The sequence below is a fragment of the Dermacentor silvarum genome, chromosome 1 (genome assembly GCF_013339745.2).
Source record: "Dermacentor silvarum isolate Dsil-2018 chromosome 1, BIME_Dsil_1.4, whole genome shotgun sequence".
Lineage (NCBI taxonomy): Eukaryota > Metazoa > Arthropoda > Arachnida > Ixodida > Ixodidae > Dermacentor > Dermacentor silvarum.
Window position 1 is genome coordinate 74,022,178 of NC_051154.1, and position 288,358 is coordinate 74,310,535.

The 288,358-nt window shown below is 46.0% G+C and overlaps 3 protein-coding genes across 8 annotated transcripts; 1 reads left to right on the plus strand and 2 right to left on the minus strand.

The window, feature by feature from the left end:
* Positions 1-535: 535 nt before the first annotated feature.
* LOC119466173 (kinase D-interacting substrate of 220 kDa B-like) lies at positions 536-83,270 on the minus strand. Of its 3 annotated transcripts, none has more exons than XM_049669773.1 (27): positions 83,170-83,270; positions 81,923-82,040; positions 81,704-81,802; positions 81,335-81,433; positions 75,991-76,188; positions 73,176-73,274; positions 71,505-71,603; positions 66,901-67,098; positions 65,904-66,002; positions 65,712-65,810; positions 52,906-53,083; positions 52,236-52,400; positions 46,338-46,520; positions 45,159-45,315; positions 41,648-41,796; positions 37,986-38,332; positions 36,073-36,252; positions 35,437-35,664; positions 31,366-31,609; positions 31,108-31,273; positions 30,750-30,928; positions 26,914-27,203; positions 17,130-17,463; positions 15,714-15,835; positions 14,633-14,746; positions 14,134-14,261; positions 536-9,730 (listed from the first exon to the last, which is right to left on the minus strand). In XM_049669773.1, the coding sequence occupies exons 2-27, from the start codon at positions 82,028-82,030 to the stop codon at positions 8,752-8,754; spliced, it is 5,241 nt and encodes a 1,746-aa protein (XP_049525730.1). In that variant the 5' UTR covers positions 82,031-82,040; positions 83,170-83,270; the 3' UTR covers positions 536-8,751. The 3 variants fall into 3 exon arrangements, with proteins under 3 accessions (XP_049525730.1, XP_049525722.1, XP_037582600.1); XM_049669765.1 differs by lacking the exon at positions 83,170-83,270 and adding an exon at positions 82,884-83,081; XM_037726672.2 differs by lacking the exon at positions 83,170-83,270 and adding an exon at positions 82,741-83,081.
* A 29-nt stretch (positions 83,271-83,299) lies between these two features.
* LOC119466223 (ileal sodium/bile acid cotransporter-like) lies at positions 83,300-101,559 on the plus strand. The gene is made up of 3 exons (XM_037726709.2): positions 83,300-84,373; positions 88,346-88,517; positions 100,370-101,559. Exons 1-3 carry the CDS (start codon positions 83,852-83,854, stop codon positions 100,954-100,956), a joined length of 1,281 nt encoding a protein of 426 aa, XP_037582637.1. The 5' UTR covers positions 83,300-83,851; the 3' UTR covers positions 100,957-101,559.
* Positions 101,439-169,298, minus strand: LOC119466198 (protein NDRG3). Of its 4 annotated transcripts, none has more exons than XM_049669789.1 (14): positions 169,255-169,298; positions 122,913-123,012; positions 122,718-122,817; positions 118,980-119,100; positions 117,118-117,180; positions 116,957-117,017; positions 113,768-113,932; positions 111,489-111,592; positions 110,466-110,531; positions 110,202-110,301; positions 110,055-110,139; positions 107,316-107,363; positions 106,646-106,696; positions 101,439-102,929 (listed from the first exon to the last, which is right to left on the minus strand). In XM_049669789.1, the coding sequence occupies exons 2-14, from the start codon at positions 123,006-123,008 to the stop codon at positions 102,805-102,807; spliced, it is 1,185 nt and encodes a 394-aa protein (XP_049525746.1). In that variant the 5' UTR covers positions 123,009-123,012; positions 169,255-169,298; the 3' UTR covers positions 101,439-102,804. The 4 variants fall into 4 exon arrangements, with proteins under 4 accessions (XP_049525746.1, XP_037582621.1, XP_037582618.1 ...); XM_037726693.2 differs by lacking the exon at positions 169,255-169,298 and adding an exon at positions 129,937-130,085; XM_037726690.2 differs by lacking the exon at positions 169,255-169,298 and adding an exon at positions 129,360-129,726.
* Positions 169,299-288,358: the final 119,060 nt, after the last annotated feature.

Consider the following 288,358-nt stretch of genomic DNA (forward strand, 5'->3'; position numbering starts at 1 on the left):
TGCTAGTCAAAAAACTAAAATTCATTCTAGGCTTATAATTCATGCCCCTTTCTCCAATTTTCATATTGAAGTGCAAATTTACTACAATGCAAAGAAAATAAGGAATATTTTCAGTAAAGTCAGTAACATTCACATCAAGTTTTTCTGTATGAAGCACAAGAGTGCTGACATGAACTGATGCTCACATACAAGCATAACTGTTCAAAACTGGCATTCAAGCAGTGCTGCCAGATGGTAGGAAGTAGCAGAACTTTTAAGTTCATAGACTGGCGCAATCCAGCCTAGTTCAGTCACCCAAGTTTGCACCGCACAAACATTCAATTATGGCATATCCCAAATTGCAATGATGGTGGCCTATACTAACTAGAAATGCTTTATTTCTAACTCCAGGTGTGGCTAATAGTGCAATGTGCGTGAATACAAGCAGACATATTTCACATTGTGCAGTAGTCCATATGGTAATGCCTTGCTGGCCTCATGTGATTCATGAACCACGTGTTGCCACCACTTGATTTAGCTCATTCACACACACACGGCAAATGTAACAAAACAATTTATTCAGCTCAAATATCCAGCTTGGCTATACCATAAATTTCTTATGCCTTTTAACATACTATACAAAGCCAAGAATATCATCGAAAGCACATGCAAATACTTGAACCAAGCAAATGTGTGCAGTTGTAGCACAGCACTAAATCTTCTTTTAGGGCTAAACCTAGGAAAACAAAACCAAACATAAATAAATGCAAAAGCTGTAAATGCAGAAAACAGCACAGCACTTGACTGTCAAGTACAGTACCATTCCTTGCTTCTGCATGACTTGGCATGGACTCCTCACTGGGAACATGAAGAGGCTGTCACATAATATTGTTTATATTGTTTATGCTCTGCATGGACTAGCTTTCAAAAAACGTCAACGAGTGCAGACATAGCTAGTAGTAGGCAATACTCGTCTTTGAGTGACCCTAAGTGACCACACAGAATTCCAACTGATCAGCTTAGAAGTGTTCAAAGTTTTATAAATATTCTAGCAGCAAGATACAGAGATGTATGACATTGAAAAAACGGCGTAAAGTAATTTTACTTTTGATTACAAAATATTCCTAGTAAAAAATACACGGAAAATTTTAAAACTGCATTATTAAGCTGCCAGCGCGGCACAACTGAATCTGCAATACATAGATGGCTGGTGCAGCAAAGCAGTCATTATGAGTATAAATGTAAAACACTATGTTGTATAATATTTCCAACTTTAAACTTTAGAAGCCCCAAAATTTCCTTGTTAGTAAAGGGCTATTCCACAATCTTATTGCTTCAGTCTCCGTATCTATCACAATAAGAACTTATGACCTACAATTACTGATCACATTTGAAGGAGCTACAGGTGCCCTAAAGTGTGACTCCTTCAGCATGTCAAATAAACATGCTATGTAGATACAGCAGGTAGCCAGTGACTTCTTAGCTAAACATTAACATAACCACTACACATGTTGCCTAGATGTCATACTGTGACCAGGTAATTGAATACTTCTGACATTCACTAGCAGCAACTCTTCACCACATCTAAAAGCGCTTTCTGACATACTGTCATGAGCAGGGGCACTATAACGCAAAGCTATTCTAAACTTTTCTATTCCAATTCCGCAATCAGCCCTCCACGATGGGTGAAAACATTTTCGAGCCACCCTCAACTTCGCCTATCATGTGACGTCACGAAAACAGCGATAACTCCCCATCTGATATGACGTGTACACACTGATTATGCATGATTAAACCGAACAAAGGAAAAATAATTACAGTAAAAGCTCGATGATATGAATCTCACGGGGTCACGAAAAATATTCGTATTAGCCGAAATTCGTATAATCGAAACACAATTAAAACTACTGTCGAATCTCAATAATTCGAACTCGAAGGGGCCCGAAAATTTGTTCGAATTAAAAGGACGTATTTTTGAAGTATTCGTGCACCATAGCACGATGCACGAACGGTGCGAGTCGTGAAATATCGTGGCGCGCAAGCGCATAGCAAGCGCGGGCCACGAAACTGCCCACGCCGGCTAAAGGTCGCTTCCCGATAACGACAGAAAACGAAGCTTCAGGGAGCGAGCGGGCGGCGCCGGCACGCGGGTGCGCGCGGAGACCGTCGAAGGTGAGGGAGGAGGGCGGCTGGGAAGCGGATTTGGCCGCGTCAACTCCGCCGCTTCGGTGGCTCCCCTCGCCCTCCCTCTCAACTCCCTCGTAGCACTCTCACCTTCGACTCCGTGCGCACATCTCCGTGCGCGCCCGCCGCCGTGCTGGCGCCAGCTTATTTTAGTCGCTCCCTGAAGTTTCGTTTTCTGCCGTTATCGGGAAGCGAGCGTTTGTGGGCGTGGCAGTTTCGTTGGCCCGACTGTGCCTCCGCCGCTGCTTCCCTCTGCGCTGCTGCCGCAGCGTGCAAGGTCAACATGTGACTAGAAAATAGAGGAGAAGGGTTCACTGCCATCACTCTAGTCGGCACGTACACGCTTGTTCCGGCGCGATGCAGAAACGGCGACCTTGCAATTTGAGAGAGGGGGAAATTTCCGCCGCGGGTTCTTTTTTTTCCCGTTCCTTCGCGCGCGGCATTGAGGGGTCTCTCCTGAGCTTTTGCTCTACGGCGGTGTCGGAGCAATGCCGGTCGGAGGCGCCGCCGCGTTATTTGGCGCGCTGCTAATAGCATTGTCGGTGCGCGGTATGTTCGAAATAAGCGTGTTCGAATTAACGAGATTCGACTGTAGCTAAATTAAAGAGTCAGAGGTGAACTCACTCAGGCACATGTACGTAAAAAGCATTTATTTCTTGAAGCGCCACCGCTTCAAACTCTTCGAGCCCAGTCGCGGAGTACGTGCTGTCCGGCGCCACGCCTCCGCACCAAAAGAGGAGAGAAAGCGCGTGACTGCGCGCTGTTCTCTTTCGCGGCCGTCGGTGGGGCGGCGTTTATTCGTATCAACCGACGCAGGCTGAAAATCGATTCGTAACAACCGTTCTCTAGCACGTTGCAAAGTAATGGGGCTCGGCCGGGACCACAGAAAAATTTGTATCATCCGGAAATTCGTATTAGCCGTGATCGTATCATCGAGCTTTTACTGTATTCCTGATTTGATGCCTTAATGCCCTCGGCCCTCTGCTATTGGTCAAAAGTTTTTGGGCTGCGCCATTTCACCTGTCTGTCACGCGATGTGACAAAACCACGAAAACTCACCTCGTCAAAGTGATGTCTACGCATTAGAAATGCATTAATATGCCGAACAAAACTGCATTTTTTTTTCTGAATCGCCAGAGACTGCCCTGTTCCAAAAGGAATAGAAGATGGTTGCCCTACGATCGTTCAGGCACTTGCTACTCGCACCTGCCGATGAGCACGGATTTATTTGCGTATCATAAACCTTTTTGCGTGGCAATAAAACATTATCGAGCCTTTTCGGCATGTATACGACATCGTTCTGCCAATTCTTTCTTGCTGAGGATCCGTTTTAGCGGCACTCTTAAACTCTCGTTGCACGCCGCCACGATTTTTTATCAGTCACCGCAAGTTAGGTAAGGGGAAGCGGGTCAATCAGAGACGCCGGCACCACCCTCTTCATCCGCTTATCTATTTTCACTTCGCTGACTCGGCTGATCTGCGGTTACGTAAATTTGACGCCGGGGGATTGGAATAAAACCAGATTGGAATAGTTTTACGTTATAGGGCCCCAGAACTGAGAAATCCGACACGAAGAAAAAGATGTGAACTGCATAGGGAAGGCAAGCAGCGGGTGAAATGAGAACACCAGTAAGATGGCGGCGATACATGTAGGTTAATGTTTAAGTCGGTGTGACGTCTGTAAAAATATTAAAAAACACGCCTGCCGTTGACCAATCTTAGTGTGGTGTTATGAGCAAGAAAAGTGGGCATTGGGGAGTGAAAGTCAAGTGCAAGAAGCAGGAAGAGCGAGTTTAGGAAAGTGCAAATTACAAATCAAGAAAAATAGTAATCAACAAGATTGAGAAACAAATATGCAGTGTAGTGACATAGCTGATGTACATCATTCTGAGTGCAGCTGAAGATGCAAGTGGAGAGAAAAAAATTGAAGGCAGACAATCATACTGTACTCATTTTGCTTATAATTAATGCTTTGAGAGAATTCTCACATTTGGCTTAAGACTTACAAAGGCACACAGCAGGTTTGTTGGGAATACATGCTAAAGCGCTCCATAAACTGTCGTAGATTATACACAATGGCTATGCACCAGTCACAAATATGATTCAGTGTTTCTGAGTAAAACTACAAGACACTAAAAATATGCAGAATTTATTTTTAGATGTTTGTGTTTAAATGAAAAGAAGTCGGTAATTAAAATCAATATGAACACAGATAAAATGCCTGCACTCATTAATGTTACCTTACCAATGTTGTCGCTACATATTAAAAGGGACACTAAAGAGAAAAATGATTTCAGCTGTGCTAGTAGATAACCATTCCAATATACCAGAAAAGCCACTCTTACTACGAGAAAACACTTGGTGAGCCAGAAAAGATGCAAAAACGAAAGACTGGTGGCATCTTCAAATTCTCACACCCTCTAGCCGTGACGTCATGGATTTCGACGCCGTCTGCTCGAGCCCAGTTAAATTCTGGCATTAAAAATGGGCTACATTGTATTCTAAAAAAATCAGACTAAATTTAATAATTGCTTTTACTGAACCACAATGGCCAGAATCTTAAAAATACACTGTAATCGGTGATGTCGCATTCAGGTACTGGCCTAGGAGTCCCGGCACGAAATTCAAGAAATTGAACATCGCCCTTCATTTTCTCTAATAATAATCAACCTATTACCGTGAAATCAATGAAAGTAGAGTTCTTCAAGAATACTTCATCAATTGAAACTCATTCAGTGCTTCACTTTAGTGTCCCTTTAGGTACACTCAAACCTCGGTATAACAAAGCCGCACCTGACACAAAAATACCTTCATTACTATATCCAATTTTCACTTAAAAGCACATTAAAATATCGGTGTAAAAGAAATTGTGGTTAAGTTTATGCGAAAGCAAAACATGTCCTGTTGATTTCAATCAACTCGTCAGAAGCTTGCCGTGCCAATACATGGCACGTAACAACAGTAAATTAAACACGCACTTTGCACTGCCGTTAATATACAACCGTGCGATAAGTGCTACTGCACCGGATTGGCACGTTGGCTTGGTGGCTGTGGGCCACCCAAGTAAAGCAGTTAGCCAAAACACACACATACAATAAAAATGTTACATTTAAAGTTGCTCTTGCCGAGTATCTGACATTTTTGCTACCAGAATACTTACTTTGAGCTACAAGGGAACAAATATTCGCTTCGTGTAACCAATACACCAATACAACACCAGCACGGTAAATAAACTTTTGGATTTACTTGATTATATCCATGTTTGTTATATTGAGGTTCGACTGTACATCTTAAGATTTATGATTAATAGAACACCTGTATCATCTCTGCATCTTCAGGGGCATTAGAGGAAAAAATGGACATTACTTGCATAACAATTTGCAGTGTTCAGACAGATAATTAACAGAGTTTTGCTAGTTCACTCTTAAATTCTACATTTAAGGGCAGCAGTTGCAATTGCAGAAATGAAGACAGGTAGTATATATGCATCCACTCATCAGAAATCATGATACTAGTCACAGTTTTGAGATACCCATCCCTAAAATGTGTTAGCAGTAAATGCATTGGCATTCCAATTAGTTTTATCTTGCAGACTACAAGGGAGGCTTTGGGGAAATAATCATCTGGAATGCCAGTGCATCTCATAGCCTATTTTGGAGACCGATATTTTAAAACCGGAGCTAGTTTCAGGGTTTCTGCTCATGCTTTCATTACAGGCCAGCTTCAATTTCACGATTGCAACGTGGGTCTAAAAGAGAACAAGTTAAAAGTTGATTAGTGGAAGTAGCTTGAACGCTGCAATCTGTAGTGCAAATGTGCAGTAAAACCTCGTTAATTGGAATTTCACGGGATCGAAAAAAAATGTCTGAATTAATTGAATGTCGAATTATCGAGGGTATCAAGGAAACAATAAACAAATGTCAATGTTAATACGTCAACACGCTTTTATTTACTGAATGAATCAGCAAATTCTGTTTCTATTTTCCACAAACGCAATGCGGAAGCTGCAATTCTCGTCATCTCGTGACTGATTAGCGCTCGCAGCGGCGAAGGTCTCGCAGATTCCTTCACAGCGTGGCCACAGCGCACGTCTTCATCCGAGACACGCTTTTCACTACCGCGCGCACATCCCGATTATTTTTTCGCCCATGTCGCCGCCCATCGCGATGTCGACGGTGCTCTTCATCCCCGACAGTTTTGCACTGAGTAAAAACGAAACTACTGTTTGCCGCAATAGCGGCCGCTGTCAACGCGATCATGCACGGCGACCTTGCGGTTCTGAAGGCGCGCTTCCGACGCACACACTGAGTCAAAACGAAACTACTTTTTGCCACAACTGCTGCGGACGAAACCGCGGTGCTATCAACGCGATCGTGGATTGCGACTATGCAGCTCTGAAGGCATGCGGCCGACGCGCGTACCGAGTCAAAATGAAACTACTTTTTGCCGCAACTGCTGCGGACGAAACCGAAACCGCTATCGATGCGATCATGGATCATGAAGTCATGCAGTCATGAAGGCACGCGGCCAACGCGGTGCTATGCGCGCTGGCAAACGGAAGAATAAAAGCTTTAAAGGCTCAAATAGGCACGAAGCATTCTGGCATTGCTGTCAATCCCGTACGACTTCCACTGATGGCTATGGCGATGCGAACTCCGTCGCTTCGTTTCGGTGGACGCTAACGCCGTTATGGCTCATTTGCATTGCAGATTTGCGGTGCTCCGCGCTCGCCACCCAGTAAAAAAACAAAAAAAAAATTGACTCGAATTAGCTTTTCCAATAAGAATCAACTGGTACCAATAGGAACCAATTGGAAAATCCTTACTTCCAACCGGTTACGATTGGGTCAGAGGAGAAACCAATTGGAGTTGCCAATTGAAATGAACTGGACCTAATTGGAACCGTTTGGAAAATCCCTAGTTCCAACTGGTTACGATTGAGTCAAAATGAAACCAATTGAGTCCGATTGGACTTGCCAATTGTAATCAACTGGGCCCATTGGGAAATCCTTACCTCCAAATGGTTACGATTGAGTCAGGATGCAACCAAATGAGTCCAATTGGACTTGCCAGTTTGAACCAGCTAAGCCCACCTTACATTACCAACTGAGTCTAATTGGACTACCAATATGAATATACTAGCTAGAACGCAACCAACTGGGAAATGATACTTTCAGTTTATGAACCCACTCAAGGAAACTGGAATGAGTTATAGCTTATATATGCATGCAGTACTATGGCTATAGCAAACCTGTTTCTGACAGCTGGAATCCTATTTAGGTTTGCTTTGTGGGGTATATATGTGTATTGGTATTGCCCATTGGTGCAATTGGTCATTCCAACCAATTGGTTTCAAACCAATTGGCACGCAATGGGTACAATTGGTCACTCTAACAAAAACCAATTGGTCACGTTCCAGTTGGTTCAACTGGTCCAGTTATGTACTAATTTACGATTGGAAATTTTCCAATTGGTACCAATTGGAAATTTCCCAATTGGAGTCAATTGCTTGTTTGACAGGGCAAGCTCTGAAAGTTGTCCGAATTAGCCGACGTGCGGCCAAATATGGACGATTTAATGAGAGTTTCACTGCATTTAATAATGCATACGCCTGCCAGGACCAAAGAACGTGTCTGAATTAACCGATTTTCCAAATTAACAAGGGTCAAATTAACGAGGTTTTACTGTAGTGTCTACTTCTTCATTCAAAGAATCTGAAGTAAAATGAAATGAACAGTATACAATCATTTCATATGTCTGATGTAGTGCTACCCTAACAACACTTTCTGTGCATTGTCTATAAGCAAAATGGTTCTCAACCGATATAAAAATGCAACCAACAGCCACAAGAGATGCGAGTCAAAATCACTGGGAAAAAAGGTAAACTGTTATGGAAACAAACAGTGAAGGTATTCAGAACACTTTGCATGAACGAATAATTCACTGGAAAACACTGATTTCACGTGAATAGTAACTGGAAAAAAACAAAAACAAAAACAAGATGCAAATTAGTCTGGATAAAACCAAACATTTTTAAATGAAGATGCACAAATTAGTTCTACATATAGAAAAGCTTTGCTAGTGTTCAAAAAGAATCTGTTTACTTGTGCCCAATTTAATCCAAATACCTTGGAACCGAACAAAATACCATTTATGTGTGTCAACTTAGATTTAAATGTTGGTTACTCGTCAACACCACATCATTAATTTTTGTTTTCTAGTTTACTTGGCTGAAATGCAATATCTATTCCCTGGATAATATAAAGATTATCCAAAGCAACAAAGCAGCTGCTATTTAGTAACAAAATGCCCACTACAAGGTAACATGACCACATTTTCATAATGTGGTCAAGCACACATTATGAGATCGAAATGCTAGACTAGAAAAATGCTATGTGTGGCCTTGCGTACTTATTTCATACTTATTTGTTACTAATTGAAGGCCTGATAATTTTGTTCCCTATAAACTATATGCATAATGAAAATGTTGCCCTTGCTGAGAGCTTTCACTCGCATTAGCTTTGAAAGCAAAACACCAAGCCAAAGAAATGTACCTGAACAAAACAATATTCCGCCAGGACTTGACAGCCTAGATAACAGTCTCGGAGCTTGAGAAGAGATGCTTGGCATCAGTGGCCTTACCAGCAATGACAACAGTGTCAGATGATGTTCCCTCGCATGACGGCTGGCCAGCTTTCTGCTCTTGCTCAGCCAACTGCCGCAAGAAGGTGCGGCTTGACAGCTCTGGAAGCTTGAAAGGTGTACTTTGTGAGGGTACCACACCATCTTCCGGGCTCCTCTGCTCATCAGGCTGCGCTGAAGGGACAGAGCTGCGGCGCACTTTCGGATCTCCCTCAGGGGACCTCCCCGATGATGATGAGAGGGGAGTAAGTGCTGTGGCTGGACTTGACGTTTCTGTCGCCCCATCCGCACTATTCTTGAGCATTGTGAGGGATGCCGTTGATGTGGATTTTGCCCCATCCAACCTGTGCTCCTCGAGGTCAATGTCAGACCGCTCGTCCACAGAGAACTGGCGTTCAATGTTGAACCTCCTAGTGCCACGAGAAAGTTTAAAAGGTTGAATGAACTCCCTTTCTCTACGCGACGAGCTTTCTGCATCCCTCGATGTCATCGTTGCAAGAAACATGGGCCTCGTAACCTCAATAAGCGGGGCATTCTCATCCTCTGCTGCATCATTGGGGAGTGATAAGGTCTCCAGCCGGTGACGCTCCTGCTGCAAGTCGGAACCGCCCAGACCTTTCCAGTGGTCAATCAGACTGCTCTCAGCTGCATCTCGTGACAGGCTGCCCCGGCGAGACATGCCTTCTTGTGCCACGACCGAATCAAGATGCTTGTTGCGTGGCTTCTGGCTGGCTGCATCCAACTTTCCCATGAAGGAGGCAGTGTCAAATGACCCTGGCGGTGGAGCACTGGGGCTGGAAGCAATTGAAGGTGGTGCTGACACACCATAGCTCTCAAGTGGCAGGTCAGTGCTACAGTAGACTGTGGGGCTTGGTCCTTGCACACCCCATTCATAGTCCGGCACAGAGGCTGACAGTGGTGAGTAGCTGAAACGGCAGGAACTTCCTTTACAACACAGTTTGCTGATGCTCTTAATAAGTTGCAACAGCAAGGGGCTTAGATGCAATTCAGTATGAACACACTGAAGTCTAGTAGCTGAAGCTCAGCTGTATCAGTAAGAGGGGTCTCCAGTGCCTCCCAAACTCTGCAGCTCAGCAACCAATTAGGTATATAAAATACTGCAATGCAATAACTCCTCTCCTTTTTTTCATTAATTGTGTAAGCTTTTCAATTTTCGTGTAGAGCAGCAATATAGAAAAAAAAATTTGCACAAATTTTATTTGACAGCCAATACAGGTGGCCAAAGCAGATCAGCTGGGTTGAAAATCAGGAAGTACAACAGAAATATTAAGGTTGTCACAACTAACAAATCCCAATGAATGGAATAAAAAGTTGAGAATACCAGCGAACTGGGTGAGTTGGTATTGGTTCATCTTAGAAAAGGCGTGTGAAACAAACTAGCGTGTTATAGCATACTTCTCAAAATACGGGCGAGGCTCGAACCATTCCAGATCTAGTTTTTCAAAGTAGGGAACACCGAAATTTTAGGCTGTGCACTCAACATTCATTTAAATGATGCAAAGCTCTCGAAGCTCCTGTTTACGTGTCCCTTTATTAAACTTCATAAGCCACTTTATAACTCCCAGCTCAAACTGCATGACTCATTTGATGTCACAACTCAGTTTTGAATATGCTGCATTAACCCATTAGCCAGCAATAAGAAATAACCAGAAAATATAACAAAAAAAAAAAAAGGAGCTTCTCATATGCAAATATTCTTCATATAGTTCCAAAAACTATATTCAAGAAAATTTTTACTATGAAGCATTTATTTTTAGCCAGAAGTATTAATTATATAAGAGCCTAGAACAACAGAAAGCTGAGCTAGTTGGTAAGGATTCATAATGCAAAAAAGGTAAGGCGTGCAGACACAGACCCAAGAGAAGTGTACAACACAAACGCCGACTATCAACTGCAGAAAGCACTGAGACGAAAAAAGAAAGAAGGCAAAACTCATCTGAGCATGCTCTGGAATATAGCACCACGTGTCAATCGGGTACACGTGCCGGCCTACATGAGAGATGATAACTGTTGAGGCATTTGATCTCTTCCTTATGTAAGGTAATCGAAGGCTGACTCACACACGCACTTCCACCATTATTGGTATACCAAGCCTCGACCATTAGACGCATATCTTCATTCCTATGCTTGTACAGTATCGCGCATTCGTCTAACTCGGACCTGCAGTTACAATCTTTGCAGCCTTGGCAATGATAGGAAAGATTGGAAGGCGATCCACCAGTTAACGACCTTTTATGGTCCATTAGCCTCTGATTGATACACCGCCCTGTTTGCCCTATGTAGAAATGGCCACAGCTAAAGGGAACTTTATACCACACCCAACAGTCACTAAAATTGTTGCTCTTGATGTGCTTCACTGGACAAATATCTTCTCTTTTTTGGCCTTTCACCTGTTCCTTTTTCCTCTGCACAGCAGCGCATATCTTACCTAGCTTATTGGGAGCAGTAAAACAACATTAACACCATATCTACTTGCAACCTTCTTAAGCCTGTGCGATAACTGAATGAATGTAAGGAATAGCCACGACTCTTTTCTTGCTATTACTGCTTTCTGTAATCACGTCCATCCCCTGCAAAATCGACTTCTTTAGGCGTTCAGCTACAGTGGCCATGAGCGCCATTAAAACTGGCACTCATAAACGAGCGCCAGTTTTAATGCACAGGTCTGGTGCCTATTAGAAGCAGGTTATCCTAGCGAGGCAGTGGCCACTGTAGCTGAACACCTAAAGAAGTCGATTTCGCGGGGGACGGACGTGATTACAGAAAGCAGTAATAGCAAGAAAAGAGTCATGGCTATTCCTTACATTCATTCAGTATCACACAGGCTCAAGAAGGTTGCAAGTAGATATGGTGTTAATGTTGTTTTTACTGCTCCCAATGAGCTAGGTAAGATATGCGCTGCCATGCAGAGGAAAAAGGAACAGGTGAAAGGCAAAAAAAGAACAGATATTTGTCCAGTAAAGCAGATCAAGAACAACAATTTTACTGACTGTCGTATGGGTGTGGTATATAAAGCTCCCTTTAGCTGTGGCCATTCCTACGTAGGGCAAACAGGGCAGTTTATCAATCAGAGGCTAATGGAACATAAAAGGTCGTTAACCGGTGGATCGCCTTCCAATCTTTCCTTACATTGCCAAGACTGCCAAGATTGTAACTGCACGGCAGAGTTAGATGAATACGCGATATTGTACAGGCATAGAAATGAAGATACGCGTCTAATGGTCGAGGCTTGGAATATCAATAATGGTGGAAGTGCGTGCGTGAGTCAGCCTTCGATTTCCTTAAATAAAGAAGAGATCAATTGCCTCAACAGTCATGTCTCACGTAGACCGTCACGTGTAGCCGATTGACACGTGGTGCTACCATTCCAGAGCATGCACAGGTGAGTTTTGTGTCTTCTTTCTTTTTTCGCCTCAGTGCTCCATTCAGTTGATAGTCGGCGTTTGTGTTGTCCACTTCTCTCCTCTTGCGTCCGTGTCTGCACGCCTTACCTTTTTTGTATTATACATAAGAGCCTTAGTCACGAGGTTGTGCGAATATTATTGTTCTTTCACAATTCAACAGAATGAACTACAGTTGATTCGTGCTTACTATAGTGCCTCACCGTGCAGGACTTTCCAGGTTTTCTAACAATGTGGACAAACTTAAACATTGCCCAGCAGATACTTGAAAGTCACGAGGGGTCAACAGCAACAGAAAAAAAAATCTATTTATATAAATGGAAGCTATGAACCTTTTCACATTTTTTTGTGCTACTTAAAGAAGCCTAAAGTCATGAATGCTATAAAAAAAAGAAAGAAAGAAAAACTCTTCTTTTAGGCTGAAAAAGGCCTGAACCAGTTAGACTCACCCACAACACAACACTGTACACACACTCACACTCACACACACACACACACACACACACACACACACACACACACACACACACACACACACACACACAAAGGATTAACGAGCTGGACTTGTCCACATGGAAAGTGCTATGTGTTACACCATGTACAGTATTCTGATGATTCAGGAAGTTTGCAGAAATGTCTGCTAATAATGTTCCTTTTTCCTCTGCACTGAAGTTAAATAAATGCTTAGTCACACATAAAGGAGAAGTATTTCTGATTGTTAAGCTATGGTTATTAAAATTTTTTGACAAGGACTATAACATAAAAAGCATTATACATTTCAATTAGCAATTGCTTAGTGATTGCCCACTGATGTCTATAAAAAAGATATACAGAGGGTACACAACACAGAGCACATTTATTTTACAGACATCAAGATGCAGGGGGCATAGTAAAATGTAAAATTTTCAGTGTAACAATTTCATGACAAGACTTAAGAATTAAAAAAAATTAAATTATGGGGTTTTACGTGCCAAAACCATGATCTGATTATGAGGCACGCCGTAGTGGAGGGCTCCAGATTAATTTGGACCACCCGGGGTCCTTTAACGTGCACCTAAATCTATGTACACGGGTGTTTTTGCATTTCGTCCCCATCGAAATGCGGCCGCCATGGCCGGGATTCGATCCCGTGACCTCGTGCTCAGTAGCCCAACACCATAGCCACTGAGCAACCACGGCGGGTACTAGACTGAAGAATTGAGCCATTCCTGGAAATTTTGTTGTTCTTCTTCTTTCTGGGGTTTTACATGCCAAAACCAGTTCTGGTTATGAGGCACGTCGTAGTGGAGGGCTCCGGATTAATTTTGACCTCCTGGGGTTCTTTAACGTGCGCCACAACGCAAGCACACTGGTGTTTTTGCATTTCACCTCCATCGAAATGCGACCGCCACGGCCGGGATTCGATCCCGCGATCTCGTGCTCAGCAGCGCAACGCCTTAGCTGACTGAGCCACCGCGGCGGGTACCTGGCAATTTTGTGACTGCAGTCTTCAAATGCATATATTTTCAAGGCACACAATTAAAGCTTTCTACATTCACTGACTAGTGCTGATCAATATTCACATCAGTACTGTAAAATTCCTGTGCACACCTCGTGCAGCCGATCTCCATTACAGAAACTTCGGAGCTGTATTACAATTTAATGCATGATGTCAGCTATACACAGACATTTTTCAATTTGAAAATTAATCTTTTGTAAGAAAAGTCACACTTGCTATGAAAATCAGAGGCCTAATTGATTCAAAGTGATAAGAGACAAGGATGAAGCGAGAACGCCAGTACTGCTTCTCTCTCATTTTTCTTTCATTTTATTTTAGATGACAGCATGTCACACAAGAACCACTTTCGTTCACATATACATATACATATATTATTTCCATATATATTATAGAAGACAATTATACTCACTTGTACTTTGGGGACCCATGAGGCATTTTGAGGTAGACAACATCGACCTCATTATCCCCCGTTGTACGCACTGTTGTCCCACTTGCTTCTTCTCCCTCACCAGGATCAGACAAGATTGGGCTCAACACCTGCCAAAAAAAAAAAAAAAGCTAGCATTTTTTTCTTGTAATGACAAAGATTAAACATTACAGTAAGTTTCTGCCCGCCCACTTCAACTCTGTTTCTTCTACAGCATGCCAGCAACTCTGAAACTGACACAGATGGACTGAAACAGTAGACCACTTCGCTATCAAATGCAGTTCTGTGTAGATCAACTGATGATTAGTATTTGTAAGGATAGGTGTTGTAAAGATGTAGCTATGCAGAAGCCTATTTCACTGCACATGTCACTGACAAAAGACCAGACTGCTGGAAGAGGCCACAATATCTAAGAGTACAGTACATAATAAGAGCGAGAACATCAGACAAAAAAATATACAGCAATCAATACAAGATCCACCTGCGAATGGTGAAATCCAGCATGTGGGGCTACACTTTCATCAAGCGTATCCTCCATGGCTTCTTCACTAAGGGTCTCCAAGGCACCAACAATCAAGCTCTCCTCCATTGTCACCTGCATGCATGCGAGTCACAGTGAAACATGCTACTGTGAGTGGATACCCTCTGCCATAATCTATTCTATAATTGTAATGCATGTCAGTGTCATTGAAGGACATCAACAAGTGCAAGTATTTCCAGCAACTACACAAGTTTTATACTAGCACAAAACTTAAAATAGAGCCTTCACATTTTTACACTTTGCTGCACAAATAGAAAAAGACATGGAATGGTGAAGTGTGTTTGCTATTGAGAACAGCAATTGGTCTATATTTGCTGAAATACAATGGGACCACAAGTATGTGATGGGAGACTTTTGATCACCAAGAAAAAAAAAAGAGATTACGATTATAACTGCAACTAAAGGTGATGTGCGATTCACTACAGCGATGCGCACCTTGCACAGTACAACCTATGCATGTGTGTTAGGGTTCACGCAGGTGCACGTAGCAGAAACGAATCACCTAAGCTATGATGTGCTACAGTGGGGCCACTGTGTTTGCATAGACAAAACTGTGTAGGCATGCATCATGATCATGGACTGCGTTGTTGGACTGATTTGTGCTAATGTCACCTGCTTTTATCCCTTCTTTCATAGGACATTGTGATGTTGGCTTCCTCGCCAAGCTTAGTCACCCAGATTGGCTTCTCAAACTTTGTAAGTGTGACATTGCAAAAAAAAAAAAAAGACAAAGAAATAAATTGTGTATTATATTCAGAAAATGGATCCAAATAAGACTCAAAGGATGCTGCCTCACTGATATTTTTGCACACATGCACGTATGCATGGATACAAACGTGTATACCATGTGTTGTATGTATTCGTGTAAACCTGGCAACAATTTTATTCCTGATGAGTCATGCATTGCTGCAGAGTCTTCTAAATGGTTTTCTATCCACAGGCAAAATGGGTATAAAAAAGAAGAAAGAAACAAAAGAAGAAGAAGAAGAAGCTAAAAAAATGTAGAGCACCAAAGACTTGCCTGTTTTTCAAGTGATGAGTTTGGTCGTCTTGCAGTTGACTGAGAGTGTGAAGAGGCCACCTTTTCTGACTTCTCTGAACCATCACTTGTTTTATCTTTTGCTTTGGAATCTGTATGATCACCTAGGGGCAAAATTTATAGTGAGTGGCAAGAAATGGAGCTTGCATTCTGCAATGTCTGTGTGCAGAGCAGACTTTATAAATGCCCTTTTTGTCACAAGTACACAGACAACAATATTGTGATCACCACTGATTTTTGGCCATGCATTAGGGCTTCCATTGCATCTCTAGTGTTTGAATGTTTTAGAAAATGAAGGCAAAAAGTCCTTACACTAGGAACCTTTAGAGCATGAGGAGTGTCACAAGATCCACACTTTTTAAAAAGCCTGTGAATACACACCTTGGCCCATATAATTTTGATAAAAGCTACAACAATGTGTGCAAGGAAATGTGTCAGCTAGCATGTGTTGAGCATCTTAGCTAAGGCATGAAGAACTCTAAATATATAAAACTAACTGTTATGTCAACAGTCTTCCCAAAAAAATTATGGTAAATTTGTATTCTGCTTCACTGCCTATCACAATAATTACCCAGCTCAATATACAGTGACTTAGAAGAGCCCCTCCTTTGATTAGGAAGTTGTACATCTTTATATATGTAAACTTCAGCCATAATTTTTGCAGTTAATTTATTTTTTTAATGTTAAACAAAACATTTTCTTGAACACACTTTTTTTCTTTCTTTAGTATGGCAGCACCACTTTTGTAGTACATCAAGGGGCTCTTTAATAATCCTGTGGACTTTTCTCTCAGGCATGAAAGGGAACAGCGCAAAGGGCATTATACTGAAGTATCAGCAGTCTTACAGCTTGAAAGATGGTTTACAGCTCAATAATTCAGGCAGAGGCCTCCAAATCAATGATTGAAAAGGTTATTCATTAATATTACCCCTCCAATTAGATAAATAGAATCACTCGTGTTTTTGAATGCAGCTGCGACATGAGAGCAACATTTAAATAACTATAAAAAAATATACATGCTTTGTAAAATTGATTATTTTTAGACAAGAAAATACCTAACACTGCGCACCTGTTACTTTCCTGTCAGAAGCAGCAGCATGCATGTCTCAGTATGTCGTAATGCTTTTAAAGGGAAAGTAACGAGCGCAGAGTGTTAAATAAGAGAAGTACACAAGAGTGACAAAGATTATCGTTGTGGGAAAAGACAGGCCCCAAAGGATGTAAAATTTGTTTTGAGTGCCGTGCAGAGTACTTTGGATTTATTTCCCGATTGTACATATTGGCACACCAAACATAAGGTAAACAGAGCTCTTGCATAGGCCTTTGTAATAAACAAACTGAAATGGAGAGGTGACGAAGTATTAGTGCTAACCCACCATGCCTATAAAGGAAGCTCACCTGGAGCTGTTGCAGATACCGAGTGTGTACGGTCTCGGGCAAAGGGCATGGGAGGCAAGTCTTCTGCTGAAGTAGTAGGCTGCATACGTTGAAACTCTTGTTCACGTAAAGACAAGATAGCCATCTTGAAGATTTCCCAGTCACCAAAGGTCATAGAAAGCACTTCCCGCAGTTCAGAGATATTGCATGTCAACAGAACTTGTCCATGAATGTTGTGTCGCGTCAGTGTGCTCTGATAGTCAGGAACCCGTGACTTGTCAATACCCTCAAGGCCTTCAAGAAAGTTTGACACGCCCTCTACAGTCAGGGAGCTTAGCTTGCCAGTAAATGGTTCCTAGAAGGAAAAGAAAATAGAATGCTTATACCCACAATGCAGCCTCAGTGAAAGATGAACTTTCACAGGAAAACTGCAGATTTGGCTTCACCATAACTAACGCATACAAGAAACATCACCACTGAACCATACCAACGATAAGAAAAATTGCCTCCAGTTTATATCCTATACCCCAAAAATTAGATGCATCAGGATTGCTACCTTCAAATTATAAATAACACAATGCAAATGAACAAACAAATGTTTCTGCTCGCAGAAAGCATAAATGACCCAACCAGTGAATATGATTCCAATGCAGAAAGAACAGCCTTGTCAAAGAACCTTACAAAATAGTATTAGAAACGGCATGATGCAGCTATGAGAGGAAGATATCTTGTGAACTATGTTCAGACTGTGACACTGCTGCAATAATTTAATGCACACAAAGAAAGAAAAGCTAGGCAAGCTACATAGTCGTATGTACAGATAATGTAAGTGGATCATGCAATAAAAAAGCCATATAGACTTCATGATGATAACGACATTAATGGCATAACAAATATTGAAACCAAGAACTTTCTCACAAACTTGTGTTTCTGGTCAAGATGTGATAAACCACCAGGAAAAACATACCGGCACAACTTCATGCCAGGGATTACATCCGTTAGTGAAGTGTTTTTCATGTTACTTATATGGCACGAATCAGCCGTAAAAGGAATGCAGCCCTACAGCTTAAAAAGAAAACCTTACGGTATTTTCAATATTCTACCCTTTAGACACAATTATGCCAAATCAATGTACATGTTGGTATCTATATGAAGCGAAGCGGTTAAATACACATTACACAACAAAATGTGATGCATCCAATTGTGTTTATTTTGATCCTATGCAACATGTAACCTCATGCAATGGCTATGTTTATGCCCCAGCACAGGTCACAACTTCTATATCATGCAATGTTTATGCTTATGCACTACACTGCTCATGAGCTATGCCGAAACGCAAACACCAAATCAAGTGGATGCAGACTGCAAGACGTCGAAGAGGCAATGTCACGAGGACTAAGGCGATGTGTGATGCTTGTCGAGGGAAGAATGGTGATGACAGGTGTGTGCAAAGCGAAGTACAACACCCATCTAAATACATTCGACGATTCTGTACCCACTGTGTCACAGTGACAAATACCCATTCTGGAGAACTGGCCAAGAATGCGCACATACCAGTGGCACGTAACCAGTGGCCCAAGAATCTTATAGCCCAAATACAAGAAAAAAAAAAAAAAAATCAATGAGGCCGTTGAACATCATGCACTATTTATAAAGAAGTTTGTGTGCTTTTGAGACACCCGTCAGGCGACATTGTATATTTGCAGATGTTATGTCATGGTTTGTTGTCTTGCAAGACAAAACACAGGGCTCTGTCGGGTCAAAATATTATGGTATGTAAGATGGTGTATCTGGTGGCACATACCCAGCTGCTTAAACCTTTCAAGCTTCCTGTTCATTTGAAACTTACCTCATCCACATTTCCTACATTTTCAGAATCATAAAAGAGCATACAGCTGCAAAATAGATTAACAATTTCCAACCCTTTAGTGCATTTTGTCATGTTTAGAGAATGTGGACTCCATGCAAAAACTCATACAGGAACATCAGATATGATGAGAACATCAAATATTTCATGTCTAGCAGGCTTGAAAAGCACCTATCCAGTTACTTGAAAATTGTGCCTGGTGCAACGAATTGTGAAAAACAATGAAAGAAGTGAACTCGCTGCATACAACGACATACTCACACTGCGTAAAAATACCAAACCATCTACATTCCCACTCTTTCTACTAAAGCATTTTGCCCATGTTATTCAAACTTGCAGCACAAATGCAATCAGAAGTGTTTTAATATATATGTGACACATATTAAATGTCATTACAGTTTAACCCACTTATAACGATACCAGTTTTAAGAATGTATCGATTATAACAATGAGAAGCTGTTGCACCATCAACTTTGTATGTTTTCTATGATGAAATAGCCCGCTTACTACAATGACCCTATGCCACATTATTGATTATAACGATGAACATTTAGAAAAGCTATGAATTGGGCTAGTTGGTGTGCATTCATTTTTCTTGCACCAAGTACTGCAGTGTGCAACAGGGACGAAATGAACACTGGATAGTGTCCGCTTGTACGCTTCATATCCAGTGTTCGTTTCGTCCCTGTTGCGTCCTACAGTACTTAGTGAAAGAAAAATGAATGAGTTTAACGAAGTCTGGCTGCTGGGTGTCCGTGCAGAAAGGTAATGGACTGCGAAATCCGTGAAAAGAAAAAAGAAAAATAGAAATTCGAGCCAATGCACCCTCGCCCACTGCCCTAACGACCGCCGTGCACTTATAGAATAGAACCTGTTTTCTAGCCTTCTCTGCATCGCCAGCCTTGCGCGGCTAACTCCAGTCACCCTTTCACACCTCTGAACATGAATGGGCTCTGCTTATAGCTCTATGCCTCGCCACCCTCCAAATGACGAATAGAGCATGCCAACTTCGCTGACAGTGCTGCTCCCGATTGCTTGCTGGCCCCTCATTCTGCACAGTTCTACCAACGGATTAAGTTGCGCGTTCTTGTCTTTGTTGGTGGCGTCGAAATCGTTCCTGGCCATGTGATTTCTACGCCTCATTTGACTTGCCGCCAAAAGAGGCGATGGCTGATCCATCAGCCTACTGATCATCGGCAATGTACGACGTTGCCAGTGAAAAGAAAGCACACTGCTATAGATTTGAAAAACCAAGTGCAGTATCGTGAAGAACTACAAAGACGGTAAAAAAGTTTGTGACTTGGTGAAGAAGTACGGACTATCGCAACCAACAGTGTCGACAATCATCCGCTCCACAGAGAAGTTCGACAAAGAAGCTGCTCAGTAGACAATGGGCGCTAACGCGTTCGACAAGGTGCCTATAAGGAGGTGGAAGAGGCCCTCTACGAGTGGTTTCCCAGTGCCCGTGCCATGAACTTGCCCATCACTGGGCCAATTCTGACCACAAAGGCAAAGAAGTTTGCCCTACTCATCAACAATGTGGACTTCCAGCCAGGTGGCGGCTGGGTACAGTGCTTCAAAGAGAGGCACAGCACTGCTTATAAAAGCATCACCAGCGAGGGAGCTTCGCTTGACATGGAGGAAAAGCATTAGTGGCTGTAGGAAACACTGCCCCGCATCCTCGACAACTATGTTGACACCGACATATATATAGGCGACGAAACAGGACTGTTCATCCAGATGTCGCCATAAAAGACGCATGCACTCAAAGGAGACACATGCAAAAACAGCAAGCTGCACTTCACTTTGTTTTTGAGCACCAACATTGACGGGAGTGACAAATGCCCCCCCATTTGTCATCGGGAAATCAAAAAAAAAAAAAAAAAAAAGTTACCGTAGCTTGCACTAGTGGCGCAAGGCTACAGAAACAGCGGAGCTGATCAGCACCTAGCTGGTCCTGGCCTTATAGATTATGCTTTTCCGGAATTTATTGATTATTGATCAATTACCTGTTGATTGGCTATCGATTGGCTATCGCAAGGTATTGGCCACATATTTGGGGTAGGCTAAGCACTACCAAGTCATCCCCAGCATTTTCCAGAATTTCTTGATTATTGATCGATTATCGATTAGCTATTGATAGGCCATGTATTTGGGCTAGGCTAAGCACTAATAAGTCATTCCCGGTATTTTCCGGGATTTCTTGATTATTGATCGACTATCGATTACCTGTTGATTGGCTATCGCAAGGTATTCGCCACCTATTTGGGCTAGGCTAAGCACTACCAAGTCATCCCCAGCATTTTCCGGAATTTATTGATTATTGATCAATTATCGATTAGCTCTTGATTGGCTATCGCAAGGTATTGGCCACGTATTTAGGCTAGGCTAAGCACTACCAAGTCATCCCCAGCATTTTTTGGAATTTCTTGATTATTGATCGATAATCGATTACCTATTGATTGGCTATCGCAAGGTATTGGCCACATATTTGGGCTAGACTAAGCACTAACAAGTCATCCCCAGCATTTTCCAGAATTTATTGATTATTGATCTATTAGATATGGCAGGGTATTGGCCACGTATTCGGGCTAGGCCACGAAGCAAGAAACCTTTAGGAGTGGAAACTCCGCCAGTTGCGGCGACCAGAAAATGTCACAAGCCCACGGACCCACTATCATGCTGGCGGCACCTGGCGGCCGAGAAAGAAATTATTGCCGTCTTGATTGCCAGGGCAACCGCTCACGTGTGTTACTCACGTTCACGGCCGCGCACGTTGCTCCCGTTCAGCCGTGCGCCTCCACAAGTTCCAGTGAGGGCACTTGCGCGTCCCACCTGCGTCCCCCATCTTAGGCTAGCAAATTCCGAACAAGGGTACACTGCATGTATCAGCGCTGTAAGTATTACGGCCCTCGAGCAGACACTGACAAGAACAGTATCTGTTTCACTTAAAAGCCTACAAAAACAACGTTAAGGCGTGCACGCTGAAGCAAACGCCCGTGTCGTCTGCTTTGAGCGGGAGAGACGGGCACCGCCGAGGAGAACGCACCCGAGCAGCACCACCGGCTGCTGCTCTTTTCTTTTTTTTTTTTCGCTGCTGCTTGCATGATGTGCTGCAAGGCGCCGCGCCACTGCATGCGCCCGCGCTGACGGGAGTTTCTACTCCTAAATAATCTTCCTCCGTGGGCTAGGCTAAGCACTACTAAGTCATCCCCAGCATTTCCCAGAATTTCTCGATTATTGATCGATTATCGATTGCCTATTGATTGGCTATGGCAAGGTATTGGCCACATATTTGGGCTAGGCTAAGCACTACCAAGTCATCCCCAGCATTTTCCAGAATTTATTGATTACTGATCGATTATCGATTGGCTATTGATTGGCTATCGCAAGGTGAAGCGAGGCACAGCTGTGTGCAGTGACGTCATCGCTAGGCGAGTTTTTTGCGAACGCTAGGCGGGAAACGATAAGCTTTTTTTGCTCCGCTGTTAAAATCCCCGCTGCTTCCGTGGTACTGTACCAGGATACGCTGCTGTCACAAACGCAAGGCATGGATGACGCGAGAACTTTTTCGGGAGTGGGTCTTGGAGTTCGAACAACGTATTGAGCGATCTAAGAGGAAGGTAGCACTCATCCTAGATAATTGCAGTGCCCACCACTTCATGCTTAAGCTCTCAAGTGTGGAAGTTTTTTTCTAGCCGCTGAACACTACGGCAGGCTTGCTGGTGTAATCACTAATTTTAAGGTCGTGTATCGTCACCGCGTCCTGAACAAGTTAGTCTCGTTGATGGACAAGGCCATGCGGACAAGCAGGGAGCAACCAGCCTTGAAAATAAATTTAGTGATGGCCGTGCAGTTTATCTTTGATGCGTGGTCCAAAGTAAACGCTTCTATGATGCGGAACTGCTTTCGAAAAGCGTGCTTCCTCCGAGGCAGCAGTGACTTATACGAAGCCTGCGAAGCTCTCACCAACGAAGTGATGCCTGAACTTTGGTTCGCAGTCGACGAGTATGCTTCAGGACTCGAAGAGTTTCTACATGCAGACGACGCATTACATTACAAACATTAGAACTTCTAACCGATAAGGCGATCGTTCTGAATGTGCTTGCATCGGAAAGTGACAGTGACGGTAACAGCGGCAGTGACGATGCGGTAGGGCAGTCTGTCTCAACACTGTCCTTGCAGGAGGCCCTGCAGATGGTTCAGTCCCTCCGGGGCTTCGTCCTCGCAAGGGAGCTTCCGCTGCACTATGTGGAGCACCTGGATGCCTTGGGAGAAGGATGTCAGCAAGCTTTGCGTAAAGCAAGCAAGGCTGATGGACATGGGGTTTTCTCGTGCAAGCCAGTGAAAAGTATGTGGCAAGATGCTTGTGGTGATCTCACCGCAGCGTTTCTTCTGGATTTCTCAAGCTGAGAGGCTGCCGCGGCAACCTTCTGGCATTTTTTAAAAGGCCTTTTTAGGGGCCACCAATGCGATGCCTCGGCGGAGCTTGCATGTCACTTGCCACCCGTGACCCCTCTTTGCAGTTATAGAGTCAACGGCCAATTTTCGGACTACCTAGGGGCTGTGAAAACGTCTGAAAAATCAGGCAGTGTGAAAAAAAGAACGAATGCATGACTTTTACTGCCCCCAAGGGCTCAAATTACCACAGGCACATCCGAAATAGCTATGAAGGCCTGCCAGTACACTTACTACGCGTATCATAGCTCGTACTGTGCTAGGAGGCGGCGAGTGCACGCGTGTATAATTAAGGAATACATACCGTGTCCCGTGACAATTTCCCCGTCCCACTCTTGATATGCTTCCCCGCAATAATTCACGTAAGCTTCACTGTGTAACACTGCTGTATTGAGGCGAAGCTGACTTTTGGGAACCAGCATTATGCAACGCGCCGTGCTTTCCAAGTTTCCAAGACATTGACGAGGATTACAAAGGCGGAGTTAGCGCCATTACTAACAGAGGCGAACTGTTCCAATGAAAAACATGCCACTGAACAAGCTTCGGAGCGAACGTCGATGTAGCATTGCCGTGGTGGTGGCTACGACTGCTAGCGGATCCACGTGCGAGAGCGCCGGTTCGAGGAGGTGAGATAAAATGGCAGTGGTGGTGGCTTCGATTAATGCCATTTCAGGCCTGCGGTCATGGCAAAACGTCCAGAAAATGGGACAGCGAAGGTTTCTTGCGTCCGAAATTTGAGATGTTTTTATACATTGACTCTATAGGATACATGGTGGTGTGTCATGCAGGAATTATCAGGCATGTCCAAAAAATCGGGAGTCTGGAAAATCAGTCGGCGACTGCAGCAGTGCCATGCTTGAACGCCGACAGCCATGGCTTGTTACATGTGATCGGAGCATGCAGGAAGCCAAGTTAAACAGTTGAACGAGTCAGCACAATGAGCAGCTGGTGGGAGGAAGGTGGTGGGAAGGGGCACTAACTTCCTTCACCATTATAGTTTTCTCACAGCAGCTCTGTCATTCCCCCATTTGGCTTTTTTGTCATGCAACCCTGTTATAACGCTTATTGGTTATAGCAATGGAATTTTTGTGGCACTTGAATATTGTTAAAAGTGGGTTCAACTGTACTTTCATCAGTGCCTTTGCTGTTGATGCACAACCTTGGCATACACAATTGTCTACACAGCGCCTCAAAGGGTTAAGAATGGGGTAGACCAAATGTAATAAACTTAAGAAAATCAAAGCAGCTGCTGAAGAGCATGTGCTCCTCTATTAAGAAATCTGCGTGCTTTAGAGATTCCTATGAGTCGACATTGAGCGTACAGGTTTCATGTCGCAACTAAATGTCTTATTACACAGAATGCAGGTGCGCTCAGTGGCACTATTTTGTGGGTCAATTCCATTATCAGGCAGGCGAGACGCCACCAACCCAACGAATGATGCAAAACCTTGGGGGAGGGGAAGGCAACAAAAGCTTCTCTTTAAGACTTCTATATGGACAAATGTACAAACTAGACGTCTGTAATTTTGCTGCAGATGTAATATCACAGCTAGTAGCCTAACATTAAACTGCTAAGCCAAGTTAGTCAACTGCTAAGCCAAGTTAGTCAACTGTTCCAAGAACATTTGCTATGATGCAGAGATGTGATGCTCAACCCTTTCCGTGGCCACAGACAAGTCTTTCTTGTCCAAACACTTTTTCCAATATGTGCCAGTGACCAGTCTCAATCATCCAGGGATTTTGTTTGTCTACTGAGTGCCACAAACAAGTGGCAGTGGTTTTATAATTTTGAATGTAAATGCTGTGCTACTAGATGGCACAAGTTTCCCAAATAACATACTTTTTTTGTAACAGTGGTTGGCGGAAACGCAGTGGAAGTCTGGCTCCCCTGGGTCTTAAAAATGACAGCCTGGAGTTAATGAATGTGGCAACAACAGCTGCTTTTTTCAATGCTGGAAGTGTGGTGTTTTTGGGTGTTTCTTCAGATAAAAAAAGAAAAAAGAAGCAGACCTGGAAAGCTTTAGTGGGTTGTGTTTGCAGCATCAACTCAGTTCTAATGATTGTAACAAACAGTTAGAGCCCTTGGCAATCTCTGTTGTGTGGACGCGGCTCAATGGATACACTCTGCCGCATATATCTCTGCAATTTCAATTCCTTGTAGCACCTGCGATGACATGTCACATAGAGGACAACAAAGGCACACTTGACTTATGTTCAAAGAAATGTCCAGCCGCACATAGGCTTTTTCTGTGGCCATGCCCTATCTAGAACTCAAAAACATTTTAAAATTTTATGGTAACAGACTACAGAAAATAACAAGTAAACTTCTGATACTGCAATAACAAAAGCTGTTAACAATAAATCAGCCACAAAATAAAAAAAATTTTGTGGTTGTCCGAAAAATATTTGGCATGAAAAGGGCCAAATTTAGATAGAACTAGCGCTCACATAATTTTTTTATGTGTTTAGAATGCTCACTTGAATTTGAAGAAATATTTTTTTTATTTCATATGCTACAAGAGGTAGATTTATGACTACCTCATAATTTGTAAATGAATAAAGGTCCCTAAAATTGGAACAAAATATTGACAGCTACGGAGGCTTCGAAAGTGAATTTTGAGCATGGAGTCAGGAGCCAGTGCTCAATTCGTCTTTGCATACATTTTTGTTTAATTTTTTTTTTTTTTTGTTCTTGTGAAACTTAGGCTTATTTACTATGTTAGAGGGACGTCAGTCCTTCAAGCTGGAAAGGGGCACTGCCTCTGCCCTGTTCCCGAGCCCCTCGACTGTTTGTTACTAGGCAGGCAGTTTACACAAATTTAATCATTTTAAACTCATTTGTTTGATATAATGCTGCTAGTAGCAGCAACATAAATGCTGCAAAAAAAAGAAGCTTGAGTGCCTTAAAAAGTGCCTCTGCATATGCCAAGACAAAAGTTCTTAAATGCTTTTTGAAGCACAAGAACCTTAAGGTAAATTATCTTGCCACAACCTTGGTGTTTACCTTGAGGGCACAAAGGTGCATATTTTAGGAGCAGCTTATGGGCAATGTGAGGTAATTTTGAACAGGGATGGCCTCAAGGAATTCTAGCACACAAAAGAGCAGGAGTGGCAAAACATTTGTTCTTAGCTCATTTTACATCCATTTCAAACAGTGATTTACAGCAAGTCGAGCAGCTATGAGGCCACAAATTGCCTGAATGTTGATGCAGTCATTGCTCAAGCGCCTTAATAAAACATTCAGCATTACAGACATTTGCTGCAGGCAAAGTGATATTTGAAATTGCCACTATACTATGTACAATGAATGAATGAGGGTGAGCATGTCCTTACAGAATGGTATGTTTCAGGAAGACAAGGATGGACTTAGGAAAACAAATGCCAGTTGCACTGAAGTTCACAAATATATTCCCAGAAATATGAGGAGTTTTGCACCAACGGGAATATGGAAAAAAAAAAAAGCGGGAGTGGGTGACTTACATTCCAAACACGTACAAAAGGTGCTACCGATGCCATAGGCATCGTGCTAGACGTTCCAGGTGAGCCAACTGACCACCATACATGGTATGGTTGCTGCTGGTAAGGCTCTGAAGACATCACAGGTGTTGATGGAGCTTGTGGGTACAACAGTTCAGCTTTCAATGGAGTCCATGGCGTCCCTGCTGGGCCCATCATGCCTACTGGACCCAGTGGTGGGGCTGGCGGCACGAATGGCCCAGATGCACACTTGTGAATGAGTCTATCACTTTCAGACTGGGATTGATACCGCTCTGTAAGGGCATGAATGCAGAATGTATGCTAAAAGCAAACACATAAATGCAAGAAACAATAGAATAGGATTAATGACATATAACAAAATGCTACAGGACACAGAAGTGTTCTTGAATTGCAGTACTGTATGTGTGTATATATATATATATATATATATATATATATATATATATAGCTTTGCAATCTCTATAGGAGGAAAATTGTAAATCCAGAGACAATTTAAAGCCAATTTCATTTCACAAATGGAGGTCAGTGTTGTACACTTCTATGATTTAAGCTACTTATAAAAGTAAGCTACTTATAAAACTACAATAATACTGGGAGTCCATTTGTAATGATAATATATCTAACACTATGTCACTCTTTTCGAGGCAAATCTCGTTTCCAAAGAGCTCTTTTCCAGGCTGATCTAGCATCAGATAAAATTAAATTGCAAAATTTTCTTCAGTGAATGATGCTGATATGGGGCACGGAGATTTGTGAATGGTAATTTAAGTACACTCTGCAGTTCGGTGGATGATTTAATTAAATATAAGGGACTGACATTAGCATCCATACAGCATCTATAAAGGTAGTACACTACATGATTGTCAAGCCTCAGATAAAATTGAGCCAAGCAGAAACGTTCCTACTTAATGCTTAGAGCACCACTGCACAAAGGAGTTGCTTAAATGCTGACAAGTACATTATTTCACAGCTTAGTTAAAACAATGTGGTTTCTTAAAACAGTGATATAGCAAACGTAGATGCAAATGTTCAAGGACAAAACTGTTAAGAACTGCACATTTCTGACAGCTCACGCTGATAAGATACTGCCAAAAAATACCTGCCCCTAAGTGGAAAATTTCAGGTCTGTCCAGGCACAACAATAATCGGTTATAATGATAAGACTTTAAAGCTTCCTGAATGTCATTACGGTCATACCCGGATATATTGAACCCACATATAACAAAGTATTGTGTATAATGAACAGCAGCAAAATCCCCTTGAAAACTTTTGCATAAAATTTTTATTTTAAGTATCAAATTACATATATCGAACTTTTTTGTGATCACCTTCAGATTCAATATATCCGGGTTCGACTGCATAAATTAATTGTGCTGCACATGTGTATATATATATATATATATATATATATATATATATATATATATATATATATATATATATATGCACACAAAAACAGCGTCATTCTCTCCTTGTAATGCAAAGCCACTAGAGATACACATAGATGAAAAAAGAAACGTTTCTATGCCAGCATAGCTGGACAAAAATTTAAATAGCAGTGAGTTTTCTGATAAACTTAAACCACAAATAATAATTTGAAAATACTCGTGCCTATATAGGAATTATTTGGTCACTAGTAACAAATATCAAATACATTTAACACATTTGTGCATTGTGCACAAATGGGGCATAAGCAAGCTGCTACATCCAGATTGAAGATATTTTTAAAGCATAAGCTTACTAGGTAGCTTAAAACAATATGAAAGTGCACTGTAAAAGGTTGCATGTGCTATTTGCCTGGGATGCAAATTTTACTAATGACTACTACAAAAAATAAATTACAGAACAAATTTCACATTAAACAGCTAAGGCTTGGTTCCTTAATTTGTACTGCAAAAAAACTACTAGTGATCTTTGATGTTCCAGAAAAGAAAAAAAATTAAGCCTACAAACTAAGACACTGCTTTCCTATACATAAATTATTCAGTCTCACTGCTTGATTTAGAGACTACTACTAAATTATACAAGCACATCTGTTATGGCATAACAAGATGTCAACTATGCTGGCACTTTCAATTTCCCTGATTTTCCTAGGTTTTCTATGACCGTTTTGATGAATATTCCCTGGCAGTCTACAACAATGGAAGTTCAAGAATAAGGAAGAAATGGTGCTTTATATTTTGCCAAGTTACAATTCTAGCTGATAATTTTTAGCAACTACTCCCGGTAGGCTGTAAATCAGGTGGGATGCACTAAAGATTTGACCGAATCATGTGTTTCATGATATTCCAAACACCAGGCCAGGTTTACACTCACGAATCAAGAAAAGATACAGAGGCACTTAAGTCTCTTTAGGTGCATTGAATGCGAAAGCATTCTGGGCATGTCGACACAACTATATCGCCGTCCATATCACAGGACATTGTCACACGACGTGATCACTTGGTCATGTGCTCAAATTGAGCACAGTCAATTTTGAGGATGGGCTACCCAAATTTTGGGGGTGGGCCAAGTCAATTGTGGGAGTGGGCCAGGTCAGTTTTGAACGTGGGTCAACTCAATTTTCTAAATGGGAAAAGTAAATTTTTTGGGTGTGGCCAGGTCGGTTTTATTGACATTGCAACATGACATCATCACTTGGTCACGTGGGTTTTGGTACCATCGGATGTTAACGCCGGATGCCAGATTTTCTGCTTCATGGGGCATGGAATGCTGTCGCATTAAAAAAAAAAAAAAAAAAAAAAAACACTGTTACCTGCAGACAGTATAGGCTTAGTTCAAAACTTCAATTCCTTCTGGCATACTGCTAGCTCCGCCATGACCACTGTAGGTACCAATTTCCCCTGATTCGAGGCAAACAAAGTGAAAATTCTCTGCCTTTCTCTCTGAATACTCTAGAAATGAGAATTTCCCTGAAAAATCCATGTTTCCTCTGACGGCAGACACCTTGCAGAAGCAATAGAATTACGTCTGCTATAAAAAATCATTGTGGTGCAGTTGTAAAATTTAAGACCTTTATATATCTAAAACTATAAAATAGCAAAGGTTGATGACCATACCAATGTAGACAAGTCATCATGACAAACTCAAACTTAGTTCATTCACGCATGTGGTACAGTCAACTGAAGTTGATTTGCTCAGAGGCCAAAATTGTGAACCAAAATAAGAAAACAGGGGCTTTGGCAAATCATTGTGCATTTGTGCTAGCAAAGTAGGTCACAATGGCAACATTTGCTAAAATCTAGAACATCTCTTCCTCAGGTTGGTGATGCCGTAACCTGGCCTGGAATTTATCATATTGATGCTCTGCACACCGTACTCTAAACAGGTGTTTAGCAAGCTTTTTGTCACAAAGTAAAAAAAAAAAAGTAATGCAGTTGAAGACAGTAAAAATGAGGCATACCCTAGAATAGCTAACCAGGCTACCTTACAGTCTACTTAACTTTGCGGAGCTCTGCTGGAATGACATTGCTCGCCTGAGTGTTTCATGCAAAGTTTATGAACTGTTCGCTGAGTAAAATCTGAAGAGAATTGAAGTCAAAATTGTGCACACAGAAAAGCATTGTCGTACCAAGCAAGCGGTGGCTGCTAGGGTGTTTGCATCAAGTTGTGAGAGCTTACATGCTCATTTGGTATCATTGCCTACAAAGCTCTTTTATAGTCACACTATATTTCCTTGTAATCACAAAGGAATGTTTGTAAATGGGACCAATATAAATGAGCTCAATTGTAGTAGCTTAGCTATATCCCATACTAAAAAAAAGCTAGTAATAATAATGCTCGCAGTCACTGCAAAGCAGTTTTATTACATAGCATACCTTGAATCACTCTTCGAATATATGGGTCAAGGTTAATAGTGAAGGGCACAAAGATCTTGAGGTCACTGATCAACAGTGATGCCGAGTGGAAGCTCAGAAATATTTCAAACTTTCTGACATCATGGTCAACATCATAAAGTGGCTGCACATCTTTTCCTGTGGGCACTTTTCCTTTGATCCTGAAATGAGAGACTTGTTAATCCCACTAGTATCTAAAACCAATAGAGCCAAAACTCTTCTGCCAGTTAGAAAGTAAAAAAAAAAAATTTGAAATAATGCTTTTTGTTTAAAAAGCCCAATTCATTGCTTTGCACAAACAAGATACACATCTATGGGACATCTGGAAATTAGCACTTACTTTTCAAAGATTGACCTCAGTGATGTAGAATCATCAATTTCATTTTCATGCAACTCATAATACAAAATGATCCATGAAGTGTGGTAAGGCCACTGCTCCGTAATGTTGACCCATGAAGCCAAATGGTACCAGTTGAAATCTATGTTAAATGCCTTCAACAGACGGCCTGGAAACAAGAAAGTCATAGTCAGATATCTTCCCGGGTGCCACTTGCAGTTGTAACCAAGAAATGTACAAAATAGTGAATACTATGCGCACCTGTTACATAAACAATGTTCATGAGCCGGCGCATGGAACGAGGATTGATGTCGCTAAAGTAATCATCAGTCAAAAGTACTTTAGTCAAATCTTGGGCTCCCGTGACTCCTCGATGAAGGTTACTCATGCTTGAAGCCACACTTTCACTTGCCTTCAGCTTCTGATTGCCTTTACGTTGCTGTGAGGGCTTCCGGAATGACTCGGGAATTGACATGCTTGAGTTTGACACACGGCGATTCCCTGGCTATGAGATTTAAAAAAATTAAGAGTGCTCATTTAGGGTTGCACAAAAAACAATAAGCACTGTCAGCCCACCAACCATTGTACAAAACAGGAAAAGAAAAACTATCAGAACATAGATTTCAGCTGGGGAGAGAAACTCTAAGGAAATAAATCTTTTGCAGCGACTTAAACCAGTGCTGCTGCATGCAAGGAAAAAGAAAAAGTTATACAGTTAAACCTGCTTATAACGAACCTCCATATAATGAATTCCTGGATATAACGAAGTTTTTCGATTCCCTGCCGTTACTCCATAGAAGCACATTTGAGGACCTCTACGTAACGAAGTGGCAGCGGGAGACCCCCTCGAAATAACAAATTTTCCCCGCCGACAAGCGAGAGATCTCGCCCCAAATTTTCTCATTTTTGCTCGAGCAGCAACCGGAAGCACCTTCTCCGCCACAGTGGAATGTGAAGCGAGCGCACATGTGCGTGCATGCGAGCGTGTGCGAGGCGGGCCTGTATCCCTCGACCCGGCGATCTTGCCGCTGCGGGCGTGACCTTTCCCCCTCCCTTCATTCAAACCTGATCCTGCCGCTTGCTGCAGCTGGCCTAGCCCGCCAAGCCGGCACTCTCCTTTTCCAGTTGATGTTACCGACGCGCTGGCAGACGCTGGCAGACTCGACGAGCGCAGACACGCACTGTCAAACGCTGGCGGCGTGTGGAAGCGCCGCTGCAGAAGCGAGCAAAGTGACCTTCATGCTGTTGTCTATCGCTTCAACGCAAACTGAGCGCTGAGAACACACAGCACGCACAAAGCTACGAGCCGCCGACGCACCTACACTGCCTAGACTCTGCCCTAAGGCAGATCGCTTTCAAGATACGGCCCGTGCGACCAAGCGCCGCCGAGAAGTAGGCAGTTAATGCAGTACCGTACAACGCCGCCCGCTATCCCACCCTCTTCGCTCCCTCGCCGGTGCCTCGAGCGCAATGGAAGAAGGCGCGCTTCCTCCCTGCTTTTCTTTCTTGCGCGCACGAGATTTAGACACGGCCGACGGCTGCCCTCGCACGTTTTCACTCGCACATACGGCATACAGTGCGCGGCAACTGCGTTATCGCCCTTGGACTTTATACGGAACATCTATGAGCCAAAACCAATTTTAGGCCCACAACGCGTCATAGACACCATCTTTAGATAGCAAATACGGATCTCAAGGGCCATACGTTTGCTGGCAGAAACCGAAAATACATCATAGTTGTCGCCCCCGGCACTTGGGCGGCCAATGCCATCGTCAAGCCACCAAGCCAAGCGACATGAAAAGTCGAAATGGCCGCTCGGGCCGGCGCGGGGTGGCACTTCGCAACGTATGATGCGGGAACGGTCCCACAGTTGCGACTTAACAGTAGGGTTACCAATGCATTGGGCTCTATGGGAGCTATGCCGGGACCGGCCGAAAACGACATAACAGCCGGGAAAACGCAGCAGTTGGGAATGTAACAGCGGGGTTCTACTGTAACACTATACGACGCCATCGTGACGCTCGCTCTTCATTTCCGATGCCTCGCGCTTGTGCGAAACGACACGCGTCCACGCATCCAGTACCTGGTGTGGCATTCCAAGGATGAGTGCTTCGATGAAAACGGAAGACGGGTGCGCGTTACAATGGAGGTCGCGTTAGAATCAAGTAAATACGGTAAGCGTTTCTTTTTCGAATTTTTGTGCCGAACCTGCATATAATGAAATCCTCTTTATAACGAAGTTTTTCGGGAATTTGTCGATTTCGTTATATCCAGGTTTAACTGTAGTCTTAAAGTCACTCCAACTAGACAAGCCAGTAAATATGCAAATCATCAAAAACACCTTCAACCGCTGGTAAACCATTAAAGCAAGTAAAAGTTTGAACAATTGAAATCAAGTTACAACTATATCACTGCGACATGGTTAACAGAAGCATGATTGCAGTGAATTAACTTCTGTCAGCACCTGATGGAGCAGCAAAAAAAAAACATACCATGGCGCTTGTTGGTCATATCTGGCCCTTGTGCCATTAAACACAAAACATCATCATCAAAAAACATACCATAATGCAGTCATATGTTATATCATCAGAAAGGTATTCACAAAATAAGCTGTAAGCAATCATTTTTCCTGAAAGACCACATGAGAAATAATTTAGACCCCCTTGGGACACCAGGTAAACACAGTGAACTAAATTCTGTGCAAAAATAAACCACATTTGTTTCTTCTCAACAACCTTCTCATTTGGTCTTATCTGGTCATGCATAGGAGGTTTAGAGCAAAAAAAAGTTTTTCCGGGGAAAATAAATACTCAATACTAATAAATTAACTAAATGGGAACTAAGAACCAAAATCTGAGTTTAACTATCACAAAAGTTTGGACTAGTTGTACTCATTTTACTTGCACAGGAGGTCCCATCAACGACAACTAAACCTTGGGACCTCCTTCTGTATATGCACAACTATTTAATATTTCTAATACATGTAATTAATTTCAATTTGTAGAGAAGTGAGAAAAGCTGTTTCTAATAACCTGGAGCATAGCATTCCTCTTTCATTTTTAAGAGAAAGCACCAAAGAAAAGTTGTTTCTGGCAACAAATCCCTCACTTAAATTTGCTTCTCAGAGGGCCATGCTAAATTAAAGTTGACATTAAAGGAAAAATACAAAACTTTTGAGTATTTGTCACTTCCCAGAAGGTAAAAGTGGAGATAAGTGCAACCTACAGTCAGGACCGGCATTTTGGAAAATATATTGTTAGCAGATTTTCCTGACCATGAAGTGAAACGGTGGGATCTAAGGCAGTCGTATGTTACAGTAGAGGAGTAATAGAGGTCAGGAGTTATAGGAAGAACCACAGAATTAATGAACGGTCTTGTGGTTAAATTTCAGTGCTTGGCTTGTTTTTTTGTTTTTTTTCCCTAATGCAGAATGCTCCAGTAGCAAAGAGTAAAATAAATGGCATAAGAAAAGTACTGATAAATGTGTGTATATGTATGCAAACATACACAAGTATCAGATTTATTTTCATCCAAATTGAGTGCATTCTCTCTTGGGCTCTCTCAAGTTTTCAAGCCTAAAGATAACAGCAGGCTGGTGGAGTCAGTTCTTAACTCCTTATCTGGTTGTTTACAGGCAGCTGCCGATGCTTTCCACATGCCTCAGACAAGTCAACCATAGGAATTTTCGCAAAAGACTCCCAGTGCCACTGTGGATGTGATAACACAGACTGTTTCTTTACAATACATTCTGTCAATGCCTACATTCCTAGATGCTGTGGCTACAGGCCTGTCTGCACAAAGCTGCATTCCACCTTGGAGCTGAGAAAGGGCACATAAGCAGCGCAAGACATAGTATCGCCAATACAGCAGGGCCACACCCACAAGCATGAATTAAGATGCCTGGTCACCTCAGTCAAAAGGATGCTGAACATGTCTGTGTGTAGTCTGGCGTGAAAGCACAGCTGATTGCCACAACACTCCATTTCTGAAATGTTCCACCCCCAATGGTGATCCACAGCTAGATCCATTCATGACTCAATCAATAGGACTTCTAAGACAACGCAGTCATGCTATGGTTACCTTATAGTATAAATTTATGAAGAGTAGGTGGACAACACTTTTTACAAAACTAAACACTGCCTGGCACCTCAATAAAAGGCTATACATAACATATGCTGTGAGACTTACAAATGATTCACAATGAGAGGACATAGTACAGCTGCAAAGTGCACAAATAGACAATGTTAATAATCACGCTTTCCCTCTGCATAGAAACATCACATTATGGAAAAAAGAAAGACAGAGAGAGAGAGAGAGACAGAAAATACTTACTCTGTCAGGGCCTGTGCTGACAATGCCCTGAGCAGCCTTCTCCACTTCCTCTTTCTCACACCAGTGACTGCCACTTCGTTTCAGCCCAACAGCTGTCTGTTGTGCTGCCCTGACTTTCCGAAGCCCACTGTTTTGCAAGTAGAAGGGCAGGTGCACAATGTTGCGTAGGTAGTCATGTCCCCGCACAGTTGTGTTCTGGAAAGCCCTGTGTAGGTTGGCCTCAATTGCCTAAGTTTTAAGAAAAGTAGTACAAGAAAATTTCAATCAGACAATCACAACAAAAAGGAAGCTATGATGAAAAGCCAATACTTGTGCTTAAAAAGCACACTTCACATTCATCTATCTTTTCACCATTACACATCCCCACAGACAAGCCAAAGACTAGGAAGTTGATAGTTTCATAAATAAAGAAAATCACGAAGAAAGAACACATTCCTTTCAAGTGAAAGTGAGATGAATAGCAAGTGAAAATTATTTTCCAGTGAAAATATTATTTTGTAATGTTCCAAGTAAAGTTACTTAGAACTTTTCTAGTAAATTACGTCACACAGAACCTAAAAATCAGGTCAATGAGAGAAGGTGCACCACTTCCTTACAATGACAATATTCAAGCATGCAAAAGTCTGAAACACCCACCTTAATAATTATATGTGGATCCAAAGCCAAAATTGTGACAAAGGGATGTCCAGGGTCAGAGAAAAGCACATAAACAGCATCTAGGACGCGTAAGACCTTGTCCTGTTCACAGCTATCCAGACCATCCACAATCAAAACCAGACGGGTTTGCTTGCGAACGAAGGCATCTAGGCAGTGCACCTATAAAGTAATCAAACAATAAGAAAATTCACAAGATGGTGAAAAATATGGCACCAGAAAATTGGAACATAATAAAAAGGGTAGAAAATTTTCTGAAAGTTAGCAGTGCTTATTCTGATTAGTGCAGTGACTATATGATAATTGATAGAATAAAATTATAGGGAAGGTCAATTAAGGCTCTGGCTTTCAACCAATATTTTACCAAAATGAAAGAAAAATTCATGATAATATATTAACAATTAGACAATATGTTTCAATAAACATGAAAAAAAAAAATACTGATGCCACAACTAAAAGATAAATCATGGAGCAATCATAGAATGTTACAATGGGCAAAATCCAAACTTCTTCACACTTAACAGGACACGAAATGGAATCAATAAATCAGTTTAGACTGGTATATCATGCTTTTAGGATCATCTTAATCTAGCAGCTAAATCTAGGAGCTAAACTAGCTGCTAAATGCACAGTCTAGCAGCTAAATGCACAAAATATAGACACCTGCTCAATACCTTGGAACAGCTGCTTTTCCAGTCTGGTTAGCAAGTATCCAATATTAAGAAAGTTGAATAAAAACACAAATACAACATATATATATATATATATATATATATATATATATATATATATAAAGTTTATAGTAACAAGTGCCCACTGAATAGCAACAGAAAAACAATTACAACAATGCGCGAAATTGAACACAAGGAATTAAAAACTGACTAGTGCAGCCAGCACTGCCATGGAAATAGTACTAGTAGTACAGCTAAAGCAGTACAGTAGTATCCATCTGCTTATGCTAATAGAAATAAAATTCTGTAAACACAGAAGAAGAAAAGTGACACATAAAGCACACAAGAGCAGCCATCTTACTTTCAGATAGTACAATATAACCATGTGTTACTGCAAGTGGTTGGCACAGGGATTCAAAGATGTGTGTGGGTGATGTTGTGAGAAATTATAGCCCTGTCACACGGCACATGTAATGTCAATTGCAGTAAATGACATTCATATCGAATGTCATTGCAGTCTTGCATTCCCATTCTACACGGGTCAACAAAATGGCATTTGCAATTGATGGCGATGTTGATCGGCAGGCTGCTATGATAACGAAACCTTACAAATCGTGCTTCTTGTTTACATATTTTCGCTGTATTGTTAGCAATAGAATTGTAAACATTGGAAGGTTATTTGAAAATACATTACATTTCGTTTTAACTTATCGATTTTTAAATTTTTAGCCAAGCCCCTGTCGTCGAGATTACACAAGTCGGGCATGCATGAGTTCGGAAACTCATTCAATAGGCGAATGCCATTAGCTGTGAATGTCATTCACTATGCCCATGTAGAAGCAACAAAAATGGCATTTGCACGTAATCTCATTCGCTGCAAATGACATTACATGTGCCGTGTGACAAGGGTATTAGTGTCACACCTAAGGAGTGTGCATGACAATACAACACCTTCCTCCTTAGGCTATCTGGGGGAAAATAATGCAACAATACTATATTCCAATGCCATTCCTTTCCATGCTTCGTCAGTGGTCTGAGCAGTGCTGAGCCTGCTTTATCAACGGGATAAGCTTGCTGTGAATGGTGGATTCCATTCTCACTCTCAACGCATGCACACACACACGCACATGCACACACACAAAAAAGGTGTTCCTGTCCTTCAAACTAAAAACAGCAAGGACAGTAATCAAAAACAACATGAGACAGTGCCAATGAGATACACACCATGGCACTAATAAGCTCGATTTCTCCCTTGAGGGCCTCCATGTAACCACCTGAGGTGGCATCCACGTGGGCCAAGTAGCTGTGGATACGGCGGTGATGGGAGCGGAATAGTGACAGGACCATGCGCACCCAGGTGTAAAGGTTGGTCAGTAGAACAACAGCCACCACGCTGGCCAGTGCAATGAGAATGGGCTGCGTGTGACTGGTGCTGCCACTGTCTTGCTGATGCCCTGACAGCATATCCACCAGCACCCCAACAGCGCCCAGCAGGCACACAAAAGTCACCAGGAAAATGGCGAAGTTTGGTACACAACACAGCCGTCGCCATGTCCAGCTGGAAGAGGCCACTGGCCATTTCCCAGCCATTTAGTACATTTTATTCATCAAAAAACACACACCATTACTACAGCTGCCTACACTAAGCCCTAATAAGTGAACACCAAAGGCCAGGTTAACATGACAGCGATGTTTTTGACGCTGCTGGCAACGTGGCTAATTATAACAAAATACAACATGCAACTACTTGCCCTGTGACATCTCACCCATTTACCGACCTAACAACGTAACACAGACTGGCTGTCCACAGTCTAGTCTATATTAATGTATGAACAGTTTCCAACAATATTCCAGATTAAGGGGCTTTATGTAGTTAGGCCACTTCTTTGTATATTACCAGGCTTGTTTTATTTGACCCCAATTCCAGCCATATTTTGGAAACAGTTTACCTGCTTGTGTTTTATATACAAGATCGGTGGCAGAACCCTTATTTCTCCCCGCATTTTCTGAAACAATTTGTATTTGGCTATGAATCCAGAGCCCTTAATAGTATATTATTATCATGAATAGTTAATATATTTCAAATGTCTAAAGGTACGTCAGATATTCCGACTAATGTTTACAAACAGGTACTATCGACCAAAAAAGTTTACAGACCACGGGATCTCAGAAAATGCTAAATATCCGAGCAGCCATTAAAAGTAGCCATTAAAACCGTACATCACAAAGTTGTTCGCATATACCAGTAGAGGCTGGAAATGGGAATACCAGGCTGCATTTTGAGGCTGTGAAGATATTCAGCTTTTTGTCAGATCCCTTGGTCCGTAAACTTTTTTGGTCGGTAGTACATATGTCCTATGTACCCAGCCGGTTTACTGAATGTCATGTCGGATATGACTATGGAAAGCCCTAACATGCATAAACGGCATACTCCTGCGAGGATCGAATGTTATAATCCCGAAATCGCTCAGGAACACAATGCTGCAACGACTACATGAAGGGCACTTGGGCATTGCAAAATGCAAGGGAATGGCAAGGCTACTAGTGCACTGGCCAGGTATGGGTGCACAAATAGCAGAGACAATTTCTAAATGTCCCATGTGGCACCGTTTTGCATACTGGCAACCAAGTGAACCACCGTTGCTAACGAGCCATCCGCAAGGGCTCGCGTAGGAGTTCACCTCTCAGAACACACCAGGAAAATGCACTTCGCTGTATCTGACGTGTACTCAAACTATCCTGAACTGCAGCTCCTTTCACAAACTACAAGCTGCCATGTAATTGACCAGTTTGGCTTAATATTTGCGCGCCATAAAATTCTGCTCGAAGTATGCAGACGGTAACCCCAGGTTGCTTCCCAAGGATTCCATTTCTTTGCAAAAAAGTGCGAGTTCACATACATAGTTTCAAGCTCCGGGTTCTCTCGCTCAAACGGGCTGGCAGAGAATGGAGTGCAAGTAACGAAATGTCTACTCAAAAAGACATTGTTTGCCTACCAAGGTTTATGAATTGATCTTCTGAATTACTGGATGGCGCCAATGGAGGGTGGAAAGGCACCCTGCGAGCTGCTCATGGGCAGAAGGCTCAAGGGTCAAATACTCAATTTTGCTGAATGCCGAGCTCCCGAAGACAAAAAGCACATCCAAGCCAGCCTTTCCAAACACCCCTTCCGCCATTGACAGAAGGTGACCGAGTAAGAATTTTGTAAAAAAGTGGCATGGGTCAAAAAATCTCTCGTACTGCGGTCCTATCAAGTCCACACGAAAGCAGGAGGCCACCTTTGCCGAAAACACCAACACCTGCTTAAGACGAATTAGGATTTAAACCCAGGTCAGCGAACTCACGAAGAGTGGGACGATGCCACAGCAGCACAGCCCAGAAACATTCTGTGCACTCCAAACACAAGTGCAGTGCAAGGCGAGCGGCAACAAAGCAGCTGCAACTTTGAAGCAGACCATGCACTACCAGAACCAATGCCGGCTTCTCCAGGGTGATTGCAAGCTACAACTGGACCAGCCGTCTTGGACTTCCCAAGAACATTAGCGGTGCCTGGACCCCCCCCCCCAGCTCACTGGCCAAGGCTTGCGGCCCCACTATTCACCGAAGTCCAAGGACACAAAAAGAGCCCTCTCATCTCGAATACAAAAGAGACTTTCAGCAGATTCCCTAACGTTTGTTTTCTTTCCTGTTGTTCTTCCTCCACAGGAAGGGAGGTGTATCGGAATTGAGTAGGAAGTCTGTAAACGGTGATGCTTAACCTATGTATAAAAGGTGAGCCGCTGCAATAAAGATCACTTTTGTTTCGAGCATGATGTTATCTGCACATTGACGCACATGTCTGAATGAACCAATGCTAGCTTACTATTGTGCACCTTTGTAAGTCAGCATTGTTTGTGCTTGCATTCCTTTTACCTGGATTCAAGCAGTAGATTGTTTACACTAAATCAATCCGCACTTTTATAACAAGCATAAAATATATTGAATACACATTTTTGTATTTCATTCTCTTTTCACATAGCAATGCCTGACTGTACTAATTGAGGGGCACCAGTGCTATACGGACATACTATTCCTAATTTGAAACCGTTTATCACATTTTTGAGATTACATATTTTACTGAGTCAAAGATAAAGTCTGTCCTCTCATACCATATGCTTTAATTTCTAGAATGTTGTACTGTAATGGACTCAACGCTTTTATGAAGTCTAAGCAAATTCTTAATATAAGAAGTTCATGTGTGAAATTTTGTATAGAACATTTTCCAGATATCTTGCAGAACAAGGTTTCATAAAACGATGCTCATAGTAAGTATTTAAATTACTATAAACAGATAAAAGTATTTCTATTTGTTATGGTACAGCCTTTAAGTTTCTTCAGAAACATGGGAAATGTGCTAATTTACCTGCAGTTATAAAACAAAATGGTGTTTCTTTTTCTTTCTAAATAATTTTTTTTTGCTTTTTGCTTTTTTTATGACCATCCACCAAAAAAAAAAAAAATGCTGCAGAGACTTGTTTAATATTACAGAAAGACATGAAGCAATAACCCAAATTTAAGTACACAATCAGCCATTTCGAGTGATCAGGATCAGTTATACCACCATTTAAGTGCAGAAAGCTCCTGTGTTTACTATAATGGCGCTACTTTTGCACACATTGAAATTAAATGTGTTATGCCTCAGTAAACATAAAAATGTGGAAATGCTGGAAGCCAGTAAAGACACAGAGTTGCAAATTTTACATACTGATGAGATTATTGCCACATGTTAAGTGCATGCCCAGAGGTGAATATAAGAAAACACAAAACAGGCAAAAACAAATTTGTAAATCAAAGCTCAGTGCCAACACCCAGAGAAAGGATACACATCTCTCCTTTATTTTACAAACCTGGTTTTGGTTGAAAAACGCGGTAGAATCTTGTTGTAAAGAAGCCAAATTCATCTTCAATGGCAGAAAACAATGAAATGATAATATATGCAATCGAAGCGTCCCCAATACCAGAGCTGCTCACTTTGTTTTGCTCTGTAAATATGAACCTGGAAATATAAAGCAGTACAACAGATACTTATTATAAAATTTTTTTCTGTGTCAGTGCTGATGTAGTATTTACTGAAATTACTGTTTGCATCATTTTTGTTTGGATATCTGTCAGAGAAGAAAATCTTTAATTGAAAGTATCGGTTTATCATACATTGTCACTCCAAGTTCTTCTCTAAAGTAAATAAGGCAAAAACTTGTGACGAGTTGTGCCAACAATAAAGTTATCAATAATCACATAATGAAACAAAGTAGATGCCTTCACCACAGGAGCCCAACACATTTAATTTTGGTAAGCATTGTCAGCTTCATTCAGCATATACATAACAAGGCTTTTGGCATACTGAATATATATGGAGAAAGTGAGAACTTGGCACAGGCTGTACAAACAAGACTACATCAATGTCAGTGGAGCACCAAAATGAAAACAGAAGATAGAAAAATATATCAGTTACCTATGAGCAGCAATTTTTAAAAGCCTTCTCAGCATAAATGGCCACTTACATGCTGTTCAAAAATTCAGCTTGCAGCATAACTTTGGTGTGACTTTAAGATTACCCTGGAGTCAAATATCCTGTCTTATGTGTGTGACACAAGTTTATGCATAGCCCCTGTACAATGTGTACTGAAAATTCTGAAAATAGGAGCGCCCGGTATAGTCACTCTTCCATTTAATTACTAGGCGTTTGTGCTCTATATGCTAGGTAATTTATTAGGCATATGTGCACAAATTTCCCACAGACGGGGTATTTTCACAAAAGATGAATTTAATTAGTGGGTTTGGGTGCATTACCTTTGTGTTTCGTCAAGAATAAATCAGAAGTACATGCGTGTGGCGACAGCATATACGAAATGCAGATCTTGTGGGAATGGCACAGTGGTGCAATCTCTTAGCATAATGGTGAAACAATCTGTACACCCTGTTTCGCCCAAACAGTGACAGATGTGAATATTATTCTGTTCTCACAAATTTAAAATTTTTATTGGCACCAAAATTCACAATTTCCTTCATCTGCAAACTGTCTGGCGTGCAGAAGCATTTACATCTATCTCCCAAAATATTACACTATTCTGGTATATGTATACTCAGTTTCTTTTTGCATGCTTATGTTCACATTTGCATCAGTTTGACATGTTTTCTGGGTTCCAATCGTTGAAGATGTTGCAGGACTGCCCTGGACTTCATGAAAAGGCCCCAAGTCTAAACCTGACTTGATTGGGACGCCCATTTGTGCCAGACTGAGTGAGGCCCTGGTAAGGCTTGGAGCCTTATTTCCTTTCAAAGCACAAGTGCTAATGTTGAACAATGCGGGACTTGCAACTAGCCAAATCCCCTTAACCTGCTTTGTCAGCAAGGTTTCAATAGACAAAGCGATCTAACTCACTGAAAGCTTAATCGTCATAGATGATAGAAATGTATGTGCAACACATTTTGACACAGCACAAACTCAAGGCAAACATCCACAGAAAATTCAACAAATTTCACAATTATGTTTGTAAAGAAGGATTGTGTAACGCAGTACTACAGGCAGTAAATATGTAGCCATGAAAACAATCAACTTTAACAAAACAAAACTCTAACAAAACTCTTAATAAAAAATGGTCAAATACAATTTTTTTTTCAACAGGACATCCCCGTTCCTACTTCTCCCCTCCCTTTTTCCAAATTCTGCAAAGGAGGGTTGAAAACCCTAGTTCAGGATATTCTAACAAAACAGGAATGAGTGCAACACCTATCATACACCACGTGTGAAATGTATCGACATTTAAAGATTTCAGTTTTCACTCTCTTTGCCAGAATTATTAATGTACCATGGCTAGCATAAAGCACACGTTTTATTCTAAGACACTCGAAGTTCTTGTTAAGCATTTTCTATATAATGGTTTTATTGTCATTTATACAAACCAGACATGACACATGGTGTCACAATATTTTGAAAAGCAAATGTGTGAGTGTGATGGCAGCAGAGCAGTGATGTCACTGCTTTCAGAAAGCAGCAAAATTCCATAGCATACTGCGTACACCAGACCATGATATCATCATCATCATCAGCCTATTTTTATATCCACTGCAGGACGAAGGCCTCTCCCTGCGATCTCCAGTTACCCCTGTCTTGCGCTAGCTGATTCCATTTCCACCTGCAAATTTCTTAATTTCATCCCCCCAACTAGTTTTCTGCATTCCTCGACTGCGCTTCCCTTCTCTTGGTTAACTCTAATGGTCCACTAGTTACGCATTACATGACCTGCCCAGCTCCAATTTTTCCTCTTAATGTCAATTATAATATCGGCTATCACCGTTTGCTCTCAGATCCACACCGCACTCTTCATGTCTCTTAACATTAAGCCTAACATTTTTCGTTCCATCGCTCTTTGTGTGCTCCTTAACTTGTTCGCGAGCTTCTTTGTTAACCTCCAAGTTTCTGCTCCATATGATAGCACAGGTAGAATGCAATGAGTGTACACTTTTCTTTTCAACGACAGTGGTAAGCACTCAGTCAGTATTTGGCAATGCCTGTCATATGCACTCCAACCCATTTTTATTCTTCTGTAAGTTTCCTTCGCATGATCAGGGTCCCCTGTGAGTAATTGACCTAAATAAACGTACTCCTCTACAGACTCCAGAGGCTGACTGGCGATCCTGAATTCTTGTTCTCTTGCCATGATATGCATAACTAGAAATTCAATAAAATATAGGCTCACAAATGTCAGTAATGTTGCTGTCAAGCCAAAACACATTTAGTTGTACAAGGGCTGACTGAGATTACAGTGACTAACCCTTTAAGAGATTGGTTCTAATCAGATAGCAATTGTTCACTCAGAATACAGCCACTGCTGTACATATGTGTGCAAGTACAGTGATAAGGCCACATGACACAAAAATGTGAAAATTACACATTCAGCGTTCAGTCAGGCGTGAACATTACACTGCAAACAATCACAGTAGACAGTTCAAGAAGCTAAAGCCTTATTGTAAAGAAATGTGCTAATAAATTAATAACTGTGCACTGGTGCATTCTACAATGAGATAAACAACTAGTAATTCCACACATAACATTAAAATGCGTAGTTAAATGACATTTTGAAAGGCACAATAGAACATACACATAGAAAACAATACACAGGCATCTTATCCCATGTTGTGCTCTGTGTACATGCTCTTTCGCACCTAACGAGATGTTGTTTAGCAAGCACTAACTCATCCAGCAACATGTGCCGATACAGGATATGTTGCTCCAACAATTCAAATATATTGTTGTCTCTATTCCCTTTGTATAAAGATATGAATAGTCAGTACAATGCTAACATTGCTGAATTGCTTAGCCTAAAAATGAAAGCAAAATAGGTTGATGATAGTTACCTGACAGGAATAGAACCAAAGTCCTTGTTTGTAGCTGGAGGGTGGCAAAATATAACCTGAAGAACAGTCTTGAAAGACGTGAGCATGTGCTCCAACCTAATGCAGAATTTATAAGCCCAATTCCAATCATGATGAGTGCTGCCATACCTAATGATGTCTGTAAATAGATTAAAAAAAAGTAAAATCAACTTTCCACTCAAAATTTGAAATTCATTGATTTACCTATCATGAAAACTCGAGATGATTCAGCTTTTTAACCCTTTATTGACGGCACATATAAATACCCGAAAACTGTTGTTTATTTTCTATCTAAATGTGCAAAACACATTGAGAATAAGCATAGTTAATGAAAAGAAAAAATATTTCGCAAAAACTTCAGCAATACGAAAGAAACCACAGGCAGAAAACTGTAAGTGGACTTCACCCTAAGCCACCAATGGCTTCGTTTGGAATTTGCCCAGACAGCTCTCATCTTATCGAAGCCATAGGTGTACATTTTATTTGCTTTACATCTCGTGTACGACACCACAGCAGCCGGAGATCCTGCATCGGTCCATCTCCTCTGACCTTGCTTTAAAAAAAAAAAAAAGAGTCGCGTGCTGAACTTCTTTTACCTCATCCTCTGTTCCTGCTCTAGACCAACAAATGATGCTTGCTGCCTGTAATTCAGTGTTGGCTGAAGACATTTAGCCAGAAAATTCATACTCAATACCAAAAGTCAACAAGAAAACTTCTTTTCTAGTAGCAACATTCATCAATAAAGAGTTAATATTAGGCTGAACACACTTAAGACTAACAATAGCATGTTTTACAATGTGTAACATGCATGCATGAGCTCCATATTAGCCAGACAAGTACTTGTCTGATCAGCCAAACTAGACAGTTAAGATGCAACTGCCATCCCCTTAGCAGTCCCAGCACAGCGAACCACACCCGAAAAATGTAGAAACAAGCAATACAGCCCAACAGATTAAATCAGCAGCCATATACCTTACTTTTGAAATCCTACTCTAAATATTCACTTTTTTGCTTTACTCTCAGTCTATGCCAGCGATGTTTCTCAAGGTCTTATGTCATAATATGCAATAAAAACATTAGACTCTCTTTTACCACAAAAGCAAGGCAAAGTTAAAGCAACCCAAGTAAGCTACATAGCAGTTAGGTGCATGGTGGGCTCACAAAGAATGCAGTAGGTGAGCAGGAAGGAGCCAGCTCCCAAGCTGAGCCCCAGCAACCACTGTCCTGATGCCAGAAGGATGCAGTAGCCTAGCATGCTTGAACTGAACGATACCAGGCAAAACAGGACCCAGGTGAAGGAAAACGTTGGTTCCAGCCACTGGACTGCAAAGCTTCGCATGTCCTCTGCCAAAGACAGTGAAAGCACCACTGTGTTCAAGCACTCTAGTACATCTGTTTCATATCTTGTGAACAAAAAGCGATGTAGATCCACACATATAATTAACTAAAGAACTTCTCTCATACACATTAGTGTGTACCATACATATATTTTAAAAATGGTAACTGAAATTAGCTTTCAACATAAAAATGGGAATATCTTGGAAGAAACAAAACAAAATTCAGTTACCACCACATATGTTGCAGTTCACACCTTTTAAAGGTGTGAATGGCGCATGTGCAGTGTGATGAGTGACGGGTATAAACACGGTTCGCTGAAAATAAAGCTTTTTGTTGGAACTTAGTGCTTGTCTGTCATCTCGTTTCTTCTGTTCTTGTAATGTCTGCACTGCAATTCACCAATATGTTGTACCAACAAGCCCAAACAGCCACATCACCATAATGGAATGATTTCCAGCCACTGTAGTAGGCACATGTCTTACATAGACAAAGCCTGCGGGGGAGTGATAGTTGTGAGCAAGCCAAGCACACACACAGGTAGTTACTTGACAGACTTCACAGCCTGGCGATATACAAGGGGACATTAAGCATCTTCAGGCAGCAAAAGCATTCTTGTGCTTTTAAAAGTATGGCTAAGTGATCAATGTACAATGCTTCCAGGGTATCTTGGACCGCATGAAAAACCCAAGCACGCAGAGATGTAGGTTTCATGAAAGATGGTGTTCCTCTTGGTTGTCCTGCCAGTGGCAACAGTATAGCGTGCCATTGCACATTATGACCTTTAAGTTTCTATCTACAACAACAAAAGGCACGGTGATTGCTGCCAAGTCTTTCTTGTTCTTTTGTGTTTGACACAAGTAGCACTGTGACAAGTCCAGGAATATTCTTCATTCTGTGGCAGGCAGTCATTTGAAAGAGTATCAGCAAAGTGTTGTTGAGCTGTCCAGCTCAATGGTGCACATCAAAGCAACAGACATGTAATATGATAATCCAAGAGGCCAACTTATGTTCGAGTTGCTGCTTAGGAAACATCTATGTGAGGACAGAATTATCTGTCACAACTGTAAATTTATGTCCGAAGAGATAGCATCTGAATTTGCTCTCTATGCTCCAGACCACTGCCATACATTCCAACTGGTTCAACAGGCAGCGACGCTCAGCATCATAAAGCTTTGGGCTAGCGTTAGATGACAATACTTTCAATAACAGTTGGAAACAACAACACAATGAAACAGCAACACACCAAAAGGTGTATTGTTGAATTCATACAGCCCAAACAGAGCATGGAAGAGTTGTCTTGCATTTATCTTCTTTGGCAATGTTTATCTGCAAGCACCGTGCCTATAGATTAAGTGATGAGAATCGTCATCAGCCTATATTTATGTCCACTGCAGGACAAAGGCCTCTCCTTGTGATCTCCAATTACTCCTGTCTTGTGCTAGCCGATTCCAACTTGCGCCTGCAAATTTCCTAAAAGTAGAAAGTTACCTATCAGGGAAGGGGTCAGGCAAGGAGACACAATCTCTCCAATGCTATTCACTGTATGCTTAGAAGTATTCCAGCTGTTAGACTGGGAAGGCTTAGGCGTGAGGATCAACGGCGAATATCTGCCAAAGCATGCCAAATTTCATTATGATCAGACTACATAATGTACACAAATTTTCAGTGCACAAACTCTAAAAATGCTACAAAATGAAGAACTGGGAAAAACACGTTTGAAAGTTTAAAGAACATGTCGCGACGCTAGACTTCGGCGGGGAAACGATTTTCTTTTCGTACTTTCAGCAAAAACGCGGCACTGCCGATGTGGGCTCTGGGAGAAGAGATTTAGGCCTACATCCCCACGAAAATTCAAGAGCAAGCAACGCTGCGGAGCGAAATGGCGTGTGCAAAATTCGGGTAAATTCGCACTTTCACGAATCATGGCAAGTGCTTTTTGCATTTTTTGCCAACTTCTAGTCGATTCTCAGCTTTGATTTTTTAATACATAAAAGAGGAGGCTTGGAAGAATACAAAATAACAAAACACAAAATAGATTTGTTTTCAGAAAAAATTTAGGTTATTCAAGCCGCATCTCCCCTTAATAAACAATGCTTCATAAAGTACTATGTAATCACAGAAACTTGCTAACTTTAGGAATAGTAGTGTATGAACGCCATATTGTATTGTGATAATGGCTGCTCATTATTCGAAAAACTATTTGATTTTTGATTCGATTCTTCTTCTGGCACTATTCGACTGGTATTTGATTCAGAGTCAAAAATCACTATTTGCACAGCCCTACAATTGTGTCAACAATGCAAGGTAGTGAGTAGGAGTCGGGCATTGTACACTTGAGTCATGATAACGTGAAACTATTCTATTCTGTATTTATTTTAAATCCATCATTAGCCCTCCCCGATAAGTCTAATCTGCCATTAGCCCTCCATGATTAATCGAAATTTTTCGGGCCCCAAAATATTTTGACCAAATACGAAGGGCTAATGATGGATTTGGAATAAAAACAGAGTTGAATAGTCCTACATTATTGCAGCCTTGGTTAGCTACCTGTAGCTCATGCAGAACACCAACCACCTGTTCTTTTTCTTAACAAGGACAACAGGTGCCACCTATAAGCTAGCAAGTGGCCTGATAACCCCTTCGCCAAGCACTTCTTGTATTTTTCAGCTGTTACACACTCTTGTTCTGTGTGCCTTCTCAACACTACATACTTTGGTAAACAGCCATTAGTGGGTATGTGGTGCATCAATAAGTTTGTTCCTGGCAGTTTGGCAGTGCTGTCAGTGAACAGTGCACTGTGGAAATGAAGAAATGACAGTGTATTCAAAGCTGGAGGATCCCCTTCCCGAGTTGGGGTCGATGGAGTGTTAATAGTAGTAATCAAAGGTTCACTGACCAAAGTCTCAGCTGACAGGACGTTAGGGTGAAGCCGCACAATACTAATCAATAATAAGTCATCCAAGAAAAGCAGTCAGCCTACAAAATAAAATCAACAAGGATGACCTGAACTACTCTGAACCATTCATAGGAGCTTTCTCCCTACAGGAGTTTGGATGCATAGGTAGAGCATATTAACTGGCTCTACAATGCCTCCTAGGCCGTGCGTTGAGGGCTATTGCATTACAGCTGCGAAATTTCACACCATGTTGCATCTGTTAGGGCGCTCCAACTTGTACCAATGTTGTCAGAGGGTGCTCAGTGGTAAATCTCATTAGTATGAAGTGGTCGTTGTAGGTGGAGAAGAGCTTGCTGTAAGTACAGTAAAATCTCGGTGATGCGAATCTCGCGGGATCATGTGAAATATTCATATCACCCGAAATTCGTATCATCAAAACATACACAAAATCAAGAAAAAATGAATTTATTTTTACCAGAAAAGATTTCTAATAATGGAAACCCATTGACACGTTTCTTGCTGCTGCGTTTTCCCGGCTGCTACGTCGCGTTTTCGCAGTCCCGACCTAAATCCCATTGACTTACATGCATTAAGTTCCCCGTGATAGATCGCCAATCTGTAATGTTCCTGCATCTTACGTTGGTTTTGAATGTGGCGGTCATGTAAATTTAGCGGTACAGCCAGCTTGTACGTTGCAACAAGCGACTGATGCGTTGCAACAAGCGACCGGCACGTTGAATACGACGCAGCCGCGCGGGTGTCGTATCTTGAAAGCGATCTGCGACGTGCGCGAAGTCCGCGCCCACGCGGACCTCATCGTCCAAACGATCTGCGATGTTGATAAAGTGCGCCTAGTGCTGGTAGCTTCGTATGCGCTGTGCTTTCGACGTTCAGTTCGCACTGAAGCGAGGGACAGCGCAAAGGTCACTTCGCTCACTGCCGCTGTTGCGCTTCCTCACGCCAGCATTTTGATAGCGAGTTTCCGTGGTCATCAAGCAAGATGTGTTAATGTTTACCTGTGCGCGCGTGACATTGTGCTTGTTAATTTACTTAGTAAGCGAATGTTTACAAGTTTATACGGCCGGTAGAACTACTATCCTTACATCGTACAGCTGTCTACTAATTTGCTAATTTGCTATCGCAATCGTTGCTTCACCTTTTCGGCGAAACTACGACTGTTTTTTTTTGTTCGCAGTCCCTTGAAAAACGTATCAACGGGGTTCTACAAACTGTGTACGTTTTCTTCTTGCCGAAATCGTCAATGATCGCCTTCTGAAAGGCGTATAAGTGCGCGCACGTGATCTCAGGAATATTTTTGCACGCCACTGAACGCCTGAGCACATCGAGTGCAGGGACCGTTTTGGCCATCGGGGCTGCGCCGCGGTCATCGCTGCTGCAGCGGTCCTCGCATGCCCTACGTAAGTGGCGCCCCCATCCACTAGCAACAGTGTGGTTTTATTAGGAATTAAAAAAAAATTTTCCTAGAATAAAACCTAATTTTCTGTAAAAATTTTGTCAACATTCGTAAAATTGCAAGATGGGTCCAAATTCAGACATTTTACGGAAAATGCAGAAGAGTAGGCAGGTATGCTCTAGCCAAACATGAAGATTGCTCAAGTAATTAGCAATCTTTACCTATAATTCAGGGTCATCTTTAAAGCAATGCAACTCTGAAAGCACACCTTCAATTGGTTTTAATAGCTAACTGTATGTGAAGGTAGAGTTAAAAGACAGCAACGCTTTGCAGCTGGTGCAACAGCATTAAGATGTGCCCAACCTCTGAAGGGAGGCCCAGTATGGAACCAGCCAAGAAGGTCTAGGGAGCAAGCTCTGATAGTACCATGGCACTGGGAGCTCTGGATTCCATGGTGGAAGATGGGCATGCACTGCCATGAGACAAGGCAGTGGCCACATTGACTTCGGCAGCCAGAGCCACAAGGACATCATTGCTCCAAAGAACATGTTTCAAGGCCATGGTGCCTACTTCAGGTTTTTGAACTGTGCTGTTGTGAAGAGAAGATATTCAGCTGTCCTTCCGGGCATCTCCTTTAATCTGTTCTTTCCTACATCCATTGCCTCAGCAACCCTGTCCCTTAACAAGTCTAGGTGCTTCTAAATGATGAAAAATGAGCCTCGAACATGTGGACACTGTTGGGAAGGTATAATTCCCTAAAAATCTTACCCATTCATTTTGCCAAGAAGCAAATGCAAGATACTTCACAAAAATTTTCTTCCTTGTGCATTCAGCAACCATAGTTGGCACAGAGCCCTAGATCTGGCCACTTTTAAATCATGGGGAAAAAAGTTAAATAAGCATCCACATGACCTGGATGCTCTGATCGGTGCTGCATCATCGCCTAAACCGTTCTAACAGCATGGTGTGAAGACAACCCAGTGCAGCGGACCTGTTCTTCCCAATGATCTTGGACTTTGATACTCAAGAACAAAAATATTTTCTTCTCACGTGGAAAGCTACTCACATACCTTGCAGAAAAATCTGTTTCCTGATGAACATGGAGAAGCATTATGAAACTTCTTTTATCGTATTTTTCCATAACTTTCAAACTGTAAATACTGTGCGTAAATCAGAGTCACTGATACTACCACAAGCAGCAACAGATAAGATTTCGAATTTCCAACAGTTTGTGCAACTTACTTTAGAAAATTAACAGTGACTTTCCACATGTGCTTACCTCAGCTCTAGCTAGGAAGGTGCTAAAATGTTTCAGGCCCTTTGTTTCACATTTTGGGTATAAAACACAATGCAAGTACTCAGTAACTTGAGAAAATTCTGCTCATATTCAATATGTCTTTCTTCCAGTTACCTTCAAGCTTGCCAAGAAGAAAAGACTTGCCGCTTCCCCACCGTGCATACAGGCCCACAGAAATTGGCATAGACAAAGATGGTTCACTTAAGATGTCTGCCAATGCACTACTGTACAAGTCGTAGCCCAGCATGTTTTCATTGTCCTCATTGGTGTTCAAACGACCTGCAATGGCAACAGAATAACTTTGAGTGGTATAAAAAAAAAACTATAAAAAAACCTTAGCTAGAAAAAAAAGACTGAACGCTTTACATTAACAAAAACTGAAGTTTACAAAGCAGAAAAAAAAAAAAAATGCTTTTGCTATTTGGAAATTATAACTAGCACTCCATCAAAAGTGATATTACCTATACAAATATATAGTTATGAAAATTGTCCTTCAGTCCTGCATCTTTCATTCAAGGTGGGTAAAAGGAGTTTGGATTGAATGATACACAGTTATAATCAAGTTTTGTGAATGTTGCAAGTGGGTTGCACTGTGTTATGCAAGTGGACATTATTCCTACATATTTCTACGCTGAGACCCTTTTGCAAGAGTATAACTGGCGACAAAAAAAAAAACAAAATAATAATCCACAGTACTGCAGGCTAACAGTACAAGCATTCCGCCTTCCTGCTACCAGTGTCATAACTGAAATAAAATGTAAAGAGAACAAGACTGAAGACTTACGAGCACCAAATATTTGAGCAAGAATGCTTTTCTGGTGGCTTGTGTCAATATTGTAGGGTGTCTCATTGCTCCGATTTGGTCTGTACAAGAGCTGACTGTTCTTTGGATTGCGCAAGAGTATCTCCACTATACCCTTGCTTCGTGCTCTCATTGCTATGTGCAGTGCTGTGTCTCCTCTCTGTTTAACAAGAAATAATGATGTCAACACAGTACATTGATGCTACAAAGAACAATGGCCTTGCACTGTTTATTGAGGTCAAACAAGAGACCCTGTCAAACAAGAGGTTAAATAAAATACAGTAAAGGTATTCTTTTGTTATTTTTAACACAGAGATAGTTATTTTAACCAAAATGACCTATAAAGAAGACAGAATCAGAAAAAAAGCGCAGCAAAATCCATTCTGATGCATTTCAGGCTCCAAAAGCACAATAATTTTTTCTTTCTAAATAAGGGAAACAACAGTACTGCTTATTGAAACCAATTACATCACTGCTTACAAATCGCCGGTAAAGTCGGTAAAATTGGCAGTTTACTTTATTATACTAAAATTTGATCTTTTATGCTACTGAATAAGTACAGTCGCTCACAGATTTTTCTTACGGGAAGAGGCCGTAGAATTTTTCAAATTTATCGGGTAATAAAAATAAATTAATTTTAATGAGAAAAAAAATTAAATTTTGTTGAATTTGGGAGTTGGCGACCAAAAATTCCATTTTATGCTGTGTCAACGATTTCTTCACATTGGCGCCACCAAGCAAAACCTGCAAAGCTTTCGTGTCCACTCCACCTCCACCGCTGATAGCGTTGCCCGCAATGAGATGATGCTAATCTGAAGAGCGCAGCCAGAGAGGAGTGAATTCTTTGGCTCAGCTGCCTCTCACTTCAAAGCATCTTCTAAACTTGAGATTATGCAACCTCCAGCATTAAACGCGCGGAGAGACAAGACACATAAATTCATGGTTATCTCAGCTCGCCCAACCTTTGCAGAGCCATGGCAGTTTCGGGTTTCCTCAGCTGTTTGAGACGCGCGAGGAGCAGGTGCCTACTAGCCCCTCTGACGTTCTGTTTCCGCTCGCTGGCCCCTATTTGTCCCGAGTGCAGCAGAGTACCCCGTGTGCCGCATCGGAGCCACCCCACTTACATGCCAGCACGAATATGCTCACCGGCCTCCCTTTGTCCCAAGCGTCGTTCACGGCGCCATGTGCTGCATCGGAGCCACACCGATCTGCCGGTGCGTCCACGGGCCTGTCCCTGCCCCGAGCACAGGCTGGTGTCACACCGGAGCCACACTGCTTAGGTACTGGCATAAACTGGCTCGCTGGCCTCGCTTTTTCCCCGAGCGCAATTTAGTGCCCAAAGTGCCGCATCGGAGCCACCCCGCTTAGATGCTGGTACGCATACGCTCGCTGGTCTTCCTTTGTCCCGAGCGCCTTTCTCGAACGAATACGCTGTGGTGCAGCCTTCCCACTTCGCCGTAGGCGCGAGCTTGCTCGCTGGCCTTCCTTTGTCCCATGCGCAGTTCGGTGCCCCGTGCGCTGCAGCTAAGCCTCCCTGCCTCGCTGTTGGTGTAAAACCACTCGCTGGCTTCTCCTTGCCCCGAGTGGAGCTGGGAAGCAATGTCGAGCGCAAGCCGGCCCCGCTCAGCCGACAAAGTCGCCGCGCTTTCCGACTACCGCTTGCCTCATGCACAGCCGAGCGACATTTTCGACGTGCGTGAGCTGCCCCGTTCCGCCATCGATCCGTTCGCCGGTCGCGTGAAGCCTCATGCACCTGTCAGAGCGGCAACCCAGCTCTCCTCTATGCCGTTTACTGGCCCCTTAGGGTCCGGCGTGCATTTTGGAGAACAGGCGCAGGTTGGCCCTTCTCAGATCGCCGCACCTGGATCGGAGCATACTCCGGTGCACATCGCAGCAGCTCAGCTTTTCCAAGTCCTGATGGAAGCGGCGCGCTCGCAGCCTAGTGCTCTAAAGAGAGACCTCCAGTCCCCTCAGCCAGACGTGCCGAGCAGCCTACGGGTACCTCTCCCTGAGTACGGCGGTTATTCGGACCGCATCAGTGCTACGGAGTACCTCGAGGCACTGCGCCATCAACAGTCAATGCGGCTGGACGACAGCGCGATGCTAGGCACTGTATTGCCTGTCTCACTAACAGCCCACACGGCACGGTGGTGCCGACTAGTCGGCCACCAAGCTCGTTCGATGGAGGAGTTTAGGACGTTTTTTCGCAGCGAATTCCTCCCGCCTGACTATGAGCGCCGCATGCGTCGCGAGCTAGAGCTTCGGACCCAACACCTCGACGAATCTCTGCTCGAGTATGTCAGGGCTATGCAGGAGCTCTATCTTCTTGCTGACCCTTTGGCATCTGACGCCGAGAAGGTGGAGCGGGCCATTCGTCAAGCCCATCCAACCTTAGCCGCTTATCTTAGGAGTGCCTGTTATCATGACCTAAACAAGTTGGCCTTCGATGCGAAGCGGATTCAGGGCGACATACTGGCAGCGAAAGCCTACTGCCCGCCGCCACCACCATCCGCCTCTCTTGAACCTCGTTGCGAGTGGGCTGGTGGTGACTCGTCACCCCGTAATCCCCTGAAATACGAGGCCACGAAAGAGTACCGAGATGCGCGCAACCTTTCTGACCGTGCTCTCGACCCGTACTCGTACGCCCGGGTGCTCTGTTCTGCCCCGCACGGCCAACGAGAGCGGGAACCCCGTGCCCCTGTGCACAAGGGGAAATCCGATCGCGGTGCCCCTGTGGCTAGCGAAGGAAAACCACCCAGCGCCTGAGACGCACCCAGGCCCCCTCAATCGGGCCGAGGCGTTGTCTGCTACCGTTGTCATGAACGCGGCCATATTGCCCGAACATGCACTGTGCGCCACCCCACGCAAGACCATGCTGGATAGCGGGGTCTCAGTCTCGCTGTTCGGCGAAGAGGTTATGGCTCATTTGCACCGGCGTTCTGTCCGCATTAGAGCCTGCGACACCACCTTCCACCTCGCGAGCGGCATGGGTACCTCGTGCGGCTCAGTGTGGTTGGTTGTGCACAGGCAGAATCGCGTGCACCGTCAACGCTTTGTGCATCTCCCGGGTCTTTCCGTGCCCGTGATTCTCGGTCGCGACTTCCTCGCCCGCACGGGTATCGTGATTGACGTCGCAAGCGGGGACTACAGGGCTGGCCCTTTCGACCCTCTGCAACCCTTCGCTACACTCCCGCTGGCCACGGCGCCCCCCCAGACGCCGGATGCCGCGCGAGTGAAGGAGGAGAGGAGACCTAGCGCAGCCCCCTTGACTCGCGTCCCTCACTCCACCACCGAGATTGGCCCCTTGGCCGGCACGGCGGAAAGCGGTCGGTGTGATCCGCTTTCTCACGAGCATTGCGCTGCTACGGTGGTCAAGGTTCCGGCTACGCCGGCGACCACGCCGTTGAGACGCAGCTCGGTCTGCTCGCTGCCGCCTTTGTCTGACAGCTTGCCGGTGCATGAGAAGGCACGCCTGTCGTCGCTACTGACTCGTTTCAGTGCGATGTTCACTGAACGACCGGGTTTCACCTCCCTTGTGCGACATCGGATCGACACAGGCGACGCACTGCCGTGGAAATGCAATCCTCGCCCCGTTAGTGTGGCCAAGAGGAAGGCAATTGACCAGGCATTGGATGAGCTTATTGAGACCGGTATTGTCCAGTGCTCAAACAGTACCTGGGGTTCTCCGGTGGTAATGGTCCCCAAAAGAGACGGCTCTTTTCGGCTCTGTGTGGACCACTGCCGGCTGAACGAGGTCACGAGGAAGGATGCTTATCCTATGCCTAACGTGGACTCAATCATGGCTAATCTAGGCGATGCATGCTACTTGTGGGGTCTCACTCGGGCTCTTGGGACAAAGGAACGACAACACAGTAGTGTAAACAATCAAAAGGGCATTTATTGCGCCTTTCATACACCAATGCACACTAGCCGAATTACTGCCAATAGAACATTCAGATGGGCGCGCGACAAATCAAGGAAGTCCGACTCACCGCGACCTGACAGCGAGTGAATGTTTGCCCCATGCTGTGACACCCTCGCCTTGTCGTTCACGTGTACGGTCACACGAACGGTGGCGCGTTCGAACGATCCGTGTTCGTTCATACCGGTGTCCTGCTCTTAGCCTCGCGAGACGGTCCCGCGAAGCGAGACGGCACACGCGCAAAACGTTCGTTCGTGTTGGTCACCGATCCCAAGCCAAAAGAGGAAGCGCCTTTGATGTTTTTCTCCCAAGTCACCCCGCCATTCGGTGGCGTTAGCATCGCGACACTCGCGCCATCTCTCGCAATGCACCGCAACCACTACGACCACCGCCGGCGCTAGATGCGAGCTATGCGGGGAAAACAACATCAGGGGATGCGCGAGAGTCACGCATTCCCACATACTTCACCACCCTAGATGCTAGCCGTGGCTACCTGCAGGTTCAGATGGAGCCGGCTGATGCGGAGAAAACTGCGTTTACCTCTCACCGAGGCCTTTACCAGTTCACTCGTATGCCATTTGGCTGCTCTGGAGCTGCAGCTAAGTTCCAGAGATTGATTGACCGCATTCTCGGGGATGCTAAGTGGTGCTATGCGCTGGCGTACCTCGATGACATTGTCATCTTCTCTCGAACGTTCGAGGAGCACCTCCGCCACCTCGAGGACGTCCTTGAGAGATTACGTGCCGCCGGGTTGATCCTAAACCCGAAGAAAGCCCAAATAGCTGAGACTTACATTTCCCTATTGGGCTTTACCATCGACAGGGGTCGTGTTCTGCCGTGCGAAGAGAAGGTCCGAGCTATCCTCGAATACCCGATGCCGGTGAACATCATAAGCGTGCCTTAGGCGCTTTTTGGGAATGGTGAACTACTACAGACAGTTCATCCTGAATTACGCCGCTCTCCAAGTGCCCTTGACTGCACTGTTGAAAAAGTCGGCACGATGGAACTGGGGGCCTGAGCAGGAGGGTGCCTTTCATGCACTATCCCGAGCTCTAGTGGCCACAGCCGAACTGAAATCGCCCGACCGAAACAGGGAGTTCGTTGTCCAAACTTACGTGAGCGACCTGGGCCTTGGGGCTGTACTGCTTCAGGAGCACGATGGCGTTCTTCAACCAGTCGCCGTTGCAAGCCGGTCGCTTAATGCCGCCGAGCGCAACTACAGCGTGACTGAATGGGAATGTCCTTACTATAGTTTTTGCTCTCCAGAAGTTTGACTGCTATGTCGACGAAGTGCCATTTGCCGTGGAGACGTACACTCCGGCATAAGCGCTTGTGCGAGCCATCGGGCCGCCTTGCGCGCTGGGCGTTGACATGGCAGCGGTACCTTGTTATGCGCTACTGGAAAGGGAGTTCAAACGTGGTGGCAGACGCCTTGTCGCGAGCCCCCGTTTCGGCGTCTGATCCTTTGGTCCGCCACTCCCGTGAGCATTCGCACCAAGTAGAAGCCGGAGCCTCAGTCTCCAATGGCTCAAAAGGCGTGAACCTCACGCACTTTGTAGAGATCGGAGCCTGTGACTCCAACGGCTCGAAAGGCGTGACACCCGACGGCGAAGCGATCCCCGGATTGCAAGCCCCGTTGAGAGGACGTACATAACCGGTGAACCCCATTACGCCTGCTGGTATTGTCTTCAGCAGGCAAGGGCTGCTAAAGGCTCAGCAGAGCGATCCATCTTGTAAATAGAAATCGTTGACAGGCTCAAAGAGCCTAGCTCCCAAGAGTAGCGGAGCGGCAAAGCCGTCGGGCGGACACGGACAGCTGGTATTGCTGTTGGCGCCAAGTGCCACGCACCTTGTATTGTTGCGGGCACGTGGGATCCATATCTGCTTAAGCAGAACGACCCATTTTGTAAACAGAAATTGTTGACAGGCTCAAAGAGCCGAGCTCCCAAGAGGAGCGGGGCAGCAAAGCTGCCGGGCGCACCCGGACAGCTGGTATTGCTGCTTGATGCCGATGAAGTTGTCCTGCGCTACATCCCATCTGAGGAGACTCCCCAGGAGTCTGCGGGGTATCCTCCCCAGGAGGATACCCCGCAGTCTAAGGAAAGCCACCCAGAGCTATTTCCACGACTCGCGGGTGGCCGGACATGCGAGTGGAGTTTAGACTTTCCAAAAGTTGTGCCGCTCCGCTACCTAGCCACATGTTTCTATTTGCACCCAAGCCCAGCGCTCGACCACTGGCGCCGCCATGCACCGCTCGCGCGTACCGTTTCTAGCCGCCGCCGTTGCAACGGAGAACACGCTGGGCTGGTGGTGACTAGGCACAACTGTGGCTGCTGTTAAGGGACCGATGGTATTCCTAAATAAACGCATCACTGTTTTGATGATCCAAATATAATCTCACTATCAGGGAGGGAGCAGTCTACCTCACTGGAGCAGTATTTTTTTTTATTTCGGGTGTTGCTACGCTACGCAACACCCCAACGACCGCCGCTTCGCGTCGGCACCTGGCACCGCGGCGGCACTGGGGCTCAACCAACCGCGCCGCCAAACAGAGATAAAAAAAGAAAAGAAAATGGTGAAACCAAGGAAAAAAAAAAAGTTCCTAGCCGAGGCGAGATTCGAACCCGCGTACCCCCGTCTCAAAGCGAGCGTCGTAAGCACTAAGCAATACAGCCACGCTTCCAGAGTACGCATACATGCGAACCATATGATTGCATTCGAGCGCCCTCGGAGAAAGAAACCACCTAGAAACACGGTACGCGCGAGTGGCTCATGGCAGCGCAAGCGGTCGAGCGCTGGGCTTGGGCGCAAATAGAAACACGCTACCTGGCCAGGCATGAAGCGTGACGCTCTTCACTACGCCCGTTCATGCCGTGTGTGCCAATGTGTGAAGCCTCGCACAGCGGCCTGTGACATTATGGGACCCTCTCCCAGAAGCCAGCGAGGCTACGTTTTCTCCTGGCTGTCACAGATCACTTCACGAAATGGGTTGAACTTTTTCCCCTTCGGAAGTTAACGGCACGCGCAATCCGGAGGGCCCTGTGACTTCCGTGGTGGCTGCTGTGCCAAAAGGGCCGCCACGCCGCGCGTGTTCCTGGCAGTTCCTGGCTGGCGGACCTCAAGCGTTGCTGGCTGTCCCATGGTGCTGCCCCGTACTGTCCTTCCTGGGCTGCCGACCCTTCCTCCTGGCAGTGAGCCCTTCTTGGTGTGCGGAACTTTGGTAGCCAAGGAAAGCCCCTGGCTTCGTATCAAGTGAAGACGACGACACCCTCTTGGACTTTGCCCCGTTGGCTTAGCCCTCTTTGGCTAAGTCAACCTTGCCATTTGGCCTCGGTCAGCCACTTTTGGAGGCTGGCCTCGGTCTTTAGGAGGGGGGAATGTGGGGATCGAGGTGCCTTCCTGTGCCTCGTCCCCCAGCTCGCGCGTGGCGCTTAGCTCGATCTCCGGGAACCACCGCCGTAACGGCAACATGGCAGACATGGCTAGCACACCGGACCCACTTTCCCGCGCAAACCGTGCTTCTCCCCCCCGGGATTGGACTTGCCCCGCGAGAACACGTCACCGGGACGTGCCCTGATTGGCCTCCCGCGTGGCGGCCCCCGGGCACCCTCTCCACCCGAGCTCTCGTCCGCTGAGTGCTTCCTCGCTGCGGCAGATGCTCACAGGCCCGCAACGAGGTGGTTACATGAGACCTTTGTTCTCGCGCTTGGCGGACCACTACCCGGTTAGCCCTAGCACAGCGGGTGCGCGTACTTGATCGGTCTTGCAGTGAGCCTTGGCCCGTAAGCACCGTGACTGTCGCACTGTGCTGTATCTTGGGTGAATAAACCCGTATTTGCTGGCAATCTGACTCCGGAGCCTTCTCTGCGCCGTGTCGGAGAGTCGACGAACCCTGCCGTAACGCCTTTGTACGTTGCGGAGTGGAAGAGCGTCGTGCCCTTTCCTGACCGTCGCTCGTAGGGTAAGCCTTGTGCAAATCCATCTCCACAACCTTACTCCACCCCCATCTTCTCTAGTGTGCACTTTATCACATTGCTGTGCTCTCCAATTCAAACATTTGAACATCTGCGTCTGTGGCAGTTTCCATTTACTGCCTCGATACAGCTTCACGGCGGCAGTGAAATTTTGCTACATTGTAGACCGCTTATAGCGTAAGTCGCCGGAATCGTGAATATCTGCACTATAAGCGTTACTGCACTATAACCAAAACAACAATTTTCAAGCCCTGCACGTATGCAAAACATGTAGACCAAGCAGCCGCGCGTATCCGAGAATCGAAGCGTGCGACTGGGATTTTTGCATCCGTTTAAATTTACGAACATTGAAAGGTTAATGTCCAAGTACCCACGATCTTCGCATGAAGCAGACAAAATAAAAAAAAAATGTCTCAGTTTCAGCCGAAAGGCAAAGCATCAATTGCGATAGCAAATTAGTAGAGAGCTATAAGGAGTAGGGAAAGTAGTTTTATCGGCTGCATAAACTTGACACATTCGCTTACTAACTGAATTAACAAGCGGGGTGTCAACGCGCACAAGCAAACATGAATAGACTCGATGACCGCAGACAACCACTGTCAAAACGCGGGCGTGGGGAAACGCGGCCGCCGTAGCGAGCGAAGGTTCGTGCGGTCTGTCGCTTCAACGGAAACTGAGCCGCATAAGCACGGCGCATACAACGGTCAGAGCCGTGTGGAGATCCCTTTCAAGATACGGTGCGCGCGACAACACCGACAGCCGGCACAGGCGCAAACGCATTTGTTGGCAGAGTAGAAGCCGCTCCCCCCCCTCCCTCCCTCACTGCCTTCCCACTTTGCTCTTTTTACGTGGGAGATTGCGTCGCCAGTTCCCCTTGCGCCCGGTTGCAAGATACGCATTTGGTGCCGCAGCAGAGCGCCGCCCCCCCTCCCTCCCTCCCATACCCCCACGGCCTTTCGCGCGATGGAAGTCGCGTTTGCTCTCCGCTGTGCGTTTGCTCTCCATGAAGGCGCGCGTCCCCCGCGCGCTTTCACTCGCACACACGGCACGCGGCGACGATTTCATCGCCCTTGGACTCATGCTCCACGTCCACAGTGTAAGAACATTTAGGTGTCGACAACGCGCGCGCGAGAACGTCCAGATTATGTTCGGCAGCACGCGAGCGCACCGAGTAGCTCTGCTGCGAGCCGATAGATGGTGCCGCGGTCAGCGGTCCCAGCTTAGCGGCGCCGGCGGCTTGACATTGCTGTGCCTCCCCTAAATTTTCGTTCATAGCGGAGTAAGTAAAACTCAAATCTCCAAGGAAATTCGTTATTTCAGATTAAAGGATAAGTATACCAGGCTTAATGCTTCGCTAACATGAAGGTTCCTTGTGCAGGGCGTGAATTATGTGAACACGGATCGATTGAGCAGCACTCAAAGCCCACTCAAGTTAAGCTCGCGTGCACAATTTGTTTCGTCCGGTCTAGCCGTTCATCCAAGCATAAAAAAATAAAAGCGTTAGCCCATGTTCTACTCCTCGATCAGAAGAAAATAGTGACTGCACCGGAAAATGTTCTATTTCATGCTTATCGCGGCTTCCATTCACACTCAGAGAACCGTTCAAGCATCGTTGTGTGAACTCGTGTGGCCACGATATAAATTAAGAAATGAAACGGCGCAAGCTTGCGATATGCAATGCACTACAGCAAAGTGGCTGTTCATGGATAGAACTTATGATGAGAATGCACATAGCTATGTAAAAACTCTTTCAAATGGAAATTTATTAAGCGGGATGAAGGCAGGCGTCTTATCTTGGATTACAGCATCACTAATACAGTTTACTGATGAAAACCTGAGCAAATGGCTTTTTTATTTCAATTCCGCTTAACATAGACCGTGTATATTATTCATTTGGCTTTCGTACATTGAGGACTGAGTGGCTTTTGCAAGATCTAAAAAAAAAGAGGTGACTAGGCACAATACAAACAAAATTGTGCATGAAGCAGCTCGATAATTTTAATACAGGATAACCATCCCAGAAGCTTACACTCTCATACACTCCCACAATGGAAAAATGTTAAATAAACGGTATGCGTATACCTGGAGTGCTATGGGAAAATTAATGGGAGTCTGAAAAGACCGCACTATATCCGGTCCTGCACTATAAGCAGTTACGTTATAAGTGGTCTATACTGTATATTGAGGTATATTGAGGTTCCAAGGATATTGAGTTATAAAAGTTAAATACTTTATTATATTGAGAATTTAGCTATACTGAAGTTCGTTATATCAAGGTTTAAATATACTACTACAAGACAAATCCACACCTCACTCTTTAAAGGGTCCTTCATAAGCCCTTGTTGGAAATTTGGTTATACAGTATAGACCACTTATAACACAACCGTTTATAGTGCAGAACTGGCTACGACGCAGCCTTTTCCAACTCCCGTTCACCCTCTCATAGAACTCCATGTATACGCATACCGTTTACAGTGCAGCCGCGTGAGACGAAATACCGGCTATAATGTGGCTACCGCGGGAAAATCTCGCCGACAAGGGCGGTAGCGAGCACGCTTGAGAAAGAGAGAGAGAGATTGTGGTTGTGAAGAGGAAGAGGCTTCTTAACGAGGTGCGCCACCGATGGGAGAGGAGATCAACGAGGGCAATGTGGAGGAGGAGCATGAGACGTGGAGCACAAGTCCAAGGGCGATAAAATCGTTGCCGCGCACCGTATGTGCTAGTGAAAGCGTGCGGGGGACGCGTGCCTTCACGGAGAGCGAACGCAGAGCGGAGAGCAAACGCGACTTCCATCGTGCGAGAGGCCGTGAGGGTATGGGAGGGAGGGAGGGGGGGGCTACGCTGTGCTGCTGCACCAAATGCGTATCTTGCAACCGGGCGCAAGGGTAACTGGCGACGCAATCTCCCACGCGAAAGGAGCAAAGCGGGAAGGCAGCGCGGGAGGGAGGGGGGGGGGCTTCTACTTTGCCAACAATTGCGTTCTTGTACTTTGCGCCTGTGCCGGCTGTCGGTGTTGTCGCATGCACCGTATCTTGAAAGCGATCTCCACACTGCTCTGACCTTTGTATGCACTGTGCTTATGCCGCTCAGTTTCCATTGAAGCGACAGACCGCACGAACCTTCACTCGCTGTGGTGCCGCCGTGCTTCCCAACGCCCGCGTTTTGACAGTGGTTGTCTGCGGTCATCGAGCTTATTCATGTTTGCTTGTGCACGTTGACACCACGCTTGTTAATTCAGTTAGTAAGCGAATGTGTCAAGTTTATGCAGCCGATAAAACTACTATCCCTACTCCTTATAGCTCTCTACTAATTTGCTATCGAAATTGATGCTTCGCCTTTCGGGCGAAACTGTGACATTTAAAAAAAATTATGACTTTGTCTGCTTCATGCAAAGATCGTGGGTACTTGGACATTAACCTTTCAACGTTTGTAAATTTAAACGGATGCAAAACTCCCAGTCGCACGCTTCAATTCTCGGATACGCGCGGCTGCTTGGTCTACATGTTTTGCATACGTGCAGGGCTTGAAAATTGTTGTTTGGTTATAGTGCAGTAACGCTTATAGTGCAGATATTCACGATTCCGGCGACTTACGCTATAAGCGGTCTACAATGTAGCAAAATTTCACTGCCGCCGTGAAGGTGTATCGAGGCAGTAAATGGAAACTGCCACAGACGCAGATGTTCAAATGTTTGAATTGGAGAGCACAGCAATGTGATAAAGTGCACACTAGAGAAGATGGGGGTGGAGTAAGGTTGTGGAGATGGATTTGCACAAGGCTTACCCTACGAGCGACGGTCAGGAAAGGGCACGACGCTCTTCCACTCCGCAACGTACAAAGGCGCTACCGCAGGATTCGTCGACTCTCCGACACGGCGCAGAGAAGGCTCCGGAGTCAGATTGCCAGCAAATACGGGTTTATTCAGCCAAGATACAGCACAGTGCGACAGTCACGGTGCTTACGGGCCAAGGCTCACCGCAAGACCGATCAAGTACGCGCACCCGCTGCGCTAGGGCTAACCGGGTAGTGGTCCGCCAAGCGCGAGAACAAAGGTCTCATGTAACCACCTCGTTTGCATACGAGGTGGTTTGCATACGTATTTGCATACGTATTTTGCATACGTGCAGGGCTTGAAAATCGTTGTTTTGGTTACAGTGCGGTACCGCTTATAGTGCAGATATTCATGACTCCGGCGACTTACGTTATAAGCGGTCTACACTGTACACTGGAAGTTGTAAACCAACACCCAGGGAGCATTTAAAATTTTTAAACAGGATTTAGTAATAAGTAGAGATACAAGCAAATAAAATGTTGCAAGACAATTGTATGAGGAGGAAGCTGCTCTCCCCACCGCAAATGTTCTCTCCCATTACCTCTACCGGCATCCACAAGCAATATTTCTCTCCAGCCTTCTCCCATCTTGGAGTCGAGGGCCCACATGACGTTTTGATTCTTTTTCTCTGCATTCTTTCTCGCTGCATGCTGCATTCTTGGAGGTGGTTTAGCAGACTCTGTGTTTCACTGAAATCCTCAAGTTGTTCAGGTGACTGCTGGCTATTTGTGCATCGCAAGTAGTAAACATGTGACGCAAAGGAGACAGCTGTGACGGCTCTGCTGACGAGGAGAGTGGCCCTTCTGAGAAGAAGGGTGCGTGAGTTTCCATAGAATTTGCAGTTGCTTATGCGGCATACATTGGTTTAATACACACAAGCATAACTGCATGACATATCCACTACCCGTGTCTGTTTGTAAGGCCAAAGCCTGGTGAGAGGCACTTTAAGATGTTGCTACAATTGAATATTAGTAGAGCAAAACAATAGACGCATTTCATTTCCAAAAAAGCCAGCAGCCCTGAGATCACTGACACACTGCGTTAGGCAAAGCATTCTCACCTTGTCTGTTGCAGAAACTTTTGCTTTCTTATCAATCAACATCTGTACTATCTCTGTGTTACGGATCCTCGTTGCTTTCATCAATGGAGTGTCTCCATCCTAGACAGAAAAAGTGAGGGGAGGGCAGTGAGGACTAAAGACTCCTTGCAAAACATCTAGTGAAAAACTACTCCAATAAATCAGCAGTCTTACTTTTGTCGCCAACTCCAGATTTGGATTGGCATTCAGAATGGTGCGCACAATGTCAGTGTACCCTTTCTCCACTGCCCAGTAAAGAGCAGTTTTTCTGTCCTAGAAGAGGAAATATTGTAGACATATGGTTGCAGCAGAAAGCATGAGGATACACAGAGAGCATACAGCAACAATCAACAAAGAAACTGACAATAAACCAGAATGTCTAGGAGAAAATAGGATTATGATAAGAATCAAAATATTCTCTTTTGGACGTATCCAGCATGAGCTAGGTGATCATAAAAAATTAAAAAATTACAGAGAAAATTGCACAAAACGAACGGAACCAATGCTTTGCAGTGATAGTCTAAAAAAAAATTAAATTATGGGGTTTTACGTGCCAAAACCAGTTCTGATTATGAGGCACGCCGTAGTGGGGGACTCCGGAAATTTTTACCACCTGGAGTCTAAAGATGTAAACATGTGCTACACCCAAATAAGGCCAGCCATCTGTGGTGGAAATACCTGTCTGGCCCTTACTTTCTTGCTATAATGTGAACAGAAGCTGCTATAGTAAACGCATTAGTTCTCATCAAACAGAACATAGTTTTGTCCACAATAAGTAGTCTCTCATTGCTCATAATCTTTCACATGTGTTCTGCTCAGTAAGGAAATTCTACACTGATGAAATTCTATCATGTGATGGTTGCATAGCTTCCAAAATTAGAAAGCTTCTCAAACACGTCTTAGATACCTTGGAGGAAATGCATCTGATGTATATGGCACAGGCATAACTTCCACTTCAGAATCTCAAGCAAGTACAGTTTTTGCTCTCGATTGACAGTGTTCCTGGCACCTAAATACATCTTAGATTGAGAAGTTATGTTGAAGTATTTTCTATGCTGTTTTCAGTGAAACAGGTGTGAAATTCAATTGTCTTAGCAACTGAATTTTCATTTCTCTCGAAAAGACAAGATCCTTAAATTTATTATCTGCGTATAAAGAAAGAAGTGCTCACCATTCCCTGTACATCAATGTCAGCATACTTTTTCAGCAAGACATCCACAATAGAAAAATTCCCAGCTTTAGCCGCATGGATCAGATTCGTGTCTCCACTGCGATCGTGCATGTTGACATAGGCCCCAGCATTCAACAAAGAGACAGCGATATCAGTAAACCCTTCTTTGCACGCAATGGCCAATGCAGTGTAACCATCCTGTAAGTAATGAACAAATTTATGTCAACATTCAGCATGAACATTTAGCTGTTGCTATTGTGCAGCTATTAAAAAGAAACAAATAAAACTGCTGTTTTCTGTAATAATTCTCTTCAAGCTTTCAATGGAGTCAGTTTTCCTTGTGTTACTACAAATACTGTAGTTTTGCGTGCATTACCCGCACAGAAAATGGAAATAAAAAATAAATATAAAATGAATATAAAATAATAATAATAATAATAATAATAATAATAATAATAATAATAATAATAATAATAATAAAAAGCAGTTATGCTGGGTGTGGGTTGTATGCGAATTTCGCCTTGACCTGTGGCTTCACAGTAGTGCAAAGCACGCTGCCGTGAAGCTACATCCTGAAGGGCCCCTCACCAGGTCCCATTGCAAATTTCGGTTACAGTGGAACTAGTAAAACACCATCTAAGGAGTGTTTTACCAAAACAATTTTTTATATCGGCTCATTATTGGAGATGGAAGAATTTACTTGTCCTGTTACCATGTTGCCAGTAGGCGAGCATCACCGCCAATGGAGACATTCTCTCCCTTTGCCTCGACTAGCCTCTGCAAGCAGTGTTCCTTCCCTGCTTTCTCCCATACTGGAGCCGAGGGACCGCGGCACGGTCATGCGTCCAGCCCCGCCTTCTTCTTTTTTTAAATGCGTAAGCATATAAAATGGGGCGTGTTGGTCTTCAAGCAGGCCTAGACGTTGCGCTGCAGAAGGCTATTCAAACGACAGGTCTGGTTACTGGCGAGCGCGAGCTAGAGCATCAACAACCACCACTCATCGTCGTCTTCTTTTCCCAGACATCGAAGTGCGGTCATTCGCCTTCAGTACACTAGGCTTACCTAATGATAAATGCCACCCGTCTGTACCGTAAGACGATCGATTTCAAGATAACGCTTGCAGCGGTGAGCGAATTCACCTTCGCGCTGCCTCTCACTTCAACGCCAATGAAGCAGCGAGAACACAGCGCTCGTGAAGCTCTCAGCACACGCTGCACTCTGCCTCTTTCGCAGATCGCTTTCAAGATATGGGCCTACGCATCTCTCTTCAACGCAAAGTAAGCTGCGAGAACACAGAGCGCTGCACTATCAGCAGTCGGCACTCTCTGTTGGCATCGCAGATTGCTTTCAAGATACGGTCTGCGCGGCCGTGCCATACACTGCTGCAACCGGAGTATGCTTGGTCACAGTTCATAATGGTTCGACGTGGATGGATAAGGCGCTAAAGAGTGATACGGCTTATAATGATCGGAACGTCAACAGCGCACCTGGCACCGCCACCTGCAGTACTTTGCTTGCATCATCAATGCACCTTGCACCACCGTCTGGACCAGTTCGTGTCGCCGCAGCGCTGTCATTTGTACTGGCCAGATCAACTTTCATAGCAATGATAATGACACCGGGCTGAGTGGAGACGAGCAGATGGCACAATGCTTACGCATATTTAGACAAGGGGTGTTTACGCATGAATTTTTTTTCTCATCATCCTTTTTTGCTGTGTGGCACATTCACAGCGGTGGCATCGTGTCTTCCGCATTGGATGATTAACCCAAGTCAAGTGTCGTGGCGAGTGGCGTAGCTAGCCCTGCATTTTTAGTAAGCGCATTTGTGCATGTTACCTTCACTCACTGGCTGAAAGCGCAGCTTCCTCGAGAGGAAGCGTAGGAGAGCACAGCATGCTGATTTGAAATTTCAGCTGTTATCATGGCGCACAGTGGTGTAATACTTTGCAGACACAATAGACTAATCCCACCGGCCAGTTTCACGACGCCACCGCTGCCGCGGTGCATGCTGGTACTTGTAGTCATCCGGCCGCTCCAGCCGCTCGGAGTGGCTGTGCGTCCTGTTTCAGAACATTTTTTGGCAATTTTTTTGGTTATGGTAGAGGTCTCTGCCATTGCTAGCAGCAACAGATAGTGTCCAAAACGGCTTAATCGACCAGTACCAATCGCTGATTGAAAGCATATCGCGGCTGCTCACAATGGAGAGCGGCGCGTATTCACGTGCGCAAAAGATGAGCAGAGCTGATCGGCACTTAGCACTACCAAGTCATTCCCAGCATTTTCCAGAATTTATTGATTATTGATCGATTAGCTATTGATTGGCTATCGCAAGGTATTGGCCACGCATATGGGCTAGGCTAAGCACTACCAAGTCATCGCCAGCATTTCCCGGAATTTATTGATTATTGATCAATTATCGATTAGCCATTGATTGGCTATCGCTCTGCTGTTAAAAACGCCACCTAGCTTACCTAAGAACTTCTAGATATCACTGTTACCGAAGTCTGCAAGTCATTCGCGAAACCCATGTAGGTAAGCATCATTAGGGCACGAAAGTTTCAGCGCCACATTTCAAACCTGTCTCCAACAGGTATACAAATCCTATTATGTCAGTCGGTAAGCAAACATAACGTTGCAGTCACCGAGATGCACGTGTGCAAAAACAGTAACGCAAAATGGCCGCGTACATCAGCATGTACACATACAAAGCTTGAACAAATGCGATACTCAACGCGTAATCAGCGGGTAACAATCGAAATGAAAGAGCAGCAGGCACTTTTCAACGTTCGCCTCGCATGCTGCAATGAACAGCAGATGTAATTTCGTAAAATACATGACAAATTTTTCTCGGTGGTGGAGTCGCAGAGATGTCTGGAAAGCTCGTGCGCAGTACTCAACGAGCGCGGACTGCAGTGGTGTGGTTGACCAGTTGACTACAACCAAGATGGTGGCAGTGCTACTTCCGGAAAACCGGCGCATGCGCAGATCAGTCGGTGGGATTGGTCTTTTGTCAGTGGGTGATGCATATGCTGCGATTGTCTGTTAAATATGGCCAGACCTGGTGAGGGGCCCATTAAGGCACACTTTGCTGCCATACGAAGTTTCGTTATCTCCTTGGGAACTCCCTCCCCCATGTGTTGATGCTCCCTTTTTCCCTCTTTCATGCTCATCTATTAGCCTTCTCTTTACAGATCGCCATTTTGTGTTTTGGCTGTGTTAATAGTTCACGTGGCGCCAGCAAACCAGAACGCGGATCATGATGAGCTACATTCATCGGCAGTCCTTCACAGTGCAGCAGAAGCTGCATCACCGAACAAGCATCACCGAACAGGTAGGAAACAGAGCTGCAGGCTGAAGATACAATATGGACGAGTCGTGGATCCACAACTGGAGACTGTTTTGACAGACTTAAGCGTTGTTGTATGCAGTCATTTTCGCAGGGTATCCATGCAGATTTTTTTCTTTCTCTCCTAGGTTTTGTAATAGCGTGTGTGGGCTGTGCACGGAGGTGGACTATATGCAAAAAAATACGGTACATATTTGAAGCTGTGGGAGGTGATACCTTTAATGGCCTACATTTTTCATACAGTCTGTAAAGGCAAACTTTTCATGCAACCCTTAGATGCATATAAAGTTAACTACTGTTAACTCAACCTTAGTTAATCAGATTTTTCGCTTATTTCTAATGCACTAGAAAGTCTCGATGAGAAACCATAAATTGCTATGCAAGGAAAACTTGCTTAATTCGAACCCGAAAGCATGCAGATTCAGATAATTCAACCCCCACCGGTGTCTCATCATGTGCGTAGTGGTCACTACAAGATTTAAAACAACAAATTCAGCAGACGGCGCGCTACTGATTCCCTAGGTGACAATGGTGACTGCAGCAACCTATGCTGCAATGATGATGACAACATCCTCTGTGCCCTGCGCGATGTCTCTTCTGAAGATTTGGCTAGCGCCAATGGCAGTGTTGACGTCTGTGGGCCACTGACTAACGATGTACATGTATATATCATGTTGTAATACGTACTGTATTGCAGTATTCTGTTGACGACGACAAACTTTTTGAAGCAATAAAACAGATTTTAATTTGTTCATTTTATCGCCGGTTGTTAATTCGACCAAACCTTATAGTCCCGCACGGGTCAAATTAACATGAGTCGATTTATAATCTTATATCATAATGAAGAAAAGCGCAGGCCACTAATATCATCTACGGCAGTCAATATCCGTATCAAGTTGCTGAGATGTCATTAGGAGAAATAAGAAGTAATAAGACCATAGGTAAAGATATATGTTTACATTTTTACTCGTTAAGTTTTATATCCCAGTGCTACACTCCCTCAACGAGATATGTCACAGCAGAGAGCAACGAATTAACTTTTTCGACTGCTGGACATTCCCTAATGTACTGAGCCTTTTTTTCGTTCTGCTTCCATCAAAAGTTGGCTGCCACAGCTGGGAATCAAACCCACAACCTCATAATCAGCAGCAGAATATAACAGCTGCTGAGCCACCGAGTGGGTGTGCAAGAGTTAGTATAAAATTGGCAGTAATTTGTCAAGTAGCAAAGAAAAGAAAAAAGAAACAGCTACTTACAGCATCAACAGCATTAACATTTGGCTTGTACTCCAGCAGCATACTGACAATGTCAGAGTAGTTCCCCTTTGTGGCTATTATCAAAGCCGTCCATGAATACTGCAATTAATAAACATTATGTAATTACTATACAGAAGCAGACTGGCTGCATTGGAATTCTGGTCATTTCTAGTATACCTTAAATTATAGGGTGCTCTTAATGTTAAAGAACATGAACAGAGGAGCAAAGAGAACACAGAACAGGAAGATAGATAAGTTCAGAGAACTCCTGCTACCATTTGCAAAAAAAAATCAGTTACATGATTTTCACTAATAAAATTAGTGGCACTTCATCAGTACTGCACAGTACTATATGATGCAAAATTCAATATACTTAAATCGGCAAAAAAACAAAGCTTATCTGTTTTTGAAATCCACACAAACGAATGCACGTAAATGAGACCCTCTTTTTACATTACTCACATTGTGATCCATGCACATGCAATGTAATACCATTTGAACATGCCATGAAGTATCTCGGAATAATATTTGATGAGCACATAACATGGAATGATCATGTGCAGTATATATGTAACAGACTTAGAGCTGTGTCTGCGATGATGAACAACCTAAGAAGTAAAACTTCGATGTACTTGAGGCGCATCATATACATGGATCTGGCTGAACCTATTATAACCTACGGTATTACATTGTATGGAACTTGTGCTGACCACAAAATGGGAGCCATAAATCACATAATTAAAAGAATAGTAAACAGTAAAACCTATGGAACTATGCTGCCGCAGGTTGACAAGGAGGAACAATACAATAGGCTCGGCATATTGGAAATGCGTGAACTATTTTATTACACTGTGGCCACACATCTTTACTATACAAAGGCTTTCAAAGTACCTGTCAAGAAAAATGTCGCCCTAGGAAAGACATAAACGTACATTAAGCCACAATGCTTTACACATTATGAGAAAAAGATAAGGGGATATTATGGCCACAGATATTTAATGAACTTGGCGAGTGTTTGGCAATTTCAAAACTAAACGAAAAATGACTAAATCAATAAGGAAATGGTGCTCATCTTTGCAGATGAATCACTGATGGCCTCTTGCATGTTGAAGGCTGCTTTCTTTGTTTGCACTTTAGATATTCTGCGAGTTGTTGTGATATGGCTCATATAAAGCTATTATGATGTCCTTTACTTATTTATTTACTTAGTTTAATTTCTGCTCGATTTGTATTCATAACTGCTCATTATGTGTACATAATTTTGTATATTATGCATAGTATGTACTAGTGTGCCTTACTTCATTGTTTTGTGGTACACATTTGGTGATTCACCGTGCTGCCGAACAACCAACAAGCACGCCGAGCTTAGGTTGGACAGGATATGAAAACTCATGTACCAAACGAAGAAGAATAAATTTTTTTAGTACTCTAACCACTCTTGTCTGTCATGTCCACCCCCCCCCCCTCCCTCCCTCCCCTAACACATCCCTTTTTTTTCTCCCCTTTTCTGTGGTGTCTTTCTTCCTCTACCCATCTGGCACCTTCTTTCATTTAATGATGAAAAACACTGGGCTTCAGCCCTAAATATTTACATATTAAACAGCTTTGTGCGCATTTAAGAAATTGTAAGAAATATGACTGGAAAAAACACAAGTATAAAAGAAGACTGACCATCCCAGCAGTGTCAACATTTGCACCTGCTTCTAGCAGCATCTCAACAATGCCTGTAAACCCTCGACGGCATGCCCAGACCAATGGAGTAGTTCCATACTGCATGAATAAAAAGAAAAAAGAATAACTTTTAACACGATATCAGAATCGGAAATGACATACAATGTTAAGAAAAAATGTTAGTGCAAAAGCTTATAACATGCCCACAATGCCCACAACTTTCCTGAGATCAATTTTACAAGCAAATGGCTCTAATATTGATTTCAGCTGTAAAAGTTGCTTGACAAGTTTCTAGAGCAATACTGGTGAATAGTACCTTTCATTAACCATTTATCAACAAAATCCCACAAGGAACTCAAGCCATAATGATGGAATCAAAGGCATTGGCATGCACAGTAGAGATTGCATCAAGAGCAAAGGTTCATTGCAGATTTCACCTAGTGCTAGCAGCTGCCACCAGATGACATCATGCATGATGCCAAGTCACCTAGCCATCAAGCAGGCTAGGTGACTATTTGTCACTGCCCTGTTTCAAAGGGGATGCCATCATCATCATCATCATCACGCCATTAACAGCCCCTCTACACTAAGGTGCCATTTTGCTTGCTCAAAATGGTGTAGTGAGTCGTGAGAAAAAGATAGCCATAACATCGTTCAAAATAACAATAAGAGCAACAGCATTGCACAACATCAAAAAAAGTGTGCATTCAATCTGCTGTCACTGCAGTTCCTTAAGCTGACTTCTGGTCGGCATTTTTCTGTTCAGACTGGATGCTGACAAGTTTTGGAGCATACCTGCCAACATGACTGGAACAGACTAAGCATGTTTTTCATAAAAGGTAAAAACTTTTCCATGTTCATGTTTTTCATAGCAGCACCACAGATGGTGCAGCAGTGCATTCCATCCTATCCATAATGTTTAACAGTTTTCGCCACTGGCCAGCAATGTTTCCACGCAAAAGTATATATGGCAACATGAATTGTGTCAGGTGATGTTTCTCTTTTTTTTTTTTGCTTGTCACAAAGGCCCCAAGATGCATGCGATGCTTGTAGACATTGTCAAATCAAACTGCAGAACAAGATCACTTCACTGAATTGTGGGAGAAAAAAAAATAATATGTACATATATAAATTCAAATTGGGAAATTAAAACAGTTCGTTACATTTCAGGTTTCATTGTATCTGGTCTTCTGACAGAGATAAAGAAGATATATTTCCAATGGCACATTATTCACATCAGCCAACATAGAAATCATGCTATGATTACTGATTAACTTTACTATTAACTAAAATTCCATATTCAATCATTTAAAGAAACATGACACAATTGTGAAATTAAAGCCAGTCCACATAGTAGGAGTCCTGAAATGACCACCAGTTAAAAAATATTCATCCCCAACATCTACCACGAAACACACTGGTGCTCCACATGGTTTTTGTCTTCTAGAACATAAAGAAGGCTTTGTGGGAAAATAGTATGTGCAATGCCAATGTATTTTTTGCCATAGCTCCTCTTCTTGAATGTAGATATTGTCAGACTTCTTGACCTCGGGGAACCTTGGCAATTTTTAGGGACCTGAAAAACCACTTTATCTGTCTTTGCCTGGGATGTGCTTGTAGTAAGGCACACAAGTCTTTATTTCCTCCTTGATAAAGGTCCACAATTGATCAAATAATTTTATCAACATTATAGAAAAGCAAACAAAAAAAAAAAGACAATACACGCACTAGCATGAACATTGTATTCACTGTCCCTTGAATAGAGTCAATGTGCAACTCTGTGACACTTGGGGCAAGTCAGTAACAGCAAAGCTGTTAAGGGGCGTTCTGCTATGGTTTTCATGCGGCGGTGAAGGCCGGCGTGCGACGACATGGTTGATATCAAATGTAAATGCAACGCAGTGCATGTCGGAGCCCTAAATTTGCTTTGAAGCACAATGATCAATGATTATAAAATAAAAGTTACCGTGCATATATACCTCATTCAAAAAGCCAACAACTTATATGTGGGGCTTTTAACCAGTAATCCATAATTTTTGTTTCTCACATCGCATTATATCGGCTCCACGTTGAAGGTCAGCTAGGCATTTTTACAGCTGCGACAGTGAAAGCAAGGGTTCTGCAACACAGTCTGCATGGGAGTTGTTACAGCCAGCCACAACCAAGCTCGAACTGCATTCAAGTGAAGCCATAAGCCAGCACACAGTCCCCTAGTACACTCGACGAAAAGTGCGAGAACTTGCTTACACAGCTTCGCTGTCTTTGATGTGATTATCAGTTGTCAGATTGGCCTACACCTGTGAAGGATTTTTTTTTTTTTGCTCAATAGACAATGTGCAAAACCTGCAAGTGCGCTTCTTCACACACCTTCTTTGATGCAACGAAGATGGCAGACCTTGGGCTAGAACCGTAATTGAAGTATCAACATGCGGGTCAGTAACATCATTCCTGCCACCGTCTGTACCCCGCAATGTCCAAAGTTTTAAAATGTGGGTATCAGCTTTAACAGTGCTACGTGCTACTAACAGGAACGTGGCCATCTTGGTTAAGAAAAGTTTGCTCTGTGGGAAAGCCTGCTTACGGATTTATTCATATCATCTATTCAGAGAAAAGAAGCAGCACATTCATACCCCCAGCAGGATGCAATGGATATGGTTACCAGCATTGCAGCGGTGAAAAAAATGTATACAGGAAGGGAGAACAGGTTGTCCAATAGGTATCCATAGGACCCAAGAAAACAGTCCACAAAACCCTTGAGTTCCACAAAAACCATTTTGGAAACACCCTGCAATATATAAATCATAATATACTTCACCTTGTCGCCAGAGTTGACTTTAGCCCCGTAACTGAGTAGGTCACCCACGATGCTCTGGTGCCCCCGGCCTGCTGCCCAGATAAGGCAGGACATGTGGTTCAGGTCGTGCACATTTGGGAAAGCCCCCTGCTCCAGCAAATACTTAGCAGTCTCTGTGTGGCCCTTGTAACATGCCCACATAAGGGCAGTCCATCCACCCTAGAATGACATGCGTGCAATCACAGCTTGCCAATCATTCTTGCACCAGTGATAATTCACGTTCTCTCCAGAATAACATATTATAATTCAGAAAAGCAGGGCACATGGAAACAACGTATTAAATGAAGGAATTACAACTACAAAACTGCAGTGCTGTTCTGGAGCACTGAATTGCCAACATATGAGCCAATCACAAAAGATAACATCGCCAATGCTTGGAATGCTAAATTAGGCATACACATAATAGGAATGACTTAGGCTCCACTGTGGTTAATGTATCGTAGACACTGATAATTTGGACAGGTTCCATTGTCATTTCGGAAATTCTGGGTGTTCAAAGCAATTTTTTGCCCATATCATCTACTTAGTATGTTCTTATAAACAACATTCCAAAAAAATATTTTTACATGCTAGACTGCGCTGTAAAGGTGAAGTATTCGAATGTAACTTATGTAGAAAATTTAGCGCTAGAAAGGATGAAGACAAAGGAAAAACACATAAAGAGCGCTTGTGATGCATTCTTCCTTTGTCTTAGTCCTTTATAGCACTAAATTTTCGACATGAATCCATACCAACTTACTCAGTTCACTCTCCTTATTAGAGAGTAACTCTAAATAAAAATTACAATGCATAAGAATATGAAAGCAAATGTAAACTGGCCACTTTTATTGAATCTTTTCCAAGTAAATTACTATTTTTTGTACAAAAATATTTACATCTTGGCCCCACTTTTCCAGAACTATTTATAGTCATGTGGCACCATTTGTCTAACACCCTCTGAGATGGGTGGTGAGAAGCAGGATTTTAGCAGCATGCCACAAATTTCTGAGGTCCATGGGGGCATGCGAATGACAAACAATAACATCCAAATTAAGGAACAATTTAAAATGAAGAGAAAGGAAAGGGCGCACTATGGCAAACTGTTATTTTCTCTGTGAATTTATCTCTTGACACAGGACAAACATTGAGAGATTTCCAAAAGCACACACTATCAGTTTAGGTAAATTTTATATTTTATGTTCCTTTAATAGTACTTTGAATAGTTCCTGTAACACTTGCAATACTTAACCGATGCATAATTCAGTCAAGCTCAAGACCATTATTAATAATGACTGTTTCGTAAGGAAAATTCAAGTTTGATGATCACAGGACTTAAAGGCATGATCCATGCTGCTGCTCAGATTTGCAAAAACAGTTTGAATGTTCCTGCACCAGATGCATGAAACAAGAGACATTCCTGGTTTTGATCAACAGTAGTCAAACAAGCAATGTCACAGGCTGGAGCCAATATTTCAAAAAGGGAGCAAGGGACAAACCCCCTTGTTGAAATGTGGGCTCCAGCCTGTGCCATCGCTTGTTCAAATAATGTTGATCATTTCAAGTGTTGGCCATGGCGGCTGCATTTTGACGGGAAAAAAATGCAAAAACATGTGTATGTTTGGTTTAGGCACACATACACAATGGCTATTGGCTGGATTTCATTAAACCGTTATGACTTAGCACCACCTCCGGCATGATAACTTGAAGTTTATTTTGGTTCGTTTACAAAAGAAAACAAATCTTGGAGAGCGAGGCCAATGGTGTTATTCACACCCCTGACTAAAACCTGCCCTCCAAAAACAATTAAAAAAAAAAAAAAAAAAACATTGGCACTTCAACAGTACAATATCAGTTACAATAGTAATGTGAGCACATACATCTTAAGAATCAGTACACATTATCAAGAACACAAAATATAAAACGTATAAAAAAAAATGTTGGATGCACAGAAATAGGTGTCACCAGCAACTGAAATGTCTTATGTTGCTCGGGGACGATGAATAGAATGCTTGTATTGTGTAAGTGTAACACTCTCAGATGCCATGTCAAGTACTGCAGGATACATATTAAAAAAGTTAGGTATTTTATAAGCAAAAAACCAAGATATCTCATTACTATTCAGGTCAAGGCACCTCTTGGCAGTGGATAACTATACTAATGGCTTCCGAGACAGTGTAGCACAACGAACCCAATTTTGGACCAAAGGCCATGCCAATACCAAAGATCTGCAAAAGAGTGGCTGTTGCAGGGGCGTAGCCAGGGGGGTTGACCCCCCCCCCCCCGAAATTTTTTCCGCAACCCCCCCCCCCCAACTTACCCACCCTTTGCTCTCGTCGCTTCGCGCTGACATAATTAATAAAACCGGTGCTACTATCACAATTTAATTCCTGGGCGCTTCCGTTTGGGTTGATAATTTACAGGGAATCATGTCTGCATATGGAAAAAACTGTCACGGTGTTTGTCAAGGCTTTGACACTCTGTGAAGTTTTGGGCGAGAATGTGGCGGCCGCATTCTGAAGCAACAAATGCGCAACAAATGAAGCAACAAATGCGGCAGCCGCATTTTAGATGATGGCGAAAACGCTCGAGACCCGTTTACTTAGATTTAGGTGCACGTTAAAGACCCCAAGTGGTCGAAATCTCCGGTATACATTTCCGCCGCTTCCCTTCAGGTGCCGGTTAGGCCGCGCTCGCGCAGGATCTTAGGCTACGTTCACACTTGGTCTCGAAGCTGTCGGAAGCGGCAAAATCTTGCAAAATTCCACCCGCCTAGGTGGCAAAACAGGCAGAAAAACAGGCTGCGAGCCAAATCGGTCTCGGGCCGATTTTTTCGCCATGACGAAGCGGAAACGCGGCGCAAAGTCGTTCTGCTTCACTGGAAGCTACACTAGCATGTAAACAACCGGTCGTAAAATTGAACATGGCACCAAAAGTGTAGGTTGTAATGCTGATCGACGCGATCGAGAACCAGCCCTTGCTCTACGACAAGAGTGGCACTAAAACGTACTGTCAGCAACACTCGCGATAGTATTCAACGTCGCGCGACCGGAGGTGCGGCAACGAAGCCTTGGCGTGACCCAACTTCTCGCGCTTTTGCAAAGCCAGGCGAACCCACCACCGCCGTTTCCGAGGTGTCCGCGTCTTCCGTTTATTCATTGTTCATTTCTAGAAAACAAGTAGGTAGAAGTATAAAAGCCATTTCTTCTTCCACTTCCACGGCAGACAATAGTTAGGCAGATTCCTCGTTGGCGCTCCATAATTCTCCTCGCAGGTGTACGGTATGTTGCAGAAGTCGCGGGGTGCTTTTCTCGTCGCAACGATAGATTGCGAGCGTAGGTCTCACGTAGAACGCGCAGGCTTTGGCGAGCCCCAACACAAGGGCCAGCCCGGGTTTTAGCTGTGGTGTTCCCGTTGCCCCTTTGGTGTCCTGGAGGCGCCGACAATACGAAATGATGAAATGTTATTACAACTTGTAAATAAAAGCTATTAAAGAAATATTATCATGCCTAGGCACCAACCTGTGACTCAGCCCTACCGCGCCCGTGTGAGGAGAATTACGGAACGCCAACGAGGAATTTACCGAAGGTCGCAGATGACATGCGAAGTTGCGTAAAATGATCACTTTTGATGACGGTACGTGGGTCAAAGAATGAACATACCGCTCGAAATAATGCGATAATGAGCGCCACCACGCCGACAAACGTACGCAGACGAGATGGATCTAGACGAAAATAGCAGCGGCGGCTGCGGCGGTAGCAAAACAAATGTGAACAACTTGGACAGGCGCGGAAAAAATTTTCCGGCCGCTTTGGCCTTTCCGCCCGCTTGCCGCTTCCCAAGTGTGAACGTAGGCTTACTCTGTGCGAGAGACGTCTCTTGTTTGCGATTGCGCCCCCACGGAAGGCTGGTAATTACTGTTGTGTTGTTGAATCTCAAACCAGCAATTACAGACGGCTGCTAGTTGCTGTTTTGTTGTGGAATCCCAAACCAGCAATGTACACACGAAGGGGTTGATGACAGCAGTGAAATTCCACCGACTCGCAACAGAATGCACGAAACAGACAGCCGACAAGCATGAATTACTGCTGTGCGCAGCACAGCGTAAGTAAACTCTTGTTGCAGGCGCTGACAGTTCTCGTCGGAGTTCACGCGTCCTGAAAAATTTATTATGCGCAGTTTGTGCACTATGAACTGAACAACACCGGAGTTCATTCCTGCATCACTAGTACACCAATCAGCCGAGATTCTGTGAGGTACAAGGCCGCTTCCTGTTTGCACCGGCGTACGTGAAGCAGAAATGAGTTGCACGCACTACTTAAAATGCGTACACATGCCATATCTATGCTGTGCGGTGAAATATTCTGTACAATTCTGAATCTGTTGATGTAAAGGCAAATGACGGCTGCACGCTCGCACACAGCGGAAGACACAGCGGCCCATGCACTTGCCGCAGGAAATGCAAACCTCTCGTATGAGGGAGCAGGGCGACGAAAGCTTAGAAAAAAAAAAAAAAAACCTTACGCGTTTTTGCACGTATTTAAGTTTTCTAGCGCAAAGACGCAGCGAACAAGCTACTGCTATGGGAGTAGGTATAGCCTGGTCACACGTGCATTTTCACGTGAATAGCCGGCCTTGACTTGTGAAACGCACTTCGCCCCGACGAGGACGACGCCATCTACGCTTAACGGAAATTAACAATTAATGATGTCTTCTCCGATCGCACGGGTCGACTCAATAATGCTTTTTTTCGAAGACTGGTCCATTCAGTGGCGCGATGAGAGACCGTTGCTCCAAACGCCCACTGTACCTGTCGTACTTCCTGTATTTACTTCGCTTACTTTACTTTTTACTTAATTTCTTCACAAGCACACGCACACGCGAGGGGGGGGGGGGGGGCGGTCCCATGTCTTTGATATACAGGTATAGAGTCTGCTTAAACTACCGATATTTATTATCGATCATGTGACGTAGCGGAAAGCAGAAGCTTGCCCCCCCCTTCTCCCCCCCAGTCGGGCCGGTGAACCCCCCCCCCCCGAAAAAAATTTCTGGCTACACCCCTGGGCTGTTGAATAGTGTTTCGTGTTGGCACAGCACTGTGTGTTGTAGATAGGAACTAAGAAAAGGCCAAGAGGTTTTGTCACAGGGGAAGCATTTTGATTGCCACTAACTTTCCTCATACAAGGTGCATTCAAAAGCTTTTTGTTGGAAAAGGTTTCAGAGAAGATGCCCTTTATAAACAGACATATTTAACATGTTCCATAAGGTGCTTTGCAGGACCCTTCTAAAGAACAGAAGCAATAAAATTTACTGTGTATAAGCAGCTCACCATATCTCGATGCTCAATATCTGCATTGTGCAAAACAAGTTCTGAAACAATGTCTGTATATCCTTCCTTAGCAGCATTCAGCAGTGCTGTCCAATTGTCCTGCAGAAAAGGCAAAAGCAAACACACTGAGTGAACGTACTGCCATCATAATGTGGTATAAATGGCAAGGAGTAACCCCGCATGAAGAAGAAGTCAAAGCTGGAAGAGATGTTTGGGACAGTTAAAGCTGCAAGAAACACACAGAACTGAAAGAATAGAACAGAACATCTGTGCATCCTCTTTTAAAAGTGACTACTTTGCAACTAATGTGACAAGTCACTTAGATTCTAGAATATACGAAAACCTTTAATGTGCAAAAATATTGCTTACAAGGTCCTCTAGGTGGACATCAGCTCCTTGCCTAATCAGTTCTTCAACAATGGGAAGCTGTCCACACTGAGCAGCTATCATCAGCAATGTCTGGCCATTCTACAAATAAGCAAAGAAAATGAATTTATTGCAGTGACAATACACTAAAAACAACAACAATTGTTTGCGCACTACATTAGCCGTAGATATGAAAAAAAGAAAAGGTTTAAGCTATTATACCTCGTCCCGTTCATCAGGGCTCACATGCTTGTTACTGAGAGACCTTTCAAGGGTATGTAGGTCTCCAGCATTTATTAGAGCAACAGCACTTGAAAATGCAGACGTCATATTACCTATCCTGGAAAGTAAAAATAACATGTTAGCAATGATTTCAAAATTAACCTATTAAAACAGTGTAACGAACAAGGTGTCAGTTCTGGCCTGAACATTATGTTTGGTAAGTTGGAGCCCAAATTACACAAGAGATATGACATTTAGACAGAAGCAATGAAAACTACTGACTAAACTTTTCGTCCTGTTGATGTATTACGACCTGTTTCAAACAGTCACATTAAGCAAAAAATAAAAAGCAAGCAACTGACAAACACGTTTGAGGTCATGAGCGACGGCTCAAAAATATTGCTATGCGTCAGGTCACACAGATTGCAGAACGACATTACAACAAAAACTACTAATACCTTGTGTACGCTTACAAGCGGGTTAATCGCAGTTGTTTAAGTGAATTTTCAGGGAAATTCATCAAGCTAAATATTCAACAGTTGGGTTTACCTTAATAATGAAAGATATTTCAGTTTCGTTTAACAAATAACACTCATTGTAAGGTGTGGAATTACACAGCCATCAGAGTTGCTAAGCAAAACACTTTCGTGCTTAGCTCACCATCAGTTATCTGATGGAGTAAAGTGGTAAAGTAACTATCGACTGCACAGAAAGCTTATGGGCTGCCTTATAAGCAGTTTCATTTATCGTTCTCTGGCAAAAGGAGGTAACGATCTCTTGCGCGTACACATGCGTGAACATCTATGACCGAAGCTTACCGCAACGCCTAGGAACAGCAAGTTGAACCAACAAAACTATTGCTAGTCGTTCTTGATTAGCGCATACTAAAGGCAAGACCTCCCATCCCCCAAACAAAAGGACACAGAAGAGCCTGTAAAGTGGTACATCACAAAACACCTACAACCATAGCTACAACCGTCACATCTGAAAGGTGGTCGGGTGTAATCGGTGGCTGTCGTCGTCTCTGAACCACTCCCGATGACTGAGCCGACCGAGCCATAGAAAATTTCTCGCCGACTGAGCCCATGGAGATCTCAGTTTCGGTTTCGAGCACCAAATTTTAGCTTCGTGCAACTTAGCATCTTCTGGTAAAATTTACGTTAAATATATATTTTTTTTGCGAACGCGTTGGTTAATTACTGCCGTTCAAGCTGTAATGCGCAGCGATGAATTGAAACATATGTTACCACGATCTGCATCGGTCCCGTGGTCCATACAACCGTCGTGTCTCCGATGTCCCCTTCCCTAGCAAGTCACGGACTCAAGTCTTCTGTGCACTACGGGTCGTATGCACTGTTCTGTGGTATGCAGTCGATTTGTGCTGTGATCATCACCGCGCGACGACAGCATTGCTCAACGAATATCCCAGCTGTGCGGCGAGGGGGAACTGCACATTGCCGCCGTCAGTGAACCTGTTCAACGCCGCTGACCTGTTGCGCCTGTTGCTTTTCTGAACTCAATACTGCCGGGTCACCGGTTTGTTTAAATGCTTCATTTAAACGTTAGACGACAAACCAGACAAGTCACCAAATGGACCGTGACTCGAGACTACAGACGGCTGTGGCCGCATTGTGCTATTGTTAGTGCGATGATTTGAATGCGGTGCCAAATGAACTTTACTGCCATGGGATGTTGTTCATAAATCTCCAGCTCCCGTGCACCTTTCCACATTTTATCAACTTGTCTCTGTAGACATGTCCGTGATAAACGGGCTTCACTTGCACATGGCTTGTCTGCCACGTCTCGCAGCTGATTGAGAGCATTTGCGATAGTTCGAAGCTTATCTTAGCTCTTCTATTGGTGCGTTCACCGAACCGAGCTAGACCGGCCGCAGGAGATCGGTGCACTGACCACAGTACGCACACTACAATGTGGCTATTACGTTCTTGTGTTGCAGTACTGCTACTAGCGCAGTCATCGACGTGCATGCTCAATTTTACTAGTCCAGAGACGAGGCTAACGCTTTATGAACCTATTAATCTCACGTTTCTCTTTACTCAGAAATTAAGTAACGCAGCCGTTGTACTTCACTCTAGTGATCCATCGGTGGTCCAGCTGAGTGAAGACGGAATCGCATTATCTCTGGAAAGAGTCGCGCCGAGTGACAACTTTTCAACGCTTTTAACACCACTGAAGATTGGTTATGCCAACCTATTATGGCAAGTTGAAGACGGCATCACGAATGAGACCTTTAAAGGCATTCACAAAATGCGTGTCGTGCGGGAATTGACCGCATTTTCTATGGGGTTTGGAGCTGTAATTGGAGTTTTGGTGGCCTTGAACAACGTCAATGTTGGATGCCAGCTGGATATGCATGTGGTGCTCTCACAAATCAAGAGGCCGGTTGCTCCAGCCATTGGCATGTTTTGCCAATTCATCTTTATGCCACTGGTGAGTTATCATAGTAGGACAAAATCAGTAGACTCGCACTCCCTAGCGAAAATCCCAATAGAAAACTAGTACCTTATAAGGTTATCAACAACTAATAAGTTCTCATAGGGAGAACCAGTAGCATATATTTACAAATAAAATATTGAGATTTCTAACTGGACCCATTGGCTGACAAATTTGTCCAATTTTATTTTGAGAAGGTTATACTCATGCACAAACAAAGCAATGCACTTCAGTGAGTTGCCCACCATTTCACAATCTGCAATCCCTCTCACATGCTATAAATATGCAAGCAAAATTTGGGTCACCATAAAATGTATGCTAGTTGTGCCAGTACGTGATTCAAAGCAAATAGGTGAAGTTTTATGGCACATTGTTATCTTAATAAAAAAATCTAAATGCCGCTCTCCACTGATAATACCTATAACTACAAAGGTCTTGTATTTGAAGACTCAAAGTATAATTATGCTATTATTATTATTATTACTTTATTTTTTGTTGTTGTTGTCATCTTTATTGTCTTCGTTGTTAACTATTTTGTTGTTTCACAGCATTACTCATCTAGTGACTTCCTATTGCGACCAATTGACAATTCAAGCAGCATCAAAACCATTTGCATTTAAAACAAATATGCATAGCCTTAGTTTTCTAGTACAACTTACAAGGCCATAAAGCTTATTAATCAACGGTGGGCCTAATACATATATATTTCTATTAGTCTATCAGAAAGCACTGTCACACTGTATAGGCACTAACACAAATTACCTGCAGACTAATATGTACCCAATGCAAATTCCTATTGGAGAGATGGGAACAATTGTACTGACATAAACTTCTATCAGACTAATAAATATCTCGTACATCAAATGCGAGAATTCATGCCCCTGCCCACATTCACTCTTGCACTCACTGGCACACGTCAGTCATGTCCATTCATGCTTGCCCCTTTTGCAGACAGGTATGCTTCCACCTGAAAAATGGATGTGAAGAAGTTTAAATGGTTGTAGCAACTTACGTAATGCATAATTTAGTTATATTGCACCTTGCTGAGAACAAATAAATATGGATAAAGGCCCCTTTGCATACAAAAAATATTTTAAGCTTCATAGGTTTATTGCATTTGTGTAATCTGTAGACTGGCACGGTTAGCGATTATTTCTGGGGTAGGTGGAAGTTTTACATGTGTATGGGGAGTGGGTGGAAAAGGCAAGAGAAAACTGCCTCTTGCCACATATTGCAAAAATGTATTGCAAAGGTTGCATAAACATGATTTGCCTACCTCACCCGTGCCTGCCCCGTGCCACTATAGAGCAATCAAATCAAATAGCCATGCTAAAATATCTGAGAATGGGCATTACTTACTTTGAGTCTAACTAACAAGTAAGCTTTAAATAAATACCAGAATTAAAGGTAGGTATGGTGTAATTGTCGTAGTGGATATCCGTTGAGTTTATGCTTGGGGCAGTATCCTGGATCAACCACTTTTGGGTATATTACTTTCAGTGAATGATGATTGGCTAAGCTGGTAGCCAGAATCTCCATCGCTCCAATGAGGCGTTGCACCAGATGTTACATCACAAAAATGTGACAGTACCTCCACTGTTATGGAGAATACGGCTCCTGTAAGCAATCAGACCAATAAGGTATCCAAATTCCAAGCTATATATGTAAGGGCAGTGCCTTTGCCTTACATAAACAATGACGTGGCAGCTTGGTCGAGTGGTTTTGTATGGGATGACTTGGTCTTCCCAAAGAGAATTAACACAGCAAGCTGGGCGAGTTAGTGACTGAACATGTTCTTGGGGGGTCGGTAGCGCGATCCAGATGAAGGACAAAGGAAGCAGGTGATACGAGTGCAAACTGACAGCTGGTTTATTTTTTCAAACAAGTGATTAAATATACACAGAATGGGATCATGTGACACGTACAAGTGGTGAAAGGGTGTCAGCCTATCTTGCCATTTAAAAACTTGGTTTCTTTATCATGCAGAGAGATTGAAATCTGGTTGATGCATGCGCTTGAGTTAACATGCATAAAGTTGGTATAAAGCATGAAGTATAAGTAAACTATCTCTCTGCATGATAAAGAAACCAAGTTTTTTAATAGCAAGCTAGGCTGACACCCTTTCACCACTTGCACGTGTCACATGATCCCATTCTGTATATATTTAATCACTTGTTTGAAAAAATAAACCAGTTGTCAGTCTGCACTCGTATCATCTACTTCCTTCATCCGGATAGTGCTGCCCACCCCTAAGAACATCTCCTCGAAGAGGTGGTGGAAAAATCAGGAGGAAGGTGTTCTACCTCTTCCTGAAGGTTCTTCGTGACGTTGATGTGTTGACTGAGCGGTGACATTTAGCATTACTTGCTAAATTCTGTCACTCTGTGTAGTAGAACTGCTCAGTGTGTGTGGTGTGAACTTGGTGCAGTGGAGGCATCCTACCTGTGCTTTGTCTGGGCCATTTCACTTCTCCTGGCCTTATTGGTCTCTCTTGGAAGCATTAGTGATGTGCAACCTACTCATGCTACATTTAACATTTTGGCATGTCTGGCTCTGCTCATGTTAAAAGAAGACACTTGAGTGAAGCAACCGCCACCACGCCTTTGCCTTTCTAAATGCACCTGTAGCTAAACATCCTCATCCTGATGACATTGGCAACTATAGTTCAAAAATATGGCTAGTGTGAAAACGCACAGATGTGCATCGAATGTAAAGATTAAACATGACATATGGGACAGCAGCTCAGTGACATCTGCTGTCAGGCTAGTTTGTACATGATTAGAAAGGGTGTTGTGGTGCAAATTAAAACGAGAACTAGGAAGAGACACGAACAAGTGCACACTCGCAACTGGTTCCCCGACGCTTTACTAGATATAAACCCGGACATTCACATAGCGACACAAGGAATTATGTAACAACAGGTTACCATCAAATTATCAGAGCTGGTCCCTGAGAAAATGAAACTCATTCGTGTAAAATGACAGCAAAGGCATGCTGATGCACCTCTCACCATCTTTTCTGATAAAGAAAGCTTCCACCAGTTCAAAGGACAGCCTGTGAAGTGCCTTTGAAGCTGCAGTAGGACAGCAGCCCACTGCTGTCCTGCAATCAGCAGAGAGAAATTTTTCTAAAGAGAGGAATCATTGGTGCTATGGGGAACTAATCACTATTGAATCTAATTATGTAGGTATCTTAAAAACCAAAAGCACTGCAGCCATGAAATTTAGGAAAGTGATGTGCACATGAGCACTTTATCAAGGTGTAAAGAAATAAACCATTTGTATGGGTAACTGCTTGGTGGCTCATCAGCGCACACATGTTTGCACTCACTTCCACTTACACTCACCAGCAGATATTAACACTCACATTCTCATGTTTACTAATGCTTACTGGCCACTTACTCATAGAGTGTCAACTCACAGTCACTGGCGCTCGCATTGAAATCCGCGCTCTTGCCACACACACACAATCAAGAAGAGACCTATGCTTGTTACAGAGCTCACTTGTTGCATTATGCTTCAATATTTTACTGAGAACATATAAATCACTAAATTCTTGCAGATCTTGTTCTTAATTTTTTTTAAATTGTGCATGTCAAAAGCTGCTGTGATGCACATCGTGGAGATTAATTCTACCTGCAAAAGTGCCTGAATGAGCCACTGAGCCATAATGTAATGTTTTTGGCTCATTTTAATTAACTTCATTGGAAGCGCCTGCATGCTGTAGAAGTTTGAAGATATGCATTGTGAAGTACCTTCTATAAAACTAGAGAAGTGGATGTGCTGGAGAAATGTCTGTTGAGAATTGCTAGTTAGGCTGCAGAATTGAAACATAAAACATCACTGTCCTTCTGTACAGCCTATACAGGCTAACACATGCAACAAAATGCTGCACAGACTGGGGGGAAAATAAACTATTTAAGTTGAATTTGTAAATCCCATTTTCTATTATACTTTACTGTGGTTTCAGATTTCCTATGGGAGTTCAACACTGCTTCTTCAGAATCCAGTGACAAGACTTGGGCTTTTTACAATCGGCTCATGTCCTGGTGGAATTTACAGCAACTTCTACACCCTGCTCTTTGAGGGAGACTTGGACCTCAGCGTTACCATGACCTTTATGAGCAGTGTAGGAGCACTCGGTATGTACAAGTGTGTAAAATCATTCATACAGTAGAATGTTGTTGATACATTCCTGTTTTTTATGTTTTCCTAGCTGCTTCTTATGCTCTGAACCACCGATCCCATTTAGTTTCCATAGGGTCATGGGTATTAGTTTCCTGTTTGTTACCTCTCTCTTGCTGATTGTTACATCCAAAAACTGTGACAACACACCACTGGTGTGGCATCATCCATCGGAGGTGCCTACATTGTTCGCCGCATGTTGCCTCTGAAAATGGTCAGTTTGCAGAACCTGCCATGCTGTGCAGAAGGATTGCCATTGTTTTGTTCAGATTATCGCCAATCTCAACACGACTCACACAGTTGAAAGACGAAGATCGACAAAAGCACAAGCAAAAAAAAAAAATTACTCTGGGATTTTATGTGCCAAAACACAATCTGATTATAAGGCACGCTGTAGTGGGGGATCCCAGATTAATTTTGACCACATGGGGTTCGTGCACGTAATGCATGGTACACGGACATTCTTGCATTTCATCCCCATCGAAATGTGGCTGCCACGACCGGGATTAGATCCCGCGACCATGTGCTTAGCAGCGCAATGCCATAGCCACAAAGCCACCATGGTGGTTGACGAAGGCACAGGGGGTTGCCCCACACCAATGTTTGCAGACGCTGTCCTGTGACCTCTGGTACCTTGTGCAGTTACTTCAATATACAAGGCTGTGCAGAAATTGAAAAAGGGCGGCGGGTGCTTGAAAAGAGACTGTTCTTATCGGAAATTCAACCCAAGCACCATATGGAGATTACAAGCTTTATTTATTTAGACTCATGGATAGGATGGGCCTAGCCAGGTGACGTCGAGTTTACTCGCGTCTATTGTGGACCCAATAAAGTTCACTCACTCACTCACTCACTCATGGATATGACTACTGTAAAAAAAAAAATTAACGTTCAATGTAACTGCCAGACAACATTAACGAGCCTTACTGAGCAGGTTTTCAATAGTTTATTGGCTTCCTATTCAACTTCAGGTGTGGTTTTGTTAAGAGTAGGTTTTTGTCTCATCACTACTGCTACCAGAAGCATTATCGGTTGTTACGTTTTCCCATATTACACATTCTTTTTCCGTGTTTCTCTAAAAGACGTATTGGCAGGGTTCTGCTACAGTTGAAAATGATGCAGGTTCCTTTCAAACTAAACACAGCAAAACAAGCGTGCACGCGCGCACACACACACACAGACAGACAGAGCAATGACCAGCCTCTCTTCTCGAAGGCAAACCTAATGAAGAAAAGGTCAACTTGGCCAGAATAATGTAGCAATTCTATTTCATTGCTATTCCATTTTGCTTTTTGTCAGTGGTCCAAGCAGTGCTCTGCCAACGTAATCACAAGAACCAGCTGGCTATGAATGTTGGATGACAAGAAAGGAATAGGATCGAGCAAAAGGAATCTTATGTTATACTGGCCCTAGTCAGCAAGTCAAAGTTGGGAATAGTGAGGTGATCAGGATACTAGCAGATAGTGGCCTGGGGACGAAGTTTTTTTAACAACTTGAAGCATTGGAAAGTTTAAAAATGTATCGCTAGAAGGTCTGTGGAAATCCACTTGGTGAAAAAAAGTTACGCAGTAAAAATGAATTGCACCCAATCCTAGCAAGCTGTGACGTTAAAAAGATTGTTCCGGCTCAAAGACTGAGCCCAAGACAACGATCAGACTAGTGCACTAGCTTTATTGAGTGTAGCACTAGGCCAGCAGATTGCAGTGCAAGGTGAAACTTGTAAAGCGCCACCTACAGGCTTCACCTCGCATAGGACATCTATGTAGGACACCTATGGCCTACAGACCGATGACTTGAAGCACTGGAAAATTTAGTAAAATGCACAAACGAAAGGAAGATAGCGCTTCATGTTGAGCAATTTAACCTTGCACTAAAATAACTGCTAGTTTCCTTAGTAGCTCACTTGATGTTTCCTTATACTATGCCTTAAGAGAAAGCTTTAGCTTCAGGCCTACTCCAGTTTCTATATTCAAATACATGAGAAACTCAGAAATGGTCACTAGACAACTGCTGAACCAAATTGAATTAAATTTGTGTAATTTAGTAGAGAATGCTCAAATTTGAGCAATAATTTAAAAAAAATTATAAGCAAAAAAAGAAAGCATGAAGTTTACAACTCCATATTTCAGCACCAAAAACAGCTATTACAATTCTGTAAACACTATCTGTTTGATAAGCTAAAGTGGACAAATATCATATCCTAACTGGACAGCTTACTTAAAATCATAACATTGTTTACATGACTTTTGCTAAAGTCGTATTTACAATTTATTGGCACATTTGAGAGCATTGTGTAATGTATGTAAATTTTGTCTGCTTTACATGTCCCAATAAGTGCAGTGCACAGAATCGTTAAGGTTTTTTTTATAGCTGTATTAGAGTTAATTCATTTTTTTTTTTTTGAAAGTTTCTGAGTTTGGGCAATTTTGTAAAAAGAAATTTTTTAAATGGTGGCCTAAATAAAAACTCTGCTTCTACCTGTCCCAAGAGTAAATTTTTATTTTAAACGTAACAAATGTAATCAGAACTGGTTGTTAATGTGCTGAGAGCAAAAAAAAATTTTTTTCTTTCTCGTGTATTAAGAGCTCGGAAGGTAAAGCTTCCCTTTAAGGGGCCTCTCACTAGGTCCTGTCAGAAATTTTGGTTATGCACTAAAAGTTGTAAAGCGCCATTTGAGGCCATGGTGCAAGGAGGCAAGCTACCTTCCTCGCACCTAAGCCTTCAACCATTGTGTTGACTAGCAACCACAAGTGATATTCCTCTCCTACCTTCTCCCATATCGCAGCTGAGGGCCCATGTAATGTTTACATAATTCCCCCAGTCTGGCCCCGCCTTTCCTCTCCTCGTCTCTTTTTTTTTTTTTTTTTTTTCTCGTTGCTGTGTGGTGTGCATTTCTCGAGGTGGTTTTTCACACCACAATTTACTGAAACCCCCAGTTGTTTGTGCTGCTACTGGCTATTGGCGTGCTGGAGGCACTACGTTTATGACGTGGAAGCACCCTGCCTGTGACATCATCTCAGATGGTATGGAGAGTGGCCGAGTCCTTTGAGAAAAAGGGCACACAGGCTTTTGTTTTATTTTCAAGCTGTTTGCATGGCATACGTTTGTGTAGCAATTTGCAGACACAATCGTCACCTAGTCATCTATGCATCGTGCTTGTCTGTTAACAGTTCCCAAACCTGGTGAGGGTCCTTTGAGGTAGCCCTATTAAAACTAAAATTAATTTCTAGAGGATTTATTGGTAATTGCATCATACCTTCAGAAATGGCAGCAGAGAAGCCCAAGTCTTGTGCACCAGCAGTGGTAGTGCAAATCCGCCCCCTTATTGTTTCCTCAATACAGCTCCAGTCTAGTAGTGGCCGTGGGCTCACTACAACAGGACTTTCTTTTTCTTTCTTCATTTGCAATGCTCTTGAGGATCTTCCCTTAATTTCATTCCTCTACTCTGAGGTGAAATGAGAGCTTTCATTTCATTCAATTCCCTCCACATTGCAGGCTTCTGTTAGTCCACTTGGTCATTAGTCAAACCTGTCAATGACTGTTTCCGTGTGCAATACTTTCAATAATGAACAGTAGTTATTTATCTTAAGACATTGAGTAAATTCAAAGTATAGATTAAGAATTATACACAAGTGATACTCACCTGCATAAAGACTTTTGTGAGTGCCTTCTTGTGTAGTAAAATATGTTAGCAAGGTCATGCTTGTCACAGAGTCTGTCAGGGGAAAGGGCATAGAAGAGGCAGAAATGCTGCTGGTAATTTTGTCCACAAATATAAATACCCTTTATTTTTTAATGTGGACTTTCGATGTTTGAACCATTGTCATGACAAGACGATGAGCGAAACGAGAACAAGGTGAGAGCAGGAGCCAACGTTTCAACAAGTGGACTTGTCTTCTTCAAGGCGACATATGCTCTCCTCGGCACAGTATATATAGGTAGGGTTCTTCTAAAGGGGAGAGAAGGTAAGGCGGGTGGGTGAGGTAACGAGCAAGAGTGTGTTAGCGGCAAGGGTGTAGAATTAAAAAGAAAGATAATGCGTTCCTGATAGTCGGTGGAGGAATTTGAGGCAGCACCATGTGTTAGCCGGTTGACGTGTCATTGTAGGATAGCACACACAACAAATCTCGCTCTTTCCTCCAATCGCCAAAACTCGCTGCCAAACAGAAAAATTACAGATATCACCTAAAAGCCTGCGCTAGCTGCATAAAACACAGGAAAATCTCAAAAGGCCTTAGAATTAAGGTTAGATGTGCCCTTGGCTTTTACCCTCCAGGCTATTATTGAAGTGGAATGCTGTCCTAGAAAATGCATCGCTGTATTTATTTGATATTCTTGAAGAAAACTGCCAGGAACAACTTGTGATAATTACTAATCAGCTCGACAACATAAATCTACCTGAACCGGAAAAAAGAGAACTTGAACAATTGGTCGAAACTAGGGAGGAAGACCTACTAGATAAATACCAACACAAAGGTATTGGAGCCGCAGATCCACCTAAAAAAACTACTATGACCCCTACAGCACATAGCTCCACCGATGGTGCTACAAGCGAGCATCCAGAGCACTGCAGCAACGTAGTAGACATATCACAGAGTTTAAATCCCAATGAAATTGATCTCCTCAAATGTGGTCTAACGCCCACAAACAAACCAGTAAATGAGTATGAACTCCACAAAGATATAACAGAGTTTTCAAGACGCATGCGCATCAAGGAATTCTTTTTCGATAGGCCCGATGTAGGAAAACATGATAAAGACTCTTTGAGACCACCTAGCACGTGGACACCGGAAGCCGAACAGTGCCCAGACCTTGATCTATACATAAAACTAATCTCAAAGGAAATTTTAGAGTCAACGCGGCATTGCCGCAAGCGCAAAAAATTTGTCCCCCGCTGAACACAAAATTCTTAAAGAACTCGCGGAAAGAAAGGATATTTTAATAAAACCAGCAGACAAAGGCGGCAGTATCGTAATCTGGCCCATGGAAAAGTACAAAAATCATGCCTTCAAACAACTGAACAGCCACGCCCATTACACAAAACTCGACTCTAACCCAACTTCGGTTTACAGCAACCTTGTCCAAAGTACAATAGCACAGCTGCTGTCCGAGGAACTGATCACCCAGTCTGAATATCGCTTCATGATGCCCAGTAACCAAGAAGCCGGCCGCTTTTACCTTCTTTGTAAAATACATAAGGTTCCCGTAGAAGAAATATTTACAGCAGAAATCCCAGACAGGCCTAGGGTGTCGAATAACAACACACCTACTGAGTCACTATCTAAATTTTTAAATCACCATCTGTCAATCATCCCAACCACCCTACCATCTTTTGTTCAAGACACGCCTCACTTCCTTAGAATTATCGACTCGATTAACGCTAACCAAATCCTCTCCGACCACGCTATTCTAGTAACTTTAGATGTTTCTGCTCTTTACACTAACATACCTATGAGGAAAGGAATTGAAGCCATGTCGAAGTCCCTCGCAGTCAATCCTCAAGCGCACGCTCCTGAAGTTTACCTGTCACTTCTCGAGTTAGTTCTCACATTCAACTATTTCGAATTCGATTCTATTCACTAGCTACAAACTTTCGGCACAAGCATGGGAACACCATTCGCTCCCATGTATGCCAGCATTTTCATGGGACAGCTTCAAGTAAACCTGATAAAATCATACCCTTTAAAACCCCACACCTACCTGCGTTACATTGATGACATATTCATAATATGGGAACACGGCACAAACGCACTGAACGACTTAATTAGCCATTTCAACCGCTTTCACCCGAGTATTAAGTTTACTGCTCACCACTCTCCTAGTCAGATCAACTTCCTCGAAACGACGGTTTACATAGAAAATGGAAAACTGAGAACGACACTTTACCGGAAGCCTACGGATAGCGAGCAGTATTTAGACTACACCAGTCATCACCCAAGACACTGCAAGCGAGGAATTTTTGTCGGGCAAGCGAAACGTATAAGAAGAATCTGTAGCCAAGACAACAATTATATCCACCACCTAAATGACCTTAAAGTAACGCTAGCGGAATGAAACCATCCATAAATTCCTCTCGACCAGGCTTATGACGTCGCATCAAGATTAGAGAGGCAGTCGGCATTAGCTAAGAAACAACCTACACCAGAATCTGATAGACCACCAGCCTTTATAACAAAATATCCTAATGCCCTTCCAAACATAAACAACATCCTACGAAAATACCACACAATATCATGAAGTAACCAGCGTCTGAGAAAAGCGTTCCTGGATGTACCTTTTGCCGCAACAAAAACTTTCAAGACATGTTAGTGCATGCAAAAGTCAGCCAACATCATTCCCCCTTAATAAAAGCATGTTCTCGCCCCAGGTGCAAAACCTGCAGGCACCTTCAAAGTGACCTTAAAATTAAAAGCACCGCAAATAGCTATACACACGAAGTGAAAACTATCTTTACTTGCACTAGCTCCAATGTAATTTATATGCCTGAGTGTTCCTTCTGTAAGAAGCAATATATCGGCGAAACGGGACAATCAATGAACATCAGGTTCAACGGACATCGCACGGACACAGCTAAAAATCTTCCCAAAGCCGTTGCCGAGCATTTTAACCAACCACGTCATAACTTTGATAAACTCTACATACTACAATCAAATTTTCGTTCTGCGCAAGACAGAAAATATAGAGAATCGTACCTCATCTATAAGTTCCAAGACATTGCAACCAATAGGCATGAACGTTTCAACGGGAGCTTTACAATCTATTCGCTATGCTAAACTTCAAAGCACAGGCAACAGCACTTCGTTATTTTTCATTGAGTTGCTTAGTGTTTTTTTTTTTTTTTTTTCGTTATTCGATTGTCAATAATATTCCAACCTCCCTTTGCTTTCACTCATTCCTTTCGTTCTTTTATTTATATATTTGCCCCTCCCCACGTTTCTTTTTTCTTTTTTTTTTTCAGGAGCACCATTTTTCTGCCACTATTTTTATTCTCTCTGTCAGACACGATAGTTCACTGACCTCCAGCAGAGCAGATACCGCCCCCCCCCCCCCCCTTCCACGAAAAGGGGAACCTACAATGACACGTCAACCGGCTAACACACAGCGCTGCCTCAAATTCCTCCGACTATCAGGAGCGCATTATCTTTCTTTTCAATTCTACACCCTCGCCGCTAACACTCTCTTGCTCGTTACCTCACCCACCCGCCATACCTTCTCTCCCCTTTAGAAGAACCCTACCTATATATACTGTGCCGAGGAGAGCATATGTCGCCTTGAAGAAGACAAGTCCACTTGTCAAAAACGTTGGCTCCTGCTCTCACCTTGTTCTCGTTTTGCTCATCGTCTTGAATTTTCATCTCCCGCATTCCCCGTGTTTGTCATAGCAAGATGTTTTAGTAAGTGGAAAACCACAATTTGTTTTATCAATATTGAGAGCGGTAGCTCGGTCAGCAGCATGGACTACATGTGAAGTGCCAGCGCAAGTGATCATAGTAAGTGTCAGTGGGGAGTAATAATTTGTGTTGAGCCATACATTTGTTTATGTTGGCAAAGACTCCAGACTGCTTTAATTTGCAGTTTCTCTGCAAGCGAGTATATCCTCCTGAAATTTTTACCATTGTTCTATTGCTTCAAGTCCCCTCTCTTGCTTTAGTCACCATGGGAAAAATGGTTGCTTAGATAGAAGGAAACGTGGTATTAGTAAAATGTGAAGACTACAAAGTGAATGAGGGTGCATACATTATTCAACTGGCTGCAAAATGTCTAGGAACACAATAAATTTTAATCCTGTGCAACCACCTCTTGCAACCTGGAAATGCACATGCCTCAGTGGATGTGATTGTGCCCCTTTGAAAGGGTGGCCATTGGCATTGCTGATGCGTCAACATGAAGCCTATTGCACTTGAGGCCTATATAAATGGAAAAGAACGAGAAAAAAATTAGGGGCAGCTTCACACTAGTGTAGAAATGGTCGATTAATTCTTTTATTCGATTAATGATTAATCATTCATCAATTTAGCCTTTAATTGATTAATTGCTTTCGATGCAGGGTTTTTCATTGAATAATCGAAATTCTTGCAGGGCACATTAAAAAGGTTCAAACACAGTTATCTACTTTTCTAGGACCCTATTTTAATGCTTGAGAGGTGGACCCAAGTTAGATATACATTGTATAAAATTTAATCGCCAATTTGTTTAAGACTAAATAGAGTTAGCATTAGTGGCCTTTGAAAATATAAACATTTTATCTTATAAAATGGCACTAGTGAATCCCTGTACAATACAGCTAAACAAGAAATAAGAAAAATGGCCGAAGTGAAAGGTGAAGTCCAACTAAAATATGCAATGAATTGCAATATGCTCAAGGGAAAAGAATATTACTGGAGTGAGGCGGAATCAACATGTCTGACACTGGATATCAGAGGCCATTCAATTTGTTGTGCCACTAGTGTTCGTTTCCTAGGCGTCATCATAGACAGCAAGCTACTGTGGCAAAGCGTGGTTGAAAGTGTTGTGGCTGCGTCAGTGCGAAGAGTCTCAACGCACTTCATCGCTTGGCAGGTGTACGGTGGGGAAACAATCCAATGTCCGTGCTTACACTGAACGCTGCACTGACAACAAGCCGCATTCTCTATCAGCTGCCCCTCATATGACCATTACCGAGTCAATTCGAGCGCTTCGAGGCAGTATATAGAAAGGGACTTCGCTTGGCGATGGGAGTTCCTCGAGCAGCTTCAAACAAGAAGGTTACTAATGAAGCAGTCTCTCCCACTCCACTTTTTGGTATCTCGGACCTTGTTCACGCAGCTGTTAAAGCTGGACGAGTCCCCCGCAGGCACGGCGCTTCTCCGGCGGCTAAGAACAAGAATTCACTCCGATTTCCATGCGGCGCTGAGCACCTTCCGATATTTAGGATTGGAATGGTCTAAACGGAGTAGTCTCGACCTGCCATGGTCTTTCTCGGACATTACCTGCAGCATCAATGCACCCCGACAACCCGTGAAACACACCATTTCAACTGCTGAAGCTAAGTTCTTTGTACTGGACCACTTGAGCACAGCGTATCAAAGCCACTTACAAGCGTACACAGACGGGTCGGGGTGTGCACAAACAGATCTGCGCAGCGGCATTCTGCATACCCTTCCTTGATGTATCATGGTCTGGCCGCCTGGATCGCGTAGTTCGTCAACAACAGTACAAAGCACCACATTACCATGGCCTTCTGAAAACTACGGGCCTATTCTGCACGAGATATCATGGTGCTGATGGACTCAAAGTCAGCATTATGACTACATCTTGGCCTACCTTGAGAGAAGATTACAAGGCAATGTCTAGCACTGATAAAAGATCTAATGAGCAAGGAAATTAACGTTAAATTTCAATGGATCCCATCCCACGTAGGAATTGAAAGAAACAAAAAAGCTGACGCTCTTGCACGCCTAGCGCTGTCATGTGTCCCAAAAGTGAGAGCGCCAAGCATTTTTTAGAACTCTAAGGATGCAATCCGTAATCACATTAGAGTTATCCACAAGACTCCACACCAAAGCTGTGTGATCCATAGACTTACAAGCGATGCTGTTGTACCACATCCGAACCGGCTCCGCGTACACCCCGACTTGGTCATTCAAGACTGGACGTTGCGCTTCCCTGCTCTGTGCCTTCTGTGGTGATATCGGCGACATTGAACATTTCATTTGGCTATGCCCACAGTTCGACACAGAAAGAAACGCGATGGTCGACAGCCTGCAAAAGAGTGGTCTTTCGCACAGGATCTTGAAGACGTCGTTTTTCCTGGAGGGTCCGCGGCAATCGGGAAGCGAGTGCAACGAGTGCTGATTGCCTTCCTGCAAGACACGGGGCTCATTGACACCTGGTGACACAACCCCGATCTCAACTCATAGGAGGCTCGGGTGGAACAGTTGCCGGCTATGTGTGCCAGGCTAATCCCGCCTGCTGCAACACCGCCACCCCCAAAACCATGGTTTAGAATTTTAAGCCACGTCCTCTTTTCTACGGAGCGAAGGAATGTCAATTGGCTGGGATGTTCGAGTAAAACCAACACATTCTTTGAATGGCCACACACCCAGCATGTGAGAATGCTCAGAAGCTACTGATTTGCTGGAATCGACATGAACTTCATCGTTATGTCAAATACGTGCTCCAAACCGGCGCGCATGGTGTGCCACGTCTTTAGTGGACTGGGAGTGACACGACGATCAACGACTGGGTTGCTATAATATGCCTTGAATTGCGAGGGCATTTCAAGCCTCCGGCTTCAGGTGGCATGGTCGCGGGTGTGGTGTGGGTGAAGAGAGGGGAAGCATTCGGCTCGGCATCACTCGGGACTCGGGAAAACAGTCGACAGTCACACTACCACAGCCGCGCAGTCACTGCTCGTGCTCCGCCATTCTAATACAATTTCAAATTTTTCGCGCAACTCGTGTCAAACTTTAGAAAATGATTAATCGAACATGTCTAATTGATTAAGTTGATTAAAGGTGGACATCAATGAAGATTGATCATTTTGCGGGAGACTTTTAATCAATCGTTCATCAATATTACCAACCCTACACTAGTGGTGCGAAGACTGGGCAAACAGCGAAGCTGGCGACTCCACCTAGCTTTATCTTGGTTCGGCCAAGTTTTTGCGAGGTTATGCTTCGAGACTCGGCCACATTTCGCGCAAGATCACCCAGGAATCATCAACAGCCCATGGAGCAACGAACACTCGGTCATTAAAAGTATCTGGACGCTCAAACGCTTTTGCTCGATTTCGCGGGCTCGTAACTCCGGATCTTCTTCGAATCACCGACGTTTCGCCGCCGCTTCGGCGGCGCGATAGTCAGGATCTGACCGAAGTCGTCTCACTCGCTCTCGAGTATCGGCGCGGCGGCTTTCGCGCCGCGCTTCCTCTTCTTTGGCCGCCCCATCTTCGCGGCGATGTGCGTGGCGCAGAGACGGCGGGGCTTTGGTGTCGCCGCGGCGGCGACGCGGAGTGGGTCAGCGCAGTGACGTCACGGCGTAGCTCCATGTCTGCGCAGCCGTGGCCGCCACTCCGCGGTGACGTCATGGCTCGGCAAAGCTAAGGCGAAGCGATGCGGCGCGCGCGATGACGTCACGGCTCACGCAATTGTGGCGAGACTCGGCGCAGCTGGGGTAAAGCGTTGCTAGGCGACGCATGGTGACGTCATCGCCAGGCGGGGGCTTTGCGGCGTACACTCGACAGACCATCCTCGAGCTTTAACAGCTTCGCTAGTTGACAGGGGTATGTGCCATTGCGCTTGGACCCTTTCTGCACTACCTCCAGGATCGGCCCACAGTTTTTGTTCGCACTACGCGGCCTAACCAAGAACTTAAATAGCTCTGCTGTTAAAAGAAAAATACTCTTTCTCTGTTGGTTGTGTTGCCGGTATGCCCATACCAAATTTTCGTAGCACCAGTGTTCCACAATCTTCAGTCGCCACCTGCGGTTAGCACGCACTCCTTACGTCTCGTATAGATGTGCTCACCTTCCTGGATTGCCTATTCCATTACCTGTGCTACTGTAGTACTAGACGGCAAGTGCTAATCATTTGGCCACATTATAGGGCTGCCCCATATGAGCAAAAGCTAGGCAAGCCGCACATTAGTCCATGCATACAAACAACTTGAAAGTTCAACAAGTTGCTTGCATGTGCAGATAGGTTTTGTGCCTTCCCTCTTTTTCTGCCACTGTGCCACCATGGAGTTTTTTTTTTTTTTTTTTTTGCATCCAGTGTTTTGCACACCTGCCTTTGTTCCATACTCACCTGTGTGTTGTTTGGTCCTGCAGCCCTGATGCCACTGTGGATGCACACACTGGGCCGCCAGATAGCTGGCACTGCCACCCCAGCAGTGCCATTCAGCAACCTGTTCGTGTCCTTGGTGGCGCTAACTCTGCCACTGGGGCTGGGCCTCCTCATCCAATACAAACGGCCAAAATGGGCTCAAGTGGCAGAGAAAATTGTGAAGCCATTCTCTGTGGCCATATTACTTGTTGCACTAGTCATAGGAACGTACAGCTACTGGTACATAGTCACGCTGATCACTCTCATGGAGGTAGTTGCTGCATCTGTGGTGGTAGTCACAGGGTTTTTGTTTGGTGCAACAATGGCTTGGCTCTTTAGACTAACAAGTAAACAGATTATAGCTGTTTCCTTGGAAACTGCCATTCAGAATGGCCCACTAGCCATTGTTGTCCTTACTTTTTCACTGCCAGAACCAAGCGGCGACCTTGCCGTGGTGCCAGTGGTAGTGCTGGTTACATTAGCAAGTGCCATACTGTTAACCGTTTTTGCAATATTGACACTGCGCCGCAAGTGTTCTTCCTATGCATATACCTGCCAGGATGACGTAAAGTCAGAAATGCCTGTCAACTGAGGCTTAATCATGCAGGAATGTAGTGCCAAGCTGTGCTGTACACATACAGTCATGTTCAATGCAAGCTGCAACACGGTGTTTGTCGTCAAAGGAGCCCAAGACGGTAGCGCTGACATACAAAGAGTTGCAGAACACCATTCCAATTGCTGGTATTTATTAAGTAAATATTATGTCGGCACCACCGTGCAGTATTGAGGCCCCTTTGACCACGGGCACCACATTGGACTTATACTAAACATGACTGTACCAATGCTCAATTTCTGGTTGCTCACTTATCTATGGAATTACCTGCACCCCACATGCCAAGCATGCAGAGCATCATAGGGACACTTTGGGGCAAAGCATATGCTCCAGGTGCCAAAACACTTTTTACCATATCGTAATGAGATGTTTTTTAAATACTGTACGATACAGTTTGTTCCCATAGTCTCAACATTTTTCTCTTTGAATGCCATATGGAGAATGAAGAAAAGAAGCCAAAGCACTATGTATGATGTTGCTTTATTTGTACCATGTGCATGTACCTGCATAGATGTAAAACAAATGCATTCATTGTACATGCAGTTGTAAGGAACAAACTATAATAAAAATACATTTCTTCGGCTGAATCTTTAAGAGCAGCACACACAACATACAATGCAACATATGCCCATAGTCAAAGTAAAAGTACGTCGTTTATACATCTTGTATAGTAGGCTTCACTCATGTATACACTGTGTACAGTACACCATCTCAACCACCATCTACAATGTAAGCCCTTCAAAACAAGGCCTCACTATGACAAAAAAAAAAAAAAAAAAAACATGCCCGAACCTCTCCGCTTTGCAATGTTTACAGCACACAGCTCACTTTCAGTTCGCCAGAATCCACAACAGACATAGGTGGGCGAGACCACAGCAAAACAAGCAATTTCAACACAGTCCACATCCCTGCCTTCTCTTTTCAGCAAGCAATGACAGCAGACTGGACAGTTAAAACAACAACCATTCTTAGTGGGAGCAAGTTTTTATATGCACAACACTGTTTTTGCATAACGTGACCATGAGCCCTGGTGCATGCAACAAGCCTACACACACAAACTCAGGGTGGGTGTGTCTTCAAAAATGCTCCAGCCTGCAAGGAACACAGCTGCACCCTTGTGAACTTAACGCACAGGCAACTATTTCAAAAGCATCAACAAGCAATGCATTGGTCCTCCTCAGCAGTTTCCATACTGAAGCAAGGCTCCATATCTAACCTTTCAAAGCTGGCTGGAGCAGCCCCAGTGGCAAGCACTGTCGCTGAAGCCCTTTCGTTGTACTATTTGGAACCAAACAGACTTTATACTCTACAGCTTCAACGCAAGTCGTTGCAAGTCGGATGTAGCCTGGTCACACGCACAAAAGTAGATGCACACGTGCAGCTTTTACGTTTTTGCTTTTTTAGCGTGCACTCCAAAAGAATCCAGGATGCTCTGATCAATGCATACTTGAGAATCGGGCAGAAGTCCACAAAATATCTGTATGCAGGTCCAACACTCAGGTCAGAGCCTTTTGAGCTTAGAAGACTGAAGCTTTGTACTACCACCAGGCACGAGTGTGCAAGCTTCAATGTACGTGTGGGTACACCAACAAGCATCTGTAACGTGATAACATGCAATTCTAGCAGCAGCTTTTGTCGTTTTTAAGCCTAGCTGACTTTTTTTTCTTTTTTTTCTTTTTTGCTCATGTCCCTTTTGCTTTTGCATCTGTGACCCCTTCCCATGACCAACACAGTCTTTGCACACCAACGCTACAGCTGGAGTGCTGCCACGAAAAAGCTCTCCTGTGTGGGTCCCTCCATGTTGCTGGAGTTTTTTTCCACCTCTGCTTAGCAGTTCACCTGATGCTGGTTTATGGGGTTTTCAACAATGTGTACTTCCTGCTTGGTGTTGGCCTCCTCTTCGAGCGAAGTCTGACGCACTGAGCTCAACTTTTGACCAGCAAGACTAGGGACTACAAAGAGGAGGGTGGGGGGGAAAAAGAAAGAAAGGGAGAGGGAGAGGGGAAAAAGAAATAGAATCAAAAACAATTTAGATCTACAAAATCAACTCAAAACATAAGAGGAAACAAACAAAGAACTGTCATCACACACACAGTCATACACACACGCCACACATACACTAGTCTGGGAGAGCACACTGCCAGAGGCGCCTAAGGTGCTGAGACTACAAAACAAGAGCAAGACAAACGGGACAAAACAGGAGGTATAGGAATGAAACAAAGGTGAGATTTCAGTCACACAAGTTTTCATACAGGAAAAGAAAAAAAAAAGAAAGCAAAGGCTGCAACACAATGCATAGAAGAGGGGTTCAATGAAACTATGATGCCCCCACTCCTCTCCTTGCTAACAGCCAAATAGTTGGCTTATCCGACTAAAAATGCAGAGTGGACATGATAAATGAAAGAAGATGCATGTACATGGTACAAATACTTTGGAGCACGAGAGACATTGCGTTACAACTATCTTCTACTTATACATGTGTGCACACGAAGGCTATGCTACTCGACCTTTAGGGCATTTTATTTTTTACTCTAAGAACACAAAGCTACCAGATTGCAAAATTTTGTCTGCTAAGCTGCCAACAGCTCAATTTTTTTTTCCAGGGGTAAATGGAAGACCACCTTGGTGTGCTTTCGACAAAAATACCACTGAAAATTCAGACAGCTAACATGATGAAGACCACCCCATACTGCTTAAAAATATGCTTAGGACCCCCCCCCCCCAAGAACAAATTCCTTGCATCACGATTACACCACCCTAAGCTAAATGCTGTGCAGCCAGCTGCAATGTGTTGAACTGGTCATATCAGGGTCACCAGTGCTGTTGCAGTCACTAGCAGGGCTGCACTATCCTTGAAAGTGCTAGTTCCTTGCTCCTACTTTTGGTTGGCATCTTAAGTTATGAAGCTGTCATAAACCAGCCATACCATGTATTATTACTGTGATCACACACAAATGCATTCTTTCAAGATCCACTTCTGGCACAAGAACCAAGACAGGGTGCGCAAAAAATGTGCCACAAGACCTTGCATAAGTGTGCCATGGTGCGAAGTACAGAAATGTGCTTCCCTACCTACAAACATTTTATTTAAGTGCCTGTCAGAGTATGAACAAACTTTCTGCCAAGCTCCGTCCTCTTAAAGCTGGTAGTTTATACTGTGCCAATGCATGAATTCTGTAGACACAGCCTAAATAAGAGCCTCCACTTGGAACATTTGGGGGCCATGAAATTGCATCATAAGATACAGAGGTCAGATATAAGACAAATTATTCTAGTTAAAGCATTATGTCTATTGATAAGCATACATAAGATGCCATAACTCATTCATCAAGCAGTACCATGGCACTGAATGAAAAGGCTAGAAAACCCAAAAGCTGAGGCCAAAGCTATGGGCACTCCTGGAAAGTATTACGATGAACATTGAACAGCGCAAACAAAGCACCAGATGAGCAGACGATGCACACAGGCACTGGCATTCAAGCTCAAAGTCAGCAACCATGTGTGTTGCCTTATCTTTTTGTGCTGTTCAATGCCCACCAGCAACCTATAACAAAGCCTGGAAAGCATACAGCTGTAGATCTGGCTGCCTCCATAATCTACATTTAATAATTTATTATGCTATTACCAATCCTTGTGTAACAAATTTATGGTGGCATCTTAATTATGCATATATATATTAGCATGGAAGAACAGAATATGGAAAAGATACAAAACTGCCTGAAGTATGTAACACAAAAGAACAAAAATCAAGACTACTCAAAAGTAATAAAATTTTCAAGTGTACCAAAAGCCTTTCACTCTAGCATTGGCTATTGTGTATGAAATGATCCTAAATGATATCAGCCTTCTCAATGCAAAACACAAATTTTTCACTTAGTAGAGACAGCAAGTGATTCATGTAGATTAAGATGCGCATGTCAACAAGCTGGTGGAGATTCGAAGAAATGAAATGAGGTTCACCATTATTTCTGAAGACAGATGCTTCACAGAGGCACACTTGTCGATATTGTTAATGCATGTATGCACACTGAAATACAACAGGGTCATTACCTGATCTTTAGTCCCTAATAAAATGAAATTTATGACCTGCACCAGAACCATTGGAGCCCTGACTGACTAATGAAAGCATCACAAGCCAACCAATGAGCACATCAAAACTTAGCAACAACAACAACAACAAAAAAAAAAAAAGGGAGCAGTTAATGCTTTCAAGAAGCACTTTAAAACTAACATAACCCAGCTGCATGAAAGTAAGCATCACAACATAGACAAGATAAAGCTTACATGCACAAGCAAAGTATCATTCACAATAAAGTACCAAGCACAGAGGAAAGAAGCAAAAGAAGATAAGACAATACAAGTACATATAGAACCAACCTGCCAGTTAATGCCAGTACCACTGAGCCAAATTAAAAAAAAAGCAGTACAATGGAAAGGCACAGCACATTTTTTTTATGGACGTCAATTATTACATTCAAGCCTTGGCCACAACCAACCCCAAGATTAACCTTTCCCTACTGTACTCCCCCACCATTGGCACACCCACACAAAAGGCAGCAGGCAAGTCAACCATGTTACCAATCATACACACCATAAACAAGTTAGCCAGACATCCGTCGAGTCTCATTATGAAAGCCTTACAAACACTTCCCAAGTTCCCCCTGTGCATAACCCAGCTATAGCACCACAATATTTTAGGATGGTAAACGCTGCTTGCTATAAATTAGCAGTAGAAAAAAAATTCCATAATGAAATTAGAGAATCCAGTAGGGTATGAAATGCCCACCTCTGATTTTTTTTAAACAGTTGGTGCAAATACTACCACCTGCAGTAGCAAGCCTGCCATACTGCAGCTACAGCTACAAAGATGCTTACAGAGGTGAGGAGCACAAGACAGCAGACTAGAAAAAAAAAAAAAAGCCTAGAAAACCTGTGCTTTAAATATTGCTTGCACAGGGCCACTCAGAATTGTGACAAAGAAGTACGAGCAGCCTGGTATGCAAGGCTGCTAGGTGCCAGTGCTAAATGGTAAAAATAGAGCAATGCTGCTAAGTCTAGTGATGCTCTAAACTTTGAGTGCAAAGTTGCCTGCTGCTCACTGCGAAGCAACATCAGAAAGCAAGTGTGCCTGATGCTACACTATTCACAAAGGTTTGGCTAATGCCTACTAAACAAATGATGCTTCACGTGCACGCACACACACACGCCCACAAACATACAAGCATCATCAAAGAGGCTACCGCAAAGAACGAAATGGAGAGAAACAGCCAATGGTGTCACAGGCAATGTACGAAAGCAGCAATGCTGAATACGCCAGTCTTTCTTTTTTTTTCCCCTCTTTCTAAAAGAAAGGAAAATATATCCTGTCCACAGTGGCAGAAACCAAAGGTATCCATCACAGTGACCATCCAAGGCTGATGCACAAGCAATGTGCACACTGGTAGCCACCAGCCAGCAAATGAAATGCAGCACATGTGCTGTCATGTGCCACCAGGCCTTGGCTTTCCTACTGGCCCAGATGCATATATCTGTGGGTGTCGCAGCCACGTATCCAGCAGCCTGTGCTGATGGGTTCCCCTCGCACTCTTCAGGCCTCGTCTGTTTTGGGCAAGGGCGCAAAAGCTCTTTCTGGCACAAACAAAAAGGAAAACTAACACAAGGCTCTAACCTGCATTGTGAGCTGAAGCAGTGAGGGAGGATCGACGACGCATCTCCAGGGCTGGCCAATGCAAACAAAAAAGGAAAAGAAAAGAAAAAGAACCAAATCAACAAAGCTGCAATGTTGCATATGCTGTGTGCTCAAAGCAGTACTGCTAAACTGCTTTTAAGAACTTATGTACATAAACTGAGGCAATCTTGGTTTTAAAAGGGCACTCTCCAGTACCTTGATAATTGCAACGGCATAGTACCGAGCTAACCTTGCAAGTCAGCTGAGCCTCCCGTTTCAAAATGGAAAGGAGTCATGCAAATAGCTGTGACCAACAAAACAATGCGTGAAGCAGAAAGCAAAATTATGTGTGCATGCCGTATGAAACTGACACTTAGAAAAGATGAGATCATCATTAATATATATATATTGCCCATTGGAGAGCAGTCATTACAATGCGTTGGTAAGAAATAGCCTCAGGTTTGACCGACATTTAATATTACCGAGTAGCTTAACCTATGGCTAGGCAAAGATTACATTGAAGTACTTCCACATCAGTTAATTGGAGTGCTCTGGGACAAGTACCAAAAATCTAGATGCCTATCTACAATATACACCATTAGCACAGACCAGTGCCACTAAACTACACAGTAATCAATCAATAAAAAAAAAAAAAAACTGGTTATATTACCTTCATTGAGTGAAGCTGCAGAAGACCGCCTCTGGGATGAGTTCAGTGCTTTATAAAGAAAAAAAAAACAACAAAAATTGAAGTTAGGACAGCCGCAATGTGCCCAGTTTAGATTTTTAAAATAGCGTATGCATGCGATCATACTTCATAGGCAAAATAACAATGAAAAGTTGCACACTTATGTCAACCATAACTCAATGTATACATTATATCATATATGCACTGTCTTGCTGTATAATAAGAGCCACATGCACATTCACTCACACTGCTTGTGCCTGTGTGCAGTGCTGATACCTTATGAAATTGACACATTTTCTGATCTGAACACCACTGACTGCATACTTAAGATAATCTTTATGAGGTTAGTATAACAATGCAACATTATGCACAGACAGCATGCTTGCACAGCAAACAAAAGGATAAACAATTATTCTGCAGGCAGGCTCCATAAGCATGGCAACGCTCTAGTTGGTAAACATTCAGCATGAGAATAATTCATGGCAATGCATAGAATGGCGATCTTGCAAGAGAGAATGGTTTGAATGTAGTCCATGGAATAGTTCTAATCTTATGGAGGGACTATTAGCAGGCTAAGCAATGCAAGTCAGATTCAAATTACTAAGCATCCATCATAACAGTTAGTGTTAACTCTCATTACTACAGCTATTCAGGTCGAATGGTGATCAGCAATTTTTATCAGATTTCAGTGAAGTGGTTTCTCAGATAATGCTCTCCAGTAGGTAGCCCATGAAAAGGGCTTCCCAAAATCTGTTTTGGTTTTGTTTCTGCGGCAAAACTGATTTTTAATGCAACTTTTGGTGAACTTAGGCGGGTGCATTGTTGAAAAAGTTTGCGTGGCCCTTTGCTGCTTCTGGTAGGGAAAAAAAAGCAAGCTGCTCACGATTACAGCACATCAACAGAGAATGTTTTGTGATCAGAGCACTAGCAGCAAGTTGAGGGATGACATTACATGGTCAGATTTACAATTTCACAGTGCTGAAGGATGATAATTGAAGGAAAAAAAAGCAAGCAACTGTCCACCGGCAAGTTGGGGTTTCAACTCTGAGCAGTTTTATTCCTCTCAAGTGCACTTTAAAACCTCTGTCACACATCCAACATGTAGAATTAGGCACAATGCCTGGAACAGTTTCAGATTCAGAAAAGTGTCAACTTTGACCAGTTGTAGTTCAGAATTGAGCTCATTCTGAAGGTGCAGGGGCTTAACAGTAAAGATTGTGAAGACCTTCAGACTCTAAAACCAGTACCAAACCTTCAACACCAACCCAGGAAGGTGCAGAAGACGGGAAACTGCACTTTCCCGTGGTAACAAAAGAGTTAGTGCTACTAATAATACCCGACTATAAAACTAATTTGCCTAAAAATTGTAATGTTAGAAGCAGTAAGTGACACAAGAGCCATTAGCTATCACACCAGCTTGAAAACTTGGCAACTGCTGCCAAAGCCTGCATTCAGCCCGTTACTTTGATGTGTGCAAAAACTGCAAGCAATGCTGTCGTAATTTTGTAGGCTTAGAATGTCATTTGACGACCTACATGAAAATAGCCAAATTTCTTCGCCTGTACAAGGGTACAAAATATAGTATGAAGACTCAGACATATTAAACTGAAAATAATTTCATTGCCAGCAGCGCCACAGTACACTCTAAAAATTTTAAAGTTTACACCCTTTGAGTCGTATCTTGTCCCCAAATAATAATCGTCATCTGCCTTACTTGGTTTCCTTTCTTGAAAACTCAGCGCTCTCTACTTTCCTGCCGAGAATGCTGTGTCACGCTGATGATGCGCAAGCCTTTCATGACTAGGAAGTACTGGGCTCGCAGCGTTAAAGAAAGGAAATGCGGACAAGACAGATGACGATTGTTGTTTGGGGACAAGATGTGATCCTAGGGTGTAAACGTTTTTTAAGTGTAAGCTTCCACATTTAATGCAACGTATACTGGCTAACCAAATTAAGTTTTGTGCTAGCACAATGCTGAAGTGCATTTTGTATGTGCAAGTTCATAGTACTGTAACTCTGATCATGTTGCTCAATTTTATATAAAAATGGATCAAATGTATTTACAGGTAAAATTTTCAGTAGAAGCATCAAAATAAACTGAGAGCACAAAGTGCGAGATATCACAAAACAGATGACAGTGGACATTTCAGCATCTATACAGCGGCCTGCACATTTTTCAGGGCAACACTCATTCATTATTGCTTTGCTAGTCCTGGAATTTCACAAGTTATCTATTTTTAACTTGCGCTGTAAAATAAAACATCTGGCATTGGTACTTATCTAGTTCATTTGGAAAAAGAAAACACTGTCACACCCTACCATGAGAGATTAAGAGCCCCCGAAGACAAGCGTAAGGGTGTTGCCACCTGCCATTAGGTAAAGAAAACAAGCAAGACTGATAGCAGTTAGTGAGTGGCTTTGCTGGCAAATGAAGAATACCAATCCTATGTCTGGTGAAGCTTCCTTCTTCGGTGGTGAAGTGCACACATGGTGGGTTTTTATTTGTTGACAAACCAAGCAAGCATCAGACATACTTTATTTTATAATGCAGATACAAAAAATTTTGAAAACATGTCCTATGTAAGAAATTTGAGCATAAACAAAGCAGCAGTATGCACAAAATATTTTTTTTTTTCTCAAGTCCTGACAAATACGCAGGCCACTGTACAATGCACATACAGCAAATGTGTTTTCACAGTGCCCAGAAAACTGCCTCCTTACCATATCCGAGTCCCTGAAGGAACAGTCTGAATGCCTCGCTGACCTTCCCTGGCTGCTCTTCAAGCACCATTCCACAGTCAGACACCTGGATGTCAGTAACATATTCAAGCATTAACATAGTCAAGCAATACGACCGACAAGACATACCTTCATCCAAGTAGATGTGGTTGGGTCCATGCGGCTGTTCATGTTCACTGTGTCATCAAGATGCGGGGACAGGGCTCCTGCAACCAGCATCACGCTGCACCTAGGGATAATTTTTGTCCAAGTGTGAGATACAAAAAAAGGTGTCCAAAGCAGAGCATGGTTTTATACAAAAATAAGTGGCACCACACAGTGGCACCATTTGTTTGCATTAGAGGCGGCCATTGACCGAAAAATTGTCAACGGCGCATTTAATTATATACTCACTTGAAGTTCTTCACCATCTTCTTCTTTGCAGGATCTATTTCACGGGTGATGTTGAGGTCAGACCTCCTGCACAAAGTTCACAACTTCATTAATCCCACAAATGCTAACTCAGCCTGAAGAAGTTAAACTCTGACAGCACAAATGCAACAACCAGGCTTTATCTATTCCAATATGATGCAACACTTTTGCAGCCTCATTTAGCCAAATAATTCACAGCTTTTTTTTTTTTTTTTAGAGCTTGTTTTGAACACATGCCTTTTGAGGAATACATAAGCACTTTTTTTTAAACAATCATTTACCTTCAGACGCAGCACACAAGCAGCAGCAGCAAACTTGGAACAGCGGAGACTGTCAAACAACACATTGTTTTTAGATTACAGCGACTTCAGCGAATTTGCTGTTGCCGATTTCGCATGCTTCAGGAACTTGTTTACATAATCTTGCTCAAATCAATTACCCCTCTAGGTTCGTTCTCTATGAGAAGACTTCCAACAGAACGTTTTGAGATCGATGAGTGAAACGTTTTTGTAAACAGAATTTAATTTTGATAAAAAATTGATTGAACATTTGTAAAATTGTAAAAAGACTCCAAATTTGTAAACTTTACGAAGAATTCGGGAGGGTTGGCAGGTACGGATGGACAAGGGGACTTGTATTCGTCAAAGTTCCCTTCCCTTATTGAAATGGCTCCGGAGACAAGGGAAACTTGGTGAACCATTCATACTTGACAAAAACAACTAAAACAGATGAAGACAAAGTAAGAAAGGTACACATATGAGTGCTTACTTTTGATATTTACCAGGAATTTTTCACAAGTAAACTCGTAGCTATGTGCGTCAGCACCCGTATGTGTACTTCCCTTTTTTTTTGTCCTAGTCTGCTTTAGCCATGTTTTGTCAAGTACAATGCCAGTAGTGTAACTCAACTGGCATCAGGCAAATAAGAGTAAATAGGTAAATGTAACTCTAATATTAGTCCGACTCAGTTCATAGGGGTTTCTCTGTATATCTCACTTTCACTCACTTTATGAATGCATCGATGAAAAATCCGAGGTTTTGGGCATTGATCGTCTTGTTGAAATACTGGCGAAACACTTGCACCAAGTCATGGTTCCGTTCTTCATTCAGCTGCAAAACCATCATGTAATTACATTCACCAAGCCCAAAACAACAATTTTCAATTCTCTCCATCTCAGAGAAAACACCAAATGATGCTTATTGAAGTTCATTGAACAGTAAATGTACAGCCATAATCGATACAAATTATTAGTGAAATAAGAGGTCCCAAAGTTAAAAAACTGTCACGGTGACCTATTCATGCAACATAGGTTAACTTGATCAAATATACTGCAGTTTACATGTATAAGATATTGTAAGCATAGGTATTATACTGAAGTGTACAGAAACAACAGAAGATATAAAACACTGAAATAGAAAAATGCAAATTGCTTAATAAAAATGCGACAGAACATATTACAGGAAAAGAAATTATGCACATGTAACAAGAATGTATTACGTACTATTATAAAACAATTACATTAAAACTACTACAAATCTATTACAAGACTAAAATAAACTATTAAACAAAACAAAAACAAACTATTGCAAAGCTATAGTAACTGTTAACCCTCTAAGTGCCGTGCATGAGTAAATTGTTTTTGCTGCAACAGTGCCAAGGACGAGTCCAGCTTGTCCATGTGTTTGGGCACCGTTTCCAAGTGTCTGTTAATGAGCCAGGCTCGTACACTTCATTTTAATAACATTCTCACAAATTCCCTCTTTCGTCACTAGAGGGTCTAGCGAGTCCTTTCATTCCAAGAAAAGGAAAAAAGGCGGCTTCCAGCCACGTGTTGTCGCACTCGTCTTGAACGCGAAGATTTCATCTGATTGAGCCATCAAGTTCTGAAGATTTGCTTCTGCTGAAAGCATTGACAGGGATGGCAGTGTGCTCAGTGCAATGGCCAATGATTCCTGCTAAAGTTACTAGAGAACTCTGGTGCTGCGGTCGCTCAGCTAGCATGGCAATGATGGTTGGTGCATGGATTTGTCAGATCTTCGTGCTTGTGGCTTCCAAGCATTCTTGTGGCTTTGTTAACTGCACTTTATCTACCTTTATTGACCTAAACTTCGAAGTAACCATATATTTCTAAATGCAGAAGGCAATAACAATCCGCACACATGCAGGATTACTGCGAATTGTTTATTTTGTTGAAAATGAACAATTTTGCAGAGTCACAAAGCTGTTTGAAGCCAGAAAGACGGAAGTTTAGGCAAGCCCATGCCATCATACCCATGCTGGCTGAACTGCCACGATTTCAGCTCCCATAGATACTAGCACCACAGTTCCTAGTAACTTTTGTAGGGAACTCTATGGCGTCTAGGGGTTGTGACAGAAGTGAACCGCATCAGCTCCGAAATGTCTAGCCGACACAGATAGTTCTTGTTTAATATTTTCAGACACTAGTTGCGAGTTTACTAGCCATATGTTACACATATTTCAAATCTGCAAAGAATTCATTGTCCTGATGTGCAATTGAAAAAAAAATTTTTTTGTGAACATTTCTTTTTTTTCCATTTTTTGCCACCACATAAAGAATTAAGAGTCATGTAAAGTAGTTAATAAATGTATTTTACACAACTCAAATATATGGGTGTTCTTCAATGACTTAAGTTCATGAGGTATGGAATTCCAGTGTATTCTGCCAGCAATGAGATAAAATGGAGACTGTAACTTACAATACAAGGAAAAGGCTTTACCCAAAAGCCAGACAGATGTGAAATGAATTTCCAGACAAGTTTGAAATGAATTGCTACTACACAACGATAGTTCCCAAGCTCTTCTGAGCAGCGAGAATGTACATAATCCAGAACCTTTTGGATAAAAGGATGATCTACTCCAGAAGCTTATGGTACTGTTGTGTACTTCTGCAACTTGTTACCATTATCTCTTTTATTTAAAAAACATAATTGAAGGTATTAAACCTAATTTCACACAAATGAAGGAGCCTTAATTTATTAGAGAGTATAAGCGAGTTACCTTGGCGTCACAGGGAGGCGCTACAGGTTAAATGTAAACTACAATGCTGCACAACAAGAATCCACCAAAAAGGCATTTTTCAAATGCAACATTCAGGAAAAAGTACTACACTTGGGGATAACTGTATACATTCGGTAATAACTCCTGCCCAAGGAGACCAGCAGTGTGCAATGACACACTCAACTTTTTTTTTTTTTTCATAAGTAAGTTCTAGGAAGTTATCCAATAAGACAAAATCATTTAAAGCTGTGTTAATCGCTACCAACCTTGCCAAAGTGGTGCCACATCAGGTAGTCCAATGTTGAAGCAGTCATGCCAGAGCTTCGAAGGTGCATGGCATTCAGCTTTTGGTAGCCCCACTCTGTCCAGCTTGACTTGGTGGCAGTACAGTTGATCAGGAATAAGGCATCAACAAGTTCCGGGCGGTCCAGCTACAGAAGGCATTCATATAACGAGAACACAATTTAGCATAAACACATTTGCACCTAGGCATCGATAATGCAACATGTTTAAGAAGACTAAGAAAATAATAAAGATTACAAAAGCACATGGAGTCCTTAAATTTGAAAACTTATTCTAGAAAACATGAAACAGTCAGCAACATGGCGCCAAGCTTTGATATATAACAAACCTTCATTTAACAAGATCTGTAATGTAACAACTTACTTTCATTTGCCTATCTTAGTTCCATTGAAAACCATGCATTCTTTTGCAGTATAGCCAAGTAATTTTATTTCAGTTTTTATTGAACGGTGTTAACATATATATACTTTTTAAACCCTTTGAGGGTCAAAGACTTGAATACAGTGGAACCTCGTTGATACAATCTTTGCGGGAACCAGAAAACAAAACGTATCATCCAAAGCAAGCCCCAAAACGTAAGAAAAGAGGCTTACTTGGTGACAAACTCGCTAGCAAAGCTTCCTGTGGTGTCATGTGATACTTCTCTGCATAACATGCGTGTTATGCGGTTGTTGGAATGTAACTTAATCTAATACACTTTCATATAAAGCTACAAGTTTCAGAAATACCAGTTTGCAGTCATATCATCCAATTTCAGGGGAAAACACAATCATATCAACCGCATGAAAATACATTGCTCCTGTGGGGTGTTGGCCGGGAAAAAAAAAAATGTATTATCCTGAAAATCGGATCAACAAGGTTGCACTGTATATGGTGCCACAAACAAGTCCCAAATGGTCAATGCCATATATTTATGAAGCCGTCTGTATGTATGAAAATTTGTTAACCATTGTTAACCGCCAATTTGTTAACTCTGTTGTTCACTTGAAAGTGCTGCCACCCTGTGTGGATAAAAGAATTTTTTTTTTTTTACTCCATAGTCTTTTGGTTTTAATTCCACAGCTTGCTTATGCCGGTGCGTCGGCGACCGCTCGCGCCTCTGTACGTGTGCGCGGAGATTAGATTTGGTTTAGTCTCGCGGGCTGTTTTCGTTTGCCGCACTCGCAATAACTGATGCCTATCTGGTTTCTAATCTCTCAAAGGGTCACCGCTAGATGCTCGCTCATTTATTGCTCACAGGGGTGCAATTACATCTGTTCACAAGCAGGAACTGGTATTACGAACGATGCCATCATATACGAACGATGCTGCCATGCCTGCGTTTCTTTTCTTGAGACTCGCGAAAACTGATTGCCTTTTGTTGGCGATGGGACGAAGGATTACTGCAGGTTTCCGACTCATTTGGTTTTTCTGACGGATACACAACTATAGAATTTTCTTGCGTGCACTCACATACACAGTTTGATTACACTATGGACGTGGGTGCCGGTTGCTCTTCTGCAAGTCAGTCGAGTGGCAATTACTTCGATGCAGACTACTGCCAAAATGCTGAATCAGAATATATCCATTCCAGTGTATATATACTCTTTTTCATTCTTATTACAAGTGTTTATTCAAGTCCATCTGTATTCATGAATAAACAATGCACGTTTACCTACAGAAAATATTTTTTTGAACTTTATGGTCACTATAAAAATTGTTAATTTTTTTCAATGATCACTCTGAAGATATTAAATCTGCAAATAAAAAATCAACCCTATGGAGTAGCATTTGGTAAAAAAAAATTTAACCTCAAATTGTTAGGCTTTGGATGAGCAAAGGAAGATAAATAGATTGCTTGACACCGAACTCATTAATTCCAAACATTCTCTTGAATGTGAGCGGTGAAAAATGCCAAACATCAAGCAGAGGATGAACTGCACTGCTGCAACATCTCTCATAATGGTGCAGGAACCGCACTGGGCATGCTCTATTCGTGCTCTACTTAACACTCAAATGTGTCGGCAATCAGATGAAACAGGAAGTCATCCACCAGAAGTAAAATTGTGTTGTCTCGCTGTGCTGCTGTCCTCAGTTTTTGCGTGTATGTATCACAAATTATGCTACACTGTTTTTGGCCTGGCAAATCACTCCACCGTTGCTTAAATAAAAAAAAATCACAGCCTAATGTTGACGAACCTTAGTCGATGACAATACATATATATGCATGGCGCTATCCAACAGCAGGTGCTAACACTAGACGTAGTCCATGCCAAAATTTTGCCCTCGATGCCATCTCTCTCATTTAGGCCAGTGATTGTGGTACCATCAATATTGCCAAGTTTCTTGTGCAATTTTGTTCAGAAATTCTTCCCAGTGAGGACGCTGTCTGCCACGACTGCTCTAGAAACCTGCGAATTAGTTGCAGCTGAAAGAAGAAACCTCCACTTAAAAAATATTTCGAATTTAATCACGTTTTTTTTTTACAAGTAGGCCCTTTGTTATATTGAGACTCCTGCGCTACAGCAAAAACAAGACGAGCAACAGTGAAATACCAGCAATAAATACAAGAATTTCCAAGCATAAACTTGACTTTAATAAGGTTGATAATCCAAGCATAAACTCGACTTTAATAAGGTTGATAGATGGGAGAGTTGGTACAGATCAATTGACACAAACGAGCGAAAGGGAAAAAAGGTAAGAAAGGGAACAGACAAGCACAGTCTGTTCCCTTCCTTACTTTGTGTCCCGTGTTGTCGCACAGTTTGTATCAATAAACGTGACTGATGTTGACAGCATGTAAATATCAGTGTAACTGTGGTGCTCTTAGCACAAACTTTAGCTGAGGCTTTTACAGTGAGCTTTGGCCACTTCAGGTGCATCAATGCATGCAGGCAAGCAAAAGATATAAAGATTTAGCTAAGGAAAAAGCAATATCTACTACACTAACCAACTTGTCTGGTGCACTAAGGGATAACATATTCTCATGGAAAGAGAAAGTGGGCAAGCTAACATGACCCTTCTTAATGGGTCCCATCTAGCTTAATTAGAATGTAAAATGCTACATGGGGTGAGGAAGGTTAAAATTGAAAGATCCCCCACTGCCAAAGGATGAAATCCCAAAATAAAGCGAGGAAAAAAAAAAAAAAAGTCAAGAAGAAATGGAAACTTACAGCAAACTTGGCCATGATGTAAGCACCAGCACCTACACCAAATCCAATGAAGTGTTTGATCCTGTAAGTAGATATCAAATAACAAATTTTAATGGATAAAGGAAAAATAAAAATAAAGAAAAAACAGAAAGAAGGAAGTTTGTTATTGAGAAGAAACATACTTGTAGAACTTCATCACCAGCAGCAACATGTCAGCAAGCGTTTCCATAGAAGGGTAGGCATATCTGACAAAAGAAATATGGATTACATTATATCCACCACAGCATTTCGCATAATTTATGTTCACTTCAACTACGATAAATGTAGAAAGAGCACAGTGAGCCATCACATGTAAAACAAGAAACAGAATGGGAAGGAAAAGAAAAACATTTCGAAGCAGTTGTTGGACGTAGTGCAAACCAGTTAGGCTATACTAATTTAACAATGAATTTCAATCTTGTTCATACAAGATAAACTTCACATTATTCAGTTCCCGTTTCAGAATTTTCTTCTCGCACCCCCTACATTTGCTATAAGGTATGTCAGCACCTCTGAAAATGCATGTTTTTCACATTTCAAAAAGTCGTCTATTCAAGATTATCAAAAAGAATTACGTTTCTACCTTTACCCATTCAGAAGTTACAGCCATTCTTTCAACCCTTGTGTATGCATTCGAAACCAAAAGCAAGAACATCAGAACCCAGAAGCGTACAATTTAATCCAAAATATTTCTTCGCATATGTATTGTTTTATTAAATTATGTTTAGAAGGTATACACTTATAGGAGTGCACTGTGGTGATTAGTGCCTTTGAATTAGTTCACATTTTCACTAGAGGGCTGTGTGACATCTGCTGTTCTGGTTTGTTTCCATCGCACAGGCTTCATTCTGCCAGTTGTCTACTTGTTTGTCTTTTAGAGCCCGAACTTGTCAATTTAGCATATTAAAACAAACTTGTAGTATTTCTTGTCTCATGGCACAGTTCTAGGACAGAAAAAAGTTTCCACACAAGTTCGTCAGGAAACAACATTAAAGGAAGGTGGTGCATCAGCCTACAGGGGACACAAAACAAAGGAAAAATTATGGGAAGCTGGCGCTCGTGCAAAATAAGACCAGGTCAAAACTGGTGCCAAAACTTGCACCTTCGTTCTTCTCAGACCTTAATTTTAGTCATTATCTTGTTACACTCTGGTGACATACCTTAATATGCACATTTTCAGGAAATTAACAGGAAATTAAATGCGTAAGCCTGCTTGGCTTCAAAAAGCACTTCAGATGTATAGTTTTCTGGATGAGAGCACAAGGAAGTCCCATAAACACAATGCAAGGTTCCAAAGTTTGTTATGTCGTACAGCTAAAAGCAAACGTTCCTGTTGTCACACAAAGCAGGTGCAAGAAGGACACACCCTAAATTCTGCAGTGCATCTGTGCAAGTGTGCCCCAAGTACCTGTATATACACACTGATCAGACAACATGCTGTGGCATCTCAATGTAAGAGGTTCTACAGAGCTCATAATGCTTGGACATATGCACTGCTTGCCTACGTGCTCTGCCAGAAACAAAGTATCAGATCTAATTCCCCTCTCGCTGTTTTTTTTTTTTTTTCAGCAAGTTTTATTGCCTCATCAAAACTAGAGCATATGCCGATGGAAAAAGCACTTGTGCTCACCAGAGAAAAGCTGTATATTTAATATAGATTAAATGAAATTTAATAATTAAATTGACATTTTCTGTGCCAAAATCATGATGCAATTATGAGGCATGCTATAGTGGGAGACTCCGAAATAATTTTGATCACCTGAGGTTCTTTGATGTGAACACAAATCTAAGTACACAATCAAAATTCGGCTGACGCGGTAGCCACTGGGCTACCTTGGCAAGTAACATAAGAATTTAAAATGTGCACTTAAAACACACTATTTAGCAGCAGCATTCTGCCTTGTTTCAAGACTGAGAAATAGGCACTTAGTTCCAGGAAAGCAGCCAACAGCAGCCTGGACAAAGGACCATTAACAATGCAACAAAGATCAACAAAGTATCAAACCCTTCAGGAAGAGGTGCTGCCCCTTCCTCCTGGCCAGGAGCGTTAACATGGTAGACGCAGAAGCTTTGCATCATGTCTCGAACGTCAGTGTAGTTGAAGAAGGCTTGGAAGTTTGAGACATCTGTTAAGGAATAAAATAGCATATCAGTCATCAACCACAGCAAACAACACTTGCACATGTGTCTGATACTTCAAAAGAATAAGTGCAATGAAAGCCAACATCTGAAGAACTTTTGCATACTACTTAAAAACAGGAAAGCATAAAAGATGGAAGACACTGTGCCATAAACAGTCATAATTATATTTTAAAAAATTCAATTCTGTACACTTTGACTACGAAAGAGATTATGGTGCCTTACAACAAAATAAGTCCTCATGACTATTTTTCCGAGTGAAGGGGTCAGTGAATGGAATTGTCAGAACCTTTTCGCATGACCCTTATGCCTTCATTTCCTTCACAGCCAAATATTGGTGTCAAGTATCATTTTGCCATTTCTGGACATATTAGAGGATGTTCTGCATTTTATACCCACGTATTGTGATGTTGAGAAATCTAATGAAGTTGACTTTACTGGTTTACATGCCTTGGATGTTCTCCTTTATTCACAAAAATGCTTTGCATGCTAATAGAGATCATTTTTTTTTTAATTTCAGGCCTGAAAGCAAAATTTAAAATCTTACAAAATATCCAGCATTTTCTCATTCATAAATGCTCTTCATACACTCTTGAAAAAGATGAAGGAAGATTTCTTAACCAAAGCACTTAGTTTAGCCACAATCATTAGTTACACAGAAGCAGTGGCAGCTACCCTCAGCACATGGCATCTGCTGCCTGTCCATTTCTTTTGGGACAGCTTGGTACCAGAGGTGGGCAAATGCCCTCAATTTTTGTTTCCCTCCCTCACCCTCACGACGCAAGTACCGTCCTCATCTCACCATCACGTTGAAAATTGTGACCGCCCTCCCTCACCCTTGTCCTCACCCATAAAATAATTATCCGCCCTCCCTCACCCTCACACTGAAAAGGCTACCCCTTCACTTCCGTTTTCTACAATTTCAAATAAACCATTTGCTCGACCCGCGAGCTTTGTTTACAACACTGATTGTCTAGTGCCATTCCAATTGTCAAAGCATGCCACACTGCTTTGCTTTTAGGCGCTTGACCATAGATCAGCAAAATTAATGGAACTCACTCAGACTAGCTCACAAATTATATTTTTTGCTTAGAGCTCACTCGAACTCAGATTCACCGACATTCTACTCAGCCGGGGAATCATACTCACCAGAACTGTACTCAGTCAGGCTCACTCGGATTCAAACTCACTAAATCCATACTCTGCTGGGCTCACTCAGACAAAACTCACCAAAACTCTACTCAGCCGGGTTTGCTCGGACTCATGAAAATACTACTCAGCCGGGCTCCGGACTCAGACTGCCCAGAACTATAATCAGCCAGGCTCATCAGACTCAAACTCGAATTAAAACTCGGCAAAATTCTACTCAGCTAGGTTCACTCAGATTCACTCAATCAGACCCAGAATTGCCTTCTTGGCCCACAGGATCTCATGAACTCAGACTTTCTCTGGAACTGAAGATTTCAATGACAAAAATACCTTCATAACAGGCTAATATATAGGGAATACAGAGGGATTACAAACACTAATAATTTAAAAAAGAGTATGCACGAGAGTCGTTAATATAATATTTCTTGTTAATCACGATGTCTTGTAAGAACCAAATAAGTATGATGGTCGACCTTGGCAGTGCTGGATTTATTTTGCCTACAGATGAATGTGCAAAAGGGATCTTTAAGGAATATGCAAATTTTTACCGGTTTGTGCACTGCGTGCGGTGTGCACACGCTTTTGTTACAGTGGAACATGTGCATTTTTGGCAGTTGGGTTTGATCACATTCCTTTCCTTTTAGCACCCTACTAAATGAAGGTGGTGATCAGTGAATAAAATAATAATAATCTCGGAGTGACGCCAAAAAGTCGCCGTTCACTCCACCCGCTCTCCTCACCGCTGTCAATAGGTTTAGCCATGGCTAACATCAACAGCCATTAGTCAGTTAAATGCGGGCTTCGACGTACATCTGCGCTAGAGAGACTTTAAATCCATCCCTCATACCGATCTGAGTAACTTTTCTGTACTTCAACAATATGAATCCCCTTTTCCTCATTTAACCTCACATCGTCACCGCATCCTCCCTCGACCTAGCCTCACAAGTCTGCCCTCCCTCACCTCACCAATCTTCCTGAAGACGATTCTCACCTCCCCCTCATCTCACCACAGGAGGGTGAGGGCAGATGAGGGTGAGGAAGGGCCTCATGAGGGTGCCCATGTCTGCTTGGTACTGAGAATATGCCCTTGAAGCAATGTACTTTAATCCACAGTTGGGTGCAATCAATATCACTGCAAAGCACCTTTCATTGGTCAGAACTCTGAAATTTTTTAGACAATTGATCAGGACTGACCTCAAGTTCACATTCATTATCTAAAAAACTCCTAAAATCTACATGTTTCTTCTATCTTCTCTCGTAATGCGGACAAGGTAAACAGTCAACGAAGGATGCCATTTTATTAATGATCAAAGGGGTCATTGGCAAAAAATAAATAAGGATACAAGAGACAAAAAAAAAAGAAACCCTGTAAGTTATCACGCAGTCTACAAGCTTCCTCACAGGTTCGCATGTTTAGTGTGTACTTCGACATGCTGAGGACTACTGACATCTATTAAGGAAGTTCTGGACAGCATAATGAACGAAAATACTTAATAGCCTGGACACATCTGAATACATCTATAAAATTTGTTGACAAGCTGGGCATATTATACTTCTATAGAAAAAGCTAAATTTGCTCAGCAATGCAAAAAAAATGCCCTTTATTGTATAAATAGGCTTGTCTGAACATGTAGCCATAAAAATTAGGAGTGTGCGAATATTCGAAACTTTTAAATAACTGCTCGATACGTCCTATACGGTTCAGTTTTTGAATAGAATAGTCACTATTTGTAAATGGAAATATCTTTCGAATACTTTTAGAATATTTCAGCACGTCAACTGCTGCCTAAGTGAACATAAAATTGGAGCAAAAGTACGTAAACTTTCACCCCCACGGGCATAGTAGTATAGACATAAAACATGAGAATTTGTGTAGTGGAGCAGACTATGCCACTTGGGTAGCCATACTTTACAGGCTGTACAGCGATCATTCTCACTCTCTGAAGAGCCCTGTGTATAAGAATAAACTACTTGTTTCTAATGTTCAATTTGTGTTTTTAATAAACAAAGCTTCGTAGCATAATATGTAAAGAAAAAATACTGTGATGTGAATATTCTTTTATTTAATTGTGATAACAGCTGTTCATTATTCGAAAACCATTTGAAAAGTATTTGATATTCGATTCGATTCTGGCACTACTCAATTCATATTCAATTCGGTCTCAAAAATCACTATTCGCACACCCCTAATAAAAATCTTGTGCCACTCTGGCCCAATTACTCAATTTGGGCATGACATTGTGAAGACATTAACTGTTGCGACTCAATGGGCTAAAGCAGATATTCTGAAGCCAATTTCTCTTCCGATATAAGCATGATAAATTAGATAGTTATATCAACTTTGGTCAAGATGGACAATACTAAACTGCGTGGCACATTCCCTTTAGTCAATCTGACAAGGTCTCCGAAGCCTTCCACATGAAAGACCGATACAAAGCATATTAAAGATGCTCACGGTTCAACCCAATGTCATGGTAGGTGAAAATAGCTGGCTTGTTGCGGTCACCCTGAACTGCAACAACCATGGTCCCGAAGTCTGTTTCGATGCGGTCCTCCTGAAAAAAATAGAAACGAGGGAAAGATCAGGTACTGAAGGCACTGCTGGCAAGTGTGTGCAAAAATTTACAGTAAAAGTGAAAACTGTGCTTACCTGAGTGTAGGAATCACTCCTCGAGAGGGACCTCATCAGAGGATATTGCAACTCAACATTCTTAAGCTCGATGTCGTCCATCGTGTCCGTAGGCATTCCCCTGCAGATACAAAACATTCAGTTCAGAAATACATTGCAAAAAAACACACTAAGAATGGTTTGCCTGGTAAAAGTCTAGCCATTGTTAATCACTGGAAGGTTATCTCTGTTGATATGACCAATCTTATATGTACATGAAGACACAGATGTCACCAGAAATCAACATGAATCAAGAACATGACCCTGTACAATAGGCGGGGAAGAAAAACTACAGAACAAAGAATTTCTTGGCACGATTCTCTTAATGCTAACATATCAGTCTACTTATTAAAACAGTTGACTTCTTTTAGGCTTGCACAGCCCTGAACATAAGCCCTTGTGGTGCAAACCCACATAACTACTGAAAAAATGTGAATTTTCTCCCTTTAAATTTGCAATACTAATAATAATCAAAAGAAAGCCGATTGAAAGCAAGCGCCCGACTTTTGCACTTGCTCCATAATCCGATTTTAAAGCATGTCGAAAGTGCTTCGAAATTGATTACTTTTCCATTCCATACTTATAGAAGATTAAACTACAACCACATGCTAGCTGTACTCTCACGATACACGTTTTTTTACAAGTACCAGTACTATCAGATTGAAATGTGCGCTGCAAACCAAAAAATTCTCATAAATTCTTTTCTACAATAGGCATTTGCACAGTGCAGATATAAAAGAAAAATTAGAGCACTCAAGCAGTCCTTATTAAAATGCCATGCTTCATGATTAACTATAGCCGTTAGTTTAATCACCACTGAAGCATTGCTACCTACAGGAAAAAAAGAAAGCTGTTTTAGAAACCATTGAGCGCCATTTGAACAAAAACAGCAACTTTCCAGTCATAACTGAAATACTGTTACAATGGACACATGTTTCTAATTATGTATGCCATATATATATCTTCGCTTTGGCTATACATTTAACCATAGGAGAAAAAGACCTAAAAGACAGCAAGACAATTGAGTGATGCATGAACTTTTCTATAAGGTTACAAGCAAAAAAAAAAAAAAAAGTGTAATGCCTTAAAAGAACAAGCAAAAAAAAAAAAGTAATGCCTTAAAAGAAGACTACCCTCCCGAGACTCCTAGCACACATTATATTGCACACTGGCGTCAATCCTTTTCCATGTTAATTCAGACACGATTACCTAAAATATTCACACCAAAGATGAAGTCAGATGCCTGCGCTAGTGTGTGGAAGTAGTTTAGTCATATTCTTGCAGCTAGCTTTTGAGAAAATGGCCACTAATTTGACATATGTCATTGTGTTTTCACGGACAATGACTAGCAACCATGAAGTATATTCCAAATACCGGGAAATGATACGCAAAATCAAGGACACTGCACAAACATAGCAACCCACCACAAAATGTGGCATCTTCATCTCTGTGTTTATGCAAACCAAAGTAGGTTTTATTATATCAAACGTAAGGAGATGGTCCCTTTATGTACACCCGGCGACGAAAAAAATATTACCGACCATGAAATCTGAGAAAAAGCTGAATATCTCCACAGCCTCGCAACACAGCCTGGTATTTGCATTTCGGGCCTCGACTAGAATATGCTAGCAACATTGTCGTATACAGTTTTACTGGCTACTGCAACAGGCTGCTCGGGAATTGAACGTTTTCCGAGATCCGTGGTCCATAAACTTATGTTGCCGGTTGTACATGGAGGTCCTGCTTCTGGCATCTGACAGCATCATATAAGCAGAAATTAGTTTTTTACATTCATAACATACCAGCGAGTAACAAGAACAGACTTGCTAAGTGATTATGCCCTTGAGCTAGCTGCACTCAGGTGGATATGGCAATAACTTTGCAAATACTGCTTGCCCTAAAGGCTCCTTAGACTTAGTTGAAATTATTACGTTTTTTTCTTTCACAAGCCAAGCAGTCAAATTTTTCTACTATTCACAAAAAAAGTAGGACTCTTCAGGCCAATTCTCGCATTGTGTGTCAATTCACATTGTGCGTTCTGTACAGAGCAGCACAATGACAGGGGCCACCCATTTATATGCAGGTTTATTCGAGCTAGTGTTCATTATTACTTTGAGTAGCTCCATCACTCAATTTCTTATTTATTATGCACCGCCCACTTTTCTGCACATTCCCCAATGTGGGTAGTATGAAAATCAACAACATGCGGCAATCATTCCAAAGAGGCAGTTGGCGTTGGCACGATAGAAGTATATGTGCAATTGTGGTTAGGAAAGTAGGCATAAAAAGATTTGCTTTATTAAAGGAATTGTGCTCTTGATGACATATATTTGTTGCCATGAGGATATTTATGTATAATTTGTTTTATCACTCACTAATTCTGTAGAAAATAAGGCCAGCAGCCTGGACAGCTATTAAGAGTAGTAAAGATAGCAGTGCAACTATTTGGCAAGACAGCAGCAGCACCCACCCAGCCAGCTAGCAGCCATGGTCAGGAAAGTCCAGGAGGGTTTGCAAAGATTCGCTTTAAAAGCTCTATCAGTTCTGCGCAATCCATAGCACACACACAGCAATACCTGCAGGCACCTTATGTACCTTCCAGGGCCTTAATGGCCCAATTGTGGATCTCATCAGTTTGACTTAATCGCATTCCCATGCTTTCCACATGATGCGAGTTTGGCCATTGGGAGCTGCCAGAATCACATTTAATGTCGAGGACAGATACAGGTAGTGTTTTTGGAATTAATGTGTCATGTATGAAGTACGAAGAAGTGAATGGTGTGCTTCATACAATGTGGTAATGGTAAAGAAGTTTCAGCTAAAGGAACTGTGGTCAATGTCCAACTGGAAATTAATTACCGTTCTACATAGGCAATTTTATTGCACTTCACATTGTTTTGCAACAGCTGTTTCACCTGACTAAGTATTTTACAAGGTCTGACTCATTCACCCTCATTCTACTGACCATGCTGCACATGTCAGTCCTAGTCAGATCACCAAAGCTAAGCAGCACTGTGGTTGACCAGTACTTGCGAGGGAGAACACCGGGAAATGCCAAGTGCTCATAGCGTTCCTTTAGCTGTGGAGTTGTTCCCCTGTGTGCCTTGAGTAAAATTGTTATAGTGTTGTCCACAGCAGAAGATATCCCCCTACCCCCCCCCCCCCCCTCAAGCATTATTCCTTTTTCAGTACCCTTTAAAGAGCAGTTGATAAAATTACTCTCAATCAACATTGTATAAATTCCACAATTAAAAATTTAATGCTCAGAATTAAACGAATCAGAAGACACATTAGCCCCGATCGCCATGTTTGTTGTCAACATTAAATATACTACCACATAAAAGTACACATAACCATTGTTAACCCCTGTTTACAAAGCTCGAATTTGTGTTCTGCATTGCCACTCCAGCTACATATCACGAGTAACTGCGTCATTATTATTCTGTTGTGTCACTACACATAGAAGATTTTATACAGGAACCTCTCGTCCCATTATGAAGTCCAAGAAAGACAGCAGACACACACGATGCACAAAATGCTGACAAATTAAAGTGCCTAAAGTATTAAAAAAAAAAAAGCTTTAAGTACTTCAGAAGGTCAGCCTTTAGAGCACTTCATGAGCAGTGTTCTGAACACCTAGCCTGAACTAATCATTCAAGAAACAACTGTGTAAACCTTATCAGACATAAATATCCAGAGAAAACAAACATGGCCAGAGAAAAATAGCATTTCTGTACATTTTTCCTCCATCTAATCAAGCTCTTTGTTAGCTTAAGCATGGATATATGTTGCAGACCAGACTTCTCAGAACAGGAATTAATCCAAGTATGAAATGAAGCAAGAACAACAATCTCATGACTGGGCCCAAAGCAAGCAGACCGGTATGAAATGAACCAAATATGGATGAACTGAGTGGCCAAATGAAGAAAGAGCAGCAAAATATTGTGCACACCACCTAAACCATAACGCTGCAGCATGCAAGGGAAAAAAAGGGGGGATAGGGAAAGGGCTGCCTACTACCGCAACACTCCCACAGTACTTCTGAGCTGCCATACTCTCCCAGACGCTTGAGGTAGGGCAGCTCCAGTACTGCAATACCACATGACTAAGGCGACAGCAGTTTGTTTCTAACTGCTCCACAACACTGCACTTCCCACTGATAGAGCTGTACTGATACAAGATCAAGACAGATGTTCTGAATATATAATCAAGCCTCCTTGAATGTAGACAAGCAAGACAGAAGATACTAACCTACTGTGTACTGTTCAAACGAGATATTTTTTGCAAGCAAATCTACCATACAGGTGCAAACAGCTCATGGAAGCTGTTTGCCTTCAAAGTGATATCAGAACTAAGGCACTTGCATAACATTCTTCTTGCAGCAAAATACTTTGTTTAACACTTTTTAATGATGTGGCTGCATTGTGTTTATCGGTGTTTTATTGTTCTTCATACAAAATTTTATCAAAGCCAGCCATTCTGTCTCCTGCACAGCTGCATGTTTGCAGTTAATCTGTGTTGTATTTGTCCACCTTGTTAAGGTTTGTAAAATGCCGCTTACTTATTTCCTACCACATGTGCACCTTGAATAGGTGCACATAGAAGACGAAATGCCATTACAATTAGCACTATTATTTTGAACAGATTTAAAAAAGAAAAGAACATTGCCTGTAGCAGGTAATGTAGCTTCATGTGTTCAGGTGAATTACATGAAGTCAGACCTTGCTAGTATGACAAAACACAATGTTCAGTTACCCAATTACAGTTTTATGATTAGCCTTTTTTTTTTTTTTTACTACTTACTTTAGGACACATGCTGAGAAATGAAGGCTCGCAGTGAGTCATATTTTCTCAACAGGAATCTCAAGACTAGCAACTGTTCAACGATATCCATCTACAAAAAACATTGTTTCAGTAGTTTCCGACATGTCTCCCTTGTGCACAGCAGGACAAAACTAGCTGGAATGCAAACACTTTTAGCAGATCTTTTGAAAAAGTATATAGCGGAAGTGCTACTTGTTTCAGGTTTTCTGCTAAGTGAGTATGACTTCATTACTACCAGACTTTATTTCTGGAAGTGCAATGTGTGCCTTAACCTGAGTAATAAAGAATTAGTGAAATATTTTCTTAATTAGCTCACTAAACATTGCAATCTGTTGAGCCAAGCAATGTCAAGTAACCTACCAGAAGGGGCTGAATCGTAATGTATGCCATTGGCGATTATTCCCTTAAATAATACAGAAAAGCTACTGCTAGTTCACATCAAGCGTCAGATCCTTAAAGCGGCGAAATATTGTTATAGAAGTTACACTACAAATGTGGAGTTGTTTTACTAAACGAGTACACTTAACAAAGGTCGACCAGGCCATTTTTTTCAAATTGCACTTTGCAATGTAAAATAAAAATAAGCATGCATCAGATTCGGGAAAGAGACCGCAGCATATTTGTATTGCACAGCAATAACATTATTATGCATGCAAAAACAGGCTCCCAAGGCTGTTACCTCATCCACTAGATTTGCACTGATTGCAAGAACGGTAGTTCTACAAAGCACGTAGGTAGAGACAAGGCCACAGCCAGGGTTTAGAGCTTGAACTTGCTAAACAACTCTACAGACGCACAGGTTTTCCCAAGGCCAGCAGCTTAGTGGGAAAGGGACGAAAGTACACATGCACGAAAAACACAGCTGACCCACATATTTACAGGCGATCCGCACTTGTGGATATAAAATTGGCCGGTAAGAAAATGTTGTGTAAAGATGAGCGTAGCGCTTACAGTACTTCATTTCCGCAAGAAGCATGCCCTTGTCAGTTAAGGCATGATCCGTGCAAAAACATAGTACATCTAACATATGTAATACAACAAACTTGATATATTCCTCTCGATTAACAAGTAGCTGCGTACCGTGCTCCATCATTTGGATTGCGTCACACACGTATCCCCGAGTGGAGCCCTATCATGTCCTACCCTATCGCTGACCTCAATATTCGGTAAATTCAAGGTGCTGGCGGTAGCGAGCACGTACGCCGCTTGAAATGGTCAAAAGGTCATGCCTGATAGATTATCGTCCCTCAGGCAGTAAAAATGCGGTCTTGAAGACTCAAACCCCTACAACAACAGAAGGATAAACCGCACACGCTTTCAGTTTTCTGCATGTGGGCCATGCTAGCGCTAGCGATCAATAAGGCACCGCATTTCATAGCCATACAGCTGCTTCAAGCGCGTGCTTTTCGTCTGGAATGTTTACATCAAAGGGACAGATTCTATGGCGTAGCGAAAAAGCGTTATTCAATCACGATTAAGGAACAAAGAGGGTTCCCGAGAACTCCGAGCTACTATGTGCGCCAGCAAAAGAAAGGCGTAGCCGCACACCATTCTGGACACGAGCCTACCAGAATACGGTGCGGCCGTTTTTGAGAGGTCACCCACCTCTCATCGTGCGCTTCCACAAACTCGCTCTTGTCGCTATCCTTTTGAACGGGAATCATTTTCGCATACGGAACATCCTTTTTCGCCAGTTTCGACAAGGCAGCATCCATCGCTGTCTCCAATCGTCCAAGTCGAAGCACGAGGGTGAACACAAGCCGAGCAGGCTCGATCAAGCAAAGCACGTGCAGTGCAACTTCGTTGTCTTCTTTGGATGCGATCGCACCTCGAGCGAGAAACAGCACGCCGTAGTTCGGCTCTCCGGACTGAACGGAGACAATGCCGACCGCCAACAGACTTCACCGCGCCGCACGCTGAGAAAAGGACGGCCTCCGTTTCACTCGACGCCAGTGGCTAGTCACACTTCCTGAAAATCCGGTTTTCAAAGAGTCACCTCCCACCGCGATGACAGCTCACCTAGGCCTGGAACTACGTGGCCAGCCAGCCAGCGCCTGCGTCTATAGCGCGTTAACGTAGAGTGTAACGGCGCTGGGCCCCAGTCGACTCCGCAATCGTGGGCAAGGTGCTCGGCGCACCGCGCAGGCCGACTCGGCGACGCGTCAGAGACGGAACGACTTACCTGGAGGGCACGGCAGATGGGAAATCACAACGTGCAGATTACTCGCGACGCAGGCAGCTCGCTAGCTCCTCGTTCACCTTGTGTTGTGCTGCTCGGTGCGCCTTTGTGCGTTCTTTAAAGGGCGGGGTTCCTCCTCGCACGCCATTGGCTAGGCTTGATCACGTGGCACAACAAACGAAGACACCACGTGCGCGTTTCTCCCGCACACGTACATCGGCGCCCGCCTAAAAATAAAAGCTAACCGCCGCTGCCTCCTCCTCGACCGTCTCTTCGTGCTCCTCATGCATGACCGCCTCTCTCTCCGTGTACGAGTCCAAGTAGACTCATCGATTTATGTCGCGAAGGGTACGTGACACGGAAAGCGGGCCTCCGCACAGACTCGGGGCCGGAGAGCCGCTTAATGCGCAACGCCCATTATGGCGTTCTACCTTTCCCCTGGTCGATTTTGTTTGAAATTAGTCACAGGGCTCAGTGATGCAATAGAAAGCGCGAGCTAGCTAGCATGAGATCACTTAACTGCGCAGTGAAAGTCACAAAGAGCGAGTTGTTGCGCGCCTATAGCCAAGCGCGGCCCTGACCGTGCGTATTGATTAGTCTGGTGTTCTCTTCAACCCTACGAAAAAAACTCCGAGAGCCCGGAAAATTTGAAATGGTAGCGCACAAATTTGGTGTAAAAAGGGCAAGCCGAACAGACGCTTCCTGTTTGGCGCCGTCTTTTGCCATATGCCAAGGCGCAGAAACAAAACAGAATAACGTACGACAGTGGTTTCTATTTTTAACTCCAAAACACCCACGTACCAATTACTTTGCTTTACCTACGACAAAGCTGCAGAAACCAGTAGAGCAGAGAATAGGCTGATGATATCATAGACTACAATCGCAGTGCATGCACAGGACAATCGTAAAAAGAAAAAGAAAAAAAAAAAAAACACCAAGAGGACGGACTGTGAACGAGTGCTGTAAGGATGGGTCACATCGAATTCATTGCTGATATCATATACTATTAGGCGCAGCTGTGCTTTCGTAAGCAACACCTTTAGGGGTGCCGTAGTTCAGCTTGGTCGCATGGAAGTCTTCCGCGGAATAGCCTTATCACCGCAAGAGATAAGCACTTTTTTTTTTTTTTTTTCGATCCAGGCTCGCGGAGCAGTTCATCAGTGTACTTGTGTCGACAATGAGAAAATTCCAGTATAGCGTACCGCGTGCTCATCTGTGCCAATACTTTGCCAGTCGTCAACGTAAAGGAAATGTAACTTAGGACACCGCGGCAGCCGAGAGTGAAACATGCTTTTTTTTTTTTTTTTTTTTTTTTTTTTTTTTTTTTTTTTTTTTTTTTAGAATGGCACGCAAGCGCACTGTACGCAAGCATATGTGTGCACAGTACAATTGCATACCGACTGCTTCAGGTACGACTCTCTCCAGGGGTTAGAACAAGGAATTTGAGACAATGATCATTACTGCCGGACAAGGTTCTCGAGAGCAGCGGAAATAAACATTTGTGCTGTTATTGACAATAATATAATTAACTGATTTTCACTAATTACATCGTAATTACTTACTTTAGTGCACACATCTCAGTTGCAACACTGAATCTCGTCCCATTAGGTAGCTCCTGAGGAACCCTGAGACTTGCACCAGTTTCGAGATGACTGTCCCAAACTTGCGACGTAGAACACTCACGTTCAACACTTGCCATGTTGACAAAGCAGCTACATGGAATAGTAATGTATTTCGTCGCTTATTTTGGGGACGGATATATTTAAACAGTGCTATGTCATAATTCATACTAAGTAAACACGTCTCGAGCACTGACGGTCTTCAATTCCGCCATTCCAATGTGTGCGCAAAAGTTAATAGCGCTAAAGCTAATTAGTTATATTGTTATTTATCAGAGTTTATCGACGATTATAGCGCAATTTCTGGTGTTAGCAGCTGCTATATGAATTTAGGCCAAAAAAAAAAAAATACTTGAAACCCCGCACACTTCATTTGGTCGGCAGTGTGGCGGCCACTCAGGACGGCGATGCCTGTAGACATCGCCGATGGGCGTGGTCGATCTCTGCCACACAGCTGTCCCCACCGCTCCTATCTCCGACCTTCTAACTTATTGTTGCTGCGTTAACTAACAGTAAGGTTTCACTAATTCGCGGTGTCGCTTCCCCCCCCCTCTTATAATATATACACAGCGCAAACGGCTCGAGGGTGGGCAAGTGACTCCAACCCGCTTTTGCCGCCACCCTCCCCCGCCATTAGAAGATTACTATACTGCAAGCACTCAAAAGCATTATTCAAGCCTTGCTTTCCTGGTGTTCTGGGAGAACTAAACCTGCCACCGAGTTTAAGTTTACGGAGAATGGGGGCATGTTGGATGTGCGGGCAAAGTTTAAAACGTACGGGTTAATTGCGAGCTTTGGAAAAAAAAAATTACTAATTGAAGCGCTCGACAGCAACAGCTTCGCTGGGTCGCTAAAGTCACGTTTGTGCACACGTCACGTTTGTAAAGACACGTTTGTGAACATGCTATATATGTTGCGTTCGAGTTCGTTGACGTAATTTCATACAGCCTGGCGTAAATGTGTAAAGCTCTAAACACACCCGTACCTCCCCTTCCCCCACCACCCCCCCCCCCCCAAAAAAAAAAAAAAAAAGAACAAAGAACGTCTTGCGCGGGGCATATTTAACCACATCTTGGAGGGTCAGGTCATTGGTGCGTTCACGCACGGGCAAACGCCAGTACTGAAAGATAATTATGCCAATTATAATTGTTTAGGTAGTTATGATATTGAAAGAATATTTCCTGAAATTCCCAGAAGTTCCCCTGGAAAATATTACGGAGGACTGAAGCGCTTGAAAGGGTTAAAAGGGCGAATGTTTCAGGGCCTTTTTAAGTCGTTGTAGGCGGTTTTTTTTTTTTTTTTTTATGCATTGTTCTTACTTTTCAGAACAATGTAACACACGGGGCCTGAGAGTATAGCAGTGTAGAGAGGCAGTGTAGCAGTGTAGAGAACCGATCAGGTCACCTGTCACAAGGCCGCGCTAGGAACGTGGCCTCTTAGATCGATGTGTGGGTTTGCGATTGGCGGTCTATCTTCTTCGCCTATTGTCTGCCTAGCATTCGCGCGCTTTATGGTGTTCTCGCCTCTTTACTTTCGCTCTCCGAAGCCGTCTTCCAGCCGAAAACAGCAAAACTGAAGCCGCGGCAGTTAGCGCTTCTCGCGTTCAACGCCTTCGCTTTTTCCTCGGTGAGACAGAAGACGGCGGTTAACTTCAAGAGAATTCGCTAAAAAGCAGGATACGGGAGGGGGGAGGGGGGGGGGGGGAATGACTGACTAACTGAGTTCACGGTCTCGTTGTAACACAGCGGTCATGAGGTACTCCACGGTGCGAGGCTCCTGATAATTACACCATCGTTGGAATGCGGACGCCGTGAGTGAAGGGAAGGGGCGAGAGGGAACGTTAAAGTAAAGTCTAGTGTTTTACGTGCCCAAACAACGGTTTGGTTACGAGGCGCGCCATGGTGGGGGACTTGGGATTAATTTTGACCGCCTGGGGTTCTTTAACGTGCACCCAATGTACGGTACACGGGCGTCGAAATGCGGTCTCCGCGGCCGGGATTCGATACCGCGACCTCGTGCTGAGCAGCATAACGCCAAAGCCAACCACGGCGGCTAGAGGGAACGTGTAAACCCACGGGCGTTTCGGTTTTTGGCGCCTATTTTCATTCTCTTTCTGCGCGGAGTGCTGTCGTAGCAGAATATAGGAGTTCGAGATGTGTCAAATTGACGGCTCAAGCAACTTGTTGACAGAGATATGCTTGCACCCGCGCCAAAGCTGCCGGCGCCGAGCTTCAATCCAGGTTGCAGTGCAAGTCGTGCAACGGAAGCAACCTGGCATACGCAGGAATATTTGTCGAGGGAGATCTCGCACTTATCCGGGCAAAGGGGGCGGGGCAGGCGGGCGTTGTCGCACGTCGTTTTATGCCAGTTATCCCTTGTACACAGAAATTTCGGGGGGGGGGGGGGGGGGGCGCACGCGCGCGGTCCCCTCCTTCCTGGATGCAACGGATAGAACGTCGGGACAGTGGGACGGCGCCCACAAAAGGCGGAGGGTGTCCCACCTAAATCGAGAAGTCCGATAATTCCCCTTCGTTTTCCCTCGAGCTATGCATCGCGGTCAGAGTACATGAAAAGAGCAGCTCAAAATGTGGATAGAAGCGAAGAAAGTGGGAAAAGTCAGAAGAAAATAAAGAGGAATCAAGTGTCCAAGACGGCTTGCGATCGGTCACGCTTTTTTTGTGACCACCGGGTGACTGGCGTGAGGCAATATCGGTTGGCTCTTTGTCTCCTCAATACTAGAGGCGCGCGTCAACTATTTATGTGATAGCGAAAAAAGCGCGAAAGGGCAGGGACGGAAAAGGGACAATACCATTTTTTCGTTATAGTACCTTCCCAACTTGGCCAGATGACCATCCTTCTGCGTTCATGAGATACATTGCACATTGATTACTTGATTGATTGATTGATTGATTCTAGAATACTTAGTTGGACCGAATAACATGATAGGGAGAGCGGTCATCACGTTTAGCGGTGCTGTGAGGGCACCGCAACATATATTTCCATCTAAATGACTTCCAGAGTGTTTCAATGCAATATATAGAAAGAGCGTTCTCTTATGTGATTATATACCAGTGTCGATTTCCAAACTTCCAAAAAGAAAATTTTCATTCCTCAGAAAATTTCCGCCACCGTGTTAAGCGAAAAACTAAAACTAACTGTTCATAAGTTTACTGCCGGGCCTTCTTATTATGAACTTCTTATCGAAGAAACGCGGTGGCGAGACTTCATATGCTTTCAACTCATTTTCCCTCAGAAGTGTTGATCACATTTACGCCGTGATCTTGGAAAGACAGCGAACCCTCGGCTACATCATATAGGCTGACACGCCAAGCATACCCGTTAGGTGCGTTGCTGTATTTGATACTATGCTGAAGAGTTTCGGATACAGCCCGATGTTTTCAAATGGGTGCCAGAACGTCTGCGTTATATATCGCTGAAGAGCTGCGTTGTGCCAAACATCTGATTTTGGAGTCTGACCGAGAATTTGCACAGCCATGCTTGCCATTAAACTGTCGGAAAAAGATGATTACGGCTATGGTCAGAAAGGCGAATGAGAATGACCGCGAAGGTGACGCTGCAGCTAAGGAAGACGACGACAAAAAAAAAAAAAAAAAGAGAGAGAGAGAAAAGAAAGAAAGAAAAGCCACACCTCATAGACCATGGCTATATAATATAGCCATGGCCAAAAGTGACATATATAATATATGTCACTTTGGGCGATGTCTAATAATAATAATAATAATAAGAAGAAGAAGAAGAAGAAGAAGAATAATAAGAATAATAATAAGAGTGTAACGGTGGCTTACAGAATCCTTTTTTTTTTTCTTCTCCTCTTTCTATCCCACGAATAAGGGTGGCGGGACTTAGATTGATGGTGTGTTTACGTTCAAGAAAATGTTATTTGAAATAACGGCAATCGGCTCTGCATTCGAACCTACCCGCCGCGGTGGCTTAGAGGCTATGGTGTTGCGGTGCTAAACGTGAGGTCGCGGGCTCAAATCCCGGCCGCGGCGGCTGCTTTTCGATGGAGGCGAATTGCAAGAACTCCCGTGCCCCGCGCATTGGGGGCACGTTCAAGATATCCCCTGGTGGTAAACATTAATCGTGGTTTTGGCAAGTAAAACACCAGAATCTATTCATTCATCCTGCATTCCAGCCATCCGAAACCGCTTGTGTTTTCCTGTGTACGTCATTTTTTAGCACCACTTCGCCTCAACGATCTTCTGAAACAGTTTCGTGCGTTTCATTTTGTCAAGCTATTCCAGTACTGCAAGTGACGCATTAATCAAATCGGCTCCTAATTTGCCTATCTTTCACTTCGTGGTAATCTGCTCGCCTCTGTCTTTTACATAAAATATACCATTTCAAGCACGCTCTACGCGCCACTCTCTTTACACCGCCCTCATACATTTCTACGACCTCCACGGTACAGTGTTGGCGTACCTGATTGGTGTACTAATAGGAATTTTAATTCTTTCGTCCAAACTATACATGAAGGGACTGTCATGGAACCACGTTCCCGCGGAGACATTGCATCCATCATCGGTGCCAGCTATTTCAGGACCACTATTTCCACTCGCTTCTTGTAAAAACATTATGCTTTTCTTTAACTATATATCCCCAGACCTCTCTGTAATTTTATTACCTTGAGAGTGAAGTAGATGAAATGTCAATCACTACGGTATTTAATCACTTACTTGTCATGGCACTGCACCCAGAACCACTTGTGTGAATCTGAGAGCCGGCGCGACAACGACCCATTTGGATGTAAAAAGTAAAGTAATAGAAAAGGCGAGCGACTTATTGATTCAAGCTCGCATCGCAACAGTGGAATTGGGGTATATGCAGAGTTCCACTGCAATTCGCCACGCTGAAGCCCTCGCCAGTTGTCGCCGCTGCCCCGCCAGAGTATATATATAGACGGGTGCGCTGATATGGCGGGCTCTGTGGCGACCGAAATATGCGGCCGACACTTCCTGTATAACGTTTATCTTCTACTATGCTTGCGCACACGAACGACAAGTAAAATTTGTACGCGCAATGCCGTAATCTTGAAAGACCACTGAGACCATGCGGAGACGGGCGATGAGGCTCATTCTGACCGATGGTTCGGGATATGTGCGCAGCCACCGAAGCGACAGGGTGCGCACGGTATACGTCAGGGGTGCTTTGTACGAGTCAGCAGCGCGCTGACTCGGCGCACGATGACGCTATGGTGTTCGGGACGGAATGAATGAGGTCCAATGCGATACGCCGTTCATCTCTTCACCATTACGCCTCGGAGGCTTATCGTCGGCTCTTTCGGGGCAGTGCTCTGTGCCGGCCACTCGTGAGCGTGCTTATCGGGCTCCCACCGGGCTTGCGGCATGCGTTGCGGCACTGCAGCAACTTCAATCAAAGTCGATACCTGCCCAGCATGCGTGGAAGAAGGGAGGCGCGATTCTCCTCGTGGCGCCGAGAAGCATCGGTCGTCCCTGCAGCTGCCGACGTATACTATACACGGACCTGCATGAAGCATGCACTCAACGCGCACAATGTATATCCTTGCTTATCGGCGCTTTAGCCAGCAGAAATGAACGCCGTTTCATCTTACCATGCAGGTCGATGACATAGCATACGACCTCTGGCTTCGTGTGGCACGCACCGAAAGTGAATGGTTTTATACCACATCGCTTGCTTGAATAAAGGTGGTTGAGCGCAGGGAAACACAGGGATAAACAAAGCGACATTGGACGCACAGGCACTTGTGCCTGTGCGTCCAATGTCTTTTGTCCTGGTGTTTCCCTGCGCTCAACCACCATTAAGTGAACATGCACCAACAATCAATCCCACATTGCCACCCATGTCGACTACATTTCTTGCTTGAACTGTGATGGCATGAGGGCACTCCGTGGGCATGAGGGCACTCCGAGTGCATGGGGAGTTTCGAGGAGAAGAGAGAGAGAGTAGATTTTAATGAAGAGAAGGGAGGAGAGGTCGGCCTGGAGAGCGTGTCTCTAGCCTGCTACTCCTCACTGGGGTAAGGGGAAGTGGGTGATACAGAGAGAGGTAGGTGACAGCACTGACAGGTGATTATGATATCGTGGTTTCGAGGAGAAAGTTAATGTTCTGCACTAGAGTAGGAAAAACCCCTATTCAGACATGGAACGTGATTCAGCAAGCATATGCTGACGCAGAATTTTCTAGAAACCGTGTCTTTGAATGGCACTTAGAGTTCTGGGAGGGCAAGGCGAGCCCAGCATCGGCTGGCCGTCGACGTCGCATATACCGCTGCAAATATAGAACGTGTGAGGCAGTTACTACATGACGATGGCTGTGTTTGCATGCATAATACGTGTAAGATATGGTGGAACACATTTATGTGTTCCACCAAATTTTCCATAACAATTTAGCGAAACGGAATGCAAAAACCGTCCCTCACACACTGACAGACAAACAGAAAGAAACCAGAGGAACAATTGCTGCTGAACTTTTCAAAAAGGCCAGAAGTGATCGCACATTTGTGTTAACTTGTATGCATCATTTCCGGAGACGAAAGTTGGTGCTACAAGCATGACCCTCAAACGAAGCGAGAAAGCGCCTAATAGCGAGGTCATGGTTCAACTCTCTCCAAAAAAAGTGAAGGGACAAGCATGGAAGACATGTGTATACAGACAATGTTGATCGCAATTTTTGATGCTATAGGGTTCGCGAACCGTGAGTGTTTGCCTGAAGAACAAACAATAAACCAAAACTTCTACACTGGCTTTTTAATAAAATGTTTGCGCCGAGCAATTCGGCGGCGCCGTCCTGATTTGTCATCATTTAGGCAATAGAGAGTTTTGGAATAGGGGCCCCAGAAGTTCGGGGCCCCAAAGAGCTTTGCGGGTGTTAGCGTTGTGGCATGCAGGAGTGAAGATTTTTAGAATAGGTATGGTGAGTAGGGCTTTGCGTTTGCGAATAGCGTCTTGCGCTTGCAGCGCCACTACGGTGTCAAAGAAAAACTATTATAAATATTAAAATAAACTATACCATTTTATGATAAGAAAAGTAACTTTGACTTTTGTGTTTTTGTGTTTAATTACAATTTAGAGGTTATTCTATTAGCAGCAAGCGATTTGTTGCGCTTAATTTTGAGTAACCAACTTTACGTGCCTTCACCATGTTAAGCTAATCCACGTTAGGCCTATGAGCCATGAAATCGACAATCGAATTCGGAATCAGCGGCGTCTAATGAATCAATCTTCATTACACACGTTAGTTGAGAAAAAGGGATAACCGCAGTCACTTCTCCTAGCTTATACGAACTTCACGCGTTACCACGAATCGAGCCCAGTTTGGTGCTCGGTTAGAGCCGTCGCTTCAATGGGTGCCGCAATGTTTGTTGATGCAAAGCTTTTGGGGCTCCCGCTAAATCAGAGAAATAGCGTGCCCGACGCAAAACCCAAAAACAGTTGGCGTCTCGCGCATGCGCACTGGCTTCGACGCTATTTCTTTGGGGCCCCAAAACGTTTAGGGCCCCTATTCTATAAAACTCTCTAAGGGTTCTTGTTGCACGATGCGTCGCCCTATACAGCTGCATCAGTCCAGCAGTATCTGGCCAAACACGCTATTCTTGCTACGGCACATCCCCCATATTCACATGACTTGTCGCCGTGTGATTTTTACATAAGAATAAAAATGGGTTGGATGCATACGGCAGGCATTGCCAAATCCTGACTGGGAGCTTACCACTGTCGTTGAAAAGTGTACAGTCATGGCATTCTACCGGTGCTAATATATGGGGGAGAAACTTGGAGGTTAAGAAAAAGGCTCGAGAACAAGTTAAGAACTGCGCAAAGAGCGATGGAATGAAACGTGTTAGGCGTAACGTTAAGAGACAGGAAGAGAGCGGTGTGGATCAGAGAGCAGACGGGGATAGCCGATATTCTAATTGACATAAATAGTTTAGAATGGAGCTGGGCATGCCATGTAATGCATAAGATAGATAACCGGTGGACCCTTAGAGTTACAGAATGGGTGCTCAAGGAAGGGAATCGCATCGAGAACGATAGAAAACTAGGTCGGGTGATTAAATTAGGAAATTTACAGGCGCAAGTTGGAATCAGCGCGCAAGACTATAGGGTAACTGGAGATCGCAGGAAGAGGAGGCTTCGTCCTGCAGTTGACATAAAAATGGGCTGATGATGATGATGATGATGATGATGATGATGATGATGATGATGATGATGATGATGCAAGGACAAAACAAAAGTGATATTAAAGCTGCGAGCGATAGCAATAGCGCGCTCACAGAAACATCCTCTATCTGGTCAATGCAGAAAGCTTCAAAATTTTCCCACGTGCTCTTATCATAATGACGCCTCAAAGTTTGATAGACTTCGAATAAATGTGCACATCCACGATTACAAGAATGTGCTACTAAACGACTACAAGCATTTCCCGTTAATGAATGAACACGCTATAAGACGGTCGTTGATATAGAATGGTCTGCTCGGCCAATTGTCATTCAACGGATTGGAGTAAACTGCGGGGACGTTCGATGTTTGGGCTTGCTTCTCCATTTGCTGAACGCTGCGCCGACGTCTTCGCTCATGGATTCTGCCCCAATAACCGCAGCGCTTCAATTCGGCAGGCTGCATCGCTTATTCGCATTTCCCCCATTCTAACTGTCAGATTCGCATGTTGAACATCTCAACCCTTTACGTCATATTCTGCGAAGATTCGGACAATATTAGAAGTTTCATATATTATAACAAAGCGAAAAACCCTCCGGACACGAGAAGCTCTCCACGTGGTTTGAAGAACAACCATTGTAATTATATCTCAAATCAGACCCTGCGGGAATAGAGTTCCTATACCGCATGCGCAGCACGCTCTTTCCCGATTCTGATTGATGCAGCAGAAAGCAAGTCGAACGAAAGACGTCGTATTGAGGGCACTCAGACGCTCAAAAAGTTCAGAAGGCAGCCCATTTCACCTTATATACATGCGATCGTATCACTGTCACGTTGATCACTATCGTAAATGACGGGTGCTCGAACACCGCCCAATAAGAAAATGATCTTGCGTAAGAGAAGTTTGATGAATTTGGAGCTGCATTACTTCTCGCTGCACACTGGGCATCTATACCTTCGCTGCAGAGCAAAATCGTGCCACTTCCGTATAGGCGGTGATCTAACATGCCAGCGGGCTTCACATATACGCCCTTTAGGCTGCTCAAACTGAGCCCGAACGTTCTTTCTCGTGGTGACACTCGCCTTAGTCACGGCTGAGGAGGTGCCCGGCCAAGCCTTGCCCGGGCACTTTCCGACAAGCGGCGTATATACTCGCACCGAGGCGAGAGCTGCGGTTACCTGGCGCCTCAGTTTTCCGAAAAGGATTGCTCTGGACGCGTAGCGCACCTGAGGCCCGGCCGTCATCTCCTGCGCTCTTGGCAGCATGTAAGACGATCGATGCGCGTCCTGTATGACGCTGAGAGGTGAACTGAGAAGATTTACACGGCCGCCGCTCCGGCAGGCTCTTTGCTTTATCTCGCGCGCTGCTAATTAGCCAAAAAAACAGCCGGCGCGCGCGCGCGCCAGTAAATTGTTCTTGCGCTTGCACGCGTAAGTGTGCGGAGCACGGGGACGTCAGACGGTGATAGCGGGCGACGGGAGAAAGACAGGAAGGTGTGACAGGCTGAAGACGGCGGATATAGGGCGCACGGCGTGGAGCCGTGCGCGGACCTTGGCCTGCGCGCTGTCAGATCCATTTTGCGAAAAGCCTCTGTTTCCATTTCCCTCTCATTTTTGTCCCCCTTCATTGCAGCCTCGCCGAGCATTCGAGGAGGACGTGAGAAGGCGAGTTGCGTGAACTCGCAGTATCCCGTCGAAGTGAACTGCAGTGGTAACCTGACGAGTAGTGACCCTTCAACGGCCCTGACCATGCATGCTCCAGATGAGGTTGGAAGACGCAATCTCCAGTTGCTCTTGTTGGGAGCGCTTGAAAGGTGCTTCTGGTAGGACTTTACCGGGCTATGATCGCCGACCTCACAGCTGGTAAAAAGCTATGCGGAAGGCATAGATAGCCTTTACGCCACCGTCCTAGTGGTCGTTAAGGCTGACAGGTACCGACAAGAACGTCGTGGCCAAGGCCTGCTGGAGGACCATGACGATAACTTTGTTGCCCCCCCCTCCCCTCCTTCACTCTGGCCTCACACGACAGCAAACAAAATGCATTCGACAGTATTGGGTCGCCTGGTGTATAGCCGGACAGTTCATGAGCCCGCTCTGAGCTCTAAGTGTACTGAAATACGTTTGCTTATGCTACACTGTGTTAGACATCCTTCGAGAAAACACAATTTTTATTTTACGCCTTGAATGCTCTTTTTTACTTTTTCAGTAACCTTCCGTGGAATTTGGGGGAGTTGGAGTTATCTTTCTTTGAGGATGTCACAAAACATTTCTGCCAGCCTCATGATTTTCGTGGTTCTTTCTGTGTGATTCCTTAACTTTCCTAGTTAAGAATATAAATTAATGATTTTGCGGACGCAACACCATCTGAATAGATGCTTGTTTTAAGTCACTACATATAAAACACTGACATACCTTATACGGCTCATATAAATTTGTGCTCGGCGGGTCCGCTTATACACTCACGTTCTGCTGCCTGTCCTTATCGTTACCCCCTGTGCCTCCTCTTATCATGTTCTCCTTCCCTCTGAGCACAGTATATATCAGGCTATCGCTTCAAGCCAAACTCTCTGCCTTTCCTCAAATAAATGTATCTCTCTCTTTCTGTTTGTTCAGCTATACAGAAAAGGCTTATTTGACCTACAAGCATGACATTTTGTTACGCAGACGCTCGCCCTTCGCGGTCCTTCACCTTCCAGTGCTTGAGCTCGCTGCAACCCTTTGTTTTAACCGATCAGGCATTGTTTTGCAGCGTCACTAGTGTGTTGCAAGCTCCGAGCAGAAAGCCGTTGAGCAACTAAGAAGGCGGCCAACAAGTACCACAACCATTTAGCTAGCAGCTTAATGTTATTTCTAACGATGAATATAGAGAGAAGGAGAGAGATAGGTGCTCTTTAATGAATCCTGGAGATGTTTGGCTGGCGACAAGCCTAGAGTGCTTGTCGATGTGGGAGTGATGAAAAACGAAATGATACGCACAGTGCACATCACAGAGACGCAATATATAGGCATAGAGTACACCACAACACGCAACGCACAAACTACGTAATTAAACTATCTCACTGAGACCAACCAATGTATACGCGGATTGTGAAGCTGAAAGTGATTTGCTGAAGGGAGAGCGTTCGCACAGAGCTTGATCAGCGTGAACTCTTCAGCGAGATAGCGTTATTATCGGGCGGATTCATCAAAACGGGCCTCATGGGCGACGCAGTAACCCAGTGACATAACAACCGCACGTTTGCGTTGTGTTAACTGGATCAGTCTGTGGTTGGGGAACACTTGAAATTAGACTTATTAAACAAACGCCGACTCTGTAGACTCTTTACACTTAGCCCTATCTTTCGGAGTATTTCTGACTCCGTCATCAGGACTTACTGATGCTGCAGATGCGGGATCAACAAAATGATGCTGCAGCTTCCCGTAGTAACCCACGATGAAGGAGTCGGGATGACTTCGAAACGTTGGATTAAGTTTAATAACCCTGCAATCATGGTTGGTGGTTATTTAATTTGTCTCATTTCAAGCGTTAACAGCTGCACACTACCAGAATTTTCCGACTTGCAGCTCTGTGTTGTTATATATGCACTTTTCTTTTCAATGACAGTGGTAAGCTCTCGTTGAAAAGAAAAGTGTACAATCATTACATTCTACCGGTACTAACATATGCGGCATGTTTCGTCGTTGATCTATGAAAGACACGCACGGGCCAGTTCCGACCAGGGAAAAGACGATTTATTCAGTGCTCGTATTTAAAGTTAATAAAGGAAAGAGTGTTGAAGAGTACAGAGAACAGAAGAGTACAGAGTGTGCGCGGCGATAAGGGCCGGCGTCGAGTGAATCGTGATAGGCTTTGATTACCATATCGATACTACACCCAAACTTGGAGGCTCGAGAACAAGTTAAGGACCGCACAAAGAGCGATGGAACGAAAAATGTTAGGCCTTCCTGTTAAGAGACAGGAAGAGAGCGGTGTGGATCAGAGAGCAAACGGGTATAGCCGATATTCTAGTTGACATTAAGCAGAAAAAATGGAGCTGGGCAAGCCATGTAATGCGTAGGATGGATAACCGGTGGACCATTAGGGTTAATACAGAATGGATACCAAGAGAACGGAAGTGCAGTCGAGGACGGCAGAAAACTAGGTGGGGTGATGAAGTTAGGAAATTAGCAGGCGCAAGTTGGAATCAGCTAGCGCAAGATAAGGGTAATCAATTGGAGATCGCAGGGAGAGGTGTTCGTCCTGCAGTGGACATAAATATAGGCTGATGATGATGATGTTGTTGTTGTTATACACGCATGCCACATAAGCTGCTATAGTCAGTTCTTCACCGCAGTTATCCCGCCCCGTAGTTGTTACCATCAGGGACGTCTACTGGTTCGTACGAAGGAACGAACAACCGAAAAAAAAAGCGATACGAATTATATAGTTACGATCCGTCTATAGCGTATCTATTAAAGATAGATAGAGAAAATGCGCCTCATACTATACCTACTACACCCAATAACACCGTATGATAACAGTATGTGTTTAGATAGGACATCATACTATAGTGCCTGGAAGTATATTCCAGGCACTATAATCATACGTTCATACGATGTCATTGCCAATGGGACTTAGCCCACGGCCGACGGTTGGTAACAAGTCGGGAAGAAGTCGGTGGCAAAACAAGCGTGGGCCAAGGTCCGCTCATGCCTGGCCATTGACCACATCGGCAGAAGGTCGGGCCTCTTGCTTGGCCCAATGTCTTCGGGCGACTTAGTGCCCTATACGCTGCTCCCTCAGCTCGGTTGGCGAGCATGGGCCAATCTCGATACGAGGTCGAGGGCCGGTCCGTATGTTCGTGAACGTGAGAAAATGCATACGTTCGCAAATAAATAAATACGTTCGCCACCGCCAGATTCAAACACTGTACCATCTACATGAAGACCAATACTCTAACCATCATGCCAAGGACGCGTACCTCCCGCGTGCAAACCAGCGCGTTGAGATGCTGGTACATCATTTAAATGTACTATATAGGGTCGCAAAACATCATCTGAGACTTGGAAGGCGCGGAGGTCGTAATGCGAGATCATAAAAACCTCGTTTTAAGGTGCGGGGCCAACACTTTCTTTGGCGCGTGGGAAAAAGCATGTATGAATATAAACTGGCAGTATATTGGATGAATTCTCTATGGGAATAGTCTCGGAAAGTTTGTAAGCTTTGTTTCCTTAAAGTTTAACGACAACCTTTATTTTTGTACTTCATTTTACTGCGCAAGAGTGGTGTACGCTGCTGGAGTGCGAAACCACTTGGCAGTCGCGGCAGCTGGATCAGTTAGCCGGCATGTCAGCATCATGGACGCTTCTTTACTTATGTGGCACCGCGCCGTTTTTCTCTTCCATGGAAAAGGCAAGTAATCTTGAATGAAAAATACATGTTCGAGTGTTAGCAAACAGAGTAAAATTCTCATTAGCCCGATGAGTCGGTCATACGCGTCATCCTGTTGTACCTGAGCTTGAGACGCCGGTGTAAACGTTGCTTCCGTGTTCTTGGAATGATCCGAGGTAGCGTTGTTCCCGAAACACATGTATTTCAGTTCCTCAGCGTCTGAAATGTAGGATAATGTGGCCTGGCAGTTTGACATCAACGATCCTAATGCTGTTTTGTTTCTTGATTTGCAGGGTGCCTCTACAGCGAACCACTCCACAGTCTCAATGCAAGATGTGAGCTCCGCTCTGAAGCGCTGGATATTAGGCACCAAAGACAAAAAGATGGAGAACGCTCTAAGAGGTGGCAGGCAGCGTGTAGACAGGGTAGGCAGGGCCACTATAGCAGGGCGCAACGAACGGACTTGGCTCAAGTTTACTGAACTGATTTTTTTTATGTTATCAGTGTACAGACGTTTTACGGTACACATATCGATCGATATTTTATTTTTAGTGGTGCTTTCAAGGCAGCGTCCCTACCATTTAGAAAGTATGTTTCCCAATTTCCACAGTACAAATTTTAGTCGTCACGTGCAATAAAACACGTCAACACGCTTAAGTGCTTACAGCACGTATGGTTTACAGATGTTTGTTGAATAAATGGATCAAAAGCATTCACTGCATTTTGTACTTGTGTGTGCTGACTTTACACTAGTGTGTATGTGCGGTTAGGTTACAAATACGTATAATTTGCATGCTATACTATAATTATCCTATACGATAATTATCCCCGGGCCAAGCGTGGTCCTCCAGTGGCTAACAGCTGGCCAAGTTGGCCATTCACGTCGGCCCAATGTTGCTGGCCATAACGTCCGCCAACGTGAGGCCCGTGTCAATCCCCAAATGTGAGCCGCGCTCGGCAGCTGACCTTGGACCGAGCTCGACCAGGGACCTCGGGCCAACGTTGTGCCAAGCACTTTTGTCCCATTGGGATTGGGTGCGAAGGTTAATGCGTTGAATGGGCTTCGTTCAGTGGAGGTACAAACAGCTTCGTGAATACGGGCCATGAGTGAATCGGGGATAGCAATTTGGTCGAGTTAGTCTAGCTTAGGTAAGGTGAGGTCAGCTTAGGTTATAGTATACGGGCCCTTAATCATGATTGCTAAGTACCACTTTTCCACCGACTACGGTCGGGGCACTCAAGTTGGGCTGTCCACGCCTCCCACGAGAGCGACGAGATCAGATGTTGACTCTCCATCTGACGGTCTGTCTCCCAGTGGATAGCGATCGCATTAACAGCTACATGTAGCGCGGAGCTATAGAGACGTACCACTTGTACCGCACTGACTCCCGGGAACACATTAATGAAGGGAGCAGTCGGTTGGTCTGGCAGCTCGGGGGGTCGGTATTTCAGCCCGAGTCTTGGTCTCGCCCAGCGGAGCGTTCACTGGTGCTGACCGCAGTGCCGGAGAGGGCGGCCGCGTCAAGCTCGGCGCCTTGAGTCGAGAAGCTCAGCGGATCGAAAGGACGGCGCAGAGCGCCTTCTAATCAACGCGACCACTTGGCCGTAAACGGCACAGCGCGCGAGGCGCTCTGCGGCACGTAACACGATATGTATGCCAATGCAAGCGCGGCTTGGTGCTGCTTGGCTAGTGGTATACAGCGACAGAGAGCGCCCTAACAGGACGAGGTTGTAGCGTCCGTGAACCGTTACAGATAATGGATCACAACAGCCACGGATGGAAGCCGAATTCCTTCGCAGTAGTGAATTCAGTTTTAACAGCGGAGCTGTTTAAGCCGGCCGTTAGTCCGTTACTCGTCTACAAAAAATGTGGGCGGATCCTGGCGGTAGTACAGAAAGGGTTTAAGCGCAATGGCACATACCCCTGTGAACTAGCGAAGCTGAGCCTCGCTAAGTCTAGCTAAGCATGGCTATGACTAAGCTTAGTCAGTCACCGATAGCCAATCGATAGCTAATCGATCAATAAATTCCGGAAATGCTGGGGATGACTTGGTAGTGTTTAGCCTAGCCCAAAAGCCAGGACTAGGTATAGGTGCCCATCAGTTCCGCTGTCTCTTTAGCATTGCGCCTCCAGTGCAAGCTACGCAATTTTTTCTTCTCGACTTCCGTGTTCCCAAAGCTTCCATGGGCGCTGATAGTCACCGTCATAGCTGGAGGGCGTGACTTCGTGTGCCCCATGAATTGTATTTCATTCGTCGATAAAGAAGAACTCAGCGATCTGTCGTCGCAGCTTCGGCTGGGATAGGTATCCATAAAAAATAATCACCCTACGCCGGTAAGATGTTAAAATGTGCTGTTCATATGCGATGCATTACACTTCAAGGGTTTAATGTATACAAGGGGAGCCCCTAACGTAGTGCCATTCCTCCCGCTCCTCCTTTTACGCTCCTGTAGCGAAGTCAATAGTTCTGAGTAGGCGGCCGAACACGACAACGAGCAGTCGCACGAGAGGAAGCTTTGCAGCTGCTCTCCCATTCCCGCAAGGACAGCGCGCGCAGGCTGTCCGTGCTCGGAGTGCGAAGGAAACGCGCTATCATTAAAAGCCGCTTCGAGGTTGTGGAAGTTGGAGCTCGAGCCAGCTAACAAAGATGCGCGATTGCGTATGCAGAACAAAGACGGACAAGCAAGAGGCGAGCTCACCGACAGGACAGCGCTTGTCCTGTTAACACATATTTCGCTTCCTTGGCATCCTGCTGTTTGTAGATTCACCTGTTCCACAGCGCCGTTTTACAAACCGGCCTGACTTGGCATTCTTATCGGCTCCTGACATCTGCCCAAGGACACCTTGCCTCTCGAACCGCCGCAGCTATGGGCCCTGATTGACTGATTCTATATTAAGCTGGATTCACAAGACGGAACGGATCGCCGATTCAGTCTACAGACGACCATGACGTGGCTGAGATGCTACGAATCGTGCAGCTATAGCAGCTCGTCTGCGTCGTTTTGGTGTGTGGCGTGATCCGGCGGCACTGAGCTATACGCCATGCATGCTCATCTGCTGACTGAATCGGCAATCCATCCCTCCCGTCGTGCGAATCTCGCTGAACAGGAGCAAATACTAAAAGGAGTACGCTTCTCCCATCCCGCCAATCGGAACACGTGGCATCAGTCGGCCCCGTACATTATGCGTGAATACTGCGGCGCCGCCACACTTCCACTGCGGCGCAGGATGAACGCTGGCTAGGTGCTTGGCTCCCGTGATGGCACTCTTGGATCCGAATATCCGAAATCGCCACGCTTGGTGGCAATGTTCAAGCAATCGAAGCGAGATATACGAGTGCCTTTATGCAGAATGCGATGTATGGCTTTCAAATGCATCCGACTCTTCGTACTTTGCCACAAATATCTGTACAGTGGAGTGCAAGAACGCCTTCGTTGTAAAAGGTCACCGCAAAACGTTGCCACCCCCCAAACACACACACACACCGAACCCATGTAAGTAAAGAACGCGTCAAACGGCGATTATTTGTGCTGCTTTGTCCTCATCACTATACATGCTGCTATAATGTATACAAACGGTGATCATGATAATGGCGGTGGTGAGGTGTCTTATGTAGAAACATTATCCACGGTCAGTTTTTACTCGTTTTTAACCTGGGCGCTCATTTGTGTTGCCTTATAGATGTGTGAGTGAATTTATAGTTACATTTACGCGAACATCATTCGAAACTTATGTAGCAATGTTCGTTACTATCTTTAGACATACTCACCTGCTTCTGGCTATGTAGTGTGCGCGTTGACGAGCTATTAGAGTGACAAAAAGCACACAGTATAGCGCATAGTGCGTATCATTAAGCGCTAGTCCGTCTGCCAGTTTATGCATACACGGCCTTGCTTACCGCTTTTTAACACGAAAGTGTTTTATGCCGGGGTCCACCAAGACTTCACTGACGTATTTCCGTCACGGAAATACGTCATAGAACATAATACAAAGAAAGAAACCAGAAGAAAAAGTTCCACAAACATGCAAAATTTGGAAATCGAACCCACGACCTCTCGGTCCGCGACGATAGATCGCCGAGCGTTTAACCCATTGCGCCACAAACGCATTTGCAGAGAGCTACACAGACGCGCCTTATATATCTAAAGCCCAGACCACACGTACGCTTGCAAACGCGCGCAAGCTCGCGTCCGCACGCCCACGCATGCGCAGACGGTGCGTCACAGCTCGTACGCGTCGAAACGCGGCGCGATCTCGGTGATCAGCTCCTCTCAGTTATCGCGCGCCTGGGCTGCCTCGCTGCCTCGCGTCGGCGCGCATGGCTACGCAGCGACGGCGCGGTACATTCAACTCTCAGTTAAGCAGAAATATATCATGCAAGAAAGTGCTTCTTCTTCACTTTTCGTGCTGATCTAACAGCTCCAAAAAGATAACAATTACGTTTATAGATATCGAAGCATTTTGAAGCACTTTGAAGCATTTTGAAGCATTTTGATACGAAGTGGCGTCTGCCAAGGTGTAAACAAGTGAAGCCAGTGGCGCGCGCTGTCGCGCGTATTTGTGGATGCAAACCGCCATTCCTCGCTAGGCGCGGCAACCGCAAGGCGCGTAGACGCGAGCTTACGCGCGTCCGCAAGCGTACGTGTGGTCTGGGCTTAACACTCCTCCGTGTACCCGCGCTCTTGCTCGGGGCGGTGCCGCCGCCTACGAGCAGAAAAGAGAAGTACTGCATTATGACACTAACGCGCACCGACAGTGAACGCTTCGGTGGTCTCAGCACTACGACGCCTCGATGCCAGCATTCGAAGGGACGCTGGCATCAAGAAGCACTACCAACGCCACCTAGGTGGCGTTCACCGTACTCAGCACAGCGGAGCGTGGCCTCCGCAATTAGCTCTGAAAATGTTTCTGAAGTTGATCGCGGAGGCTGCAATTACGACGCGCTGTACGCGCTGATTTGACTCGGTGACGATTCAGTTACGTGCTTTGTCTTGCGCGTTGTATTAGTGTGTCAGTTACGTGCTTCGTCTTTCGCGTTGTGCTAGCGTGTGCAGCGTAGTGCAGCTTCCATATGCACGACGGTTGCTCATGGTCATCGACGTTGGTAGTCGTGATGGAGGAGACGTGCCACCAGGCGTCAGCGTGGGTGCATCAACGCCTAAGGGCGCTTTAGCCACAAAACACCAATAGACATTATATATCAATGTGCAATAAACATTACACTACTTCTGTGAAGACACGTTTCACTTTCGTGTTCTATACCGATTCCTATATAAGAGGGATCAACCACATTTTTTATATTCATTTCATCTTCTCTTTTGTTGCTTTGTTCCTTTCTTTTAATATTGTTTCCAAAAGCATCATGTATGCAATACTGTCGTCCCAACTTGTGTTTTCAACTGCTGATGATCGCTGTTGCGATATTTTTTCTTTCAAACCTCCCTGTGTGTGTGCGGATATCGAACGGCTTGTACTCTCAGAACCATCGGCGCAGCACCTGCGGCTTTGAGGTGTAACGTTATTTGTTCTCTATTTTCCCTCCTTTCTTCTTTCCTTTATAGAATTAACTTTAAAGCTGTCATCCGGGAAATGCAGCTGCTATTTAGAAGAAGGAGGTAAACAAAAAATATGCGATTCGCTAGTGCTCGTTGTAAATCCGTGACTTTTTTGTTTTTGTTTTAACCTGTTCTCGTGGCCGAATTCATGCCCCAGCTGATAGCGTTTTTTTTTTCCCTTTTTTTATCATTTTTGTTAATTTTTCCTGCATACCAAGCGAGAAAACGAAAGACGGTTTATTGACTGTGACGGGATGTTGACGCGGTCACTGTTTTGGCACTCACTTATTCTGCGAACAACTTACGCTCTCTCCCGCTTCACCCTATGCACGTCAAGTCGTGTACGCATTCTATCAATCGCACGCGTGTCGTAACCTTTGCAGTTGGAGGTAAAATTGTAGTGCGAGGTCCAGACCTTCTTCTAAGAGCGTGATCGAACTTTCACGTGCGGTCCCTGTTCTTGATTATATGGTCTCTCTCATGTGATCGCATTAGATGTCTATAGTGACGGTGCAGATTACATTGTGCAGCTGAGTGTGAAGTGTGGTGGCTGTAGCTACAGTGAGACTTATCCTTGTGAATGAGGCCGGCTATCGGTCAGCCTAAGCGTCACTTGCAATGTCACGGAGGTGTGGCATCATCACACGCCCTGCAAATCAGTGTATTAGTACAAGACTACGACATGGGATATAATGGTAATTGCGGGCTCTAATGGACCCTTCTGGAAACACAAGGTATTGCAGGCAAGCATGCATGCCGAAAGACATTCTTCCGTATGCAGATTCGCAAGAAGAGGGTCGCTTTCTTCACGGTAGCCGCATGACTACATAAAGTGTTTCGTGCCTCCTGTTTCATTGCATGAGGAACAAAGTAGAGGATGGGCACGCCCCATAATGATTAGTCATGGTCGCGTCGTTACCCACAACTTATGCGTCATGCGGAGGCTCATGGGTTCAGCTACCACCAATTGCCAGTTAGCTTTCCTTCCACATCCTTTCCCTTTTCCTTATTAGTTATACTTCCCAATTAAATAAACACAGTTAATTTTTCCAACGTTAACCTTGGCGTCATTGTCTATTGGCTCATATGGTTTTACCACCATCACCACCACCACCACCAACAACATCAAACAAACAAAAAAGATTGAGGCTCTCGATCGTTTCTTTATATTCTTCTCTCACCCATTCGCGTGTGGGAAACCGGCACTGTCACGCTCAGAATGTTTGAATCTGGTAACATCGTGAGTGGGCGTCCAGGCGCCTTTCCTTTCGAATGCTGGTCTCGTGTAGTTCCTTCAGCCTTCATTGCCCCTTTGCCGCCGTATGCTCCCCATGATCGGCCGGCGTCGCCGCCCCACTTAGCCACATCAGCGTAACGAAAATCGAGCAGAACCTGCCCGGCTTCTGCAGCCTGTAGTGACACGAGGGCTGGAACAGCCTCTACCCCCCTCACCCCTCCCCCTTTTTCTTTTCTCCTTCGAGTCCAACTATAGGACACTGACAGAATGGTTGACCCGAGTGTGGCCCAAGGTTCAGTAGGTGCAGCCAACGCTGACCCACGCACGGTAGCGCAGGCGCTGCTGAATCAAGTTTTTTTTTTTCTTTTTAAATAAATCTTGCAGAAACCATCTCACGCTGACTGCCGACGTTAATGCGATTAGCATTCAAGTAACACAGCGACACACCGTATTGCTGAAGACATCTTTATTTACAATCTGTAGTGATCATTCTGAGACTTTCATTGCTTCGGCTGTATGAGACACAGACTGTCTCCAAACTAGCTCGTTGAGGCCGTTCGTCTCTTTCTATAATTTCCTTGACATTGATAAAGTACGCATTCCAAGATCGCGAGCGCTGCCGTCAAATATATCGAACCTTTCTGACACAGAAGCACCGCTATTATAGAGCTATCAGTGTATCACAGCGTCCAAAGCGTCAGTGATACGCGAAGTGGAATTAAAGCTCCTCACCAACGTCATTTTCTCCCGTCCCATTCGCTGTGCCACATTCCCCTCCTTTAAGTGAAGCGAGCCAGCCGCTGTCTTTCCCTCCATCTTCTATAACGTCCGAACAGACCAAGCAAATTTAAAAGCGTCGACATGTGAGCTGCTTGCCGAGGCGAGGAAAATTTCCGACGATCTGCCGATCCGTAAACTGAAGGCTATAAATGCCGAGACGCCATCTCGCGTCCCGCAAGTTGTTTTTTTTTTTTTTTTTTTTTTTTTTTTTTTTTTTTTTTTTTTTAAGTATGCGTAACGTGTGGCGCTTGTGCCTCGGGCGTTAGTTGCTTTGCGCGACGACTCGACTCGTTACAGCCGACGGGCACTGGTACATTCTGAGCCGCTATAGCCTCGTTCTTGGCATTCCGATTCCCACCACCGCACAGCTTCCAGGGCTCTATAGCGCGCACGCATTGAAGCCAGCAAAGAGACGTCGTATCGAGGCACCTTGTGCCCCTCGTCTTCTGTGATCCTTTCTTTTTTTTCTTTTTGATGAAGTGAAGCTCCTCCCACGATGGTGAAAAACAATTCATTTCACTCGTAAACGCTTTCGCTCGCTTTCGTTAGCTCTGCATCATTTCTCCAGCGAGGGACGAGCTCTAACGCTCAATTCCTGCGACAAGAAATGTCTGACTCTCTCATGAGGAGAACTGACGATTGTCCAGATATGGGCGTTCCGTGCCAGTTCTTTCGGGTATCTTTATTTCAGGTACGCCAGTCCCTATACCTGAAACAAAGACTTATTCATTCATTCGTCCGTTTTGCCACCTGTTTGATTTCCACCGAAACGCTATCGTGAGCGTAGCTCACTGCAGGTACGGAAACCGTTTTCACCGAGCGACCACTCTCCAGCTCCGTTATGCGCGCCACAGGCAGCCCGAACCGCAGTGCAGTCTACCCGCTCAGTCGCGAAGAAAAGCGCGCAGCTGGCGACGGCGGCCCGACGGCCGGCGACGCGGTTGTTTGCGCCTCTTCGCCGGCAGCAGGCCCGGGCTATCGGGGACCACGGCTGTCGCGCTGTACCGGCGGGCATACAGGTGCGTCAGAGCTTCACGCGCCGCGGCAGCCTCAGCCATTCTGTGGCTCGCGGCACGCACAACGGCTCAGGGAATCTGCTGAGGGGGAAAAAAAGGGGGGCTGTTTTCTACGGCCAGCCGAGGCAGGTCACGCGCGAGCCTTCCGTGCGCCAAAGCCGCCGCAATCAGCTCCGCGGTTGTTCTCGAGATGTCCGTTCGCCTTTTGCTTTCCCGCGTTCTTCTTTCTGAATTTTTAAGCCTGCATCGGTCAATGCTTAAACCAAGTGGCAAGCACGCATGCTATATACGTATAGCATTTGACAGATAAGGTGCACCTGGTGCTATCACAGGAGTCACACGGGACAGTTTCCACGTCTTGCAAATAGTGCCTTTATTCACAAAAAGATCTCGGCCAAAGGCAAAGATATCTCACGATCGAAAAACTTCGCGAGTTCGGCCCCTCTTTCGCATTCTGCGATTGAGCATCACCGAGGTGATCACCTATGACGCCGATCGCTGATTGACGGGCGCTGGAACGCGGTGACCAATAAGGAAGGGTTCTGAGAAGCTACGCTAATACGGGCCCAACTGCACACGCATCCGCCGGTTTTTGGGCTGTCGTGATGTTGGTATATATATATACCGCATTGCGGCAAACCTGGGCCCGAATTCACAAAACCTTCTTACGCTATAATTTTTCGTAAGAAAGAATTTTAGCCAATCTGGATGCCAGACATATTATTAGTGAAGGCGGCCAGCCAATGGCATAGCGAACTTACGAAAGAAAAGCTTTGTGAATCTGGCCCCAGGTTTGACAGTCCGGGAGTATACTATTCTGGACATTGTCAAGTTCCGCCAAGTTTCACTTCGTTCACATCAAGTTCCACTTCGCTGAAAGCCAGCACCTATTGCAGTCACGTACGACAACCAACCAATTTCCCAACCAAACTGCATCAGTGTACTCTTGGCCTACATAATTAAAAAAAAAAAAAAAGCTTTGGTATCCCGACCACCACTGATTCTTTTTCATTTCCCATTGTTTTCGCGCTTCGTCATTGGATTGCAAAAAGCCGCACCCCCGCCCCGCTACCACTGGGATCGGCCACTCACCGGGACGAATGATAAGAAATGAATACAATTGAAAGAAAATAGCACGTATAAAATACGGATCCTGTTCAATAACTACTCAAACAGGGAAAGATCATATTAGACGTGATGCGCCGTCTCCAAATTAGGGCTCAAAGAGACGGACATCCGTCGACTCTGAAATTCCTTCCTAATATTTCTACTCCACCATCGCCTTCACTACAGAAATCTTCGCAAACAAGACGCGGATCTCCCTCACACAGTTAACTGATAAGCCGCCAAACCAACTTTACTCGGAAGTATGCCAATACTCGTAAGATATACAAACACAAAACTCCACAGTGACGCACGGCAACACAACGCCATCTTTGATGATATCACCTGATGACGTCATGGGATGCCTCTTGGAGAAGCAACACACTGTGCACATCCCGCTTCTTTGCACTGTCTCCGGGATCGGTCCATGATGACGTAACGTGATTACGCCATCGCCTCAAATGTCGCGTGATGACGTCATCACATCAAAGGTCGCGTAATGACATCATCACGTCAAGCATTACGTTACGTGATAACGGCATCGTCACGTCACGATAGCGCCTGATTACGTAATCTGATGACGCCATTACGTCAAACGTGACATCACACGATGACGTCTTCTTCAAGTGATCATGTCACCTGATGACTTCTTGTCATGCCTCTTGGAGAAGCAGCACACTGTGTGCTTCCCGCTTCTTTGCATTGTCTCCGGGATCGGCCCACATTCTTGTGTGAGCAAAGGTCGCGCACGCGGACACGAAAAGTCCTGACCAACTAGAGGTTAACAGCTTCGCTGTAAAAACCACACCACCACTAAACGCCCTCCCACTCTAGCCACAAATCCGATCAAACTACAGATTGCAGCACTACCACGCCACGTTGACATAAAGCACAACAAAGGACAGCCATTCAACCACTCCCTAACACCAGCACACACACGTACATGTGTTCTTGCTATGTACCGCTACTTAACCTGAAACCAAGCAGAGCCGTAGAGCGTCGATAGCTCCAACGACGCAAGCAACCAGAGCACCCGCAGCCGTCAAGCAGTAGGCTTCGTGTACAGCTAACTATTGAGTTTTCTAAGAGACATATAACAGTTCACTGACTGAATGGTGGCCTAGCGCAAAATACTGCTCGACGACGCACGACACACATAGCCACACACACGATGAAAGCGCACCGACACACAGAGCGCAAAGCCCACGAGCATTTGCACAAACACAGAAAAATTGCCTGGATTCCAAGTCATGAGGGAATCCCAGGTAACGAAACGGCCTACCAGCTCGCCTGCGAGATCACTACAGGTACCTGTCTTCCTCGGCATCATCTACGCGAGTCCTAACCAATCCTACTACTAATTATTTCGCCCCTACAAGAATTCATGAAACGTCCTCTCAAAACTTTTCAGCCTTGGCTCACGCGAGCACAAGGTGTTCTAATGAGACAAGCACACGCCTACACACTCCTCGCGCCTGCCCGTATTCACCTCCTGACCGGCTCCCACATGTGCACAGTCAGACCTCTCCCTACATCCACAGTAACGGATACCCTAGCCGTCCCCGCGTCCTCTCGCAATGCCACCCACCTTCTTTCCCCATTCCCATACAGAGGGAGAGAAAGAGCAAGGAGAGGAAAGGCAGGGAGGTCAATCAGAAGAGCGTCCGGTTTGCTACCCTGTACTAGGGGTAAGCGAAAGGGGGAATAGAAAGAGAAAAATAGAAATACAACTCCCCAACTAACCCCAACAAGCCACAACCGCTCCAGAGTGGCTGACTACCGTATAAGCGCCAATCTAGATCAGTGTACCTGGCAGAATTCATTAAACAGGCTCTGAAGCATGCTGCCAGCGAGGCACTGGACTATCGGTATCCAAGAGCTACTATACATCCTTTTCACGAGTATTGCGTTTTCCTTCTTCACGAAGGCGTCGCATGTGCTCAATACCTCTTAGATAACGTAAGGCCTACTGGTTATGACTGCGACGCCACCCGAGAACGCCGCCGCCGCCTTGAAAACCATGCTTTGGTAAAACTATGACAGAGCGTCAAGTGTCGTCCGCGTCACCCACTGAAATGTACGGGGCTCGCTCGGCCTTTACGAGTGACGTCACGGCTCAAAAAACGTGCTTACTTCTGCCGCTGACATGCTTGAATGGGTCAGTGAGCCTAGTCGGGAGCGTTTGCAATGACGAAAGCAGAGAGAGCTGGTAAAATGCATTCAGGAAACAGCGTCGGCGAGGGGTGTGGCAATGCTCCTTTCTGCAGTAGGTATCTTATTCACTGAGTAGCAGCCGCACGGAAATATGATGAAACAAAATAAGCGATCCAACTAAATAGTTGGAAATTGGCGTCACAGCAACCGGATGTACTTATATATGGTTATGACGAAACAGTATTAAAAGAACCTCTGTTTCATTTAGACTGACTATGAGGCTGCGGATGTCAAAGAGTAGCACAACGACCAAGACTTGCATGAGTGAGATTGCTGCGGCGAAAACCGCACGTTGCTGTGAAACCACACAATATTTGTGCCCCCGGGGGGCCCTGAACAACACTGACAACTTGCCACGAAATCCGCGTGACTTGAAATGACGCAACACAACTGCGACGAGTTGTACTTCGTGAACATAGGAACCTATTTTATTGATTAGTGTGAGAGACGCAAGAGGCGCGGCTCCCCCCTGCGTCAGTTCAATCTTACATTTTTACCGGGTGAATACATATTGCAAAAGGCTCGCGTCATTGAAGCATCACGGCTAGCGACCCGAGAGTTGCCCGAGACCACTGTCGTTCTTGACCTTGCGTTTAATGCGTCCGCAGCGTCCGCGCGGGAATCCGTCGACCTCGACGCGGGCACAGAAAGACGAGCGCGGTTTGTGGTAGCGGGAAGAAGGAAGGGGGGGGGGGGGTGATTTAATAGCCCGCATAATGGTCGCTGGTTATACTCCGGGGAGTCCTTTACTGGGGTACTCATTCGCTCGCGGCCAGAGGCCCTCTTCTCTCCCGTCTGTTCTGAGAAGTCAGCAGCGAGAGTTCGTCGACGGGTCGAATCCGTCACTCTCCCTCTGTTTCGTGCCAGGGCGTTCATCTCGTTCCGACCGTTGGTTCCAACGGCGGCGGAAAGGGTATACGCACATGCCATTCGAGGTGGGCGGGCGGGGGAGGGGGTATCCCCGCTGCGTTTTGCGAACGGCACATGGAAAACACTCGTCGCGGGGACAAAGAAAAGAGCACGCTCGGCAGCGCGGGGTGGTGGCACGAAAACGCGAGCGATGATTCTCGGGGCCGTTTTTCCAGCCGGCGGAAAGGAAAGGGTGAGAGAATGGACGCGATGAAAACTCCCTGAGCGTGGCTCTCCCGAGAACGGCATCCGGTGAAAGTGCGAGAAGGCCACCCTCTGGAGAAAGAATACCGAGCGCGGACAGCGGAAAAAAAGAAAGAAAAAAAAAAAAAGAGAGAGAGAGAGAAAGAAAAAGAAAAAAAGAGCGAGCTTTCTCTGGAAAGAACGCCCCGCGCCAACTTTCGCGCTCTCGAGGCCGCAGCGGTCCGACGTTCGCTTTTAGTGGCGTCACTCAGACGTTCAGCGCTACTTTTGCGAAAGCCGTGCTAAGGAGGACGTGAGAAGCGAAATCAAAAACTTTGACAAGAAGCGAGCGCGAAACGAATTGGGTCAATATGAAATAACAAAGAACCCAAGGAAGAAGATCACGGAGACTGCACGCTTCGCAAACCTCCTGCGCGCGGAGATGCCACGCTCGTCCTGGTCCCTCCAGGGCGAACAACCCGATGCGAGATTGTTTAGGACGAATCTGCAATGCAAATCTGCGTCGTCGTCGCGAGGCAGAGCTTTCATTATGGCGGGGACGGGAGCGACCGGCTCTCCACGATCCTCACTCGGCTCGTTCCTGATCCTGACCACTACAACGAAAAGAAAAAAAATTCTAGGCTGGATGACGCCCGAGATGACAACGAGAGAGGCGGCTAATATGGCGCTGGGTGCTTGGTGTGGACAGGGACGGGCGGCTACGCGCACCTGTTGTCGCATCAGCAGGATGAGCGGCCACGGAGTTGCGCTGCCGCTGCTTTTGAGCGAAAACTCTTCGATGAAAATTGTCATGCGATGCCAGTCGATGCTCGGATGTAGCGGTACTGTAACCGAAGAAGCGCGTGATGAGCATGACGAATGATTTCATCAGCCAGCTCCGCGTCGGCCTTGCTTGATCGGAGGTTGCATCATGCGTTCCGCCGCAGCTAGTGAACATGAGCCTATTTTGGCACCTAAGCTATTTTGGAGCTATACGTAATGTGCGTAAAGTAATTTGTTCATATGTTATGTCATTATGTGATGAAACAAGTGGACAAAAGATCGCGATTTGCAAACAAATGTTGTCATTGGTCACTAGAAGTGAATTCTCCTGCTTTATTCGTCAGGCGTGGTTTCGCCGTTTTTCTCCGAGTATTTAAGCGATCCAAGGTATTCCAGTATTTCCTTGTTGCGTACACTCGTTTAAGTCATTATATTGTACGCTTTCTTTCTTGCGTGAACAGAAATGCTGGGTATTCTTCGTTCTATTTATTTGGATGTACGCATGGATGTACGCGAAAAAAAAAGGAGAAAAAAAAAAAACGTTCAAAAAGACACTTGCTTTTAAGTCATGTGTTCCTCTAGTGTAGCGCGCACTAAAGAAAAAACTTCCACCACACTATCTGATACGCCTCAGCGTGTAGTTCTTCCTCTCCATTTTCTTTTACTTTCAATGGTTCCCTCGCCCTTCCCCCCGACCTCCTTGGCGGCAATTATCGCTGTTGTTGTGTGGCGACGTAAGCCCAAATCCCGGACCTTTTGCAAGACCCGTGAGCCGCCGCTGCGGCCGCAGTGTTTACGACCACGTTGCTGCACTTCAGTGCGACGGTTGCGACCGCTTGCTACATCGCAGATTGCGCGGCTATTCCTGCTCCTTTAGCTTTCTTTGCAAACCCTTCCGGGCTTTCCTGCTGGGTGCCGCTGATGTCTTACCGAATAGCTCGCACTTACAAAAAAAAAAAAAAAAAAAAAAAGTGCTTTGCGCACGATGGTGGGATCGAACCTCCGGACAGCAGCCAGATTCTCTAACCAATAAACTACAATCGCTTTTTTTTTTCTTTGTTGCCTACTTATCATCACATACAGGAAGACAACGGTTGACTAATGCTGCTAAAAGAATGCATGCCGCTAGTTGGTCAGTCCAGCCGACTAAAAGCACTTGAGACTCGCTAGTTCGTTTAACAAACTCAACCAAACTGGCTTTTCAGAGAATTCTTTGTAAACTTCCTTAATGTATCACATATGCTTTCTATAAAGTTGTCCCGAATAGAACGTACATTTATATCGGCATGTCGAACAACCATACGTGTAACGCCATAAGCCGCGCAAGCTTAACACAAAGCTATCTATTAAACGACAATCGCACGTATACCATGCCAACGCCAACTAGCGCTTTGAGATGACCGCCGCGTGGGCCACATTGCGTAGCACGAGTGCGCGAGAGCGCATGCGCACCCGTGCGCAGTTTCCTTCACGCCAAGTACGCACCGGGAATGAAACTGCTAAATTTATAGCGTTTAACTAACCGCTTCACGAAAGCTTCGTTTCACATAGACTCCAAGATGTGCGTTTTATCTGCATAATTTAAAAAAATATATCGTGGTCTACTTTCTGTGTAAAAAACTTGAAGCAGCCGATCATTCAACTATGAAGGCCTGACAAGTTTATTCCGAATTTGTCATTGCTTACTATGCGCCTTTCAAAAGCATTTCTCGTCTGTACGGGCAAATTCAGAAACTAACCCACCTACATATCGGGCGGCCTCTTCTACCCACAGATCAACTCTTCAGTGTTGCCAAAGTTCACCACAACGCCCGAAGATACCCTGGAAGCAAAGCCCAACTCTGTCACTTCCCAAAAATACTGTCCCTGGTGGCATCCATCCCCTCATTAAAAGCAACTGCTTCACTCGTGGCCTCCTTTCTAAGCAGCATATTCCAGCGGATACTGGACTCTGACATTATGCTCACACGGAAGGTATACTCCCGCATCACGCCCGTTTACGAAATACACGGTGCTCGTACATATAGAGCTTGCGTCTTTTTTTTTTTTTTTTTTCAGCATACATAACTACTATACTTCAGCTGTTTGCCGGGCTTTCAAGCTCACTTTCAACTCGAAGATTTAGGCCCACCTGGATGATAACGACCTCGTGTCAGCTGCCCAACATGGGTCCCGCCACGGTTCGTTGGCGTGAAACTGCACTTGGCAGCCCAGTGCACAAAGTCACAACACACTTTATAACTGCCTTCTAGTTGAACTGGCGCAGCTCGATCTTTATAAAGCCTTCGACCACCTATCATACAGCACTCAAAGAATTGAATACAAAGGGATCAACGGCACATTATTGTTCACTTTGTTTCTATTTATTTTTCTGTTTGTAGCTTCTGTGTAGCTTGCTTCCTCACATCTTCTTCAGGCAACTACGCACCATTCCTAAACGGGGTCGATGTTCTCAACAACTTTAATCTCTCTTGCCCTGTCAGCCACCTGTTTCACACCCTCGACTTCCTGGTTTTCAGATATTCCCTGATATTGTCTTGCCACTCTGCAAAGGAGGTCTCACTGCAGCCTTCGTGACTTTTCGCTGTTGTTGTCGTGATCTATCGCTTTGTGACGTTTACGACATTCATTTCTGAATCTGATTTCCTTGTCGAGCAAGAAGAAGCGGACGATGGCATCGGTTCGCATCCCTCGAAAACGCCAGATACCTCTTCTTCGCGGCGTCAATTACACAAAGCCTCCTGGTTAGCTCAAACGGTAGAGCGACCGTCCCGGAAAGGCACTGGTTCCGGGTTCGATCCTCTGGACCAGGGCGAGCTTTTCTTCAACTGCAAAGGTTTCTTTCTGAAAAACCCATATGAGTTTCCTCTATATTGCTTCGTACTACAAGTCGGGTAGATGACTTTTTTTCCCCCTTTAAAGAACATTGCTTCACCTTGTGGGCTTTCGCAGAACAGATATGCCGCGTCTAGCACACTTCTCGGTCAAATGGACGACGAGAAGGGGGGTTGTCGCAATCTTGAGAACGCAACTTTCAATCGCGGACAGTGCTTCGATACTTTCTCCAGACATATTTCAGCGACCGTTTTGTCTCGGCGACAATTCTCCCGTTGTGCATATGAGCTTCTGATGTCCCCTATAGATGAACAGTGGGGGTGGGGGTGGTGGGGCGGAGGGACGGCAGAAAAGAAACAAACTTGCACGCTGCTTCTGATTGTTGACGCTGGCGGGGGCTCAGAAAGACGAGCGCTCGGAGAGAGAGGCGCGTGCCTCTGTTGGCCTTTGCACGAGTACAGCTGGGAGGAGCGGCGTAGTCGGCAGCTGCGTGTGCCGCCCGCTGCGAGGCTTTCGCAGTTCACTGCGGCGAAGGGGCCTCGGCCAACTTGTTTACGCGCCCAGACGCCGCCGGCGCCGCTGCCGCCTTTGTCGCGACAAGCGCGAACGCTAAGATATATAAGTGGCCTGCGAAAAAGGTACGCCGCTCCGCTGCGAGCCATTTACGCGCCTCAAGTATATAGGGGAAAAAAAAAAAAGAAATGAATGAATGTAAAAAGACCGAAAAGGCGGAAGCGCGATAGCAGGGCGTGACCAGAGAGGTGCGTAACCGGAATTTCGCTATGAACCGACTCCGGATTCGACACCCATACTGCGAGCGGCCCGGCACTGCGGGGAGTTCTTGCAAGCGCTAGCCGGAAGGCAGAAACGCGTCCACGGAATGCTTAAATGTCGGGTGGGGATAAGATGCGGCGGAACAAACAAAAAGGTCGGAAAGGTTGTGCCATGGTGGGAGGGGTGGCGATTTATTTCCTATACCCGACCCTCTTTCCCATTCTGAGAGAGCTTGGGAGAAATCTGCCTGCGGACCCGCAAATGGCAGCGAGCTGCCTGATATAGCCCGCTAGCCAAACGCCACCAGGACTGCCAGCTTCTCACCTCGAATCGCTGCGGCGTCAAACCGAACGGGCACACGATACAAGAGTGTATCGGAAGCGAGGGAGGAAGAGCGCAGGTCACCTGCGCGTTTGAGACACGCCGTGAAAAAGATAGGATGAAAAACAAAATCTACACATTACTACCATGTATAGAGCTATTAACACCGTTAAGAGCAGAGTGAAGTTCAAATCGCCGGCCCGGAACCAACATCCATGTATATTGCAAGCTGTAAAGGCACTGCGGCGCTTTTTTTAATACCACCGGAATATCTAACAAGATTATGATTGTGTTGCGCGCCTCTCTTTCAATGTTCCCTCTATTTTTTCAAATTTTTTTACTCTTTCTGTCCATATTCATCTCTCAATCCTTGTATCTATACATCCTGCAAGCATGCCAAAGGACATTGATTCCAGTCTTTCCTTATCTCTATACTCTCTGTTGATAGAGTGTATACACTATGTGCAATGTGTGGCAGGCGCAACAGATCGTTTGTGCGTTGCGGTGCAGCGTGAATTGCCTTGGCTTACGGTTATGTTGGCCCCCCACGGAAATCGCCTATTTTTGGAGCGTCGTGTGCACGTCAACAGCGGTGGGCATTCGCCAGCAGGAACAAAATGCTAGTTCGTTTGTAAGGTTCCAACGCGCCGTGAATGGTGCTCATGGATATTTTGCACCTGCAAAACAACACTGCATCCGCACACACTCAAGCGTCAAGAATATAAGCGATGCGCGCGCACACGCACGCACACACTGGCTGCTGTAAACGTTTGCCGCGTGCAGAACGCTTGCTACTCAATGTGCATGTTTCTGAGCCAAGCTGTGACGCTGGCCGTTTCATTGCTGCGCGCAGAGAATATAAATCACTGGTTTAAGGCCATGCAAGATAGCTGGGGAAATAAACACGGTTGGCTTGGATTCCATGTAGTACCTTTCATTCTGTTCCTATATAAAAGGAACGCAAGCATGCATGTGCTCACATCTGTAATCAACAGGAGCATACAGCCGCTCCTAACGTAGACCTAAGCACTATTAATAGCGACACTCGAGTGCGTTATGATCCACATTTGTGAGTTCCGTATACGCTGATTTCTGAAATCTTCTGGCAGCGTTAGTGGGCAATGCATCCTATACAATATGACTGCATGCCACTGAATAGAATGAAGCCAGTACAGTCCTAAAAACTTCTAACACGAACACGGATGCGTGTTGTTATATTAATAGCTCCGAGATGTGTATAAAGTCAATGCGAAGATGAATCTAACGCCATGTGACATCCTGCAAGAGGGGTGTAACTGCTCGAAAACTACTCACGTGATTCCTTCGGTAAGGACGCATTTCCGTTACAGCACTTCCGAAAAACTGTTGTTGCCATGGGTGTATGTGAATACGTATTGCACTTGGCAACCGTGTTCCTTAGTGCACGATGCCCATACACACAAAGGCAGGCCTCCTTTGGTAAAAATGTTTAGCTTATTTAACCGAATTATTGCACAATCTTTATTTGTGACCAGGTCGAAGCCATCTAAATAATAATAATAATAATAATAATAATAATAATAATAATAATAATAATAATAATAATAATAATAATAATAATAATAATAATAATAATAATAATAATAATAATAATAATAATAAACTGTAGAAGCTGGGAGTATAGTACAGCAACCCGCTCCACGCCCGGGCCCTCACTCTGAATAGTTATTCAAAGCTGCAGTCGATGAACTGTACGGGCTTTTGTGCGTACGAAAGGCCACCGCTACTGAACGGGGCAGGCTGCTCGACCTTGCAGCAACTAATTGACACTTGTTTCGAAGTCTAGATGCGGCCGGTACTGAAACCGATAAGCTGCACGACGATGGCGGTCAATGAACATTGAGGCCACACTTGTGGCAAGTGCATTATTTGATTTACAGTGTAGCGTGTATACTTTATAGTCTGCAACGCGTTCACGATTCTAAATTCGACGTATTAAATTTTTGAGTCGAAATAATTAGGGCAGCGGACGTGAAGACGCAAAGAAAACTTTAAATGCCAAGTAAGGATGCGCGAGAGAACAAAGTGATTTTTTTTTGTTCATTTTTGTTTTGCTCTCTCTTTGCCTTTTTATTATTATTTTTTTTTTGAAAGCGACAGCTCTTTCATCCAACTGTAGAAAAAGAAAAGCACTGTCGGCAGGTGGTAGAAAACAGTCACTTCCGTTGCTTCATGACGTATTCTCGATACTGTTTTCAAACGTACTATAGTCTGCACTAGTGTCAACAAGAAAGTTGGTGCCAACGAACTGGTCACGTGCTTGCTGAATGCCTTGATTCCGGTCCAAACACGAGACGCACGTAGTGACTCCACGCGCGCGCGAACTTCGAGCCTAAATGCATGCAGGAATTGAACCCGTGACTTCGCATGCTTCGTAACAGAAAGCACTTTACCCACTGAATTCCACCGCTGTGGATGTTGGCAATCAAGTGATATATCCTAGAGAGTGATCGATCGAGCGCATGGCCCCAAAGGTATCATGAGATTGTTTGTCGACGTGTCTGAACGTCTGCGTAACCGTCAGCTTAGCTGTGATGCCGACACCAGTTGCGCACTAAGATGTTTTGTAAACAACTGAGATTTGTAAGTGTCATAGGAACTAAAGAAATCTCTTTTTAGAAGCCGTAAAAGGCCGCTTACACACAGAAAACTACATATACATTTATACATAAAACAAGCATAAAACAGAAAGTGCGAATTTTCTTATAAAGTCGAGCAACTTCAAAGGGAAACGTGTGCGACCTTTATCCAACTTACAATGCAAAATAATTGTCTGACTGTTCAGCTGGATTGTGGTAAGCGCAGTCACTGTATAAATCAGCCGTTCGTATACGTTTTATGATACATGGCTGGATCAAGAAGGACTGATGTATGGTTATAAGTATATGTATGTACACACACACACACACACACACACACACACACACACACACACACACACACACACACACACACACACACATATATATATATATATATATATATATATATATATATATATATATATATATATATGTGTGCGTGCATGCGTGTCCACTTCGTCCCGCCATTTACCCGTTCCGCAAGCGAACCTCTTTGCGTTAATACCTTCCTCTATAGCACGCATTATGAAACGGCATCAGAGAGAACTATCGTCGCTCGATCTGTTTGCGATACAGAGTTGGTTAACCGGTGCGCCGTTGTAACCCAGGCGAGGGTGCGCAATGCGCCGTTCGATGATATGTTTAGGCGGCTGCCGTGAGCGACTCGCGTCAATGCCATTGTCACTGTGGCAACAGCCGGGCAGTTTTGACACATGGAATGTGTCAGCTTTCCAAGGTCGAGCTTTGTTGTAGCGGCGTATTGCGGGTTCACTACAGCCTTGTTTGCTCGTTACAGTTCCGGTAAGTTGAGATTGTCATCGCGTAAAAGTTATTCGGCGTCTTGAAGGCTTTGAGAAGAGACAGTTTGAGATAATCCCATATGTAACAGAATTTTCAAGGGATTCTTGTACACGGTATACAATGGAGTACGGTCACTATGATAGGTCCCAAGCAGAGCAAACGTATTTGACGGTTTTATTTGAACTCTAAAAAAAAAAAAAAAAATGCGTTGCATGACGGGACAAAGAGTTACTCCCGCAAAAAGAGTTGCCCCGACTTCTTGTGTTCTTGGAGCGTTTTGCCTGCAAAGCACTCAAGCAGTGACAGCTTTCTGTCTGAGTGCTATCTAGGATCTCATCGCTCGCGATGGGGTTTACGCATGGAGGCTCGCTCGCGGCTCACACTTCGACAATGATATCGAAACGTGCTGTCGGTCAAGATCCTGCAAACATGCCTTGCTGTCATCTTTTCGATTAATTTTTTAATTTATTTATTTATAACGCATGGGCACTCTGCAACCAAATCTCACAGGAGCTACACGTGAGGCTTCTGTAATGGAAGTGGCGCTACCGTCGGTGCGCATTTGAATAATTTAGGAAGCCATTAAATACGAATAAGAATTCTGCCGCACAAACATTCGAGTTCGCGTGCTCGTCTAATTTCGTGTACGCGTTCAGCGTTGATGCGTTTTGAAGGAAGCCTCTCACTAGCAATATCAACAGTGTTTATAAACCTGCTTCAATTCTGAAGCACAATAGTCATATTTGTCTCCCCCCCCCCCTTTTTTTTTTCACATTGTGAACGAAGACAAAAGTGAACCTTAAAGCTAGATGGAAATGCAGCTCCACGAGAAACGCTAAGCCATGTCGCTACTTCATGCCTTACTAAAACACTGTTCAAGGGCGTCGCGCCATACGATCGATACATGGGACACCAGCAGACTTCGACGGCTTTATTTATTTTTTTTTATTTTTTTTATCTCACATGGCGTGAGAGCCAAAAGAAGCGAGAGTATAGATAGCAAGGGATATGGAAATCGCGTTCCCTTCCTCTTCGAGCTCCTCTCCCCACTGAACCGCGCATACAGAGCAAATCCATTCATTTAGCGAAGCGTATTTTGTAACCTTTTGAAGGCTAGAGAGACATCAAGTGACGGCCTTGCTGCGCAAATAGCTCGCGTGACATTTCTCGAGAGTTCATTACTTGAGCCGTGAAAACAATTATATGCAACAGAAGCCAGTAGTGGCACGCGCGCGCGCGCAATGCGAAAGACGGGGTAGTAGAGGTTGGAGCGCTTTGTTCGCACCATTTTCAAAACTGATCCGTCGGCTGATATCCTCTTCGGCGCGTGACCTACTGCTGATGTGGCAAAGTGCGTCGCAGCGATCGCACCAGCGTAGAAAGCTCACGATGCAGTTTACATAGGCACCGCACAGGAGGCGCGTAACGTAAGACCGGTAGAAGGCCGTTCCGCGTCTGGCACATGTGAAAGGAATCACACGGCATAGACGGAACCGTGCGCTCCACGTGGCTTGCCGCGAGCTCCGTACCTGCTGCTGATTCGTAACCAGACAGCGGCTGCGACGACGCCGTAGCCTTGGGCCACGGTTTCCGCTGCCGGTTTTTCAGATTATCGCGTGGCGGAAAAGAGAAGAAGGAGGAAGGCGGGCCGAAAAGGAAAGGAAGCCAAAGGAGGAGGCGCGATGCGGCGCGCCGGCGTGGTGCGAGCGAGAGGTGCCGTTCGTAAACATACCCGTGCTCTCCCCCCCCCCCCCCCCCCCGCCTTTTTTTTTTTCTTTTTGTGTGTGCGGGTGTGTGTGTTATTATCCTTATTATTCAGTTCTCGTCGCGTAAGTTGTTCCTTTGGCACACCGACTGCGCTTATGCAAGTGAGCCTCGGATTATGTAAACAACTGGTTCTTCATTCGGGGCTGAGACAAAAATAGGCGTGCCGTGGCCCCAAGCTTAAACTCCGCGCTCGTGTTGTCATACGCCGTCGTATTAGCTGCCGAGGCCGTTGGAACGAGGAAATAAGGCAATTATCCGAGGACTTAGATAGCGTTTCGCTATCTGTAGGTACACGTATTTAGGCCCGGGAAGAAAGCGTCAGCGCTAGCGCAGCCGTAAAAGGCGGACGACGTTTTCTTTTCCGTTTAAAACGCCGCCAAGTATATTGACTGCATGCTTGCACGGCACGGTTTAACGCGCTTATAGCTGAAACAGGAAGCAGGCTGAATGGCGGGCATGCGACCACTGACCGCCACTGGTTACGACTCCGTAGACTTTCCCACGGTCTACGCAATGGTCGCACGATGTCGCGGGTTCGATTCCACGCTGTTTCGATGGGGGTGGAATGCAAGAACGATCGTTTGGGTACACTTGGGTACAGCGCTGGCGACTTCGTTATCCGGAAGCAATAGTAAATAACAATACTTACACCTTTTGGGACTTGCCCCGCAGCGATAATCGTCATCAATCTTGCATGTATTTTCCTTTCTATAACGCTGTGCGCCTGGTACTTTAACTTTAGGAACAACATGCCTATTTCAGCGCGCTGCAGCGTTCCTGACAGGAATGTATAGCGAGAGTAGAGTGTTAAATAAAGGAAATGCGCACGATAGTGCAGAAAATTTCGCTTCTGAAAAAAAAAAAAAATCGCAACCTTTAGAGTTAATGTTGTCCCCAAACAAATAATCGTCAGTCTATCTCGCGTACATTTTCCTTAAAAATCTACGCTAGCTATCCATTCCTGACAGGAACGCTATGCCATGTCGATTATTGTTTGGGGACGAAATAAGCCCCCCAGATTATGCCCCCCCTCCCCCCCCCCCCCAAAAAAAAGGGGGGGGGTGTAAAACTGCTCGACAGTGCCACTGGCTTATCCCACGGTTAAGTGCATTTTCGAGAGATTATGCGAAAAAAGTATATTTCCGTATGCTAGCCCTCCCTTTTGATCCAAACAAGCCTTTGCAAGAGCTTTCGATGCGTATAATAACAAACAAGACTGTTTCCTTCTCTCTCTGCGAGCTGCGGAAGCGTGCGCTTGAAGCAGAGAAGGCTCAGGCCTGGCGGAAGATTGCGGTGCCGCCGACACACATGGCGCGGCGGCTTGGCATCACTCGACCCCCGGACGAGCGTGCCCCGCCGACGGGGCCCAGCACTCACGGCCGCCGCCGCCCGACGGCGGGGAGGGCGGATGTGCACGCTGCGCAACAGGTTCGGGAAACGTCAGCAGCACGCCCACGTCAGCGATGCGCGGCTGACGTGTATACAGAGTACATGTAGCTCGTGAACATTACGCGGTCCCTCATTTGCGTCAGCGCCACACTCATCACAACAAGAAAGGGAGGAGCGCGCGCTGCTCGTGCACAACGCTAACACCGTGACCTGGATGCTCCGAGTCACTCAGTCCAATGGTGTCACCGAAAGAAAACGGGACTTAATGACTTAATGGCTGCGTTACAGATTTTATCCCAACAACGTCTTTTCTTTTTTTTTTTTCGATTACGCGGTTAGAAAACTAGCGAGATCGACATCTCAAACGCGATGGAGAGTTTACTGCGCTGTAGTGTACGAGGTTGGTGCCGCCCGGGAATGCCGCGATTCTCTCGAGAAGTTGCGAGAAGGCGTCCAAGGGTGCCATTTTGGACACTGTCGAATCCAGCCGGGCTGCAAAATTTCGCCTGCTTGCCTATTAAGATTGTAACTTTCAAATGGGGTCCGATCACTTATGATTCATTCAAGGAAGCATACATGACGGAGTTCGACAGTGTCCAGAACAACGAACCTGGCGATGTAACCTCAGTCCTGATGTCGGTTTGAAAGACGTCCTCCTCCATTGTCCTGGCGGCATGGGCTGCATAGTACTCGCAGTTTTTCAAGTCAATTAAGCTGATAGGGGGAAATTGCACGTACTCTAGCTTGTGTCAAGTTATGTTAATCCTGTAGTGGAGGCAGTAGAATAGTTATGGCCCGCACATCTGAAAATGTACGCATGGTCATGCACTCGTCGTTTGCCACGTGAAAAGGTATAGAGGAAGAGCAGGGCAGCCTCCAGGGGGGCGGTGTGGGGTGGGGAGCTTACTGAGTACTCAATTTTGTCTGCGCTGAAGTTACGACGTATGATCTCTCAGGGAAGTGGGGGAGGGGGGGGGGGGGCACCATGGGGCCGGCCCCTCCTCTGGATACGCCAGTGATTAAGATAGACACGCGCGTTCGCGTTCTTGCATTTTGCGTAACCTCACAGAGCGCATCTCACCGTTATGTAAAATGCGAGTGCCATTTACATGCAGCTATGTTCCGCACACTGTAGTTCGATGTTATGTAGTACACAGTACAGTGTGTAGAACTGCATAAGGGATCGACGTTGGGCTAGTTGGTGTTATGGAGAAATTGCTAGTAATTGCCTTGTTGCATTAAAGACAACATTATTAGTCAGCGCATGTGTCGTCGTTCTTTCGCAGTCCTCGTCTTACGCGCGGTTTCCCCGTCTAAGTGTTTAGAAATAGCGTCCCCAAGCAGCTTTGCAAACCCCAGAACCCAGAGGCCTTTGTACGCATTTTGCGTTTACGCCTGGCAGCTAGCGTCCCCTAATTTTGGGTATTCTATTTTTAAAACTACGTAATACCCCGGCACCGTGGCGTCGGAAATGTGTGGGCAAGAGGTGCCCCCACCCCTCCGGTGTACCTGACTTCGGAGTAACTGATACCGCATGCACCCAATGGTAGGGAAGGGACCTCTTTCACATCCCTTCGCCTCCAGGCCCCTCCCCACCCTTTCTCAGCCAACAAGCAAGTCCGAATAGCTGCGGGTTCGCGTGACACGATAAGCCGAGTGTTCGTCGAACAAGTGAGGTTCGTATAGAACAAATATGAACGGAGTAACCGAGGTACTTTCTACCCCAGTCTCTCCACAGTAACCGATTTATAACAGAACGTTCGTTGTAAACCAGCGTCGGTTCGAGTGACTCAGAGAACGGAAGCATATTGGCGACCACTAAGCAAATGCTTGACGTGCGACTCGCGCTCATCATTGCGTGGTCATATATATATATCAAAACTTTAACATAGATCAACTGGTATAGACACGTCTTCGTCGGTCTCGAGATGCGAAAACTTGTGTTCGCAGCTCCCCCGCGAAAGAAAAGTCAGAGACATGGTCGAAAACAAAGTAGAAGCCCGTCTCAAAGGCGGTTGCACGAGCGAACTTGGGCGATGGCCAAGGAGTTTTTGCTGTGCGTGCCGATAAGCATGCGCTTACGAGGCCCACGAGAAGAGTTGCTGCCACTGCTGCCGATTGCCGCCTCGCTCCACATTCCGAACGGGCAAAGCAACGTCAGGTCGAGATACCTGCTATCGCAACTTGAGTCAGCGCTCAAGGTTGATCCGCACTTCACTGCAGGTCATTTCCGCAAGAGGCGATAGCTGCGAGCAGTGCGTCTGTCTTGGCTATCAGAACGCATTCGGGATACCACTTGTTTGGCACGCTGCTGCGCGAACGGTGAGAGCAACATTGGCTCATAGGTGGTCGTGATCGATGCACTTATAACCTTAGCTTTAGCGAAATTTCAGGCCCTTCACATTTGAGTCTTAAGTGTTTGTTTGCTCCAGACACGTACATCACATGGTCGAGGATATGGGCAAAAAGAAAAAGAACCACAGTAGTCACATCCTGCTAACAGCTAGCTATAGTCATTCGCTGTATATAAGAAACTTCTCAATGACGCGTTCCAGGTTAGTACATTATCTTCAACGGTGCGAAGCAGACAACACACAGAGAAAAGGACACACAGGAGCGGGTTAATGTTTGGGACACACATCCGTTGTAGTGCGATCCGGCAACGCGCACCACAGAGGATCTTTTCCGGTTTTCTAGCCCGATGTCTCGCCTCGATTCACACGGAGCAGTGGTTTTGTTTATTTAACCGAATAAACTACTCTGCCACAGTCACCGCCTTCTGCTTTGCATCTGCAGGAAATCGCTGCCGAGCGGCCGTGTGCACAATTGTGAGAGCTGTGGAGCATACAGATATACCCCCCCCCCCCTCCCCATATATATATAAACAGCTACCAGGAGTAACGGACTCACCAGCTAATGTATACTATTCTGGGAGTATGAATTGAGCTGAGACAACTGTACCTACTTGTTGTTGATCTGTTATTGTTATTTTTATTTCAAGGTACACCGCCGATCGTCAAGGGGAGAAAGATAGCAAGGATGTGTCCCGAAGTCGTGTCCTTGACCAAGCACAGCTTCAACTTCAAGAACGCGCGCGTCGTCGATGTTGAAAACATATGGCCTCCGTAATGACCAAAACACACGAGGAAATGCCAAGTCCTCGTTCAGTCACGCGACTGAAAGGCTGCTGCTTAAATGATTATCGCCCTTGCAAGGGGGAAACAGGCACGTTCATGAAACGTATACCTATATGGGCGCTCTTCGGCTTGGTCAACGACTGCGACCAAGCAGTCGTTCAAGCAATCAATACATAAACAAGCAAGCCGTATGCATACGGCTTGCTTGTTCATGCATTGACTCTTGAATACGTGCAAACGCGTTCTATACCGGGTAAACATTTCAGGCTACATTTGCTCTTTCTTTCCTTTATTACATAAGCGCGCAGGTCATGCCAACCCCTGTGCTCATCGCAGCGACAAGCTTAGAGTGTCTCCGAGCCATAAAATATATTTTAAAAATAAACAAGAAAAATTGCGCGTTTTTGCCGGTGCAGCATGCCTCGGGACTGAACTTGAACTTAAGCAGTATATGTCACACTCGCGGCAGCTGTGCTGCTGCTGCTGCTGCTGCGAAAACGCGAGTGTACAGCTATCGAGTTACAAGGTCTGCAGTTCCCCCCTTTTGTGTATACTCCCTTTTTTTCGCCGACTGCCGATGAACGAAAAAGCGTGGCTAGGAGCCACTAAAAGGAAAGCGCCACCCAAAACAGCGGTAGGTGGCCCGACAACGACGGCACAGTGATTCGACACGACGACAACACCGAAGACGACACGATGACGGCACGATGGCTCGCACCGCGAGGGCCCGCGATCGAATCCTGGGTGAAGACAGAGCTTTCTATTTGTGGCCAATTCTTGCGCCAAAGAAAGCTCACGTTGAACACGACGACACCGCGAAGGTCTGGATGAAGTGTATATACATCCTATCGACTGCAAAAGTGTGGCACAACACCGCACTGCTTCACACCACTTCGTGCCAACGAATCGTGCAATCCCAGTCTCTTCATCGTATCAATCCCTGCAGCTTGGCCAATGCACGCGATACGAGACGCCTCGTAACCCAGCTTGCGCGACAAGTGGACTCTTCAGGCAGGTTGTTTACGACGGCCCGGAGCGACGAGCGCAGACGGAAAGAGACCATTGTCTGAGTGCGCAGCTGTAATTATTGGCTCCGCGGCAGTGTCGCTCGCCGAACACAAGGCTACATGCGCGGCCATGTCCCATTTGAACTCTCCGCTAGTGTGCGCGCGGGGCTTCTGTTTGTACCCGTCGCAGGAGCGTTGCCTCCGTCATTAGCGCCAACAGTTCGAGGTCGCGCGCGCGTGCCTCTCAAGGAACACGCCAAATTTTCGTATTGAGGACGCGTTGCGCAAGCGCCGTTACTTTACATCAGTACACTTGCTCCGGCTGCCACGCGTACATACGTGGGCGCGCGATTTGCCGTCTCAACGAGCACTTGCTATGTAATAGCCTCGGATTGGCGAGAATGGTTCGGGGGCAGCGACGTGCGTTCGCGGAGGGCCGTGGCGCAGTAAACTTGCGAAGCGGGCGCGATCGTGTGTGCCGGGGGACTGTCAGACAATAAACTGTCCGCAGCGAGACAGTTCAGAATCTTTCAAGAGAATTCGGTGTCTCTTGGCCATAACCTAAGATAGCGTCGAAGTTGCACAAGATAGATTCGCTTATTTCTGAACGTGTAGTCCCTCTAAAGGCCCCATAAAAAATCGGGGTAGCTTGCACTAGTGGTTCAAGGCTACAGACACAGCGGAGCTGATCGGTTCCTAGCTGGTCCTGGCTATACGAAGTGATGCTAAGTTATACGAAGTAATGCCAAGTGATGCTAAGTTATACAAACTGTATAAGCATTTCCTCGTGGTCCGTGGCATCGGCGAACGCCTCGCGAAGCACTTGCAGTTCGAGCATACGTGGGGGAAGTGGGGCGAAAGCTATGCACAGTGTACGGGCAGCGCGCAGAAGATGACACCCTGGAATGACATCACGGCGCATGCGCAGTAGCGCTCAGCTGGTGAGAGCTCGTCCGAGCCGCCGCCAGAGGCGCCTGCTGCAATCGCGGACACCGCGAGCGTTCGGCTATAGTGAACTAGATAGGTATAGTTCGGCGCTAATGCGTGAAAACGGAGAAGCGCGGATGACGTCGGCAGCACCTCTGCGCGTTGCCTCGTTGGTGCTGCTACAATTTGTTTCTCTCTCTCTCGCTCTCATTTTCTTTTTCTTTTTCTCTCTCGAGCATAGCGCGCGACGCTCCGCGAGGTGGTTGCTAGGCAACGCAGTGGCAGCTAGGCGGCACACATTACAGCCGGCTTTAAGCCGGCTGTAATTTTGGGGTTTTACGTGTCAAAACCACGATATGGTTATGAGGCACACCGTAGTGGGAGACTCCGGTTTAATTTTCACCACCTGGGGTTCTTTAACGTGCACCAAATGCATGGTACACGAACGTTCTTGCATTTCGTCCCCATCGAAATGCGGCAGCCGCGGCCGGGATTCGATCCCGCGACCTCCAGCTCAGCACCGCAGCGTCATATGGGCACTATAAGCCACGCGTCGGGTTGGTCCAAATTTCATTTTATCTTTATATCTGTGCGACAACATCACACGGAAATTGTCGATGATGAAACGCGCGCTCCTCGTTCAGCGACTGGTGTAATTGGCGGTGTGTTCTATTGCGCGAGTAAAAGTGTGGCATTCGTTGACGGACACACTACATAACTTCCCCCGTTGAGTTTAAACGGCACAAGCAAGCTTTTCCGTACAGAGAAGGATGTCACATAAGTGGTAACTATAAATACGTGATCACCATCGCCTGAAGAGAGCGTGTAAAGCCATGTCCTTCAAAGCTCCTTTGAAGTTAGTGAGATCGCGCCACGCATGCAAGTCACAGATACGTTCCCCAAGTGACGTTTGTGTTTCTATAATCGCGGTATATAGTCGACGCTCCATATCAATTCTTTCTTTATGTTGTCTTCCTAGCGCGACCACCATCATTCTCCTGTCAAACGGGAGCGCTGTTCCACGTGCTTCCTCATTGCTCAAGCGCTTCCTGGCCTGTTTATACAGGAAGTATAGGCAGCCGTCAGTGGGCGCCTATCCGCCCGCTTTTCGCCCGTGTGCAGTGTTTGTGTCCCGTTCTGATATCTCACAGCGACGCACTCTTCGAGCTTTCGTTGAGCGCCCACTACGGCCTCCTGTCAACCGCATATATACAATATATGTATAGGCCTGCGCGAAGCGATCGGGCAGCTCTGCTTCCAAGAGGAAAAACAAGTGCAAACAAATAGCGCAAGTTATAGGTATAGCACAGTTTTTGCTTTGCCTTTCTCGCGATTTCGGAGCATACTTTATTTTTTTTAAAGGGATTTAGCCGAGAAGCACATTCTCACATTTTTCAGTGGCTGTTTCGACTGACATCAAAGGTCCCTAGGTGCTTCTTTCTCTCTATTTCTTTTATTAGATGATGATTCACTGAAACTTGACTGTTTGTTGTTGTTATTGATACGTGCAATATTTGAAGTTACCATAACGAACTTCTTTATACAATAAATAACGTAAAATAAACAGTGCTATGGAAACAAGTGCGCGAGAGGTGGTTTAGAGGCGGGTGATCGCCATGACGCATGCGCAACCGCCCTGACGCATACGTAACCGCCCTGACTCCTGGGTATATCGATCGACCATGCCTAAGTGCAGAAGGCGTTGCACAGATTGATTTTTTTATTCGCACACATTCATTCTTCTGCTCAGGCGGTGCAGTCGAGTGACCTGTCCATAGCCAATCAGAAGGATGATGCGCGTGCACCGTCCTTTCGAGGACTATAGCCTGCGCGAAGGGCAAGCAAGCGCAAACTAGCGCACTGCGCGTGGCACTGCTCTTAAAGAAGCGGCCACAAGGTCTGTCCGGTTGACCGAAAGATTCGTGCAGCCCAGGGGCGTAGCCAGGGGGGGGGGGGGTTGGGGGGGTTCAAACCCCCCCCCCCCGAAATTTTTTCCGCATCCCCCCCCCCCCCCCCCGCCCCACTTACCCACCCTTTGTTCACGCCGCTTCGCGCTGACATAATTCAAGGAACCGGTGCTACTATATCACAATTTCATTCCTGGGCGCTTCCGTTTGGGTTGGTAATTTACAGCGAATCATTTCTGCATATGGAAACAAACTGTCACCGTGTTTGTCAAGGCTTTGACGCTCTCTGAGGTTTTGGGCGAGAATGTGGCGGCCGCATTCTGAAGCAACAAATGCGACAGCCGCATTTTAGATGAAGGCGAAAATGCTCGAGGCCCGTTTACTTAAATTTAGGTGCACGTTAAAGACCCCAGGTGGTCGAAATTTCCGTATACATTTCCGCCGCTTCCCTTCAGGTGCCGGTTAGGCCGCGCTCGCGCAGGATCTTAGGCTACGTTCACACTTGGTCTCGGAGCTGTCGGAAGCGGCAAAATCTTGCAAAAATCCACCCGCCTTGGCGGCAAAACAGGCAGAAAAACAAGCGGCGAGCCAAATCGGTCTCGGACCGATTTTTTTCGCTGTGGCGAAGCGGAAACGCGGCGGAAAGTCGTTCTGCTCGACCGGAAGCTACACTAGCATGTAAACAACCGGTCGTAAAATTGAACATGGCACCAAAAGTGTAGGCTGCAATACTGATCGACGGGATCAAGAATCACCCCTTGCTCTACGACAAGAGTGGTACTAAAACGTACTGTCAGCAATACTCGCGATAGTATTCAATGTCGCGCGACCGGAGGTGCGGCAACGAAGCCTTGGCGTGACCCAACTTCTCACGCTTTTGCAAAGCCAGGCGAACCCACCACCACCGTTTCCAAGGTGTCCGCGTCTTCCGTTTATTCATTGTCGATTTCTAGAAAACAAGTAGGTAGAAGTATAAAAGCCATTCTTCTTCCACTTCCATGGCAGACAATAGTTGGGCAGATTCCTCGTTGGCACTCCATAGTTCGTGCACGTGCACGGTATGTTGCTGAAGTCGCGGGGTGCTTTTCTCGTCGCGACGATAGATTGGGAGCGTAGGTCTCACGTAGGACGCGCAGGCTTTGGCGAGCCCCAACACAAGGGCCAGCCCGGGTTTTAGCTGTGGTGTTCCCGTTGCCCCTTTGGTGTCCTGGAGGCGCCGACAATACGAAATGATGAAATGTTATTTCAACTTGTAAATAAACGCTATTAAAGAAATATAATCACGCCTAGGCACCAACCTGTGACTCAGCGCTACCGCGCTCGTGTGAGGAGAATCACGGAACGCCAACGAGGAATTTACCGAAGGTCGCAAATGACAAGTTGCACAAAATGATCACTTTTGATGACGGGTGGGTCAATGAATGAACATACCGCTCGAAATAATGCGATAATGAGCGCCACCACGCCGACAAAAGTACGCAGACTAGATGGATGTGGACGAAAGCGGCAGCGGCGGTAGCAAAACAAATGTGAACAACTTGGACATGCGGCCGCTTTGGCCTTTCCGCCCGCTTGCCGCTTCCCAAGTGTGAACGTAGCCAGTCTGCGCGCGAAACGTCTCTTGTATGCGATTGCGCCCCTACGGAAGGCTGGTTGTTACTGTTGTGTTGTTGAATCCCAAACCAGCAATTGCGCAAGGCTGGTAGTTGCTGTTGTGTTGTGGAATCCCAAACCAGCAATGTACACACGAAGGGGTTGATGCCAGCAGTGAAATTCCACCGACTCGCAACAGAATGAACGAAACAGACAGCCGACAAGCATGGATTACTGCTGTGTGCAATACAGCGTAAGTAAACTCTTGTTGCAGGCGCTGACAGTTCTCGTCGGAGTTCACGCGTCCTGAGAAATTGATTATGTGCACTATGCACTGAACATGCCCGGCCTGAATATGCCCGGCCTGAGCCCGACTCGAAACCGGCCCGAACCCGGCCCGAGACCGAAAAATAATGTTTTTCAGAGTTGAGACGCCCGAGAATAACTCGCTGCACGTTACATGCACACCACCAGAAAGCCCGAGCCCGGCCCGGACCCGCGTCAAAAAACCCGAGCCCGGCCCGGGCCCGGGTCAAAAAGCACACGACGTCCCCGAGCCCGGCCCGAGCCCGGCCCGAGCCCGTGAAAAAAAATCACAGCATATCCACGGGGTGAATGATGATGAGTGGGCGAAGCTCCGGAGGGAATCATCGGATCTCCCGCTTAAGGGGACGCTAGCACAAACGCGTTAGAAACGTGCAGTACTCTCTAGTAAGGGGGAGCGGCCACAGCGTCTTACGCAGCCATTTACACATGCCGGAACGTGCACCGCGTTTGCCGACGCCATCACATGACTGCTGAGAGAGTATACCCCCCCCCCCCCCCCCCCGTATTCATAAACGCTCCTCGACTTGAACTTGACTTGCCACCGCTTTGGGCAGCGCGTTCGAAACGCGTTGAAGGTAAGGCGGAGAGGCCACAGCGTCTTACACCAGCTTCTTACACGGGCCGTAACGCGCTAGCACAAACGCGTTAGAAACGCGCTAGAAACGCGGCCTTTCGTTAATGTTGGGTATTTATTGCCATCGTGGTGCGTGTGTCCATGTCCGCTTCGTGGCGTAGTGGGCTAACGCCGCGCGCTCGGAAGCGAGGGGTCCCTGGTTCGGTTCCGCGCTACGGACACAACTTACGAATTTTTTTCTCATTTTTCTCAGACTGGTTACACACTACTACTACGACGACGGGGACGGAACGGGTGCCGCTATAAGGAGCTTCGCCCCTAAAAAAGTTGTCGCAGTTTCTCCTGAAAGGCGAAGCATCAATTGCGATAGCAAATTTGTAGAGAGCTATACGGAGTAATGATAGTAGCTTTATCGGCTGTATAAACTTGGACATGCAGCAGCACCGGCAACACGCAGAACTGTTGTCGACGCCGTCGGCGTTTTGCCCGCGGTCGCACAAAATGCGTGCGGCGTTGGTGACTGTTGCCGGAGCCTCTGATATAAATAGGTACTTGGTGCCGCAGCTAAACGTCGCCTCCCTTTCCTCCCCCTCCCCCCACGGCCTTTCGCGCGTCGGAAGAAGGCGCGTTTGCTCTACACATATGGTGATTGTAAAGGAGGAAAGAGACGCCTACTTCTGCAGCCCTTAAGAGAGCATGGCGCAGAACGCGCGTTTGTTCTCCGCCGTGGGTTCACTCCCCGTGAAAGCGCGCGTCCCTCGCGCCCTTTCACTCGCACATAGCGCGTTCGGCGGTGCGCGGCGACGATTTCATCCCCATTGACGTCATACGGAACCTCACGGCGACGGCGACGGCGACGCCGACGGCAGAAATCTGCTTTGGAGTGTCCATATAATTGCTATCGCAATAAAAAACTGCTCTGCCCGGCCCGGCCCGGCCCACGGGCCGGGCCGGGCCCGGGCTTTCGGGTAAGCCCGAGCCCGTGCAGTGCTCTAATAACTAGTACACCAATCAGTCGAGATTCTGTGAGGTACAAGGCTGCTTCCTGTTTGCACCGGCGTAAGTGAAGCAGAAATGAGTTGCACGCACTACTTAAAGTGCGTACACATGCCATATCTATGCTGTGCGGTGAAATATTCTGTACAATTCTGAATCTGTTGACGTAAAGGCAAATGGCGGCTGCACACTCGCACACAGCGGAAGACACAGCGGCCCATGCACTTGCCGCAGGAAATGCAACCCTCTCGTATGAGGGAGCAGGGTGACGAAAGCTTCGAAAAAAAAAAAAAGCCTTCCCCGTTTGTGCGCGTACTTAAGTTTTCTAGCGCAAAGACGCAGCGAACAAGCCATTGCTATGGGAGTAGGTATAGCCTGGTCACGCATGCATTTTCAGGCGTATAGCTGTCCTTGACTTGTGAAACGCACTTCCCCCGACGAGGACGACGCCATCTACGCTTAACGGAAATTAACATATAATGATGTCTTCTCCGTTCGGGCGGGTCGTCTCAAATATGCGTTTTCGAATTCAGTGGCCGTTGCTCCAAACGCCCACTGTACCTGTCGTGCTTACTGTATTTTACTGAGCTTGCTTTACTTTTTACTTAATTTCTTCACAAGCACACGCGAGGGGGGGGGGGGGGGGGGGCGTCCCATGTCTTTGATATACATGTATAGAGTCTGCATAAACTACCGATATATATTAACGATCACGTCACGTAGAGAAAAGCAGACGCATGCCCCCCCCCCCCCCCCCCCCCCCCCCCGGTCGGGCCGGTGAACCCCCCCCCGAAAAAAATTTCTGGCGACGCCCCTGGTGCAGCCCCTACCCGGGCTCGTAGTGCTCGTTCCTTCGAAGTTGCCAGATGCACACGGTGCAGCAAACAAGCGGACCGGCGAGATGCCGGCTTGATTTTCTTCCTAACGTCGCTTTGGCGCTGCAGGGGATTCAGACAGCGTGAAGGTGAAATGTCGCAGCCCCGCCGACACACACAACGACACTCATCGCCCAGGAACTGCCAGTCTTTCTTTGTAGAACATTAAACTTACTTCCGATACGGGGTCCGCTGTTCTGCATACATCGCGGTGTCACCTTTATCTGGACTCATTCGCGCGGGTATCATGCAGTCATTTGCCCCTCTTACAACAGCGGAGTGTCTGCCGTGTCACTCTAATCACGTGATCTGCTGGATAGAGAAAGTGGTCATGATTTCCAGCCCAGATACTTTTCATGGCCCCGACTTAGGTGCGGACAGGTGTCTCTTCCCCGCCTAGCACAGGCTTTCTAGGTAGGGGGAGGCGCAAACCCGAAATGCGGGTGGTGATTCCAACTTGAAATTCTCTCCCCCCCCCCCCCCCCCCCCCCGTGATGTCATAAACTTTGGTTGCTTCGGCTCGGTGCTAGTTAATTATTGATAAATGAAAAAAGAAAGTCGCTCGTTGGAAAATAACGAAAGAAGGCTTTAAATTACGTGGACTGCATGAAAAGGGTGTAAATAAGTGAAAATGCCGAGAAATTCGTGACGTCACAGTGATGTCACCGTGCGAAGTTCGGAAATGATGGCCCATCATATGTTCTCTGGAAATAATATCTTCGAATAGATGCAGGTTTGTGAAATTTGAAAAGCAACCTATCAGTCTAAACTGGCGTTACTCTTTACATGTTACGTCCCTTGACATGTTTTTTTTTTTTTTGTGTTGTTACAGCTGTCTAGTATAAGTTACAACAAAAATACTTCTGCGACACGGTAGGTCATCGTGTACTGCCTGTGTCGCGGTTTGGTTATGCAATTACTTTGCCTTCCGAAGTTCATGAGAAATAAAATGTGCGTCGAAATCTTTCGCGGAACGGTGCGTTAGTCCCAAGCGCAAGAAGTTTGTGGAGCTTCGAACTCAAATGTGTTTTTGTTGTGATTTCAAAGAGCGAAGGCACGCACCCACATCGATGGCAATCTCAATGTGTGCTGGCTTCGCAGCCCGCCATTCGGAGCGCGCGCCAACATTTGTTGCGTCGGAACGGCGGCACCACGCACACGCGGCGCAGCACAACAGAATAAAACGCACGCTCAGTGACGCATACATGCGACAGAGCGGCGCAAAAGAAAAAAAAAAAAAGAAAACACGTGACAAGGCTGGATGAAACAAAGTCAGAGCAAACCGGCATGGGTATAAAGTAACACAAATGGAGTAACGAATAAATGTCACGATCGTAGTAAGAGCATGCGGAAGCTTCACGGGTCAACAATTAGACAGCACGCTCCTTACAAAAGTCGTTATGAAAAATTTTCTGATGACCTTTTGTTATCCTCTATAGACTTTCTGTTGATACAGATCTCTGACGCAAATAGTTTCGACATGATCTTTAAGGTTACGTTCCAACGATCTCGGTTGACCTAGAGCAGTCTTCATTGTATACAGGCCTGTAATGAAGTCGCGTTTAATCGAGTTGCAAGTGGGCATCGGAAGGCTAGAGAATGACCATTCACGACGATCGCAGTGCCCGTCAAAGTTATTGTTCTCTTTTATTTATATTCCACGTTCACTGCGCTCTGCCTGACTTCAGCGCAGGCATATTCACCGAGCACAGTACAAAGGACGTGCGACGTACGTGACTCACTTTCTCATCAAAGTGTAAACGCGTGACAAACAAGTGGAAGAGAATTGAGACGCAAGGATGGTATTCGTATTAATTTCAGCCTCGTGGGGGTTTTATTCGTTCTTTCTGTCATGCGTCGAAATGCAAACGCATGTCTTTGGGCTTGGACTTATACGTGCACGTGCGAAGTCATTCAATATCGTCACTTTCCTGCTGCGAAGTGTCCATATAGCGCTACATATTTGGCAGCAGAAAAGGTTGGTATGAGAGTATACCGGAAAAGCAAATCGATTTCTTTCTTTATTTTTTTTCCCCTTTGTTTTTCTGGACCAGCCCCGGTGGCTGATTGGCTATGGCCGCATTCGGAAGGGGCCGGAATGAAAAGAAAGAAACAAAGTTAGAAGAAACAAGGAAGACTCGTGTGCCGTGCGTTGGGTGCACGTTAAAGAACCCCAGGTGGTCAAAATTAATCCGGAGGCATCCCCACTACCGCGTCTCCTTCATAACCCCCTATGGAGTTTCGGGAAGTTACCTCACAATATAATTAATTTTTTATCTGGGACTTCTCATTTAATCTTTGAAGCACACTTTATTGCAGTAAAATAAATAACACACATGCATTAAGCACTGCGCTTAACGGTGTTGAGCCCTCTTCAATCGCGTTTTTGATTGAACCCTGGGGCTTATGATGTCCCATTGAAGCAACTGAGGCTGAAAGCCTTAGTTGCTTACGTGTGACAGATGCCGTAGTGGAGGGCTTTGAACTAATTATGACATTAACCTATACTCGCATCTATAGTATATACACGTGCGCTTTTGCATTCCGCTCTCGTGTTAATATGGTCCGCTGTGGTCGGAAATCCAACCCGCGACCTTCTGCTCACCGTGCAACACACTGTAGCCTCTGAGACCCGTACCGCGGCGGGTTATTGTTCAGTGCTCTTATGTGTGTGTGTGGCATGAGCACGCGTAACCATTCCCTCCCGTGAATTATACATAGACCACGTCGGGACCTCCCACACGCATCCAGCTTCTCCGATGCTCGGTTTACTTTTTCATTATGTTTTCTATTCCTATTATTTCTCTCCCCCCCCCCCCCCCCCGCCCCCCTAACCATGAGCCAAAAGGAGCAACTGTCACGACTGTAAGGGGATTTAATCTACTCTATTTTCATTTCATTAATAAAACACAAAAACACAGGAGAAAGTTGCACCTGTATAGCGCGTTCCTTCTTCCGTAGCGTTCAGTGTGTTTACAAACACATTCGTGCCAGTTGAACTTATAGCTGAGGTGCGTGCCACTCCGTCCCGTCCCGGTGTTTTTCATCTGGACGAAATTGCAGGAACAGCGAGCGGGCTCCACGAGGAGCCCGCAACTCAAACGAATAAGCCGCGTGTTCGCCGAGCTGCGCGCGCGCGCGGCTGCGTGCGATTTGTCTGGCGCGCGCGGCGAAATATTTCCGCGACGTTTTGATGAAGCGCGCGGCACAAGGCCACCGTCCACCGCCCGTCCTCTCTTATCTCGCCGCGCGGCGAATAATCTCAACAGCCGCTGGTGCGTTCACGCCTTTGGCAGCACTCGGTCACGCGAGGCGGCGTCACGTGTCGCGTGCGCCGTCATGGTGTATCTCCTGCATGGCTATTGTCACGCGACAAATGATTTGGCCCGTTTGTTCGTTGCTATACCAGCTTTACGTCGTTGTTGGTGCTGCTGCTGCTGTTCTTTCGACGCTGGTTGTTGCTGCTGTACAAAATATGAACAGCACTAAAAGGGCGGGGCAATGAACAATAGGGCTACACGGACGCGTCAACTATTTTTTTACCTTCAAATAATTTCTACAAAATTATTGAAGGCCTGCAAAACGATTGCGCGCGTGTAATACTTCCACAGTAAAATCTGTCCGACGTCCAGAGCCCGTCCCGTGTCTACGTGTGCCTCGTCCCGTCCATTTATAATATGCTCCGCACTTCCTGCAGAGTAAACAACTCGCCCAGCTTGCAGCAATTACCGCTGCCACTGCTGACTACTGCGCTCCCCGGTGGCACAGTCCGGGCCGCCGTCCAGAGTCCGCTCACAGGGCAAGCGGCTCGCGTGCCGCTGGAAGGGGGGCAGTCATGCACCGCTTTTCGCGGAGCCCATGATACCTCATGGGGCGCGATTAGATAGCGCGCGCGAAAATGAGAGAGCCCCCCCCCCCCCCCCCCCCCCCCCCCCCCCCCTGCTCCTCCTCCCCGGCAACCCTCTTTGGAGAAAGCGGCAGCTGCAGGTGAGCAAGGGCTGCACGTGACAAGTTGCGTCGGGGAAACGTGCACAAGCGAAAATAGCGCCCGCGGCATCCGATAGCAGCCGACCTCGGCATGTGCTGCGGCGGCCAGGCGCGCCGCCGATAGCGCGGCCTGGCGCCCTCCCCACTCGAGCCCCGCGGCCGTCCCCAGTCCGCGAACCGGGGGCCCGCTTGTCGCCCCGTGCAGCGAACTCCGCGATCCCGCCACTTGGACGCCTAGCGGCGAGGCGAGGGCGACGCAGTCGGGCCCCAAGGCGGTGACCGCGAGCAATATGGGCGCGATTCCGAACGCCGTCGATTTGTCTAGTTTGAAATAACACCGTAAATTCTGAGCCGTCGAAAATTTTTGAACCGTCGAAAACTGAGCAAAAGCTGATACGAACCAACTGGCCCGATCTGATGTTTTATTGCAGAAATACTGCACGAGCTAAGGTGAATCGCTGGATTACACTTCCGATGTGCCAATGAGTCCTGCTTTATTAACTAAGGTTTCGTTTAATCGAGGACGCCAAAGCTAGAGACGGCTGGCGACGCCCCCTTGAAGCTCACGCACCAGCTACCCATGACGTCACAAATTTTGCGAGCGTCTACCCGCTGGTGCTACTTGTTTGTAAATAAACTAAGATTATTATCGGAAGCGTGCAAGAGACTTAATCTGGTAACTTTTGGAGACTTTTCCTTCACAAAAACGGCGCGGAAGCACCTTGAATTTATTTGACGTTCTACATTGATATATAGTCGGTGCCGTGGTTTGGGTCCGAATTTTAAGAAGGGAAGTTGGGCCATCATTATCTCCGCTAATAACATTTTACCGCCAGAGAAGGGAGTAACACAGTAACAAAAAAATACCCCCCACCGCCCTCCTGTTTAAACTGACCTCGAGTTTCTCTTTTGTGTCCCTTTAAGTGAGAAGCCGCAGGAGGCAGCGGTGGCACAAGGGAATCAAAGGGGTATATCTTAAACGGAAGCTTAATGTAACGCGAATGCTCATGTTTGAGTGAATTAAGTAAAGAGAATGGAGGTGGAGGGAATACAGTACACCGCTGGCGGAAGTGCCACCTTCCTGAACTACTCCAGCACCTGGATGCATGTGCTTAGGCCATGAGCTTACCTTTGACCGTTTATATTTGACCCCTTTCTTTGAGGTGCTAGACAAAGGAAAGGTTCCAGTTGGTCGAGTTGTTTCTGCGTAACTGTAAATTTTGCAGTTCTCAAAACAACGACGCATACAGAAGACACACAGCGTGGTTTGGGAGAGGAAAGAGGGAAACGACGAAGGCTGGTCTTCCATACTATTATACCATGCACAGGCCACTGGTGACAAAGATAAATGACAGAAAGGCAACAGACTAAACAGATAAACTGAGAAAGCGCAGTCACCTGATCGTTTGAAAAAAAAAAAAAAAAGGGGGGGGGGCAGTAAAAGGTACTGCCCAAGTGTTGATGGCAACTAAGTGCTACCTCCGAAAATACGTCTACTTGACCACAACAGGATGCCCAGCCGCAGAGATAAAGGCGACTGCAATATGAACAAGAATGGTAAAAGGTACTAAAGGAAAAGTTGCGAATTGAAAGATGCTTTCGACGGTGGATGACACCAGACTTCACCGAGTTCTAGGATAGGTGGTTGAATAGTGGCAACACGTGAAAAGTGAGTTAAAGAGGGAAATAAATAAATAAACAAATAAATATATTTCCACAGTGACGCTGCAGAAGCCGTGCAGAGGTCCAGTAATGGCGAAACTTGGACGGCTCAACCCTTGCGCTGGCTGATCGGAGTCAGTGTACAGGAACCTAAGTCGACCTATATATAGGGTGTTCCCTCGTAACTCCGGCGAAACTTTAAAAAATTGCAAATACCACGTAGCTGGACAGAACCAAGGTAATGTTGTTTGCCGTCACTTGGAGATACTCACTATTTCTTGCATGCTGCCTAACTATGTAATTAGCCTTAATTAATCAACTTATCAATCAGTCAATAAATCAACCAATCTTTATTAGTGGTATAACAAGGGAATACAATACAGGTAAATGTCCAGGTAAAATACAGAAGCTCGCGAATACAAGCAATTGACTCGAGCGGCCAGTCGAGCGGCAATTTTGCGTGCATTCGCGGGCTTCTCTCATGCTCGGAAAAACACTTTTATGTACCGCGTATTGAGCGATACAAATCTGGATAAAATGTTTTTCATGTTGCTCTACAATTTTCTCATTGACGTGCTTTTTCATCTAATTATAATAATTTTGGAGTTGTTAAAGAACCCGAAGTGGTCCAAATTTCCGGAGTCCCCCACTACGGCGTGCCTCATAATCAGATCGTGGTTTTGGCACGTAAAACCCCACAAATTCATTTTTTTAATTTTGGAGTTGATTAATTAGTGAACACTAATTACGCAATTAGGAATAATGAAAAAAATCTGAATATCTCCAAGCGACGGCAAACAACTGATTGACTGATTGATTGATTGATAAGTTGATTAATTAATTAAGGCTAATTACATAGTTAGGCAGCATGCAAGAAATAGCGTGAGTATCTCCAAGTGAGGGCAAACAACATTACCTTGGTTCTGTCTAGCTACGTGGCATTTGCATATTTTTAAAGTTTGGCTCAAGTTAACGTGGGACACAACCAGCAAACTTATCCACCTATCTCTGAGGCAGAAGCCTTTGCTCAGGCACTGGAGTGATAACGAAAGCCGCGCGCAAGCGACTGCATTTAGTGGTGTGCCTTCTACAAAGAGGCGGGCCGTGATTTTAAAATGTCAGGGAAGCGGCGCTTGCATCCCGACAGCGTTTACGCCTTGAGCATATCTGTCCGAACAAGAAACCGCACACGCGCGCAAGGCGCACCCAAGAAGCACTCGAACACGTAAACGCATAATGTGCAGCGTTCAGCTACAGAGATAAAGACTGCCGCATACTCCTGCATGCAGTAAGCGCCTCGACAGAGTGAGAAACAGAAAAGAAATGTGGCGTTGAGAAAGATTTTTTTTTCTTTTTTTGTATATATTTCGCATACCGTCGTGGCTGTTTAGAAACGTTGCTGCGTGCGTCCCTGACTGTCTGCGGTATAGGTGCGGTCTGCAAGATGTTACAACTTGCACATGGTTCCACTGGCGGCTTTCAGCGAAAAAAAGCAAAAAAAAAACAAAAAAAAAAGAAAAAACAAATAGCACATCAAGCGTGCCGCGAAGGAGGTGACAGAAATATGCTATGCTCGTTCAGCCACGGCGCATGGCATCCTGTGGCAGTCTGCGGCTTTGCTGTCCCCGTACATAACTAAAGCGGGAGTCCTTAAACGGCTCGTTGGCCGCTAGACATTTTCTTCCCCCCCCCCCGGGCCTGCGAAAATGAGAATTAAGAAACAGGACGTGTCGAACAGACCGCATATAAAAGCGTGCCGAGAATAACCGTGGGAAGATTTTTACTTTAGCGCATTCCCACTTGTGTTTACGAACGGACGCTATGAGGAAACTCGGCTCGCTAAGTCGTTGGATTATCCTATACTGGATCTACACTTGGCTCTTCGTATACACAGAGGGTCCTGTTTGTGGATGTCAGGAGGCAATCGAAGAAGGACCAACTGTTCCGACTTCACCTCTCAAGCTCGCCATAGTCCTCGTCGTACTATATATAAGCAGACTCCACAATAACCGCTCGCTGCAGCCGAAACCGCCAGACTATACGCCCATGGTCCCATACAATAACGCAGAAAAGCGACAAGAAATCTTCTCTCCTTGCCTTGTGCATAATCGTTTTTCTACTGCGTTTGTGAACCAGTAATTAGGTAGTATAAACCAGATACGTCGACGCACGATTTTTTTTTTTCGAAACTCGCGCTCGTAAACAAGATACTATTCAACATAGTTATGACTCTGCATGGGAGCCACGTAGCATCATCATAATGAAGACAGTGATATGTTGGCTCCATGAACACGAAGGAAAAGTGGTAATAAAAAGACTAGGAATTATTTACAGTATTATAAAAGTTGCAATAATGTTCCGCGCTCATGGTCGCTGTCGGTACCGCGTTTGTTTAACAGATGATACGTATATTATGCATGTAGGAGCAGCCAGGTCTGCTTCAGAAAGGGGCACAGGTCTACTCTATGCTTGGTTAGTCAGGTCTACTCTACTCAGTTACCTTTTTTTGCGTGGTACACTGTATGTTAACTTATTTACTGTTATTGGATAACGTGCACGTGTATGACATCTCCGCCGCATCACGTCTGTGGATCTGCGAAGCCAGATTGCCCGCCGCGCAGCACATAACTTCGCGCATACACATCCTGCAGGTACTGGCCCGATGGCCATTCTCTTCCCATTTATACCTTCTTATCATTCCACCGCGCCATTTCCCATGGTGTCGAGTGGCCACTCTGATACCGTCTTGTTTATATTTACGCACGTGTGTGTTCGATTTTCGCCCTTCTATCTCGTGCGAAAGACTTTTGGCGCCTTCGCACTGATAGTAACTAACGGCTGTATACGTACGTAGCCATTATTGTCGCTTTTTTTTTTTTATCGCTGTCTCTCTGTCTCTCTCTCAGTCCTTTGTTTCAGTGAAGTGCTGCAGGAGCCCACCTGTACCGGAGGATCCGTGCATGGGTTCCAGCTTTGTATATATGAACTATGCAGGTTGCCCATATGTCCGGAGTATGGACTGCGCAAGGAATGTTAGTGGTGCGTTTTTTTTTTTCTTTACCAATGTAAGCAAACACGAAAGCCCCCGTGTTCCGAGAAGTCGTATATAGTACGCCCGTATTGTGGTATTTTCGTCTCCAGCTGGCCTGCACAGAACACCGGTAAAATAAATGCAGCTTAGCTCGTTTTCTGCCGCTCGGCACGGCAGCCTTTTATTAACCTTCACCGCTTGCCCGGCCAGCCTGGCAAACATTAAACGTCCCTGCACGACCCGAAGTCACGCTACAGTTTTATGGCTGCGTGTGATATATTCTTTTACCGAATATGCAGCAGAACAAAATGTTGTAGTCCTGTATAGTTAACGTATCTTTCTTTTTTCGGAATGATTCAGAAGAGTGTTCCATTAGAATAAGTCTTTTTCCCTCTAGACTGCAAGAACTTATAGTATTCCGCAACCATCGAGTAAAGCGTCTAATTACACATGAAGTGTAAATACACATTTAGGTCAATGGCAAGGCTTGCTTTATTTCTTTCACCCGCAATTATTTATTTATTTATTTATTTATTTATTTATTTATTTATTTATTTATTTATTTATTTATTTCATCCGCGACTGCAATTATTGTACGCGTATAAGCCTGAACTGCACTGTGACCTTCGGAGAAGTGTTGATTTTTATATATAAACGTCATGTCACGTATGGTGTCTTGTAAAGACACCACTGTAAAATTAGAGTTTTTAAGGAGGGGCTCCATTTATTAAGGAGGGGCTCGCCCCCCCCCCCCCCCCCCCCCCTCGGTAGCACTGCGGCACCCTTTCGACAGGTGCTGGAGGTGATTTTATTACCAGTCCCGCATAGTGCGGGGCAATTATGACTCGCCAATTTTTCAATAAATGATTAAATCCTGATTAATCGGTTGATGTGACCCGGAGTGAAGGCTGGTCCCCAGCCTGTATATATATATGGGGAAAATGGCTGAAACTTGGACTGCTTGAAGCCGTCGAAACCTGATGTACACTCATTGCGTGCGGTTGTTGCTATATATACGAACATACAATTCTGTCGTGCGAATTTACGTACATGTGTTTCGCGCATGTGGTCCATGGCCTGCCAGTTTTATGAAAGGAAACGTTCCCATTCAGCCACCGGACTTTAATTTTCATCCCCCAACTTTTCAGTTCTTCTCCAGATTTATGCAACGCTAATTTGCCAGCTTCGCATCTCTCATATAACACCTCTACTTCACCCTCTGCAATGCCGTTGGGACGAACAGGCCGCGACCTACTTTATATCTATCAAGTGATTATCGAACACCGACCTCACAGTTCATCGGCCGACAAGGCATGCATTCGAAGCGGCTATGCGATTTTTGAAGAGCGGCACACCTGTGCGAACGCCTTTAACTGCATGACGCTTAGTTACATCAGAAGACGGGGAGTTCATTCCGCGTGATCCAAAGCACCACGAGGGGCATGGAAATAAACCGAAGAGCGTTTGTCTATGTCTGCTCTTCAGTCTACGTCTTTGTTCCAAGTCACGCTGTTACATTTTGCGTAATGCGTGATCCGTGCACGTGTTGATCGCACAATCCTCATTTTCTTTTCCTTTCATCTTTTCGTTCCTGTTCACCCTCCTCAAGGTCAGAGAACGCAACCTGAAACCCTTTTGGTTTTCGACTCACACTTTCCCACATTTATCTTATTTCTGCTCGCGGATTTTCGATCCTATCACTTTGGGAAATACTTCGTTTTGCGCGACGCTTCACTTGAGAGTGACGGGCAACCTGCCAATGATCTGGAGAAATATGTGACGTGAAACTAACGCTGAATGGAGACGTGCCAGTCCTTTCGTCACATTCGTTTCTGCTGGCTCCTTAGCAGCCCCAAATAAAGCCGTCTCACTAAACCGGCCGCATACATAAGCAGATGGCAGTTCCGTTTCTCTAACCGACGATTGGTGGTTTATGTTTTTCCTCAGTGGCGCCCGCTGACGGTGGAGCATGGAATACAGGACACGGGACGATCCAGTGATGTCCGTTGCTCGGTTTCGGAGAATTCCGCCTCCTCTTATCAAGTTGCCGAGGCCAGGTGTCGGCGAAGCCGTTCGCAATAAGCCGACATCATAGGCAACTCGCCGCCCTTCCTATGACGTCTTGTAGATGTGCTTGGCGTATTGAACGAAGGTGGATACACCCCCTCAGCCCTTAATTGTTGCCATCCACATGTGACATTACACGTATCTGATGGACTTTATAAAGAGACCTAAATAATACTCCGCCGAATTTAGGTTCCACATGTACCTTGTGCGCAAGTCGCCGCCATTGGGCTAACGTAAAGTCCCTTAAGGAGTGACTCGATCAACCTGCAGGCCTTTCACGTCTACTCTGAGCTATATATTAAATTCCGGACTACACATTATGCGTTCCCTGCTGTGCGGCACACGCTGTATACCAAAGGCTTTTAGCGTCCGCCGTACAATCGTCCCACGGGAGCCTCCGATGTCGCTGCATTATATGCATGCGAACAAGAGGACACGAATCACGATTCCGCGAATAGGCATAAAAGTATGCGCTTTGCCCCTGCCTCATTTTCTTCCCTCTCCCTCTGAGCGCTCTATACGTGGCCCGTCTCGTCGCGTCCACGATCGAAGAAGTCAGGGCTGTGCTGCGCAGACTTTGCGTGCAATGACAAACAAAGGCCTTGTCCGCCTCACAGAGGCAGAGCTTATAGGCGGTCCGTGGCAGAGCATCGCGGAGGCCACCACGCAGATACTGCATAATCGCGCGTGCACGCAAACAACGCCGACTACGCGTCCTTGTCGTCACACCCTCGACTCGAGTGGCGTTTTTGGCCGGCCAGCCCAGTTCAGCACACTCCAGCTTTTCTGTACTTTTGCTCTCCTTTTTATTCTCTTACGGAGACTGGCCGAAGTCTTTCCTCGGAATTGCCAACACGCGAAGTCGGGGTACATGCAGCATGCGGCGTGTGCTCCCGCTATGTGGACGTTCAACTTTTAAGGAATGAGTCAGACACGTTAAATTTAAAAAAAAGAAAGAGAAATTAAAATAAAGAAACCCGTTTCCGTAGCCATCTATACAGCAGCTGAATTTTAAAACATACTATACGAGTGCACAAAACATTGGTCGGCAAAACTCACTCATGAGCCGAGTTACTCGATCAGACCCAGACCGACCCGTGGGTCTGAGTCTCAGTGAGTCTGGATGAATATGAGTTTGGTGATTCCGAGTCCGAGAGAGTCCGGCGGAGTAGAATTGTGGTGAATCTCAGTCCGAGTAAGCCCAGAGCACAAAATAGATACTTTGCGAGTGAGTCTAAGTGAGTTCCGTTTATTTTGCCGACCTATGGCACAAAATGAACAAAAAGAAAGGGGGATGGGGGAGGGGGAGTGAAGCTTCAAGGATACGTTACTGTTGATGATCTTAAATTGACATAGAGGATTTCTGTACACGTATGGCGATGTGGACGCACGGGAAAGATCAAAGACTTTGTCGGTAGGTCGCCTATATGCCTGTTCGACCTTTCGCGAGTATATATAAGTTCTGGTATGCATGTGCACGATGGGAAGTACCAAGGTAACCTCCCTGTATGTAGCTGAGTCATCCTTTGTTCTTTGCAGTCTGCAGCAGCAGCGCCTGGAGGAAGCCGGTGGTCGACGCTTTCCAGACACGCTGCATGCCTCGCGTTCTTGGCGCTGGGCTGTGTGCAAAAACAAAGGCCTCGAAGCACGCATGCCGTCGAAGGCTTGTTTGCGATCACCCTTCGCGGAGAAGTTGCAGCGGTGTGAAGGCTGAATGTAGTGTCCTGCTAGCATATAACATCGACACACTTGCCCGCGAGCCCATGGCGTGAAGGACTACAGAGTCGTTGCACTATACGAATAATAAACGAATTAGGATATACCAATTACACCGTCGCAGGCGCATTTAAAGCCGTAGGCGCTGTTGGGTTTTGAACACTGAACGTGCAAGTTTTCGAGCGGAATGGCCTTTTTTCCTGGCCCATAACCTATTGAGAACCATATTAAGAAAATGGTCCACCTTTATATGTTAAATATGCGTTAGCTCAAGAAACGAGCTGCGTCACGTTTGAAGGAAATGCAGCCAAAAGCTGACTATAGAAAAAAAAAAAAAAAGAAAACGGAAAAGAACGATCCTTCTCTATTGAACACGCTCTGCAAACGTATACAAATGACAATGCCTGAACAATTTTTGTTCTTCTTTTTTTACCTTCACATGGACAACAATAGTTCGAGACATCCAAGATATTGCAACATTATATTCAGCGAAACAGTCAAGCGCGATCAACATTGTTTTCAGTTCTATTTCATTCCTTTCTCCGCATACCATTGTCGTGAGTCACGAAGCAGCTGGAGAATGCTGTCACGGCGAAAGGCAACGCGGCGTCGTCCACTTCCGGCTGCGCGCTAGCAAACTTATAGTACCCTCTAACTACGCCGCACGCAAACGAAACCGAGTGATTCAGCTCCCCTACGAAAAACACGTAGCGTACAGTCAGGCCGGAGCGAAATGGGCATTGCGTCAGGCCACTACTCGCGGGAAAGCGGGCCACAGTCTCACTTGGAACAGTAGCTTGTACTGATGACCTTGGCAGGCAGGCATGGCAGGCATGGCAGGCATTGCAGGCATGCAGCATACATACATACATACATACATACATACATACATACATACATACATACATACATACATACATACATACATACATACATACATACATACATACATACATACATACATACAGTAGGAAAGAAAGAAAGAAACAAACAGGCCTGTTTCGTATTTCTGTCGTTTGAAAAAAAAAAAGGAATGACGGAAAAAGAAAAAAACTCAGCAAAACGAAAAGAAACAAAAGACAATGAAGAGTACTATTGAAAGCGAATAAAAGAGCATAAATGGGATGCTTGATTAAGCACTTATTTTTTCTTACACTATGAGAGCGAATGCACTAGATCAGTTTAGATTAACGAAGTATTTTTTTTTTCAAAACTACACTTTTGTTATTTCGCGGCCAGAGTTCAATTTCCAGAAGATAAAGATCGAAATAATTCCATTTTCTAAACTTTGCGCCGAATCCTCAGCGCAGGTGCGTTAGTATGACGTCATGGATCCCAAAGTATTCTTTCATACTTGAGCCGTTGAATCGCGGTAAAAAAGTTCACGAAACTTGCTAAGGTCAGCCTTTGACTCCTTTAGAACACAACGTATACAGAACATCTATGCCGGTAATGACGGGAAAATTACTGACATCACAGCTACGTGGTGGTTTTGCGCAGCGTCGCGCCATGTCTTTCGTTATGACGTCTTTTCTGTTTTTTTATGAAACCTACACCCACGGGGTGAGAGTGGCTTTTTTAGCATTCTGTAGGAAGCTACTTTACTGATACAGCCAAACTTGTTTTTTTTTTCTCTTTATTACATGTTCCTTAAAGTAAAGCCTTAAAGATCGGAAATTAATTACTTTGCTTTAAATTGGCAGTATCGGAAATTCCGGAGTGAAATAGCAGAAAAAAATGATTTACTTGCAAACTCAGCACGAATCTTTTTGGCATTGTTTACATTGAAATGCGGAAAGTCTGGCGGTAACTCTCTCTAGACGCCGAAGTCTGCCCATGCCAGATCGCAGCGCCGAAGACCGAAGTGGCTATAGCAAAGATGACAGCCGGCCGATGTCGGCTGACGTCAGAAATCCACCGAAAACTTGTTCCTCGTGGTTACGGCTTAACAGCACGAAAAGGACAGAGAGAAGAGAGAGAAAGATGAAAGTAAGGAAAGGCAAGGAGGTTAACCAGAAGAAAAATTCGGTTTGCTACCCTACACTAAAAGGACAGAAGACAGAAAACACGTAAGTACTCAGCGACCGTGCTCTGTGCACTTGGCGTTCTGCGTCCCGGCTTTCTAGCGCATTTAGCCCGTATTTTTTACAGTTCGGCAGCTTCTGCTTCCACCTACTTTAGTTCCGAAATCAAAAATCCCCTTTGTGTGTTTTTGTGCACCAAGGCGGTTGGCAGGGAGGCTGCAGGCAGGCACGCACACGCACGAACACGCACACACACACACAACGCGCACTTGAGGCCCGCACCGCCGGACAGCTCGTCTCCCTCTGCCTCTCCCTGTGGAGTTTTCTCCCACCTTGGCGGTGAGATAAGCGGCGCCACCGGGCTTCTCGGACACTTTGGAAACGTTTTCGCGCTTCCCTCCTTATCGGCGGCTGTTGAGCTTTGAAACGGGCTTTCGGCGAAAAGGGAGGAGGCTAAATTTTCCACGCGCAGATTAGGAGCGTGACGTGCCCACTGCCACCGAACGATAAGTGCGAGCTCGGCGCGCGCGCCAGAGGAGTAGTACGCACGCGCGAGCGCTCCACTGCCGAGATGCCGCAACCGCCCCTTACACCATGCCTTCTGGAAGAGCGAGCGGGCTATAATCGATCCTGACCGACTGGGAGAGAGAGAGAGCAAAAAGTGTGAAAGACAGCAAACAGATGCAGAAAACAGGGTATACACAGGTTCACGCGCGCGCGATACTGCTGTCTGAGGACGGCGATAAACGCGCTTTCGTCGCCCTTTGCAACGACACTCTCAGCGACGCGTGGCAGCCACGCGGTCCACGCGGTGTAGGCATGGGCGCGAGGCGCGTGTGTTGGGATTGCGCGTACACGGCCGCTGTAGTCTTCCTTTGCAATACATAGCTTTAGAAATAGCAGGCGTTAAGGCGGTGGTCCCACTCCGGCGGCACGAGCCCCCCGTTTTCAGTACTTTTGGAGTAACCATGGCGGCTCTTTTACTTAAGATATAAAGTTGTGGTATATACCATGAAAAGCTTAATTCTTGTAGATTCCATCTATATATAATATAAGGAAATTGATTAATGTGATTTAGAAATAAATGTTCAAGAACAAGCATGAGATACATGGTTTTTGCGAACTGTGTCTCAGTTGTGACCATATTTAGAAGAAACTACCGCACTTACTGCATTGCGGCTTGCTCTGTAGCTTTAGGACATATTTATCTAGTTCCTAGACGTAGCAAAATCATTTAGAATTTTTACTCTTTGGATAATTTGCTTTTGAAAATTGCCAAATATTGCAATCTTCTGTTGTAAATAGCCCGGCAACTACATGCTCAAGGAAGCTAAATTTTGAACAAAGTAGAGTTCAAGGAATTTACATTTAGGACGCAAAATTTCATTCATGTAACTTTATTAGTTTTAAAGCGCAGCTTCGTAGCTTTATTACCTTCCCGCAAAAATGGGCAAAAATAAAACCAGCATTCTAAATATTGGTTATTTTCGGTCTCATTATTAGGAAAAATAATAAAGTTACATGAATGAAATTTTGCGTCCTAAATGTAAATTGTTTGATCTATAATTTATCCCAAATGTAGCTTCCTTGAGCATGTAGTTGCCAGGCTGTTTACAACAGAAGATTGCAGTATTTGGCAATTTTCAAAAGCAAATTATCCAAAAAGTAAAAATTCAAAATTAATTTGCTACGTCTAGGAACTAGATAAATATGTCCTAAAGCTACAGAGCAAGCCGCAATGCAGTAAGTGCGGTAGTTTATTCTAAATATGGTCACAAGTGAGACACAGTTCGCAAAAACCATGTATCTCATGCTTGTTCTTGAACATTTATTTCTAAATCACACCAATCAATTTCTTTATATTTTATATAGTTGGAATCTACAAGAATTAAGCTTTTTGTGGTTTATACGACAACTTCATATCTTAAGTAGAAGAGCCGCGACGGTTGCTCCAAAAGTACTGAAAACGGGGGGCTCGTGCCGCCGGAGTGGGACCGCCACCTTAAGTTTGGGGACGCTATCAGCCCTGCGTGCAAAATAACACTCGCCGAGTTCAAAATAATGCACGGAGAGGTAGGGCTTCCAAATTCTGCTTGAAACCTGAACTTTGGTCTCTGATCATGCGCAGCGCACATTTAGTTCCAGGACTCAAACTTCGCCTCTCCATGGCAGTGCTCGGCTCACGCGCACGATGAAAATGCTCACTGTAGCACGATCAAACCGTACGTAAGACCTCATGTGTCTTTCCTTGCACGGCAGCCGACAACGAGGTGCTCTGGCTTTCACACCGATTTCGTTCGCTGCCAATTAGGCCACTTTCCGACGGTATGTGGTAGCCATCGCAGAGATATGTGTAGGTATGTATGCACACGAAGGGGTGTACTATACCATAAAACGCGAACGGGAAACAAACAAAGCACAATATGGGTTTATTTTCTTCAATGCTCCCGAAAAAGCTTATCTGTGGAAATCACGTGATTGCTTTTCTGACGTAGAGTTCCGGCACTGCAGAATGCTTAGCGGACAGCACGTAGGAAGTCCACGTCGTACATGCCACATACTGTTACATAATCGTGTGGATATAGAACTAACGTGTGGAACTAACGAAAAATTGGGCCCCACGGATCTCCTCATTTTCTCGCTCATTGCACAGCGTAAGCCTCGACTTTGCCAGCCATGATGCCATTAGGTATAGCATACGAGGGTTCATTGGCCAGATGTCTGCTCCTAAGCCTGTATACGTACTACTTGACGACGCATGCGGATGGATTGACGTTCTAGGTCCACCGCCTTCACTGTGAGCGGCGCTGGCTAACACTCCCACCAGGCCTAATCTTGTAGACACATGCACACATCCAAGAAAGTAGACGGGAAGATGGCCGCCGCGATAGCTTAGTACGTGTATATGGCGGTGGATGTGGGTTCGGCTGCCTCCTGCGACAAGTCAGCCTTCTCGTGCGCTCTCACTTCTCTTTACCTGATTATTTGCACATTTAAATTAAACATATAACAACTAACTTTCTTTATGCTTTCTCTGGCTTCATTGTCTGTTACTTCGTATGGTTGTGACTAACCAAAAATCGAGCTCCCCAGATCTCCTTATTCTCCTCGCCTATGCTAGTAATTAAGCACAGAAAAGGATCAAGTTATTTTTTTTTTACAATCATCAGCCAGTTTGGCCGCTTTATTGCCGAATCTCGACGGCATTCGAGTCCATCGCTTGGAATGTAAGGGGGAAAATACTCCTGTTATGCTTTGGGAGATAGGTAACCTGATGACGAAAAGCGCCTCATCTCGTCAGTGAAGGCGATACCCCCCCCCCCCCCCCCCAAAAAAAAAAAAAAAAAAAATCTGAAATAAAAAAATTCTAAAAACATTTCCGACAGAGCCCATCTCACGATGACAGTCGACGTTAATGCTATTAGCATTCAAGCAATGTAGCGACACACTGTATTGCTACCGCCGAAACGTGTCATGTATGAGCCGTGTGCTACGTACAGCTGGCCCCCTCCCTCGCGCATCCCTTTGGATACGCTGCACCAACTAGCATCGCGCCCGCGCAGTCGCCTTCCTTTTGCGTGGCCTCCGAAACTGCACCGCAGGTGCGCGGGTGCGTGCTAACGCTGAGAATTAATATCTGGTTGCCAGCGGGCGTTCGTGGCGCAGCACTGAAGCGTCGGGCTGCTCTGCTCGAGGAATCCGTGTGACCCGGGTTCGGTACAGCGCTGAAGAAATTTTTTATGTTTTTTTTTTATTGCATAATGACGTAAAGAGGCTAGATAAATAGATCGACACAAAGTGGCTGAAAAAAGACTATACGAATGCTAATCGCGTTACTACCGCTATGCAAGGGCTCCTCAAGCACATGCAGGCATAGGCCGGTGAAGACTTTCCTGCGCTCGCTCACTTAGATCTAATCGACTCAGACCGTTGAGTCTTAGTGAGCCAGAGAGAGCGTGAGTGCGAGTGGGTGTGCATGCAGTTGTTACATCAGGCAAGAACGACGAGAAGATGCTTGTAAAACTATGTATAAAATGATATTATAACGATGGAAAAGGTGAAGCCAGTGTAGTGATGATCAAAGTTGGAATTTCCGGTATAAAAATATCACTGAGATCTGGACAAAAAAAGGAAAGCACAGGAAACGTAGAAACCAGGGCATTTTTCGTGACCATGTGCGAAGCTCTGAATGCGCCCAAAGTTCTTTTATTGGCGTTAAAATTTTCAGCCTGCTGTTTACAACGAAAACTCGTGCCTTATTCTCTTGCGTTGAGGAAAATGGCCCACAACATCTACAGCGTCTGCTCGCTTAGCATGCGCCGTTTCTCCCTTAACACATGGTGTAAGTCCGAAGACAAGCGCTCAGCTTCTACAGAGGAAATATTCTGAGTATTGGCTTTCTGGCTACGTCGTGAGCACTTGTCGTTCTGGACGAGCGCACCCATTCACCGTCTGGGTATTTCTAAAGCACCTTGCAAAGCTGGTTAATAACACGACCGTCCAACTTTTGTGCTACAGAATCCAAATTTCAAGCTGCGTATACTATACGTCGTTCGCGACTGTTTCCATATTTGCAATCACGCTCGGAACGAACCCGCACTTCTCGATACTGTGCGGTCCACAAGCAAGAGCGTCGGTGGTTACTGGTTCCTGTAGTGCCTTCACTGCAGCACTTGTTATATAGCTTCTGTTTCTTCCCGAAGTCTGCCACTGTGCCATGGCTTCCCGCACATGACATCGCTGCTTTTGGGAACGTGTCACCAGCATGCTCAGGAGGCAAGAGAAGCCTTGTAATTGAGTAGAAGAGCGAACGCTGCTTCACAGATTTTGACACAGATTTTTTTTTTTTTTTATGTAGGACACAAACGCCTTCTCTACGGGGTACATATCACACACCTGTTGTGAGACGGTTCTAGTCTCCACACCGTTGACTGTATGCCGCTGTCGCTCGCTTCGCAAAGGCGCTGTCTGCTGTGTCGTCTTCGCAGTATATTGTTACGTAACGGGCAGGCGAAGCGCTAAAAGTGTGTCCGTACGCACGCACGCACGCAAAAAAAAAAAAAAAATGTTGCGTGTCAGGCCGAAAGAGTCGGGCGCGGTTAGAAGAAACCACTCATGTTTCACGGGTCAGTGCTCCGAATTATGAAAACGAAACTATGTGTTCAAGGACAGTTCCTAACGAAGAAGTCAGCACCAATACAGTGGCGAAGCTCTGTTGGAGCTGATAGCGTCAGTTTGATGAAAGAAAAAAAAAATGCCGTACTTTCACGGGTGCAGTGACCTTAAAAATGCACGAAATAGACAGTTGGCAGCGCAAGTGATTTGGACGCCGTTGGGACATCGGCGAAAGTATACGCCTCTCTCTCGCTCCTTAACAAGGTCAAGATAACAGCGGACGAAGGGTAAACGGATACAATTACGTCTGTTAAATACCTGCAAGCACGGAAATTCTCTATACAGCCGGAACATACCATAATTTTTTGGGCCACCCAAAGTGAATTTGTGGCAACAAAGTTGACGCAAACAACGTGACAGCAGCTAGGTAGATACATCTAGTGCTAGTATTTGACGCTATCATCCGGACATTTTTCGAAATCGAAACGCGTCCCGGAAATCTCGAGCTCTATAGATTAATGATGTATAACAGTTCGAAGCGAGTTTCAGTGGCTCGAAGATGTGTGACGACGGTGATGAAGTCACTTCATTCGAGACATCCCTGCAAAGAACCGCACAATTTTGTTTTTACGATTGGATTCTCCGTATACTGGCCTGATTGTATACATACACGCATATACGCACGTCGACTGAAATTATTCACAAAGCGTTCGAGTCCGAGCTTGTGAAGCACCGCTTCTTAGCACTAGGCCCGGTTACAATTAACATACGCAAAGAGAACATAGTTGGAGAGATGGATTGCGAGACATGAAATAAAGTAGAAATTAAGGTAGGCCAACCCGACAACACGGCTAGACGATGTAGCAAAAAGACCCTTTCTGTAGGCAAGAGGAACCTGCACTAAAATTCCCACTTTCTGTAACTTCTTACCGCGAGACTTCAAAACTATAATGCATCGTCGACTCCTACTAAGTGGAGCCTTCACCAACCCCTTACTCCGTAATATAGGACCCGCTGAATCCTCATCATGCGCTTGTGGTGAACCATGTATGAGGACATCTCGCATGTGCTGTTAACTTGTCCGCTTCATTCCGCCGGATGCGAGAACTGTGTGTCAAGTTTACAAGGCAATGGAGAATTATGCAGACCAACGAACCCTTCGCCGATGCTTTACGATTCGAAACCGCGAGATTGTGCATCATTCCACCGAAATCTCAGTTACGCAGGTGCTATAGTCGCCTTTTAGCGTGCCCCGCATAACTAGATCGTAACACGAGTGCCCACAACGAAACGACCCATGTTATACGTGATTCGCCGTCGCAGCGCGAGGCGGAGATTCAGTGTATAGCCACCGTAGCAGGATCATCTTGGCTGGCAAAGGGCCGAGGCCTGGGAGGCTCGGATTGCCTCGTTATTGGCCTCTATCCGCGAGACAGTATAATGTCCTGCGCGTGGCAACGGCGTCGCGAAACAAAGGACTCTCGGCGCGAGGCTCAACGGCAGCGGGACATTCAGCACAGCCGCGCTGTCGTACGTGCGCCCTTTTTATTTATTTATTATTATTATTATATTTTTTTGTCACGCGCAATCGCTGGCCTTCGCTTAGTGAGCTGGCGGTCGCAACTCTTCAGAATGCGGCCACGATGGGGATGAGGTTTTGCGGTGACAGTTTTAATCATACTGCAGACTCTTTTTGGGTGCGTGGGGTCTATGCGCATGCGCCAACCGCAATGTGTTGAGAAACAGCGCGCGTCGCCGGGGCCCGACCGACACTGTCCTCTGAGGCGCGCCCATCTCCCCGGCAGGCTCTGCGAGATGAGCAAAGAAAAAATAAAAGAGGGAACAGTGCCGAAAGAAAGCTTGGCGAGCAGAACAAACACCGCGGGGACGCGGCTCTGCCAAGGCAGCAGCTAATTAAGTAACGGGTACGTTGGTCGAGGGCTTTGCTTCCTTTTTCTTTGTCCCGACGCGACTTGAGCGATGGAGAGAGCGTACGGGCCTACAGTACGCAGGCTCCGGCGCCAGTGTTGCGCTCGCACGTATTACACCTCAGCAGAAGAAGCGCGTAATCCAATCAATGGCCAATCGCGAGACATCACGTCTTCGTTATCGCACGAGCGAATTGACGTACACACTGCAGCGCTTGATAGTGAGCAGGACGAGAGCGGGAGAGGGCAGGGGAGAAGAAGCAAGCTTGAAAAGGGCATGAGAGGCCTCGCTGGCTCACTGTCTCGTTCCATTTATTTTGTATGCCAAGGCAAACAAATCCTCGCCACAAGTTCCGCGGCGGCGGAAAAACTTTGCTTGCCTGCTCCACAGGTATATGCTGTGCTCTTCACTTCCACGATACGGATATATGCACAATAAGGATAGCGAGAGCTGTTGTTGTTGATGCATGTACGGTAGTTAGATGGGAAAAGAGCCTTCTTGAGTGAGAGCCGGCTATCCCAGAGAATCATCGCTATTAAGCCACCACTATATATATATATATAAAAAAAAGCCTAAAGAAATAGCAAAGCGACTCGAGTGAAATGAAGGAAACGATAACAGTGCCTTCAAGCGAAAAGGACGCGAGTTGCATCACGTCATTGTTGTCAGCTCGAGCAGAATGGAGTTTATGAATTCAGCTGACTCTTTCAAGAACGTGCTACAACGCATTTCCATATCGCGGGTGTTACAACCCTGTAGCGTCACTCGCGCGCGTCTTCGGAATTGGCAACAAAACGCGAAGTTTCTTCGAAGTGAGTCGAAAACCATTATTGACGTACTCTTAACTGCGAGCATTCGTATACCTATGTGACACGTGAGGGGAGGTTCCCGTATTTGGACAGCTTGCTGTGGCTCGACTTGCAAGACGCACTGCAATAAATCCTGCCACGAGTCTGTCTCTATAGCTTTTCTTTTACTTAGTTGATAGAATCGCGATCTCTGAGCGCACCAGTGGCCTCAGTGCACCCAAATGCGAAAACAAATACGACGAACACGACCGGTGCATTTGTATATAGCGCCTATGTTTTTACGCACGGATGAACTGGTGGACCCCCGCGGTCACTGGCCCCGGAGAGTGTGGCAGTGGTGGTACACGAGAATGCGTTTCTAACACTATTAGCGGTGGCGACACGCAGCACATTTGGCGCATTGAGGCGCCCACCGCTGCGGTGCCCTTTTCGGGGAGAACTGGGTCGCCCCGGGGGTTCTCGTGCGCTCGGCCATCGATCGCGCCAAATGACCCCGATCTCGACGGGTGCGTGATGATTCCGGCCGACCACTGGCGAGACGGCCGCTCCGCCGACGGGGGAGGGGGTGCTGCCTTTGTTTGCGGCTGCGGGCCCGTCGGCGGGCGCTCTCTCGGACTCCGCTGTCGGCACCCGCGCCTAACAAACGCTGAGACGAAGCCTTCCTGCCTGACGATGACGTGAGAGGCGGACGAGAGTGCGCGTATAAGGGAAGATCGCGCAGATATCATAAAAAAATGGAGATCCAACGCACATGTTGTAATCTACGTAACGCGAAGCTTTAGTAAATCGGTTAAATAACTGCATTGCAACTAACGCCGTTGCGCAGAATCTTGTTTACTTTCATCCTATGCAACGAGTAATCTCATGGAATGTTTTTTTTTTTGTTTATCCACCACAATGGCCACAATTTTATTGTCATGCAATTCTTACGTGTATACACGGCATCGTTCGCAAGGTATGCCGAAATGCATATACTCTAAATCAGGTGGATGCACAGTGCGAGACGTACACGCAGCGATGTCACAAGGACTAAGGCGATGCATGATGCTCGTCGAGAGAAGAATGGCGATGACAAGTGTATGACACAGAAAAATGCGACACGTTATCAAGCAACATTCAGAGATTCTGTACGTATTGTGTCACAGTGGGGCATGCCCATTGTGGAGGATTGCCCAAGTATATACGGGCGCACACCCTCAGCGGCACGTAAAGCGAATGACCAAATCAAAGAAAAGTAACGTAAATCAAGGAATTATTCTGTCAAATATAATTCGCCATTTCGTTCACAGGTCAGTGGGCTTTTAGAGATATCTGCGAGCCGTCATTCGTATGTTCAGGTTTTGTGTAGTAATGGTACCGGGGCATGCCAATTCTGGAGGATTGGCCAAATACGAGCACCCACCCAGTGGCACAGACTGAGCGGCTAAATCGAAGAGAATACCAGTAAATCAAAGAATTCGTTGAATGTAATTCGCCATTCCATGAACAGATCGGTGTGAGCCAAGAGATGCCTGTGAGCCGACATTATACTAGATGATAATCTTCAAGTTTTACGGAGTTTTTAAATATCGCTTGTTGCAGATAACCCAATTCTAGTCCTTGAGCTGGATTATTCGGAGAGGCGGACATTACTTCCACGAGAAATTGAAACGCCTTATTCAGCTAATTAACAAAAATTCGCCAATTACCTTCTTCATGAATTACTTTACGACACAATGCAATTTACTAATTTCAGAATGACGCCAGTTTGGAGCTATGCGCCATCAAACTCACCGTAAAAAATGCACTGTTGTTCCATTCCTTTATGCATTGAAGCACAAAAGTAACTGGAACGCCCATGCAATTCGTCCCGCACTAATCAGTGACGCTAATCAGTGATTTTTTTGTTAATTAGTTGGATATGTGCTTTGATTTCACATGGTAATAATGTCCGCCTATTTGAATAATCCAGCTCAATGACGAGAATTATGCTATCTGTCACCGGTGATTCTTTAGATATTCTGTAAAACTTAAAATATGATCACGCCGTAAGTTCATGTTTTATGAAGGAAGTAATTTTTTTCGTCTCGCAGAACAGAGATATGCGTATATACTTGGTCAGCATACAAGGGCTGTTTAAGTCACTTCGCAGGTACTTTCATATAGCATTTATCCCCAAATATATTACAACGAGATAGCGACCGACCCAACAGTAGCCAGGCAGTCACGCCAAAGCCGGCAAAGTGAGCAAAGAAGGCTTCGCCTTCATAAAAGGCGGGGCATGGCTTACCAGCAACGCAAGGTGTTGGGGTTTTGGTGATCCCAAAGTCCGAAGTTTATTGAAGAATTTTGGTAATACAAACACGTATATACATGCACACTTTGTGCGGTGTTTAGCCCAGCGGCTTAGTACACACTCTAAATTGACAAAAAGGGGCACATAGCCACCACATGCCTTCAAGCAACGTTACGAAATTCACGTGATCACCAGATGGAGCCTAGTGTGTCCAGCCAAGTAGAAAGACTGAAGTATGCAGGTTTCCCAGCATCTGCTATCTCGTCTGTTTGTGAAACATTATTTCAAAAATTAAAACAGGGAAAGAAGTGTCAAAGAAAAGAATGAAAAAAAAAAAAGACCTGTGCATGTGATCCCGTACCTCCGTAAGGTTCGTATGACACAATCTCAAAAAAGTAGCAGACGACACAATGTAAATGTCGTTTTTTCTGCACCTTGCAAGTTGTCAGCAGTGCGCAGTCTTCAAAAGAACCGGAAAAGCATGCAATGTGACACTAACCCCGCGACCAAATACACCTTATGCACGTCTAATGTTGTGTATGAAATACCCCTATAGTTGTGGACGCGCTTATATAGGACAGGCCAGCCAGTGCTTCAATGACAGCGCAAGACCGCACAAGAATGACGTTCGAAAAGGATACGGAAGCCACTTGGCTGAACACTGCAACACTGTCAGCTGTACACGAATTTGTCAATGTACGTGCTGTACTCTTGAATGAATGAATGTGTGTGGTTTAGTGGCGCAAGGGCCGGCCAAAGAGCGCCATGCATGTCAGTGTTTGTGAGTTTGCAGTGGAGCGATGAATTCTGAGAAGTAGATGAGGCGTGGCTGTAAAGGGGCCTAAAAATAGTCGCTGTAATTAATGTGCGTAAAATATACACGTACTAAGATCATGGCAATGACTAATGAGGTGTACTATGAATATGAAGAATTCATTGAGAAAGAATGATACAATATTCAAAATATTTAAGATGCAGTAACTGGCAAGAAGCACTACTGCCTAAACAGAGCCCTTGAACCACAAGGGCCTGGGAGGCATGTGCTATAAATAACTACTATCACAGCGGCATCCTCTGGAGAGAGGATGCGCTACGATCTTATTGGGCTAATAACATGCAGGACCACATCGTGTGCGGTACTCTTGGGCGCACCACTGCCTGCACAATGACTTGTCCTGTTTATCCTCATCTTTATTTTTGTCGCAAAGTAACCATGAGAGCAAAATAACACCCCCCCCCCCCTTCCCTCCCTTTTCCTTAACGGCATTGCTGGGCTCGTATTCACAAAAACGTTCTAACGCTAAAAGTGTTTGCAAGAACAGGTATCGGCCAATCATGACGTTGGACATATTATTAGCGCAGAAGGCCGACCAATGCCATACAATTCTTACGAACGAATACCTTTGTGAATTCAGCCCCTGTGTTTGAACACAGAGCACAATTTCAAGTATCTGCGGAAAGTTTCACAAATCGTTTCATTAGTATATAATGACTGTTTATCCTTAGTCGACCGCGTTTCCTGATGATATATTTGCTTTCAGAATTGGCCGGCGCTTAAATATCTTCACGCACTGATAGCGCTTACACGAATTCGGCCTCTTTGGCGTCCGTATTCACGAAGCAGTTCGTATGCAAGAACGCATTGCAACAACAGGCACCGACCAACAGTAGCGAATGTGTTATTAGTTGTCCGCCAGTTAATGGCAAACAGTACTGACGAAACAGTTCGTGGACTGGCCGCTGGCTGACGTCCGGTCGTTGTGTGCAGCTGAAACAACCGAACGTGTTCGGTGTGTGCAGCCAGGCATGCGAGAGGAGCGACGTGCTTTCTGCTTCCAGTGTTAGTATATACCCAGTGTTAGTATACACGGCGAAGCTTGGCCCTCCAGATCGATATAACTGCTCGTGTTTTCCTGCTTCTGCACGTTTATGTGGAGAGGTGCACGTCGCGGTGCCTGCGCCATTCGTCCCCGTGTCTCAGTACACGCTCGGGTGTTTCCAGGTCCCACTCCCAGGCCGCCGACAGAAATGGCATGCAGTGCAGCCGAATGAGTGGCTCTGAACTCGCGAATCGCCAAGTTCTGGTGTGAGAGCAGGAACTACACAGAGTCTCCCCAGGGCAGTTACAGAACATTGCCAGATCTACAATATTCCAACCAATGGTTCCGGTCTGCATAGGGTAGGCCTGCTGAGCAGATCACCTAGGTTTTTGCTCCAGAAAACTCACTGGCGAAAACAGCCAACTCGAACTAGACGCATGGTTACGTTGATTGCGCGGTTGTTGCCATTGAAGCCCTCTTCAGCTCACCATCATGTTTGCAAATGCAGTTTCACCGGGGTTGGCGGGAGGGCACAGAAACCAAGACAGAAAATAGAAACAAAGAAGGGGAAGAAAGTCAAATCACGCTTTTGCACTGCCACTTCTAAGTCGCCATCAAAGCTGCCGTCGGTGGCCGTCACACGGGTGATCCCTATACACGCCCTGGAGAAGAAGTAAACATTTATACGTGGCGATGCTTTGTCCGCATCGCCATCCTTTGTCGGCCCGAGAGAGAACAGCAAAAGAAAATAAGAACGAGGGATGCAACAAGATGCGGCACTGAGCAGACGAACGCTCCGGTTCTGGAAGGGTCACTGATCGGTTGAGGGGGCCAATAGCCAAAATGTCGTGCCTGCGCTGCCCAGATGACTCAGAGACTCACGCAGGCAAGCCAGGACAGCAGCAGCAGCCGCCCTGCGAGAGCGAGCAGCAGCCATTGTGCGTGCGGCGCGCCCTCCCGCAGCGGCCAGGCAGCCGCCAGCCACCTGTCAGTCAGGGAGACCCTTCCTGGGGACAAACAGGAGGCATTTCGCGGCGAAGACAATGGCGTCGCCGCCGAGGGCTCTCACTCGGCCCCGCAGAAACAAGTCGTGACGCGCGACACGGGGCCGGCGCCCATTGTTTGCCGCTGCACGCGAAGGGCGGCCGCGCCTCGCAAGAAGCGGCTGTACGGGACACGCTCGCAGAGGCCGGTCACGGCGGCCGCGTTGATCCCTAGGGTGCCCTCCACCGGTACACCACGCACTCGTCCGCAACTCGCGCCCCGGGCCCGACCAGACTGGTGCAGACTAGTACACTGCACACGTGCGTGACGGATGTGCCCTCGACGTTTGAAACACCTTCTCTCTGTCCGCGAACGCGCGGCACAGTTGCTCAAATCGAGTTCACTTTGCATCCCCGCTGCTATGGGATGTGATGGCGCTTTCCACAGCGCAGACACGCTTCGGTGAACGCTTAATGGTCGCAGCCTAATGACTCCGGCTTCGTTTTGAGCGGGGCACCTATATTGCTGCGGTTCTGTGCTTTGACATTCGGAATTAAAGGTCAGGTATGACAGCCGAATTCACGTCGGCCCGCTACACCTACCTATCGCGCTAACTAAGCGATCACATAGCGTGTGTCCTGTCGACTTCTCTTTGCTAGTCCTTTTTTTAAGCTAGAATAATACTTATTGTCGATCACTGGAACATATTCATCGTGAATTAATTTATTCTGCCTTGTCAGTTAGCGTGACACATATATTCGTGACTACCTTTTTACTGATTGGCTGTATTAAATGGAGTTACGTATTCCGCACATCTCGAACGCCCTCCTAAACCTTAATAATAGCACATTCAGGCTGGTTCGATAATGCGACTCTTTTTTTTTTTTTTTTCAAGTTAAAGCGCCGTCTGTCCTCGCAGTGTCCAGGCTACTAAAGAATGTGTGCTCGGCATCCGCGGTGTTTTCGTATTAGTTCGCTTCCGTTATTCGTTCAAGTCAGAAACGTCGACTACTACATCGAAGAGGAGCGCATACAACAAACACCGAGTATTTTGAGCGTTGCGTGCCACCGTTCCGTGTGCCAGCGCACGAACTGCGCAAGCGATTCAAGACATTCAAGGTTGCAAATAACTGACCGGACAAAGGCTGCGCGGCCACGTCTCGCGAGCGCCACCTGGCGACGACCTTCGCCGGGGCGGCTGTGGCGACATCCGCTCCTTTTATTGTGAATGACCGCGCACGCTGAATGCTGCGCCTTCTTCGATGTTGCCGGCCTCAGCGTCGGTGAAAAAGCCATGGCTACGCTGGCTGGCGCGTGTAGAGAGGCATGAGCTAGGTTTGAACCACAATCTAATAGCCGCAATAGCCTTGTCATTCAAAATTCTCCCTTGTTTAAATCGTGAAATAAGACGAAAGCGAATCTGCAACAGCGCGAAAGTTTGCTAGCTGGCCGAAATTTTGCATTTGCAATGTTTGCATTTGCAATGTTTGCAAATGCAAACGGACAGCCGTGAGTGTTCTGAACAGGTTCACAGGAGGAAGAACGTTGCCTTAAGTATGACGAATGCAATAACGTTTGTGTACCGTGCATAGGGTACGCGTCAAAGAACCCCTGGCGGTTGAAATTAATCCGGAGTCCCTCACTGCTGCTGCTGTCTTGCTTAACAGCTCACAAACAGCGCAGCGCTCACATAACGTGCAAGGTCGTAACGTATCGGTTTATACATGTAGACATGTATTGCAGCCCCATCTGTGCTACCTCTGCAGATGTGACGGTTGCCGGCTCTGTTATATAAGAAATTACGCAGTGCAAAAAATAAACGCTACCTAAATATCATCAGTGCCAAAAACATATAGTTAAGTACATAATTTATTTATTAAAGCGAATCTTAATTTCTATGCCTTCTTTTTCAGCGGTTTGACGCATCTGCGCGGTCGTCTTCTTGCCGAGTAAGATTGAGCCGGTCCCGGAGACAGTGTAATCTGCGGTTGCGTGGATCACGTGGGTCATGTGGTGTGAGCCTCCGCGTCTTGCTGCTGATTGGCCGGGCAGGAACGTAATCGCTATGCTGCAAAACGCGTTGCAAGAGATGAGCAGTTGTATAGCATTTAAATTCAACCGCTTGCTCGAAGCGGTTAAGTACTGCTCCAAGTAGCACTCGATTGTCTTTCTTCTTCTGAGTCATCAGTGGAGGGTGGAACGCTCTTTCTGTTTTTTTTTTTTTTTTTCTTCTTTAGACAGTTTTAGATTGGCGGGACGCAAGCGTAGGGGCCCCCTAGCGCTTGCGTCCCCCTAATCTAGAACTCTCTTTTCTCTTTCTGTCCTTTTTCCAACCCCTTTACTTCCCCCACCCCAGTGCAGGGTAGCAAACCGGAAACTCGCACCTCGTAAACCTCCCTGCCTTTCCTCTCTCTTCAGCAAAGGCAAAGCACTTTTGACAACACTGTTAATTGACAAACACGCATAGCATGTTAATTCATCAGTCCTATTACACATTTCAAGAGCGAGCGGGATGATGTACGCACAGCCTGTTAGAGCAGGCCGCCATGCAGGTTCATTTTATTTACATCACAACGGTGCAGGCAGGCACGAACTAAGATTGAAAAGCTTCACACGAAAGCGCCCGTGCACCTCGCACCCCGGACCCTCCCCCGGACCCTCCCCCGGATTTTGGCTTACAAAATGGGCAATTTACATTAAATTTCCACACGATATACAGTAAAGGAAAGATACAATCAAAGAAATGCGGCAAGTACAAAACATTTTGGCATAATACATAAGAGGAGTATTAGTGTAGAAAATGATGTCGCACGCTACATTCTTCAATAAACATATTTCTAGACGTCAGTCCCATTAATAAACGCGGGACAGTGTAGCGTAACATTTGGAGTCCATTCAGAGTACGGCAAAATGGAATACAGCAGAATTTTTGATGCCTGAAAAGGTACATTCCAATATTCTCTTTAAAAGATTACATGTCATAAAAGCAATTTCATAATATTTCAGCAATATTTTATACCTGGAGGCTAACTAAAACTTGTAAATATTGTGAATAGGCGTAATTTTAAAATTTCTTGAACAACTCCGTATGTGCTTGATATTCTGCCTTTAGGGATATAACTATAACTGCTATTCTTTTTCTTTTTTGAAGCACGAAGTTGTTTATGTTAGTTTTCTAAGTTGTTTGGCCCCAAAATAGGAAACAGTAATTTAGATGTGATAAAAATAAAGCGTTATAAATTATTGATATTATTCCTTCTCGTTGGCATTATTATTATTATTATTATTATTATTATTATTATTATTATTATTATTATTATTATTATTATTATTATTAATATTTAGTTTGTACATATATAACACAAGGACACGAAGGAAATAGGGAGGGAGCAAGCTGACAACTGCCACAGAGAGGAGCACAACGCCTGCCTACTCTTTCAGGAGGAGGGAATCTCGTTGGCAGGAACGGAGTCTAGCTAGCAAGCCAGTGGCCTTCGACAAGTTTGCAATAACGGAGTTCACTTGGAAATCCCGACTTATGTTTTAATTGGACAGTATTCCGAGTGCAACACACACCCACACACGAACACACACACACACACACACACACACACACACACGACAATGATGTCAATCGTGCTAGGTTTGGTATACCTTAAGTATCATAAACCACAGTGTTGCAAAAAGAAGTACACCTGCCGTGGTGGCGTAGTGGCTTTGGCGTTGCGCTGCTAAGCACGAGGTCGCGGGACCTAATCCCGGCTGCGGCGGCCGCATTTCGATGGGGGCGAAATGCCAAAATTGGCCCGTGTACCGTGCGTTGGGTGCACGTTAAAGAACTCCCGGAGGTCGAAATTAATCCGGAGTCCCCCACTACGGCGTGCCTCATAATTATATCGTGGTTGATTTTTTTAAAGAAATAATTATCGCATTATTAGAACACTTAAGAGTGTCGTGATGCACGAATGCCCAGATCCTGGCCTCTCAATGGTTGGAAGCAGCGTGCTTCCCGTTATCCCGTTTCATTTGTGTGTGGAAACATAAATGCAGCGCTTAAGCTGCATGTATACAGCACACTAGAAATCTAAAAAAAAAATGTGAAAACCGAAGGTCTCAGAATGGTTACAACTTACGAGTTACAACGTTAAAAGGAAGAACGCGGAGACACATGCATACTAAATATAAAATTCATTACGCGTAATGTGGAGGTTGTGGGCTCATCTCCCACCGGCGACAAGTTATCTTTTCGTCCATTTTCATTTCCCCACTTCTTCATTGTTTTCTACATTTCAATTTCGACCACAGCTAATTGCCCCTATGCTTTCCTTGGCTTCGTTGCCTGTTGACTTTATATATATGGTCATGATTAAAAAAAAATGGGTCCCTCTATTTCGCTTTTCCTTGTTCATTGAAACTTCAATATCACTGAAACCACAGCCTATACATGATGCCACAGATCTCGAATGATGGTATGCGGCTTCAATTCTTGTCTCGCAGAATGTGCATAGTTCACGGAACATGCCACGCATCGGTTTGCACCGCGGCGACAATCGAGCGGGTGTTCGCACAATGGACAATGCCATCCAAGCTATCCTGCTCTGCATGGAGTCTTCTTGCAGTGTAGTCGACCACCGCATAGCTGAGGCCCGTAGAAATTGCGGCCGGACTAGAAGACCGAACATAATCTCGAAGCCTTGTCCTCCGCCTAGTTGAAAAGCGGGTTATGCATGCGGTGGTGAAACACGTGGTTACCATGTTCTGCCACGGAGGGAATAGGGAACTCGATAAAACAACTTGCCCAACAGGTCTCCAGCACTGATCTCTACTACGCTGTATAGACAGAGATCGGTGGTCTGCAGGCGTGGGCGGGACCATGCACAAGTAGCGCACGTGTCAGAGAAAGCCGTCCTCTGACTGTCGTCCTCTATTCTGTCTGCCGTCCCTACGGGTCACAACTATGCAGTGACCGACTGTTCATTGTAGAATGATTCTGGCCAGAGCATCACTGGTTTCGATACAAGTCTCCATTGTGCGAGTACCAGGTCGTCGCTGCATATACGCAATACGATGCGCAAACTGTGCCAGGAAATATGCAGGCTTTATATGGTCATGATTTAAAAAAAACATAGCCCTTTATTTCGCTTCTCCTTGTTCATTGAAACTGCGATGTCACTGAAACCACAGCCTATATACATGATGCCACAGATCTCGAATGATGGTATGCGGCTTCAATTCTTGTCTCGCAGAATGTGCATAGTTCACGGAACATGCCACGCATCGGTTTGCACCGCGGCGACAATCGAGCGGGTGTTCGCACAATGGACAATGCCATCCAAGCTATCCTGCTCTGCATGGAGTCTTCTTGCAGTGTAGTCGACCACCGCATAGCTGAGGCCCGTAGAAATTGCGGCCGGACTAGAAGACCGAACATAATCTCGAAGCCTTGTCCTCCGCCTAGTTGAAAAGCGGGTTATGCATGCGGTGGTGAAACACGTGGTTACCGTGTTCTGCCACGGAGGGAATAGGGAACTCGATAAAACAACTTGCCCAACAGGTCTCCAGCACTGATCTCTACTACGCTGTATAGACAGAGATCGGTGGTCTGCAGGCGTGGGCGGGACCATGCACAAGTAGCGCACGTGTCAGAGAAAGCCGTCCTCTGACTGTCGTCCTCTATTCTGTCTGCCGTCCCTACGGGTCACAACTATGCAGTGACCGACTGTTCATTGTAGAATGATTCTGGCCAGAGCATCACTGGTTTCGATACAAGTCTCCATTGTGCGAGTACCAGGTCGTCGCTGCATATACGCAATACGATGCGCAAACTGTGCCAGGAAATATGCAGGCTTTATATGGTCATGATTTAAAAAAAACATAGCCCTTTATTTCGCTTCTCCTTGTTCATTGAAACTGCGATGTCACTGAAACCACAGCCTATACATGATGCCACAGATCTCGAATGATGGTAGGCGGCTTCAATTCTTGTCTCGCAGAATGTGCATAGTTCACGGAACATGCCACGCATCGGTTTGCACCGCGGCGACAATCGAGCGGGTGTTCGCACAATGGACAATGCCATCCAAGCTATCCTGCTCTGCATGGAGTCTTCTTGCAGTGTAGTCGACCACCGCATAGCTGAGGCCCGTAGAAATTGCGGCCGGACTAGAAGACCGAACATAATCTCGAAGCCTTGTCCTCCGCCTAGTTGAAAAGCGGGTTATGCATGCGGTGGTGAAACACGTGGTTACCGTGTTCTGCCACGGAGGGAATAGGGAACTCGATAAAACAACTTGCCCAACAGGTCTCCAGCACTGATCTCTACTACGCTGTATAGACAGAGATCGGTGGTCTGCAGGCGTGGGCGGGACCATGCACAAGTAGCGCACGTGTCAGAGAAAGCCGTCCTCTGACTGTCGTCCTCTATTCTGTCTGCCGTCCCTACGGGTCACAACTATGCAGTGACCGACTGTTCATTGTAGAATGATTCTGGCCAGAGCATCACTGGTTTCGATACAAGTCTCCATTGTGCGAGTACCAGGTCGTCGCTGCATATACGCAATACGATGCGCAAACTGTGCCAGGAAATATGCAGGCTTTATATGGTCATGATTTAAAAAAAAACATAGCCCTTTATTTCGCTTCTCCTTGTTCATTGAAACTGCGATGTCACTGAAACCACAGCCTATACATGATGCCACAAATCTCGAATGATGATAGGCGGCTTCAATTCTTGTCTCGCAGAATGTGCATAGTTCACGGAACATGCCACGCATCGGTTTGCACCGCGGCGACAATCGAGCGGGTGTTCGCACAATGGACAATGCCATCCAAGCTATCCTGCTCTGCATGGAGTCTTCTTGCAGTGTAGTCGACCACCGCATAGCTGAGGCCCGTAGAAATTGCGGCCGGACTAGAAGACCGAACATAATCTCGAAGCCTTCTCCTCTGCCAAGTTGAAAAGCGGGTTATGCATGCGGTGGTGAAACACGTGGTTACCGTGTTCTGCCACGGAGGGAATAGGGAACTCGATAAAACAGCTTGCCCAACAGGTCTCCAGCACTGATCTCTACTACGCTGTATAGACAGAGATCGGTGGTCTGCAGGCGTGGTCGGGACCATGCACAAGTAGCGTGTCAGAGAAAGCCGTCCTCTGACTGTCGTCCTCTATTCTGTCTGCCGTCCCTACGGGTCACAACTATGCAGTGACCGACTGTTCATTGTAGAATGATTCCGGCCAGGGCATCACTGGTTTCGATACAAGTCTCCATTGTGCGAGTACCAGGTCGTCGCTGCATATACGCAATACGATGCATGAATTGTGCCAGGAAATATGGAGGTGCCCCGTTTCATGCTATAAGGCAGGACGAGGCTGCCGATTGTCATTCGAGACTTTCCACCTCGCAGCTACGGCTACTGTGTCCGCTTCCGTTCCAGCGCGTTCTCTTAGGTGCCCCGAAAATATCCGGCTCTACACAGGTCGATTTCAGACATAATAAAGTGCACAGGGGCCCCCTCAGAATTCTCAGGTAAATTTATTTCCTGCAGTAGCAGGTTTGCTAACTTCGATGCTCCAACTATCAAATTTGTTCGAGCATGCTGGCACAGGTGGTGCACTCTACAGAAGCTGCAGCAATAGCTGCCACCGCTGGCAAATGGGCAGCAGCCGGTCAGCCAGATGTCATGCACTCGAGCGCTTCTTTGTGCCAGTGCGTGTTTTGTTGTTACAGGTAGACATGTCCAATAGACCTGTATCTCTCACAATCCTTTAGCCATTTGCATATTCGAAATTAATAATGACATGCTCCCAGCGCCTGGTGCACAACATCACGCTATGGTTCCTGCATGCTCAAGACACCGAGGTGTCTACAGTGAGGCATACTTCCAACCACCATTCTAAACCTGAAATGATGAGCGACTTCTACTACGATATAGACCTTCCATCATATATACCAGTGCTGCCTTACGCCATACTGGCACCTCAGGCTGGCACTAACGAAAGCTTCTAGAAAGCTCTAGTGGCTAAACTTTATACCTATTTAAGATACTAATTGCAGGACGGCCACATCTTTTTGTAACTAGAAGAAAGTTCAGGAGCGCAGATTAAACATCTTACAAGGTCGCTGCATAGCGTTTCCGCCGCGCACTCGAAGAACGCTACCTCGTCATATGTATAAATGTCTAAAATCGTCGCGAAACAGCCTGCAAATAAAAACGAAATATTGTAAGGATTTGTAGAGTTGCACACGTCATGCCGTTTTGAGAGAGAGAGAGAGAGAGAGAATAACTTTATTGATTGTCCAGGATGGGGTCATGGGTGGGGAAGGTTGGGAGTCCCTTTCCTCCCCTCTCAGCCATCGGCCAGGAGCCCCTGCTCCTTGGCGGCGGCCTCCGCCATCCGAGTCATTAAGGTCAACATTGACTGAACAAATTATTATGGAAATATTACAACGGCTTCTCTGACCAAAGTATCCGAGACATTGGAGCGCGGACAGGCCTGGCAAAGCACGATCGAGATTCACGAAAGCAGCGCCTCCGGTGTTGAGAATGTTTGCATGAACGATACCGATACGTAAGAAATATGTCTGAGTCGATTCCTCTCAGTCAGTGCCGCAAGAGAGATGACGGCGTCGAAGCGCTGAAGCGAAGCGCATCTACGGAAGAAGGACGCAGACGGAAGCTAAAAGATCTTCATTTAGGGCTAACCGATCACGCGAATGAGTCCCGCACGGGAAAACACATGGAAGGATAACGGGCAAGGCCGTTTTAAAAGCAACTCGTAAAGCAGTTTCCGTCGGCTTTTCAATGAACGCGGAGTGGCCCTGATAACGGCGAACGTCGATGACGATCGCTCGTCGCGAGAATAAACAATGATCGCTCGGAGAATGAAGGAGAAAAGCACTTGCTTTTGATAGCTGTTCGTTCGAGGCAGGGCGACGTTATCATTGCAGCGGAAGCGAGATGTGCATCACCCACCGGTCTGCTTTCCGTTTCCAATAAGTGAGCAAGTGGAACTTCTGGAGCAGCCAAAGCATATTGCCGTAATTCAATGACGTGGCCTCCTGAACCTAAGAAGAGATAAAGACGATAGAACCTACGGGCTTCCAACACCCGGAGAGTCGACAAGGTATCCCAGCTGTAGCCTTATAGGTTAAGTGACATGACGCATAGGAAAAGGTTTGGAGGACGCTTCGCCTTTAAGAGTGGAACGCGATAGCATTGAAAGATCCCTGACTGTTTCTCACGCTTCCCGGCAACTGCAGCTTATGTAACCGTAATGTTTACCGGGAAACGCTGGCGCCGAACGCTATGCACGAAGGCGAGCTTTCTGGTAGAAGTGCGGCCTCTTGCGTGGGCCGATCTTCTGTTATTGTTTCGCACTTTTAATATTTCAGTCTGAGAAGACTTAACATAAAAGGCATGCGCTGTCGGGGTTTTGTTTCGTGACATTTGTTTGTGGGTTGTAATTCTCAAAATTCCGAGGAATAACTTTGGAAAGAATGTAGACAAGCTATGACCAACTTTGGTGATAGAACTTTAGTGCCGTTTAGAATATATACGGTAATTTTCGCTCACGGGACGCCGACGCCGACATCGGATTTTCTGCGACACGGAGCCCTTAACGCTGTCGCGTTAAAATACCAGACGGAATGGTCCTGTGTCGTCTTTTTGCCGTGCGTTCTTTCTCTTAATCTAACGCTGCGTTAGTCACAAACCAATCAACATAGTATATGAAAGCCCTGTCTATACAATTTAGCTTATGGAAATGCTATAGGCACTTTTCAGCTTCGGTCGGTTGTTCACTATAAGGGGCTCTGTTTCCCACGGTAAAAGCTCAGAGGTGCAGCTTGCCGGAGGTCATGAGCACTGCGCCCTACTTACGCAACAAGAGCTTTGCGATAAAGTCGAGAAAGAAAACTCACATGCGATGCGCAATGGACATTACTTGCGACAGCCTTTTCGCAGATCCACGTGCACGGGTCTGTCGCGCTTGCATGCATATGTGAGGGCGCAACTCAAGCACGTCTCTATTTCGTGAGACAAGCAGGCTCAATTTCGTCACACTGACTGCGATGACAGCGCCACAATTCAATTGAAGATCGCGCTTCAGTGTTCGCTTTCAGTGCAGGCGACGTCCGGAACTCCTCCAATCCACAAGATTTACAGTTCTTTGTCTACTCCAGACCACACGCACGCAGGCCGGCACCTGGCCGAGGAGTGTAGGGTCCCTCTTTGATTTTCACTTGTTTTCAAAAAGTCTTCAGGACCCGTTGGCGACGGCGAACTTATGCAGTTACGTCTGGTATCTTTCTTGGTGGGAAATGTGTAGTGCTGCCACGTCGACATCGGTGCAGGTGCAGGTGTGGTAAAAGTCATTCGGTGCCATCGGGAGGGAAATAAGCCATGCAGTTATGAAACGCGCATGCTTGGCATATTCGTCCTACTTGGCCACATTGTATTCCACAGTTCCTATACGCCGTAAAATAAAAAGAATGAAAAGTTTCCATGTGATCAATGAAATCCTGCTTCTAACTAATTTCAGTATTACCTATTTGATGAACCTAAGCGTATTCGTTGTCTCTGACGACTCTCACTGCTAACCTTTCAGACTTCCGTTTGTTCTAGTCTTCGCACTTTATTTCGATCAGTTCTTGTATACATGCAACTGGTTTTAAGCAAGCAGGCCCCTGACATCGCTGCGAATAAAGACACGATCCGGCTGGCGATTTTCTGGCCATTGTTTCACTTTCTATGGAAGGTGTGCTTGCCTAGGCATGCGCGGGTGCGAGCGCTATGGCGCTTGTAATGACTTACATTTTGCATTTGGTTTAGTAAACTTAAATAACGGCAAAAAACAGACGGCCTCACGGCTTTTACGATCATCGCCTCATCTCTGCAGGGGGAGAACAACTGGTTCTCTTAAGACAGAACATTTTCCCATTCGTGCACGTGTGTGAGTGGAAAGCAGTAAGCAAGACACCGTATATAGCGTGCTACGGCGGAGGCTTCGGCAACCTGTCCGGTTCTTCCTCTATAGAGAACAGACGTCCCCCCCGCCTGTAGGCGAAACTAATGACGCCGCTGTTTGTCCACGGAAAGCGGACAGGGCTACACGAACGTCGCACGGCACCGAAGCGGCAACGCGATCACGCACGATAGTACACTATAGTGGGCGTGCAAGACGCTAGCCAAAGCGAATCCTATCTGGATGGAAGCCGTAAGTTTCGTGTTTCAGATAAAAGCCCTGCGCTGCGCCCAGTTACTGGTTCCGCGCGCGCAAGCAACGAGGAAGGCGAGATGCACCTATCTCGAGAGACGTTACTCTATCAGATTTTTTTTTAACGACTGCTGAAAGAACGTAAAAGCGAGTTTTATGTTGTGTACCGCTGTAAGCTCGTTCTCCGGACGCCGACGGGAAGAAGGTCAAGGTCAAGGAGTTCTGAAAAGCCAGCCATTAAGGAAACGTAATAATCAAGTTGTGAGGCTTGTCTTCTTCCTTCAACCTGCTCTGCGCACTTTCGGCCTGCTCTCTGACGCACGGCTTAAGACACTGAAGAAGCAGAATTTTCTTTTTGCTCCTGCAGTGCCTTGGACTTCTTATGAAACATCGTTTTTTTTAAACGCCCGTGTGCTTGCGTTGTAGTGCACGTTAAAGAACCCCAGGTGGTCAAAATTAATCCGAAGCCCTCCACTACGGCATGCTTCATAATCAGAACTGATTCTGGCACGTAAAACCCCAGAAAGAAGAAGAAGTAGCGAATGACATTCTTGGCTTTGTCAGACCAGTTTTCCTTCCGGCTATCTAATTTATCTAATTGTTTTCGTGGGCCGATCCCGAAGATAGTGCGGTCTAGAAATGTGGACCGGTGCCGAAGCTAGTGAAGACCAAAATCAGTATTAAATTGCTCCGTTGCTGGTCACACGCGCTTCCTCAAGACGGCAGCCCGACGCTGGGAGGGAGGGATTAATTCCCAGTGGACGCACGCGCACCGGCGCGCTACGCATCGCGGAGGCCACGCCCGGACTTAGCGGGCGCGTCGCTAGATGGCGCGGATTATACGCACCGGCGCACCACCGGTGCAGTCTTCGCCCGGACTTCGTGGTGGCGCAGCGGGTTCAGAGGGAAGCGCGAGAGAGGAGCCCGGCTATACAGTACACACCTCATAGATTACGCGTTTCAGCTATTCGTATACTTGGATAGTCATCTTAGGTATGAATGAATGAATGAATGAATGAATGAATGAATGAATGAATGAACCTTTATTTTCATTTTTAAGATAGGGGAGGGGCCGGGGGAGAGAGAGGGAGGTCTATGTGCTCCAGTCCCACCACCTTACGTGGCTAGACGTGCGCCGCCTACCAGTCGTGGTGGGCCTCCGCTACCTTCTCAGCCCACCTCGGGACTCGGTCCTGTAGGGTGGGATCGGAGCTGCGCAGGGCATGTCTCCCACAGCTCCTCGCTACTAATTATTGGTTTGAGGGTGCGGGGGGAGATTTGATGAGGCATTGCCTTATGATATGGGAGAGATCTGCTGTCTGGACAGGGCAGAGGCGGCACATGGGTGTCGGGTATGTGACGTGAACGAATAAGTGCAAAGTGCGTGGGGTAAGAAAAGTGCGAGTTTGTAGTTGTCACCACAATATTTCTCTCTGGCACATGCTACGCACAGAGAGAGGTGGATACGTTAGGCTTTGGTGTTTGTAATGTATGCAAATTTCATGGAATGTGGCGAGTGCGTCTTTATTGGATGTGTTATTGGGAGTTCATTGGGTGTAGAGTAAGGCCCACATTTGCGGCCACTCGGTCCGTGAATCCACGAGAAGCGGCATGAGCCATTTCGTTGCCTGGTAGTCCTTGATGTGCTGGAGTTCAGATGAGAGCGATGTAGTTTTCGGCGGGTAAGTGACAAGTAGAGAGTGCGCGAGGTTGGTAATGTAGCCGCTATTGAAGTTCCGGATAGCAGTCTTCGAGTCACTGCTGATGACATCGCAATCAGGTAGCCCCGATGCGTGTGCAATATGGCGGCCTCTTCCGCGTCGCCCCCCGAGGTGGTGTTGATTGATGCGGAACGAACAGTGTTGCCCTGGTTGTCTACGACCGCTAGAGCATAATGATGTTTAAGGGTGTAGGCTGCGGCGCCCACATAGTAGACTCCTTCTGCCTTTCCATAGGTGCGTTGTAGCGCTTTGGCTCGAAGTTTCCGGCGTTTGACGTGAAATTCGGGGTGCGTGTTCCATCGTAGGTATAAGTTCTGCCCAAAATGGCATGCTTCCTTGCTTCTTCCTCACGGTGCAAAATAAATGTGTCCTCTGTAACCGCCGCCTCTGAAAATGTGAAAACAGTTGGCAATTTCATTTCTGCGGCGCGCCCACTCCAGAATTCGTCTAGCTGATTCCAGTGTCTCATGATATTCCTTTATTGGCGAGTGCGAAAGCGGCAGGATGATTAGTCACCGGGCTGAATTGGTTTGAATGAAATTTAACGGGTACATTATTACGGGTCAATGTTTGGAGAAGTTATAGAAAGTCATTATGTTTGCTTGGCAGAACGATCGTATAGAAAATAAACCATGACTCACGATACTTATGCCTTATATTATCTCAAGAGGACCCTGTTTGTGTGATTCTGTCATATGTTGCTTTTGGCAAATGAAACAATCTTTCAAACGTATATTTTCCTGGGATCCACTGTGCCCAACCTTTATTGCGATTAGTATTCTTAGGCTACTTCACTCACTTTCCGCTGTTGTCTACCTGTCTGTCTATGTATCTAACCGTTTTCCCGCCTAGGCTACTGGGTGGTTTATACTAGGCATATGTTCTGCTGTGCTGAGGGAACCGGGTTCCAAACCAACCGTCTGAACAACGCGCTGCTCTTGAATGTTGTTTTTGTGCTTCAATGCATAAACGACGTTTTGTTAATAAAGTAACTGGAACGCCAATGCATTTCTCCGCAAAGTTCGGGAATTGATATCTCGAAACTGGTGTCATCCTGAGAATTCGTTCCAAGTGGATTCGCCTTGCCAACTCCACTGCTAGAATTTGTAAATTGCAATATGGGCTATAAGGTAATTAGTTAAAACTTAATGAGTAAATTTTTGTCAACTCGTCGATTATGCATTTCAATTTTTTTGTGCAAAGTAATGTCCACCTCTTCGAATAGACCAGCTCATCAACTAGGACTGTGCTATCTGCCACAGGCAACCTTTAAAAACGTTCGCAAGTGTTCACTGAAACATCCGGTATACCGTTACACGCACGGTGGGTATCCGAATAGGATCCGCCAGTTATGTGACATTATTAGCAGACTAGAGCGTTAATATAGTGCAGTAATTGTCGTAATTGCAAGGTACCGACTAACGTCTTGAAAATTCGATCCTTCTGCACTTTACTGTAAGTGGTTACGTGGTTTTTGAACTCCTTTGAACGGAATGGCCATTCAGCGTATCAACCCCACATGTCCTTAAAGCAGGGTTCAATGCCACTACTTATTGGAAAATACGTTTGCATGTCGTTCTGGAGAGATTGAAGTAAAGTTTATTGATTAACTCATGTTTATGCCTTCTAGCTGCCTTGTGAGGGCAGAGGCACACGAACCTTCCGTAGCTGAGCTTCAAGCAAAAAGCGAAGCCCACTAGATTCAAAATCAGAAGCGGACACGTTTACAGGGTGTGCCAGCCTTTGCGGTTTACTCGAAAGTCCTGCCTTGAATTACAAATAAGTGAGGCTGATATAGCTGACCCTGCTCAAGAAGAATTGCTGTTTGCACTCTCTCGCCTAAAGTGTTAATATCATGCAATCTGCATGACCGCTACAATGTACAATGGGATCGTGCACATAACTACTGATGAATAAACAAAAGAGTTCGAATCGACAGCCGTGTGTGCGTAGTTTTACCTCAATCCGGCGCGTTGTCTGAGTGGTTGTATGACGATCTGCTACTGGCACAAGGCAGCGCTTTCGAGGACGTGGCGGCAGCATTCAGCATTCCGATGGGGTTGAAATATGTAGAAACGCTCGTGTCACGTGCACGTTAAGGAACCCCAGGTGGTACGAATTAATCCGAGGACTCCACTACAGCGTCTCTCACAGCCCCTGTTCTGCTTTGGGACGTTAATCCAAATTAATTAATTAACTAATTAATTAATTCTTCAGTTCCATCCCGCGGAGCATCTCGTAATCATCGTATCAGGCATGAGGCGTCTCTGTTGGCAGTAGAGTCTCATGCAATAGTTTTCGCCGTCGTGACATTGACTGTACTCCATCGTCTTGGGTTGAATATGACATAGCGGGCAGTTTCCTCCGTCGTGTAACTGTTGCCAACTTTGACCTGCTTAGCGTGCAGCTCCTCATCGGATAATGTAGAACATGTTGTCACCTACTTTAGTCAATGAAAAAAAAAAAAAAAGAAAAACACTGTTTTGAGTTCATTAGTGAATCGCCCTTCTACTGTAGAAAAAAAAATTGTCGTGCAATGACGCATCGAGCGCAATTAATTTGGATAACTGTGTACTAAAATGATAGCCACGTTGCGTCTGAGCAAAGAAAATAAAGTTTTAGAATTGGGGGTCAGAACTGCGAATGCGCAAAACGAAAGGCAGCCTTGGGTCTTTGCGTTAGGGTCAACCAAAGACGCTAAAATCGAGAAATAGCGTGGGTTCCCAAACCGCCTTGTGGCTCGCGCGGGCGACGAGCATTCGCGTGTTATCCAAGAGAGACATACGAGCCGCAGCCATCCAGAGCTCGGATCGCTCAATCAAGTTCCGTTGCAGAGAAAACTTGCCGTGTTCTCGGTGATTTTCGGCGTTATTAGAGGCAAGAGACTCGGCGACACAAAAAGACGCTAGATGCGCTCGGGTCAGCGTCTTTTGACCCCCCCCCCCCCTCCCTCCTCCCTTTGGCTTAAACATGGCAGAAAGAAGTCGCACAAATAACAACATAGTCATTATTTTTATTGCGAATATTTCCAAGCCTTTTTTAAATTGAAAATGCATTCCTTTAGGTTTCACTTGAAACAAGATTCTTGTTTGTTTGTTTTTCGCTTTCAAGCGCCTTCTATTTCCACCAATGCGGCGTCCCGAGCGCGCAACCCAACGCCTGCTCTTGTCCCAATTCCAAAACTCTCTAATAGTTTTTTTCGCGTCAGTCTTTTTATGCTCGTAGTTTTCTTCGTAATCCTGACGACTCCCGATTTCTCTTGGCCCCGTTTGATTTCAAGTCCACAGCACATTCTCTTTTATGTTTTACTCGGCGTTTCTCTCGGTGATGTCTTCGCTGACATTTTTGGCGCCTTTACTCAGGAACCCCACGAAACGCGTGGCTTATTAATATTTTTTTTTCGATTCATTCATGCTCTTTTTTTCTCCCTTTCTATTACGCTCATGACCAGCACCACGTGTCATAAAAGGGCTTTACTGCTGCAGTGAATTCATCGCACCCCGTGTCATCTATCCATGCTTCATTCAGTAATTTAGCGTTGCGCGGAGAGGCCGACCACATGCTGTAGCCAACATATTCAATTCCATCCAAATCGATCGTGCAATGACGCGTTTATTACAGCTGGAGTTTCTTCTTAACGAAACTTTCCTCCGTCTCTCTCTGCGCATTTCTCGTCGCACCTTCTACGTTCGTGTTTTTGCGCGGCCGGGAAATGGCCTTGCCAGCGATGAAAACAACATCGCGCCCGGTCATTTCGAAAATTGCAGTCGCTTGCCCCGGGCTCATGCAGGTGAAGTCGGCGCACTTATATAAGTGCGAACGTGTGATGCGCAAATGTGAATGAACGTTCGCTAGCAAGTCATAAAGGCACCGGAAAGCGTGACAGTCTGAAAGCCTCTGTCGCGTATTCGAAATTACTCGCGCGCCCTAAGTGTGCCCCAAGGAGCACCGCTCACTCTCACAGGCAGCGCGAGCGCCATTAACCTATTGCTCGCGAGAAAGAGCATGCCGGAGAGACGGCGGCAGGCGCTGGCCAACGAGGCTGCATGCACACGATCGACGATGCGGTCTCCCAAGACAAAAGTCAACCAGAAATTGCGAGACTCTGCTACAGTGTGTCCTCTTCCTTCATGTTCTCTCTTGTACGCGGCTTCTCGCCAGTCCCCCAGCCGCGTGCCGCGGTTCTTCCCCACTCGATTTCTTTTCCTTCTTTCGTGTTTTTTTCCCCACCCAGTCGCACGCACAAACTCGTCGAGAATCAGAAAGGGGCCACAAGGGGGTGCTCTTTCCTATGCGAGGGACCCGGGCGTCATTAATGGCGTCGTTAATGGCGTCGCCAGAGCTTCGTTCGTCCTCTTCCACACACGTCCTCTTCCCTTCTCCATCCACCATCCATCCACTCGGCCCTTCCGAAATCGTTCACGTCACCGGCTCGCGCACTCTGATGACACGTTGAACGCGACATGGCGTGGCGGCCTTACACCGAAGAGGGGGGGGGGGGGGGGGAGGGTAATTCGTCTTGAAAAGGCCGCCCTCATATACGTATATGCGCCCGTTTCGGAATTCTGCGCGCAGCCTCGTTTTATCGCGTCGAGCGCGGTGGCAACCACTTTCGTTTGGAGGTCCCCCAAGCAAGCACCATCCGCCGCCTGCGGCCCAAAAGACGTGCGTACGCGTGCCTTCGACGGTTCTGACTATAATTGGCCGGTTCTCTGTGCGCAGTGTATGCTATAGTCGAGTCTTGCATGGTGAGTGCCGAAGTAAACCGAACAGTACAAACATAAATGTTCTGTAGTATATATAACCTCTCTTTCAACGTGAAATAAGCTTGCTGGTCTTTTCCAGAAAGTTGACAGGTCCTCGCCGTAGATTGTTGATTGCCGTACGTGTAGTGTACATCGACCAAACAGGCCGCGCGTGGTGTGTCAACGACCACTTCAGGGAACCCGGTTACTCCCTGAAAGGTAGCGTTTGTAGCCATTGAGCGATCCTTCTATACATCGCGAGGCCTGAAAAAACTTGTAGCAGTGACGTCACGCTTGGGGACCGAAGTATACTGACAAGAGACGGGAGAATTATCACACCTTTATGTTGCTCTTTTTCCAAAGGAATAAACTTCGGCCCACTGGCGTGACGTTACGTGAAGTCCCGGTGGAGCTTCCAGACAAGACGCAGTCCATGGTTGACCTCCCTGTTTTTCTTCTTCGTTGTCTCGTCTGTCACGAGACCGCAGGTGCCCTAGGTTGTGGACGGTTCAGCAGAGCCAAACCTGCGACGCTTCGCGTTTGCAGCCACTGGCGAAGGCTGCATGCCGCTGACGGCAGCGAAAACTGCTCCATGCGTGGGACCGTATATATACGCGTTCGTAAGAGCGCTAATCTCTTTAAAGTTGTGATCGAACGCTTCTTTCTACGCTTCTTTCTTTCTACAGGTTAACTTACGAGCGCGCCTTTCCGCACACTTCAAGAGCTGCATTGCATTGAAAGTGATAGCGGCTCCAACGCTCGCCGATATTGGTGGGCGCTGAAAAAAGGTATTTATTGATAATGATCAAGCAAAACAGAATTGTTTCTTCTTTTCTCGCCATGCGTATATAAAACTGATTAGGAACTTTATTTTCGTTGAATGAATCTAACTGTGTCTCTCTTTATTTATAAAACGCTTTTTTCTTTCACACTGTTTGTTTCCTCCAAACATAGTCGTGCTTTAATTGCTGCTCCCATAACCACCCTTGCTGATGTCGGTGACAATTCGTTCTGAACCGCTTTTCGCCCGAAGCTTCGCGACGTATGTGAATCGACCTTGACCGCCTTCTCATGGCACATAGATCCAAATATCCGGTGCACCTCGCGACGGAGTCGTCATCCACCAGTGCGAGGCTGAGACCTCACCAACTGATTGTATACCCTAACGAACGTCCATTAGTGAGCCAAAAAAAGAAGAAAAAAAAAAACCTGACTAGGCCGAAGTCGAACCAGCGAGGACCCACAACTATCCAAAAACGAAAAAAGCTAGCGAATTGTCACGTGAAATCGAAAAATAATTACGGGTCTGCAGATTTCCGCGAGTTGTACCTTTGAGCGTCTTACTGTATCTTGGGCATATAGCATACTTACAATCAGTGAAGTTTTCACCTCGATATCCACGTTGTCCTGCCTGCGATGATTATTTATATGAATACGTTTACGAATATATAGCCTCAGTTGACGTCCAGCGTTGGGATGTCCACCAAACGTTATATTGAACCAAATGAGGCCGCAGCGTTTCCAGAGTTGCTTTACGATTTTGTTCATTATCAATGATTCAAAATTTTATCAGACACACTTTAAGAGACTCGCTATAGGATTACACAGGCGCACTATCTGCAAAGTTTCATCCCGCTACCCCTATTCATTTGCCTGTGCGGATTCCTTCAGTATCGCCAATGCACGTGGCGGGCGAATCTCTCACGTGGGAACGTGCCAGCAGCTCACGAAGAAGAAGTAGAAGAAGAACGGTTGCTGGATCGGTTGGACGTCCAACCAACCGGTGTCCATCCAACTCCTGCAAAAAAGCACGTCTGCTGCTGCAGGACCAGCGGACGTGTGTCACACACTCGTGGCATCGACGACAGCGCCGAACCGCAAGAGGCGTCCCAACCAGGCTGCCCCTTCGGCCCCAAAGCCTCGACGACTGGGCCCAGTGTCAGGAGACAGGTGAACGTGGCAGTGCGCGTGCGCCCGCTGCAGACGCCGTCAGCGTTGTTCGCCTTGTGGACGAGCGGTGCCTTCTTTTCGACCCCAAGGCCGATGCAGAGCCCTTTCACACCCAGGGGCAGCAAGCTCTCGGAGGCCTGGTCAAGCCAAACAAGGACCAAAGCTTCATGTTCGTCCAGGTCCTTGACGAAGCAAAGGGCGACGCGCACGCGTTTGTGGACGAGCGGTGCCTCGTTTCCGACCCCAAGGCCGAGGCAGAGCCCTTCTACACCCATGGGCAGCAAGCTCTCGGAGGCCTGGTCAAGCCAAACAAGGACCAAAGCTTCATGTTCGTCCAGGTCCTTGACGAAGCGAAGGGCGACGCGCACGTGTTTGTGGACGAGCGGTGCCTCGTTTTCGACCCCAAGGCCGAGGCAGAGCCCTTCTACACCCATGGGCAGCAAGCTCTCGGAGGCCTGGTCAAGCCAAACAAGGACCAAAGCTTCGTGTTCGTCCAGGTCCTTGACGAAGCAAAGGGCGACGCGCACGCGTTTGTGGACGAGCGGCGCCTCGTTTCCGACCCCAAGGCCGAGGCAGAGCCCTTCTACACCCATGGGCAGCAAGCTCTCGGAAGCCTGGTCAAGCCAAACAAGGACCAAAGCTTCATGTTCGTCCAGGTCCTTGACGAAGCAAAGGGCGACGCGCACGCGTTTGTGGACGAGCGGCGCCTCGTTTCCGACCCCAAGGCCGAGGCAGAGCCCTTCTACACCCATGGGCAGCAAGCTCACGGAGGCCTGGTCAAGCCAAACAAGGACCAAAGCTTCATGTTCGTCCAGGTCCTTGACGAAGCAAAGGGCGACGCGCACGCGTTTGTGGACGAGCGGTGCCTCGTTTCCGACCCCAAGGCCGAGGCAGAGCCCTTCTACACCCAGTGGCAGCAAGTGCTCGGAGGCCTGGTCAAGCCAAACAAGGACCAAAGCTTCATGTTCGTCCAGGTCCTTGACGAAGCAACGGGCGACGCGCACGTATTTGTGGACGAGCGGTGCCTCGTTTTCGACCCCAAGGCCGAGGCAGAGCCCTGCTACACGCAGGGGCAGCAAGCTCTCGGAGGCCTGGTCAAGCCAAACAAGGATCAAAGCTTCATGTTCGCCCAGGTCCTTGACGAAACGAAAGGCGTCGCGCACGTGTTCGAGCACACCACCACGGACATGCTGACGAAGCTGTTCAAAGGTTGCAGTTGTTTCGGGGCAGCGGCCGGTGCCTGCAAAACAGTCACCATGCAGGGCTGCGCTGAGGGTTCCAGAATAGTCTACCTCATGGTCAGAGAACTGCACCAGCGCGTCGACAGGCATCGGTCTACGGGCCAGACGTGCAAGGTCGATTTCGTCTACATCAATGCGGTCCGGGGCGCGCTCTGCCCAGCTTACGGGCCACCGGTTTTCGTGAGGGACATTCGGCTGAGTGCGTTACTATCTCCAACCTCACCATTCACAAGGCAAAAAGGCAGGCGCTTTGCTGGACCTCCTCCTGAAAGGCATCAAAAGCCGGGAACAGTGCGTCATCGATACCAACGAGTCCTCACGATCGCACACTGTCTTCCAGGTTTACGTCACTCACACTGGGACCGTGACGGGCAAGCGAAAAAGCATACGAGGGCCTAAGATGAGTTTTGTCGACTTGCCCGATTTGGAGCACACGGCTGCTGTCAGCAGAAATATCAAGGACCGCACCTGTGATGCGACCAAGATCAACTTGTCGTTCCTGGCTTTGGGCAACTGCATCGACGCCCTCCCAAACAACGCGCCACTTACCAACTCTGAGGAGGAGAGCTGCCCCGCACGGAGAATCCCGTCTCGCAACTCTAAGCTGGCGCACCCCTTGTAAGATTACCTGGGAGGCTCATGACTCACACTCGTGACCACGGGGAAAGCTCAGCTACAGCAGCATGTACAACACACTCAAGTATGCTGAACTGGCTGTGAAGAAAAAACTGCACTTCAACGAAAGCGTACTTGCCTTTCATTTTCCTATGCTTATGCCAATGCATTGAGTGAGGAGTACAAGCAGAAGAGGGCTTCTACAAGCAAAGAGAGTTTGCAAAAACCAAGTTGGCTGGACTTTCGCGGCGCTACACAGAGATGTTCTGAAGACTCTCCCAACCACTGGGAAAATTTCGGTGGTTCCCTGCAGTCGGAAGGAGCCCAGCGTGTCGCCGCCAAAGAAAGGCTCGAGGCTGTGCATAACAAGCGACACCAAAACTTTCAGCGTGGCCCGGAGCTCCATTCAGAGGCCTCTGCAGCTGGCTGCATGGTGCATGTAGAACCTGGGATCTCCGTGCTAGGAGGCAGCAACAGAGCAGCAGCAGTTCGCTCAGCTCTCTGTGCCAGATGCATGCAATCAGTGGCAGGCGCTCAACGCTGTCGCCGTGTCGCACTTGCGCAGCAGCGCCTGGCCGGTTCCAGAAAGGCACCCCTCGTCTGCTCCCTGGCGGTCGCAGTGGGCATCGATTTCACTCCTCGTTTTTCCAGCTCTAGAAATATTGGTTTGTTTTATTAAAAGAGAAGCCGTGCTAAAGATCTGCTGCGCAACGTGTGCGACATCATTTAATTTCAACGTTCGCGCTGCCACGTTCATGTCTTGTTCTTTTGTAACACATTGGGCTACTGACATTTATTTTCTTGTAGATGAACTTTTTCGCGATGATTGTTGTGCCAATATGAGAAGTTTGCGTGGATGTAAACGCTACGCTGGTTAAGTGGCGCTAAGGATAGCACTGATGCGCGTCTTTGCACGTGTTGTGTATAGGCGTCTGAAATTAATCGAGCCCGAGAGAGAGAGTGAACTTTATTCTAGGAAAGCCAAACTCATTAGCTACAAGTCAGTGAGTGAGCTAAGCAGCTTCACTGCAATGTACCCCTTCAGAGGACCTAGCAGGCCAAGTCAAACAACCGAACGAACGTTAATATATAATCATTGCTCAAGCTTGGTGTTCACTTAACGCCACTGCGCAGTGCTCAGTAAGTTTCATTTCTTATTTTTTAAGTGTGACGACACGTTTCATAACATGCCCCTTTGACGCTTCTGTGCTTCACCGTACGGTGTCGACATGAAACTCTTTTTGGTTCGCTTCTAGTTAGGGTTCAAACACTTCGGTTCGGGTTCAGATGCAAAATAAGAAATTGTTGTCACTTTGGGCCCCCTGCTAGCGGGCCAATTCATCCGAAGACGCGGTTAGAGTTGTCGGTGACATGGTGAAAAGTGTAGACCTCTCAGATCCTTCAGGTGCATGAGTCAGGAACAACTGTCAAAATATATGTGCACCTCAACAACGAAACACTAAGCGCCTGTTATAAGAAGCCAACAAACAATGACACCAAGGACAACATAGGGGAAATCACTTGTACTTACCAATTCAATTAAAGAAAATGATAAATTAACAGTAATTAAAGTGGATGCAAAAACAACTGTGCGCAGGTGGGAAACGCACCCACGTCTTCGCATTACGCGTGCGATGCTCTCACCATTGAGCTACCGCGGAGCCGTTTTCCCATTCAGTTTCTGGGGTATTTATGTTTTACAACTATATAACTCACCCTGGGAGTGTTAGCCAGCGCCACCACTCACAAACCACTGGTGGCGCTGGCTATCACTCCCAGGGTGTTAATAACTGTTAATTTATAATTTTCTTTCATTGAATTAGTAAGTACAAGTGATTTCCCCTATGTTGCGCTTGATGTCATTGTTTGTTGGCTTCTTATGATATAATTAATAAAAATCGGGCCCCTCGGTTCCCTTTCTAACCGCCTGTAGTGTTTCGTGTATGTGGTTTTAGTAACGTGGCTAGCGCCTAGCAAGTATGAAGAGCCGCCAACTAGACCCTTTCACATAAATTGCAGAGTTTAACTTCTCGTCGAAACTGCACAGGGGGTTTAGTGGAGAGCTCCGTATTAATTTTGAACGCCTGTTTTTTTTTTTTTTTTTTTTTTTTTTTTTTTTTTTTTTTTTTTACGTGCACCGAAAGGACGGCACGCAAGCTTTATTACACTCCGGCCCAATCGGAATGTGGACAAGGCGGCCGGGCATTGATCCCTCGTCCTCGTGTTTAGCAGAAGATCATAGCCACGGGGTCACCGCGCAGATCACCATGCGCACTCAGAGGATGTTCTGGCGGAAGAGGCACAGCTGGTGACACGGTTTAACCTGAAGCAAAACTCTCGCTATTGTCGCGTGATGAAGGACTGCGTGAAACCACCGGAGGAAGCGCTGCCGAGGCGTACAGACCGGAGCGTGGGAACGGGGAAGCGGCTTTGGCGCACGGTTGCATTAATGCGCGGGAAAAAGAAAACCGGGCAAAGACTGCGACCGCCTCCTCTATTACGCATTGGCGATCTTGCAGAGCTGGTTGGTTTCCAAGACCGAGAGTACCTTTACATCGGACTCAGCTTACTGAGCATGCAGGAACGAAATATTCGGTGGGTGATTAATGTTTGGTCGCGCGTTGGAGAGATTCGCCGGCGCCGGGAAACCTCCCCCGCGCTTCCCCCCCCCCCCCCCCCCCCTTGCCCGGCATAATCGTCTTACGCGGGAATCGCCGTATACTGGCGTTCAGTGCTCTTGAATCGCTCGTATTTGTCCGGTTATTGCTGTTGCCCCGGAATTCTTTAATCAACGACACCATGCACGAAACGGACGCTATCCTTTAACTGCCGAAAGTGTAAGGTGTGCGATGGTGACAGCCTTTGTCGAGCAGTGGCCAATGCCCGTTCAGTAATTGTTCTCGCGAGTTCACTTCTGGTCCGATAGGCTTCGGAGAAAATGGATGAGGGGACAAGTGAACGAATGAGCTTCTACTTGGACATGACGGACACGGAGAATGGTGCGTTCAAGAAGCCGCAGAGGGATGAGAGCGCCGCGAAACGAGGCGAAACGCGCGATCCTGTTGAAGTATCGAGACCCACTTGAAAGACATTCGGGGCATTGAGAGAAAAGGCGTTTCTTTCATTTGTGTTTTTACGCCTTTGCTTCGTCACCAGTGCGAGTCTTTGTTTCACGCAGCTGTGGCGTGTCCGATAACAGTATGTAACGTAAAGGGCGTTGCCTTCTGCGGCAGGCCGTGAGTCCGTTCCCGGTCTTCGCGACGAGAAGTTCCACACCACGAAGCCGCCTCGAGTACACGCAGCCGGCACGCTAATACTCGCGCTTTGAGCGCGTGCGTGCGTGCGTGCGTGCGTGTGCGCGTGTGTGTGCGTGCGTGCGTGTGTGCGCGTGTGTGCATGTGTACGTGTGCGTGCGTGCGTGCGTGCGTGCGTGTGCGTGTGTGTGTGTTCGCATAGTGGCAGATTTACAGCCGGCAGCGTTAAAGCGAGCAGCTCGCCCGAGGAGCCGGGGGCATTCACTTATCTAATCGCCGAGTTCCAGCGCGATGCGCCAAAGGAAGCGAGGAATGCTCGCGTGGGTGGTGTTCCGGGATTTCACGGCTTTTGCGAGAGAACGCCATGCTGCACCGGCGCAAGAACGCGTCCGAGACGGCTGTGAGGCAATCGTAACGGTCGCCGCCACGGTCGAGTCACACGCGAACGCGTCACGTCGCCGCTGCCGCCGTCCCGGATGCGAGCCGCTTCCGCGGGTTGCCGCGCTGCATCTCAAGGAGCGCCCCGCCGGACGCCCGGCCTACATCCCAGCACGGGCCTGCAAACCAGTGTTGGTAACTTAGCGAGGAAGGCGCTAAAATGTGGCGAGTTTTTAGTCAGCTCAACGACGACGACTGCCTTTTTAGAGTCTCACGGCATATTCGGTGGTCGTTTCTGAGCGCTCTGGCAGCGTTACAATGTTGACGTAATAGATCAACTAAGCGTTGCTGCTAGCAAAAGCGGGCTCAACTGATGATTAGGAAGCTGGATCATCACTTATTTACCAGGTTATTCGCGTAATACGGCTTTAAATCTGTTTTTCACCACGTTCGTAGCACGGCCAGAGCACTCTCAAACGACCACACGAGTATGCGTTAGCGACTTTACCGTGACGTAAATATCCAATAAGCTGCTCTGGTAAAATTTTCAAGGAAATTTGGCGAAGTTCAATGTTTCACCCCTATTTTATCCCAATGGAGATATGCGCCTCCATTTGCGGCTATTTCTGAAGGCATACCGTAGAGAATATTAGCTAGCCGTCTGTCTGGATCAAAAGGTGCTTTTAAGAAAAATCTTGAAAACTGACCTTGTTTTAGGACATCGAAGGTTATTTTACCTTTTCACATTCATATGGGTGACCTGCCAGCGCATGAAGTAACTTAAAGCTATAAATTTAAAACCTAAAAGAAACAATAACGAATCCGTCTAGGAATAACAATAATTAAAAAAGACAGAAATCGAGTACGTCATTGTCATCATCATCCCTTAGCGAGTTTTCGCTAAGTTACCAACCCTCGTGAACACGTTCAGCATGCAGAGCGTGCGAAAAACCTGTTGAACACTGGCGCGCCATCAAACACCACGGCGCGTCGGTATATCTACTGTTTCAAATAATAAGAAGCCATTAATTAATCAGGGATTATCACACGTTTGCTGCTGTCCACCGCTGCTGGTAATGCGTTGCGGATAAGATGGAGAGACCGAGAGAGATATCATCTACGCCGCGCACTCATTATTATTATTATTATTATTATTATTATTATTATTATTATTATTATTATTATTATTATTATTATTATTATTATTATTATTATTATTATTATTACCATACATTTGCAAACATTTGAAGCAAGCATGCATTTCTCTTCCCTGCGGTATGGATAAGCTCTTGACTCGCTTGTATTTGTCAGGATTCGTTACCGCTGTCGTCGTTGTTCGTCGTAACACGTTCGTCTGCACACAGTATATACAGCATAGTGCCTATACTGGTGAAACACCATATTTCGGGCACAGTACGCCTTTAAGAGGGACTTACGCGTCAATAACAACGTAATCATTCCGCAATAAGTAGAGTGTATACGCTTAACGTTTGTGTGCTTCAGCGTGTGGTGTTGAACCGAAAGTCTTTTCAGTTCGCTTCAGGTAACTGTTCAAACATTTCGGTTCGGGTTCAGCTACACAGGGGGAAAAAAAGGGAGAATAATTGGCTCGCCATCTTGGCCCTACGAAAGTGGATATCCAGCGAAGCTGTAGAAAACCGCCACTACAACTCCTGAGGGGGGTATTCTTTATAAATGCGAAAGCATTATATGGCCAATGAAGCGAAAAATCCAGCGTTAACATCCCGATATGTGACCAAGTGGTGACGTTACGTTTCACATGATGACGTAACGTGATTGCGTCATCGCGTCAAATGTCGCGTGATGAAGTCATCACACCAAAGAACGCGTAACGACATCATCTCGTCAAACCTTACGTTACGTGATAACGGCATCGTCACGTGATGATACGCCTGATGACGGCAAGCGATGACGTCATCGTCAAGTGATGATGTCACCTGATGACGTCATGTGACGCCTTTTGGAGAAGCTGCACACTGTTCGTTTCCAGTTTCTTTGCACTGTCTCCGGGATCGGCCTACATTTTTTTGTGTAAGCACGCGGCCACGAAAAATCCCGACCAACTAACAGCTTCGCTGTAAAAAGCGGTTCGAACTTGGGCTGGGCGATTGATCGATTAACCTTCCAGTCGATTATTAATGCAAAAATTAATCGCAATTAATCAGTTGTGGTCACGTTATCAAAATTAGGAAAGCGTTGGCATCGACGTCACAACTTCATTTGCGCAAGACCAAAGAGGGAAACCCACATCGAGCTTCAGTGCCCCTACAGAGACTTGTAGTCTCACAGGACAAAAAACACCCGCGGGCGCCGCGCTTCGAGCAAGCGGAGCGAGGAGGCGGAATAAACTTTATTTACACAAATGAGCTGACGGCGAAATCGTCCGAGGTGAGCGGCGTCCCTAGTCCAGGAGGTGGGCGGAGTCCCTAGTCCAGTCCCTAGTCCCTAGTCCGTGGGCCTGAGCCGATAGCTTGGCTCTGCCCACCGGACGATGCTGGTCTTCAGGGCTCGGGCTTATCAGCTGAGCATCCCACTGCTCGACGGTTGGTCCGGTGATGCGCGTTGTCGTTGGGTTTTGCCCACATTCCCATACCATATGTGGTAGAGGGCATTAGGTTGAAAGCAGAAGGCGCACTTGTAAGTATAGCTCGTAGGATACATGGCACCCTGCTATAAGCGGAGGCAGAATTAATTTCATGAAAGGTAACTGCCGATTGACACGATGTATATATATATATATATATATATATATATATATATATACATACGATTATTCGATGAAAAGGTTGTGGTTAATCGGGTTAAATTTAGTTATTGCCCTAGATCGAACCGGTTCATAACGGTTCAACAAAAGTCGAATGTCTTTACTAAATTTCTGCCAACCACGTTTTAAGTTACGCGCGGCACTGATATAATAATACAAATAAAAAAGAATTCATGTGCACCTCCGCAAAATTATAAATTTAATTCGCTAGATAAATTGGAATATTTGTCCCCGGTTTTTTTTTTTTTTTTTTTTTTTTTTTTTTTTTTTTTTTTAGCACCTGCGCACGAAGCCCATTCCTCCTTTTAATTGGAACACATTTTACCCCCGCCAAAGTGCTTACGAGAATCGGGTCTGATGTCCTTTCACTCCCTACCTTCATCGCCTCGAATGTAAGTGAACCAGGCTATGAACGATGTTAATCAGGAAGCTTTGTGTCAAATTTCACACCCCTTAATTACAATGCCTTGCGACAAATATTTGAATAAGACAGCAACAACTTGGCCAGATTTTCTTCCTTTCTTTCTTTCTTTCTTTCTTTCTTTCTTTCTTTTCTTTCTTTCTTTCTTTCTTCCTTATTGTTCTCGTTAGCTGTAGCTAAGGGGTTACGTTTAGCATTCGCGAGAGTACCAATTTGAAGCTCGTGCACCAAGGACTGAGTACGCGCTGTGTGCACCAAAAATAAGCGAAACAACGTTTATGTCATCTGAGCGCGCGGCTTATAGTAGGCGCTAAGAGGTAGGATGCGCCAGCGGCGGTATTTATATACACGCTCACACGCGAGCACAACAGGTTGCACATCAGCGCACTTAGATCCCAGAACCATGTTCCGTTTACTGTTGGCTCTCGCAGTACATGAGCGCGCCATAAAACTTGCGCCCGCGTCAGTGCGATAAGAAAAACTCCTTTGCGGCCCTTCAGGCAGCTGGTAAAAGCACTCGCGAAGCACGGCCCCCAGTCGCGCTGGTAATTACACGACTATGCAGATGCGCTCGCTAAATCGCCGACGGCGCGCTTCATTGACGGCCGGTGCCGGCATATGACTGTCACCTGGCCCCGCCTGGGCTTCTGCTACACTCGACATCATTTCCTTTTCCAATCGCAAGCACCGTTTTCTATTGGCACAAAAACAAGTAAAGCGGCTGGAACGAAAAGAGCTGCAAGCCCCGGTGGCAGTGCGCACTCCGACGTGACACCAATAACGATCTGCCTTTCGCTTTACGCAAGCCGTATGCGGCCACAACCCGTTAGAAAGCGCCAGTAATTCCTGTTCAATTCCAGCAACTGGAACGACCAGTTGGCTGGCCTGCTTTTCGGATACCCTCGGCCGCGGCGATGCGTGAGAGGCGCGTATCAAAAGGAGCGCGAAAGCTGCTGCCTGCCGCGTGTCCGCTCGCTGAGACAACGGCGATGGAATCATCGCATGCCTCCCATCCAGTCGCCTCAACGAAGCGCTGCTGGTGCTATGCTGCCCTTGTCACGTGGCCATAAAAGGGTGCCTTCTATTCCCGGCTCAAGCGACCGCGTTCCAGCATTCCGTGATGCAAAACCACTCTCCGCGAAGTGCCCCTCACATGCACGTTCGAGAATTCGATTTGACGCAAACGGGTGCAAAGCCAGTCGATACGTGCAGCGTCCCGACGACTGCCGTGGTGGCCCACTGCGCCTAGGCATTCTGGTTATTTTTTTTTAAAGACCAACCATTTTTTCTTTCTTTTTATTCGACCTCATTGGAATGGCGGCCGGCTCGGCCAGGAATCGCACCTGCAACCTGGTTTTCAACGGTAGAAGGACGTATGACGGATCGCATTTCGATGATGGCGGACAGCACAGACGTTCGTGCGATTAGCTTTATGCGCACCTTAAAGAACGCGCGCGGCCGAAATCCGTCATAGCCAACTGTTCGTCATACGGGACCTGAAATCCTGCCAGTTATCACTTAACAGCGCGCTACGTTCAGAGCCGGTGCACCGTTCATAGCCCGCGTACACTTCGCCCATCAGAAATGCCTGTCTTTCTTAGGGGAAACCGTGCGGAAGGTGCCACACGCGGAGATAACCCACTTTTCCCTCGAGTAGCTGCCAACGCGTTGGCAGCGCACGACCCGCATTCCGAACTGACGCCCCTTATACCTCACTTCAACTTTCGGTCGTTCAAGTGACGTAAGCTACTTGACACAGGGAGATGTCGTGCGTGGACTATATGAGATAGCGACAGAGAGAGAGAGAGAGATGCCACAACGCTCAAAACGCCCTGGTTTGCTCATAGGTCTCGCAGGACGATATTTTCCTTTAGTGCCCTGCCCCGTTCTTATGGCTAGCGCGCTATCAGTCAACCTATTACGCGATGGCTGCTCTGAGCCAAACACTGCGGTGATAAGACTAAGAGCCCACTATCACCGCGGCTGTATTTCCATACAGAGCGCAATTTGTAAAATCTACAATGACGTCCTTTGCAAAGCATCTACATTCCGTAGCCGAAGGACCCAGAACGGAAAACAGATATTTCGCAATGATGCCCTTGCATAAAGGGAGTGCAAGCGCACGAACTCAATTCTAAGTGCGCGCGCCGCATTACCGATTACAGCGTGTGGTTATACGTTTTACGATTAACCCGTGCACGCGCCCTGAAACAGCGGTCACTGTTGCCTGCGTGTTTTGCCTATACGCGCTGGTTCAAGACGCTTCCTGTGAGGTCACGACTTATAAATAAGCAGAGGGGCCGCTGGGTGAACGGAGTCGTTGTTAACTTCTGTTTAAAACCAGACGTTCGTTTACGAAACGCTGCATGCAGCTTGATCCCCGAAGAAGTTTCAGAGTTCGTGTCTGCGTTTGGGGCGTTTCTTCGTGACGCCGAAATGCGAACGCCAGAAAAGACGCTGCAAGACGATAGCGAAGATGCAAAGAGAGGAGACCTCTGAACCCTACAGAGTACATCGAATGAAGCAGTTTTCAAGGCCTAAGTGTTTTGTGCCAGTTTCTGCGAAGGTTCGTCTATTCTGGCGAACACACCTATATATGTGCGCGGATTGAGAGTGTAACAGAGCAGGCCACGGGCTTGATGAGAGGTTCAGAAAGTACCGGCGCGACAACGCGGAATTTGAGGCAGACGTACAGTCGAGTGTAATAGTTTAGAGACCATGGCATGAAAAAAAAATAATAATAATTCGTTCTAGCTAAGCCGTGCAACGTGAAATTGTATCACTGCGTAAAGCTGGTCAAACAGGCGCACGTAACCAGTACCACTGGATTTTAGCATTTTTATGCCTAGGCTGCGAAGAAAAAAAATTTTTTACCTGCACCTCTGGTCCTTAAACTTTTGCACTCGGCTGTACGTGCGAGATCGTCGAGGCCAGTGCGCGAGCGAGCAGCGCCAACCAGCGCGACCGCGACTGACAAATAACTCATAACGAGCTTTTAAAGGGGCTCCTTTTATTATTATTATTATTATTATTATTATTATTATTATTATTATTATTATTATTATTATTATTATTATTATTATTATTATTATTATTATTATTATTACAACAATCTGTCTTCCTCAACTTGAATACGCGTCGGTCGTCTGGAATGGCATTTCTAGATCCAACAGTGACATTATAGATCGGGTCCAGAAAAAGTTTCTAAGCATATATCATCACCGCTTTGCTAACACGGACTCTGGGCCCTGCTCTAGCACTGTTGGATTATTGCCATTGCCCCTACTTCGCTGCCGACGTAATCGCACTGACCTGATTTTCCTTTTCAAACTCCTTCACGGTATCCTCATGTGCCCCGAACTCCTCAGTTGTATCACATTTCGTATTCCGCGCAAGATCACGAGAGAACACAGACCTTTCCATGTTGCTGCCTGTCACCACCAACACTCAACCGTCCATAGAATACAGAGTCTTTATAACGCCCACTTTCATGACCTTGATATTTTTCACAACTCTCTGTCTTTGTTCTGCTCTCAGCTTTCCGTTGTTGTGTCTTAGTTTCACATATTGTTCAACTTCCCTTCTCCTCCTTTTTATTATATATGCATTTTGCGCCTTCGGTTACATGTATGTACGCTTTTCTTTTCAAGATTGTTATTTTTTTATTCATTTTTTACTGATATTCCCCTGCTGTATTTGCTGATATTGTCCCCTGCTGATATTTTTCACAACTCTATGTCTTTGTTCTGCTCTGAGCTTTCCGTTGTTGTGTCTTATTTTCACATATTGTTCAACTTCCCTTCTCCTTTTTATTATGTATGCATTTTGCGCCTTCCGTCATGTATGTACACTTTTCTTTTCAAGATTGTTATTTTTTTATTCATTTTTTTTCCACTGATACTCCTCTGCTGTATTTCTTTTTCTATGTATACGTGCGCCAGCACCTAGACCTCACGGTTGTTCCTGGGCACGATAAATAAATGATTGATTATTATTATTATTATTATTATTATTATTATTATTATTATTATTATTATTATTATTATTATTATTATTATTATTATTATTATTATTTGAGATGATGTAGTGGGAGAGGTTGGCGCCTTTAGGTGACACCAGATACCCCTCGTCGCCTGGCAAAGAAAAATTATTGTCAGAAAACTTCTAACAAAATGCGGCCCAAAAGTATCACAATTAATAGTCAGTCAGCATTATCACAAAGTTCTGTGCATGAGTCCAGGAACTCACACAAGATGAATATGTATAGAGTTGCATATGTAAACACAATTGCTTCGAATTGTTTGAGGGCCGCTTTGGCGCAGGAAAAGTTCTCAAGATTTCCTAGGTGAAGTCTTTGGTTCCTTTAGAATGCGATGTAGTCTTTCTTTACCGGTAACATTACGCTAGACGCGAGTAGACGCCGACAAGAGAGAGATAAGAGGAAAGGGAAAAGCAAGTCCACGGGACGAGCGTCCGGTTTACTATACCCTACACACGGGGAAGGGGGTTAAGGGGTAAAAACAGCGAAAGGAGAAGGGCGAACACTGAGGGTTTCATCCGGAAGTGCCCATCGACACCACAGTCGTTCACTGAGGTCTGTAGAGGTCGGATTCCGACCTCGAGGTATCGGTTCTTGGCATGGGGTTGCACCGCATGGCGAACGTACGCTAGGTTCGTGTGGATATAAATGAACACTGCTGTGGTCGCGGTGTGTTGAAGAGTTGATGGAATATCTAATGAAACATAAGAGTGGTATGTGTATGTGGGAATGACCCTGCTGTATTTGCCGGATGTTGGAGAGCTGCTGGATTCGTAGCCTGATTGTGTAATGGAACTTGATAGGTTAGGTTGGGAAACCGATTTGCGAAAACGTACCAGCGTAAGGATGAAATACGAGAAATTATGACTTTAGCATTCCACTGGCACGTCCATAAACCTCTGTCTTCTGTCCGACATGATGACAACGGGCGAGCCATGATGTTTACTGAAGGAATTTGCAAGCACTGGATGCAGTGCGTCCAGTACTTTAAGGCGCTTCCAGCTGACGGTGTGTGCAGCTTAGTAAAGAAATCACGAAAAGCGCATCAGTCCGTGAGTGCAGTACAGTGGCTTGGCCGGACATTCTTTTCAGTGGGGGTGCCGATTGGAACATGGGAGCAGACTTGTATACCACCGAATCGGGTGCTTGAAGACACAGCGTTCAGCAGCAAAGCAAAATCCATGATGTCCCAGCGAGGTGGTGCGGAAACGTCAGTGACCACCACGTAACATTAAACGATGATCAATAAAGCGCATGGTACCATTACGCGATAACTCATGTCACTTTGTGGCTGTGAGAAAAACCCCAAGAACAGATTTGCTCATTGTGCTGAAGAAGTGGTATACTGTCTTCTCCTGTCATGTGGCCACTGTTATTCTCGCATATGTAGAAAACTTGAGGGCGGCGTCGCCACGGCCTATTTCGTTTTTATGTCTTTTCTGGCTTACCAAGCCTCGCCTTACGGTAAGAATGACAGCTTTGCTATTGAATAAGCATAATTTACAAATGCGGCCTAACTTAGTATTCCACTTTGACGTGTCCCTTTTAGCCCTCAGGAAAAAGGAATCTCGGCGCCGATGATGACGTTGGTTTGACGTCGTGGATTTCGCGTGCTTGTGTCTTATTTTGCCATTTTTTTCCCCAGGCGATGCAGCTTCGCAGTCATCAACTGGCTCGTCTCGGCTGTCCATTCTCCTGAATGTCCTTTTGGCGTCGTGGGATGTGCCATTAGTAAGACTGGACGTTAATTTTATGCGAACAGAACGAAAGAACAACGCGTTATCGCTTCGTCAAAAGTAGCGGTGTTGATTTGTGAACAGTGCGAAGGACACGAATGTGACGATAGAGATATCGCATATATAGAGGGGAAGACGGGAGAGTTAATAGAGCAGGTTCCGGTCCAGCCCCCTGTGCCGAGGTAAGTACACATAAATGAAGAGAGAGCTAAATTGTGAGGAAAAAGGATCGAAAAGGGGAAAAAAAAAAAAGTGGACGCGAACAGTGTAGCAAGTTAGCAATTGACACCACCTGTGCTGGCATGTACATAAAAACGCAACAATAAGTTTAAAAGCTTTCTGTTAAATCCGATGGCGCGGGTCGAATCGCGGCCGCGCGGCAGGCGAATTTCGATGGGCGAAATGGAAAAACGCCCGTGTACATTGGGTGCACGTTAAAGAAACCCAGGTAGTCTAAATTATTCCGGAGTCCTTCACTACGGCCTACGTCCTAATCATATCGTGGTTTTGGCACGTAAAACCCTGGACTTTAATTTAATTTAAGCTAGCTGCAGCTGTTCGAAACATTTATGTCTGCAAGCTGCTGGGAGATATCGGGAACACTATTCACACGTGTGTGTATATATATACAGGGTGTCCCAGCTATCACGCAGCGCGATTTAAAAAAAAGAGGAACGGCTTTACGCGAAGCAAACCTAGTGCGTATTGTTTCCAGTGCAGTGGAGTAGCCGCCAGTAATCTTTTTGTTACTGAGATTTCATTAATTATTTGTCATTAATAATCTAACTCGAGAAGTACTGTTCTAATTATCAAAGTGTCAATGAGAAAATTGTAGAGCAGCCTGAAAAACTGCCGGTACAGCTTTTTGTTGCTCAGTACGTGCTATATAAAAGCGTTTTTCCGAGCGTGAAAGAAGCCCGCGAATACACGCAGAGTGCCTCGAGCGACCAGTCGTGCGGCAATTCTGCGTGTATTCGCGGGCTCCTTTCGCACTCGGAAAAACATTTATGTAGCACGTATTGGGCAACAGAAAGCCGTATCGGGAGTTTTTAATGTTGCTCTACAATTTTCTCATTGACACTTTGATAATTAGGACAGTACTTCTCGAGTTAGATAATTAATTACAATAAGCTAATTAAATCTCAGTAACAAAAATATTACTGTCGGCTACTCCACTGTACTGGAAACAATATGCACTAGGTTTGCTTCGCGTAACGCCGTTCCTCTTTTTTAAAATCAAGCACGTAGACTTAAAAATATGCAAATGCCACGTAGCTGGACAGAACCAAGGTGTAACGTTGTGTGCCGTCGCTTGGAGATACTCAGATGATGTTTTGCATGCCGCCTAATAAGATAATTAGTCTTAATTCATTAATCAACTTCTCGAATATTATAATTATATGAAAAGTATCAATGAGAAAATTGTAGAGCAACATGAAAAACTCCCGATAAAGCTTTGTGTTGCTCAATACGTGCTACATATATCACCCTAAAAAAAAAGTTTACACCATTTGGATCGTATCTTGTCCCCTAACAATAATCGTCATCTGCCTTGCTTGCGTTTCCTTTCTTGAAAACTCGGCGCTCGCTACTCTCCTGCCGAGAATGCTGTGTCACGCTGATAACGCGCAAGCCTTTCGTGACTAGGAAGTACCGGGCTCGCAGAAAGGAAATGCGGACAAGACAGTTGACGATTATCGTTTGGGGACAAGATACGACCCAAAGGGTGTAAACTTTTTTTAGAGTGTAAAAGTGTTTTCCGAGCATGACACAAGCCCGCGAATACACGTAAATTGCCGCGCGACTCGCGGCTCGACGCATTTTCCGTGTAAAGTGATGTGCTCGAGGCATATCACGTTACACAGAAAGAATCAGTTTCAAGTTTGCAACCGCTGCGGTGGATTAGCGGCTGTTGAGCTGCTGAGCACGAGGTTGCGGGATCAAATCCCGGCCGCGGCGGCCGCATTTCGCTGGGGTCGAAATTCAAAAATGCCTGTGTCCCGTGCATTGGGGGCACGTTAAAGATTCCCAGGTGGTCAAAATTAATCCGGAGTCCCCCACTACAGCGTGCCCCATAATAAAATCGTGGTTTTGGCACGCAAAAACCTCAGAATTAATTCATTCATTTCAAATTTGCGTGACCCGAGGTTTTCCTTCTCCATTTTGCATGCTGCGTGTGGGCAAGCCAAGCGAATTGCAGAGCTTTTGCAATCGATCGTAAGGAGGCTGAGAACGCGGGTTTTTGGACGATTGAAGAAAGCCTGCACTGCCACCTCGTTTATTATTGAAAGCAGGCGCTCGCGAATCACGACTGCTCAGCGTATGGCTCAGCGTTCACTGTATACGCTGCTACTGCACAGTGACTCAGAGGCCGTTCTTTTCGAAAGGACTTCGATCGACACCCAGCTTGTGTCGCCAAGCACACGCCCCAACAGTGCAAACGATTGTTGGTTGGGCGAGGTGGCCCTGCTGCTGCGCGCGGTCTAACTCAACTACGTCGGATGGCACGATTTCGTTGCTGATTGCCTTTTCTGTCTTTCGTTCTTTTTTAGTTTTATTAATTCTGTGTTTATATTCTCTCCATATCTGGCTGTTCATGGCAGTACTCCAATGCAGACACATATACTCCCATTCTAACACGTTTCCCGCCCAACTACAGTTGCCCGCCAAACAGCACGGCCAAATTCTCGGTAATCCTCGATTGACCATATCGATTCGATTTCCAACAAGACGACTATATCAGTTCCAACTTCAACGAAATTACTTTTACCGATTCGCGTTCCGGAGAACCAACTCCCGCGACCTTTCCCACGTATCCCATCTGCGATCACCGTCGTTTTACCGCAAAACGCGCGCACGGCTAACGGGTTTCGAAACACTGCTCGCTCAAGCCCGTCGCCGGCGCTCACATTGCGGCAGGGACGCGCGCATATGTAGTACGTGGCCCTGGTCGCGCGTGTCCCATCTGCTCCTGGCGGAGGCACTGGCCTCAAAAAGCCGCGCGTCCCTGAGCGCTGACCACGCCGTAGACGGCGCGGCCGCCGCAGTGCAACCCGGGGTCGCGCGGCCTGACCTGGATCGAGCCCACCATGCACACCGCCGCCGCACCGGCCCTGCAGCCAGCGGCGGGGGTCAGGCGCATTGTCGGCGGCTTCCGCGTGCTGTTGTACAGCGGCTCCACTTCGGAAGCGCGGGACCCGCCGGTTCCGCGACTCGTTACGCGCGGCGACGTGGGCGCTGCCGCAGTGCGTACGTGATCGGCCGCACGCGCACGCCGACGCTCTCGCCCGCGGCCGGGCGCCCCGCGACGCGCGCCGCCGCGCCGCTGAATGATCGGCGACCCGGCAACCGCCGATCGCGCGCATACGCGCGGGCAATCTCGAGCGCCGCCCGGCTCTGCGGGCGTGCAGCCCCCGACAGGCCCCGCGTGCGAGAACGTTGCAAACGGCGTGCATGCCGCCGCTGTTGACGAACGGGGGCGAGGAGGAGGAGTTGAAGCCGTCGAGTGTTAGGACGCCCGCACCTCTTTCCCCCCGCATGCACGTCCAATTCCGCGAATCTTCTCGCTTCACCTTCCCCGACGTCCTTTCCTGAAGCAGCAGCGGAGAGAGCCTTGGCCTTAACGCGTGCTACTACAGCTGACGCAAACTATGCTCACCCTTCTGTAACTTTTCTACTTCATGAAATGCGTAGAATACACGGCACGGCAGTACATGAAAGGGAATACCAGACTCATTAAAAGCCGGTAGTTTCCTTCTTTCTTGACTGAAATCAAAGTTCCATTAGGAGGATTGTTCGCCACGAGAACTATACAACAATCAACATTTAAGTTCAAACTTGCACTGCTTAATCAACACTGATTAAATGTTCCCTTTCATACTGGTGTAGTGTGTACATCCTCAGAGGGCGAATTCTTTTTCAAGCATCCTGGACTTTCATTGACAAAAGTCTGCAGCCCGCGGGTTTCGCACATTAAGAAACTATAGGTATCCTCGTTGGCTGAACTTTGGCATGGAAAGATTACGGTTGACATTCGTCATTTCTAGGCCATGGCTGCATCGCATACTTAAGGGTCATACTTGGGGGTAGATCTAGGGCAGCGTCGAAGAGGGTATCTTACTGCGCGCTCAGTTTTGCCAGCGCTGAAGGGCCGACATGTATCATGAAAGGGAAGAGAGAGGTGACGCGACCCCAGGGCCCACCCTCTTAGATCGCCGGTAAGCGCAGTCACGTGCCATATGAGCTGCAACACGGTGCCCGTGGTCGGAGCAGCCCGTATGAAAGCAACCACACACGAAGAACTCGAGACGTAAACGCCGTGTCAATTACTGGTATTTATTAAAGGAAATATTTGTGTGTCGGCGCTGCAGTGCACTCATGAAGCCCCTTTGACTACGGGGAATGTGTTGCAGCTCATATTGCATTCAACTGTACATTTTGACTGTGTACATTCGACTGTGAAATGCAAGTAGCTCGGGTAATATTGCTGCACAAACAAGGTAATAAAGATTACATGGACAACTATCGTCCCATATCAATCCCTCCTGTGTTTTAAAAAATTCTGGAAAAAATAATTTTACATCGCTTTCTTGAATTCGAACAACAACATAACCTTATAACTCCGTTCCAGTTTGGTTTCCGTAAGGGCCTTAGCACTGAGTTTGCGTTATTAGCTCAGAAAGAATTAATCTTAACCGCAGTAGACGAAGGAAAATTGATCTTGGCAATTTTTGTAGATTTTACCAAAGCCTTCGACCATATAAATAATTTTCTTTTAATTGAGAAGCTTTTACATTATGGTTACCACGGCAAAGCTGCACACCTGATCAAATCCTATCTACAGTACTGTGTTCAGACGGTAGACATAAATCATGCTCTGTCCAGTCCGCTTACCGTATCTTGCGATGTGCCACAAGGTAGCATCTTAGGTCTCTTTCTTTTTAACCTTTACATTAATGACATTATCAATAAAAACTCTGCGGCAAAACATATCATTTACGCTGATGATACCAGCATCTTTCTAATAGGAAATTCGGTCGATGAATGAATTGATGAAGCCAACTCAACCCTACATAAATTAGACGAATGGGCATGCCAAAATAGTTTTTAGGTTAAATACAAACAAAACAAAAGCTTTGATATTTCGCAGTAAAAATAAAAACGTGGTTCTTAATAAAACCATGCTACTAAATTATTCGCCTATCGCTATCGTACCCAGCTACAGTTTGTTTCAATCTCGCCTTAATTATTGTCATTCAGTTTGGGCTACTACCACCCAAGAAAATCTGCACAACATTCATGTCTTGCAAAAAAAAAAAATCTTACGCATAAATGAAAATGTCATACACATTAATTTTCTGTAAAATATAACGTTATGCCAATGGCAACAATATACCATTACCGACTGTGTAGAGCATATAGACAAGAGTTAGAAACTAGATCGGGTTTTCTTATGCAACTTGCAAAGTTACAAAAGAATACCACTATATATGCAACACGCAAAAAAGGAATCCTGGAAAGTACCAACAGTAAGAACAACATATGGACAACAGACGCTTCAAAATAACTTACCATGCATTACTAAATAGACTAAACAGCGAAGCGATTCAATTGGAGAACACGACCTTTAAAGCTATTCGTAATTATTTCAACTTAAACTAGATAAAGTTCTTTGAATGTTTTTTTTTTTTTTTTTTTTTTTCTGAGCAAACAGTGTTGTTGGTCTGGCGCTTTCTTCTTCTTGTTTTCTTGTTTTGGGCGACAGTATGTTTACTTTGTTTTCGTTCTTGCTCTGCGTCAAGCAGAAATATGTCTGCATAATAATGTATACCATGTGCTTTTTTCTCGTGCGTCTTTGTAGAAGAATATTTGTCTGTATGGGAATGTGTGATTCTATTTTATGTATTCCTGTAAGAGGGTATTGACCCTTTTCGCGGCGATCCCGTGGGCGCTGCCATGTTTGATCACGTGGTGACGCGTCCATTGCTTGCCTCAACTGCCTCCGTTGCCTCCTTGTTTACAATGGAAGTATATGACGCCGGCGCGCCTTAGAAAACCTCTGTTTTGGGAGATATCGTAAACGGTGACTTGGTGAACGACACGAAGCTTTGATCACAGCCTCAGAGAACATGCAAAAGCGCTTTTGGAGCTGGTTAACCTATGTCCAAACGGCGCAAGCAGCGTATATTGTGAATGTTCTAAAAGCGGGGCTAAATATTTGTTTCAAGCTATCCAAACATTCCGCTCATGAATTTAATCAGGATTACTGTGTTTTGCTCTTCGTACTTTATTTGGGAAATAATTTGAAGCAGTGGCTTGTCAGTTTCTGACTCAGTGAAGTTCCTCGGTGCGGCCACTATCTGATTATTTTCTGCCTAATCGCTCGCGGGTGTGCTCAGTGCCGCTAGATTTGTTCTTGCTGCTTGAAACGTAGCTGTGCTGCACATTGCAATACCTTGTAGCAAATGCGTATTATCGCGAGTAACTCGCTTACTCTTGTGGACCGTCACGAAACATTCAGCTTCGACCATTCGTGCGCTATCGATTTAGTATCGTCACTTATTGTGTGTATATAGTGCGCATATATTCAAGTGTGCGCCCATTCACTTATTCTTGACACGTTGGCGAAAGAGTGGGTGTAAGTTTCCGTGTTGGTTGGGGTAGATGTGTGTAGATACCGTGCGCAAAACCTACTATGACAGGAAGCGGCGCTAACCCCGTTATCATTGTTTAACGAGCAGTACTCACTCTTGCCGACGTACCGGGGCTGAAGACCTTTCTTTGAAGGTTAGCAATACAACGCAGGCGGATGAGCAAATTTGTGTATCCTCGAGGAGAGCCGTACATCTCGAAGTGCCGGAAACACGTACGGGCAATTGCAGCAGCGGGCCGCGAACGTGGCCCCACATATTCATTACAGGTACGTTCGATTCGCCTGCACCGCCTGAACCAGTTCACGAGGTGCTGCACCCTGCCATTCGTTTCAGCGGTGCAGCAATGGCGCCCGCTGAACCACGCCGTTCGTTTCAAAAGGTGCAGGAAAGGTGCAGGGCTGGTTCATGATTTTGCTGCACCCACTCCACTGTCGGTGCCACCTTGGTGCAGGGTACAGGTGCACGGCAGCAGCTGCAGCAGACGACACAGCACACGGGCGCGAGAGCCATTAAAACCTCGCTTATACACGTCTGATGTATCTACGCAAGTATGGTGTGTATTTACGCGCCAGAATTCGATCATATCTGCAGTTCAGGAGCTCTCAAACTTACACACTCCGTGCACATTAGTCGGACTATAACATAACGCCTGCACCGCGTCTGCACCTTGGTATTCGTTTCGAGTGTCGCGCTGTGCCTGCACCACAGAAATCGAGCTGCAAAATTTCTGAATTTCTCGTGAACCGCCGTGAACTGATTCACAGTGGTGCAGGCGAATCGAACGGACCTGACATTCCCTAATATGCCAGTCACTATTTTTGCAGCCAACTACTCAATCCACAGGATTCAAACCAGAGTGAATGGAGCACAGTGCGCTGGCGAAAACTCAGTTGCATTTCCGACAACTGATCGCACAGAAGCAAGGTAGAAGCGGTAATGGTTTCGTATTCGTGCGCGGTCCCTGAGGAGACGTATGGCGCGCAGCCGTAAACGCCATCTTGTTTCTCTAAAACAAACTGCTCCGCGAAAAGGGTCAATAAGGTTATTTCTTTTTTTTTTTTTGTACACAACTTTCTTTTTATTATTTGTGTAACTTGTGTAAATTTAGTATAATTTCTGAAGTGTTATATGCTGATTGTGCTTAAGTCAGTGCCGTGAACGCCAATGCGGGGGCCTGCGGTTTTGTCAAGCTGTCTAAATGACCGCTTTTTCCGCATGCTCCTTCGTGTCATTACGCTGTACTGATGCGAAAATAAGCATCATTGACATTGTCATTTTCACGGCACCAATGGTCCGTAAGGTATTCTTCCCTCGATAGCATTAGCACGTTCTTTATAGTTGCACTCCTTTTTCCATGACATTCTGACAGTTAATGAAAGGTTCGCTTCTGGCGATGAGCATCGGTTTGGGCTGCTCGATGTTGACAGCCATGCTTCAGTGGGTTGGGGGAGGAGGTGCATTCATTGAAAGCACCTACGATCCCGATATTGATGAGTGCCTTCTACACGCTTTTCTCGCGTTTTTACAGCCAAGCTGTTAGCCTCTAGTTGGTCGGGATTTTTCGTGCCCGCGTGCGAGACCTTTACTCACACAAAAATGTGGGCCGATTCCGGAGACAGTGCAACAAAGCGGGAAGCGCAGTGTGCTGCTTCTAATAAATAAATAAAAATCTAATTCTGGGATTTCACGTGCCAAAACCACGATATGAGGCACCCCGTAGCGGGGGACTCCGGAAATTTCGACCACCTGGGGATCTTTAACGTGCACCCAATGCACGGGAACACGGGCGTTTTTGCATGTCGCCCCCATCGAAATTCTGCCGCCGCGGCCGGGATTCGATCCCGCGACTTCGTGCTTAGCAGCGCAACACCATAGCCGCTAAGCCACCATGGCGGGTACTGGTTCTCCAAGAGGCATCACATGACGTCATCAGGTGACATCGTCGCTTGACGAAGACATCATCGCGTGACGTCACGGTTGACGCGTGACATCATCAGATTACGTCACCAGGCGATATCGTCACGTGACGAGCCGTTATCACGTAACGTAACGTTGGACGTGATGATGTCATCACGCAACCTTTGGTGTGCTCACGTCATCACGTGACGTTTGACGGGATTACGTAATCACGTTACGTCATCACGGGCCGATCCCGGAGACAGTGCAAAGAAGCGGGAAGCGCACAGTGTGCTGCTTCTCCAAGAGGCATCCCATGACATAATCAGGTGACATCATCACTTGACGAAGACGTTATAGCGTGACGTCACGTTTGACGTGATGCCGTCATCACATGACGTCATCAGTTGATATTGCGACGTGACGATGCCGTTATCCCGTAACGTAACGTTTGACGTGATGATGTCATCACGCGACGTTTGAGGTGATGACGTAATCACGTTTCGTCATCTTGTCAAACGTGACGTCACCACTTGGTCCCATAGGTTTTGGTACCATCGGATGTTAACGCTGGATATTTCGCTTCGTGGACCATATAATGATTTCGTATTTATAAAGAATAAAGTGGCGGTTTTCCACAGCTACGCTGGACATCCCCTTTCGCACGGCCGGGATGCCGAGTCATTGTTATTTCATAGATCTCATTTCATAGAAGGATACGCGAAGGTGGTGACAGTTGACCCACACTGTACGCGGCAACTAGTTGCGCGAGAGTTTTGAACGCACTGTGGCGTATCCTGGAGGCAACCGACGAAGTTGGCTGGTGGTAAAATCGGCTGCTTCACGCATTGAGTTACGCTGTGACCGGAAGACACGTAGAACGTATTGTCCATCTTCTTACATACTATAGCCCATCTTCTGTACATATTTGTGTATTCAGCGATAGGAAAATGAAATTGAATTCAAGGTAGTAGTAGTCTGTGCCCCGGAACATCAAAAGAGCGCCCTTTTCTTGGCCCATAGCCATGTCAAAACCGGGAGCACACAACACTTTCAAGTCTGAAACCGTCGTACGTGCTCCTTTTTAAAAAAAATATTATTATTAAATACGACCATGCACAGCAACTTACAAACCTAGAAGCGGGTTTCTGATGACTGAGGAAGCGGCATAGACAATTTCCGACTTACCACTGCTTTGTTTTCGCTCAAATTCTGCAACAAGATTGATATTTTTTTGGTCCGCATCGTTCAGTAAAGCCCTTAGCACCTTCGGTTGCCTGGTTCATCCGAAAAAAAAAAAAGACAAAGAAAAAGCCACCGCCACATGAGCACATCGCCGTCGAAGAAGCGAGCTGCTGCCAGAGAGTGCGGGTGAAGCCCTACGTCCGGGGCCTCGCTGACGGAGTTCTTAAGCGCTGCTCTGATGAAGTCAGCCATGTACCGTTGGTGTACGAGAACGGCGGCTTTGGTCAGCCACTCGGAAGTAGGGGTTGGTGAGAGGTGGGTGCTTGCATAGCAGGGTTGGGATAGCGTAGCATTTCTTTCTTTCTATTACAGGTTCCTTTATATGTAACGCATCAAGTATAGACAAAAAACACTTGTTAGACCCATATCAATAGACTAGTAGCATATCTAAACCAAAATTAAACATTCCCAGAGTACGGTGGAAGGCATGAAGTTACTCTATCAGTAGGGACAAGGTTTTCCTTGACTAGGCTACGGAATAGATGTACGAGGGTCAGGCGCGGATCCAGGGGGGATGTCCGGATGTCCTGACCCCCCCCCCCCTTTAGATTTCTTTATCGCCCCCTCGCTGATAGAGGGATGGCCCTGTCACAAAAAAATGTGACCACCAGCATTCTTCAAAATTATTTTTCGTGAGTACCAGTGGTATCAGCCATGTAGAAGTAAAGCTAGCTCACTCACAAGCTTAGTTGTACTCCGTAGGGGTGTGGTGTCGCGAAGTTGCCGTAGTTAATTTTTCTCATGAACACCTTGGACCTCCTGGCGCCGGCCGTGCCTTACTCGTCCCGTCGGTGGCGTCGTATGTACGAGGGGACGTCCCTTTTGCCAAGCACGCCTTCGCGCCTGATCCACCTAGTTCCGCATTGGGGTGTCATCGGTTGCCTCATTTGCTGTCATCGGTTCTGCGACCAACCTGCTTAATGAAAGAGATCTCTCGCTGAAGTGTTCATATATAAATAATAACAACTAACAGCTAAACTAAGAACTACGCATAGGCAACTTTTTTTTAACTGTAGCCCTCATTGTGATCACAGTTACACGTTGACAATATCCAGTACGAGAACAGTATACCGTTCGTACGCTACAAGTTTTTCATTGTAACTTCGCAGTTTTATTGTCGTACATTTAGCATAGGAAGCTCAAAGCCGCCGGATCCGCTTATCTGAGTGGGCGTTCTCGCGGAGCGGGGCGAAGCCTCGAGCAGCGGCTGGAAGTGGGGGAGCGTGACGCCAGCGGCCAACGCCAGCGCGCGGGCCTAGGATGGTGTCGCGTGTTTAGAGAAACGGGAGCATATGCGCGCCTTGTGTAAAAGGATGGCGTCGCGTGGGAAACAAAACATGAAGACGCTGGCTCGCGCTCTCGGCTACTACGCCACATCGTTCTTCTTGTAGGTGGCGTCGTGAGTCTTCATAAGCGGTGATTCGCATATCGTAAACAACCAGCGTAGTGGTTGCCGCGTTGGAGCGGAGCGTTACGCCCGTATTCAAGAATGTTCCTCTAGTCAACACAACACCTCGACTCAAGAGGAAAGATAGCACCGCCATCCCTCCAAAGAAGTGGTCACTGAGCTTCATGATCATTCATAGGAATTCTTGAGAATTCTCACGTCTTTATCACTCGAGAGGTGGCGCTGTGCTCAACAAGGTGGAGTGGAGGAAGAGCTTCGAGTCGAGGGCTGTTTGAGAATTGGGAAGTTAGTCCTACAAAGCAAACGAAGGTGTCTCAGCCGAACACAAAGAATCTTCTTAAGGAAATCAAGGTGTCCCAACAGAACTCCAAAGACGGACCCGTGATTATGCATTTATAACGAACCTGCGACATATCATCCCAAATTTTATTTTAGGAAACAAAACAGGCTAGATATACCGGGTGTTCAAAATTAAGCTTTATGGTTTTCTTAAAATTAGGCACTGGGAGGCACGTGAAGACCACCTGCGCAAATAAGTTGTGTGGCCAGGGGGAGACAAAGTGAGATAATTATCGCTGTCAGCAGCCGAATTAACTAAAATTGAATAATTAACTTTTTATTGACTGCAGTAAGTGTGTATGTTTGTATTCAAAAGTCAGAGGCAGTCGTGTTTCTACACAGTTTCACTTGGAAGAATTCTTCTAGCATGTCTATGCTCCGAGATATCCAACTCCAAATTTTAATGGTCGTTCGCATGATTACGCATGCAAGAGAGTGAGGATCGGCGCAAAGCTCCTCCCTGATGTGACGCGGCTGTTGGGTGCGGCGTTTAGTCTGACAACGCGGCGGAGGCATAGGCAAAAATAATAACTGCCCCCCTTCCCCTCACGGCTGGCGAAAAAAAAAAAATCGAAGAACCCGTAACCACTGTCGTAACACGCGATCGCGCAGCCTGTAAAGATGGCGGCAGCTGCCATGCCTAAGTCACTCTAGCCATGCCGAGATAATGGCGCGAGCGGAGAAGCCGGAGGGCAGCGCGCGTGCGTAATGGTGACTAGACGATCGGGCATGGTCCTTGTTTGGGCTACGCAAATAAAGTGGCTGCTGATTTCCAAGTATTGTAAGTTTTATTGAAATCAAAAGCAACAACTGCACCATCAACAGGAGAAACCTTTTTAGCTATGCTAACGAATATTTTATATGGCCGCTTTAACTTTGGTGTTGTCATGCACAAATCTCATGACAGCACTTCACCCATCAAGATGTCAATGCCCTAAAATGTTCAAAATGCCTCCCTTCCACAGCAAAGCAAAGCATAAACCGCTGTCGCGTCGAGTCGATAACTCTGCCCAGTACGACAATTGCAATTTGGAGTCGGATATCTCGGAGCACGAACACGCTAGAATAATTCTTCCGACTGATACTGTGTAGAAACACGACTGCCTCTAAGTTTTCAATACAAACATACCCACTTACTGCAGTCGACAAAAAATAATTGTTCAATTTTAGTTAATTGGGTTGCTCACAGCGTAATTATCACCTCACTTTGTGCCCCCCTGGCCACATAACTTATTTGCACAGGTGGTCTTCGCGTGCCTCCCAGTGCCTAATTTTAAGAAAACCATAAAGCTTAGTTTTGAACAACCTGTATTATCAGGCACAGCCGCCAAGCACATGGCTGTATTGGGTAACGTCCTTTTCCTATAAGCTCGGAGAAACCGATACCTGGCTTCGCTATAGGGCTTCTTCCTCTTTCTGGGGTTTTACGGGCCACAACCAGTTCTGATTATGAGGCACGCCGTAGTGGAAGACTTCGGATTAATTTTGACCACCTGGGGGTTCTCAGAGAAGCAAAGGATGTCAACGCTGCAGAGCACTGCATCGTGCATGACATCCTTTGCGAGTTTAAAGAGGGATCGCACGTTCAGGGCAGCCAAGGTGAAGTCACGTCCTTGCATTCGTGTAATTCATCGAGACACGTTTTGGTGATGGTCGGAAGATGGTGATTTTCAAGTCGGTGAAATTCATCCATCAGCTCCCGATCCAAGTTCTCCCGAACGTGGTATTTAACGTGCACTTTTGCATTTCGCCTCCATCCAAATGCGGCCGCCGCGGCAGGGATTCGATCGCGCGATCTCGTGCTCAGCAGCGCAACGCCTGAGCTGACTGAGCCACCACGGTGGGCTACAGGTGTTGCTCTAGCCGTATAAAACGCGGGTTTATCGTGCGCAGAAACGGTGAATTTCGGTAAATGATAAAGGCTACTATCATCATCATCATCATCATCATCATCATCATCATCATCATTGACAGAAGCTGACCCCCCCCCCCCCCCCCCTCAGAAAAAACCTGGATCCGCCCCTGACGAGGGTGGGAGTTAACCGCGTGCTCGTCTGGGCCCGGGCGTATTAGCGTGCCTTGCTCGCGGCAGAGATCTGAGCAGAGCTTTAGAAATTCCCTTAACTCGGACTTTGGGGTTTAATTCTAAGCTGGCGGGGTTTGGTAGGCGATCGCGGAGCCTGGCTGAACCATCGCGTCGGGGGCCTTAATTAGCATCTCGCAGGCGAGCTGCTTTGCATGTTCATTCCTTCACACATACTTCCGAATGGCCAGGAAGGCAGACAATTTCTAGCGCTTTTGTTAGGTACGGTTGTAATTGACGCACTACTTGGATAGCGATTCTGTTGTCACGCAGTTTCCTGAAGTTTCCTTCCGTGGAACTTGTGAAGGTGCTAGGGCATCTGTGTGTCTGTGACAAGTGCGCAGTATGTGCCTACCCCGTTCTGTAAGTTGGCTTTTGCCGCCGTGGTCGCTCAGTGGCTATGGCGTTATGCTACTGGGCACGAGGTGGCGGGTTCGATTTCCAGCCGCATTTAGATTAATTGATGGTGGCGAAATGCGAAGGTGCTCGTGTGCTTAGATTTAGGTGCACGGTAAAGAATCCCAGGTTGTCGACATTAATCCGGAGCCCTCACACTATGAAGTCGCTCTCTCATAGCTCCAGTGTTGCTTTGGGACGGTAAACCCTATAAATAAATAAATAAATAAATAATAATAAATAAATAAATAAATAAATAAATAAATAAATAAATAAATAAATAAATAAATAAATAAATAAATAATGAGAAACGACCTTAATTCTTGCCTTGGGTATCTGCTAGTGGCACTCGCACCTCGGCGTTAATGTACCCTGGTGTATTGTTTGGGCTAACTTTGTGTTTTCTTTGCGTTAACTTTGTGTTGTTAAAGTGAAGTACGACACAGACACCGATAACGCTGGTGCATTCTTGATGTAAACGATGTAAACTACATTACACTACACTAGGCCCGGCGTCCTCGCCGTCAGGAACTCGACGGTACACAATACTTGGCCCGGCGTGCTCGTCGTCTACTTCCATGGCGAACGGAACGGGCGGGAAACCGAACTCGGAGAACGAGCGATCGGAACAGGTGGGAAACCGCCACGCACATGGAGCCAAACCGTTACTGATGCGGTCGGTATATAAAGGGTACGATTGTGTGCTTTGGTGTACGACAATGAGACTTTCCTTAATTGTTTCTAATTATTCTTGAAACTTAATTAGCCTTTTACTGCACTAACATGTGCTCTGATGTCATATCTATCATCAACCATAAGTAGAACCATCGATATCTACCCGTTTTTTTAATTTTTTATGATTGATTTTTAATTTAGTTCCACCTCTGTGACAAACCGGAAGTCGGTCCCTAACCGGAAGTTGCTGCGCAATGAACAAGAGTGTCACTCGGTGCTCGTGCCACTAATAAATAAAAGTTGACGCTTCTGTTTCTGTCTTATGCGGTCTGTTGAGGTTTACTCTCCTATTGCAATGCCCCTTTTGCGCTGCGCGCCGGCTGTGATAGATAGCGCCGGCTGGCCTAGTTGCTTTTTTTGATGAGGGCATCGAGCTTTAATAGCGTCTTGTTTGTCAAGGTTGGTATAGGGGAGGTGATATACAAGTCTGGACATGAGTAGAGCGTTAAGAAGACGGAGGATGTCTCTTTGCTTGGGGACACTGGTATCAGTTGGAGACCCGGCGTAACACGTGCAGCACAGGCCTGCTCGCCTTGTTTGAGACGCTGTACCGCAGTTGTCGGAACCCCGACCATTTGGATATGGAAGGCGGATGACTGGGCTTGTTGGTAATTCATACGGTTGCACTGTTTCCGTTTAGTTTTGATATGAGCCATAGAAGTTTACTGCCGTTAGGCTGTGCTGTGGCGGCTTTACAGTATATCATTGCACCTGGGAGTGCTCACACCCTCCTGGCTACTCCCCTATTCCTTCACCTTCACCTTCCTCCTGGGAGACTGCGCTGACCAGCTCAAGACCCACAAGAGCAGCGACGGCTGATCCAGCGGGCACGCGCTGTGGCGCGAGTCAATGGGGCCCTGAACTAAGGGCTCCACCCTACGAGGAAGTAGCCTCACCTCATGAACAATAAATGTATTCTCTCTCTTTCTTTCGTTTGGGAGTGTAATCGATGTAATAACATCCCGGTGAATGCTACAGCTGGTTTATCTTCAATACAAGCTGAAACAGCGCGACTGAACCAAGCGCAAAGAGACCTGTCCCATGGTGCGTGTTTTTCTTTGTGTCCTTGTATCAGTCGCGCTGTTTCAGCTTATATTGTAATCGACGTGGGATTCCACTTCAGTTTGTGGACCAGAAAGAGCTCAAATGTTTCCGGGGTGCATCTCAGCCCTATGTGAAGTGTTGCCTCATGATCTTTGTCCCAGGCCGATTGCAAGGTATCTTGGATGTGCCCTGGGATGTGCCCTGCTGATCCTGATGGTTATATGATCTGCGCATATGATGCGTTTAATATCCGGAATATCCTGAAAGCGAGGCGTAATCTTACACATTAATAAATAATGTCCGTGGCGGTCGAGCCCTTTAGTATGTTGTCTTATTCGTATTGGCATGACATGTTGTCCTTTATTTGATGTTGTATGTGAGTTAGCGGAGAAAGTCCCTGATATAATTGTTGTGCTTAGCTCCGCATTGAATCGCCTCTAGTTGGTGCCACATGGAGTAATGGATCACTTTGTCGAAAGCCTTAATTCTTTAGGTCTATGGACAGCATGTGAAGCCTTCAGTTGCGCCGAGCTTGTCTCTCTAGTGATGTCATTTGAATAGCCCAAGCAGCGCCCATTGGGTCGACATGTGTTTGCGGTATAGCCAATAGATGTGTGATGGTCTCGCTGCCGATTGGAAACTAAAGGTCCGGACGAAGAAGGCGAAAAGCGATGCCGAGTGAATTACTGAACAACGCGGTCCAAAAAATGAAATCTTGTTGCAGAAATTGAGCGAAGACCAAGCAACGCTAAGTGCATAATCTTTCAAAGTTGTTTCAAAGTATAAAAACGTGGGCCCCTGTGCAGATTTGTGGTAAATGCAACTTTGGACGAGTGTGAGTTACCCGATGCAGTTCCGTGTCAGTTCGTGAGTTCTTTGTAGCCTTGCTCTCGAATGTGTTTCGAGGAAGCACCCCTAAATACCAGCGTTACATGCGTGAGACATCAGCGGATGTCTAGTTCCTCTGAATCGGTGATTTGAGCGGCCGCGTCATCAGGCTGGAACCATGCATGCCTGCATAAATTACAACCACGGAAGAGATTCCGCGTCAGCAAAGAAGGAGAATAAGAAAAAAATGCTGTGGTGCGTCTTTCGAAACGTGGAGTTTCGACAGGCGCACATGTGCCACATACATGCCTGGCCCCATGGCCGTGGCCTAGGACGTGAACCTTGAACCAAGGACAAATGGCGCAGCCAGGGGTTCTGTTTTCGCGTCAGAACAGCCTTCCCACCCTGCATTTCCCTGAAATCTTATTAATCCGCCTTCGAGAAGAACGGGAAAGAGGTTACGAGCGGGTGAAACACACCCAGAAGATCAAGTCGACTGGACTGCGAGTAGTTACAGCTTATCATGGCAGCAACTCCACAGCCTTGGGTGATGACTGGAGATTTTAATGCCCACCACTATATCTGGGGCAGCCTTAAGATGAACTTGAGGACCAGAAGGTTGGTGTTATTTGCCTCCGAACAAGAGCTTTGTTTATTAAATGATGGAAGCCCCACCTTTCTGCGTGGAACACTGTACAGTAGTTGCTTGGACATCACCTTTGTTTCACGCTTCTTCACCAGAAAGGTGAGGTGGTTTTCGGACATTGAAAGGTGGGGAATTGACCACCTCCAAATTTATCTCAAGGTTGAAGGGCTGACGGACTACAAGTTGCCCGGCATCATTCAATGTATCGACTGGCAGACGTTCAAATCAATTGCGAAAGTCGGTTGTCATGATGGCTTATCCTCTAACCTAGAGGACGCAATAAAATGTGCCCTACAGGCTGCCACACATTGGCTTTCGAGAATCTCTACATGCACGTTCAAGACATCTCATCAGACGCCATCGACAGCCGCGGAGCTTGCTGCTCTTTGTAGCGCACTTCGCATAATTCGTGAGGAACCACTTCAAAAATTAAGTGTTTTCAGTGAATTCAAGGCCGCCAGCTCTACATTGATTGCTTTGCGCCTTACGCCATAGGCCCTACGAATTACTTCTAGAAATCCGAGAGCTCCTTCATCGCCTCGTCGAGCAAGGACGCGACGTCACGTTTCAGTGGCTCCCTAGCCACTGTGGCGTAATGAGCAACGAATATGCCGATGAAGCTGCTCGATCTGTTCAGGAAGACGGCGTGCCGGAACCAAGCCCGCTGTCAAGAACAGATGCAGCAGCGAAGCTTCGAGTGCTTGCAAATGATACCACACAATCGTTTCGGAACACACCTAGCTTCTAGCAAACACGTCTGCATCGACTGGACACCTGTCTTCGACTTTGTCCTCCACCTGGACTATCACGGCCCGAGACAACAGTACCTTGCCGACTGTAGCTTGGCGTCGCTCTTACCAAATCCTTTGTTTTCCGCACCAAAAGGGAAGATAGTGTTGCGTGTGACCACTGCGGCAGCGAGGAAACTATTGAACACGGTCTTTGCCGCTGTCCCCGATACAGAGCACTCAGGCAGTCTCTCGCGTCCGCGCTGGCCCGTCTTGACGATCGGTCGCTTTCGGAGCAGACATTCCTGAAACGCCGGTCTCTGCAGTCGTCACACCACAAGTCGGTCAAGGCACTCTTGAAGGTTCTTGGATTCGAGTGACCTATTAGAGAGATTATAGTTCTCACGGACGTTCCCCACCTCCTCTATTGATTTTTTTTCGTGCTCTTGCTTTATATCTCCGCCATTCTTTCCGTCTTTTATTTCCCCTTACCCTTCCCCCAGTACAGGGTAGCAAACCAGGATCTCTTCCGGCTAACCTCCTTACCTTACCCACCTTGTTTCTCTCTCTCTCTCTACATGCACCGGGTACGACATTCAGTTAGAGAAGCTTCGTGCAATTTTTCATCGTGCGGAGCAAATATATAGGCGTACAAAATCCGTACATGACTTGAGGTTGGCCAGACGCACAACAGAAAAATATTCAGCGTCGCATGGTCATATTGACATCGCAACGATGGATGTCGTTCTGCGAGTCTTCGGATCACAGAAAACCTTTGTCCTGCATATGGAGACATATGGTTCGTGGTTTCTGTGGAACCCCTAAGCAGAGCCACCATTTTAAATATTTGGCCCCGCTGGAGGATTGCTGGCGAAACTAGCTCCGCTGGAACATCGACGCTCAGCCACTCACCGATTTCACGTGACCCATGCATGGACAACCCTTATCCACGGACGGACTCGAAGTTGCACTTGCCTTATGCAACCGTTCATTATCGCCGGAACCCAATGGTGTAACCTACCGTTTCCCATGTAATCTTGGCGAAAAGGCTCGGAAAGTATTCCTGCTTTTGTTCAACGACTGCTGGCAGACAGGCACGGTTCCCCAGAAATGGAAGATTAGTCGCCTGATTCCGCTCCTCAAGCCTGGCAAGTCGCCTGTGGACATTGCATCATACCGTCCGACTGCGCTTGCCAGCTGCATCGGAAGACTATGGAGCGGATGGTTCTAGCATGATTAGAATTGTACCTCTGACAGTACGAGGTCTATCCAGACGCAATGGTCGGATTCAGGCGTGGCTGTTGTTCTGTAGACAACGATGTCGACTGGATGACGTAACTCAAGCACGGGAAGTCCTGTAAACGATTATCTGGTGCCCTGTTTCTGGATGTTAAAGGCGCTTGTGATAACGTCACACACGAAGCCATCTTCAGTATGTTAGAGGCGGTAGGGCTTGGCGGCAAGATCTGTCTCTTGATATGTAGCTGCCTGCCAATGAGATGTTTCTTCATACTCGCTGAGGACGGCCCGACTCCTAAGCATCACAGTAACCGTGGGGTCCCCAAGAGCGGAGTACTGAGCCCAACGCTCTTCAATCGAACTCTTATTGGACTCGCCGACATCCTTCCAAGCACCGTTTGGCTCTCCATTTAGGCTGACGACATTTGTATTTGAACGTCGGGTGTGACGCGGCTTCAGCTTCGCTCGCGGCTTCAAAAGAAAGCTACTTTAACCATTATCCTACCATCGCGAACAAGGACTGCAGATATCATGTGAGAAGTGCGCAGTGGTGGCATTTACCAGATAAGCAATGTCTCCATACGTGTCATCTGTCAACGGGCAGCTGATCTCGTACAGCAGAAGTCCCAGATATTTAGGAGTGGTGAGTGACAGTAGTAGCAGCAGCAGTAGTAGTAGTAGTAGTAGTAGTAGTAGTAGTAGTAGTAGTAGTAGTAGTAGTAGTAGTAGTAGTAGTAGTAGTAGTAGTAGTAGTAGAAAACTTTATTCGGTGTTTTGTAACAAAGTCCCAGAGGGTGGAGCCCTCAGTCCAGGGCCCCATTTGCTGCTCTGTCCGGCTGGCCCGGTCGCGTCTTTCCAGTTGCTAGAAGGTACAGAGTAGGCGTGGCACTGCGGGTCATGTGACTTCCGCTTAACACGGGTTGTCATGGCAATCGTGAAGCTCCTAGATGCCTAGTGACATAATCGCTTAGGGACTTTTTCGGCGGCTGCTAGTTACTGAGCGCGGCTCTCTTTCTCTCCGGGACCGCGCGCAGCTCGTACGTGCGTAGGGAGCAAATCGTTTAGGGCGCGTTTATTGTTGGGCGGTGTCTGGGCTACGCCGGCCGCGCTTTATTATTGTAGTGTTTGTTCTAGTGGCGGAAATCCTTGCAGTAATGGTGGTGTGGCATGACGGCTTTTGAGCTCGGTGAACTGTGGTGGTGTAAACAAGCGGATTTACAGGGTGCCAGAGAGAAACGATGATATTCCTAAAAAACGCATCACTGTTTTGATGATCATTGTTTTGATGATCCAAATATAATCTCACTATCAGGGAGGGAGCAGTCTACCTGACTGGAGCAGTATTTTTTTATTTAGGGTGTTGCTACGCTGCGCTCCGCAACACCCCAACGACCGCCGCTTCGCGTCGGCGCCCGGCACTGCGGCTTCCGCCGCAGCACCGGGGTTCAAACGCGAGCAGTATCCGCTTGTTTACACCACCACAGTTCACCGAGATCAAAAGCCGTCGTGCCACACCCCCACTACTGCAAGGATTTCCGCCACTAAAACAAACGCTACAATAATAAAGCGCGGCCGGCGTGGGCCAGCCACCGCCAGACATTCAACGCGCCCTAAACGATTCGCTCGCCCGCAGGAGCTGCGCTCGGCAAGGTCGGTGCGCCCGGTCCCGGAGATAAGAGAGCCACGCTAAGTGGAGACCAGTTCCTCAAAAGTTCCTAAGCGATTATGTCCCTAGGCACCTAGGAGCTCCACGCTTGCCATGACAACACGTGTTAAGCGGAAGTCTCCGCTGTACCTTCTAGCAATTGTAATGTCGCGGCCCGGTCGATCAGGTATCGCTGGTCGTCGAAGGCTGTGCTGGAAAGAGCGGCTTCCCACTGGGATGGGGAGGCGTTGGGTATTCTAAGTAGGTCGGGTGGTTTGGAGCATTCCCACGTAGAATGGTAGAGGTTTGGGTGTCCACCACAGAAAGGACATTTGTCGGGGTACTGGCTAGGGTAAAAAAAATGACAGCAGATCCACGAGGTGAATGATAATGAGTGGGCGAAGCTCCGGAGGGAATCATCGGATCTCCCCCTTAAGGGGACGCTAGCACAAACGCGTTAGAAACGTGCAGTACTCTCTAGTAAGGGGGAGCGGCCACAGCGTCTTACGCAGCCATTTACACATGCCGGAACGTGCACCGCGTTTGCCGACGCCATCACATGACTGCTGAGAGAGTATATACCCCCCGTATTCATAAACGCTCCTCGACTTGAACTTGACTTGCCACCGCTTTGGGCAGCGCGTTCGAAACGCGTTGAAGGTAAGGTGGAGAGGCCACAGCGTCTTACACCAGCTTCTTACACGGGCCGTAACGCGATAGCACAAACGCGTTAGAAACGCGCTAGAAACGCGGCCTTTCGTTAATGTTGGGTATTTATAGCCATCGTGGTGCGTTTGTCCATGTCCGCTTCGTGGCTTCGTGGCGTAGTGGGCTAACGCCGCGCGCTCGGAAGCGAGGGGTCCCTGGTTCGATTCCGCACTACGGACACAACTTCGGAATTTTTTTCTCATTTTTCTCAGACTGGTTACACACTACTACTACTACTACTACGACGGGGACGGAACGGGTGCCGCTATAAGGAGCTTCGCCCCTAAAAGTGTGGCGGATAGTCAGGCTGGGGAACGTATTAGTTTGGAGCTGGCGCCAAGCGGCTGCATCCGCACGGTTTAGCTGCACGTGTAGCGGTGGGAATGTTCTACGGGATAGTCTGCGGTGTTGTAGTGTAAGCGTGTATGTAAGCTGTATCGTTTCCACCTTGTCTAGGTTGGACTGGCATTGCACCGGCGCCTGGAGGGTGGTTAGGCCTCGCACTGTCGCATGGACGCGCTCATTGCCAGGGAGAGACACATTCCCAGGTGTCCAGACTAGGTGAACTAGTTGAATAATTTGCTTCTTGTGTAGCATTTTATGAGCGATCGGTGAAATTCGTCCTTGTGCGTAGTTTCGACATGCTTGCTGGGAATCTGAAAGAATATATATGATCTTATCTGGGGGTTGAGCGCTGATGGCGAGCGCTATGGCACATTCTTCCGCTTCCGTGCAGTTGTCAGTGCGTATTGTGGCTGATAATATACTGCTTCGCCCCTCCAGTCGGCCACCACTATCACTTTGGCTGCAATGTCGGGGTAGCACGCGGCGTCTGTATAGAAGGTGTCGAGGTCGTTGCCCTATGCTCGATGCAGTGCCATTGCACGTGCAGCGCGCCTGCCTTTGTGGTGTTCGGGGTGCATATTCCGGGTATAGGGGCCACTGTAATGTTTTATTTCATGTTTGGTGCGATTGACAGGGGCTCTCGTGGGTCAAACTCTGATGTTGGGTAACGTAATTGTCTGAGTACGTGCCTTCCTGTCGATGTACGTTTCAGTCGTTCAATCTGACTGACTTTCTGGGCTTCAATTATTTCGCCATGGTGTTATGGAAACCAAGCTGTAATAGTCTGGCTGTTGAGGTGTAGATAGGAAGGCATGTTGCCATTTTCACCGCTGTTCGTATAAGGGTGTCTAGCTGGTTTGTTTGTTTTTGGGTGAGTCGGTGGTAAGGTGCGTGATAGGTAACGCGGCTTACGATTAAAACGTGTATGATGCACATGACATCGGATTCTTTTAGGCCGTGGCGGCGGTTCGTCACCCGCCGGATCATGTGCACTACCTGGTTAATCTGTTTCTTCAGTAGCGTCAGGGTATATGTCGCTTTCGCATTGGCTTGAACGTGGAGTCCTAGTAAGCGTAATTTGTTGACCTTATATATTTACAGGTTCACTCTCGATAGTCACCGTGATGTCAGGCGGTAGGTGATGTTTCCTTTGCTATAAGCAGTTCTGACTTTTTAGCTGCGCACGTAAGTCCCCCTGCTCGTGCATATTTATGGGTGACATCCACTGCTGCTTGTAGTGCGTCCTGTATTTCACCATCTGAGCCACTGGTGGCCCAGATGGTGATATTATCAGCATAATGCGCATGCCTAATTCCCGGTATGGCATCTAGTAATGCAGGTAGTCTGCTCATAGCTGTGTTAAATAGCACGGGGGAAAGCACTGACCCTTGTGGCGTGCCTCTTCCCGCAAGAGGGATGGAGTCCGAACGTATATTTCCTATACCTATAGTCGCAGTGAGATCTTTAAGAAACGCCCGGACGTAATTGTATACTAGTCGTCGGCCACACTTGGTTGCCGCTAGATTGGTGAGTATGAGGTCGTGAGCTACGTTATCAAACGCGCCTTTCAGGTCTAACGCAAGGATGGCTTTGCTTTGTTGGGTGCTGATATGGTCAATTATCTTTTCCTTAATTTGCAGTAGTACGTCTTGAGTGGATAGCCCCGGTCGAAAACCGAACATTGTGTGCGGATAATGCTTGCTCTTCTAGGTACGGCTGAAGCCTAGCCAGGACGACGTTTTCAAATAACTTTCCTATGCATGATGTGAGCGAGATGGGTCTCAGTTGGTTTAAATAGGGCTGCTTGCCTGGTTTTGGCATCATTGTAATATCGGCGTGCCGCCATTATTGCGGCAGCCTGCCCTCTAGCCAGTGGTACTCAAAGAAATCCGTAAGTTCTTTTATCGATCTGTCATCGAGGTTTTTTAAAAGCTGGTACTGTATTCAGTCTGCTCTCGGGGCGGTGTTGCGTACTATTCGATGCAGTGCCGCTCTAACTTCATGTTGTGTGATGTCTTTGTCTAATTCCGACGGTTCCGCATGTGGATAGCCTATGTAGGTTGGTTTGTGGCCTGTACAGAGACCTCTTCTGGACTTTTCATGTGAATCACGTGGGGGAGGGGGGGGGAACACGCCTGACGCCAATTTGCCATATGTTTAGGTTCCTAGCAGTAAACACATGGAGAGTCTCAATACACTCTAAGCTGCAACTGCACACTGCCATTTTTATTGGATTCCTGCGGTGCGCACCTGCGGCTAGGCCGCTGATTCTTTCATTGTGTGTGAACTTTCCTCAAGTAGACCTCACAATCCCAGGGCTCCAGAAAAAGTCGGTTGTCTGCACTCAAGCAATTCAGTTTATGCCTCTTGTATGAGAAATACAGTGAGTGCACACATGTCTACACTGATGGTTCAACTACGTCGACCAGTTCCGGCGGCGCTGTGGTTATACCGACAAGAAGAATAACCCAACGGTTGAAGACGTCCCATGTCAATCTATACAGCTGCACAGCTCGCGGGTCTCCGCGGTGCATTTGATATGATCGATATAGAGAGTACTGGAAAATGGGAAGTCTTATGCGACTCAAAGCCGGAATTGCAATGTATGCATATCCGCCGCGGTAGTGTAGCGTCTATGGTGTTGCGCTGCTAAGCACGAGGTCGCGGGACCAAATCCCGTTCACGGCGACCGCATTTCGATGAGGGCGAACTGCAAGAACGCCTGTCTCCCGTGGATTGGGAGCACGTTAAAGATCCCCTGGTGGTCAAAATTAATCCGGAGTCCCCCCCTACGGCGTGCCTCACAATCAAATCGTGGTTTTGGCGCGTAACACCCCAGAATTCAATTCAACAATATATGCAGTCGTTCCTTCGAGATGAAACTTATGACCAACTTAGGTGGGAAATAGTGAAACTTAGCCATCACTTGAGAGGAGAAGGCCACGAGGTTTCTTTTCAATGAATACCAGTCCCTTGCGGCATCACTGGAAATGATTACGCAGACAAGGGTGCTCGGACGTCACACGAAGAAGACCTCTTCGTCCCGATTCCACTCTCCAGGACAGACGCTGCGAGGCAGCTTCGCCATCTGGCACGCACACTCTAGAGCTGGCTATAGCTGAGGAGAATACCGCAGATATAAGGCGCACCAGATTGCACAGAAACCATTCGCTGGCCTACGCCCGGACTCTTCTGTGTCGGTTGTGGTTGGGAGTTGCCTTCACGAAAGCTTATTCAAAGCTAATTGGAATGGCTGACAGTCCAGCATGTGATGTCTGCGGCTGCGAGGATAACATTGACCATCTATTGTGCCACTGTCCTCAACTTGACGTACAAAGGCAATATGTCCAATGCACTGAGATGACTAGATGATTGCCCACTGAGCGAACAAATACTACTGGAACACCGTCCCCACCAATCATCGGCCCAAAAGGCAGTGAAGGCACTTTTGTACTTTCTGAAAACGATTGGCTTGAGCGAGCGCCTTTGATTACGTGGTGCTATCCGTGCACGTGCACACATTCACCGAATTCCTCTATCTCTTCTTTATATTGCCCTTTTCCTTCCCCCAGTGTAGAGTAGCCAACAAGACACTTTTCTGGTTAACATACCTGCCTTCTCGCTCTCTCTCCAAAATCAACTGGCTACGCTGTTGTCGACGGCAGCAATTAGACCAAGCTCATTAGCTTCGATGAGCAGTTCACGATAAAATGTACATGCTGTACACGGTCTATAGATATAACTATACGGCAAATTGTCCAATACCTAAAAAAGAGTTGCTAACAGTTTCTCCCGCCCACTTAGCGGCTTCATTCTGTCGCTCGATGGCAAAGCCCTCAGGAGATGTAGATGCGTTGGAAGCGCTGCAAAAACATGCACAACGTTCTAAAATGCGTACAGCAACGCTCACCCGCGTTCCTGTGCCGTGACTAATTGCTACAGGCAGCCTTGCAAAGCAGCTACCTGCAACCTTTGCCCAACAGCGCCCATGAACGCGGAACGAAAGAGGAGCGAAAGATCGCGGGGTCGCTCGTTTAGCGGAGCGAGGGCACACGCGTGCACCCCGACTGAGCGCGCAGGCTGAGAGCAGCGGGCAGCGGGCCAGCTGGCACTCGTCATGCGACGAGCACGCGGTTTCTCGTGCTAGGAGAGCACTGCACCGCTGGGCCGTGTACACGCTCGCTGCCGCCGCCGCCACGAGCGGATGGTAGCGGCCTGCGTTGCAAGCACCTCGCCGAGCACCGTCGAACAACCTGGTACCGCAGGCGTGAGCGACAGAGAACCGGCTCGTCTCGTCAAACGGGAGCAAAAGAAGCATGACGAGAAAAGGCATGCGTGAAGAATTTACTCCTGGGCAGTTTTACTAACCCATTTTTGCTAACCGAGACGTCGATCAAGAGGATTCAGCATTTGCGTGTAATATGGCACCACTCTCTGTTCTTCGTGCCTGACTGAGAGAAGACCTCCTTTGCATGAGCTCAGACCGCAAACCGGGGAGGAATTAGGCCCTTCGATATGGGCTTCCTCCTCTGCACATTCGGGTACTGCTCGGGTTGCACTTTGTCCGACAGCGTCGCTAAGCTCAGGGTATCTGACTCCAACGAAAAGGGCGAGTTTCTTTTTACTCTCTCTCCCTATCCTCACGTTCATTAAAAAAGAGAAATAATGGGTGAAAATGAAGTCAATAAACCTTGAGACGAGGCTCGGTGCCGTTTTAGCTAGCAGAGATGCGCACGTGTCGAACGGGAATTCGATAAAGCACGCGAGTGACGTGCCGGCCGGCCTCGGATGACTTCATTATTCAATCGCGCGAAATCAGCACGCACACCGAGAGATGCCTCCTCCCCTTCTTCTCATTCCTGCCCCTAATCTGTGCATCTGCTTGCGCGGCCTCGTGCAGCGGGGAAGTGGGGAGGGAAGTCGGGGAAGTGTTGGAGCACGCGACCTTGTCCGGCCGAGCGCGGGGCCTCCGACCGCGCCCGTCCGAAAGTGTCCCCAAGGAAAGGAACCGCTGCTGTGGCCTTCCTCGGCGAAACGCTCGCGCATGACACGCATACGCAGCCAGCGCCGTGCGCGCTCCCGAACGCGGATCTCGCGCTACTCGTCAGTGCCTGCTCGCGAGACGTGCGTACTGCACCGCTCAAGCAGGGACGAAGGTCGTGCACTGTGTGCACTGCGTTCCTCTATACGCGCGTCGCTAGCCGCAGATATATATGCGGGCAGTGCCACACCTCCTCCTCCTCCTCCTCCCAGTACTAATTCGCGGCCTTGCGAGATGTGACGCGACCTATACACAACTTCCCGTGATGTAACATGCATCGAGTAGTCGTTTTCTCGCGCTGTCGGTTTCGTCGTTCAACATATTCGTGGAAAGGAAAAAAAAAATACTTGAGGGGGAAAAAGAACCAACGCGGAAAGCGAGTGATCTTGCTTCGACAGTACAGGCGCATCCTTTGCCGCGGACATGCTTTCAATCTAATGGAGCTGGCGCCGATTCAGCAGCTGCTCGTTGAAGTACAGTCGCAGTGACTTCACAGCCAGAGAAGACCAGCGCAAAAGTGGCCGCAACGAGTTGGCTGGTCCCGGATTTTGGAGAGCAACACATATGGCGCCCGACTTGGGGTCCCTGCTACGCTCCACCATTAACCCTTCACGTGCTACTCGCTCAGATCGGCGTGGTGATGGACTTTGGGGACTTGGCTCTTTTCCCATCCCAGTGGCTGTCCATCTTCCCATGCGGAAAGTCTGAGAAGAGACGCAGCTAGAAGACGCCATCGAGTGCATCAATCCGTCGACTTGTGCTCCGGCTTGCGCGCAGCCTCCAAGACACCCTGGGGTGTATGCGAGTACCTTTCTGCTCGGCTGCTAGATCTTTAACCTCCGGGGGCGTTTCTTTCCCACAACACTTACATGTGGCGCAATGTGTACCGCATCGTGTGCACAATGAACTTACGGTAACCATGCAAGTCTTGATCACCACCGCCAACGTGAACTGAGCTCTGTAGGCGACCGTTAGCTGCGCGCCTTCGGCAAGCGGTGGCGCGACTAAAGTTGACCATCGACAACCGCTACTGCTGCGCCTTTTCCAGGTTGTGTTCTGCTTGCGCATTTGGTCGCTAAGACATAGTGTGTAGACGAGCTAGTCTTGGAAGGCAGCCAGGTGTAGGTCCGACGGCATCTGCATGAACTTTGCCTGGCTTAGACACAGCATCGTTGCACCAATACTGCGTCTGACGACGGTATACCAGCAAGCGGGGATACAGCATGTGGGGTGCCGTGGTTCGGAAATAGCTCGCCGGAGGCCAGCGGCGTCATCGCAGAGAAGAAGGTAGCGTGAGTTCCGATTAAGCCGCAAGCGGTGCCTCGGAGGTCAGTCTCAGTTGCAATGCCAACGGCGCATTAGCTGCAACTAGCTTGCCAGTACTCATACGGCTGCTGTCCGAAAGCATATCGCAGTGCCCAGTGAGGATGGTCAAAACGGGGAAATAATGAACGCTGACGAGTGCATGGGACAATGTTGTGCTGCATTGCATAGGAATTCAAAACGTAAATATGTTTTGACTGTGGTTCAAACAGCAGTCACTGCGCCGGTCTCAGACCGAGACGCCAAGGAAGAAGTAGCGTGCCAAAGTTCTTCGTTCTGTTCCCGAACACAAGCAAATGCTCGCGCGAAAACAATCTCGAGCACGCGCACATCGCTCGCTTCGTCATCCGAAGGTCACGCGCGACGGCTTCGAAGCTCATTATACGCCCCATCCGCAAAACAGACTCACTTGCAGCTCCTGAGTCATCTCCGCAGAGCCTAGAGCCCGTTATTACGTTGGGCTGCCCGCCCGAGCCCGACCAAAAAACTTTTGGTAGGGCTCGGGCGGGCAGCCCAACGTAAAAACGGCTTAAAAAATCGGCCCGTGCAGTGCTCTAGCAGAGCCATCCCCAAGGCCGCTTTCCTCGCTCTTAAATCCATGTGACACAGAGTGCATTGACCCTCTCGTTCCGATTGGTATCAGGGCACAGCTGCAGAGTCTATTCCTCCTCTCAACCGACCCGCCGAGCAAGGCGTAACACGCCATTTAAGATCGCCCGGCACGAAAGTGCAATCAATTAACCCTGCAACGACCGTGGCGCAATACGGGTCGCCAAGACGGATGCGGGAAGTGCATCGGCGATAGAAACTCAGCCACGGAGTTGGGCGTGCGCACAACACGGTCTGCCGGATTCTGCAACGGCGCTGGCAGACGAACCCGCTGGCCGCGCGGCTCCGACGTAAACACGCCGAGAGCGGAGAGCCATGAACCCCTGAACCCATTTTAGCCGCTCCCGAGGAGAGGTGTGCCAAGGCACCAGCCCACGCTAGACAGTACACGGAAGAACGCGGAAACAAACAAACAATCAAACGAAGCAAGCAAGCAAGCGCGAGCAAGAGCCAAGCAAGCAAACCGGGAAATGCCACGCTATGCGTCCTTGTTTTTTGAGTGATTGCTGCGCCAGAAGCTGCTATTCGCTGTGACAGCCAGCGGTGCGGACGTGGGTGCAGTCACTGTGAATGTCAAGTGAGAACGGCAGGTTGCCAGTGAATAAAGCGCACTCTTCTGCCTTCCCGAGATCGAGAGACGTAGCACAGGGCGCAAGACCCTGCTGCGGGCACAGTCAATAGACCGGTAACCTTCGACTATAGGCGTGCACGAAGGAGGCTAGTGGATGCGAGGACCAGACCGCTGCGTCAAAGCACGAACAGAGTATTTCCTTTCTACAGTCAGAACGATAAACAGATCGCGAGAAGAATGGCGAGATGCATCATTCCAGTGGGAATGTATACCAAGCACCTGCGACCGGCTGAATGTTTTCGAAAAACAGCAGCTGTGTGCCGGGTTGCAGGCGCCACGCAGGACGCGCGCATTAATGCGGGCCGGTGCTCTGCACTCGCTTGTTTTGAACAGCGTCGACGTTCTATACAGGGTGATCATTTTTAAGCTTTACGTAATTTTTAAAAATAGCCTGCTGCAGATAGCATAATTGTAGCCCTTGAGATGTATTATTCAGAGAGGCGGACATTACTTGCACGAGTAATCGAAACTTCAGTATGCAAATGTCGCATCGTTCCCGTACACTAAAACTAATATATCTAAACTGGAAAGCATCCAGAGAAGGGCAATTTGGTTGGTCCACAGAAAATACCGGCGCCGTGATTCACCCACTCTTCTATACTGCCACAGTCAGGGCTTGCAACTTTGGCTCTTCGTGCAAAACGAGCTCGACAAAAATTTCTGCATCAAATACTACACAACTTGACTAAAAACGATGCTTCTACATGCGTTACCTTTTCTAAATCCCACATAGTTCGTCATAATCATCCGTATACACTAATTGAGTTCCTTTGTGATAACGATACTTTTCAGTTTTCATTTCCCCCCCGTGTCGTTCGCGAGTGGAATAACCTAGATACATCTGTAACTAACACAGTATCGCCGTCCGATTTTGTTAAGTTATTGGAAGATCTAATAAGAAGTTAGGAAAAAATAGTTCTTATGGGCTTATAATCGCCTAAACTGAGCTATTTTTCTGAGCTATAGCTTAACTTTTACTTTCTTTCTTTCTTTCTTTTTCTAACATTGCAATAATCTTTACTGACGTGTAACCTGAAGTGCACTATTTATGCGACTTGCTCTTTTCATTTTTATTAGTAGTATTACTATTGTAAACAAGCCCATTGAACCTGTTCGATGTATTTCCATATCGAAAAACTGTTACACACGTTTAGATGTTTTTACCGTTCGTTATATAAAATATGCATTGTATGTGTTATCATTTGCCCATCTGCTATAGTCTCGATATCAGATTGGCAGTATTGTAAATAAATAAATAAATAAATAAATAAATAAATAAATAAATTCAAATAATTAACGAAAATTCACTAATGATTTTCTCAACTACTTATTTTACGGCACTTAATGCAATTTACGAATGTAGCTGGTGAGCTTGCAAGGCGTATCTTCTTGGAATACATTTCCAGAATGACGCCAATACGGAGATATGCGCCATCAAACTCGCCGTAAAAATACACTGTTGTTCCACCTACTTTTATAACAAAAACGCTCTTTCATGCATTGAAGCACAGAAGAAACTGGCACGCCCATGTATTTCGTCCCACACTTTGGGAAATAATATATCTAAACTGGTGTCATCCTGAAAATTCATTTCAAGTGGATGCGTCCTGCAAGCTCACCAGCTACAATTCGTAAATCGCAATAAGTGCCGTAAGGTAATTTGTTAACAAGTTAATTGGTGAATTTTCGTTAATTAGTTCAATATGTGCTTCGGTTTCTCGTGCTAGTAATGTCCGTCTATTTGAATGATCCAGCTCAAGGACAAGAATTTTGCTATCTGCCACTGGCGACTTGTAAAAATGCCATAATACGTGAAAATGATCACCCTGTCAGGCGTCGTATGAAAGCTATACTCACCATCCCGGTCACGGCGGCCGCATTTCGATGGGGGCGAAATGCGAAAACACCCGTGTACTTAGATTTAGGTGCACGTTAAAGAACCCCAGGTGGTCCAAATTTCCGGAGTCCCCCACTACGGCGTGCCTCATAATCAGAACTGGTTTTGGCACGTAAAACCCCATAATTTAAATTTTTTTTAAAGCTATACTCACCGCGCAAACGCCACGAAACATGGCCACATGCAGCTGAGACGACCCGAACACGTGTAAGCTTGCAACTTTTCACCACAGGGTCCGGGCATGCTCACAAACCGGATTTCTCAATTAACAAATGGCGATAAGCTTTCGGTAAAAGTTGCTCCCAAACTCCCAGATGTAGTCCCGCTAAAATAGAACACGAGGAAAGACATGTTCACGTCTGATTTATCAGTATATGCTTCTCCGTCCACTACAGACGAGCCACGAACGCGGCAACAGCGTAGGTCGCTCAACGGCACGCTGCTATACATATAGCAGCGTGCTAATGCCTTAGTGAATGCCAGTTTAGGATCATCGGTAGGTATACTATACGGAAATTTCGCCTCTCCAATTTTCATTCTTCTCCTTTTCTTCCCTTTTTTTTATTGTTTGATTTTTTGACCAGCAACGTCATATGCGAGCCAAGTACTTCAATATCTGTGCGTCAGTGTGTGCTGCACGTTTTTTTTTTTTTCGTTTTTTTTTCTGTTCGCCGTTACATTGCATGGTGGCTATTATCTTCCCGTTGCCACGGGACATCGTAAATTCCGGCACTTGCCCCGTGCTCTCGACGGCCCACATTGTAACGGCGGGAACAACCGGAACAGCCGCCTCTGGCTGTTCTTCCACGGCCCAGCAACGCGGTGAAGCAGGAGCGGGAGGGGGGGCAACCATCACCAGAGCTCGGGTGGAGCTAAGACAAGGGGCAGGCAGCCATGGATGCTCGCTTTATGGCTTCCGGGCGGCCGGTTCTGGGAATTGGTTCGGAGGGGACGCGCGGCACCCACCCTCGATGAGGAAGCGAGAGAGGAGGCCAGTGCGACACTCCAGCGAAACGACCGGGAACTTCTTTTCCGCAGCCGTGCTACGGTCGCGTACTGCTCTGACGAGTAGTTATGGCCTTTTCCAAATAAATGAAGTTTTCTTTCTTTCTTAATGACGACCGTCCTCGGAACTTTGAATGCGTCGACTTCACAACGGCGGCATGCAGACTGCCGGGAAGCACGGACCGCGAGTGAGTTTTGTCAGGTTGTGGACCTTCACTTCGGACAAGCTAAACTTTGTATGAATGCAGGGGAAGCACGCCAGTCGGGTATAAACGAGATATCCGCCGCCCAACGAAGAATCACGTAGAAGATAAAAGAACTATAGCGCACACCAAGCCAGGATGACTGCCTCGAAACGCCAGAAATTTTCACCCACTCGACAAAAGATTTGAAATGTATTAAAAGAAAAGAAAAGCAGAAAAAAAAAACGTGCATGTACCCAGTGCATAGACCATGTACCCTGGATTTTAGAAGGGTTAGCTGTCCCAATCGCTTTTGGGTATTGAAAAGTGACCAATGTTCCCCCTATCACTTTTTTTCGCGGCTGTGTAGTACATCACGCGCAGAGGGTAAATTTCGAACTTCACGGTCGCGCGTATAGTCTTCTGAGATCCTTGCGTCCGGCCAGAGCGATCGCTTCTAACAAAATTGCAGTGTTCTAGACTATTTCGTTGGGGCACTAAAGTTACTTCGCGAGACACGCCAGTTTCGTACCGACCTATCTTTACTCGCAAGGGCCACTAATGAATAATGCAAAATGGCTCTTGTTGCTAGTTCCCACTGCGAATGGGAATTATATATATATATATATATATATATATATATATATATATATATATATATATATATATATATATATATATATATATATATATATATTCATTTCGACGTCTTTAGCATCAGTGGCGTAGCCAGAAATTTTGTTCGGGGGGGGGGGCTCAGGTTGCAGCACGGCCTCCTCCTTATAGAAGTTGTCGAGGGATCAAATACATGAATAATAACTGCATTGCTAATGCCATTGTATATTAGATGCTGCAAACGAATTATTGAACGCTACGCACTGTCAAGTAAAATATGTATTTTTTCATAAAAGAATATATTCGGATGTCCTAAAAATTCTGGCAGAAATAACTGATATCAATGCGGCCGCGTTTATTTTTTTTGTCTATTTAATAAGGAAAGAAAATATCACACAGACATTAGAACTATATCAGTTCGAAACCAGCAAAGCAGTGTATACAGCTGATATGAAGAACGTAAAGGCCATGAAATGAATAAGTTGAGGACAAATATTTTGATGAATCTTCGTCATTCAAGAACCTTGTTTACATTTTTGAACATATGCAACAGCCAGGAAAAAAACCTCAATGACGCTGTCCGTCGTTACAATAAATTGCGCAGGAGCAGGTGTTACCGGTCGTGTATTGTAATTACACCGAGATTATACTCGCAACAGTGAGTACAAATAAAAAGTAGGAGAGAGAGAGAGAGAGAAGACATAAGGGAAAGGCAGGGAGGTTAACTATGCTGAGCCCGGTAGGCTACCCTGCACGCGGGAAGGGGGAGAAGGGATTGAAAGAGAAGGAAGAGAGAAGTTCACAGTTCACACGTTGCACATTTAAAGTTAAGCGTTCATCGCTGAGTTTCGTCACAGGCGGTCATACAGGCTTGCGCACTTCAAAAAACACAGCCGCGCCTTTGTAGCCCTCCACACAGCAGACGCACGAGGCCACGCGCCCAAGATCGTTTCCTCCGTAAAAGGCCTGTCGTCTAAGTGCCCCAAAGCCGTCCGAAGGGCAATCCTCTCATCTTCCTATCTGTGGAAGTCACATAAAAGTAGGAGTTCTGCAAAATATACATTAGAAATGCGAAGATAGAATGGAATATACAAATGCGAAGATACAACTCGCTAAAGGGCAAAAACGAGTCGCTGGAAACAAAGTTCACTGCTTGTATACACAACACCTCGCAACGAGATATTTAAATATACGTCTAAGTCTCCAATTAATCTACGTATTTAAGCAAACGTCACTGTATATTATGCGTCAAACAAGACAAATAAACACGTGGCGGAGTCAGAGATAGTAAACTTTGCGTACAGAAAGACAGATGACCTATGCTAGAACAAAACTATGATCGCAGAAACCGTGTTATGTATTCGGGCCATGCGGCGGTCGCGACAGCGCCATGTGGGTAGAATAATAGAGGAATAATGCAGAAATCAGTACGAAAATGTGTAATTTAACTGAATGCACAGCAGCAACAAATATTCTGCACCCAAAATTAAACTGGGTATTGCTTCGGTTCAAAAAAGAAGTAAAAGCAGGTAGCTAAAAAAGGAAAGAAAAAGCCAAACTAAAGCCACAGATGATGCGGCAAGTTATACTACCCAATATCCGAGTGTGTTTTCGGCAAACGCCGCGTGGGCCGGGCTTTCAATGAGTAAGATCGGTCAAAATTGGTTATTGATGTCCTCGTAATTATCGTATTCGCATGATAATTTTGATCATGATGCTAACTGCTAGAATAAACGGCTAAAATGTCTGCGGTTTTAAAAGCTAACGAACACTCATACGTTTTCATAATTACGAGATTATGGACCTGAAGGAACCGAGCTCTTTACTTGCATTGATTTTTGCTGCTTCGCTATCTAAAGGACAAACTTCTCTCGGCGGGGAAGTTGAGCGAAGCGGTCAATGACTTCGGACACGTTGATGCCGACGTCTCTGTGGGTGTATAGAAGCACCAGTCTAACCATGCGTTCGACAGACATTGTAGAGCGCAAGTAGTTTTTTATTAAACTCTTGTTAAAAAATATTCTCTCTGCGCTGGCAGTGGTCACTGGAAGGGTGACTAGAATCTGGAACAGTTTGTACACATTTACATAGAACCTGCAGTCGCAAAGGGAGAGGGCATCTATTCCGGTGCTAAAACATAAACACACTCCTTCTATGTTGTTTTCATCCTTGTTTAGGTACCTTGCACAACCAGTAGGCTGTTCGATTCCGGCGATGTCCGTCGTTTCGTCAGGACGTATGGAGAAGCAGCCTACTTTTGCAACTAGGCTTTTTTTGATAATTTCGCCACAAGCTTCGATAATTTGGTTTTGTGCATCTGTGCTTAAATACGAGGCATTACTGGTGCAACTTTCCAAATGGTTCTTCAGATATGTATCTCCACAATTAGCTCGTATGCGAAGAAGCGCTCTGAAAATACCTGTATTTTCAGCGGGGCCTATGCTTACATCCATAGGACCACTGTCCCTGTGGCCAACGAGAGCCAGACCTTGTAGCCCGCAAAAATAATTTCCTCAATAATAGGCCATTTCCTTTCACCTGTTTTCTCAAATTTTATTTTGCCGGCCCTGGTCCAGCTGATCGATCACATTGGGCACGCGTCCTGCAAATGTTTGGAGAAAATTATCAGCTGCTAGCTCACAGTCACGGTAATATTTAGTATTTTCGTGCGTGTGGGAGATTGCGAGCGCGTGCTTTCATTTCTGGAACGGCTTGGGCACGAGGGCTCCAGTGCACGCATGTTGGTCCAAGTTTATAACAGCATTAACCCCATAAAGTTCCAGAATTGAAAATCTTTTTAAGCACGCCTTTGGAAATGTCAGTGCACCTTTCGCGTCAAAAGTTTATGAGAACGTTACACCCATACAGTTTCGGAATTGAAATCCATGCGCTCCGTAGATTCCGCGGCCGCTGCGAGATGCCGCAACGCGCCCGCACGCTATCGAAAAGCCCTTGAAAGTTCGTGCTCGGATGGGGCTCCTTGCGTTACGTGACCCCAGGTGCCACGAAATCCACCCCAGGTGCCATGAATCCAGCCCGAGTTCGCAATGTTCGTGCCGAAATGTCTTTCGAGCGTGAAAAAGACATTGTAGACAGAATGCAGAATGATTGAACATAACTCACCTACATGAACATGTCGCAGCCTATGACACTAGGACACCTGAACAATGGAACATTCCGCACTCAAGAACGAATTATGGTCAACAAATGCTTCGACATACACTTCCGACTTTACTCAATAACCTCGCCTTACGAGAAATAGACCTTCTGTCTTTATGCAGCCTGCACAACTACTTTCAGTCAAACTAATCCTTGTTGTTTAATGAGTTTGTTCATATGCAATACTGTATGACTTTTCCCCCCTTTATTTGCTTTAGTTTATACTGCCCTGAATATAGTGCTATGTTAGGTTTTTTTTTTCTCCCTATATTTCTTCCTGTTTGTGTATAATAAGACTTTCTTTATGTAATCTATAATGCTCATGTATAAATTGAATATTCCCTTGTTAATGCAGACTACTTGTTTTTCTAATTGTTAAACTGTATTACTACCTGTCTTGTGTACACATTTTTTTTTTTTTTTGTAAATTGACACCTTCCCATCTGTTTACTCACATGTGAGCGCCCGACGCCCTCTGTTGCCTTTGATGGGTTTTTGGGCTGGTCAAGTTGCCAGCGTGCAACTTTTTATCCAGAACCCCACCATGTAATTCTGTTCATGGGAAATAAATTATTATTATTATTATTATTATTATTATTATTATTATTATTATTATTATTATTATTATTATTATTATTATTCCCGGCGTCGGTGGTAGTTTTGGTCGGCGGTGCATGCCGGCACGAAAAAATTTCGGGGGGGCGGGGCTGAAGCCCCATCAGCCCCCCCCCCCCCCCCCCCCCTGGCTACGCGCCTGTTTAGCATATATAATTAGATCATAAGCCCCTGGAGCAGCTGCCCGGGGATCAGCCAGGCTAGAATCTTCGGCTTATCATTAAAGATTGTACCTATCTCTCTCTCTTGTTCGTGGAAGCACAAAACCTGGAAGTACATGCTGTTATTTTTTCCTACCATGCACTGCCAGTATTCGAAGCGGTAAGCGCTATTACCTTGTAGTAAGCGTGTAGAAAGCTGTTTGGGGGATGACGGATACAAGGTACCGAAACCCGCTACACACTTTACTACAGTAACTAGGTAGCCAGCATATAATGAGATGATAAGAAAAGTAAATCATTGTCTCCAAAATGGCACTGTAAGCAGCAAAAGTGTACTCTTAATAGCCGCATGCGCACTGCGAACAACCGCTGCTACGAATGGACATTGTGAGGCGGCCTTCCCAGAGCTACAATATAGAATGGATTCAATAAATAATTATCGCTTTTAAAAGGTCGTATTGGGTCACTGCAGTCAAATCGATATGGAGGCATACAATATGACGGAATTGATTCCTCACTGACCTAAAACGGTGATGAAGTACTGCGCCGCCAAGAGGGATTTACTGATTTGCGGTTCCACGTGTAAATGGTACGTAATACTGTCAGGTTTGTCGATGAGGGACAGGGACGTGGGAAGTGCAGGGTATACGCGAAAAAACACGGCTAAGTGAGAGAGAGAGAGGAATGGCAGGGAGGTTAACCAGTTTGCTACCTGAAGTGAATTGGCAAAGCGTATACGTGCCCGCCAAAGGGCTGACCAGCGTAAATATGTTTTCTGCGGCAAGCTGTTCACATAATGGGGGTGGAATGGTGTGTACAACCAGGCCAGGCACTCTACTCAAAGCATTCTACGCATGATTCAATGTGTGTCGCGCTATATTTTGTTAGACCTGATCTTCTAAAGCTCGTACTGAAGAGTTGTGGACACTGCTATAGTATACGACAAAAAGACATCGAATGCCAGGTGATGCAGTTGAGTCAAGCCTCATGGTCACAAAGTCACCTGTAAGAACGTGAGGGAGGTCGGCTCCCAGTGCTTGTGAATATCCGAGGGCGGGAAATTTCTGTTGATGCGAAAGGCATTGAATGAACTTCTGCGAGGTATTCCGAGATAGAGGAAACAAATCACATATCAGTCAGGTCAGGACTTGGACCTCTTGGAGCTGTAATGTACAACGAGGATACAAAGAGTCTATCTGACAGAGCAACTGCCAGCAAAAAACCGTGAGGCTAATTCCTACAACACCCATTCATCCATTCATCGGAGAGTATACTCTCCATGCCCCCACTTCCTGACTCTACCAGGTAGCAGATGATCACGACTAAAAGCCATGGATGAGTGGACAACGGAAACGAGAACGCCTCTCGATGTTTGACTGACTTCGCCAAACAGCTTAACTTATACAACGTTCGCAGAGATATCCGCGACGCTGGCCTGCAGGCCTCTTGGTTCGGAGCCAAGGTTTTGAAATGACAGCGATGTCGCAGGGTTGTCTGGGTACGACACGCCGTTCGTTTCGTCTGTGATAGTGCCTTCGGGAGGGTCAAATTACCCACAAGACGACCTCAAGGGTTACACCATAGTACGCAGCTAGTAGAGTCAGCGCCGTTTTCTGTTCTTTATTTTTCATTTTTGTATGATCTGCCGGATCATTTTGCGTAAACCGGTAGACGCCAGACTCGTTGCGTCTACTATCTATTTTCGTTCCACACGAGGACAAACAACGCGAAGGTCCGGCCCGATGACACTTTCCCTTTCACACCCTCTTTCGCCCATACGTAACATATCGGTGGCCACGAACTCATGCCTCTGCTTGTGCCAGGAACTCCGGCGCGGCATTCGGCAATCGAAACATTCGTGCGTACCTAGACCTTCGTGATGCTGCTGCTTTTTAAAGCGGAGCTTTCTTTGCCTCTTCCTTCGAATTTTCCACTGCTGCTGCTGCTGCTGCTGCTGCTGTCTTGCACACCGCGTCTGGAGGTGGTCCAGAGCGTGTATATATGTATATGCATGGCAGGAGTGTGGCAGAGAGGAAAGACGACGCGAGAAGCTCGTTTGGACATTTGCACCACGTCGCATGTGCACCATTCCCTCTGGAGCTCCCAGGGCGTTGCCACAATACCCTCTTGATGGCTGTAACTCCCCGCAAAAGCATTGCAGAAACTGCAGCGCTTACCTTTCTACAACGTGCAACCATCCAGAGGGGAGGTGGATAGAATGGTAGACAGGAGGTAGGGGAGAGCAGGCAGAGAATGGGTAGAACCAACGCAGCCACGAAACGAGTGCCTTGGCACTCTTCGCTAGCAACTCGCACATTTGGGGGGAAGGCGAGATAGGCAAATGGCGATGTGAGAAGGCGAGGAAACGCTACTACTATAGACACGAAAGCGGTTGCGGACAAAGTGGACAAATTGAAGTTCAAGGTATGGTACGGTACGTTTCTGCTATTTCTGAAAAATAAACACCGTGCACATTTGTCAAGTGGACAACTGACGCAGGGCGTACAGACTCAAAGCCGCCTAAAAGCCCCGCAGCGTCTAGGCGACATCGTAGCATCTAGGCGTCGCACGTCATTTCAACACTTCTGGGCCCACCGTGGTAGCTTTGCGGCTACGGTATTGATTGAGGTCGCCGGTTCGATCCCGACCGCGGGATCCACATTTACACGGGGGCGAAATACAAAAACACTCGTGTACTTAGATTTAGGTGCTCGTTAAAGGAACCCACGGGGTCAAAATTAATCCGTAGTCGGCCACTACGGCATGCCTCATAATCCGATTTAGGTTTTGGCACGTACAGCTCCACAATTTAATTAAATTTTAACATTTCTGTCACAATGCGAGGTGCCGTGTAAGGGAATGACAATGCTAACCTTCTCGGAGGTTATGAACAATGGCGCACAACAGCGCCTCAAGCAAACGCGTCTCGCTTTGTCTTCTGTGTACTGTGCAGACAAACAGCAGTGGTGCACGCAAGGTAACATTTACCATCAGCTCACCACTTTTGTATTGCACGAAACGCTGAAGAAATTAAACATTTGCAGTCAACATCACCGCTAATTATGAGCAATGAAAGTAAACAGCACAGAAAGCTTCGCTTACGTCGAACCCCACAGTGCGTCGGATCCGCATATTCTTTTTTTTTTTTTTTTTCTACTGATGTAGTGCCTCAATCTTTCGACCACCCGTGACATCAGGGGAAATTCCTTTTAGAGGCAGTGTGGTAAAATATTTCCGTCCATCAGAAATCCCTGAGGTAACCTGAGTTCATTGCGTGTTATGCTCGCTCCTATCGCTGTCTTGCGTTTCATGCGTGCTTCTCTTACGGTTTTGTGTGGGTCGTATAGCGGATTTCCTCGCCGGCGTATTCGTTGTCATCTCCTCGAATACGACACGACACATTGCGCAGGACAATGCGGCGAGCAGGCATGTCGCCATTCTGTGAAGCGGTACGAGCCAGGTGTTCGCTTCGCCTCGTCGTGCGTATCCTGGTATCTCTTCTTGACGGGGTAGCCGGTGTATATGGAGATCTTCTGGTTGTAGCTGCTGCACTCTTTCTTGATTTCGTGCATGGTTGAAGTCACGTTGTGTTGTTTCATATATTCTCTGACATCAGCCTGATGAGTCTGTGCTCACGTGGATAGCTGCTCTCTCTCCCTCTCTCTCTCTCTGCAGGGCGGATAGTTTGTCTTGACGTACATAGCATACTCGAGGACAGCCTCCAGTTCTTCGGGACCCATTGTGAAAGGAGTTATCAATACGCTGTATCTTTTTTGAAGTCGTACACTGCTGTATCTCCGTACAATGATGCTCTGTTCTCGTTTGTCTCCATCGTAGCCTCATCAGCGCATATCTGCATGATAGTTTCGAGTTTCGCGACGTCCGCCGCATGCTGCCATGCGTTCGATTTGCGTCGTTATGGCTGATCGTGCCCTACGTTGCGAGAAAGTGTGTTTGGGTCGGGTCGGTAATGGAGGCGTTTTCCCTAAGTGACACGTCTGGCGATGGAATCCGCGTTATTCCCCTGAAGTTCATCTTCCACCCTAAATAATTTTACCGACGATTACGATAATCGGCACTCTATACGTGTTTTCGTGATATATTGGCTGGCGCGGACAATCTGTCTCGTGCAGCACGCTGCAAACGGAGCGAAGTGTGGCGCGAATGCCTCGTTAATCGGGAGATCACGAGAGCCAGCGCGTGGGTGACGCGTGGGCGCGATTCACAGCAGCCGCCGCCGACAGACCTCCCAGACGACGCGCGCTACTCTGGCGCCATCTCGTAGCCACCGTCGCCGCACTACGCTTTTCTACTCACCCTTTCCCCATACCCTCCTCCTCCGCTTTCCTCCTCACGTCTTTCATCCCCCGCTGCGCTCCGCGTTCGCTTTTTCATCTTTCACTGTGCTGGTTCGCTCGGTTACGCCGCCGCCGCCGACGCGCGCTGCGCGAACGGGCGCCTTATGGCACGTACACACTAGCGGCAAAACGCGCGCGGCGCGCCGCCGGCGGCAAAACGCAGCAGCGGCAGGGTGGCCACAGGCCACACTAACCGGCGGCGCGCCGCTGCGGCAATCACGTGACAGACTAGACTCCTCTCCCCTTCTCGAACTATCCGGGAGCTGACGCGTGCAGATGATAGTGCGAAACAAGAAACAAGCGGTCGGGCGGGTCCGCATGGCACCATTTCCCGCGCGCACGTCACGGAAGCGGGCCGCTTTTATTGGTCTCCTTCATTCGCGGCACGCGGCAAACCGCAAAAAATCGGTCTAGGAGCGATCCATGCCGCGGCAAGAAAAACCCGTTTCGCGGCTGCTTTCGCGGCGCGCGTCTAGCCGCCGGCGGCGCGCCGCGCGTGTTTCGCCGCTAGTGTGAACGTGGCATAAGAGCTGCGCTCAGAAAAGTTTGCACCCCTTCGGGGGGCTTATCCTGTCTCCTAACAATAATCTACATCTGTCTTGCGTGCCTTTCCTTTCTTAGAACGCTGCGTACGCGGTACTTCCACTTCACGAACGGCACGAGCGTTATCAGCGTGACATAGCATTCTTGACAGAAATGCCGCGAGCGCAGAGTTTTCAAGAAAGGAAACGCAAGCAAGACAGATGACGCTGATTGTTTGGGGGCAAGATACGCCACAAGGGGCATCATTTTTTTTTTTCAGGACGTACGAGTCAGGCAGTTTGGTCTCATTCTGGCTTCCAGCAGAAATCTGCGGTTTGGGAGAAGCCCGGCGTAACGATAAAGTTCTCCTGCTTTTATGTATTTCGGCAGGGCTACCTTAGAAAATAAACAAAATGTCGATGCATTTCTCGGCAAGTTCGGTGAGCGCTGTTTCGACACAGGTTGTAGCCTCAAAATTCGTGCTAGGTCGACATGCCTTGAGCACTTGCCGGCTTGATTTACGCGATTTGCTCTTCCTGGGAACTCAGCTACACTCTGACAGCGACGGTCGACAGTTATTAAGAAATAAAGCGTCTGTCTCTCTCCTTGAAACAGGCTCTATATGACTCTATATTGTACATTAGATCGTTACCCAGCACCGCCACCACTGTCGCGGTACAACGCCAAGAGAGGACAGGGAGAGAGAGAGAGAGAGAGAGAGAGACAAAACTTTATTTTGACGAGGCACGGAGAAGCGTCGATCTCCGTGGTGGGTGGAGCCTTCAGTCCAGGGCCCCAGCGGCGGTGGCAGCACTTTCGGCTCTGGCGATAAGCTTTCGCTGATCCTCCAGTGCCGAGCTGGTCAGCACCATCTCCCACTGCTCGTGCGTTGCGTTTCGATTTGGGGAGTTATTGGGGATATTTTGGCATGCCCATGTGGTGTGGTAGAGGGTAGCTCGCTCTGTACAGAAAGGACAAAGGGGCTGATAAAGGGTGGGGTACATAGCGTGAAGGAGCGTGAGGTGAGGATAGGTGTTGGTCTGGAGTTGCCTCCAGGTCGTGGCTTCAGCTCTGGTGAGGGATGGGTGGGGTGGCGGCATCGTTCTTCTCGAAAGGCGGTAGTGCTGCAGTATATCGTAGTAAGTTTGTAGTGTGTCTGGACTTGGGTCTTCTGGCGTCTCTTGCAGTGCCCGGTTGCAGTGACCTCGGGCTATCGTGTGTGCACGATGGTTTCCGCTGACGCCTTCATGTCCCGGTGTCCAAATTATCGTGGTGCGGGGTATTTCGTTGAGGCGATGTATTATATCGCATGCGATTTTATGTAGATGGCCGTTCGCGTAGGGAGACGTTCTTCAAGAACAGCAGGACAACCTGTTCAAACAAAACAGAACAGAGACACGTCTTCTTCGTTCTCTAAGAATACCACTGACCCACTAGACGGAGTCTTGTCTTGTCTTGTTACCTAAACTTTGGCGCATACCATTTACGGGGATTGCCAAGACGGAGTCCGTTAATGTCCCCATCGTCGTTGTCGTCTGTCTAGAACACGCGCGACAATATAATCATACGTCTTAGCAGTTCTCTCTTCTTTTTGTCTCCTTCTAGTGTTGTTTTTTTGAATCCGTTATTCGTGTGCTTATTTTAACTAATGTAGTTATACTATGTTAGCAACTAACTCTTTTTTAATAGCATAATATTACGTTCTGTTAATTTTTTTTCAGAAACCCATGTGGTAAAAATTAATTTCTAATCCTCCACTACGGTGTGTCTCATAATCATATCGTAATTTTGGCGCGTAGAACCCCAGAACGCAATTTTTATTCTATTTTATTTTTTTCTGAGACAGAATTAGTTTGGCTTGTGTTCACTGCCGTGTGTCGGATGAGTGTATGCGTTACGCCCGTGTATTTCATTTTTCCGTTGACTATTCAAAATATTTGTTTCTTGCGTTTATTGTAACATAGTTTTGTACGTATGTGTATAGTGTGTTTCCTGCCTTTTCTTGTTTTCTTAAAGATTAAAAAAATTATATGGATGATATCATTGCGGCTGCCGTTTTTTTTTTTTTTATTCAATGTAGCCTTGACATTTCCTGTATATCCTCCCTTACGCAATGCTTCTAGGGGCCTGTAAGACATTTTTTTAAAGTAAGTAAATAAATAAATTTAATTCACGTTCATGGCATATCTATGCCATGCAACTTCGGCAATCACAGTGCTCGAGCTGCAAGCTGCCCAACGAAAAAAAAAACAACAACAATTGTACACCTTTTCTGCTGCTGCAGCGCAACCACCAAATGACGCAACCACGTTTTACGTTGCCTGACGCCAATGTTGCCAGACCAGTGGATACTCCCTGAGGGGTGAACCGACCAAAAAAACATAGTTTCAAGTGCGAATCACTTAAGGCGCCCGGGCTATCGGCGTCCATCGTGATCACGCTCTGCACATGTGCTCAAAACAGGGTCAAAACAAGTGCAGAATTGATCAAAACCGGTTCAAAATAAACTAAGATGCTTCAGAATCATTTAAAAAACAGGATTAGTCAAGCATTACGCACATTAATTAGCAGAAATTCGTTAAAATCGGTTACGAAATGTCAGACTGGTACCAGCGCAGCGCAAGAGAGGGCGCTACCACCCCACAAGCGATCGATTGCTCCTTCCTCCAGCTCTACTCCTGCAGCGGCGCATCACTGCTTCGCACTTCCCCAGGTTTCACGTTAGTGGAGCTGCATTAGCATTGGATTTGAACTACACAAGCGCAGGATTGGAGCAGAATTGGAGCTACATTAGGCGCTGGATTTGAGCAGGATTTGAGCTGGATTGAGCTGTCGTCGTAATAAAGCTTAATAGGAGGTATAGAATGAAGGTAGTACAAGCCTACGCCCCAACCTCCCGTCACGATGATGAAGAAATAGAACAGTTTTATGAAGATGTTGAATTAGCAATGAAAAAGGTGCAAACTCAGTATACTGCAGTCATGGGCGGCTTCAATGCAAAAGTGGGGGAAAAGCAGGTTGGCGAGTAAGCAATTGGCAACTACGGCATCGATTCTGGAACACTATACAGGAGAGATGTTAGCAGAATTCGCGGAAAGAAATAGGCTCCGAATAAATAATACCTTCTTCAGGAAGCGCAGCAACAGGAAGTGGATCTGGGAAAGCCCTAATGGAAAAACAAGGAATGAAATTGATTTCATACTCTCTGCCGATCCCAGCATAGTGCAGGATGTAGAAGTGTTAGGTAGGGTAAAGTGCAGTGACAATTAGTTAGTGAGGTCTAGGATTTCTCTCAATTTGAAGAAAGAATAAAATTAGTCGAGAAGAAACAGGCCAATCTAGACGCAGTAAGGGTAAAAGCACACCAATTCAGGGTGGTGCTCGCAAACAAATATGCAGCTTTAGAACAGGAAGATAAAGACAACATAGAGGTATTGAATGAAACCATGACTAGGTTGATCTCCGGAGCAGCAATTGAAGTGGGAGGTAAGGCACCAAGGCAACCAGTAGGTAAGCTCTCCCAAGGAACACAATACCTAATAAAGAAACGGCAAAACATGAAAGTGTCAAACTCGAGAGGTCATATAGAATTCGCTGAACTGTCGAAACTGATCAACAAGAATAAAGTAAGAGATATCCCAAATTATAACGTGAAAAAGATTGAGGCAGCAGTAAAAAATGGACGCAGCATGAAATCAGTGAGAAGAAAACTAGGCATAGGACAAGGCAAAATGTATGCACTGAAAGATAAGCAGGGTAATATATCATCAATTTCGATGACATAGTAAAAGCCGCGGAAGAATTCTATACTGACCTGTACAGTTCCCAGAGCAGCCAAGCTACTTTCATTCGAAGTAGTCATGAACAGTATACAGAGGCCCCTTCTATGACTAGCGATTAAGTTAGAAGGGCCTTGAAAGACATGACCAGGGGAAGAGCTGCTGGAGAAGATGGAATAACAGTAGATTTAATCAAAGGTGGAGGAGATATCATGCTTGAAAAGCTTGCGACCCTTTATACGCAATGCCTCACAACTTCAAGTGTACCAGAGAGCTGGAAGAACGCCAACAT

Excerpts from the sequence above, each read along its gene's own strand:
- LOC119466223 (XM_037726709.2), top strand. The coding sequence starts at position 83,852 with ATGTGGCTATTACGTTCTTGTGTTGCAGTACTGCTACTAGCGCAGTCA. Across the intron at positions 84,374-88,345 it reads AATTCATCTTTATGCCACTG|ATTTCCTATGGGAGTTCAAC; the intron begins GTGAGTTATCAT and ends CTGTGGTTTCAG. Across the intron at positions 88,518-100,369 it reads GAGCAGTGTAGGAGCACTCG|CCCTGATGCCACTGTGGATG; the intron begins GTATGTACAAGT and ends TTGGTCCTGCAG.
- LOC119466198 (XM_037726690.2), bottom strand. The coding sequence starts at position 129,469 with ATGGATGCTGCCTTGTCGAAACTGGCGAAAAAGGATGTTCCGTATGCG. Across the intron at positions 110,532-111,488 it reads TTCATCGATGCATTCATAAA|GAGGTCTGACCTCAACATCA; the intron begins GTGAGTGAAAGT and ends AACTTTGTGCAG. Across the intron at positions 107,364-110,054 it reads CCTTCAGGGACTCGGATATG|CACTGAACTCATCCCAGAGG; the intron begins GTAAGGAGGCAG and ends TTCTTTATAAAG.
- LOC119466173 (XM_049669773.1), bottom strand. The coding sequence starts at position 82,030 with ATGACGTCTGCATTTTCAAGTGCTGTTGCTCTAATAAATGCTGGAGAC. Across the intron at positions 71,604-73,175 it reads ATGTTGACACTGCTGGGATG|TATTCATGGACGGCTTTGAT; the intron begins GTCAGTCTTCTT and ends TATTAATTGCAG. Across the intron at positions 67,099-71,504 it reads ATGTTAATGCTGTTGATGCT|GATGGTTACACTGCATTGGC; the intron begins GTAAGTAGCTGT and ends CATTACTTACAG.